The following is a 282,503-nucleotide window of genomic DNA, read 5'->3' as shown; positions in this document are numbered from 1 at the left end:
AACCATGACACCAGAGGGTCACTGCTGCCAGTCTTCGTTGCTCATCTCTACCCATCATGGTCACACGAGCATTTCTACACAGCTCTGAGGACCAGGACCAGCCTCCTCAAAGGGGCTTCTGACCCAGACAAAAACAAGGACCAAGTGCCAACGAATTTGGAAAATACAGACTTAGGAAGGTAAGAGTGTCCTAGGCTCTGACAGTATTGGGGTGGCAGACCCAGGACTCAATCCAAGGTCTTCTGGCACTGAGGTCTATCTCCCCAGAAAGTGTGGTGGCCCACCTGAAGTCACGTGGTGGAGGCCAGGCAGGGCCGTGAGAACCTAGAGTGTGGGCCACCTCTGCTGTATCTCCCAACATGTCCCTGACTGTCTGGGCCTCAGGATGAAAGGGATGAGTAGAGCAGAAAGCCACCTGTGGCACAGACAAGTTCTGAGTGGAGCAGCCAGGCCAACTGTCCATCAAACCCAGGACCAGAAAGGACCAGAGTTGGGAGAGGCCTCAGGGCTGTGGGGACCTATCAAGCCTCCCTGGACAGGTGCCAAGCCACATGCTTCCCCTGTTATATAATCTGCTAGCTCTCTACAGACCATGGCTGTCCGTGGCATGGTCAGGGAAGAGGTGAGACCCCATGGCACTTGCCCACCCAGGTGCATTTCAGACTGAGCCAGCCCCCAGGGCAATAGGCAATTTAGTTCCTGAATGTCATTCTCAGGAATGTTATCCACCCACCATGTGGAGCTGCCCAAGCTGACCCAAGAGTCACCAAAAGCCATGTGTGAGGCCGTCTAGTCCGGCCCTAGCCAGAGGCTTCCCCAAGGTGTGCTGAGGGAATGAAAAAGGCCCAGTATTGGGGAGAGCAACATAGCAAAGCTGGTCAGTATGAAAGGCTCAGATGAGGCCCCAGGAGAAAACAGGACACATTCTTAAATACCCTGTGTGCACATGTGTGTGTTTGCATGTGGGTGCTTGCATGTGCATTTGTAAGCATGAGGAGAGTTGTGCAAGGACACGTAGCTTGCTCCACAAGGTGAGAATGATGGAGGGTGGTGACAGCTGATATTTGCTTTATATGACTCCATACTCCTTTGCACTCCAATTAGTTCACAGAAGATGAGTTAGGAAATGAGAGCTGGCAGCTTTGTTTAACCCAGCCTTTCCCAAACTCATTTGATGATGTTTTGTGCCATGTCTAGAAGCATCCACTACAGCAGGAGATTGGCACAGAATCTAGTTTGAGAAAGATAAACATGTCCAGCTTCTACTAGAGAAGATCACGGTCCCTTCTGAGGCTGAGAGGCAGAAGGAAGGATGCAGACGCCTGGTCAACGGCAGAGCCCAGAGCTCCCTACAGCCCAGCCCTGCCCCAGGTGCTCTGGCAGGGGTGGTGGAGGCAGTTCAGGAGTGACCTGCACCTGGTGGAGAGAAGGTGACAGGGCCACAGAGGAGCAGTGTAAGCCAGTGTTGGGCAATGCAAGCCCTTCCAAGGAGAGAACTGAGGTTTAGGATTGCACAGTGACACCTGGACTCATGGACTGAATCTCTCCTCTAGTTCTCCTGGTCCAGCCACTTGCAAGGTTCTTGACCCCTCTGAGTGTCAAGTAGGGGCTGGGTCAGATGACCCCTAGCATTCCTGAGAGGCTCCAGGATTATGGGCTGCCCAATGATCAGCACTGGAACTATCCAGTGGATTATCACCTCTGCTTTATAAGTGAGGTAACTAAGGCTCAGAGAGGTTAATCCAATTCTTCAAGGTAAACAGAGAGAATGGAGCTCAAAAAGTGTTGGCCTTGTGATCAGGAGTCCTCTGCTTTGAGGCGTCAGGAGCTACTGTCTGCTGAACCAGGCCTGAGACAGGTGGGTGGAGCTTCCAGTCCCGGCTCTACCTCCTATTGGTGGACAAGTTGGACCAGTCAATTAACCATTCTGAGCCTCAGTTTACCCCTCTATTACTGGAAATACCATCTCACTGGTTACATAGGGTCATCCACCACATAAGACAGCCCCAGGTCCATTACGTGTAAGTCGTCACTAAATGAGAATTATTATCTTTAACATCCCTCAGTGAATTATTCCAGGGTGGAGAAAAATAGGAGACATAGGGCTTTAACTCAAGGTGTGCTGGCCCTGTTTGAAGTCTCAGACCTCCCATCTATAATGGGATGACCTCTGGGAGCCCCTAGATCTATAATATGGATGAAATAAGATCTCTGTGAAATGCTTTTTCACACAAAGGTCTGGAGAAATTCACCCTCCAGCAACCAGAAATCTTTCTCTGGGAAGTAGGTATGAAATTGTATTAGTCAGCTTTCTGTTACTATAACAAGTACCTGTGACAACTTATAAGGAAGAAAGGTTTATTTCAGAAGTTCTAATCCATGGTCAGTTGGCCCAGTTGCTTTGGGCCCGTGACAAGGTGGCACATCATCGTGGCAAGCTCGAGGTGCAGCAAACAGCTCACTTCACCAGAGCCTGAAGGAAAGAGAAAGAAAAAGGAGCAGCCAGGCTTCCAATGTCCTCTTCAAACACTATGCCCCCAGCGACCTAACCTCCTTCTACCAAGCCCCACCACCTCCCAGTAGCACCAGAATCTGGGGCCAAACCTTTAACACAAATCGTTTTGAGATCCATTCAATATTCAAACCATACCAGTGATACATTAGGGGCAGGGGACACAGGGCAGGGACAAGAGCCAAGACAGAGTAAAGAGAACATGACAGACACTCCTTGTGTGCCAGGCTCTGAACTAGGAGCTTTCTGGACCAACTCATTCAGTCCCTATGAAGTCAGTACCTGTTAACCCATTTTATAGGCAAGGAAATGGACATCCGAAGACATTAAGTAACAGGCTCAAGGTCACAAGTGTGGTGAAGCAGGACCTGAACTCAAACGTCCTGGACCTTCTATCCCCAAAGTACACACCCTAGCCCGCTGAGGGACACAGGCTCTACTATCACTGCAGAGCCCCAGGACAACAGAGGCCCCTCATCATGGAGGGGAGTGTGAATCCCATGTGGAAACCAAACCTTTGCCTCCACTGGGGGCCTGTAGAGTCTCAGGATCTCTGTTCCCCAAGTAAGAAGTGCAAGTCTCTCTCCTTTAGTGCCACAGAGTATTCCCAGCCCCCAGTGTCACCAAGAAGGTAGTCCCTGCTGGCATGAGAGAATAGCTGGGCCTGAACTGCTCTGTGTGGTGACAAAGAGCCACTGGCTGGGTGTGGCGGCCACAGGGTGGAGGGCTGCCTCACCGGTCTCCACACTGGACGCACCAGCCCCAGCGACCCCACTGAGGCGCTGGCTTCCGAGCTTTCAGACACCGCGTGCCGAGTGTTTGTCAGCTCCTGACACTAATGTTATTTAAGGCCCAAAGTCTAATGTAAGGCTTCCTTTTAGCAAGATTGTCTCATTTAATAAAACTCTCTGTCTCTGTCCCCCAAGGTAATCACGTTGATGATAACGCATTCCCTGCGCTGTGATTTGATCTGGGAATAGAATTATCGCACAGCCTGGCTTTGCTGTCAGATGTTCTATTTGTTTTCCCCCCCCTGGAAAAGGGAGCATCCAGGTGAGTGGCTCTGCTCACCTGAGGCTTGCCACTCCACTCCTCATCCCCAGGAGGCACTTTCTCATTGACTCCATCAACAGCGTCCCCCAAATACTTGTGCCGTCGGCTGCCCCTGCTTCACTGCACCTCTGGCAAGCCAAGCCGCCTGATCCGCTCAAGCCCCTGCGGATGGAGGGTAAAAAGAACAGAGCCAGCACTGGAGTTGAAGAGTCGAATAAAGCTGGGTTCCAATCCTGGCTCTGCCTGTCACTAATCATGTCACCTGGAACAGGTCACTTCACCTGTAAGGCTTTTGTCATCGTCTAAGACACAAGCTACATCACAGGGATATTGAGGACAGTGGCTGAGCAAGCAAAGGCCCCTGGCACATTAGAGAGGTGCTTATCCCTGACACCCCCTAAACTTGCAGCCCTGAGAGAGACCCTCCCGCATTTCTGTGTACTCTTAAGAAGAAAAAGTGAGATCAAGCATTTCAAGTGCTTTGTTGCTCTCTCCATCACTATCACTGCCATCAGCACCACCATCCCTCACTATCACCACCAGTATCACCATCACCGTCACTATCATCATCACCATCAACATCATCACCATCATCACCACCATCATCATTACCACCATCATCATCACCATAATTATTCATCAAGTGAGAAGGGAGAGCCCTTTAAAGCCTGCAAGGGGCTGCCCTGGTGTAGGCGGGATGGATGCAAAGCTGGGAACTCTGCGCTCTGGAGCCCTGGGCTAGTCACTTCACCTCCCCAGTCTAAGTGCTTGTCTGGGCAGCAGTAGCGTTCTTAGACCTAGTGGCCCAGGCACATGTGCACCTGTGGGAGTCTGTATCACCTACCCCACTTTGCTGTCCATCCCTTAGTTAGTGGACCCAAGCATGGTGAGGGCCTGGTGGGCTTCCAGGAGTCCCCCCAGCCTGCAGATGCAGTTCATGAAGTCACATCTGGCCAGCAACTGGGTCCAGCCAGCAGAGCAGGTGCTTGAAGGCTTCAGGAGGACTGGCTCCTGGACTCAGTTGGGGTCTGCAGGGCTGATGGCTTCCTCCTGACCACAAAGCATGAGCAGCGTGAGCAGCTCCTTGGGAAAGGGCACAGGATACGGAGCTGGGAGAGCAAAGTTCTAACCCTGCCTCCTGTAGGCATTCCCTGGGGGCTTGGGGCACTCTGAGCCCAGATGCTTTCTATACATTTGGTATATCATGACAGTCCTGGCACTTAAGAAGGTGACAGAATATATGATGAAAGAACTTTTTTAAAAAAAATGTATGGGCAGGGTTAAAAGACACCAGAAAGGGCTGGTAATCACCCCCAGGGTTTGCAACAGAGGGATCTGCTAGCACCCTGAGGGCTAACAATGAAAGGGCAGGGAATGATTTCTGAATCCCAGCAGGATCAGAGCAGCCATGACCACAAGCCAGCAATTACTGACCTCCAGCCAGTCAATCCTGGGGCAGATCACATTTTTCAAATGGCTGCTTCAATATCTTCCCTTCTACAAAGTCTTTTTCTACTGCTTCGACTTCTTGAATCTGGATATAGTTGTGATTACAGCAGAAGTGACACTGTGATTTTAAATGTTAGGTCATAAAAAAAGAGGCCACCTAACCTCTCCGGGATGCTCTCTTGGAAGGTGGCCACCATGCTGGGAGGAAGCCCAAGAAGCCATGTGGAGAGGCCACATACAGGTGACTCCAAGCTATCACAACTGAGCTCCCAGCACAGCGCATCCATTGTAACACATGTGAGTGAGGGAGACTTCAGATGGGTCCATCCCCAGCCTGAGATCCCAGATGCTGTGGAATAGAGGCAAGCCATTCCCACAATGCACCTTCCAAATTTGTGACCCATGGCATCTGTAGGCAAATTCAAACACTGGTTGTTTCAGGCTACGGTATAATGAGTTGTGCAGAATTATTAAGTGTAACACCTCACACTGGCTGAACTCAGCCAGGAGCCAGTGAATGAGTGTATTCTATGCTTCCATCCATAGGGACCACACTCACAGAGCACGTGACAGGGTAGAAATGGGTGGTTACTGAAGATGAAGGGGCAAGGGAGGAACTAGGGAACATAGAAGGCAATGGCTTTAGGACCAGGGACCTGATGGGTACTGCATCCAGCCTGGCAGATCTAAAGACCCTTTCCTACATCAAAAGGTTAGTCCCTCTGACCTGCTCAATTGTCCCAACTGCCTGAGTATCTTTTGCATCTCCCACCTGCCTTCCCCACCCCTCGCCCAATCCAATCTTGCCCATGCAGCCTGAGAACCAGACACCCCTCTTTTCTGATCACCACTGAAACTCAGAACCACGCTGCCTCCCTGTCCTGTTCAAACTCCTGAGCCAGTGGAGGCTCAGCAGTGGACATGGAAAATGGGAAGTGAGTGTGAGGGCTGCTCTCAAGCTACCCCAGCCTTGCCCTCCTCCTCAGAATTTTCCCCTCACCTCGCTTCTGCAGCCACCTCATCATAAACCCTCCAGAGAACCAAACCACTGCCACTGCAGCCCTTTGCCTCCTGAACCCCACCCCAAAATACCAAAAACAGGAGAATTTGAGGCAGTAGCTGAGTAAGAGGGCTAGTACAGATGAGATCCACATCCCCCAAAACCTAGCAGGGGCTTCTCCAAATTCCACATGCACCTTCCTTCTGAAGGGCTGGGCAGGGTCATCGCTATGCTAGGAAGTCATTACCTATTCAAGGATATCCCCTGCTCCCGAGCCACAGCTTCTCCTGAGTGCTGCCCTCCCCACCTCCAGCTCCCAGGATCTTAGCTATTCGCTTACTGAACCATGACTGCCCCGTGAGCAGGGCCATGTCTTCTTATTGTTCCTAATAAAACAATAACTACACATGGTATTTCAGTGGCTGTTAATAAAAAAAAATCTTCACATTTTCTTATCATGAAAATTGAAGCACAGAGAAGGGAGGTGACTTGCCCAAGGTCACCCAGGTGGCAAGGAGTAGAGCCAGGACTTGGAGGTCAAGGCTTTCCCCCTGACAGAATGGTTGATCACATCTCCAGATCCAGCACGTGGCTGAACAAGGAGAAGGCACTCGATAAATATTTGGAGAACTGCACCAAACCTTAGCAGATTCCTGTTGCATGAATAAAGCTCTGATAACGAATAGAAACCAGACCACCTCGGTGATTTCCAATTCAAACGCTGTCATCCACCCCATGAATTCTGATGCACTGATGTCTTTTGTTTTTTGGAGGGATTTTGTTGCTTTCAGCAAGGAGAGGCAGCGGGAGGAGGTACGCGGAGGTCTCCTGGGGAATCGATTCTGCACAGCATTTCAGATGAGAGATGGGGAAACGTTTTAGAACAAATAGATGCTGGTTATCACAACACCACCAAGAGGAAGATGCACCAGGATTTGGGGTCCCATTTAACAGATGAGAAAACTCTGGCCCCAGGACTTAGGGGATATGTTTGAGGTCACTTAGAGAGGGACCAACAGCAGCTGTCTTGATACTCAGGCTAGGGTGGGGGTTCTTGTATTTCCACTGCTACCACCACCTCCAAAGTGACTTGCTCTGAACATTACGGCCTCATGGGATGGACAGAGGGCTCAACTCTAGGAAAAGCATATGGCAGAGTCACTACATCAGAGGGCCAGGCTCTGAATGCAGATAGAGATCCTGAAAACAACCCTCCCTGAGGCAGGAAGTACATTGCCCCAAACTCAGTACCTTTTCTCATTTCCCCTCTTCTGCATACAGCAGGCAGATAATCAGAGCATGCAGACTGACTCTGCCTCACCAATGATGCCTTGCAGAGCAGAAGGAAGGAACCAAGCAATCCATACGCCTCTTGATGACACTGAATTGGTGACACTCTCTGGGCATGGGGTTCCCAGAAGATTGCAGCCCTCAATGACCCTCTCTTCCAGAAGTGCCTAGAAACTCCCCTGTCCATCTCCTGGGATGGAGTTGGAACAGAGGGCACCCAGCACAAAGTTAAGGCAAAAGCTCTCTCGTCCTTTGACCTTATAACCTTGGGCAAATCACATTTCCTTGAAACTCTATTTCCGCATTGGTCAAATGGTGCTCAGATTACCCTCTTGGAGTAAATGTGTATCTCCAGAGATTAAATGATGACACAATACTACACCTGTTTTATCACCACTGTGCTTCCCCTATTAGAGCTTAGCCCCACCCCTGCTATATGACTAGCTCCCAGCCCTGCTCCTGACTTGAGCTGTCCAGAGCCAGTCCTCAGGGCTGGAGGTCAGCCACCAGGCCTAGGCCAGAGAAAAACCAGGGGGCCAGCCTGGATGGCTAAGTGTCGTTGCCTATGGCAACTGGCATCAGACTGCATCCAGAGTACAAGGTCAAGGTCTTAGCTGAGGAGGGAGCCGAGCCAGTTTCTCAGGAGCAGTAATAAGCATCAACACAGAAGGAAGACAAGGCAGGGGTCAGGAACCACAGAGACCAGCCAGTCAAGAGGCCAAGAGTAGTGTGGTGAGGCCAGCAGCTCAGGAAGAAGGCCGGGAGCCAGGCCCCTTCTTGTTAGGAGAGGACCACACATGGCAGAGCTCAGACTGCCAGGGGTCTGTGTGGCCAGAGTCTAGAGTGAGACAGGCCTCTGTGACCAACAGTGCGGCCATCACCCGCACTCTGGGTCAGCCTGGGAGTGTCGTGTTCTGGAGTATCTGTGTGTACACCTATACCTGACTTGCCTGGTCTCCCACCTCCAAAAATGACTTGGAGCCTTTACACATCTATGAGAGATTTATAAGGATACATAAAACACCACAATAAAACATAAATTAGAAATGGATAGGGACATAAGAAGAAAACAGAACAAAGGATATTAAATGCCAAAAATCTGACTAATTCCAAAACAAAGACTCTAAATAGTCTTAAATGTTGTTTCAAAGTGTCAAAACCTTAAAACTGAGATTTCTGGTAGCAAGTGCAAAAGAGAAATCTGATCATTTACATAAGTAACAAGGACAAGTAGCAGAGGCTGGACCACCAGAAGTCTGGGCGCCCGAGGAGCCCACTACTGCCCAGAGCTGCTCCTGAAACCACAGCTAAAGGTAGCCCAGCATCTTGCCACACTGCTGGCACTCCCCTGAGGCAAAAGAGTGTCAACCTAGGTGTGACTGCTCTCGCCCCCTGTCTGGACCTTTCAACCCCTGGATAGTGCCTCTTCCTCCTTTCTCTGTGTTGATCTTGCTGCCTAGACTCAGGGACATGGGTCTCCTAGGTAGTTCCCAGCTAGGGCAGAGTCAGCTTGGAGAGGAGCAGCAGGTGTCCTGTGGACAAGTCACTCCTGGATACAAAAACACTAAAGTCAGCCTGAGTGTCTTAGAGCAGAAAAGGTTCTTAGACATCAGTTGACACAACTCCTTCCTCTTACAGATAGCAAAAGTGAGGCCCAGGAAGAGAAGGGAGTGATCCAAAGTCACATAGCTGGGTAACTCCAGAAGTCCTGAGTCAGGAGAAAAAAGGCCAGACCAGTAGGAAACATCATCCTCCAGAGGCTGCCATGCTGGGGGGAAGCTCAAGTTGCACACAGAGGCCATGACTAGGCCCTGATGGTGCCAATCCCAGCAGAGCTCAACCATCTGGCCTCTCCAGCTATTTTTCCAGCCAAGGCCCCAACACCATGGAGCAGGGCCACATCATCCCTGCCATGGTCTGCCTGAAACTTGACTTGCAAAATCTGGGCACATAATACTTGTACTTGCATTGCAAGGAGTTGCTGGGAAGGCCAGATGGCTGTGCTCTGCTGGGACTGTCACCAGCAGGGCCTAGTCATGGCCTCTATTTGCAACTTGAGCTTCCCCACAGCATGGCAGCCTTTGGAGAATGATGCTTCCTATTGAAGCAATGGCTCAGGACTACAAGAGCAAATGTTTTAGTGAGCAACATGGAAGCCGTGCCAGCTGTATTGTCTTAGTTTCTCTTTGGTCACATTCAAAAGGAAATTAATGAGAGAGCAGCCATGATTTTAAACCACCACAATCACATTGGTGGCTCAGCAATCTGCCAGATGCACAACAGGAATCCCTCCCCGAAAGGTCCACAGAGGCTGAGTGGAGTCACAAACACTTAGGACCCACCCAGATGTTCACTTCCTGTGCCTCTGGCCTCTTGCACCCCACCATTAAGTCTGATATCCTCCCCCAAAATGATCAGGAGATTAGACCTGGCAACTACCAGGGCAGGGGATTCCTAGTCTCTGCTTGCATAGCTCTAGTGACAGGAAGCTCACCACCTCACCAGCATCATTCTAATCTCTAGGCAGCACAGATAATTAGAAGTACGTCCAAAATCAGCCTGTCCTTTAACTTCTCCCTGTCAATCCCCAGGTCCACAGAGAAGAAGGCAACATGAAACAGAAAAAAAGGGTAAAGACTCCGGGATCAGGAGGAAGTGGCTTTGCTTCAAATCTTGGCTTTGCCCTTTACAGGCTCTTCAGCCTTGGTATCTTTGAGCCTCGGCCTCCTCATCTGTAAAATGAGAATAATGCCCATTATGAAGGGCAGTTGGGAGAGCCACATGCCATAGCACCTGTGAAAACATCTGGCACACTACAGAGGTCAAGGACATGCTATCTCCTCCACGTTCCCCCTTGGACACACCATATTGAGGTGGCTTTTTTAGGCTTCCATACCAGAGACACAATCATATGATGCAAGTGACTGGCCTGAGGAACCACTGGTACAAAAGGACATGTCCTCTGCCACAGTAGCACCTCATGGTAAGCCAGAGGGGCCAGGCATTCCCAGCTGTCTAATGTCAGCTTCTTGGTCCAACTCATTGTCTACTAAGTGTAAAAGAGACGGGGGTGGGTGGGTGGAGAGATGGATGGATGGGTGATGGACAAGTGAACAGCTTAAATAGGTTTCCAAGTGCCATCAGGAAACACTCATCCCCTTTTAGTCCTGGTCCTATTGAATGTCATCTTTTTGGTAAGAAATAGTGCAAAATGGATCAGTTTAAACTCAGAAGAGGGCTGATAAAGCACAGATTGCAGGGGTTCTGACTTGGAGGAGAGTGGACCTGGGTGGCTCTGAGACTGCAGTTCTGGCCAGCTCCCAGGTGCAGCTGTGGCCATTGCCCCACAAGTCATGCTTTGAGTCACTCTTGGAGGAAAACAGAATAATTGGCTTCCAGAGGCTTTGCCAAACAAGCTCATGGTCAGACAGAGTCACCTTGCCTGGAAGAAGTCAGCAGGAGAGGAAAGGAAGGTACCCCTCCAGTCTGGGGGTGGAAAGGAGGCATGACATGGCCCCTTCTCCCATCTCTGCCAATCTTCTGCTCTCGTCTCCAGTCTGGACTTTCATGAAAGTCCCTGTGAAACCAGAATGGCTTCACTACAGCAGGGGCTAGAAGACACCACCTCCCTATGGGAGCTCAGGCTGCCCAGAAATCCCAATAAATAGACAAGGTATCCAGAGGCCAGGCAGGTCACTCACCTGCTACAACCCTGGCAGCAAGAAGAAAAAGCCCTGGGAAGAAGAGAGTCCCCTGACTTCACACACACACACACACACACACACACACACACGGAGGAAGGTCTGACCTCCTCTCTCAGATATCCGCCAGGTCTTACTCACTGTAGGTCCCTTGGCCAATGGTAGCAGAGCCTTGATTCAGGATTTAGCTCAGGCTTTAGCTTGCTCTGTGACCTTAAACATGTCTCTTCCCCTCTCTGAGTCTTAGTTTTTTTTCAACTGTGAAAGAAGGTAGTTGAACCTGGCCTTGCCTAGGAAAGGGACTCCTATCCCAGGAACCACTAATATCCTCTTTTTTTCTCTCTCTCTTTCTTTCATCCAAAGTCCTGTGACCCAGGACTGAATCTCTAGCAATGAACAAGAGCAATGAGACAAGCTCAGGCCTCCTTTTGTGCATCTAATGCATTATCCTTATCTCATTTTGCCTTAACCTCACACAACCATGATTCTGGGAGTCACCATTCCTGATTTACAGAAAAGGAAACTGAGGAACAGAATAAAGGGAAGAGCCAGGGTTCAGAAATTAGTGTTTCCACAGATCGTCATACACCTCTAAGCTGTGACCTCCAACCCTGACCCAGCCTTGGTCCTCTAGCTCTATGCTAGGGTGGGGGTCACCCTTCCTGAGCAACCTCCATCACCCTCCAAGATCCATGCCCTACAAGAACATGGAAAGTCCCAAGGCTGAGGGGTCACTCCGATCAGATTCAGGTGTTCCAAGCCAGGCAAGGGCTTCTACCCCCTCACTCCTGAGAAGGCAATGCCAAGTCGCCAAGTCAGGTTGCTCAGACCCTCCCTCCCTCCACAGTGGTCACCCTGAGTCGTGAGTGCCCTGGGAGTGCTGACAGGGGCTTCCTAGGCTCCTGCCCCCACCTGGACTTCTCATCACTCACCATGAGTGCCCACATGTGTCCCAGGCCATGGAGCAAGCCCCACTCAAGCAGTAACAGCATGGCACAAAGAAATGGAATGTGTTTGGCTTCTGCACACTTATCCACAATCTTCCAATCCTGAAACTAGAAGGATGCTGTTTTAACTCCAACATACAAGGAAGTTTAGTGTCATTATGGAAAATGAATTTTATTTTGAGTTATGCAGGGTGGGAGTGTGACCTTGTCAGTGCTTGGGGCCTAAAGGTCTCAGCCACACTAGGCCCGAAGCCTTACCCTTCCACTTTGAAGATGTGCCAGTCACTTCCTACTGCCTGGAACACTTCCCCTCTCCTCTTCTGCCTCCCCCAAATATGCTCATCTCTCATGGCTTCCTTCACCTCATGTGTCCTCCAGGAAGTTGCTCCCAACCCCATTGCCACCCATCTCAATCCCAGCTCCAGGCCTGGATTGCTGAGCTCTGGAACCAGGTATTCCTTGGGTTGTTTTGTAGGTTCCTCTGCTATTTTTCAGGTTGAGGCAGGTGGCCAGACCAAGAGGCCCTGCGGGGACATCAGACACCATCTAAGACACTGGTTCTTTCACAAGGTCTGTGAAGTTGAAGGCCTTATTTACCAATGACACCCTCTCTTTTACAAGCACACTGTGGCACCTTCTAAGGGTGACATGAGATAGCTCAACAGATTGAATGCAGAAGCAAGCACGAGAACCCAGCTGTCTCCTCTGAAGTGAATCACTAAAGAGTAGCACAAATGTAGTGATGCTACTGTTCTGCTCAAATTTCTCCCTTTTAGGAAACATTTTATGAAAAATACGTTACCTATGTTCACATAGTCTTGGTAGTCTTAAAGAATTAACAAATATTTTATAACTTCTCTATTTCCGTTTCTAATATGATAAAAATTGAGAGACAGGTTGTTAACCATGTAACCGAAACAACTTGGGGGCTCCCAGCAAAGAAGAGTAAAAGAGTCCTGAGGCCCAATTTGGGATCCACTGATTGGAGGAGGTTCCCGCCTACCATAGCTGATTGGATGAGGGGTGGAGCCTGACCAAAGGTCAGCCAATCCAGAGGCAGACAGTGTTATGGGAAGAGGCGGGGCAGAAAGATGACTTCCGCTGTGCTGTGCAGAGTGAATTGGGCTGGCGGGTCGCCAAGAGGTCTGGGAGAGAAGTCAAGAGGAACTTGGAGACCATGGGGCGGCCACATCTTTGAAGATCAGGGACTCAGGTCCAGGCCAGACACACAGAGAGGAAGAAGGGATGCGGTAGTTTGCACGGAATAGAATCAAGTTAGAAGCAAGGGACCTGGATATACACAGCGTCACTACGTGTGAACTGCAGCTCCAGAACGGATGCACCCCGTGCTCCCTGGTTCCCAAAAGGTCTACACAACACGCCCGGCTCTGAAACACCCTGGTTTCATTCACCCAGGCTCCGAAGATGGGGCTTGTCACTTGGCCCTCCTCCATTCCTTGAGCCCCTCTGTCCCTTGCCATCTTCAGAGCTCAACCAAAATAGCCTTGATGTCTGCCCGGCTCGCGGCCCCTCCGGACAAGCAGCTGAGCAGCAGTTCCTCCCATCATCACCGTGGAGCTGATGAATGCGGCTCAGGGAGCAGGGAGGGCTCTGGAGGGCTGACATCATCACACATGGACGGGCTCTCGACAGGTGCAGCTAATATTAGGACGCTTGCTCCTGCCTCCACCGCTACTGTTATTATTAGTGGTGGTATTAATATCACAGCAGGAAATGGTCTTCAAGGTCACGGAGCTCCAGCGCTTGATTTTATTGAGGGATAAACAGGAAGGCCAGGAGTGGGTCAGAAGCAGAGCTGGAGTCAGAGCTCACTCTCCTGTTCTACCTGCAAAGTCCTAGTGAGACTGTAAGCTCCCTGGGGGCAGGGGATATCCAGCAGTGTCCACCCCCTCGAGGCCATCTGTTCCTTCTCTCGGGAGTCATTTCTTTGAACACATCCCATGAGCCAGGCAATATGCCAAATGCTGTCTGCCTACAACAGGGCTTGGCCCCAAATTGGTTCAATCAATGTTTGTAAATCGATCCTTGGCCTCTCCCATCTGGCTGTACACTGGGAATCTAGGCCAGGGGTGGGGGTTGGAAAGGGCTTCATGGGCCAGCCCCCTGACCACCAGTAACCAAAACACAGCTGATACTCCCAGCAGTTCTAATGTCAGTTGCCTGCCCTGTACCTCTGGGGAGAGCAAAGCCTGAATCCTCATCCCTTTAGTTGTGGAGGAAACAAGGGCCAGAGAGGTTTAGTGCCTCTCTCAGGACACACAGCCAGGGATGGGAACATAGATCTTCCAATGTAAGTTCCAGATCCAGAGCATGCCCAGCTCAGGCAAGTGGAGGCATGTCAAAATGTGCCTGAGCATGAGGAGTTGAGGGCAACTCCTTCAAGGGTCTTCATGGGCAGAGAGGTAGGCAGTGTAGACACCAAGCCACCTCTCCTACCATCTGCTCAACTGAGCAGCTCAGCCTCAGAGATTTCACACCAAGATAGCAGGACATCTGTGCTAGGCAAAGCCTGGAAGCCTGAGAAAAGAAGAAAGATGAAACCACTGGTCCTAGGTAGGGTGGAAGGTGGAGGAGGGGTGGTGGCAGTCCCAGATCTCAGGGACAGCTCCTTGGAGGAGCTGGAGGGGCCAGCAGAAATGCAGGAGGCATTCCTGAAGGAGCAGATTAGTCAGAGCTGGGAGCAGCACCTCTCCCAGAGAGGAGATGGGAGCCTAGAAGTCTGGGTGGGGAGGAGGCCAGGTCAGCTGTGAGAACTTCCTGTGCGCTCTTCCCCCTGCACTAGGTGAGAGGCTCCCTGCAGGCAGGGTCTGTTCCCGGATGCTTACAGTGCTGGCTTCAGTGAGAACATGGGGATGCTCTGGAGGCGGAGCCCTGCACACAGGAGAGGCACCAGCCCTAAGAAGCCACAGGCTGAGCTGTGGTTTCCTGATTTGTTTTGGGCATTGGGATCCAGTGGAAAAGGGGGTGCAGAGAACAGGGCCTGGAGGGGGTTCCCCTGACAACTGAGGGGTCAGCAAGACCCAATTAGGAGGTCAGACATCTTCCCCCCAGTAACATCTTTGTTGGCGACTGACGTGAGCTCCTGAGTCTGGGGACCCCCAACATCACACCACAGCGTGAGGCCACAGGGCCACCTTTGGGCTCCCACTGGAGCCTGGCTGAGCTGAGCCAGCTGAACAGAGAGCAGGATTGAGGAACAGACGCTCTCGCCAGGTGACAAGAAGGAACCAAGCTGCTGATGCCTGGGTGGCTCTTCATGTCCCTGGTCCAGCCTGTCTCTGGCTCCCTGGGTGTCCTTGGGCAAGTCAGTGACCAACTGTCCCTGAGGTCTACAAGGAGGGCTCTGCCGTGGCGGAGGGTTGAGGCCATGACTAAGTCCGTGCCTCCCACTTACACACACAGGCGCACACACACACACACACGCATGCACACACGGGCACATGCGTGCACACATACCTGCGTGGCGCTCCATGCCCATGTTTGCCCTGCTGCAGGAAGGGCTGGGGTGAGAGCCAAGCAGAGCCCACAGCAGGGCCCCTAACAAAGACGAGGAGGGGGGTTGGCAGCTCGAGGAGCGGGGGAGGCTGGGAGGGAAGTGGCTCAGAGCCTAACAGGCCACCAGCAGCCGCAGCATCTGCTTTTTCTCACCTCTAAAGGGAATCGATTTGTCTCTGACTGATTTCCCTGACGTCTAGTTTTCTTCTCCGCCCGGCTGTCAGCCCAGCCACCGTGCAGGGGAGTGGGAAGTGCCTAGCCGCCAGCCCGCACGCCCTCCCTGCCTTGCCACATGCCCCCACACCACGCTGCACCCCGCACTCACGCAGGCCCACAAAGAAGCACATACCCACCCCACCCCCAGCAGGCCTGCCACACACAGTACACACACACACACATACACCACGCCCCCTGCAGCAGCCCTGCTGCATGAAGCACACAACACACAACACAACACACACATACACACCATATCTCCAATCCCCAGGCACTGCAGAAGTGTCACCCTCACCCTCACACACCCTCACACAAGGTCGGGCACACTCATTATGTGGCCACTCTCAGACACCAAAATGACCTCTACACACATAATCCTCACACTCCCAGATGGCACAGATGCTTACACACACATGTCCACACAGCCATGCTCCCATGTCTGCTGACACAGACCTGCACCTCCCACACACACACACAACTTCCTGATTCCCTCCAGAACTCCCACGCCTCACTTGACACGCTATGGCCACACTCCTGACGCCCACACTGACTTACACACCTGCACGCTGCACACTCCCCAACCACACACACACGGCCGCTGCTGTCCCCCACCTTGGCCTGCAACTCCCACCCCTCCAAGCTGCTTCCGGGCCCTGGGCCCTCAGGGTTCTCCTGGCCCTCTGAGTGTAATGTCACCCTCATACTGCCACCCTTCTCCTTGCCATCTGTGGCAGGAAGCAGATGCACTAGAAACACACTTTGCACCCAAACTCTCCAGAGCTTTGCTGGAGGGAGTCCTGGTGTGGGTTAGGACATAGCCAGGCCTGGCTGGGCAGGCCTCGTGCCCCCTGCCTGGGAAGGTGGTTGCAGAACAGCCTGAGGCTCAGTTTCCCATCAAGGCTGGGGTGACTTGGGACAGGAATGGGGGGAGGATCTTCAGCATCGTCAGGATCAGGTAGTGGTTTTCTGATCACAAGCCTCCAGGCAGGGCTTCCCAGTGTTCCAAAGGACCCTGGTCAATAAGCAACAATGGCGGCAAAAAAGCACTAACAACACAAACAGATCCTCTCTGTGTCCGCAACGCATCCTCATGTCCCTGACAGCATAGGATTGGATCCTGGGAACAGCCCCTGGGCTAACTGCCATACTACCCAGCACTGTTCCCAGCCAAATGATGAGGAAACTGAGGTCTGAATCAGGAAGAGCTCTCTATGGTCAGTGACTGGAATCCAGGTCTCCTGATTTCACAGCGAAAAATTCAGACCAAACCAACCAGCTGCAGATTATGGTCTACCTGTCCTCAGAAATGTCATGAGGCCACCTGGGTCGGCACCTCTCCCACCTTGGCGAATATGAAAGAAGCCCTCAGCCTAGTACTGCTGGTGAGGCTTGTGTGTGGAGGTTGTGGTGGTGTGTGATTGTCAAGGTGTGGCCAGGTGCATGCAGGACAGTGGGTAGGGGGAGCAGTTCCTGTTGGCAGGTGTTAGAAGGGGCTGTGTCTCTGTTGGGTGTGGGGGACTATGTGCAGGGCATGTGCTGCCTGGGGGGTTCAGATGTAGTAGTGGGTTCACATGCACAAGAGGATGCAGATAGGAGGGGCTGCGCAAGGGAGAGGTGACTGTGTTTGTCCAAAGATGTGCACCCTGGTGTGAGTGTGACCATGCACACTCCTCACAGGGTGCCCACTTGAGATGAGGGGCAATTCCCCTTCCAAGCCCTGTCTCCTGCTCCCCTGCCCTCCCCCAGGGCTTTATCTGGCCAGGCAGCCCTGCTTTCAGCTCAGGCAGCAGATAATTGATTAATAGAACTGGTTCTTGGCTCTTCAAGGTCTGGCTGGAGATAAGAGGAGACGCGAGTACCAGTGTGGAGGGGTTGACGCAGAATCCAGCGCTGAGCAAGAGGCCACAGGCACTCCTGTCCCAATCCCTCATCCTTCTCCTTCAGATGCCAGGGTCCACATACCTGCTTGGATAACGTCAAGGCAAAAGTCACAGTGAGTCCCTGAAGGGCAGGGGCTGGGCAGGGTCCACCTGCATGTCCCGTGGATGTGGATACTGTGCTGAGCCCTGCTGCTGGACAAATTACCTTCCAGCTGATCATCTGCTCTTTGTCCCCCCACTTCACATGCCCACTCATCCCAACACCTGACCCCACATCTATTAGGTAAGCCAGTTGGGGGGTGGCTTCTTGAACCCCAGAGGACAATGAAAAACTCCTTTTCTCAAAGTCTTTGCTGCCCCTGTGACCTCTGAGGACCCCTTCCAGGCTGGTGAGACATGTGGGGAGACTATGACACCAATCTGAAAAGTCCAGTCACCAAAAGAGAGGCCATGAACCCAGAGCTGAAGTTATTGGGTGTCAGGGACCCTGGCAGATGTCCAGAGACAAAAGGTGGACATGAAATCCAGATTCATCACCAATGGGAAGGCCTCCTGCACCAGTTATTTTCTGCTTTATGCTAGACACTGTGCCACTGAGAGGTGAGACTGATTGCCATATTACCTGTCAACACCAAGTACTGTTACTGTCCACGCTCAGCATCTCCTCCGTAAGACATGAGAGAAATGCAACAGGTAGACAAATGAGTTCTTAGAAAGACATACCCCTGACCTTAACGGAACAATAGAAAGATACAAGACCATCAGGAGGAGACACCCAGTTCTCCCAGGATGCCAGAGATTTCCCAGGATGGTTAAGGCTCCCAGGGAGGAGGGCAAGAGGCTAAGCAGTGAGTTGTGCATGATGGTGCCTTATCTCAGGTGGAGGCCTGAAGTACTGCCCCTTGCAGTTTGGGGCACGGGTATGCATTCTCAGCTCCCTGGATGGAACTTCCAGAGTCCAGAGGACTTCTGAGCACCACCACTTTCCCGTCATGGAGCAATGCTGGCTGGTCGGCCTCTGGAAAAGAGCCAGGGAGCCCTTCTGGAACATTCTCACCATTCTGGCCTGGCCCCAACACAGCATTCCCTGCAAACCTCCCTCAGCCTGGTCCACTCTGATTTGGAGAACTATCAAAGTCAGGGCCAAAGGGTCAGCAGATCTCATTTACCAGTGGAGAAACTGAAGCCGGCATGAGGGAGCTGCAGACAGGCTGACGGCCACACAGCTGGACTGAGGCAGGCCTCACCCCTGAGCTCAGGTCTCCTGATGCCTGGATGGACCTCAGCAGGTGCAGGGGCGGAAGCCGTCTGATGTGAGACGTGGTGCAGTTTTCCACCCTCTTTTTCCCCTCCACTCAATCTCTGCCCGTTTCCCTCTGCTTCTGTTCTGTCCCCGTGTCACTTCCTTTTCCTTTTTTCACCTTTTTCCTCTTTCTGGAGGGTCACTTGTGCCTAGGCCAAAGTTCTCAGGAGGATAGACTCAGTCTGCCAACCAGTAAGGCATGTGGACATCACGGTTTCAACTGGCTGTGTGGTCTTAGACCAACTCATGCCCTCTCTGAACCTCTGATGCCCCATCTGTACAATGGGGTGGAAACCCATGAGTTCTGTGGAGAGCCACAGGGAAGGATGGTTCTCACTCATGCTCACTCCTTTGCCAACACAAGTCTCAAACACCTGCCTTCTTTCCATGTTGCTTGTCACTAGAAGAGAGGGGAGAGGCAGAGGGGAGGAGAGAGAAGAGGAGAGGAGGAGAGAGGAGAAAGGAGAGGGAGGAGAGGGGAGACATTTGTCCCTACAGAAATTGTACTCAAATGTTTTATCATGTGCTCTGGCTCGGGCAGCACCTTAGTTAATGGTGTGTCAGATGATGGTACAAATTTATAGCTGAAGGTTTACATCACAGACAGCTGGAATGAATGACAATAAATTAATTTAAAGTGCTACCAAAGTGTTCCCCAAAGTATATGTGCTTATGAGCTCTGGGCTAATAATTTATAAATGCATGCCTTTTATAATCCTGGTCTTAAGTCTTGAAAGCAGCTAGTTAAAAAGCAGTCACATGACATAAATTATTTTTATTAATATCACCAGTGCATGAGCAGGGTGGTGGGGATGGTGGTCACCAGCTCATGGTTTCTGCAGTCAACCATCTCTCCCTTTACTCCCCGTCTTCTCATCCTGAGGGGCTTGAACCTCACGGTCCCAGACTCTGTTGTGGCCCAAGACCCCCCTCAGGCTGCCAGGGCCCAAGGATACCACCATGCCCTGAGCCACCTTTCCTGGGGGTTGGAGTGAAATTTCCACCCATTATGGGGGTCTCTCCTCTAAGGAGGTCATGACATCTTCCTTCTCCTTGGGCAGACGTGAGCAGATATCTTTTGTGTGTGTGTGTGTGCAGAAAATCAGCACAAAACACACAAGAGTAAGAGAGTAAGAGAGTCACTTAAACTCAGTTGCTTCACCTGTAAAATGAACATCACAACACTTACCGCCTAGGGCCATCAGGAGAATTCAGGCCACCTGTGAGAACTCAGTATGTTGCATTGTTATTAGGGGATTCTCCACTACCTACAAAGGGAGGGGAAATTTAGAAGAGGATTATACCACTGGGAAACTTGTGGTCTGGTGGCCTGCTCAGACCTTTTTGATAAAATGCAAGATGTCCCTCCCCTTCTGGACCCCATTGCAAACCCTCTGAAGCCAAGCCCAGAACATGGACCCTGCACCCCATGCCCAGCAAGTGTCTTGGTGGACCTGTGGATCATTCTCTTGTAGGCTCACACTGGCCTGTGTTACATTAAAAATGGCCAGAATGCTTTGCAACTCCTCCCACCAAGAGCTAGGGTCTATTCTCACAATCCTTGAATTAGGCCGGCCTGTCACTTGCTTCGACCTATAGGATACGGTGGCAGTTACACTGTAACTTTCAAGATTAGATCTTAAGATATCTGCAGCTTCTGCTTTGGAATATTTGAAATACTCCCTTCTAGAACCCAGCTGGTGTGCTGGAAGAAGCCCAGTCAAGGCTCAAGGACCACGGGAGGAGAGCCAGGACATGGTATCGGCAGCCCAGCCAAGCTCCCCGGGCAGCCAGCCATGCAAGTGAGCATCCTAATTGTTCCAGTCCCCCCAGGCCAGCAGTCAGAGCCCACACCACATGAACCAGAAGAGGCAGCTGGCTGAGCCCAGTCAACCCAAAACCTGAGTGACAGTACGTGGCTGTTGCCTTCCGGCCCTAGGTTTTGCATGCTTTGCTCCACAGCAGTGGGTAACCAGGGTGCCCCTCACCACTGGCCTGGGCATCTCAACAAGCCCCATCAGAAACCTCCCTGGATCCCACATCCCCCACAAGCTCCATCCACCACCAAACTGCAAGGGAGAGAAGTGCCTCTGCACTGTCCCCTGCTCCACCCTTCCTCCAAGAGGGTCATCGCCAAGTCACCAGGCCCTGGCTGTCCTTGAGTCCTGCAGCCGATCTCAGGTGACCCTCGGCAGCCTGCGCCTGGGTGCCCACACTCTCTCCTTTGGACGTCCTCCTGAGGACTCTTCGACACAATCCTCTGGCCCTCACCTCTACTTTTCCCTGTCATTCCCTCAAGTTTCCCTCCTAGGTCCCCATTCCTCCTCTTGAGACCTTGGCCTCTGTCTCGACCCTGCATTCTCTGCCCCCTTCACTCGCTTTCAGGCAAGTTCACCCAGTGCTTCCCACATCTGGTCGTCCATGCAGGATTCCCTCCCCAGGCCGCAATGCACAACTGGACTTTCCACCCTCACACCCTGCAGATAAGCTGACCACCCCCCATGCCCACATTTGCTCATTGTCCCCACACCTCCACCCCATCCTCACTTGCCTCCCCTCCACAGATTGGTGCTACCATCTATTTTGATGCCCAAGTCCCCAATGGGGGATCCAGTCTTGGTCCATTCTTCCCGACCCCACATGCAATCAGTCTCCAGGTCCTGGCACAGAAACCTCTAAGTCATTCTAAAAGCTGTGGCTCCCATTGCCGCTGCCCCTTCCTGACTCCCCAGCTTCCCTTACTGGGTCACAAGGAGCCCTCCCCACCGCCCCTGCTCACACACTCAGTCCTTTCTCTACTCAAAAGTAGAGACACTCATTATATCACTTACCAACTTCAAGTCCATTGGTGGCTCCCAACTGTCTTCCTAATCCAAGCCAAGCTCCATGTTACTTACGGGTCCTCCACATCTGTCCCGAGATGACCCCCCAGCCACAGATCTGACCACTTCCCACAGTCACACTGAGGCTGCTCCCATGATCTGCTGTGTGTCTTCATGGGGGCCTTCACAGTGCTGTTCCTTCTGCCAGGACACCCTTCCCTTCACAGGCCAGCAGATACCACCTCTTGCCGGCCTCGGCCTCCCCAGGAAGTCTTGCCTGACCCTCCACCCTCCCTTGAGTGGTGGACCTGCTGGCTGCCCACTGCTCTCCCTTGCTCCTGGCTCTTATCTCCCTAGTGTCAGTGAGTTGTTCCTCTCAGCTGAACTGGCAGCTCGGGGGGGGGGGGGGGAACCATTACAGTCTTGCACAACGACTGGCACAGACTCAGAACATACTCAGAACATACCTGTGAATTAATGAATGACAAACCTCACCGCCTTGCCTCTTCAGTCACCACCAGGCCCGGCTCTTGCAGATTTATAAAGGAGACTCCGCCTCTGTCTTCCCTTCACCCACTCAGCCACTCAACACCCATTTACTCAGCACTCGTCACATGCCAGCCCCGAATGGACAAGCAACTGACAGATGAACTGGGTAACAGCATCCTCAGCTGTAAAAAGGAGCAGGGTTCTGAAACACGCAGCAGCCTGCTGGGATCTCAAACAGCAATGGGCAAAGAAGCCAGAGACCACCCTCTGGATGACCCCACCTATGTGACATTCTAGAAAGGGCAACCCAGAGGGACAGAAAACAGACCAGGGATCCCAAGGCTACGGTCTCAAGAGAAAGTCACGAGGGAGCCGAGTTGCCTTTAAAACAGCCTCAGGAACCACCCACATCACTCTGCCCTTTTTTCCTCGAATGGAAGCCAGTCACTAAAGCAGCCCTCACTAAAGGGGAGCGGAAGGAAAGGTCACCTTTGATGGGGACATTGTCAGATTATGTGAGGACCTGTTCTAAAACATTATTGCTCCCCACTTGACAGCCACATCCACCAGGCACGGTCACCAGTGCACACTCACCGTTCTGCAGGTAACACCCACAGCAACAAAGGCAGCTCTTATTGCAAGAACATTATTACAGTCAGGCTAACTGAGTATTTGGGAAGAAAATCACCCCTAATTACTAATTAGTCTCTGTGTGACTGTAAGTTATGTGCCTTCTCTGTGCCTCAGTTTCCTGATCTGTAAAACAGGCATAATTATAGTCCCTAACATGTAATGTTATTGTAAGGATTAAATGAGATAATTATGTGATGTGTTTAGAAAAAAAAAAACCATGGCACACAATAATTTCTAATAACATTGTAGTGGCTTCCGAGCCAGCTGGAGAAATAAATGAGATAATTTATGGAAAGAGTTTAGAGTAGTATCTGGTGCATGAAAATTAATCAGTTACATATTATCATCATTATAGTTAGGATAATAATTACTAGTCATAGTCTCCTCAAGACCTCCAGGATAATATGCAACACTCTAGACTACCCCTCAAGGACCTTTGCAAATATGTCCTTGCCCATCCTCTGGCTCACCTCTATCTCTCCCCACACAAGCGTCACAGTCGCCATCCTGAAAGTGCCTGGAATGCAACATTCCCCACTGCAGCCCCTTCTCCTAATATGCTCTCCTCCAAGCTCTTCCTATCACAAACATCAGACTGGGAGTCAAAGAGAGATTGTCAGGAATGCCCTTTTCTTGCCATGCCAAAGTAACTGGTAGCCACAGCAGCCCTACCAAAAAGAAAAGAAAACAAACAAACAAAAACAGAAACACCAATTTTCACATAACAGCACAGATCAGAAGTTTCTGAGAGAAGGGAAACAGATAAGGTAAAGCTCTACAGCTGTCTCACTTTTCTAACTGAAGACATGTTCCAGATCACTAAACAAAGAGAGGGAATCCAAGGAGAGTTCAACAATCTCAGCGAGCTGATGGACAGAGATTGGAGCAGAGGGAGGCTGAGGATGCTGGAAGTTGTGGGCAGAGCACCAGAGAGGAGGGATCGGGCCAAGACAGAGTTCCAGGGATCTGCCTAGGGTTCTTTGTGAGCCTTTGGCTAAAGTATAAGCTGTGCGTACCCATAGTGAGACTCAGTGAGGCCAGGCAAAGACAGCTATCAGAGGAAATCACTACTGGAGTTGGACGGCTACCCTACCCACACAGAGCTGGGAGACTTGGAGACCCAACTAGTCAGAGTTGAGAAGCCTCATTGATCCGCTCAACAAATCTTTAAAATTAGCCTCCAAAAGAGCAAACTGATCCACAAGTAAGCTAACTGCCTGTCAAATATCTTTAACACTCTTTAAAGGAAGACAAGAAAATCCAAACACTTGGCGACGTATTATCACAATGTCCAGCATCCAAACAAAAACTACCAGACACACAAGGAAGAAACCCACAACTAGGAGAAGAATTAAATGGAAACAGACCTAGATGATAGATATTATAGAATTAGCCAACAAATGCATTCGAATGATTACTATAAAAATATTCAAGGATTATTAAAAAAGAAGAAAGTAAAGAAGAGGTAAATGGAAATCATAATAAAGAAACAAACAACTTCTAGAGCAGAAAAATAAAATAAAGGAAGTGAACATTTCACAGGAAGGAATTAAGAGCAGATAACCCACTGAAGACCAATACACCTAGGAACTTGAAGACAGGGCAGCAGAAATCAAGAGGGAAATGAGAAAATAGTTTAAACTCAGTGAAACAATGAAAACACAACATATCAACACTTGTGAGATGCAGCTAAAAGGGTGGCTAGTGAGAAATGTGTCGCTTTTTATCCTTATGTTAGACAACATGAAAATCTTAAAACACTTGTACAGAAAGAGTTGACAGCGCAGGCGGGAGACGGCTAGAAATAGAAAGTCCTCACCAGGTGGGCCCTTGAGTGGCATTGGGCAGTTTGGAATTCAGGAAGGTTCCTGTCAGTCCCTGATAAAAGTGACTTCCAGTGCCTCGACTGCTATTGTAAACAATGTGGTTTGTGCGGAATGCTGCTTTCCTCCTGGAAGACTAGGATGCCAGTATATGCCACACAGAAGGTGCCTAGGTGGTGTGCCCCTGGCCCTGGTAAGAACTCCAGGTATGGCGTCTCTGAGGAATGCCCCTGGAGGACGGCATCCCACATATGTTGTCACAACTTGGTGCCAGGATCATCAAGTGTGACCTGGGTAACTCCACCCTCAGCCGACTCAGAGGCCTGTGGCTGGTCTTCTTCAAAATTCACCCCATGTGTCTTTTCCCTTTGCAAATTTGCTTTGTGTCTTTTGCCTTAATAAATCTTAACAAGGAATATGACTGCAGGCCAAACCTGCCGTCTGCCTGTTCTTGGGGACAGACTCCCAACACACCATGGATTCACCTCGGAAAATTTGAAAAAAGAAAACCAAATAAAATCAAGAGTAGAAGGACAGGTACGACAAAGAACAGAAACCAATGAACTAGAAAATGGGTCTCTATTAAAGATGAAACCAAGAGCACGTGGTTTTGAAAAGAACATCAGTAAAAATGAATGGAACTCCAGCTAGACTGATCAAGGAAGAAAAAATAGAACACAATTACCAATGTCAGAAATCAAAGTGAGCTCACAACTACAGATCTTAGAGAAATTAAGGATGATAAAGGAATATATTATGAGCAACTTTATATTAGTAACTTTGGCACCTGAAATCAAGTAGACAAATTCCTTGAAAAACTCAAAATACCAAAATCGACATAACAAAAATAGAACATAAGTAGTTCTGAATCTATGATAGAAAATCAATTCATAAAGCCTTCTCATAAAGGAATTCCAGACTGATATGATTTTGTAGTGAATTTTATCAAACTTTCAAGTAACAAGAAATTCCAGACATAACTCTCAAACCTCAGGGAAAGTGGGAGACTTCCCTAGTTGGTTCATGAGATCAGCATTACCCCAACACCAACATCAGACAAACATATTAAAAGAAAAGTACAAACCAATGAAAAAAATCCCAGCAGACCTTACAAAAAGAAGAAGAAATTGACAAGATGATTCAAAATGTATGCAAAAATGAAAAGGATCTCCTAGAAAAAAAGAGAGAACTTGGAGGACTTACATTGCTTGATTTAAAGACTTACTATACCATAAAAAATAGCATGTGGCACTGGTATCAGGAAAGATATGCAGATTGATGGAATAGAATAAAGACCCAAAATAAATACATACACCTAAACAATTGATTTTTTACAAAAATGACAAGGTTATTCAGTGAGTAAAGAATTATATTTGTAAGAAAAAGTTGTTTAAGCAAATGGGTATCCGACTTCCGGTTTCCATTCTAGCACATAAAGAGTTTAGGAGTTGTCACTCTGATCCTAACAATAAAAAAATAAAAATAAAAATAAAAATTTTTAAAAAGCAAGACAAATTGAAGATCAACAACTTTTCTTAGATTCATTGGAGATTTAAAGTAATGGGGCAAACTGCTGTTCCCAAGGCCAGAGAGTCACACAAATGAATACCAATAATCACAGGTGACAGAGCAGATACCTATGAGCAGACACCTCTGCAGGGACAAGGGTCAGGCTCGTTTTTCTCAGCACATCACGCCTAAAAATTATGAGACATTACAAAAAGGCAAACCAAACATAGCATAGAGACACAATTTGAAGAGACCAGAACAAGACTCAGTTATGGCAGGGATGTTGGAATTATCAGACCAGAAATTTAACATAATTGTGATTCACATGGTAAGGCTCTCAAAAGAAGTGGACAAATGCAAGAAAAGGTCAGTAATATGAGCACAGATATGGAGATTCTAATAAAGGATCAAACATAAATGCTAGAAATCAAAAACACCAACATGGAAATGAAGGATGTCTTGGATAAACTCATCATACTGAATAAACTGAGCTTAAGGAAATGACAACAGAAACTTCCAAAACTGGAAAGCAAAGAGGAAAAAGACTAAAAGAAAAGGAATAGGCTGTCCAAGAACTGTAAGATGACAGAAGGTGCAGTGTCCATATAATGGGAATATCAGAAGGAGAAGAAAGAGAGAAAGGAACAGAAGAATTATTTGACGCCATAATGACTCGGAATTTCCCAAAATTAATGTCAGACACCAAACACAGATTCAGGAGGCTCAAAGAATAGCAAGTAAAATCAATCCCCCCCAAAAAAAGCCACATTGTCATATTGAAACTGCAGAAAATCAAAGATAAAGAAATCTTGAAAAAGCCAGAAGAAAACAGAAAACCCTTATGTATAGAGAAGCTAGGATATGAATAACATCACACTTTTCGGAAATCATTGGTGCAAAAAGAGAGTGGGATGAATACTTCGTGTGTTGAGAGAGAAAAAAAATCAACCTAGAATTCTGTTTTCTGCCAAATTATCCTTCAAGAGTGGATGAAATAAACACTTTCTCAGATGACAAAAATCAAGGGAATTTATTTCCAATAGACCTGCATTGGAAAAAAGTGTTAAAAGAAGTTCTTTGGAAAGAAGGAAAATGGTATAGTTCTGAAACTCAGATCTGCATAAGGAAACAAAGATCATGGAAAAGAAATAAATGAAGGCAAAATTGAAGGTTTTTTTTTTGTTTTGTTTTGTTTTTTTTTTTTTTTTGTTTTTTGTTTTTTGTTTTTTTTTTTGTATCAGAAATTGAACTCAGGGGCACTCAACCACTGAGCCACATCCCCAGCCCTACTTTGTGTTTTATTTAGAGACAGGGTTTCACTGAGTTGCTAGTATCTTGCTTTTGCTGAGGCTGGCTTTGAACTCAAGATCCTCCTGACTCAGCCTCCAAAGCTGCTAGGATTACGGGCGTGCACCACCATGCCCAGCATTTTTTTAATTTATAATTTATTTGACCAATGACAGTTTGTTCAAAATAATAGCGAGAATGGACTATAGTATATAGAGGTGAGGTGTGAAATGAAGGACAGCAAGGATGCATGGGATAGGAGGGAGGAATACTTTGTTACTAGGAGGTGCATGAGCCTCCCATGAAACAATGACACATTCTTTGCAAATGGAATTAGATTCTTTGTAAATGTATTGTTGCATTCATCAGCCAGCAGCTATAGCCCCAGTGACTCTAGAGGCTGAGGCAGGAGGATCCCTTGAGTCCAGGAGTTTGAGCCCAGCCCAGAAAACATAGCAACACTGCCCCCCTCTCTAATTATACATGGACACATATCTTTATTTTGTTTATTTAATTGTATGTGGTGCTGAGGATCCAACCCAGTGCCTCACATGTTCAAGGCAAGCACTCTGCCACTGAGCCACAACCCCAGCCCCTCCATCTCTTTTTAAAAAAATGTATATTACACATTCTAGAACAAATAAAAACTAAAAAAATATTTTTAATTAAAAATGAGTATAATTGAAGATGAAATCATATAAAGTGCTCAAAACCACAGAAAGTAGAAAAAGAGTAGAAGGCAAAACTAGTAACAAAGAACAAGGGCATCAAACAAAAATAGTAACAAATGTAGTGGATAAAACACCTGGCTATTTGTTTGAGATTCATATCTACCCCATTCACAAAAATAAATTCAAATGGACCACACCTCTCAACACAAAAAGCTAAAATTATGGAACACCTAGAAGAAAACTTAGGAGAAGATCTTCGCAACTTGCTGGTAGGCAAAGATTCCTTAGGTTATCAAAAGCACTAACCATATAAGCAAAACCTCATTAATTGGACTTTTGTACTTCACACAACACCATCAAAAAAATGGGAAGACAACACACCAACTGTGGGAAAATATTTGCACTACATAGATCCGACAAATAAATTATATTGAAAATTCATATGAAGAATGCTCACAACTCAGTAATAGGAAAACAACAGCCCAAGAAATTTGGCCAAAAGAGTCAAATACATATTTCATCAAAGAAGATATCTGCACACAAGAAGATGCTCAAACCTTCAACATGATTAGTCATCACAGAATTGCAAGTTAAAAGAGCAAAGAGTTAGCATTTCATACTCACCAGAATAGCTCAAAGGGAAGACTAACCAAATCACGTGTTGGCAAGAATAAGGGCAAGTAGAACTCTTCTACACTGCTGGTGAATGAAATGGTGTGAACTCTTCAGGAAAAGAAAAAAAAAAGTTTGGCAGTTTCTTATAGTCAAACACATAGATAGCTACCATACAACCTAACAATTCCACTTCTAGGCATTGGCCCAAGAAAAATGAAAAGTTATTCATTGACAAATTTACACATAAGAGTTTGTAAGTGTTTCACTCATAAAACCCTGAAGATGGAAAGATGGCAAATATATGTTGATTGGTAAATAGGTAAACTATGGTATGTCCATTCACTGGAATACAACTAAGCAATGAACAAGACCAAGCTGCTCATGCATAATACAACATTGATGGGTCTACACAGAAGAGAACATACCGTTCAACTACATTTATAGAAAGTTCTAGAACATTCAAAGCCAACTTATAGTGATAGAAATCAAATCAAAGCATGCCTGGGTGGGAGCAGGAGGGGACTGACTAAGAAGTATCAGGAAATGTTGAGGGGTGATGGAAACTGGCTACATCTCCGTTGTGATGGTTTTTGTCCTACTGTATACACTTGTCAAAACTCACTTGACTGCACAATCACAGTGGGTGCATTTTGTAAATTATTCCTTAAAACATTGACTTTCAAAGAAGGGGGAGGAGATTGGACAAAGCACTGGGAGTGCCAGATTAAGGGTGCAGTCCAGGCCCCCAAACAGGCTGTCGGGTGGGTGAGAGAACTGTGTAAGCAGCAGTCACAGTGCTCGTGCAGCTACAGGAGGGGACAGTGGCCAGTGGTTCCTGGAAGTGGTACCACAGGATGGTGGGAAAAGCATAAGGAACAGGTGAGTAGGAGGGACGTTCCAGCCCCGGGGAGCAGCATGTGTTGGCAAAGGCACAAAGTAGGCCAGCAGGTAGCAAAGCCACAGCCCACAGGGAGGTGGCCAAGGAGCCTGGAGGAGGCCCCGCCCACCAGGAGTCTCTGCCTGAGACCCCCAGAGCTCAGGTGCCTGCTGCTCAGGCCCCCGGGGAACCAGATGGAGGAGGTGCTCCTGGGAGACCCCTCCTGCTCACAGGTCAGGGACCAGGCACTTTACCCTGTCCTTCTAGGCTCGGACCTATTACCCCCTCCTCCAGGAAGCCATCCATGGCTGCACCTTGGCTCTCAGACCAGAGGGCCACAAAGTGAGGTGATATGAAAGAGTTCCACAAAACTTTGCTCTTGCTTCTGAGTCGGGCTCACAGCTCTGTGTTGAGGAAGCCATGGGACAAAAGGCATCCAGCACAGGGTGGACCTCCTAGGGCCATTCAGCAAACACCAGTGTCTGCAAGCATCGAAGGAGTAGACTCCATTACTCTCATTCTATACAGGAGGAAACTGAGAGCCCAGGGAGCTTACTAGACAGGTTTATGAAAACACATGGCTTATAAGTGGAGAGAGGGGAATTCAATTATCCATACCCGCCGGCTCCCAGGACCATAAATTCAGGGTCGGAAAACAGGCCCAGAGAGGGCAAGTGATTATGCAAGGTCACACAGTTACCGACAGAACCCACACTTGGCCGTGGGTCTCCTGACACCAAGCCTGACCTTTCCCAAGGAGCCTCAGGCAAGACCCAGGCGTTGCTCCCCCGGGGATGCCCACGTGCCCCGACTACGTGGGCAAGAGGCGGCCACGGCGAGCCTGGGCAGGTCCAGGGCTAGACCTGCTGCCGCCCGTGGGATTGAGACAGCTCAGGAGGTCCAGGGCGGGTTCTGCAGCCAGCAGAGGCTGTGGGAAGTGTCAAGGAGGGCCAGGGCCTCTCCCTGCTAAACAGAAGGCCTGGAACCTGGCACAGCTGGCCCCAAGCCCCAGGAGGATCCTCCATGAGCCATGGGCATGAATCTCTGAGCACAGACGGGAATCCTCCCTTGATTCCTGGCTATGGGTTGGCCTGACTGGGCCTTCGTTGTCCCAGATGTCCCCCAGGTCAGTGGTCTCGCTGGTTAAGGAGGCATAAAAAGCAAAAAGCCCACAGGAGCTTGGATACCAGCGAACCAGGGTTCTGGTCTCTGCTCCATCAGCTCCAGGACACCCACAAATTCTCTAAGCCTCGGTTTCCTCATCAGTCAAATGAGACTAATACTATTACTAGGGCCCGACGCTAGACCGAAATTTACAGGTCCATGAAATGTCACATTCCACTCCACCCTGGGCTCGGATTTTATTTGTTCCTGTTCTTGTTTTCTGTGCTGAGGAACCCAGGGCCTCACATGCGCTAGGCAAGTGCTTTACCACTGACCTACATCCCCAGCCCAAAATATCACATTCTTGATTTTTCCTTCAAGAAACTTAATTGTGGTTGGGCTTTCACTCAGGACAGAGGCTTCATAGTGCCTGGGAAGAAGGGTGGGGCCCCTGGCATTTGTGGTGTCCTGCTTCACTGGGCTGAGGTCAGAGCCAAGTATCAGAGCGGCCTCCCAGGGGTGGAAGAGACCAGGCCCAGGCCCAGGTGTCTGAGCAGCCCAGCCTTCTCTTATCTGCCTTCCTCCCCAGCCTGCCCCTCCACACTCCCCCGTCACCGTCTCCCGGGGCCTCGCTCCTCAGGACATCTTGTCTGAAATGCCCGAGGAAGCCCTGGGCTGGGAGCAGTTCCTGCTACAGCCCTCAAACCCCAAAGTAAAGACACCCAGTCCCGCATCCCCGATCCACAAATCTAAAATCCAGACTGCTCCAAAATCCCCAACTTTCTGAGGAGCAACACAATGTCTCATGTAGAAAATAGCCACATCCTGAACCTGTTTCATGCACAAAGTTATTTTAAATATTGTATCAAATTACCTATATGTGTATGTGTATCAAGTATCTATATGAAAAAAATTGAATTTCATGTTTAGACTTGGGTTCCATCTCCAAGCTGTCCAATTACATACATGCAAATATTCCAAAGTCTGGAAAAATCTGAAATCAGAGGCGGGTCCTATGCATTTCGGATAAGGGATCCTCAGCCTGGTTTAATATCTGTAAAGATCCTCCTGCACTGAGGCCCCCCTCAGAGAGCTGCTGGTAGAAAGCAGATCCACAGTCACCAGCTGGGTGTGATGTGTAGGGCGGCTATGAAGACAGAATGAGGCCCCCACAGGAGGGGCCTGCCCCGCCTACTGGCCGCAGAAGGGGCTTCCAATCCCTTGTACCCACATCTGTGGGTCCCTGCAATCCCACAGGCAGGCACAGAAATGAAGGAGAGGCCAGAGAGGGTAAGGGCCTTGGGGATGAACACACAGCAAGAGAGGGTACCCATGGCATCTGTGCAGCAGTCTCTCTTTTGTCCCAGAGACTTCTATTACCAGGAGAGAAGGCAGAGTGGCTTCTTCTCCAGGTTTCTGATTGCCAGCCTCCTGTGGGACGCAGGCCTAAAGAGAGTTAAAATTAGAACGCGTCGAGAAGCAGTTTTCTTACCCGAGCTGAGCATACGGGCAGTAGAGGAGCCCGGTGTTGCAGGAGCAGGCCAGCACCTCTCTAGGCAAGAGCCCCTGCCCTGCCCTGCCCTGCCCTGCCCTGGCCAGACATCTGGGAGATGGGTGCAGTGGCCTCAAGTCTGTGTGAGCCTCCAGCCCTCCTTTCCTTGGCCATTAGAGAACTTTTGAGAACAAGGTAGTCCCTGTCCGCACAACTCCTCCTTCCAAGAAATTTGGAAAAGGAGAAACTCTTGTTTCCCGGCCTCGTTGACTATTGTAACCAGTGGGTCATTTCCAAGGAAACCCCATGCAGGTTGTCATCTTTAAGAACACTGGGACACATCAGGATTTTTTTTTTTTTTATGTGGTACTGAGGATTGAACTCAGGGCCTGTGTGTGTTCTACCACTGAGCTCCTCCCCAGCCCCATTTGTTTGCTTTAATACAGGGTCTCACTAAGTTGCTGAGGCTGGCCTTGAACTTGTGATCCTCCAGCCTCAGCCTCCAAAGTCGCTGGGATTATATGTGTGTGCCATGGTGCCTTGCATATTACAGAAATTTTTAACTTTGCCAAAAAGCTCCACCATCACAGAAGACGTCCCCCAGTCCCTGACATCCTGAGCTCCCCTCTTCGTCCTGCCAGGGCCTCAGAGAGACCTGCAGGGTGGTGGGTAAGATCGGACCAGCATCCAGCTTGCCCTGCTCTGAGGTGGAGGCTGCAGGGAGGGGGCTCAGGGCTGGGATCAGGGCTGGGCTTGGAGCAAGAGTCCACGGGAGCCTGGACGATAGGGTCAGTGAGACACAGGTGCCATGGACCTCAGAGGGGCCTGCCCTTACCGACAGTCCCCAGGACACTGGGGCTGCCCTGAGTACCTGGGCCCCACACCTGGCTGAGGGAGAAGGCTGGGACTCTGTCCTGGGCAGGAGCCTGGTACAGGCCATGTGGGACAGCCTGGCCTCTGTGTTTGTGCTCCTGGAGGGAAGGGGTCATTTCATTTTTCTGAAGCGTCTTCATTTTCTCCTCGGGTGACCTCCCATCTCGCTCCTCTGCCCTTTAGTCTTACTGCACTCGACCGCCTTTTCTGAAACAAGATCTCAAAAGCACTCCCTGGGCCCCCCACCTTCAGTTGCTCCCTATCATCTCAGTGGTTTCCCCAACCAGGCTGATGGCTGAAACCCCGAGGCTCCTGTGAAGCATACAAAGGCCCCAACTCCCTGCCTCAAAGTCTCCTGGGAATTTCTCCTTATTCCCCATTTGATAGCTAAGCCATGGATGATCAGAGAGGCCAAGTGACTTGCCCAAGACCACACAGAAGGAGAACTTGAAGTTCTAATCCAGCTCACAAAGCTTATGCCCTTGGGCTAAGGGTTCAGGACAGAAGTTTCAGGAAGCTGTGTGGCTTGGCTGGAGAAAGCCAGGCCCTCGTCTGGGTAGGGAGAGAAAACCGCTGGTAAGGAAGAGGGAAACCAAATGATGAGCTTTGAAAACAGCCCTAGATGGTGAATCCAGAAGCTGGGTTTGCTGGCCTCAGTTGCCTGCTTTGAGAAATGATTAGCCAGACCCAACCTCACAGGGACCTCATAGGCCTCCGTGGGAGGTGACTGGACAGTGGTGCCACCGGGGGACGTGCAGGAAAGCTCAACTCCACATTCTGTGCCTTAGCTCAGTACCCAGAGGCCGGGGATTGTGGGCACAGGCTCAGGCGCCCCAAGCCCCACAAGTCCCCAGCCGCCGCCCACACCCCCTGGGGCTCTGCAGGCCCAGTAAACAATCCCTCCCCACAAAAGGAAACCTTAAAGCAACAGAAACGAACATCTCGGTGTGTTGGTGGCAGGAAAGGAAACCTCACTTCAGAAAGGAACCGTCCATGGGGCGGGGGCGGAGCCAGCTCGGCTGCCAGGGGAAGGCAGATCTGATAAGGGGGCCCTCAGCAGGAGGCCGGGGCTTCTGCCTGGGGAGCCTCAGCCCCTCCTCAGCCCCCTCTGGCCCCTGAGCTACAGCTGGGGGCCTGAGTTGGACTGGGGTGGCCCCTACCTGCTGGGGCACTCAGGCCACAGGCCTCAGCAGTCTCCCCTCCCGGGGGCTGGCTGTTCCTTGGGTGTCTGTCCAGCTCTGGGTGCGGAACTAGCCAGAGACCCCGGTGTTGATGGCTCCTGTCCAGCTTTGCAGCTGACTCTCCCATGGCCTCTGGATGGATTCTGCCCCTCTGGGCTCAGCATCCCCCATAGGAGAATGTGGACCATCTCCAGTGAGGGCGTCAGGGCAGGAGGCTGGGCTGAGGTTCAAGGTTGTGCGCTGGCCCTGCAGCTTCAGGAAGGGGGACAGAGACTGTTCCCGCTCAGCACTGGAAGTCCTTTATCCCGGGCTCTGATCTGAGCCCACCGTGACAGCTGGTCCTTCTGACCCCCTCTGGGTTGAGATTTCCTCTGCTGAGATCCTAGAGGTCCTGCCTAGCTCACTGTGTGGCCTTCTCCATGCCAAGGACCCTGGCTGGAGAGAGGGGCATAAACCTTCCTGGGACAGTCAGGCAGCTGGCAGGCACCTGAGCCCCGACACTGGACAGGGGTGCAGATACAGGTGCTGGGGCAGCAGCTGGGCTGGGAGGAAGGTCCCCAAGGGCCTGGCTGCGTGGCTACAGACGGAGGAGCAGAGAACAGGAGGGGCATTCCGGAGGGAAGGAACGGCATGCACAAAGGCGGGAAGAGCTGCAGTGGGAGTGAGGAGTCCGTCCAACTCCCTACCAAGTGCTCTGCTCAAGACTGAGCCCCAGATGGTCTCAAGGACCCCGCACTTGAACTTCTAGGTCCACTGCCTTCATTTAAGGATTCCGTGGCTGTGTTCACTGCCAAGAGATTTGCACCAAAATACACACAACAAATGAAACTCAATACACCGTTTGGGGTTTGTTGGTTTTTGAAGTGAAGATAGGTTTTTCCCAGAAATTAAAAACCCCAAGAAGGGCTCTGAAAGTGGGTGCCTACCTCCTAATGCCACCGGATTCCCCATGCACCCCTCAGACCACCCTGGAGTGAACAACCAAGGGCCATATGGACAGTGCCTGCCTGGGGTGTCCGTGGGACCACTCTCACCAGAGGGTGCCTCAACAGCCGCTTTGTGGTAGCAGGAAGCAACCAGCCCATCCTAGTTGTGTGTGCTCAAGGGACCTTGTCATTAGGTCTCGGTTTCCTAGCTGGGCTTCTTGTCCTCTTGAGCTTCAGTTACCTTATCTGTAAGGAGGGGTTAAGACGGGTCTCGGTTGGTCCGAGCACATGGTGGGTGAAACAGCAGGCCTGCTCCTGTGTGGGGGGAAGGGGCAAAGGAAGGAGCTGCAGGATCTGGGGACAACAGTGTTCAAAGTAAGCCAAGGGCCCATCTCACCAGTCCAGGGTCCCTGCAGGGGCCAGGGGCACGTCTGCCTGCTCCCTGCTCAGCTCCTCCTGAGGATCCTGGTGGGATCCCAGCTCCACTGCACTTCCACGTATATCACGCCTGATGGCTCACTGCTTTCTCCTGACCCTCTGGGAGGCCTTTGGGTCCCCACTGCTTCCCTCCATAAACCAAGGCTGGAAAAGTCCAAGCGGCTTGCCCAGGATCCCACAGTTAGAGCCAATGGCGGACCACAACCAGGTCTGCCCAAGAGGTCTGGGTTCTTTCCAGCACCTGCCAAGGAACCCAGAGTAAAAGTCTCTGGTAGGAAAGAGGCCCCTGGGGGCCACCAGTGTCTGAGCGGCCTGATAAGGTGGGTCATGGGAAACCGGACCGAGGGCCTCGAACCTGAAGACAGCAAGATCAACAGAGGGGCTACAGTGAGCCTTGGGTACCTGGGGTGCAGAGACCAGCATGGGGTGAAGGAGGCTGGGAGGTCGGGCCGCCTGGGTCTTGCCTCCTCCTCTGAGGGCCTTATGGACAGAGCCTGCCTGGGGTGCCCATGGCAAGAGAAGGAAGAAAGAAAGAAGGTGCACGGGGTGGGAGGGTGCCTGGAATGTGCTCCCAGCATTCCCAGCGCCGTGTGCCCAGCCGGCCTCCCCAGACAGCAGTGGGGCCCCGGAGTCGGCGGTGATGCCCTGGGGAGAGCCACGGGGTGCCCTCCCCCCCACGCTGGGCTCCTGTGCCCACCGCGTCTTCCTCCGCTGATTCCCCATGCTGGATTGATGAGCAACGTAATAAAGGGGGCAATCACATTATTCCTGAATGCATTTTAATAAAAATCAAATAAAAGCAATTATGTGAATTTCCAAGAGGATCACCTCTCCTCCTTTCCCTGAGGTAGGAAGCGGAATGAATTCAGGAAATCATTAAAATCAGAAACCCGAGCCGTCTGCCACCGCGGCGCTGCGGCTGCCACACAAAGGCAGCGGGGAAGCGGGTCCTGGCGGCAGGCAGCGTGGGCGCCTTTCTTCAGCTCTTTGAGTGGAAATTCCACCTATGGGTGAAGAAGGGTAATTAGGGGCCAGGAAAGTCACTTTGAATGCAGGTCGCCTTTGCCCCTCCAGTGCAAATGTCCCAGCTTCAAAGGGGCCTCAGACGTCCCCAGTGGGAGCGCAACAACCTGGCAGCTCAGGCTGGTGGGGACAGCAGATACAGGGCTCTGGGAGGGTCCCCAAACAAACACGGCTCCCCCTCTGTGGCACATGAAGCTCACCACCCAACTGGGAGCCAGAGGCTGGGTGCACAAGGACAGGGGCACAAGAGTGTCAACAGGTAACTGTTCCTGTCTCCCAGCATCCCCCAAAGGGCATTGTGACTTCAAGGCCTTCTGATGTCAGATCTGTCATCCTTGCCTCATGTGACCCTGGGATCCGTGTGCTCATTTGGGACTGAGGCTGCTGCAGCCTGGGGGAGCCAGAGACATGCCCAAGGCCACCCATCCAGAAAGGTAATGAATGCCAGGACTGGGTTCATGTTTCCCTGAAGCCAGGGGCAGACCCAAATCCTGTGGTGCTGGTGGCCGAGACACCATAGAGCTTGACCAGGCAAGGTGCTTACAAGCACTGGCCACCCCAAAGACCATCTTTTGAACCCTGGCTTTGGCCAGCACAGGTGTCCAGACTGCCATGTGAGAATGCCTGTCCCCTATACACAGGTTAGGGACTACCTTCAGCCCTGTGACATGGCCTGCCCGCAGTCCCACAGCTGGAATCGAGGAAGCTGGTGTTTTGCACAGGCCGTCAGCGTCCACAGCCCCAGGCTCTGCCTGCCAAACCCCACGCGAGCTCCTGACAGGGACAGCCTTCACTCAGGCCTTCCAGCCACATTCGGGTACTGTAAGAAGCAAAGACCGGGATGCGCCAGCCCCTGTATTCACACTGGCTAATAACCCATGTCACCCAACCACCTGAAAGGTATGCTGAAGGTGTCCTGGGAGGAATTCTCTGCCATGCCTCAGTTCATCTCCCTCAACTTCTAGCATTCTGATTCTCAGGCCAGACAGGCAGAGGGCACAGGAAAGCTGCCAGCCATAGGTCTGCTTTGGGATCAGCCAGAGCAGATGACAGAGTTCACCAAGGCTGGGTGGCAGAGAGCTGGCTTTGACTCTGCCTGTCCTCAGGTAGCCCCAGGCCTCCTCGGGCACACTTACACGTACATGAGTGTACGTGTTGGAGCAAGGATGACCTGGTCTCCAACATTGGTGTCAGTGTCCCACTGTAGCTCAGCTCAGAGCTGCCCTTAATCCCTGCTGCTGCTAAATGCTATGGCGCCCTCCTAGAGGACACTCAGGGAAAGTCTCCGCCAAAGTGCAGTTCCCATCAGGGAGCAAAAGGCGCACAGGGGAAGTGTCAGGGCCCCCCTTCCCATGCCAATTGTCTCCTGGAAGTCAGGGGTTTGGCAAGCTCTGAAGCATCCTGCACTCGGGATAGAGAACAGAGCACTGGTCACAGGCTGCTGATTTCATTGTCCCACTGTAGATTCAACAGGTGCCCACTCTGGCCTCAGGACCTCAGGGTTCTCATCTGGGGAGTGGAGCCAGGGGCAGCTGGTCTTTAGGGCATAAGAAGACAGTGTGTGAGTGTTCAGTCATTCCTGTCCCTTCAGGGCCAGCTGCCCTGCACACAGCTCTGTCACAACCCCTTGGTCCTTGCACACAGCAGTTACTCCATAAAGGTAGGCTCAGAGAGAAAGCAGGCCTGTCCAGGACAGGGAATTGAGAACAGGAAAAGGAAGCACCCCTACATGCTCCGCAAGGTCTGTGGACTTCAGGCCATGTTACGCACACATGTGTGCAAGCACACGAGTAAATGTGCACATTCCTTTGATCACACCTGCCTGTGAGCAGGCCCACTGACCTGCCCCCATAGCTTGCACCTCAACACAAAAGTGTAGCCCCAAGCCCCAGGCCATCCCCCATAGGCTTGCCTCTCAGTCCCGGTCCAAACTGACCTTGGAGAAGATTGGTAGGATCGCAGAAGAGGTTCAGGCCCCTGGAGTTACATTACACATGGATGTCCATCCACCGTTGCCCTGGATTCTGTCGTGATCTCTCTGGGAGTATCAGTTTCAGGTGCAGGACTCCAAGGAACCTAGGAGCTGGGCACTGACTACAAGGTGCCTCTGCCCTGGGACAAGGGAGGGATGCCCAAGGACAGGGTGCAGGAGGGCAGGTCCAACAGGGAAGGCCTCTCTAACATGAACCCTTGAAGCTGGAGTTGGACGAAGGATCCCGGTTCCCTGAGCAGCCCAGATGGGAAGGGCTCCCCAGGGCAAATGCAAGAGGGAGCGTGGTGTGGAGGCAATGTCCACCCACCAGGCGCACCCCTGTTCCTGATGGCTCCACCAGGAAGAAGTGGCTTTGTTCCAAGCACAGGCTGGAACACGGGGGACAGGGGGCGGGGGCCCAAACAAGGTATTGGAGGGCACTGGAGGGAAGAGACACACGGAACGCAGGTTGATCCTCAAAGCTCCTCCTCTCTCCCTTTTAAAGAAGGCGCTTCCCCTGGGAATGCAGAATAGAATGACTCAAAAGTGCACGGGGACCCAGGGGTCCCCACATTGCTAAAATTAGTTGTCAAAAAAGAGGAATGGAGAGATTAACAAAATTTGGGTAGAGGTTCTCTCCAGGAATTAGGGGACCAGGAGGGGTGGATCATTCCTGGTGTCCGTAATCATCCAGTTCTTAAGTGGAGGGGTCATGAGCCTTCCTCTTGATGTGTTTCATAGCTCACTAATAGTCTTTTATATGTATGAAATATAATGTAATAAAATTTTAATTGTGTTTATGCACAAGTTTATGGGGCTGTTCTGAGGCTAGGTTGGCTGAGATGCCTCTGTGATCACCTGAGCTGGGTATCCTCCCAGGTGTCCCATCCCCTGCTCTGGAGAGAGAGTTCAGGGGCCGGCACTCTTGTTCCAGTTCCACTAGGTCCATAGAAGATTCTAGTCATTTTCAGAACAAGGCTGGGTATAGGGGATGATGGGGGCTGAATTCTGGCCAATAATTTCCGTGAATTTGGACACATCCCTTCCCTATCTGGGTCCATGTCTCCTCTATATGGTGAAGGACTCTGATTGGCTTGTGTCCTGGGCTTGGACAGATTTCACCACTTCCTGCACATAGGACAGTGTGTCCACCTATCAATCAAGTCTAACAACAACAGGATCCTGGGAGAATTATATGAAACATATATGTTCAGGCAGCCCCTGGTTTGGAGAGAACCCTTTGTAAATGTTGGTTTCAAAAAAAAAAAATCATCAAAACAAACAAAGACCCTCCAAGGAAACAGGGCAGAATTGGACTCTGGAAGGTCTGAGCTGGCGGCCTGGTGGCTCGGCTCATGGCCAACGCCTGGGGGTCCTTGCTGGGTTCCTGTGAAATATGGGAAAACCAGAATCCCACTCTTGGAAAGAAGAGGAGAGGGCTGGCCTAGGAGAAAGACAGAGAATGAGAAAATTCTGGCAAACGAGTGTGCCTTGCAAATGCAGGTCAGCCGCCAGGGCTCTAATCCCCCAGTCCCCTCCCAAGGACAAAACCCCAATCTGCTGCTTGGAAGGATATGCCTGGGGGCTTCACCCAGGGCAGCCCTAATCTCAGGCCAAGCTCGGCACTGGGCTCTAACTCAGAGTTAGGGGCCCAGGCTGGAGGGGGGGTGGATCAAAGGCAGAGGAAATTAACATCATAGTGAGCCCCCAGCAAGCGACCGAGGCCAGGATTAATTCATTCTCCTCTTCCTGCTGTTCCTTCCAAAGCCCAGGGAGCCTGCCTGGGTTGGGGGAAGGGTTACCTTCCATCCCGAAAGCCCCTACTGCGCACCTGAGTCCCAGCTCTTACTGGAGGAGGCAGCGCAGGGGCAATGATTTGGGTGGGATCTCCAGGAGAGAGGGAAGCCCTGACTGAAATGGAGAGGACTAGAAATGCCTGGGCTGGCGGGCATCCGCAGAGGCCAGAGCCTGGACATGAGACCACTGGGAGCCTTGTGAGTCCTCAGATCCTGTGTGTGTGTACGTGCGCAGGCACACACTTGTATGCACACACACACATACCTGTCATGTGGGTGCCTGGGCATGGGTGCGTGCATCCAGGAGTCTGGGAGCCCACGGGTCCTGTGTGTGTCTGTGCAGGGTGGGCACATTGCCTGCACACACATAAGTGTCTCTGAGCCTGTGATGGTGCATGAGTGTGAGCGTTGTGTGTGCCTGTGAGTTGTGGTGTGTGGATGTGTGTGCCCATGTTTGTGTCAAGGGTAGAAGGACTGGTTCTGGAGCCGCCTGAGAGCTCTGAAGTCAGCACAAGGCACAAGCGTGCGTGGGACTCAGGACTGTTTCCCGTGGAGAGGTGACCAGAAAGAGATTCAACCGGCCAGCTCACCTCCTCCTCCCATACTCCACAGGGGTCCCCATCTCTCGACCTCCCCTTCCCTGCCATGGAGCCCCTGTGGACCACCTGGATGAACCTCTCCGTGCCTCAGTTTCCTAATTTGGGATGAGGGCACCTCTAGGGTGGTTGGGAGGATTTACATGAGCCCTTGGTGCATGGTGAATGTTCGCAAGGATTCTTCAAACCATCAGTGCTACCCAGAGGCGATGTGTTTGAGCTGTACTGAGTTGGCCAGAGGAACAGGGTCCAGCCCAGAGCTGTCCTTGCAGAAGCCAGAGAGGTGGGCAGCCTTGGCAGTGCCCGGAAAACAGAGCATGCAGTGCCAGAAGAACACAACTCTGCTCCCACTGGCCAGGCACAGGGGCTCCTTTCATTTCCCCTCCCTTCCAAGTAACCACCACCTCCTGTGTCAGACAGACTTTCCACAGCCCTGTTTCATCCTTCAACTGACTCCCCAGGTCCATTCTTCACACCCATTCTGCAGAAGGGAAAACAGAGGCTCAGAGAAACTGAGGGATGTGACCAGTTCAGGAATCGAGGACTGCAGACTCTCACAACAGCTTATAGAGAAGACAAAAGCTGACCTGCCTTCAGAGCCCCCCAGCTGGCCTCAGTTCTGTGGGGTCTGCCCTGGCTTCCAACAGCCTCCTCAGCTGTTCCCGAATCACAGACTGCAGCTCACAAGGTCCTCCCCCAGTACATGGCTTCAGATCCATCCCACCCACGGAGTCCGCGTAAATGTCCAGCTTGACACCTAGAAAAGCCCTCCTAAGCCCCTCCCATCTCTACACCTTTGCTCCTGCTACTCTTTCTGCCTGTCCACTCGAGGCCAAATACTCCTTTGTCAAAACCCACTGCAAATGCCACCTCTTCCATGAACCCTCTTCCTATTGCCTTACCCAGGAGAGACCTCTCAGTCCCCTTCCTCTGATGGGCACTAATCACTTTACCTTTTACCTCTAGGATCTTCTAGAGGGCTGAGCAGGGCTTTCTCTGTATCACCCCACTTCTATCCCACAAGTGAGGGCAGGGATGTGCAAAGACAGGGATGCATCCACACCCCACTCGCCACCCCCACTCCATAAGCCACCAAAGCCTTTGTAGCACAGTCATATAAGATGAAGTACAATAGCTAAGCCTCTAGAGCAGATTTTCCTGGGTTCAAATCTCAGTTCTTTCACTCATTAGCTGTGTGACCTTGGGCTTGTCATGTAACCTCTCTGTGCCTTATATGGTCACCCATGAATGGAAATGAAAATAGAGTTCCAATGTCACAAACTTGCAGTGAAGTAACATAACGCTGTGCATGGTGTGGCTGTTTTCATGGATTAGAGGTGAGACGGCAATTTTGACAATGCCATCATTATTAATATTGGTCTTTCCAGGACACTACAAGGAGGAATTGAACCCTTTCTTTTTGCAAAGAGGATGGGAGTCCAAGCTGGAGCAAGAAAGGGGGTCTATATCTCTAATCCCATGTCATGGACCACCGTGTTGGAAGTAGTTATCACCATCCCCACTTTACAGATAAGGAAACTGAGGCTCCCAAAGGTGGTGTGAGCTCCCCGGGATGGAGGGCCAGGTCATGAGGCTCCAAAGTCCACACTCTTTCAACAAGCCTGTGCTGCCTCTCTGTCTGGCAGGGAGATAAGCCATGTACACAAATAGCTGTAATCCAAGGTAGAAAGTGATAAGTGCCAAACGGCGAGATAAAGGCTCTGGGAGGGCCGGAGCCGCGGGCTGGGGAAGGGAAGAGGTGGAGGTCAGCACAGGCTTCGGAAAGGGACAGCATCTGACCACAGCCTGGAAGGTGGGCCAGCGGAAAGGGAGGGTGGTATGCTGTCTCCTCTTGGCTCCAAATCTTCCCCCTCTCACAGGAAAAGTGGCCGCTTCATGGGGTCCCCCCTCGGACTGGAGTTCCTGACAATCAGATGCTTTGTTCAGTACCAGAAAGAACTTTCCAGCAAGTGAAGCCAGACAAGTCCGCTCTGTGGGGTGGGGGCCGTGGTGTGCCGCCACCTGCTTGGACTTGCTCGTGAGAGCCGACTGGTAAATTTCAGGAACCCTGTGAGCTGGTGGATGTTAAATTGGCTGCTTGAAATTGGCCATGGTGGGAATATTTACACTATGGAAATCAGCAAATACTACAAACCAGGTTGTCCCCACTTTGGAGAGCCAGATGTTAAACATTGACTGGCACACCACTGGGCAGAGGTCTGCTCTAGGAGGGAGCAAGTACCCCGTGTCTGAAACAGTAAAAGTGAAGAACTTTGCTTCTCAGGAAGCCCGAGGCTGAGGTGTTCCTGCTCAGCCAGGGATTCAAATCAGATGACCTCGGAAGTCCCTTTCTGGCTCCAAGTGCCCATGAAAAGTTGAGTTTAAGAAAACACGAAATCAGGGTAATTATTCATGCCAGGAAATCATTAACCACTTGACCCAGAAGGTGGGAGTAGGCAGGAACCTGAGAAAACGTGCAAGAAGCCACGGGCTCCCAGATTGCACAGGTGGAAAACCTCATCCAGTGTCACACTGACAGTTAGGGGTGACATTAGGACGAAGACCTGTGTGTCCAACCTCTCAGCCCCGGGCTCCTTCTAGGGCATGTGGGCTGGAGCCCTGGGAATGTGGCAGAGCAAGGGCGTCTTTCTGCACAAAGTTTGGCATCTGTCTCGTCCACTGGAGTACCCACTCTGTGGATCTGCTTCTTTACTCTTGGGGACCTGCACCTGGTTTCGTGCCTGGCACATCACCTGGTCTCCACATTTGTTGAATGAATCAATGTTCCTACATCCTGTCTCCTGACAGCATTTGAGGGGCTGGCAGAGCTACTCTCTGAGACCACCGTGCCTGGGTGTCCATTCCTGCTTAGTGTCATGGAATCAAGACCAGAGTTCAAATCAGAGCTCTGCCCTCAGCCTCTGTGACCCTGGCCAAAACACAGGCCTCTGGACCCCCGGTTTCTTCCACTATGAGGTGGGTTGTGCAATAACCTGCCTCCAGAAGCACGCACAAGTGAAAGAACGAGCTTCGACAGACTCTCAAGTGCTGGGTCTGCAGGAGGAAGGAGCCAGCGTGGGAACCTGGCTGTGGTGGCTGCGTCAACCCAAAGGTTCCTGGTGGACACTGGCCAGCTGCCAGGGTGTTGCTGTCTCAGGGTTGATGTGTGGGGTAATCTGGGTCAGACCAGCATGCTCAAGGCCTGGGGAGATGGGGCCCAGGTGCCAGACGGCTCACAGGAGGGGAGGGGAAGGAGGATGAAGTAAGATGGGAGGTATTGGAGAATCATTTTCCTCCTTAAACCAAAGGTAGAAGGCAAACTAGTGACTTCAAAAAGCTTTTTTTTGGGGTCTCCATAGAGCTGTTTATCATGTCACTTTTCCTCCAAGGCCTTCGCCACTGCAAATGGCCTTAATGTGCTAGTGGAAGCCAGGCACGTGGGGTTGGGGTGGGAAATCCTCATAGATCCATCCATCAGCCCTGGAACCAGAACAATATTCCAAATGCTTCCTCGGAGAAGGGCATTCAAAGTCCTCTCCTGAAAGGGTGGGAGCCAGGCTGGCAGAGAAGGGGATCCAGCTCACCCCAGGCTGAGGGGTGGATGTGGAAGATAAGCACAGGGGTAGGGGTGGTGCAAAGCTCCTCTGGCTCTCCCAAGTGGTTCTGATTTTTGCAAAGAGGAAGAGGACAGAGGGAGCTCAGAGCCGGGGCCAGAGAGGCAGGTGGAGAGTGTTCGTGGAGGGGGCGCAACATCAGCTTGGGCCCCCAGTGGAAAACAAAACAGAAAGGCCCTGTGTCAGCCAGCAGGCCCCTAGGTGGCCAGCGCCGGTTCCATTCCATTCAGCAGATCTCTGGTTGGCACTAGCTGCAGTGAGGGACAATGCTAGGTGTCTTTCTCGCTCTCTCTCTTATTTCTCTTCTCTCTTTTCTTCTCCTTTCTCTTTTCGTTTTACTAGAGGGGGAGAAGGCCCTGAGTCACTCATGGAAGAGCTCAGCACCAGAGGCATCAGGGACTATGTATCCTTGAAAGAGTAACAGTCACAGGTGCCCCATAGTTGGCTGCTAGGTGCAGGAAGGCACATCATGCCACGAGCCCTGGGTTTCAGCCCCACTATTGTCCCACCAGTGCTGTGTGACCTTGTGCAGTTTCATGTTCCACTCTGGTCTGTCTCCCTACAGCCTCCACCAGAGCTCACCTTCTAGGCCCCACTCAAAGCTGATGTTTCTCTTTCCCCAAATGCTTAAAGTGGCATTTGATGTGGGTAGTCCTCCCTAGGAGTCTGGAAGCCCCTGGAGGGCCGGCTCTGGTCCATTCTTGTGGGCTCCTATACCCCGCACAGTACTGGACCACCTGCCAGCACTTTAGGCCACAGCTCCATACCTGTCCACTTCGTGTACCTCATGGCTCAAAGGATGGAGTGAACCATCCTGCAGCCGGGCCCCTGGCGAGGGGGGCAGTGAGTGCATACCCAAGAACTAATCCATGGTGTCCTGCCGGGCAAGTGACAACTCTATGCCTCAGTTTCCTTATCTGTAATATGGAATGGTTAATGCTAACCCTCAGCTCAGACAAGGTCTGAGAAGTTCAAGAGAATAACTACGGGGATTCTTGGCACATGGTGAGAACAAATCTTGCTACGGTCGGTCCCACTGATGGGGAGGCAGGGCCAGCAGCATGTGGGGCTGAGATAGGCGGACAGCTGGTCTCCTGGAGGCATCAGGGTAGGCTCTCAGCAGGTGGCTGAAGATATGGCCTCGAAAGCTGGGAGGGGTGTGTCCCAGGAGGCAGGAAGAACTTCAGCAAGGACCCGCAGGAAGGAGCCTGTATATAATTCTAGCAAACCTGGAGGCCACCCAGCATGACTACAGGGCAGAGGTGTGGGCCTTGAGGCCTGGAGTGTGTGCCTCCCTGGGTGTCCTTCTTGCTCTCTCTTGTTTCTCTCTCTCTCTTCTCTTTTCATTTTAATAGAGGGTGTTGCTCTGAGCCCTTCTCCCCCCCAGCAGGATGGGGAAGCAGAGTTCTTCCGGAAGGGGCCCCCTGTCGCTCACACCCAGCCTACATCTGCCTCAGAGCTCCATGGAGAAGCGCTGGGGCAGGGAAGGGGGCTGCGCGTGGGGATCTGGCTCTCACGCCAGCTCTGGTCCTTTGCAGCTGTGGGGCCCTGGGAAAGCCACCACCTTCCTTTGGAACTCACTTTAGTCACCCACAAGTGCCATCGTGCAACTCAGAGGATGAGAGGCTCCCATGGGGAAGACTTCAGAGACCTAGGTGGTCTTCGCCCTTCCTGCACCTCAGTTTTCCTGCTCCTACACCCACCAAAGGGGCCCGGCTTCCCAAAGAAGGGCCCCCCTCCAAGTGAACTTGAGGTTAATCCAAAGGTGAAGATTCACAGGACAATCAGAGCCACAGCTCCACACCTGTCCACTTTGTGTACCTCATGTTATCACACATGGTAGATGGGGAAACAGGCACAGAGAGGCTGTGATGTACCCAGGTCACACAGCGAGCCAGGCAGTGGTAGGTTAGGCAACCAGGTATGGCAGGCTCCTGAGGCAGGCTCTTGGGGAAGGGGATGTTGGTCGAGCTGGGTCTCAAATCACAACCACAGGGCAGAACTCTCTGATGGAAAGTGAGTCAGTTTGCTGGGGGAAGAGTCCTGGAGCCAAGGCCAAGTGCTGAAGGGGTGGGCTTAGAATGGAATACCAGGAGGAAAACAGAATAGGGGAGCCCAATGTGCTAAGGACACAAGCCCTCTCTGCTGGACTTGACTGGCCACACCCGAGACACATAGGCTCAGGGCTGGGCAGGGAGGGCTCAAATGCTTTCTAGATTTACTAAGGAATGAAGACTAAATGTACTCCCCCTAACCCTGCTACCATGGGAAGGGCCCCGATCATGTCCTGGTAGATGGGTGAGTCTTTGCCCCTGGAAGTACCTGGAAGGTCATGTCCTCTGTACCACAGCCTGGTGACGAGTGGAGGGCAAGAACCCATTCCCCATCCCGAGGCACAGCCTAGACCTGGAGCCCACCCTCGTCTCACTTACTCAATAGCCCCAAGATCCTGAACAGATCACCAAACCTTTCTGAGCCCCTTCCCTCCAAGGGGAAAGGGTGATTTGGGGGGAAGGATGAAAGAAGAGAATTTTTCAAAGTTCCCAGCCCACAGTAAGCCTTAGGAAAAGGTGACTTTCTTCCCACCTCTAGAACCAATTCCAGTGTCTCTTGGCTCCTTAGGGGGAGTGAGGGTTAGAGACAGAGAAGGCAGCTCTTAAAGAGCAGCAATGGTGTGCCTGTCCTCACCCCCAGCCCACTGAGGGCGAAAGTTACAGACCACACTCTACAGAACCCTGTGTCCCACAGGCACCTCAGGCCTCCCACCACCACCTTCCTCCTGGTCTCTGAACTTCCTGCCTGCTGAGACCTAGACCCAGGCCGAAGCAATTGACTTTTTTCCTTGTTGTGTTGATAGATTCTGCAGGGCAGGGAAATTAATAGCATCGAGCCTACTGGGAGGGTGGGTGCCAGCCCAGCCCAGCATCAGCACCCGCAGCCCAGCCCCATGCAGCCCACACCCCCCTAATGGGCAGGCCCCGACGCTGCCTCTGGAGCCAGGTGATTTATGGGACTGCACTGTCTGAGCAGAATGCATCTCCCACCTCTCATGGCTGGGATGTGATGGCATCTTCCTCTCTGCTTCAGCCCCAGACTTCCTGGCCTAGAGAGGCTGAGGCCAAGAGACAGGAGACTCAGGACACATATTCACATTCCTCAGCAAGGTCTGATTACTGCCCTGAGAACTTGCCCCTAAACTACAGAAGCTCAGAGAGGGAAACAGCTGGCTTAGGGCAACACATAGTCTCTAGATTAGGATGCAGAGCCGGGGCTGAGGGGTCAACAGAACACTTTGTAAATGAAAGCCTGAGTATGCACCCACCTCAGGAAAGTCACTCGGTCCAGTCTCCTCGGAAGGGGAGACAGGAAGAGCTCCTAAATGGAGTGATGTTCGAATTCAATAAGCTAAAGCCTACCATGCCCTCGCCACAGTGGTCAGCACACAGCAGACACTAAATAAATCATAACTTCTTCAAAGATCCCAGAGGGATCCAACCTGCCCTGTTATGTCCCTTAGAGATGAAGAGAGGTGGCAAGAGACTTAGAGCTCAAGGACTGGGGCCCAGGCTCCACGTGGCCTGAACAGGATTTCTCAGATTTGCTGCCCTAAGTGCCAGGCTTGCACAGCTGTGGCTCCTTGTCACTAAGACTTGGTCCTACTTGGCTCTCCTGCCCTCTGCAGCCACTTCCTGGTTCCCAGATGTAAATGTTGGCTGGAAAATGGGGATAGGGAACTTCTAGGCAGGAGGTTACCTGCATTCCCTCCTTCCTGGAGGTGGCCAGTTCTGTACTCATTAAGGGATTGGGTAAAATGCTGAGAGTGCTGGGTGTCCTAACTTGGTGGCTATCAGGCGATAGGAACCTGCTCAGTTGTCAGCTAGGGCTGGAATCTTGCATTGCAAGTCCTTAAAACACTCAGAAACTCTGTACTGGGATTTTGGACGTGGGGTGGGGGTGGCTTTCTGGTTGTTGCAATGCAGTGGGTCCCTGGAGGTGGGACAACTGTGGTTCCAGCCTCCATCAGCAAACTGAATTTCACCTTCAAGACAGGTCTTCCGGGATTTCTTAGGCTACCCCCTACCCTGCAGTGAACTTGGGTCTCCCATAGGTTGAAGAGGGCTTCCTCCTACAGGAATGTGCTTGGATCATGTCTCCCTGTTGTCTCTATAGAGTCTGGAAGTGATTTCATACCACCCACCCTCCCCAGGGATGCTCAGCTGCCACCTGTGGGTGGGTGGGGGAGCAGCAGTGGTAACAGTCCATTCATTCCATGTGACAAGTTAGAAGACTGGGGACCGGAAAGGGCCTCCTTCAATGGCAGAGGAAGGCAGAATTTCCCTGGGAAAATCAAACAGGTATACACACACACACACACACACACACACACACACAGCCGACCCTGTGGACCTGAGCTGCAGTTCTCTGAGCACTCAGGAATTCCAGGCTGAGTTCACCTGCTGTCAGACCATCAGGGCCTTGAGAATGAATTCAGAGCTGGCAAATTCATTTTGCCTCCTCTCTCTTGTGGTGGAAGGAGTGATCTCTCCGGCCCTAAAGGAGTTCAAGCCGAGGTCAGAGCAGTCCTCTGAAGGATGTTCTAAAATGGGGATCTGCGGTGGAGGGAGTACTACGGCCTGCTCCCCCTGTTGGCCTGGGGTCCGCTCTGATCACCGCCCACGAGGCACAAGCAATCCGCGAGTCTTCGTGGCACGTCTGCGCTCCCATGCGGACCTCGTCAATCAGGCAGTATCCCCGGCGAGGCCAAGACTTCTTCCGCCAGCCCCAGGCCCCGGGGGAGACCCCCACCCGCGCCGCCTCCCGGTGCCCGCCCCCGGCGGTGTCATTGTTCTCTGACGTCACGCTTCGACCCCGCCCCTCGCCCCCCCACCTTTCCTCCCCACCTCCGACTCCCCTCGTCCGCGACCCTGCAGCCTCCAACGACCGGGCAGTGCAGGGCTCCCCCCGCGTCCCGGCCAGGGCTGCGCCCCCTTGCGCTCTCCCCAACTTGCCTTTGTTATTCCAGCTCCCTTCCTAGCCTCGCCTCCGACACTGCGGCGGCCTGCAAAACGCGGAACGCGGAACAGCCGCCACACCTGGATTGCGGAACGGGCTCGGGGCCTGAGCCTCCCCCGCCTGCCCCGGAGGGGAGTGCGTGCGTGCCTGCTTGTGTCCAACCCCCGCGCTGATTGTGATTCGGAATGGGAAGGGGTGCAGCTAATCAGGGGTGGGGGACCTTGAGAAAAGGGGTGTGAAAGGGGAGGGCGTGTGTTTGTGTATATACGTGAACGTGAGATTTAGTGCACAGGGGAATTTTTTTGTGTGTGTGTTTTAGTGTACGTGGGGTTGTGCACAGGGATATTTGTGTGTGTGTGCAATTGCGTGTTTTTGAGTGTGCTTACTGAGGCCATGTACTCAGAGCATGTTTGTGAGAAAAAATGTGTGTGCGGGCGCGTTTGTGAGTGTGTGGCGTGGTAGCATGTTTGCAGTGCTGAGGCTGGGAGTGAATGTGTGTGCCATTTGTGTAGGAGTTTCTGTGTGAGTGGCAGTGGACGAGAGCCAAAGTGGGCGCGCTCTTGGATGCTCTTGGAGGTGGGTCTGCTAGGGGGAACCCCGCGAGTGGGCGAACACAACTGCGCCTCGTGAGTGCTATCGCTCTCCGCCACCCCTGGAGCTGTTCCCAGGCCTGGACGAGGGCTGGGCCCGGGTCTCGCTGGACTCCCTTCGAGGCCGTGGGGCATCCACACATCTTTGGACTGTGTCTGGTGCCGAGAATGTGCGGGTGCGCACCGCACCCTGCTCTTTCCCAGTCGTCTAGGCCGGGAAGGGGGGCGCGGTGGAGCGCGCTCCAGCCTCCCTCAACGTCACCTTTGGTGGTGAGGGAGGGGGGTCCTCTTCTCGCCTCATCCACCAGTCCCAGGGCTTTAGGAACAACCCCAAAATCTCCTCCAGGGAAGGTTTTGGAGATCTTGTTAGCAACTCGCTCACCCCAATTCAGGTACCTGGCAGCGCCCGCGGCCCCGAGTGCACTCCAGGCGAGGGCGTACGAGCGCGGGGTGGGTGGGGGGATGCCTGTGAGCGGGTAATTTTGTCCTCCTCCCCAACGTGGTCCCTTCCTAGATTCTGCATTTCTCCGCTACTCCAAACTTGCTGGGGTGGGGAGGCGAGGGGTCGTTAGAGAGCTGCGGAGGGAGGTGGAGCAGAGGTTGGCGAGTGAACTGATGGTGGTGGGGGGGGTTGACGCGGAGTCCGTCAGTGCCAAGAGGGGAAAAGCTTGGGAGCGCTGAGACTTGGGAAAGGGTAAGAAAGAGGGAAAGAAGCGAAATGAGAGAACGAGAGGAGGCGGAAAGGAAAGGGAAAGAAAGAGCGCTGAGAGAGCGCAGAGAGCGCCAGTTGAGGCGAGGCTAGCAGAGCACTGGCGGCAGCGGCCGCGGTGCGGCGCTCCGCTCCGGCCCTTATTCCGCGCCGGCTTTTGCGAGCGGCCGTCGGCGCGGGGCCCTTTGGAAATAGAATAGCCAATGTAATCTGACACTTCAACTTGCTCGGCTCCGGGCGAGTTGATTCACTTACTCACCCCCTAACGCCGAGTTCCTTTTCACTGTCTGTGGACATTAAAAAAGCGAGCGGCGGCGGCGGGCGCCCGGGAGAGCGAGCGGCCGGGCGGCGGGCGGGAGGCGATCAGCGATCGGGCGGCCGAGCGAGCGAGCAGTGCCGGCGCAGCGCGGTGACCCTAGCCCCGGCCGGCGCAGAGCAGGAGCCGCAGCCGGAGCCGAGCCGATCTCGGCGCCCTCGCCGCGCTCCTCCCGGCCCCTGCCGGCCCTACCCGGTGGTGGCGGCGGCGCGTCCTCCAGCGGCGGCAGCGGTGCTCGCAGAGCCGGGTAAGTTTAGGGACTGAGCCAGGCGCCTGTTAGCCCCCAGGCTTCCTCCCGCTCCCGGCGGCTACTCGGGGTGCGAGCTGAGTCCTGGGGCTTTTCCCTTAAAGGGTCCGCCGGGGCCAGGCAAGTGGAGTGAGCAGCCCGCTGCGCGGGCTCCGCTGCACTCCGCTCGTCGGCCGGGGGCGGAGGCCCAGGCGAGCTGCGAGCACCGGGCTGCTGCACCGATCCGGCTCTGGTTGAGCGCGGGGCCGGGGTTTATCGGGTGCACGGGGTTTGAGTTCGGTTGTGAGCGCGCGGACCGGGTGCCCGCCTCCTGCCGGCGCGCCTACAGCCCTCTCTCCGAACACTCGGGGGCCGGACCGGGGACCTGGATTCTGAGGAGGGAGGGAAGAACAGGGGCTACCGCCTCGGTCTCCCTAGTCTCCTTTGGGGAGACGCGAAGTTGTGCGCCTGTGTGCGTACGAGAACCTCCAGGGAAGGCGCCGGATTTCAGGGTGACCAAAGGTGGTGGCGTTAAGTTGTGCATCTGAATTTACAGGGAAAACACACTTTTGTAAATGAAAGGTGGGGACGCGGTTAAGTTGTTTGTGTGGGAATTGCCCCGGGAACCGCCGCGCGCGGTACCAGCAGGGAATGCCGAGGGGTGTGTGTAGGGGCTTCTTGTGGGGCTTTGGAAACCGGAGGGGCTTTCAGGCCAACGCCTGGACGGGGCTGCCCCAGCCAGGAGGGGAGCCCAGAGGAAAGATGTGCGTTGTGTGCGCGCGCGCGTTGCAAATACGAAAGTAATTTCCCCGTGTTCTTTCTTCCTCTCCGTCTCCGGCAGCGGTGGCCCCGGGGGAGTGGGAGGCCGGCCGGGGCGGAGGTTGAAGGGGCCGGGCCGGGGCTGGAGCTGGGGTCGGGGGCGGGCTCTGGAAGCTTGTTTCACATTCCTGGTGTCTGGGTTGGGGTGAAAACTGGAGAGCGCGGTCTCGATGTCTGGGGCGCAGGCAGCGGGCGCACGTCGCCCTCTCGCCGGGGACATCTGTCCAGGAAGCCGGCCGGACGGGGAGAGGGCGCGGTGCGGAGGGCAGGCTCTCGGGCCCGGAGCGGTGGGGGCGCAGGCAAGGGGCGGCCGCCTTCCCGGCCATTGTGCGCCAGCAGATTTTCACGGGAGACTGCCCCGGAGCCGCCGGAGAAGGCCGGGAGCCGGCCTCAGCCCTGGGTTTAAAAGACACTCCAGGAATGTAAACAACCCGGGCGGGAGGGCGGGCGGACGGGAGCGCGCCCGGGCAGCCGGCCCGGGCCCCCCACCCCTGCCTGGGGGACAGCCCAGCGGCAGGGCCGCCCAGTCCTACCCCTCTACCTGCCGCAAACTTTTCCCTCTGCCTCCCTGTTCCATCTGGCCCCTTCAGCTGGGTACAGAGCGAGAGCCTCTCCCAGGCTGGGACCGAGAGCGCCTGGCACCCTGCGCGGTACCCGGGAGGCCTGGCGGCAGCGTCTCTCCTTCGGTGCCCGGAACCCGGGCTGCGCCTGCCCGGGAGCCGCGGCTTCCTGGGCAGGCAGTGCCCGAGTAACTGGGGCTCTGAGCCTGCCCGCCTCCCTCCCGCCCTCCCTCCCGCGGCTCCTTCCCCCGCTCTCCCCCTTCCCCTCTCCCCTGACTGCTTTTCCAATGCCCTGACATGAGGGAGGAAGATTTAACTTGGCAGCCCAAACAAATGTTCTCTCTGAGGTCCTCCAAGAAGCTGGCGGCTGGGCTGGCGGGGTGAGGGCACCGCTCGGCCATGCTTGCCTTCCTCTCTGCTCTGCCACGGACATTTGGAGCTCCCTGGGTGGACAGCCCCGGGCATGGGAGAGTAGAGCCCATCCCCGGAGATTTAAAAGGGCAGTGGGCAGTGCCCTGGAAACCCCTGGTTTGGACGGTACAGAACTGTCCAGCTTTAACTGGCTCCTGGTGCCAAGGGTTTTTTGAAGGATTTTCTTGAGCAACAGTTTGCCTCCTGCTGCAACCTGGGAACCCGGCCTGGTGGACCAGAGGGTTAACTAGTGCAGTCTCCTCCTCCTCGTGGGTGTGAGGACAGGCTGGTTACACAGGGCAGGACAGGAGGCCAGAGGCTGTTCCCAGAGGTGCCTGGGTTTGCTTCTTCTTCTTCTTCTTCTTCTTCTTCTTATTATTATTATTATTTTGAAGGTACAGATAAAGGGACAGGCACTGTGGCTGGAGAACTGGGCAGCTTGTCTGTTGAAATCCAGCTTGGCTGGCTTTTGTGGTCCCTGGAGCCTTAAAAGTTGCTTGCAAGCTATGTGGGAAGTTTAGATCAGGCAGCAAACCTCTGGTTTTCTCTGTCTCCACCACTTTTTGAGGGTCTTCAAGGTAGGGACACTTCTGAGTCCGTCTCTTGCAGGCTTTCTGGCTCCTGTGCAGAGGTTACAGGGGTTTGTGGATACCCGGGAGCCTTGTGCTGACCTTTCCCTCTTCAAGTTGAGGATGTTGAAACACCAGCATCAAACAAAAGACACATTGAGAGCCCTATCTGCTCCGGAGCACGTGTGACTTTGGCGGAGGGAACGCACTTGGAGGAGTTGGTGTTTTCCTCTGAGTTTTATGATTTCAGTTGGGTTTTGTTTTTCCCAAAAGGACAGAAGCATCTCCTTGTCCCAAGTCACGAGGTTATGAAATGCTGTTTTTACATGTAAATCTCAAAAATTTAGACTTGGGAGAGTTGGTGGCCATGGTGGTAGGGAGGAGCTAGAGAGTTTTCAGGAGTTGGATAGGTTTTTGAGGCATTCGGAATCCAGCTCACAGAGACTTGGGAATTAAAAATTGCTGGATGTATGAAGAATTTTGAATAAATACCTTTGTGCAAAAAAGGGTTACTGGCTTCTTTGTAGGGAGAAAATGTTCTTTTTCCCTCCTAGAAAAGCAGGGAGGAGGATCCAGAAGCAAAGTAAAGAAAGGCCCAGAAACTGGGGTTTGGCCACAGAACCATAGACCCCCCTTTAACACACACACACACACACACACACACACACAAACTTCCTTAGCTACACTAGCAAAGCACTATCTCCATCCCTGGTCCCCATAAACATGACCCAACATAGGACAGGTGTCCACAGTTGACTCAATCCAGAAAATTGCAGGGGGAAGGACCCAGCAGAGAAGTGATGCAAACTTCACTTTTTTCCCTGATTGACAGGGGAGGAGTGGATAAGGAAGGAAGACGCTTGGAGGTCTGCATGTCCTGAGAACCTGGTCACAAGAGAACCTGCATATGAAACCATGGATACAGAGTTCTCTGGTCCTGCCCAGGGTCCAATGAATGTCTGTGCTGTGGGTCTCAGAGCAAGATGTTGCTGTAAGAAATTTCTGTACCAACAAGTTTATTTCATGGAGGTTCGGTGGGCTTTTATGGATGGAACCTGGAAGCAGGGCCCGCCAGGTTGTGACTGGGTCCCACACAATTTCATTTATAACTCTGCTCCCGTGGGCCCTGGCCTGGCTCCTATCACGGCCACATCTTTATGAGGTTCCTTAGGTTTTGTGTGGACAACAAAAGCTGGGCTGCCATAATTACCCTGGACGCCAGCAGCCTTGCCTGGTGACTGCCCTGACCTCACAGCAGGACACGGTGCCCTTTGGCCAGGCCCTCTGAGTGGGGACTCTTTGTCCTTAAGAGTCCCTGAGGCTGGGGGAGGGCAGGGGCCTGCCTGGTCTATAAGCTCCAGGAATGAATCAGAGGCTGGGCCTTACCCTCAGGGATGAAGGGAGGTGCAGAACAAATCTCCGGCACAGGTTCTGGAGTTCTGGAGTTCACAAGCCCATCATAATTCTGTGGGTCTTGCCATTTCCTGGGGAGATGCAGGAGAAGAAAAGATGTAGGGGGCCTCCACTTTCTGGCTACTTGGGCCAGTTAGTTTATTCTGCTGATCTGTAATATGGGCTCAAGGGCAAACTTCTACTATCTCACTTGGTAGCCGGGAGAATGAGGTAGATACTGGCACAAGAGTCCCAAGCACGTGTCCACTAAAGGCCCCAGCAGACTGTGGAGCAGAATGGGTACAACACAAAGGAGCTGGACCTGGGGTGCAGAAGCATTTTCCAGAGCCTCTCACTCATCCGTGCTTAGCCCCCTGGCAACTGACTGTCCAGCTTCAGCTTACATGGCCCCTGTGACCGAGAGCTCACCACTTCTGGGAAGTCTCTGCTTCCCATGCACCGCTGGGCATGTCGGGATGCTCTGCTACGTACCCTCTGGAATCCACAACTCTGGACCTTCACTCTGGGCTTGGGATGCTGGGGGTCCCCCAGACCATAGACTCATCTTTGAATGATTATGGGTTCAAGGCCAGTGACCAGGCAAGCCATACTGACATAGGGTCAGGGGAGATCCTTGAAATGGCTGCTGTCATCCCCTATTGGGAGTAGCCTATGGGGAGGGGGGAAGCATCTGCCTGAGGGGCTCACTGTCATCTGCCTTTGGGTACCAGGTTTGCTTGTTGATACTTTCTGTCCTTTGAGCTGATATGGCAGAGAATGGTCATAACGAGGGTGAAATCGGACCGTCTCTGATGCCACTGAGAGTCTATAGTGTGAAAACTGAAGCCCGTGGAGACACCCAACTATATAAGAGGGTTCTTGCTCCTCAGGAGCTTACCTCCAGCACAGGGAGGAAGATCGGTCTCAGTAAATAATTAACCACTGTCAGCTGGGGCACACTGCTGGGGCACACGATGTCATTAATAATCACAGCCCCTTTTCTTTGTATGGCACTTGGTAGATCTAGAAGTGGTCTCTAAATCTGTGTAACTCCAGTAACAACAGGGTAAGCTAACTGCTATTTGGAATTACCCCCATTTAACAGAGAAGGAAACTGAGGTTGAGAGAGGTGAAAAGTCAGGGCTCAGCTCTAGACCTTACAGATACCATTGAGCAGTGGTAGGGCTTATGATCCACTGAGCCAGAGCCCCAGATACACTGGCTCATGGGTACAGAAGCTGGTGTGGACCCCAAGAATAGGGAAAGGAGGTTAAGCAGGAGCCGTTCCCGGGAAGGGTGGAAGGAGAGCCTCCCCTGTCCACCCTCCCCCCATCTGGCAGCACAAGTTCCATGCTCCCTGCAGTGTTGCTCCTCTTGCCACGGGGTCTTCCTGCCCGAGCTTGCTCTGAGCCTCGGGTGCTGTAGTGACTGCCCGAGACACACATGTACAAGGTGTTGGGGGGCTTCTGTGCATCAGATTCACCCCAGGACCTGACTCTGGAGCAGGATGCAGAGGGTTTTCTAGCCCCGCTCCCAGTGCAGCCCAGAGAATACAGAGAGTGACTGGGATTGCCCCTCCTGGCTGAGACAGCCCCCAGGCTATGTGGGATGGCTGTCCTGTGGGGCCCTTGGGTTCCGTTTGCCCTGTAGCCTGTAGCCATACATCTGGTTTTCTGGAGCTCAGCTGAGTGTTACCCTAGGGCAAGGCCGCAGCCCATGGGGCAGGACAGTGGGCACCTCCCCAGAAAGCCCAGCCCAGCTTGGCACACCTGTGCAGGTAATGTGTGCAGCCTGGCAGGGCCTGGGGCTTGCCCCTCCCATCCGGCCCAGCTGCTGGGGTTACTACAGGATTGTGCTGGGGAGGCTGGGGTGTCTGAGCTAATTAGATTTCTTAGATTTCAACGCTCCCCTAATCCTGTTAGCCAGGCTGTAATTGTAACCACTTCAAGGTTTCGGCTGTGGCAGGCTGTTGAGGACAGACGGTGTGGGGACTCTGCTCTGCTTCAGCCCCAGCCCTAGACAGCCGGCTGGGGACCAGGGACCACCTTTCTAGGTCCCCCATGGTGGGGGCTTGAGTGAGGGCAGGGGGATGTTTTTCTATAGCATCTCAGCATCTTGGGCTTTCAGAGTAGATGTGGTCCTTGGAGACTGCCCAGATCGAACCCTTGGCAGTACAAAGGCCTTACAGCACAAAGGGGGAAACTGAGGCCCACAGAGGGACAAGAATTGGCTGGCGACTGTGATGGCTGATAGTGGCAGTGCCCGTGGTCTGACTGTAATCTTTGTTCCTGGAAAATTCAGAGCAGGTCTGGAATTCCGAGGAGCTGGTGGCTCCAGAGACGTCTACTCCCAGATATAGAGGTTGAGGGGCCTCATTTGTCTTCCAATCCTCTCCCTAGTTGGCAGCTACCCACCCTATCCTCCCCTCCCCCATGTGTACGTTGGTGCCTGTAAACACACACACACACACACACACACCTACTGATCTCCTCAAGGCTCCAAGAATGGGGGTGCCCCCACCCCTACCCCAGCAGTCTTTCCCAGATACTTGCCCAGTGTAGTGCAGATCGGGAAATGGCCAGGCTACTCTGATGGGAAAGGGTATAAAAATACGATCTCTACTTTCAATGGATCGTTTTTTGCAAAATATTTGTAAGTGTGTGTGTGTGTGTGTGTGTGTGTGTGTGTGGTTTGCATAGAAACTGCGCCCAGTCCTTACCCTCTCTCCTCCATCCCCTTCACCATTCTTGCCCCCATCTCTACTCTTCTCCTCACCAGCCCCCCTCCCCAACAGCCCCATCTTGTCCTCTTAGCTCTGGAGCAGTGAGGAGGGACTTCTGGAATCATCCTTCCAGGTTTGAACCTCCCCATCTCTGGACTTTGAAAACCTAAGCATGTAAAATTAGGGGCACATTGGGTTACCAGCTCTGACCTTTCTTCTTCTAGTCCAGGAAACCGAACCTTAGAAAGCAGTGATCAGCTTCATCCAAGGTCAGCAGCAAACGATGACAGAGCCCAGCCTGGAACCCGGTGTTTCCCAGCCCATTAGTTCATTAAACATTTATTGAGCATCTACTGTTGGCCAGGCACAGCCCCCTTAAATGCTTCTGAGTGCATAAATAAATGCTCTTCCTGCCAAGGGAGCCCAGCTGAACCTGGGGAGGGCAGGGTTTGCCTCTAAACGCTCATGATGAGACTAAGGATGGGACATTTTCTGAGGTATCCCAAGGTCCCCTGCAGCTTGGGGGGGATGGAGTCCTCCTGGGCAGCAGGTGGCATTGAAGGTTGATTGAACTGCAGATGTGATCCCTCTGAGGAGGGTACTAGGTCTCCTATCTGCCAAGGCCTGGGCTGGGAAGGCCCAGAGGATGGGTGACCTCCTCCACCTGCACCCCAGCCTTTGTGTGCTGACTTTGTCCTTTTCGGGGCCAATGGCTCACTGTTCTGGTCCTGCTGTCACTTCCTCTGTGCATAGGGAAGCAGCGAGGGAACCTTATCGCTCTGCCCTGGGAGTCACCTGTGTCAGGCTCAGGTGACAGCCAAGGAGGAAGAGCGGGAGGAGATGTCAGTGCCTGGACCTTGCCCTGTCCACAGGGCTTCGGCACAACTCCTACCCCTGCTCCCTGGTGAACCTTGGACCCCGTCGGGAAGCTCAGCACACAGCTCCGACGAGCCAGCAATCTGACCGAGGGGTGGTCAGGGTCCAGATACCTCTGCGGAAGAGTGCTAGAATTTTCTTCTGGTATTTGCAAGTGGGAAAGGTCCTTCCAGGGTCTCTGTCCACCCCTCTGGCATGTGGGTAGGGAAATACAGTGCCTAGGTGCCGCAGTCTGGCTGGGCACAAATAACTGAGCCGCCACAAAGCACTTGTATGTTCAATCAGGAAACTTTATTGCCCGAACTCCACCAGCACTCCACGCACACTTCCTGGGAACTCTCTCACCTCTCCCCTGGCTCTGTGCCAACTCTCTCGGACCCCACGAGAACTCAACGGGAACTCCAAAGTAGCGGGCGCCCAAGGCAACAAGAGCTGCCCTATTGCAGGACAGCAAAGGTCTATATACCACTGAATACACAGCTTAACTTACCCATCATCATCTCAATGGCTCACTGGCTTCACCTTTCAACCATTCCCTCTGGCAAAATGCCAGGCGTCATTCCGGCTGGGCTGCGGCCCTCAACACCTAGGGAGGTGCAGGGACCAGCCACAGGTTGAACAGCAAAATGACTTTTCTGCAACAGGGTGTCTCACCTCGTGGGCTGTGGGGGGATGGCTGGGAAGGGGTGGAGTGTGCCACTGGTGTCACACTTGGGTGTGGCATCATTATACCCTTGAAACAACATGCCTTATCGGAACAGAGCGTGAAAACTTCATTTCAGACTCTTCTGGAACTGCCTGGGGTCACCTCTCTGCCCCACCCTTTGAGAACTGAAGGATTTGGGGCAGTGTATGTTTTACATCTCAAACCTTGGCCTCCACATCTGTCAAAAACTTACTATAACAATAATTCACATACTTCCTTCCCGCTAGGGTGACAAGATGGAGTGTGTGTAGTGTCCCCGGCGTCCTAAGTGCTCAGGAAGGGCAGCCTTCCTCACTGTGTCAGGCCATTGCTCTCACTACCTCAACTCCAGTTTACTGACCGCCCAAGGTCAAGTTGCCTCAGGACAACCAAAGCTTCCGGATCCATTGTCCACAGTCTGTCCTTTGTACCCACACTGATAACTCAAGTGCATTTTCATTCAACTCACCAGGAAAACCTGTCCTCCTTGGATGCAGATCTCATCCTGGTTCATGCCTTAGAACTTCTTTTTCCCTCCTGTAAACTGAGGCGGATGAGAATAGAACTTCCCTTTAAGCCTCTTCCCGAGTGAACAGGAGACCAGGGATGGACGGGGCTTTGTCGTCTGTGCAGATCGGATGTGAAGGAGACTGACGGTGGGGACCATTGGCTAGTCCCTGACCCCGCTGAACCTCAGTTTCCTCATCTGACAATCGTGCTCACACTACCTCTTGGTTTCCTAAAATGGGTTCTCAGGGTGGCAGGGCACGCCCTGTTCTCCTGGGACGTTGTCCACCCTGTTTGCCTGCAAGGGGAGTCTTGGAGTGGACAGCCCTTTGCCTCACCCCATGCTCCCAAACCTACAGGACAGTCCTGGTACCCCCATTATTATGCAAAATAGCTACTAGAGATACCAGTGGAACATTTGGGGAAATCCTGGGCTAAATGCTCTGGTATCCGTGATCTATCCATCGCTGACCTGCTACATAACCCACTTCCCAGGGGCTCTCTCAAAGTGGGAAGGACCAGAACTAGGTCCACACAAAATCCTCCCCGAAGCCTACTTTCTTAGCAGTTTTGCCAAACTTCTGACCTCCCTCCAGCCTGCAGGTCCCATCATTCCCTGGCCTCCTTTGTTCTGTTGCTAGACCGCCAATCTCTCTGTGGCTGGGCAGTCCCAACAGCAAGGCCGTTCTGCAAAAGGGTGGGAACCGTGCTGTGTCCCCAGAGCTGGGCCTCAAGGACTTGCCAGCTGTTCGGGCTGGAAGGGCCTTGTGCTGGCCTACAGGGGACATGGGTCCCTGCACCTGTCAGTACACCTTTTTGCAAATATGCATTTTTCTGGAGATGGTCCACAGCTTTTTCCAGATCCTTCAAGTGTGGACACTGAAAGCAGTGTCACAACCGTGGCCCTGGTCCCAGGGTCTGCTGTCCCCGGCACCGGAGTGGAATGGCGGTGTCATGCTGCTGCCTTCCTCCTCCCTCCATGGGCCTTCTGTCCCAGCTCAGCTGTGACCTCTGCAGCCAGGAAGACCCTGGTTTTCATGACCCCTGTTCTGGGTCCAGCTTGATATTTTATTGATGAGGAAACCGGGGAAGGCCAGGGGAGGGGAAGGGACTTGACAGAGGCCATTGACAGTAGAAGTCCTCCGGGATCCAGACCTGGCAAGGAGTCTGGGGTGGCCCCGGAGGATGGAGGTTAACTGGTGTGGCCTCCTGTGCCCGTGGACCTCTCCATGAAACCACCTGTCTCATCCTCTATGAGATGTCAGGTTTCAGTGTCCCCAGAAGGAGCCGAGGATTAGGGTGGAGGAAGTCCCTCCCACACCCTCCTCTGGGAAGGCTGCTGGGCAGGACTGGTTTAGGGCTGAGCTCCTCTGGGTCAGGAGGTCAGTTTCAGCCTTGCTGGTGGCACTGCCTGTTCATCCTGCCTGGCTCAGTGTCTCCTCCCACGGGCTGGGGGCTCCCTGAAGTTGACATAGAACACCCGTACTCATCCGATGGCCTTGCTGCTGTAACTCAGGGGTGCTGTGTTTGGGTGTCCTTCTGGTAGTAGGGAGGGCCTTGGTCCCCATCTGTGATGGTGGAAGAGTCGGTTGCTTCCCTGGCCCACAGCCCTTAGGACTCCAACTTGGGTCTGACCAGTGCACTTTGTGTGGCTGTCAGGGAGTGAGCAAGGGGACTCCTTGGCCACCAGTTCCCTGGTAGATGTGCATGGTCCACCTCGGCTCCAAGGACCCCCTTTTGCCTCAGATCTTGGGCAAAGAGCAGAGAGCTCCTGTGTGCGTTCTTGTTCTGTGCTGGGTGTTGGGGCTCTAAGCTCTGCACCTAGCTGTAGAAGGTGGTTTCTGATTCCTGCCCGCTGGCCTGGGCTGACAGCAGCCTTCTGCTTGTGCATCACCTGCAGACGAGTAGGCCTGTGGTGGGGGACGCGATCCTCGTGGGCCCCCAAATTCTCAGGGCTTTACCCCTGTAGATGGCCTCCCTCTTAACTATGCCCCGGAGGTGCCTGGGCAGCAGGACCTGCCCCACCCAAAGGTCATGCTGCTCCACACACTTCTATTTCTGGTATTCCTGGGACCTTAGATTCCCAAGACCCCAAGAGACCTTGGCAGCTCCTCACCTGATGCCGTCGGCGGCATCCCCACAGATCATGTTCCTGGGTGGACCTGCACACCCCCAGGGACGGGCTGCGCCTGCTTCCCTCAAAGCCTCTTCCATCCGGGAAATTCCACAGGCTCTGGAGCCTAGGAGGGTACCCACGCCCTGGTTCTCATTCCACGACCATGAAGGGTATGGTGACTTCTGTTCTCAAGAACTCCCTCCTCTACCGTGAGCCAGGGATGGTATCCTCAGAGGCTCCTCCCTAGGCTGAGAATGAGACTGGAGTAGGCTCAGAGAGCTCCCTGGAGGAGGTGGCTTTCATATACCCCTGGACCTCCTTGTTTCTTCTGCCTCTGCTATGAGTCTGGGCTGCTTGGAGATGTCAGATCTGACGGGAATTAACCCAGCTCAGGTCATGAGGCATGCAAGTAGGCTGGGGAGTGCTCAGCAGTGGGTCACTGGGGCCCCAGGGGAAGACCGTAGCCTGGCATCTGCTGATCGAGCAGGGTCAGCTGGGTAGGGTGGTTTGGGAAGACAGTGTGTCTTCCTGGCCCCTCCAGGCATGCTCATGTGTCACTGGAACTAGAGCCCTTGCTGGGAGGCGGGGAGGCTGTGAGCAGCGCTCCCTCCCTGGCCTGACTCTGCCCCTGTCCTTCTGTCTGGGGCCAGCCTGCCTGAGTGTTCTCAGGCTCCAGAGACCAGGGCTGTCTGCAAGGAGCCCCGGATTTGGAGTCAGAACTTCCAGTACTGCCTCATGCTCCAGCATCACTTGGGGCCCTTGTGAGTCAGGTGGTGGTAGGGCGGGCCTCTGGTACGCAGTGCAGCAGTGTCACTGTGTCAGGGAGCACAGTGGTTTATCACCATGTACTGTGACGATAATGTCAGTGCAGAAAGGCTGTGGAGACCATGCAAGCCAACCCCCTCATTTAGCTTGTCCCTGGAGGGGACAATCCCTTAGCAGAGCTGGAACTAAAACCCAGGCGCCCCAACCCAGGGCTTGGCTTCCACCCTGTCACTCCTTGGAAGCCCTCCGCTGGAGCGAGGTGCAGGGAGAGCTCTCTTATAGCTGCGGCAATGACGTTGGCTGTCCTGGGACTTACCACCTCATCTCACCCCAGGAACCCACCCAAGACCCCTCACTCAGTTGTCTGGCCTAGCCACCACAGGATGGTGCCTTGGACTACACCATGACTTGGATTGTGGCTGTAGTTCCAACCCGATATGACCTCCTAGAACTCCCAAAGATGCCCAGACTGTTGGAGCAGGAGGGACCTGGGCAAATGATTTATCTCATCCATTTCTCATCCCCATCTTACAGATGAGGAAACTGAGGCCCAGAGAGTGAGGGAATCAACCTGCAGAGCTGGCAAGATGCTAGGTCCTCCCATTCTTGCCAGGCCTGGCCTTACTCTGCTTCCACCTTCTGCCCCCTGAGGATGCCTGTGGCCTGTCAGGCCAAGTGCTCACAGAAATGAGGAACCCTGGGCAGAGCAACCACGGCTCTGCTGCTCTCAGGACTCCTCCAGTCCTCAAGCCAGGCCCTGCTCCCCTTTGAGGTCTGGGGTGCACAGGCACAGGGAGAGCAGTTCATGTTTCCTGCTAGTGAACCCTCACGCCAGAACAAGGTTTCCTGGCTGGTCTCAGGCCCCCAGTGCTCTGACCTGAGAAACCTTCAGGACAGCACTGCCTGGAAACCTTCTGTGTCTACATTGCCCAGCTCCCCAAGAAAGATGGGTTTACTTACTCATTCATCCTGTTTGTTGAGCACCTGCTAAGTACCAGGTGCTGTTGCAGGCCGTGGGGACAGAATTGAACTTGACTGAAGCCCTGCTTACATTCAAGTAGAGGGGACAGTCAGTCAATAAGTCAACAGCTTAATGATGTCAGGAGTTTTCATAAGTACTTGGTGGAAAAATAAGGCAAGCTAAGGTGACAGAAGAAGATGGGTGGGGTGTGAGCCTCTTTCCATGGGGTAGTCAGGGAAGGCTTCTATGAAGAGGTATATTTGAGCAGACCCCCCAGAGAGGTGGGGAGTGAACCTTGTGAACATTTGGGAGAGAAGCTCTGCAGGCAGAGGGACGGCATGCGCAGAGGCCCCGCACGGGCACCCGGGCTTGCATGTTCTAGGAAGGGCGGGAAACCAGTGCGGCTGGAAGGAAGCAGATAATCAGTCAAGGACTGAGACTATCTGATGTGCCCTCTAAGAAGATCCTTCTGACTGGTGAACTGAGGGTAAACTGCAGGGGACAAGAATGGTAATGGAGCAGCTTTTTGTGTGTGTGTGTGTGTGTGTGTGTGTGTGTTGGGGTTCAAACCTGGGGGGCCTCGCATAGGCTAGGCAAGGGCTCTACCACTTAGCTACACCCCAGCCTTGCCGGGTGACTTTTAGTGAAACCCAAAAGGAGGCTGGTACCTTGGACCCGAGGGGTCATTGGGGAATGATGAGAAAGGTCAGATCCTGGATGTGTTTTGAAGATTGACTGAGCCTGAGCCCCGAAGCCCATTGGGACTGAGCCAACTGAGGGTGCTGAGGCTGGAGAACTCTCTGGCCTCTGAGTCCTGGGGGTCTGAGTCCTTTTATGCTGCTTACCTCTTGTGCTCCAGCTACTCTGTCACAAGCTGCCCATATAACCATTGGCACAAGAGGCATGGAGAAGCATTCCTGGTACCGAGGTCTATACTTGGAATTTAGACACTGCATTTGGTCTCCCTTCTCTCCAGCTGCTTCTCTTCCCTTCGCCACCTCTGCTTTCATATCCTCTGCTCTGTGTACTATAGTTTTCTAACATGAAAGTCACCTTCAAGCCCTGGGCCTTTGCACATGCCAATTCCTCAAGCCCCCACAATTCAACTGGTAAACTCCTACTCATTCCTATGAATCCAGCTCAAACGCTGCCTCCTCTGAACTCCCTCCACTGAAGCTCTCAGGCCCTGGGGATTTCTTCTCCACCAAAATTACTCCCCCTTCTCTCTCTCCCTCCCATTGCCTGGGATCATCCTAGGCAGAGGCTGGGCCTGTGCCTCCCCTCACGCCCACTCTGTCCGCTCTGTGTCCTCACAGCCTGGCCCAGGGCCGGCACAGAGGAGGGAACAAAAACATTTCAGTGTATTCCTGGAGCAGAAGCTGGTTGCTATGGAAACACGGAAGTGTTGCAACTTCCTGAACTTGAGGTTGGGGTCAAAGAAGGCAGCACTATCTTGGTTCCACAGGATCAAGCCAGGATGACCGAGCCGTGGTTCTTATCAATTCAGAGTCACCTTCAGCAGGCCTGTTCCCATTCCTGAGCCTCAGTTTACCCATCAGTAAGATGGAGACATTGAGGGCGGGGGCATGGCTCAGTGGAAGAGCACTTCCCTAGCATGTGGGAGGCCCTGGGTTTGATGCCCAGCACCACAAAAGAAGGAAAAAAACGGAACAGAACAAGCAAGATGGGGACGTTGGTGTGACTGGGCCCTCTGTCCTCACGTTCCAAATCCCTGTGGCTGCCGACTTCCCACATGACCGCAGACAGGGTGTTCACCTGGTGGGCCTCAGTTTCCCCCTCTTGTCCATCCCTCTTCCCAACGAGATACCTGCCTGAACCATGTGCCTCCAGAATTGAGTTCCAGCGGCCTGGCTGGACACTGGTAACTCACATGGGATTTTTATGACTTGCAGGGGCACACAGAGGGAATCCCGATTGGCCTGCCAGGGTGGCGGCGGGTGGAGCACAGGGGGTGGGGGTGGGGGAGATCAGCCCGGCCGACTCTGGTCTGAGCCTGCGAAGGCCCCAGCTCACCTTCCCTCACCTTGCCGGTGGCCTGAGCCAGTATTGGTCTGGGTGGCCTTTGCCTCTGCTGGGCCCGGCCCGCTCTGTGTTTTTGCTGCTGTATAATGTAGACCCCGACCTGGCAGACCCTGGGGTAGCTCCAGAGCTGCCCCCTGCCCACAGGGGTGGGGCTGAGTGAGTGGGCAGTGCTATCCCAGTCTCCTCTGTCTACTTCATTGCTCAGAAGGGGGTGGGCCTTTCCCACCAGACCTGGGAGGAGTGGCCCTGTGCGGCTCTCTGGGCCTGCTTGCTCATCTGTGAAATGGGCTGAAGTGCCTGCCTCCCAGGGCTACCAGGAGGGAGGCTGAGGCAGGCAGCCTGTCTCTCTGGAGCCCGATAAACACTCGCTAGAACCTCCAGCAGCAGTCAGTACAGGCTGCATGTCCCTGGAAGTCTCTGCTTTGGGAAACTTAACCCTGAACTTTGAAGTAGGAGAATCCTGGGCTGGGACTGTGCCTCGGTCAGTGGTAAAGCCCTTCCCAGCACCACCATGATTAAAAATGACTGAAAGACCAACGAGACTCCTTTTCTGTGTGCAATGGCCTGTCCCTCTCTTTCTGACCCGTGCCCACCGGCCAGTGACCAGACCATCCATCCTGAAGGACCGTCCCTGCCTCTGGCTGCTGCTGTGCGTGTAGTCTTGGGCTGAATAAAACCCCTGGGGCAGCACTGGGACCTGGAAGGGGCTCTGATGAGGGTCAGGAGACACCTTTCCCACCTCTGCCACCAATCCACTCCTGACTGGGTCAGACCCCGGTCCTCTCTGCCCGTGGTGCGCTGAGGCCCCCTCTGGCAGGTGGGACTTTGTCTGGAAGAGTATTTTGCCTCCTGGGTAGGTGAGACTCTGACACTAGGCCCATGCATGAGATTTCATGGTGAGCATCTCACCTCTTCTTGAAAAGCTCTCGCTTTTGTTAAACCAGGGCTTGCCATCAGCTGAGGTTGGCATCTGGCAGTGAGCACAGGGAAGGAAGGAATGACCCACCCTTCCTGCCCAAGCAGCGCTCAGGCTGGTGATCGCTTCCTCCCAGGGCCCCTCAGGTGTGCCCCTCTGGGCCCTGCCAGCCTCACCTCCTCCCCCATTGGCCTGTCTCCCTGTGAAGTGCTAGCCGTGTCTCATTCTGCATCCCCAGAAGTACCGGAGCAGAGAGGCCCTAGATGTGGCTCGATGCATTATCGAATGATTGAATGAAAGCCTCAGCTACCCAGATAGTTCTGTTGGCCAGAAAGCCCAATTTTCTCTGCAGAGGAGCTTCTCTCAGTTATGTGCACTTGCTAGAGTTTTGCTAGCATACAGGATTTTTTTTTTTAAAATCATCTTTTTTGGGAAGCTCTATGACCGGGACTGGTTTTCTATACCTTTGGCCGATCCCTGTCTATCACAACCAGTGCTTTCTGGCTTGAGTTTTTGTATTTCTTTATTTGACTTGTCTGAACTTTTTTTTTTCTTTCCTCTTTTGGATCCCATATAGTAAGTAATTACACTTCTCATTTTATTAGATTTCTTATGCCGAAAGACAGGGAGGGCTTAGTAAATAGACTTCTTTGGTTGTTCTTTGCTTTGTTAAGTGTTTTGACCTCTTTGTGGATTAGACTTTTGTCTGTCTTTTCTGCTGCCTGAGCCCCAGGCCTCCAGCCTCCTTACTGCTTGCTTAGTGGCCGTTTATCTCCTAGGATGGCCACGTGTGGTTGTGTATATCGCTCACAGCACAACTTGGGTGTGGCACTCCCACTGTACTTCCCACAGATTGTAATTTTCTGGCAGATGGTGGTACAACATTTTGAGGAAGGGCTCATTTTCAGGAAGGGCCCAACACCCACCTTGTTCTTGCCTGCCATTTAGGTGTAGGTCAGTCTTCTGGTTCCAGTTCTCAGAGCCACCATAAGGACAGGGCTGTCATTGCCTCACTGCTCGGGCTGAAACTTGGAAGTCACCTTGACTCCTCCACGGGACTGCTGACCATGGCATTGGGACTCTGTCCCCAGTGCCCTAACCAGAGCATGGCCTGTGGGAGGACGGAGTCAGGAAACAGCTCTGAACTCCACCTTCTGGATGTTTCCAAGGCCACCCCTCCTCTCCACCCACTGTGCAGCCGTCCTCCCCCCACCCCCTGGTCTCCCTCCAGCTTCTCTTTCCTGTCCTGCTTCCAAATAAAAGACACCTCTGCTCCTGTTACCTCCTCGGATCTGCTGCAAGCTCCTCTGTGGCTCCCACTGTCCTCCGCCCGGCACCTGTGGCCCAGCTGGACCCTCCTGTGTGTTGTTTTGTGCTCTCTGTTCCCCTCCCTCCACGCTCTGCCTGGCGAACTCCTGGGCATCCTGCTCAGCCTGCTCCAGCCTCAGCTCACCCTGTGCACCAGCTGGGTCGAGTGGATTGGCATCCCCTTGCCCTCGTCCCACAGGCACTCTTTCCTGGCACTGTTCCAGCCCGGGCCTGGCAGGATGGCAGGGTACCCCAGCCACAGGCAGGCCCCAACTCCCCAGCACCCAGCACCTCATTTGGCATGTAGCAGACATTCCGAAATGCTCCCTGCATGGGCGAATAATGAATGGCGGCTCTCCCTGACACCGAGCTGGTAGGCTGTGTGGCTTGGAACACACATGGATGTATTTGCACTCCAGAAGTGTGACTTGGAAATGGCTTGCACACTCTGCTTGAGAAAGAGTTCAATAACACCAGGCTCACAGCTGGGCCTGGTCTGACCCCTGGGCCCCTCTTTGCCTTCCCCTCACCAGTTAAAACCAGAAGGCCAGGCTGGGCTCTCGGGGCACCTCCTGGGCCCGGCAACGCAGCCGGGCTGAGCACCACAGTGAGTCAGTGTGCCCGTGGTGCTGCCCGCCCAGGCTCGGCTTCCTGGGAGAATTGGCTCAGAACAGCAGCTCGGGTCAGGCCGCAGGGCCTCTTGGGCAAGACTCTGGGCAGGGCCAGGGGATCGTACGCGCAACCTACGCACCAGGCGAGTCTGCAGGCAAATGGGCTCCAGCTTGCCACGGTGCTGGGGGAGGGAGGGAGGGAGGGCCACCCTTCTGTTGGGTAAACATGGGTGTTCAGGCCTGCCTAGGCACGTCCGTGCTCTGTCAGTTAAAGGTGCAGGACAGCATTTTACTGATTAGGGAGTTGCCAGGTGTCAGCGAGAGGGTGACAGGGAGGGACACATGGGAGCCTCCACAAACCTTGCCCAGGACGCAGCTCCTCCAGCCCTTGCCAGAAGCAGAGTAGAGGCTGCAGGAGGTTGGAGGATTCTCAGTCAGCCTCTGACTGCGGTCCTAAGTGTCTCTGGCCATCTTTTCTCTGATGCAATGCTGGCAGCAAACTGAGTCCCCGGGAGGTGAGTGGCTCGTGAGCAGGTGCGTGGGCTAAGACAGGTCTGAGACCAGAGATTCCAGTTAGCTGTCCCCACTGCAAACACATTTCAGTCACATTTGCCAGAGGCAAAGCTCCCATCCTTGGGAACGCCCATAGTGCACCCAGCATCGAACTTCAGGATCCTGACACGGTCACAGCAACCCTCTGAAGTGGGTGGTAGGAGCCCCATTTTTCAGAAGAGGAAGCCGAGGCTCAGAGGAGTGAAGTTGCTCCAGGTCCCTTGACTAGGCAGAGAAACCTGGCCCCGTTCTCTCTCTACATGGTCCGTGTCTGTTGGTCCAAATGAATGAGTTTATGGGCACAGTTGCCTGCCCCTGCCCTCTGACGGGACAGCCTCCAGCAGGTGCCTGGGCCTGTGGTGTGCTGGGGGAGGTGGGTGGCAGCCTCAGGGCAGCTGGCAGAGTTCATTGCCACAGAAGGGAACCTCTCCACGCTCCACGACTGGAACATCTGCATGGTTGGCTCATTCAGTCCCCACCCAGCTGGAGCTGAGCGGGCCCCACTTCATTAGCCCTTGGTATACTTGTGTAGACAGATTTAGGGACACTGACACTGACAAAGAAAGCGGGGTGCTACCCATTAACCTGGCTTATTTTCCTTGTCCCTGCTGGTATTTTTTGGACTTCTCTGTCCTCTTCTCGTTTGGTTTTGGTCAGTGCTATTGGAGTCCCGGCCTCCCCCCAGGGCAAGCACAGACCCTCTCCTGGGGGGCCCTGAGGACCCAGAGGAGTCCTAGGATTGTTATGGCAGATTAGACTGGAGAAACTGGGGATGCTGGGACCACAGGGCACAGGAGGTGCTGTGTGCTGTGTGCTCCTGCAGTTGGAACTGCTCATGGGCACTGTACAGGGGTCTCCCTGGCTTGGAGGTCTCCCTGCTGAGCCATCACTTATATGGGCATGACAGGCCTCGCTGGCTACACCAGGGACAGTTGCCCTCCCAGGACAGAGGCAGACCTGCTCTTCCTTTGTCCCTCTCCCACTCCCCCCAGCCCCCACCTCAGGCCACCTGCTCCCTTTTTGCCCGTGTGTGTCTGTAGGAACTCCTGGTTTGGGGAAGGGAGGAGACAGGTTTCAGAGAACAGGATGAGCGGAGTGTAATTTTATTTCTGTGGTTCTCCTTTCAAGCTGTCACAGTAAATCTATTTTACTTGTCACTTTGTAAATCATTATGCAGGATTAAGGCTTTTACCAGCTCTGAAGGCTTCTGCAGCCTGGACAGCCCACCTCACCCCCATCCTACCTTCCTCTTCCTCCCACATGCCTTTGGAGCATGAGTTGCTCTAGGCACATCCCTGCTGCAGGCTCTTCAAGCGTGATCAAGTCAGAATGCAAGTGGGGACTGGGGACAGGGCGCCCCCGTTATTGAGTTTAGCTGCCCCACTTTACAGAGGGGGGAACCAGCCAGGGGAGGCAGGGAGGGGCACAGGTCCCTTGCCTTCCATGCTCCACTTTTTCAGATGCCCTGAGTGGGGGTGGGGAATCTGCAGAAAGTGACATGGGGTGGCACAATGGAGCTACAGGGATCATCCTCATCACCAGGACAGCCCTGGGGTCCCCAGTGCCTGTGGCAAGATTGCTCCAGACTCTCCCCCCCCCCCTCCAGGGAGCTCCAATCTGGAAGGGAGAAGTGCTTGGATCAGCAGAAGGCTCTTCTGTCCCCTCCCTGGTGCGGGCCCAGGGGGCTGCAGTGGGCCCGGGACATGAACTGGGTAACAGAGCTGGAGGTGGGGGTGAGAGAGAGGAGGCGCCACACTGGCATGTAGGATCCCATTTATTTATTTCTCCAGAAGTCTGTGCCCTGCTCCAGAGAAGGCTTTGAGAGGCAGGAACAATGGAGCCATTGGCTGAGACGTTGGGAGCGCGGCGAGGCCGGGCTGCTAGGCCAGGCGCCAGCGGTGTGCAGCCGGGCATTTCCGATGGCTGGTCCATCTGGAGAGGCCTGCTCAGAAAAACAGAAACAAAAAGGTGCCCACCCACTTGCCGACACCATGCGGGAACCCAGGCGCGTGGGGAGCCCGCTTTGAGGAACCAGGGATGTAGGTGCCCGGGGCAGACGCCCAGCTTTTATCTGGCTGCCTTTACGTGGGGGACGCGTCGTCTTGCCCAGGCCCAGGGCTTCCTGCTTGTTGCTGGGGGTCTGGTGCTGCCTCCTTCCTGTCTGCCAGTTGCACCCAGCTGCTTCACCCCTGCCCACCCGGCCTCCTTTGTCCCGAACCCTGCTCTGTAGTCACTCGCTGCAGTTCAGTCCAAGAGGGGACTGGCCCCCTGGAGCACCTCTGCAGGCAGGGACCTGTGCAGGGAAGTCTCCCGATGGAGAAGCCACCTGGGGCTCTTTACCCCTTAACCCTCTCTGCTTCTGTGGCCATAGCACAGCCTTGCGCACAGCAACTGTCTGCTTATTTGCAGTCTCTAGATTTGAGGAGGCCAGAGCCCCGTCTCTTGTGTCCCCTGAGCACAGGCTAAAACAATATTTCTTAAATGGAAGAAGGACAAAAAAAAAAAATGCTGAGGCTCTGACCTTAAGGAGTTTCACAGTATAATTCGGAAATTAAGCCTTGATTACTTGGCAGAAGTTCTAGGCGAAGATCTTGAGGACTGCTTGGAGGAGGGGGCATTTAGGGCAGTGTTGAAAATGGGGAGGCTTTGGCTACAACAAGACAAGGAGGTCGGGGAGGAAAAGCCCGTCTGGAAGGTGAAGGGCATGAACACAGTACAGGAGGGGGCAGCGGGGGCAGCGTGTGGGCAGCCAGTGCCTGGGCACTCCAGGGAGTAACCATGGCTAAGCTTTGGGGATGGCCGGGATCCCAAGAGAATGTCAGGATTGGAAGGGACACTTTCTACAGGTGAAGCAGGGGGGAGGTGAATGATGGGGGGGGGGCTGAGCAGGGAGGGCAGGGGCAGAGCAGTGTTTAGGAGATTAGTCTGGCGGCAGGGAGCCGTGGGGGTTGGAGGAGATGGAGCCCTGTTAATTACACAGGTGAGCCTAGTCCCTAGGTGGGCGGGTGGTGGGGGCGGGGCCTGGGGGCGGGGCCTTCCTTCATCCTGCCCCTCCATGCTGAAGAGGAGCAGGTGGCAGAGGGGGGTGGTCCTGAAGGTCTGGTCTGGTGCAGGTTCAGCTGGCAGCTCCTCTGAGTACCAGGCCTGAGCCTCTGTCCTCAAGGTGGAAGAATCTACAGTCTTGCGCGGCCCTCCCGCCTGTCCCCAAGAGGAGTCAGTGAAGCACAGAAGGGAAGTCCTTCATGGGCTAACTGCCAGGTTTCAGTCCATGCTGAGAAATCTGTGGCCACGCTGGCATGGCCCGTGTGTGGCCTCTGGCCTCCCTGGGTTCTCCCGATGGGAGGCGGTCCAGGCCTCTAGGTTTGGTTATCAAGCCACGAGACCTTGGGCCAGTCACCCTCTTGTCGGCCCGGGCTCTGTCCTCCCTGAGCCACTTGTCCTGATGACTCCTGCCACCCATGGCTCGTGGAGAATATGCGCGGATGCTCTCGGACATCAGGCCTGGGCGGCTATTAAGGGCATCCCTCTGCGGGCAGGGCTCTAATCACCTGGCAAGCACCATTGCTATGACAGTGCTGCAAGGCCAGTTCTAAGCCTTGGGACCTCAGCCAAGAGGTTGTGGTGTGCCTCTCAGTCTCTGGTGACTTCTAGGGCCATTTTGTGTTCACTTACACTTCCTGCACACTCCCAGAGGCCCCTTTATTCGTCTAGTCGGTAATGTGCCCTTATCAGACCCCTGTCACCCCCCAGCAAGCCTTGCACAAGCCATGTGCCTTTAAATGGAGCTTGATGGGGATGCCCGCTGCAGAGGGGTGGTCAGGTATCTGGCTTTCCCGTAAGGGTCAGTTTGGGGTTTTTGCAAAGAGCAGATTTTGTTTTTCTGATAAAAGAAGCCTTTGAGAGAGTGGGGAGGTAGTACCGGAAATAGCACCCCCAAAGCTGTTTTATTATGGTGCAGGTAGTTGAGGGGCTGAGCTACCTAGCAGGACAGTTACTGAAGAGTGGAGGAAACTGAGGCTCAAAGTCAGAAGGGATCGTGCTGAAGCCACCCAGCAAGACAACAGACAGGTGGCAGGTCCAGACTTCAGTTACTCGTGACAGTTATTTTATTATTCCTCACCTCCACTGCCTCCACTTCTTAGGGTCTCTGCACTGTCCAAGCCATTTTTGCACATTATCTCATTTAATTCTCCAGTGGACCGTAAGGGGGAGGGACTATGCAGATCCCTTTTTTTATCCACAGGCATAAAGCGTGTGGTACACTAAGATTAAGGCTGCAGAGCTACGCCGTGTTGATGGCAGGATTTGAACACAGGCCTTGGGGTTCAGAGCCTTTTTTTTTTTTCCCACTGCTCTCAGCTGCTCCCAGACCTCTGGGCCCTGGGCCCACCCCTGAAGGAGTGGAAAGACATCTTCCTCTTTCTAGGAGGCGTGGGTGCAGCTCACTTTCTATATTGGAGAGATAAAAGTGCCTGTTTGGGACGATTTTTATCAGCTTGACCAAGCCAGTTTGACTTACAGGAAGAAGTCAATTTGCATTTGGGGAGAGAAGCTCAATGCACGGTCACAGCGAGCGCTGGCTGGATTTATAAATAAACAGTCGGCTGAGGGCATTGTCTGTCCCCAGCCGTACAATGCTGGACTCATATTGATACCACAGCCCTGTTCCGCACGTCACAGCTGCCCTTTGGACAGAAAGGCCTGCTTGAGTAAGAGAAGGCCACTGGAAATGCCAAGGAACCCGTCCTCAGACCTGGTATCCCTGGGCACAAGCAAGCCGGGTGAGTCCGGCTGCAGCCGGGCCTGTTTATCCAGGCTGCCGGCTGGCATGGGGCGCCAGGTGCAGAGCGCGCCAGCGCTGTCATGGGGACAATGTGGGGCTGCGAGTGCTGGAACTGGGCAGCCTCTGCTCGCCTCACAACCCCAAGGGACCACTCAAGCCAGATCCCAGGAGTCTGGAGCCAGTTGCCCAGTGGTTACCAGCCTCCAGAGCTGGGGCCTGTGTTCAGAACTTGGGGCCGCCACCAGGAGCAGCCACCACCACCAGAAGGTTCTTTTTCTTGAGATTAAATGCTGTGCCATCTCATGGGTACCACTCACTTCCCAGGTCATTCAGAGAATGAAGTGAGTCGAAGTCAACAGTAGGTGCATCAGGTAGGTCTACCGAGCCAGCAGGGTGGGTGATCTCACACACGCCTGAGGCCTCCCTGGGCCTCACTGTCCCCTTCAGGAAGTGATGGGGCTGGAAGCTAGTCAGAGGCTTAGGACCCTCGGGCCAAGGGGCTGCTCCCTCCCCACAGGGTGCAGGAGCTCCAGCTCTGGGACCAGCCTGGATGTCATGCCCCGTGTCTTCCATCCATGGGACCTCAGACGTGGGACGTCAGGCATCGGAGGTCCCCTCTCCACCTCAGTTTTCATGGATGTAAAGTAGGGACAATCGGGGTTGTTAGGACAATGAAATATAATAATATGTGGTTAGTGCTCAGCATAGAGCCGGCCCCATGGTGAATGCTCATGAATAAATTATGTCAGTAATATTTATTTCAGGGAAAAAACCTATTTTCAAGTCAGAACACTATCTATTAAATCACATATTCTGATTTAATTCCAGATGGTACTAAATAACAATAATAACTATAATGCCAGGAGTTAGAAGCCTGCCCCTACAGGGACCATTTCTTTGCTCTGTGTGCTTCCTGACGGGGACCCTCACTCAGAGCCGACCCTGACTCGGCCGGCTCTCGCTGGCTTCCTGGATTTCCTGGTGTCCACTGCTATCTCTGGTTCGATAAGCGGGTTTAGTCTTCTTATCTGGCTGCTCTGAATGCAGACTCCTTGTTCCACCTGCCTTCTCTCTGCACCTAGCCTGCCACCTCGGACCTGGAATGACCTAACCAGTGCCACCATGAGAAGGGCACCTGGTACCTGTTCACCCAGAGATGCCCCCAGGCCCCTGCACCACTGGGGCACAATGAGCCTCCCTCAGAGTTCAGTCCAAGCATTTCCGGGGTCCCCGTCCTGGGGCTGCCAGGGTCTCTGAATCTCAACATAGTGCGGAACACTGGCAGGCAGCACCGCAGAGGTGACTAGGGTGTGTCCTGGTCATGATGATTTAGGGATTCATCTGCTCTGTTGCAGAACCCCAAGGTCTTGAGAGATGACTGGGGCCACAGGTTGTAAAGCCCGTTTTGCAGAGAAGGAAACTGGGCACACCTGAGCTCAGTTATATGCTTTGCCCAAGTGGTGGGGCCAGGATTTGAACCTGGCTCCTGGCCTCGACTTCAGACCTCAGTTCCTACCAGCCCTGAAGCCTCAGATGTTCCTGAAAGAAGCTGAGTGTGTGGGGGATGGGTCCGAAGCTGGAAAGCAAAAGGATTCACAGAACTTCTAGAAGTGGGGGTCAGGCATAGAGGAGGTCATTCTGCTTTGAAACAATTGGCTGCTCTCTCCAGCACTTCCTGACCCCATATGCTGCCTTCGGGGATCTGTAGCAACTGGCTTCTCCAGTCCTGTCTACTCTCAGACCTAGGCCATGGAGGCCCACACCCTGCTAGGTTCTAGGGTCCAGATGGTGACCAGAATAGATAGGATCCCTGCCTGTGGGGAGCCAAAGGGAGAAGATGAGTCAACAAGTCAAGCCAGTGACACCTTTACAAAGCAGAAGTTCTCAGAGAGAAACAAGCAGGGTGCAGGATGGAAAATTCCAGGAGGTGGGTGTGGGGGCCTCAGACAAGGAAGGCCTTTTCAGGAAGGGCCATGAGATGGTGCAAGATGAGGAGAGACAGCCCGCCGGTAGCAGGAACAGCCTAGGCATGGGCTGAGAAGCAGAAAGGAAGCCTCAGTGTCTGGGGGACAGCAGGCAAATGACACAGCAGGTGGGGATGAGGTGGCACTGCACATACCCTTCAGTTCCACTTGTCCCGGGAGAGCCAGGGGGGCTGCCGGGTCTGCGGTGAGTGTGGGTCAGATGTGGACATGGCCCAGAGCTGCTGGTGGGTTTCACATAGGGCCAATTCCCTGCCCTAGCCAAAGGGCACGTGATGGTCACATCATGGCCGGTTTCTGCCTCCTGCCAGCCACCTCCATCTTTGCGGCATGAATGGGAATCCTGGCTCCAACTCTTGACACCACCTGCTAGTTGAGTGGCTCCTGGAATCACGGAGGGTGGAGGAAGTGGAGAGGGAGGCTGAGGGGTGTGCAAGGGCCGTGGCCAAGGGTCTCCAGATAAGTGCAGGGCCTTTGGCCCGGGGTCACCCTGGCCCTGCACCCTTCATTTATTTCCTCTGATCCTTGCTCAGACCCTGGTAGCGAGCTGCCTGGAATGAAATGTGAAGAACTCCAGATGATAATGAAATCAATTGGACTGTTTCCCCAGTCGTTCTAGGACTGATGCATCATTAATGTTGGTAATACAGTGCCTGTCAGATCACAAACTTCTCAATAAATGTGCAGCTGGCAAGCTCTGATAGAAATTGGAGGCAAGCAGAGAATGAGATTTGGGGCCTTTGATATATGGGGTGTCAGCAGCGCGGTGAAGTTTTTATCAATTTCTGTCACTTTGGGCTTTTGTGCTCACTACATATGTGGTCCTCATGGCACCTCTCTGCAGGGCTACTCAGATGCTAACTGCCCACCCCAGATGGTGTGAGGAAGGGGAGCCACCGGAGTGGGCCTCAGCACCCACTTGGAACCTTCTACGGGGCCTCGTTACCACAGGCTTCTCAGGCCACTGTGGACAGGCAGGACCTGATCCCTTGGCTCTTTCAGTCAATCTGCAAGGCATTGAGTGAGTCTATGCCCTTGGGCCCCCAGGTATCCTGATGGAAGCCTAGGCCATAGGGCTGTGGAAATGGTCATCTGGTCGTTCCTGCCTAAGAGTCAAGAGGGAAATGGATGGCTTGTTGGAACTTGTGTAGAAGTGTATTTGGCAGACTGGGGGAGGACCTACTAGATGGGCCCAGGCATGGAATCCTGGGTGAACCCTAAAGTTTATGAGGGAGGGAAGAGTTTGGCCAGGCTGGATCCCAGTGGTACTGGAGAGAAGGCAGAAGTCTTGCTTGGGCACAGCTTAGCAGAGTGCACAGGCCCTGGAGCCAGCCTGCCGGCCTGCCTCCCAGCTCCTGTGCTCACCAGCTGGGCACCCTTGGGCCAGCTACTCAACTGATCCATGCCTCCATTTGCCCATCTCTTAAATGGGTGTAGGACGTAAAGGACCAGCCACCTTGAGGGCTCTTATGAGCATAAATGAATGACTGTTCACATGACATCCAAACTCACATAGTTGGTCAGAAGCAGAGCTGGGGTAGGAGCCAGGCTCTCTGGGGTGCTGCTGGGGTTGGGGTCACTGTGGGCCTTGGGTGCCTGTGTGAAGAAAGAGGCGTGGGGACTTTAGTAAACTGGCCTGTGGGGTCACTGTCATCAGCAAGGATGTAAATTACCTGGGCGTGGGTGGACAAGGAGTGAGCTCGGTCTTTGTTTGTAGTTGTGTGGAGACTGGAGAAGTTCTGAGAGGCCCTTAAGGGGTTCTAGAATTTGGCTGAAGAAGGGTGACAGTGAGTGGCAGATGAGGTAAATGCAGGCCACATTGCTGGCAAATTCCAAAGGAGCTAGAGTTTGGGGGTTCTTGGCTGTACCCTGTCAGGAGCTGCCCTGACACCCACTCTGCAGCCCTGGTCACTGGGAGCTGGAAGGAGAGGAGCACGGGGCTGTAGGGAGGACCTAGCTGGGCACAGTGACCCCGGCTCCTCTGGACTGGGAGGCTCCCGGTTCCCCCCAGGCCAACTTTGAGGTGCTCCTGCGGCCCAAGGCTCCCTGGCCTTACTGGGGCTGGTTCTGCCTCTGTGTTTACCAGTCAAGAAGGGCGGCTTGCAGGCCCCCTGGGGCCTCAGGAAAGAGGAAGGATATTCGATGAGGTGAGGGAAAGACCCGGGCGCTCTGCCGCTCTGCTCTGACAGTAGGAGGCGGTTCTGGGTCAGGGCCACCCAGGCTCCCTCTGTGCTTCCTTGGACCTTCGTGGCCCCTGGAGGCCTCCCTCCTGCTGCTGAGCTTGAGACCCTGACTTCTCCTGGTCCTGCAATTCCCAGGTGACCTGATGGGGGGCCATAAGTCCCCCCCCCCCCGGCTTAAGCTTGGAGGAAGTATCCCCTCGGCTCCCGAGAAGCCTTGCCCATGAGAGTGCGGGGGGCGGGGGTGAGGTGCAGGGGAGCTAGAGGCAGAGTGGCTGCGGGTGCGCACGGAGGAACCACTTGGCCCCCCCTTTTTGCTCCTGGTGGGGCTGGTCACGGAGGCGGCTGGAGCACCGTGCTGTTGTGGTCCGACCCCATGTGGGCCACCTCACATCTCTAGCCCCTCTGCGTGTCTCCAGAGCGAGGACCCTTGTGCCCACGGTTTGGGCTGGGTTGGGCCCCCTGGTGCTCAGGACTACGCTGCTGTTGAGTGGCAGTCTCATGCCAGGCCCTGGGTGATCTTCCTGGCCTAACCCAGGAACTCAGAGCCTCACTAGGGAACAGGCCAGTCCAGGCACTTCCTCCAGCATGAGGGCCTGCTGGGTGGAGACAGGAGCCCTGCCAAGGAGAGCCTCCAGGGGACAGGCTTAGGTCAGCCTGCAGTGGAAGGACATTCATGGAGGGCTTCCCAGAGGAGGTGACCTTTGGGTTGTATCCCAAAGGATGAGTCAGGACTCATCAGAAAGAGGGCAGGGGAGGCATCAAGCCTGCTGAGGAGGGGAGGCAGGAGCTCCCCCGGCCCGAGTGCACCCCGAGGGCCCTGAGTGCCTGTTCCCTTCAAGCACAGTCAGCAAGGAGCTCTGTCAGTGGGTGGAATATGGAGCGTGATCAGCACAGTGGCTACTTGAACGCTGTTCTTGTCCAGGGGAGAGGACATGAGGCCACCACTGGCTGGCTGGGCACAGGAGAAGGGGCCAGAGCAGTGCTGCAAGTGATTCATGGCTGGGGTGGGTGGCTGGTGGTTGGTAGGGGAACTGGGTGCTGTGATGTCCCAAGGGAGTGAGTTCAAGGGCTGTGGAAGTGCCCTTGGCCATGGGTCTTCTGCTTACAGGACTCCTGGTGCTTGTTGACCATGCAGATACTGGCGGTGCATTCAGAAGCGTGGCTGAGAGCCTCAGATCTGAGAAGGATCACGGAGGCTGATCCCCTGAAGGTCCCAAGAGGACAGGGAGCTCTGAAGAAGAAGGATGGAACCAGTTGCAGGGTGCAGTGGCACACACCTGTAATCCCAGCAACTCGGGAGGCTGAGGCAGGAGGACCACGAGTTCAAAGCCAGCCTCAGCAGATTAGTGAGGCACTTAGCAGCTCAAGAGACCCTAAAGGGCTGTGGGTGTGGCTCAGTGGTTAATCACCCATGGGTTCAATCCCTCTCCACCAAAAAAATAAAAGAATGGAGCCAGCTGTAGATTGTAAAATCTGGAAGGGGCAAGGAGAGAGGAGGACAGAGCTCTGCCCTTGAGGGTAATCCGGCACACATTTGCCTGTGCCTTCCTATGCAGCCCTGTGTGGAGGGGTGAGGAGGGCGAAGCTTGGCCCTAGGGAGCTACTAACTGTCTGGTGGAGAGGGGGTGCACAGAGCAGGCAGACCGCGGAGCGCACTCTGCTGGAGAGGTGGACACTGAGGGGGTTCCCAGGCCGGGTGGCGAGGGACGGCAATGGGAGACATGGGAACAGCGCTGCCAGAGGCTCGGACTGCCAGAGGGGTGTTGGCAGAGGGGTGTGGCTCCCGAAGCCAGGCCAGTGGGGTGGACTTTGCTCCTGCCTAGGGGCAGCCAGTCATCCAAACCTCCCCGGTCAGAGAGGAGAGGCCAGGGGCCAGACATCCTGGGCTGCTGAGGTCCTCACCCAGGGCATGTTTGGTGTGGAAGGTCAGGGCTTGCTGGCCACTTCCAGCCCAAGGAGGGTGACCAGCCAGGTGCCGACTCTCTGACAGCCCATGTCTCTTAATGGTGCGGCATTCGTGGGAGCCGCGGCGTCAGGGGAGGGCCTGTTTGCCCAGAGGGAGGGTCCGCTCTAGGCAGGCGACTGGCACCTGCCCCTGCGGTGTTAAAGTCCATCTGGGTGAACCAGGCCAGAGACGGAAGGAGGAAGGCGGGTAGCCTGTTGACAGCTGTCCTGGCAGGTGTGCCCTGTCATCTGGCACGAAGATAGCCACGGACACCCAGGGGCTGGCACCCTTTCTCACACAGCCCCCCAGCCCTAAACACTGAGATGCACTGTCAACCCTTCCCACTGAGAATGTGGTGGGAGGAGCAGCTGTCAATTACCAATAGACCTGGACGATTCAGACCAGAGAGGGAAAGTGGCCTGCCTCAGGTCACACTGCAAGTTGGACTTCCACCTGACGTCCAGCCTCCTGGTGCCATTACAGCAACTGAGGCCTTGGGTCAAGCTGGCTGGGCTCCTGCGTGGCCGGGGACCTGGCCACCTTCTCCATACTTCCTGCCATTGGAGGGCCTGTCTCCTAATAACAACAACAAAAAAAACCCTCTGCCTACACAGAATCAAGAGCTTGTTCAGTTTTCCTTAATTTATCTCCACCTAAAAGCAGACTCCAAAAGTCCTGCTCCTTGTGTGCATTGGACCAGGTCACCCCCTGCCCAAACCGAAGAGGCACAGGGGGATGCGAGGATTGTAGTAAAGTCCCTGAGCCCCTCTGACAGAGGCAGAAATCCCAGCTCTGGAAGTGTGTAAACACAGTTATTTTTAGCCCTCCGAGGGCTGTGGGTGCAGCAGCGTGACCCGAATTTGGCTCAGCCCCGGGTCCTGCCCCTCCCAGGAGAGGAGGCTGGCTTTGCCCCCTGCCCCTCCCCCTCCCCCGCCAGCCTCAGGGCAGGCTCAGTGAGTTCCAGAACCCACTCAGAAAAGGAACTGGGCCGGGCGCGGCTGGGGGCATCTCATCAAGGGTGCCCAGGGCCCGGAGCTGAGGCTGCGGCCAGCTCATAGGGACAGGATGTGGTTTCCTGAGAGGCGACATTTCGAGTTGCAGGAGAAAAGCTAGAGCCAGAGTTTCCTGATTTTTTCACGGCTCCTTCTTCTCTGCTCCTCGCGCTCTCCTGGCTTGGCTGGAGCCCAGGCCTGGGCAGTCCTGGGGAGGAACTCAGGCCCAGAAAGAAGGTGGGAAGTCAGCACGACTGCCCCCTTGGTGTGCTCCAAGCACGTGCACACCTCGGGATGTCCCAGAACCCCTCGTGGGTGAAGCGGACTCGGACTCCTTTCCAACCTGCTGGGAGGAGGTGGGCGGGGCGCTGAGGAGATCAAGGGCGAGCGCCCCCTCGTTCCTGCGGCCACGCTGAGCGCTAATTTTGTAGCAGCCGCTGTTCTGGCCACTGGATGTGAAGCAGGAAGCCAGCCGGAGGATATGCCAATCCTCCCAGGTTAACGTCATTGGGAAGGACAGGGGTGGGATCACGGTGGGGCAGAATAAGTGCATATATAAGCCATCATCAGCTTGCAGGATGCACCATATAGGAAATCACAGGTGGCACGTGTACATTAGCCAGGGACCACCAGCAAGAACCCCTGGAGACAACCAATGAGAGGGTAGGAGGTGGTGAGAGGATAGCAAGTTTGAAGGCCCCGGGGCTGGAATACTCCTGGCATCTGAGGACAGCAGAGAAATCATTGGAGGGGGCCAGGAGCCAAGGGAAAGAAGGCGGTACCTCGCGAAGTGGGCAGAGCCAGATGCACAGGGGACCGTCCACGGGGATCGGGCGGGGTGACCAGGGCGCCAGCCAGCACACAGGGAGGTGCGCCCTGGAGGTGACAGAGGTCTTGATTTTAGGGTCTGACAACTGGGTGGCTGGGGGCAAAGGGCAGTTGGTGGGAGCAGTGGAGGGCGGAGGAGAACAGGATTCAGGGGAGGGCAGGCGAGAGGCGATGGCATCCTGCACATACAGATGTTCACTGGCACCAGAGCAGGGAGGGGAGTCCAGGGGAGTGGCCGCATGGCTTGCACCAGGTCCCCGGCTGGCACGGCCCTGCTCCCCGGGCACTCTGCCAGCCTGCCCCCAGGCCATGTGGGCGGTGCTCCCTCAGGGCCTGGCCTGGGGTTTTGTCCCAGTTCACCACGGATGAGGGCCTTGTGTGCCCTGGTGTGGAGGCCAGTCCTGGTAGGGGGGCAGGGCTGCAGCCTTGGTGCAGAGGGGTCAAAGGCTTGGCCACAGAGCCTGGAGCAGTGTCTGCTGTCAGCTGGACATGAGCCCTGGGTGTCACTCCCCAGCCTCGTTCTCAGCAGGGTTGACCTCTTATGGTGAAGTACTATCTGTCCCTCGTGTGCCTGGACTGGGGTTGAAGGCCAGAGGGAGTTGCAACACATTTTGGGATTTTCACAGCAGACTTGGTTTTCTGTATTTGGTACCTACCAGTGCATTGTGACCCTGAACATGTCCTCACCCCTTTCAGGGCCTTGGAATTTTTATCTAAGGCCCCAGGATAGAATGGAAGTTCTTCGGGGTCCCCACATAAGACACTGCATTTTGGTTATGGAACTTTGGCATTGAGACGGTCGTGGATTTTAGTGTGAGTATAGAGGTGCCCCGGGGACAGGTGAATGTGGCATAGAAGACACATCAAGGACTGTCAACAGAGTGAAGTGGGATGGCCAAGCCCTTGTGCCCTCTGGAAATTTCCTTGACTTGACCAAGTCTAACTTGTGCCATCTGCAGATCGCGGGTAAATACACGTGCTGCGCAGCCAGCCCAGCGCCTGGCCGTAGAATGCCTTCAATTACTGGTGGCCCCTTCTCTCCCTGTCCGTCTCCACTTTGCAGCTGGAATCCAAATCTTAGGGGAGAGTTCTGCCGCTGTCGGGGCTTCCTGTGGGAGCCACAGTCCCAGGCCTGGGAACCCTTCCAAACCTAACTTGGAGGCCATGAACCTCACCATGGCCTTGGGGACTGGCCCGCTGGCTGCGGCTCTGAGCATCGGCCGTAGGTATTGCTCGCAGGGGCATGTTGGGGTGTTAACCAGAGGCACTACTGAGCTCTGCAGTCCTGCCAGCACCGTGTCTCATTTCTCAAAGAAACGACAGGCTCCCACTTCCTATCAGCACTGATGTGGTTGCTGTTGTGTTGTTGTGGGGTGTGTGTGTGTATGTGTGTGTGTGTGTGTGTGTGTGTGTGTGAACTGCCATGGGTTTTAGAGCTGTGGTGGAAAGTGAGGAAAATAGCAGATGCTGGATCCAATTGCCACCAAACTGTCTTGAAATGCTATAAATATTTTCTAAAAGATGAGCTTCCCGTGCCTGATGTGTTAGTTATCTCTTCCCCGAGAAGCTGATTTCTGAAAATTAAGACAAATAACCTCTTAAATCACAGTTGTTAACCTCAGGTGTAAAAAACTGTTACCCCGCCAGCCGCAGGTCAGGGTGACTCTGCTCTAAGTGACTCCGTGTGACACAGACATGGCAGCGCCAACAGAGAGCACCAGACCTTGTGTTCAGTCAGAAGGCCCCAGTCATCAGCCTGGCCCAGCCACTCACCGCTGTGTGACCTGGGGCCAGTGGACCAGCTTCTGTGAGCCTCTGTCACCTGCCTCCCACAGAGCTGTCACCTGCCGCCCCCGGGAGCCTGTACGCGTCCCTGAGCCTGCCTGGGAGGTACAGAGAGGTGACTGTCCGTGGTTGATACATGTTGATCAGGACTGAAACCCCCTCTGTCGCCAGGCCCTTCATCCCTCTACCTGTGTCCAGGACAGCCTCCTGGGATGCAGACCTTCGCCCACATCCCTTTTCAACACGTGGCTGAGCTGGTCGGGGGACCAGAGCCCCTGGCAGGCAGGTAACGGCCCAGCGGTGTGTGTTTGTCCTCCCTGCATTTGCTTTTATGTTGAACCTATATTTGTGCTGAATGATGCTAATTTTGAACTGAAGGTAACTCCAGAAAGTTTTTTTAAAAATAAATGTATTTCAGCAAAAGTTGTGAGTTGATTTCAAGAAAAATACTGAGCTCCTGGCAATCTGCAGGGCGGGAGGAAATTGACGAAACCGAGGAAGCCAAGCCCTGCAAACTGTCCTGCGTGTGGTTTCCATCCTCCGCACAGGGGATGGGGAGGGGGTGACTGTGTCCCACACAGAGGAGCTGCAGAAATCCCTGTGTTGGGTCCAGGCTGAAGGAAAGTGTCCCTTGGGGGGGAGGTGGCCCAGATCCCAGGAGGCTCTGCAGCCCAGCCAGTGCCCACCGTGCAGCCCTCTCTGCCTCTCCTCTGAGGTTCTCAAACCTCATGGCAGGTTCCCCGTGCATCATGGGGATGCCCACTACATCACGGGCCCCAGAGGGACGGCACATAGCCCTTATGCTCAGAAAGCCAATGTGCTTCCCACACGCCCTCCCCAGTACAGCTGACCCAGGGCTGGACACAGCGTAGGTGACCAGGACTTAAGAACGTGATGGAGCAGCCAGGGGAAGAGGCCACAGGACAACCATTATCAGGGGGTTGGGGAGATCCTCGGGCTCTGTGCACACCTACTGCTTCCTCACCTTCAGCCTCTTTGGGTGGCCGAGTGCCCCCAGATTTTCTAAGACAGTCCTGCTGCCTGATCCTTCATCTCTTGTCCTGCAGTGTCCCGCCAGAGGTGGCACTGAGCTCTGGGTGGACATCCTGTCTGCCCTATGAATAGCCATCAGCACAGAGCACTTTCTTCATGGTCAGGGTGCCCATTCAACCACTGCCTTTGTGTCTGGCTAGTGGATGGGCAGCCCAACTTGCCCCCATCTTACAGATCTAGAGGCCCAGGGTTGGCAAGTGACTTATTTGAGGTCACACAGCAAGTTAATGCAGATACCTGGGCTGAACCCATGGGCACCCATTTCCTGGCCACATCACCTTCGATTCACAAAGATAACTCAAAACATGTTACGCATTCTGGTATTTAAATCTCACTTATGAGTTTATTTATTCATTCACTTGGAGTTTTTGTGGACTCGTGGATGAGACTTCAGAAGCCAAATGGCCTGGTCTGTGTTTTAACCACTTCTGATCACGTGACTTTTGACCACTTTTATTCTCTCTGTGTCTCTGTGTCTTCATTAATAAATGGGCATAAATACCACGTAGGTCCATAGTGGGGATGCTGAGGCTCACAGTGCCTGGGTCAGGGAGGGGGTCTTCTCTCTTCATTGGGTGGGCTCTACGGGGGGGGGGGGGCGGGGTCAGGAGCAGTTCCCAGTGTAGAAGGGGAGGGGTGTGCACCCAGAGAAAGAGAAGGAGCGCTCAATGGACAGGCAAGGGCAGAGGTGCCAGGCCCTATGGGGGAAGGGAGAGGCAGTCAGAAGGCTGGGAGGAGCCCAGTCAGGAGGCTGGTTAGAGCAGGGCTTCTTTGGGGGGACAGAGAGGGCACCAGGTAGAGGTGCGACATGGCGTGGTCCCAGTCGTCACAGGGGCTGCCTCGGCCCCGACACATTGCATCACGCACAGCTCCTCTGGGCAGAGGACTACGCCATGCCACCCCTGGCCGCTGAGGCTCTGGGCTGCACTGAATGGGGTGGAGGCGAGCTGGGGAGCAGAGGGAGGCCAGGTGGGCTTACCCCGGGTCAGGCACAGAGTCCTGTCAACTGTTCCTCCTCTGAGGAGCCAGCTCCCCACTGTCTGTCTGTCCAGCTGCCCACTGGGTTCTCCTCCCCACATCTGTGTGCTCAGTGTAAACAGCTCTCCCCTCCAGGAATCACCGCTGCCCTCGGGCTAGTGCTGACACCCTTTGGCCCAGAGACCCGTTGATTCTGCCGCTGGGGCCCAGCGCCCAGTTTTAATCAGCCGGCTCCTCTGTGAGACCCAGACAGTTGTATTATTAATAGTCATAATTAACCAGCATCACAGAGGGTCTTTTTCCTGGACCGCAGATCCCCAGGACCAGAGCCCCAGGAGGCCCTGTTCCCATCCCCACTTAACAGTGTAGACAAGGCCAGGTGCCGGGGAGGTGACTTCCTCGCGCTGGAGCTCAGTGACTGAGTCTGGTGACGGGCCACAGTGTTCCTGTCCAGAAACAGACAGTCCATTCCCTAGGGTCCTGCACACTGGCTTCTGGGGGAGGGGGACTATACTCAGGGGTCTCAGATGAGTGTGGAGGAAGGAGGTTAGAACGGGGGAGAAGAAGAACTTAGTGAGCTAGCAAGATGAGGGTCTGGCAGGGGGTCAGGGTGGGAGGTGCCCTGGGCAGAAAGAATGCCAAATACCAATATCCTTCCTCCCCACCACGCAGATGGTGGGCCAGGGCCTGGTGACGGCAGCTTCTCCTAAGTGCCGCGTCTCAGGAATGGTGATTTAAACGCTCGCGGCAGGCTGCTTCCTGATTTATGGGTCCATTGTGGACAGGCCTGACTACACCAGCATGGCGGCCGCGCAGAGCTCCTCATATGGATCTGCAGATGGCCAGCAGCCTCCTGCCTCCCTCCACATCTCCTGGGCCCAGCCCCCACCAGGACTCCTTGTGTGCGTGTGTATGCGCGCGCCCCGGGGCCCACGCCTGAGTGGACGTGCACAGGTCAGCGTGCTGCGAGCACCAGAGGCTGTTCACGTCCTGCTGAGTGGCCCATAGACCGTGTCAGCTCTGCATGCGGGTGTGTGCTGCCCTAGAGCAGATGGACACAGGTGTGCCGGGTACGGTTCGTGGCCTCTGAGAAGTCTCTGTCCGTGTTCATCTGCTTCTGGATCTGTGGGCTGGGCATCTGCTTACTGCCGTGTGGGAGCATGGGTGTGTCTGTCAGGTGCAGTGGGCATGTACCTGTGGGGGGGGCAAACATGCAGCCCCCGCCTCCTCCTGTTTCCATGGGTGCCGTCCAGCTGACAGCCTTTCGTGTGTGTGCACATGGAGTTCATGTATATGCCTAAACAAGCAGGCAGGCATGTGTGTACCATCACGGGCGTCACTCACACATGCATGCCCAGTGTCTAGTGTGGCCCAGAGGCCCTGGCCTGCTCACAAGCTCATTGTGAAGGCTCTCTGCTGTCAGAAAGGGAGAGGATCTCTGCAGGAGGCGGGGAGATGGCCTTGTCTGTCCTCCGAGCACCTCTGCCTCATTTCCATACAGATGCTGGAGGAGAGGGAGGGACCTGCAGCTGCCTCCAGATCTCCTGGCCACCTCCATGTCTGAACATCATGTCCTCGAGGCCAGGCCCTGGGTCCCACCTTGGGTTACATGAGAAATGTGGTCCAAAGGCAGGCTGATCAGCGCACAAGCCCAGGCTCTGTCCCTAGTGTGTGGCACCAGGCCATCCCTTGTGTATCCTCATTCCTCATTTTCCCATCTGCAAAATGATTTTAACAATGGCCACCCATGGGGTCATGGTGGGGACTTAAGTGGGGCATAAACTCCTGGGTAGGTCACCAGGCCTCAGTTTCCCTTTTTGTAAGAGGGTACTAATGACCCTCACTGGCCAGCTCCTAGGACTGTTTTGAGAATTGGTCAGTCCCAGGAACAGGGTGGTGCTCACAGTACTTATTCCGGCTCTGAGCATGGGAGACGAGGGCGCCAGGCACGCGTGTGGGCGACACGTAGCCCTGGGTCAGACATCCATGTCTGAATCCCCATGCGCCCGCACACTCCCCTGGGACTGGGTAAAACGCCTCATCTTCCTCTCCGTCGGAATCTCTGTAGACCTGGGATTCCTCTTCTTTCAAGCAGATGCGTTAATGGTAGTCTCCCTCATGTTGCAAAGAGAGGAAGAATCTAGGAGAAAGGCGTACCAATGGTGCTTCTTACCGCCATGTGAGGGGCCACTAAGTCTGGTCCAGTGAGCACGTGGAGAATGGTGTGCTATCAGAGCAGGATGCCTGCTGCTGAGGTATCCTCTGTGCTTCTAGATGTCCAGCAGTCCCACTGGAGAAGAATCTAAGCCCTTCCTCAGGGAGCCCAAGGGGCTGCCGTACAGCCAGCAGCCCCAGCTGCAGCATGGTACCTGGGGAAGGAGGTGGTTGGTTCTGATCTCTGCTGACTACTGAGGAACCAGTGTTTGGCACCACCCAGTAGTCCTGCTACGGGAGGCCTGCGATCCCGTTACTTGCCTCCTTCAGACCACAGAGGCCCTGAAAGGAGGCCCAGGAGGAAGCATGATGTCCCACTGGAGCCAGGTGTGGGCTGGAGACCCCCCTAGCAGCCCCGTAGGTGCTGGCCCAGGTGCTTCCCTGCTGGCTGCAGAAGGAGCCCATGAGTGAGCCCATATGTTGTGACCTCCCAGCCTGTGCCCACCCCAGGCCAGCTGCCGAGATCCAGAAGAGGATGCAGAGGCCCTATCCTGGCAGGGGCTTCAACGGGGAAACGAGCCTCTGGCACCCAGGCCAGGGCAGGCAGAGGACATGGCCAGGGCTGCAGGAGCTCAGAGGTCATGGGGCCAAGGTGGGCCCAGGTGCAGGGGCAAGAGCAGAGGCAGGATGGGCCAGAGCCAGACCTTGAAGGACAAAGAGCTGAGCTCACTGGAAGGGACAGCATTCCAGAAGGACACGAGTGTGTGGGCACAGTTTGGAGTCCTTCCCGGGGAAAGGCGGACCTCTCCCATAAGACATCTGGGCTGCTCTGGCTTGGATGGCTCCGGCTCTCCATGACCAGTGGCTGTGGGCTGAAGCAGATGGCCAGCAGGGGCAGAGGGGGGGTGACCTCAGGCCTGAGCCAAGGGAGGCCAAGTGGCCCACACAGGCCAGAGCCTGAGACCTTGGCACCAGCTACTCAGAGCTCTCGACTCAAAAGTTAATGATTCATTTGTGGCCAATTTCTGCTGGCGTTTGCCTGGAAATTCCCAAGCCTGCTCCTTCCCTCTGCTCCGGAGCTCTAAGAATACAGTCTCAACTACACTTGGCTGAAAATATCACACCCAGTATCCAGGGAATGGTTTTCAAGATTACAACAGGAGCTATGCAGGTTAGCTATCAGGAGGAACTGTTTCTGGGTAGCTGGCTGAAACCTGGGGTGGTCAGTCTGCTGACTCTGACCCTGTGTGCCATGTGTCGATGAGAGGAATCCTATTTATCTTCATGATGTCCCCATTGAGTTCAGAACAGATGTGACCAGAATTCAGTCTAGTGCACAACAGTTACAAAGGGCAAAGTGGAGCTTGACCCAGAGCAGGACTTTGCTGGATAGAGAAATCCCTGGTATATGCAAAGGCCCTGGGCCATGAAAGTCCAGGGAAGGTTGATTGTGGTATGTCTGGGGTATGGAGGGTGTGAGAGACTTCTAGGACTGAACATAGCTCATGAGTGAAGGACTTGGATGGCTGGGGAATTTGGCAGTGGGACATGCTGGTGACGGGGAGTCAGGGCTGGTCCCTGAGCAGGGACGGCTGTATTTGTATTTACTCATTTGGGTCTTGATTCTGCTGGTCAGCAAGCCTTTCTGGGCAGGCTACTCTACGCTAGCTTGGGTCCAAGCTCAGCCCAGGGCCCTGCACCTGTGTGGAAATCTGAGTTAGAGAGAAGAGGTCATATGTAGCAATCCAAATAAGGGCCACAAGGACCCAGGGGAGCCACAAGGTATGGGTGCGAACTCTGGTCTACGGGAAGCAGGCTGATGGCATCACCCTAAGTCCTCCAGTGAGTGCAGCAGAGGTGTGGGGGTCAGCTTCAGGCTCTCTGTGTCCTGGCAGGCTCTGGGGACAGGCGGTTTGGAGGTTACCTCTGTCCCACCAGACCCACCAGGCCTTATTGAATCTGAATGTGTGTCTGTCGTTGTGCAGATGAGCAGAATGAGTCCCAGAGACGGGAGGGCTGGTGGCCGAGGGAGGCAGAACTCAGGGTCCTGGCTCCTGGTTCCGGCTCGTGGCTGCCCTGTCCCACTCAGCCGCACATTCCTGCAGCTCTGGGTGCATCCTCCCAGAACCAGCCAACGGAGCAGCCCGATCCTCGGGGATGAAGCATCTGGGAGTTTGGGGAGGGGGTTCCTTTGTGTCGTTCACAACTTTGCACATTTAATTTCCTTGAGGATGCCTTGACAGTGCCCGGCGTTGGTGGTAAACAACTGCTCTCCCCAGAATGTTTGCCTGTGACAGCAGCTTTCCCTGGCGAGGGTGCTACCCGCGCTTGGCAGGGCTCGGGCTCCAGACGAGTGAGGGCTTCTGCAAGGCATTCAAGAATGCAGAGGCCTCCGTGGGGTGGGGGCCTCTGCGCTCCTTGCTGCTGCCTGTCCTGGCCTCAGAGCCTCAGATGGTCCCTGGTTGGGGATGGTCCCTGGGTGGTGAGGTAGGGCAGGAACAGCTGTCCTCTAGCTCCCGTAGCCCTGGTGCCCAAGTCCTTGGCCCGGCTCAGGAGGAGGTGGGAGCCTGTCTCCCTAGCGTAGCTCTGCCAGACCTGTCTGTGGCTGAGAGCAGGGGTGCCTTGGCCCCGTAGCCTCTGTGGCCTGCGTCACACTGGCTTAGGTGTCCTGAATTAGAGCCAGGAAATGGATCTGCCATGTGGGGGGCGGGGGTGCTGCTGCCCCTGGAGCTGGGGTGAACCCTGACCCTGCCTGTCCACACCTGGGTGGTGCTGGCTTCACACATCCTTCCCCTGGTCTGGATTTGACCATTGCCTAAAGGACACACTGAGGTCACAACCTGCTCTGTGTTGCACCCTCTGGGCCCGGCCTCCCGTCCCAATTGGTCAGTAGCGGCCATTCAAGTACGCTGTTGACAGGAGGGGCTCGAGACCCACGCACAGCTGTGCCCGTTCATGCTGCTCGGCCCCAGCCCGGCTCTTCCCCGTGGAATGCCTTTCCCCATTTATCCTCTGGACACTTCTCCCTCTCCAACCCAAGAATTCACCCAAGAATTACTCCTCGGGTGAAGTCTTCCTTAGCAACCAACCACTCCTCCTGTTGAAATTGTCCCCTTTTCTCAGAGCCACCTCTCCACGGACCTCTATTAATGACACTGTCACAATGTAGTATAATCACATTTTCTTGCAAAGCACTCCCCCATTAGCCCGTGAAGGCCCGGAGGCTTGTTTATCTGTGCATCCTGCAGGCCTGATATATAGTAGGTGCCTAATAAAAGCAGGCTGGATTTAATTAAGGTAGTTCCTGAAGGCGGTGTTGGAGTCTCCTTTCCTTAATGGGAAGAGGGAAGGTGGGAGTGTGCTCGTGGAGAGCTTGACCTACCCCTGTTCCCTGCCCCTGACCCCTTGGGAACACAATTGCTGGAGGTTAGGGGGGCCCCCACCCCACTTCCACCCCACCACCGCCTTCCCTGCCAGCAGGAGCCAGCTCCCTGGGCTGCCCAAGTGATCACTCTCCAGAAAACACCCCAGTGGAAACTGCATGAATGATTGATAAGATCTGAGAGCTGTTTAATTTTTTCCCCCTGTTTAATGGCTATCAATAATTTAATACGCTCTCTGTATGTTTTTAAGAAATAGCACCCATTTTGCCGTCTCCGGTTTAGCTGGCTAAATGATTTAAGTGTTGGAAATGTGCTCAGAGGATGGAGGTGGAGGGAGTTGGAGAATCTGGAGGCTGCTGGGGTTGGGAAGGGGGGATGGAGGAGGCGGGCTCAGAGTCAGCCACAGCATCTTGGCCTGGGCGAGTGCGTGTGCGTGTGTGTGTGTGTGTGTGTGTGTGTGTGTGTGTGTGTAGGTGGGAGGGAGGGGGAGGGAGGGAAGGGGCGGGTAAAAGCCAGCGCCTCTCTGCTAAGAGCAAGATAATTGCTTTTCCGGGGCCTCACTGAACAGCAACTGAACAGCTGTCGCCACCGCCCCCCCCCCCACCATGCTGAGCTTTTCTGGATGGCTCTGGGGGCTCAGGGGGGCTAGCAAGGAGCTGGGCTGATTTCACCATGGGCTGAGAATCCCCCTTCCCCTGACTTCTTTGCCCCCCTCCTAAAGCTTTGAAATCATTTGTATTTTAATGATGCGGCCGCCCAGCTGGCCAGAGTCTTCCAGATGGGGTTTGGGTGGCGTGGAGGGGGAGACTCAGAATCACTCATCTCTGGGCCCACAGGGACCTAGAAGGTCATTCACCAGTGCTCCCCCAAACTTCCCAGATGCAGGGGGTCACCTGGGAGGACCTGTTAACAATTTAAATTTCTGGGCTCTCTTCCAGGCCCACAGTCTTTCATCCTCAGGGGAGTGGCCAGGCTGGCTGTGGGTTCACCAATCAGCCGGGGTGACTCTTATCATGAGGGGAGGCCAGCTCCCTCCTAACGCCCACAGCACCCAGAGTGCCACGTGGCCACTCCCTCCGGGGACTGGGTGCGCAACCCCGCACCCTGTGAGACCCTAGATGCTCCATTCTGGAGCTCTTCCTGATGCTGGGCTGTGACCTAGCCAGCTCCCTGAGCACCTGCTGTCACCTCTGCTTGAAAACAACCACTCTCTAGGGACCTGATGTCCTTCCCTCACCCAGCCTGGCCTCTCTGTGCCTTGGCTGTGCCTCTGTTGAGCAGGGAGCTTTCTTTCTTAGTAAAGGCAGGGGACTGGGGACAGGGGGCTGTGGCCTGTGTGGAGTGGATTGGTGTGGCTGTGACAGCCTGCTGCTGACCACGAGCCTCTCAACACAGTGGGGACCCTGAGGAAGGCAGAAAGCACTGGGTCTCTGAACCCCCTTGGCCTGTCAGAGCTCAGTGTCCCCATCAGAGAAAGAAGACTGTCTTCTTCGGAGATGACGGTGGGGGGAGCCAGGTGGAGGAGTCACACCTCCACTTAGGACAGAGCTGGACCTGCGAAGAGCGGGCAAGAGGCCTAAGGAGTCCAAGCTGAGGCCCTGGCATTGGGAGTCAGCTGAGATCCTGACCCAGTCACCCACGTGAGGCTGTGCAGGTTGGTGGGAGAGGATTCCTGGGTCAGTATGTGGAAGGATTTCGGTGGAGCCGGTGTCTGGGTCTAGCCTGACGACTTTTCGGGAAGTTTGCATTATTTTGTCACAGAGTGGAGCATTGCATGATGACCCATCCATTTTGCCATCTTATTTTAATAGATTATTCGGGGGGAGGGGGTCCTCTGCAAATTGGAGAGCCCCGTGTCCACCTGTAGACCTTCTTTTTACCTGAAGTTCAGCCCCACCTTGGTCTCTGTAGGAGGAGTTGGCCAGGGAACGCCTGCTTGGTGCTGATAGGTGAATCAACTTGTGATCGCCAGTCCCCTGTGTCCCTGGAGCCTGCTCTGATCATCACAGCCTGGTTGTGGGGTCTTGAACCTGGGGAAGAAGAGGCCAGGTGCTGCCTAACCCTAACAGGGCATCTGCTTGGAGAGCTCCAAGAGGTGGGGAGACAGAAATAAAAGATGTAAACCTGGTGGAAGATGGGCTGGTCACAGAGGATGCTGCGGGCACAGGGGCAGATAAGGTGGGGAGGTAGTCAGGGAAGGCTTCCCAGAGGAGGCACTGCCTGGCTCAGGCTTGAAGCCTGGTGGGGAAAGGAAGAGAGAGGTGTGAGGGAGTGGTGGTTGTGCAGAAAGAGGGGAGGTGAGGCCGACAGGACTACTACTCCAGGTGGTGAGCCTCAGGATTTGTTTTGTTTTTAGCTACTATTGAAAAATATCCATGTTGTATCTGTGTGGAAAAGATCCTATCCTACATGTATAGCACCTCAAATCATCTGAAAGTGACCATCCTTTGTGTAACCATCATGCTGTCGAGAAATAGAACATTCCAGACCTATGCTGACTTGCAACAGCCCACTGCCAATTGTCCACGGCTGCCCAGCAACGCCCCAAACCGAGTGGCCTGAAACAGCCCCTTATCCAATCTCACAATTCCCTGTTTGCCTCGGGCTCCTGTGGCTGTGGTCTCCAGTGCAGTGGAAGGTCGAATGGCCCCAGTCACACCTGGTGGTTGGTGCTGGCTGCTCCCTGGGCCTCATTTCCCCTCGGTCCTCCAGGAGAGCGAGGTGGTTCCTTTCTGTGGCCTGTCTGTTCCATCAAGGTCAGAAACGGCAGGACCTCTTGTGGCCCAGTCTCTGTATGTCACACCATGTCACTTTTGCCGGATCCTAACTGTCAAAACAAGTCCCAAGGCCAACTGAGATCCAGGGGTAGAGAGCCGACTCCGCCTCTTGATAGGAGGAGCGACGAAGATGCCCTGGCTGGACTTAGTCGGCTTGAGTCATCTTGCCTATTCTTGACCTTGGTGTCAGTGGAGCTCAGAAGCGTGTTGTCTCCTGCGTCTGGCCTTTTAAACCCATGTCGTGTTTGCGAATTCCCTCCGTGCTGCTGGATACAGCCGCGGACCCCTCCTTCTCAGGGCTGTGGGGTAACGCGACGTGTGGGTTCATCAGTTTATCCACCCTGTGGTTGGGGCTGTTGGGGAGTCCTCGGGCTGTTCTGTGCGGCACTGGCTGGGAACCCTCTAGGGTGCGTCTTTGGTGAACGAGTGCATGGCTTCTTTGGAAATGGGGTCTCCGGGTGGTGAGATGGGCAACCCGGTAGGAGGCACTTCCACTGTTTTCCAAGGTGACAGTACTAGTGTAGACTCTGCAGCAGTGTTTGGGGGCTCATGAGGGGTTTTAGAAAGATTCCCAGCTAAAGATGCCACTGACCCTGTGCAGCTGCAGAGACACTAGAAGGGGCTTCTTGTGATGTCCCCTCTGCCTACCCCAAACCTCAGGCCTCCAGGCTGGGGGACGTGGGGCCATCAGGTGGGCCTTTTTCTGCGGCACTTTTCCAACCTAGAAGTTGCCTTTCATGTCTGGCCTGACCATCCACAGTCAGGAACCCCCATGTCTGCAGACATAGGATCTGGGGAGATGGACCCTGACAGCTGCTGGCGGTAGGCCAGGCTGGGAGCAGGTCCTTCTTCTGGCCTCATCTGTGTGTGACACGGGACCATGGGAGGAGCCGTTCCTCTATCTTGGCCTCAGTTTCCTCACTTATAAACGACAAAGCGAAGTATCAGCTTCACCAAGTGTCTGTCCTCTCACCAAATTGACCCGTTCCCTGGGCTCTTACAGCAAGAAGGTTGGGGGATGCTTTGGAGGCCTCAGGGGGCTTCCTGATGTCAGGCACATGGCTGGCCTACCCTGTTCGGTTTACCTTCCTCCCACCACTCACCGTCCACCCTCACCAAGCGGCTCTGGTTCTCACTAACTAGACCCCATTCCTGATGTCCAGGGACTCCATCATAAGAGGGGAACGAGCTTGCAAAGGCTGGAGGAGACAGGCCCAGCCAGGCCCAAAGCTGACCGGGGGGGTGAGCAGAGAAAGCAGGGCAGGTCCGAGGGGACCCGCAGAATCATCTGGGCAGGCTCTCAAAGGCCAGTGGGGCTTCGAAGGACTCAGAATTGTGCCCCTGGCACGCCAGAGGTGGGCTCAGGAGGCTGTGCTGTGCTAACGGCTGCTGCTGTCACGCAGGGCAGTGCCACTGGGGCTGGGTCAGGGCATTGAATGTGAAGTTTGGGAGGGGGCGGGCAGCACCCAGCTTCCCCATGGTGGGCCAGCTTGGTCTTCCAGGAGATGGCCAGAGGGACCAGGCGGATGGGGTCTAGAGGTTGGTAAGGGACTGAGGGGCTGCCCCTGGGTTAGACCCTGAAGCTTACTGTCCCCTCTCCTCTCTCCCATAGGACTCGCAGTGACTGTGCTTGGATATAGCAGGGCTGGGGCCGCCGTCCCCTTCACCCGTGACCTGAGTCCTGGTCCATTGGCAAAAACCTCAGCAGGTAAGTGGGACGGAACGGCTCCCGGGTCTGTGCGCCTGCCAGTGTGTGCTGGACGGGGAGCACAGGGTGCCCCCAGAGCGGGCGGTGGGATTCAGGGGACTGGGCAGCCAGGAGGGAAAGGGGCTCAGTGCCAGTTTCCACTTCTTCCTTGGTCTCCCAAGCCAGGCAGTGGAGGGCAGGGGGGCCCTGGCCCCGGACTGGGACATTTGCTTTTATTCTGTTCCCAACTCCCAGCATAGCCTTGGGGAGCCCGGTCCCTCCAGTGCTGAGGGCCTCGGTTTTCTTATCTAATACATAGAAATAATGATGATGGTGATGGAGATTATGGTGATGGTGATGCCCTCTGATGCTCGGGTACTTATCTATCTGTGTGTGCTGGGTCCTGTGTGGTTATGACCTTTCATCTTCGTGACCTCCCCAGGAGGCGCTAGTTATCATCATCACCATCGTGAAGGTGAAAACCTGAGCCTTGTGGTCAGGAAGTGACTTGCCCAAGACCATACACCAGGCCAAGCTGGGGGTTCAAGCCCAGGTCTGTGTGCACCAGAGTGCCAGCCTGAGCCCTGGCCCACCCTGCCTCTGGCCTTGCCCCCTCCCTGGCTTCTTCTTGAGGGTGGGGATCAGGGCGTCATCAGTGTCCTCAAAAGTGCTGGGTCCCATTCTTACTTAAGGCGAAAGGACAGACCTCTTCCAAGGCTGCTGGTTGGCCTGGGGTTGGTCAGGACTCAGTGGATGCCATACAGCTTCCACCAGCCCTGGCCTGTGAGAATCCTCCGAGGTGACACCCAGAGTCCCCTCTAGAGAAGGAGTATGCTGGCTGGGTAAGGCTCTCTCCATTTTTACCTATCTTGTTCAGTTTCCTAAGTTTGTATTAAGCACTTACTGTAAGCAGACACCTCATGCAGGGAGAGGGGCCTGTCAGACTGTCCAGCCAAAGCAGGGACATCCCTCTACAGTGGTAGACAGGTCTCAGAGGTTAGAGGGGGGAAGTCTGGTAGATGACCCAAAAGTGAGTCACAGTGTGGGGAGAGAGGAGCGGTGGCTGAGTGGGGAACCGGCAGGAGGAGGAAGGAATTGGCACAGGGGATTGTGAAGAGCCATCAGTGCCAGGCTGGGACGTGGGTCCCGAGGGCAGCGGGAGCCATTGAGGGAGGTAAGTCTGGGGGTACTAGCAACCATGTGCTTGAGCCTGTCCCTTTGGCGGCACTGGGGAAGTCATTTTAAAGGCCTCGCTGGAAGCCAGGACACCAGTGGGCTGTCCCAAGGACCAGTCACCGTGGGAGTTCAGAGAGTTTTGCTGGAGCCAAAGTGAGAAGCACAAGGGACTGGGGAAGGGACATGGGAGCCTCTGCAGCTGCCGATGCTGGGATGAAGGCAGGAAAGCTGCCGCAGTGTGAGATGGAGGTTGACCTTGGAATTCTGAGTGGGTGGGGGAGGCTGCCCTCCAGGAAGGCTTCGTGAGGAGGTGGAGCAAGTGGTGGCCCAGAATTTCCTAAGGGGGCCGAGAAATACATGAGGAAGAAGACAACCTGGGTGACATTGCATTTTACAGGGGCCTGATGTTCTCATTGAAAGTATAGATAAACACACAAATGTCTTCCCACACACCCAAGGCCTCCCTGCCCAGAGTCATGGCTGCGTGCAAACAGACAGAGGTGTGCGCCTGACCGCGTACTTGCAAACATGCCTGCACATGGTGCAAGTGTGCAGACGTGTCTACATGCACACAGGCTTGATTGGCCACACGCACAGGTACGAACGCAGAAGTGCAAAAGCAAGCTCCTTCACATCCATGTCAACATGGTGCCGGGCGCCAGCAGCTCTGGGCCAAGGCTGAAGCTCTGTGGGCGTGTGGGGGGGCTGACCACGTGACTGAGCAAGGCCCAGATCTTGCCTTCCACCCGCCCCCGGGGCTTCCTCTGGAAACAGGAGTGCTCCCCCTCTGCTGCCCGTGGGTGGTTATGAGGATTCAAGATGGAGGCTGCTGGGAACAATTTCCGGTGCTTTGCAGCTTCAATGAATTGGAGTCATTTTTCTCATAAGAAAACGGGTCATGGGTTCAGTGGGACGGTTGTAGGCACTGCCATGGGACATCTGTGGGGTGCTGTCCTTTTTCCTCATCCCCTGGGGACTCCATCCAGGCCTCCTGGGGCCTGGGCACCCTCTGAATCATGGCACAACGGGTGACCCCGCTGTCTTCTCCAAGACAGTGGGGTCTGCATCTTCCTTCCCTCCTTCCTTCCTTCCTTCCCTCCTTCCTTCCTTCCTTCCTTCCTTCCTTCCTTCCTTTCTTTCTTTCTTTCTCACCAGGCATTGAACCCAGGGGTGCTTAACCACTGAGCCATATCCTCAGCTCTTTTTTTTTTTTTTTGTATTTTATTTAGAGACAGGGCCTTGCGGGGTTGCTAAGGCTGGCTTTGAACTTGGGATCCTCCTGCCTCAGGCTCCCCAGCCTCTGGGATGACAGGCGTGCGCCACCAGGCCCAACCCGCGTCATCCCTGCCAGTGCCTTTACCTGTGGACTCCTGGGCACTCGGGGGTCCATGGCACTGAACTTTGTCACACCAATCACGTTAAACTGGCCCACTGTTTACATGCTTTCTGAATCCCCCCTGAGGAGCCCAAGAGGGAGGCCTCACAGAACCCCACAGACAGGAAACAGATATAGCACGTTAGGTGAGTTTCCAGGACACCTGCCCAGAAGTGTTGGGCTGGGTTGATGGCCAGGCCACTGGCTCTCAGGGTTTGCGCTCCTTAATCCAGTGATCTCCCTCCGGGAACAGGTCCACTTTGCTGATGGGGAAACAAAGAGGTTGGGCCACACAGCCAGGAAGGGCCAGCTCCAGGATTAGTGCTCATTAACCCCACTGCACCCCTAGATCCAATCCCCACCCTCCTTCCTGGAGGGGCCACTTTGAATTGGAGAGGTTCCCCAAGAAGATTCTGGGGTTACCTGGGCTTTCCTCCTGGCTCAGTATTCCCGGGCATATTTGCCCTTTTCTTGCAAATAAAAAGATGGGTTGTCCTCTGAGGCCTGCTGTCTAGCATGATCTAGAAACTTTTTCTCTGAGACCCCTTGGTAAAGTATCCTTGGGATTGTCCTTTGGAAACGTGGCTAGCAGGAGGCTTCAGGGTCATTAGGAGTCCTGGAATAGCTCTGGGGGAGGCAGGTGGGTTTCCACACGCGTTAGCAGATTCTTTAATCTGCTGCAGTGTCACTGCACGGACTCCAGCACAGCTAGCTGGGATTCGGCCTGACCCCGGATGTGACAGTTAACTGGGCTTTAAAAGAAGAGGAGACATTTGCTAGGTTGATGTGCTGGGATCAGGAAGACCTAGCAGCGGCCCCAGTTCTAGCAGTGCCCAGAGACGTGAGAGTTCATTTACAGCCCTTTGCGCCTGCACCTGCCCAGAGGAATCTTCTAGAATTAAGACCAGCTCCATATCTTGGGAGGCCCTATGGAAAATGAATGCAGAGTCCATTGTGCACAAGTTACTAGGAATTTCAAGATGGTGACAGTAGAGTGGGGTCTTTGTAAGCTTGGGCAACTGTCCAAGAAGCCAGCCTTGTGTGGGGTGAGCGTAGTAGTCGTGGGATTAAGTGAAAAGAACCATGTTGTGTGCAGCCTCCTCCATTGACCTAGAGGCTCGGCAGCCTGGGGCAAGTGCCCCTCAGCTCTGTGAGCCTCGCTGCCCCCGGAGCATCGGTGTCCGTCTCCCTGCAGCCAAGGCTTGGTGTGGCCAGCTTGTCCCAAGCAGCTAGGACAGAGACTTCAGTTAGGGTGAGATTGCAGCCTTTCCATCAGGCATGGTGTCCAGGACTCCCCTGGCCTGCCCCTGTCTTCCTTCCAACCCTTTCCTGCATGTCTTGTGCTCTATTTTTCGTGCTTTTCCTAACTCACCAGGCCAGGTAGTATGTGTGAGGAGTGGGCTGGGTGTGGGTTGAGGCCGGCTGTGTTTTATTTGCAGAGCCTTCTGTCTTAACTGCCCCCTGCCTGTTCGTCTCGCTCTTCTTGGCAAACTCACTCCCACGGGCTGGATGCCAAGGAGCCTTGACTGACTCCGGCTCCTCCTCCAGGTACCTGCAATGGCCCCTTGCTCTGTGCGGCTCTTGCCAGAGCGCAACCCCCTTCCACATTCCATCTGACCCTCCTCCGAGCCCTTGAGAGGCCCTGTTCCCATTTGCTGGATGGAAAACAGAGGCTCAGAAAAGTGCAACCCCCACTCCAAGCTCCTGGGCTGCACGTGGGACGGGGTATGGATGGTGACAGCAGAGGCCGTACCTGAGCTCCACCCTGGGACAGACTCACATTCCAGCCCTCTGGAGAGACTGGCTTTTCTCTCCTGCTAAAGGGCTCCAACCTCTGGTCCAGGAGCAGCCCCAGGTACCTGGATGACTGAGGGGGGCCTGGTGGGCCCCTGAGGGCCAGCCAGGTAAAGGAGGTAGGCCCCCAGCCCTGCCCTGGCCTGTGGGTAACGTGGCTCGGTTCACATAGCCAGGCGGCGGACAGCCAGGTAAACGGGGCTCCAAAGCCTGGGGAGTCACACACTCGGCAAGGAGAGAAGCCCGAGCTGGTTTGGAAAGTAACAGCCAGAAAAGGCTGGACGCAGAGGACAGAGACCCACGTCAGGGGAGTGACCAGCTGTTCCGTGTAGCTGGCACTTTATAAAAGGCACTCAAACACTTGGTGGATAAATGAGGGGACACTACTGTGACTAGGGCCTGGGCCTCGGGATGATTCCAGTCTTGCCACTCCTTTCTTTGCGGCCTCAGATTAGTGACAAGTTCTCTGTGCCCGTGTCCATGTCTGTGAAGGAGGGAGAGCAGGGCCAGCCTGACCACTGTGAGGAGGTCACTGAGGTCCCTGGGCAGGGCGCACGGCAGTGCATAGAGCGCGGACAGCAGTCTGCAGCGTGCAGACAAGTGGCGGGCAGCACTGTGCGCTGCATGGGGCTGTGGTCACTTGGAGCAGGCAGGGACATAGTGACATGGTCATTTAGGAAAAAATGGTGGGGAAAACAGGGCTGCATTTGGGTCCCCTAGGAGGTGGTTCCAAACAGCTGCCGCTCAGCATTCTGCAGGCAGCCCGGGGCGCGGGGGGCACCCTCCTCTTCTGCTCCACCAGCCCCTGACACGCGGCCTCATGCTGCCAGCTTGCAGGGCCATCACCTGTCAGTCAGCACCCTTCAGGGTCACAGGGGCAGGTGTGGGGCTGGCTGCTAAGACCTTGAGTGCCAGAGCCCACTCACAGAGGGCCTGGCCGGGCCCAGCCTAGGGCTCCAGGGTCCGCAAGTGGTGCGCCTGTCACTCCCGGGCGCCAGCTGAGAATGCGCACCACCCTCCCCCGGCCTGGAATGTGTTGCTTAGAGCCCAGGCCCCTCTGCTGGCAGCCCCAACTGGCCACCCCCACCCCTGGCTGGAGCTGCAAATAGTCCACGGGCTGCTGCTCATTCCTGCCTGAGCGGGGAACGCCCCTCTGGGGCATCAGGGTGAGGCTGCCTCTGGGCAGGCCTTCTGAGAGGGACTTATTTAAGCCTCAGTCTCACCTCAGACCTGCTGTGTGACTTTGGATAAGTCGCTGTCTCTCTCTGAGCTGTTTATTGCTCAGAAAGGACAGGTCAAGGGGTCACAAAGTGCTGCCTTCAAGGGTGTCAACAACCCAGTGAAGCGGGTTATACTAGGGGGACGATGAGGAACCGCGGAACACAGAGGGATTAGGAAACCTACCAAGGGTCACGGGGCTGTTGGGGGAGCAGGGCTTGACCTAGTAGTAACATGTGTTTTCCCTGCTAAGTCGAACTGCAGCTCACAGGTCCTGTTATGGTCACTGGGTGACCGTTCACTCACACAGCCCGGTGGGGGGTCATTTCCTTGGTCTCGGCACTGTGTTCCGCTCTGGTCTGAAAGTGAGTGGCAGAGGAGGAGCTGGGTGAACGCAGCCCAGGCCTGGGCAGAACTCACAGAGCCCAAGTGCGCAGTTGCTGGAGGGGAGCCCCTTATGGAGGAGTGGATAAAGCGGCAGGAGGCAGTCGGGGAGACTGCCTGGAGGAGGCGGAGGTGTGCTGGATTCCTCGGAGGTTTCCTGGGGTCTCTGCATCACTTGGGGGTGGCGCAGGACAGTCAAGGAGGCAGGAAACGATCCCAGAAGCAGGAGCTGAGGCAGCTCTGGAGGGCCCCTGAGGCCGGGCCCAGTGCCTGGCCTTGGTTCTTCAAGCTCAAGCCAGGAGGGTTAGCCTCAGCCCACTGGTAGGCCAGGGTGAAGTGGGGGCCAGCCTGAGACTCGGCCTGCCCAGAGATGGGGGTGGAGGGCGTGTCTGCTCCAGGGGCCACACCTCCTGGCACCACTGGGCTGCTGCCAGCCTCTCCCCTGGCCAAGCACTGGAGCCCTCTACCAGGAGGGACATGCCAGCCTCCCCAAAGAGTGAAACGTGAAGGTGGGTATCCGAGTGCCACCCGCTTCTGCCACCATCTATACCCATACTCCACCCACAACCCCTGTGGGCCTGACATCAGCTCGGAGCTTAGAGTGTTTAGTGATTAGGTGGATCAGAGACAGCCAGAGACTAGCCTAGAGACACGCAGCAGCAGCATGGTGAACATAGGAGACCGGAGCTCAGGCAAGTGGTGGGTGTCCTTCCCAAGGAGGCAAGTCTGTGTCTCTGGCTCTTCCAGAATCCTGGGGATGCCTCCCCAGTTGCATGTCATCACTCACCTAGGTGTGACAAGCTGTGAAGTGCTCCATGGGTGTTATGGCAGGCCACTCCCCCTCCCACTAAGGTTTGTTACCACCTCTCCCAAGCCCCGGAGTTTGTCTGCCTTTAATCCATGAGCAAACTCTTGCACTAGAGAACAGCCTTGCCCATGTCCTGCGTCCCTTGGTGACCTCCCATCACAGGTGGGGCTGCCAGGGTGGCATCTTCATTGAGTCCTAGCAAAGCCCTGGTGGCCACTCTCTCTCGTGGAGAGAAATGGTCTCCAGAAGTCGGTCGGTCAAGGCCCCTCGAGCGCAGGTGGGGAGCTGAGGCCTAGAGAGGGCAGGGTGCACCCCACAGTAACTCCGCATGGCACTCAAGCCTATCAGCGGGGCACGCTGTGACCCTAAACCACGCTGAGGGCACACGGGTGCAGAGGCTGTCAGGGGGGAGCACCTATGATGGTCAGCACCAACTCCAAGGGGCTGGGGACGCAGCAAGGAGGCCGTGGAAGTTCAGGGCATCTGTGGAGACCCACTCAGTGGGCTCTGGGAGCTGCATGGGTGACCGCCTCCCTCACGCCTCCTGTGACTGCCCCCAGCCAGACCTGCCACCAACAGCCTTCTCCCCATCCATCTAGCTGACAGCCTGGGACCACAGGCCTGGTCTGAGAGCTGTCAGGGTATAAGAGGGTGAGGAAGGAAAGTGGACTCAGGGAGTCGAAGGCCACCGTGTCCTCATCAGCCCCCTCTGCCTAGGACCTTTGGAGTGCCCAGCTGGCCTGCAGTCTGGGAAAACCACAGAAGCGTATCCAGCAAGGGGCTTGCAGCTCTTCTGAGGGCGCAGCAATCAGAGAGGTCTTCCTGGAGGAGGTGGGTCTGCAGCTAGGCCCCGAAGAAGGAGCCAGACCATGAACTGAACCGCGAGCTGGACCGAGGCCGACCTGCGGGCTGGGTAGAGGGCCAAGAGCCAGAGGTGAAAGGAAGGCGGTGCAGATGCCCCCTGGAGGCCAGATGGCAGAAGAAGGAAGTTGGAAATATCTTTTTCTAACTTGCTAAATGTCCCTGGGCAGATTACCACCCACTCTGCCTCAGTTTCCCCCAGATCTCCTCTGAGCTCCAGGCACCTGGAGCTACAGGAGCACTCGGTGCTTTGGTGGAAGGGTCTGCCTTTGGGGACTTGTGAGCAGGTACCAGGGTCCTAGGCTGAGACAGACAGGGCTCCCCCAGGAGCTGGTGGGCAGCTGGCCAAGGAGGGCTTCTCTCTGGCAAGAGTCGGTCTCGGACTCTTGGCTTTGCCAGCCTGGGAGGAAGCAGCAGGCCCCTGGGGCAGACCCACCTATGGAGAGGGCTCGGGGGTAGACTGAGAGGATTGGGCTTCCCCTGTCCTTCCTGTGACCGGCCACTGCCTCCTGCAAGGGAGTCTGCCCCCCCACAAGGCTGCGGGGCTCAGACTGTGACGCAGACAGAGTGCCCTTTGGAGCCTCCTGTGCTGGTGCCAGGCCCACAGTCTGCTGCAGGCCCCGTAGGCACCTGCTGCCCTCCCAGGGCGTGGCCCCTCCCGGTGGCAGGGCTGGGCCGCCTGTGTTTGCCTCTCCACTGACCCGCCCGCTTCTCACCTCCCTCCTATCAGCAGAGCAGCAGCGACAGCTCCTTGGACTCCGAGTACCCGTGATTGCGCAAGTCCCCTCGGCGATTTGCACAGCGCCAGCGCAGGACGCGCCAGCTCCGGGCTGCCCAGTTCCTGCTCAGGAAGCCAGAATTTGTTTCTGGAATAGTACGGCAGCCACCCCACAGGAGGGCGGCGAGTCTCCCTCAACTCAGAGGCCTCTTCATGACCCCTGAGTCACATCACATTCATAATATCAGATGGGCTTAGGCCCTGCGTCAGTGACAGAAAGCACAGTCACAGAAGGCATAAGACCAGGCCAGGGGCACACGGCCAAGCCAAGACTCGTACCCAGGACCCAGACCCCTGGTCAGCCCCCCTTTTGCACCAAGCCAGGTGTGTCGGGGGGGAGGCCTCTGGCATCGTCTCCCTCCTGGGCTCCCGCTGCCTTCATCGGCTGGGTCCGCCAGTGGCCTGACATTTACCTGGTAAGGAGAAGAGCCTCCTCCCTCTAAAATCAAGAGGCTAAAAATAACCAGGTCCAGCTTCCTGGGGCCCCTGCCCAGCCAGTCCTGCCTGCCTCAGCGACCTTTCTCCTGGGTGCTAGAAACCAAGTGTTTGCGAGCGTTCTATGGTACCTTGTGCCCAGGGCTTCCTAGGGGTTGAAGCAGGAGTGGCTTTGCGTGCGCAGCTTCTGAGCCTGGGTCTGGGTCTCTGCAAGGCCAGCCTGTCTGCGGGGTGTCAGGGCAGTGTTCCCTGCCTGAACCTCAGCCTCTGTGCCCGAACTCCCTGTACACATTTCGTGTCCAGGTGGCTGCCATCTCCATAGATGCTTGGGACCCTCCCTTGAGCTGCTGGTTTCTGCTGAGCTACCTGGACTCCAGGAGAGGGGCCTGTGCCCTTCCTCCTCTGCTGCTCCCTTCACCTGCACTGGGCCCAGAGCACACAGTGTGGCATCCTGCCCTGGTGCCACTTGAGCCGAAATGAGCCTGAGTTCAGAAATGGAATTGCACATTGCTGGCCTCTAACCTCTGTTTGCTTTCTTCTTTTCTGTTTTTTTGTTTTTTTGGGGTTTTTTTGGCTGTGCAGGGGATTGAACCCAGGGCAAGTGCTCCACCATGGAGCCACCTCCCCAGCCAATCTATAATCTCTGAAATGAGCATCCTCACCTGAGCCTGGGCATGGCCAGAGTGGAGGCCGTGCGCAGTTGGAGCAGGCGTGTGTCTCGGGCTATTCTTTCTGCTGCCGTGTAAACACACTCTGGCAACCTAATGCATTAGATTGATGTATTTGGGCAGGAAGGGAAGGTCTTGAAGACCCAAGCTAACAATTGGCCACTCAGTTTGCCCCAAGTCAGGGACGCTTGCTCCATTCCCTGTGCCCCTCCTGAGTGGCCTGGCGTGCCTGCCCAGCCTGTGTTTGTCCAGTTTGGGGGCTGGGTCAGTGTGACCAGAAGCCTGTGGACACTGGCCTTCATCCAGTGGCTGGCTGGCTTTGGAGTCAGCCCAGTGGAAACAGAAGTGGTTTTCCAGCTCTGGACTTGCCAGCTGCGGGAGCCCGGGCATGTGGAGTGGCCTCTGCGTGCTTTGGTTTCCTCACCTGAAAAGGGGACGATCATGGCGCCCAGCCTATAAGTGTCATGAGGGTTCAATTACAACAAGTGTGCAGCACTCAGAAGAGCATCTGGTACGGGTGAGCGTGGGCCCGTGTCACTGGGCCTCGTCGTAGTGAGGCAGGTCCTGCAGTTGGTGGCAGTATCCGTGGCCACCTGCTGCTGGTTGAGTTCTCGGTGTCGGGTGTCGACACTTGGCATACATTACTGCATTCAGCCTTCCTGGTGACCACACGCGAGGCACCCTTGTAAACTCTGTGTTCCAGATGAGGACATTGAGGCATGCAGGGCCACATGGAGTCCAAAAATGGTAGAACCCCAAACCAGAACTCAGAATCAGCCCTGCTGGGGTGACCGGCCAGTTGGGTTTGCCTAAGACCATCCCAGTTTTAGTACCAAATGTTCCAGATCCTGGAAACCTCTCTCTCCCAGGCAAACCAGGATGGTGGCCATGCTGGCCGGGTCTGAATGCACTGGCTCCAATTCTGAGCCCTCCTGACCCCTCCTTGGATCGGGGGCTTGCTGGTGCCCACACCTGATAACTAGCTTCCCTAGCCGGACGTCATTGCTCCCCTCCGCCCCCAGCCCTGACTCCAGTCGCCTCTCCAGCTTCCTCTTCTCCCTCCCTCTCTAGCAGGAAGGGCCTGGATCTTGCCTGCTGGGCTCTCTGTGCCCGGGGCCGTGCCTGCTGTTAACCTGCTGTGGACGGTGGGCCCTGGGCCACCCTCACCAGGCCTCCGTCTTCCCTTTTGCACGAGGGCTTTGGTAGCCCTACTCTTAGCTCCCTAGAGAACTGGAAACCTCTTTTCTTAAAAGACGGATGGCAGAGGGGAGCCCCTGCCCCAGCGCCGGCCTGGGCAGGGCAGGCAGGAAGGATTGCACGGGCCCTTCCGGGGCATTGATGGAGTGTGCTGCTGACAAAGGAGAAAGGTCAGCAAGGGGACAGAATGGAGTTGGTTCAGCCACGGGTAGCAGCACCCTCCCCCAGGTCAGGGCTTCCTGGGGGGAGGGACTGCTGCTCCCTAGAGTCCCGGGTCAGTTCCTATTGATGCAGGCCGCTGGTGCTCCAGGGGAGCCGGGCACCCAGAGCCCCGAGAGCAGGGGAGAAGCCTAGATGTCCTTGTGGCCTCCCTCCCCCTCACCCCAGAGCCCAGTAGTGCATCTGACCTCCTGAACCCTCTCTGTGTCCCACTGGCCAGCCCACTCCTGCCAGCCATCAGGCCTCGTCACCTTCTTGCCTCTGAAGTCCTTTCCCAGCCTCCCACTCACAGTCACCAGGAAGAGGGTCCAAATTCGGAGATTGCCATGAAGGCTCCTTGTGAGCTCAGTGAGGCTGCCCAAGCTACCTGGGCCTTCCTCCCCCAAGGTGCCAGGACATCTGTGTCCCCCTGAGTGCCAGGCCCAGCTCTGCGCTGCCAGCACTCCAGCCTCACCTGGGCTGCAGGGCCCAGGACCAGAAGGCCATGTGGATGCACGGGCTACCCCACGCCCTCCTCAGACACACCTTGAATTGCTGCTGGGAAATTGCCCCGTGCATCTCATGCCTCAGTTTCTGGAGCAGGGAGGAGCCATCTGTTTCCCCAGGCAGACGGAGGCTCATTCTCAAGCTGACTGTAGATTGCAGTGGGCAAGGACCAGACTCGGGTGGTAAATACGAGCGTCTGGTCCCAGCACCATCACTGACTAGCTGTGTGTCCTAGGGCAGTCCTTCTGACCCCTCTGAGCCTCAGTGGGATAATCTGTGATATGTGGGTGATCATAGTCCATCCTTTACAGGATAGCAGGATTCAGTGAAGTGGCAGATGTAAAATAGTTGCAGTGTCCTAGAATATTGTAGAGATCAATAAAATCAGGTCTCATCCGTCATCATCAGGTCAGACAGGAACCTTATCCATGAGCTGAGGGCCATATTTCAAGGGGGTTCTTCCCGCTCTTGGAAGAGCCCTTCCATTTCTGCCCACTGACCTTCACCCTGTCCTTGTACGCCTCTCTCACACCGTCTGAGACCCCAGGAAGCCTACCCTATCCCCATGGGTGTCTTCTGTGCTGTTAATCCTGTGGCCTCCCGGCCCACACAGGTGTCTGGACCAGAGCTGGGGCCTGATAAGGGTTGGTTGGGTGCAACTGATATGCACCAAACAAAGTCACCTCCCAAGAACAGCATGGCAGTGACCAGCCAGGCCATCCCCAGACTGCTGAGGGCAACAGTGCACATCCACCCGGCCCCCTGTGGGGCAGGTGGAGCAGCCCCAGAAGGTGATTCTCGGCCACCTCCTGTCCCTGGGTCTGAGCTGTCTCGCCGTGTTCTGCTGCTTGGGTCCCTTCCCCACCCCCACAGTTCTCTGTTAAATCGTGTTATTATATTTAAACAAATCAATTCCATTGCAGAGTTTTCCTGTCCTAATGATGAGTTTGCAGCACAAACGCCATTGATTTCTCACAGCCCTGAAAACCAGTTGATGAATAGCACCAGGCGTGTCTTTGGGGAGGCGCAGAGGCAGCCTGAGCCCCTGGCTTGCCCTCCCGTGTCACCACCCGCCCCACCCCATCCTCAGCTGCTGCCTGCTCTCAGGCTGAGGTCACTGGATAAAGGGAGCCCCCCCACCCCCCACCCACCCCTGGCACTCGCCGTGGGTGGAATGTCATCTCAAGGGGCTGGGGCCCCTGTTCTGGGGAAACAATCGTGGTGGAGATTTCTATTGATTTTGGCCCAAGGCAGGATCGCAACGGACAGAGCGGAGAAGTGGTGCCCTGTGATCTGGGCTTCCCTGACAAGTTCAGAGCATGTCCCCGAGAGCCACTGACAACACACGCACCGTTCCTGGTCCTGGCTGGGTCTGCAAGGTACAGGAGGTGCCGGTGACAGTGGTCAGCGCTGCTAAAGTGCGACAGCTTCCCTCTGAGAAATCCCACCATGTTTGAAGTCACAGTCACAGATGCCACCTGGGACTCTGACTGGGATGCTTCTCTGAGCTCTCACATGCCCCCAGGGCTGGGTGGGCACACTGAATCCACGCAGCCACTAGAGGGAGGGACTGCTGTGTGCCCCGGCAGAGGTGCTCCAGCCTGCCTGTGGCTGTGACTCCATCTACCCCCTTGCAAGGCTAAAAAGTGACTCTGACTACCAGCCATTTTTCCATCTCCACCCACCCTGGATGTTCAGTCTGCCCAAACCAGGTCACAGGCTGTCAGCTGGAAGGACCCAGTCATCTTGCAGGGGTTTCCACTGGGCTGTCTGCAGGGACCACACCAGCTTGGGAACTGGGCTGGGGTGAGGCAAGAGGGAGTGGCAGGGACTGTGGCAAATTGGAGAGTGCCTGCCTTGCCCAGATTCCTGAAAGTTTGGCAACCCAGGCCCATAAAGCCCTATGATGGGGCTGAGGGCCAGATTCGCTGCCCTTCCCCCATGCTGCTTCAGGCCTTTGTTTTGGAGACAAGAACATGTGGCCCAGTGGCTCTTCAAGGTCATAGCACAAGGCAGGGGTACAGCTGGGGTTTGACACAGCATCTCAGGCGCTGCTGGCTCCTGTCCTCCAGGCAGGACAGGGCAGAGGACTCTGTTCTAGGGAAGACGGTCCCCTTAGTCAGAGGACCCAAGGTAGCTGCCCCTTCCCCTTGCTCTCAGCGGAGTCCCCCTCCCCCCCAGCCCTCGCTCGCAGACAGACCTCCTGTTCCTGTAATCAGGTTAGCCTCCTGCTCAGCGCTCGCTCTGCTGAGCTGGACCAGCTGCCTCTCATGGCCTGTGGACCCCGTCTTCTCTCTGGCTCTGGGGTGGGGGAGGGGAAACCAAGAAAAGAGCTGCGAGTGGGAAGAGGCTGCCCACTCCCTCGCTCAGACTCTTCTGTGGCATCTTGGATCAAATCCAACTCCTTGGCCCGGCATCCAAGACCCCGCTTCATTCTCTGCCCCCACAGCCCCGAGGCGCTGCTCCTCACTGTGCCACACAGTGCCGTTTCCCGCCTCCCCACCTTTCCATAGGCAGGTCCTTTTGCTCCTTCCTGCTCTCTCAGAAAACTCCTGTGCATCCTTCAAAACTCAACTAGCGTCACTTCCTGTGGGCTGCCTCCTCTTGGGGCTCCTGCCTCTGGACTCCCACGGCAGAGCTGCTCTGATGATCTGGCACTCACCCCGGGTGCCCGACAGAGAAGTGCTCAGGGAAGGCCTAGAGCCCACCCAGAGGAGAGAGGTGGCAACCAGGGAAGAGAAAGAGACAGACAGGAAGGAGGACGAGGACAGCTGCTCCTGGCTCCTCCCAGCTCCAACCTCCAGCCTTTCAGAGAGGACCATCCCAGCTCCTGGTGACATATGCTGGGCCTGAAATAGACACGTGGGGGCCTTGGTGGTGCTCTGCACGGCCCAGTGCCAAGCAGCCCCCTCCCGCCAGGCCTTGGGCGCTTCAGCTAGCTCCTCTCCCAGGGCTCTGCCCCTGCAGCCAAGACCCTCCCCCCGCCGTGCCAGGCCTTGCTCCTCTGTTCCTGCTAACTTTGTTTTATAAATAAATTATATAAATAGGCTCCTCCGATTCCTCGGAGCACGCAGTGTTTAAGGACTGGGGCACCGCTGCCGGCGTAATTGTACTACCGAATCCATCAGCTGCCTAATTACCATTCATTTTGCATTTATTTCTGCTAATTAAAAAGAGAGAAACTCCTAACAACTTTTACGTAAATACTATATTTGTTCTATGTAAAGATGGGATGCTAATTTGCTGGTGATTAGCTGATTATCTAATTTTATAGCTGTCACACAGGATGGCCCTGTCTCCCCTTGGCACCCCAGACACCACTCGAGGCCTCAGAGCAGGTGTAAGGGGAAGAGGTCAAAGGGGGTGCATGGGCACTTAGGGGGCCTGTCACCAGGAGCACCAGGCTGCACCGGTGTTCAGCGGGGCTGTGCGCTGATGGATGGAGCTCCTCCACCATTTCTGTACACAGAGAAATTAAGGCCCAGAGAGCCCTAGCTGCCTCCTAGCAAGACAGTGTCCGAGATGACAGCTACTGCCATGTTTGGAGTCCCACTCCCGTGCTCAGCCCTGGTATCCTGCTCTCATCAGGAGGAATTTGCTGGAAGATGGCTGAAGAGCTATCAGGCCCAAACTCCAGCCCATAAGGAGGAAAGGGCTTAGCCTGGTCTGAGCCCATGACCCAAACCACACCTTCTGTGTACCCTTCTAGAAACCTCTGCCTCTTCCCATTTCCCTGCCCAGCGTCCAGGCTCTGCCCCTCAGCTCCCTGACCACTATGATGGAGTCTCCCCACATCCCCGCCTTCCCCAGAAGCAGCCTGCACCCTGTCCAGGCCTTGGGCACTGTTGACCGCCTCGACGAGTGTGAGGAACTAAATTTCAAATTTTAATATTATGTATTTATTTTTATGTGGATTAGAAAAAATATATATAGATATATAATTAGTTCATCAAACCCCTGATTTCACAGATAATATTGCTGTAGATGAAGCTAAATAAAAAGAAAGTGATTGGTTTAAAGTGATTTAAATAATGATACATAAATAATGAGGATGGAGCACAGATGTGGCTTTCCGTGTCTGGCACCTGAAGTGGCAGACACTGGAGGAGGCCTGAGGGTGAGGACCAGGCCACAGGTTGCAGGAGCAGAGATGCAGGGCAGGGTTGGCTGGTCCCTGGCCGTTGGGCCAGCCTCGCCCCACCCGCTGACAGGCCGTTAGTGCCCCTGGACGGTGCCTCCTCTTCCTCGCCCTGTAGGGAGCAAACAGCTCACAAGAGAGGGGTCCCTTCTCCTGCCAGGGGCAGTCTAATGGGAGTCCCCACCTTTGAGGTCCCCTTGGGACAGGCCCAGCCATCTCTAGGACCTGCTTCTCCCATACCCCTGCCAGCCAGCTCTGGGAAGGAGAGGCAGTCAGGAGACCCCGTTTTCTGCCAGGGCTGGGTGCCCAGTGTACTCAGGGCAGTTGGGTGGGATGTATGAATGGTTATCAAAGGGGACTTAATGCGGGGCATGGTGATGCATCCCTGTAATCCAAGCACCTTGGGAGGCTGAGATAGGAGGATCACAAGTTCAAAGCCAGCCTCAGCAAAAGCAAGGCCCCTAAGCAACTCAATGAGACCCTGTCTCTAAATAAAACACAAAATAGGGCTGGGATATGCCTCAGTGGCCAAGTACTCCTGAATTCAATCCTCGGTACCAAAGTTTAAAAGAAAAAAAGAGAGAGAGAGAGAGAGAGAAAAGTTTTACTTAATGCTTGGTCATTGAGGTCACTGGAGTCTCACAGGAAGAGAAAACTCTTCTAGACCCTCCAGAGAGGTCACAGAGAACACTAGCACCAATGCCAGGCTGTTTGGGTTCTTACCCGGACTGTGTGACCTTGGGCTGGCTTCCTGACCTCTGTTTCTTCACCTGTTCAAATGGACACGGCACCTAACTTCTAGGTTGGGGTCAGATTAAGTGAATCAATTCACAGAGTACTTAGAGTGGTGCAGATAAAGCCCCTTCAGTATCAGCCCCTTAGGACATCGTTATTACCCTTAGTTTCATCACTGTCACCGTGATTGGAGGGGCACTCCTGGGCAGTGTGTGAAGCTGGTGGAAGCTGGGAGTCCCTGAGAGCTGTGGCACGTTCTGGGTTGGGGCACACAGGTGCCATGGGGAGCTTTCACTACGGGCATTTTTGGAAAATTGTTTAAGAGGCCAAAATGGGTTGAAAAACGGGTTCAGGGCTCTGAGCCTCCCGGGATTTGTTGTGATTTCTGATTCTAGACAGGTATTTATAATCTTATATATATATTTTTAAGAGGGTCTCCAAAATTGTGTAAGTTTCAGCCCCTGTAAGCCCAAACCATACCAGCTTTTATGTTCCTGTGGCTGGTCTTGTACCTCCCACCTTGGTGGCCCCAGCCGGAGGATGGCCCCAGCTCTGGGGCTGGAGGGACCTAACTTCTCTCTCCTAGGCAGCCCACCGTGTGCAGACTCACCCCTGAGCTGGCTCCACACTTCTCACTGTGGACTGCAGGAGTCCCAGGGGGCAGACAGGGAGAAGGAGTCTTGGGGACAGAGTGCTGGAGGCCCCCTGCTGTGCCTGCCCTGTATAGGCCGAGTGCCCTGGACGCAGGCTGGAAGCCCCTCCCTGCCCTTGCCCCTAGTCTGTGCCCCAGTGAGTGGCACAGGAGGGCAGTGGCTGCTGGCTTGGAACAGTAAGATGGCCGACTGTGTGCCCCGCCCAGGGTTTAGGGCCAGGCAGGGCCTGGGCTCCTGTTCTCCGGGAACTCTCAGGGTTGCTAGAAACACAAGACACACACCTGGAAGGGAGAGGAGTGGGCAGGGGAAGGTGGTGTCAGACCCCGGCATCTCAGAAAGGGGTGCACAGAACCAGTGCATGGGAAAACTGGACACTCAGGAGTGGCCCGCGGGAGGCCGGGCCAGTGGCTGAGAGGCCCCCAGGTGGGCATCGTGGCCCCTTGGTGTCTCCACTGCAGCAGGGCCTCTCTCCACCCCAGCTCTGACAGGGACATTTATAACTCACAGCTGTGCGGTCCTGTGCCCAACTGACTGTGGTAAACCGATCTGGCTTCAGGAAGTCCCGTCCCAAGGCTACTCCCCATCCGACGCTCACACTCAACCCTCACCTCCTGACACCCACATCCTGTGCTCAGCAGGAGGGGCGGGAAGGGCAGGCAGCGGGACAGCCAGGGGCCCAGCTGGGGTCTCCTGCCTGTGGCAGACCCAGAGAGGACAGAGTGTTGGTGAGGCCTGAGAACTTCGAGGCCACCAAAATCATCAGGGCAAGCTCCCAAGGCACATACAGGGACACCAAGGCCCAGAGAGGGCTGGCAGCTGTCCCAAGAGTCCACAGGATCAAGGACAAGAGCTCAGGTGTAGGGCTTCCGACTCTCCCTAGAGGGGATTGTGCTTCTAGTCCCCGTGGAGTGACTCCAGCCATGGGGAGCCTGATGGGAGGGCCAAGACGGGACCAGAGGCCTCAGGGAATGCTGAGAAAAGAGCCATCATGAACCCTGGGCCTCTGTGTCACTGCCCTCCTTTGGGACACCTGTCCTACCTGGCTCCTCCCAGCAGTGTTCAAGTGTGAGGCTAGTTGTGACCAGTGCTGGGAGGAGAGGCCCACACTAGGAGCTTCCAGCACACCATGACTTTGAGCCCTCTACCTCTACCGGCCCTGGTCCTTGGGCCCTGTCAGCCTACTGCCCCTCTCATTCTCCTGTCCGTGGAGGGGGCTGATACACTGCAGCCAGTTTGCCAAAGCTTGGCCCAGGAAACTCTGGTAGCCTGTGACGAGATTCTGGAATTGGGTAGTATTATTAAGATATATTCATTAAGATATATTAGAAATACATAACCGGCATGCCAGGATTCATGGCCATGATTGATCAGAGCTTAAAACCAGAGTATTGATGGAGTCATCTGCAGGTGGGCCTCAGTTCTTACCCCAAATCACAAAGGGCACGGCAGAAGGCCTGAAGTTTGGGAACACAGAGTCAGACGTCACCAGGGCTTTCGTGGGCTTTAAACTTGGTTTCTGGGCCTCCCTCACCAGCGCTAAACCAAGCAGCAGCCTGTAAGGCAAGGCGTGCAGGAGGGGAGAAGCAGGGTGCCCTGCTGATTTTCCAAGGAGGCATGCAGGGGTGTTAAAAGTGTCCTGGTGAGGAATTCATGAGGAAGGAATTCAGGCAGGGGTCAAAGAGTGGCTTTGGAACTGACTGCTGGCCTGCAGTCGTGTGAGATAATTCCCTGAAGCCAGGCCCCGCGCAGAGAGGAGACCAGGCCAGGGCTTGGTGTGCTCTGCTAAAAATACCCCGACAGCTTCTCTCCGTCACCCTGCCTGGGGACCATGCAGGAAGGCCATGGCTGTCTGCTCTTCTCGTCAAGAAGAGACACAATAGCCGCGGAGCCCCAGAGCTAACAAGACGTGTGTGCGTGTATTTTTTAAATCTCACCAGGAGGAGTCGTCTTGCTCATTGGAGGCTGCTGGGTGGGAGGATGTCGCGGGCTGATCCATCAAGCATCCCACAGTGGGCTTAAGTGGCCTCAGCGGCCACGGGAACTAGTCCAGTGGTGGGACAGAGAGAGGAGGGGCGGACAGCTGTCTGTGTGCCTGGCTGCTCATGCGTGTCCCGTCTCTCCCCTGTGTTCCCAGGAGGAAGAAGGGGCCTGTGACATCAGACCAATGCTGCAAGGTGTGTGAGGGAAGGAGAGGAGACTCCCCCGTCACTGAGCTGCCAGATCCTGAAAGGTAACACCAGATCCTCACGGCCCTGGTGCCCAGGTCATGCGAAACCTGGGCGGGGGCGAGGTCAGGAAGTGATGGGTGGACCCGAGCTCAGGGTTGTGGTCTTCCCCCAGCTGTTCTTGACCTGGCCGCGGGCTTCCCTGTACCTTCCTATGAGCTGTCCTTACCACCACAAAACACTCTGGGCTTCTGTGTGCCTTGACATGGGTGCTGGCCTCAGGCCCGCCGCTTACTCTGATTCTTGAGGTTCTGTGAATGGGGTGGATCAATTGTTCTTTGGACGTAGGTGACATTAGCAGCCTGGCCCAGTTTGAACTCTCTGAGGGTGGAGCCAGGGCCCCAGAGCAGGGGGAGGCGTGGGGGGGGGTGGAGCATGATGTGGCCCCAAGGTCAGCAGCAGGTGGGGCCTGAGAGGATCATGGAAGGCGGACGTCCAGAGCTGCTTCACTGTGCCTGTGAGCTCCTTTGTGACAGCATTCAGACTCCACGCTGTCTCTCTGGCAGCCCTGGGCAAGAGTTATCTGCATGCTTAGACCATGAGACCCAAGCACAGGAAGTGACTGGGTCTGCCAGGGATCGCAGAGCCTGCTCTGACCACCCTATTGACTGCATCTGCATCTCCACTTTACCACGCACTGGTCTGACCCATCCTCCCTGAGAAGTCCTGCTATTGAACCCAAGCCACTGCTAGGCTCCACTGTGTGCTTGTGGTGAGACTCATCCATCCATCTGTCCACACATCAGCCATCTCCTCACCTATCCATGTTTCTACCTGTTCTTTCTTCTGTCTATTCATCTAGCTACTCACTCACATGTCCATCCTCCCCCCACTTATCCATTTGTCCATCCATCCATCTATCTATCCATGCATCCTTGTACCCATCCAGCCTCATCCATCCATCCATCCATTCTTGCACCATATACTCACCTATTCATCCATTCGTCTATTTATCCATCCATCCTTGTACCCAAATACCTCTACCCACTCATCCATCTAATCCCACCCATGAATCCATCCACCTCCATCCATCCATCCCCCTCCCTATCCGTCCATCCACCCATTCATCTATCCACCCATTTTCTATTTAATTCATTCATCAGACACACACAGACTTTTGCGCCAGGTCAGACCTGCACTAAGGGCTGGGTTTTGGAGATGAGCAGAGGCCAACTCGGGATCCCAGAGCTGGGCTCACTACCGTGGGGCGGTGCTGAAACTGCGCAGCGTTGGGTACTGCCCAAGGGAGGCAGGAGGGGTTGTGAGTTGGGCCCTCAGCAGGTATTCAGGAAGAGGCACTGTCCTTTTATTCATTCCTCAAATACTTATCGGAAGTCGCTGTGTCAGGACCTCTTGAAGCTTGGACGAGAATAGCAGGGAATAGACAGAAAAACTCCCCCCTCAGGGTGCTTCTGTTCTTATGAGGAGATGTGGACAATGAATTCCTGAAAATCGGATCTCTCTCTCGTATGTGAGGTGATGCTAAGTGTTAAGAAATGACTGCAGGAAAGGGAACAGGGGCTCCAGGTGGGAGACCAGATGCCACAGGCAGTGAGCTGGGGTGAGAAGCAGGGAATCCGGGGGCTGGTGCTCTGTGAGGGGCACAAGGTGAGAGGCGGCGGGGACCCACTCACGGAGGTGACAGTGTGGAGCAGGAGGTCTCTGGTGGTGGCGGCGTAGAGGAGGGCGTGGCGGGGAAGAGGTAAGAAGCTGCGGAGTCAGAATGTGTCTGAGACTCCGGGGACAGCCTGCTGGTGGGCGAGAGGGGAGGGTTACAGACAGACTGCCAGGGATGGCTCTTGGGTTGGGGATGGGAGCCAGTGGGAGAAGGGAGGTGGTCATTATCTCAGCCTGGGAAGAATGGCCGGGGAGGGCTTATCAAAGCCGAGGAGTTGGGCTTCAGACGTGGAGTGAGAGATGCCTTTGAGCCATCCGGGTGGAAAGGCTGAGTGGCGGCTGGTTGGGAGTCTGGAAGGCAAGAGAGGTCCCAGCGGCTACAGATGCGGATTTGGGAGTGTGGTGCACAGCTGGAGTTGCAGGCTGTGCGGCTGAGGTCACCTCGAGGTGCGGGGAGGGAGTGAAGGTCAGGGACCTGAGTCTGAGTCATGGCCATCTGGCCCCCAGGAGGAGGGCAGGTGAGGAGGAGGCAGCGGCAGTCAGAAAGGTGCAGCCCGGGAGAAGAGGCAGACAGAAGAGCAAGCTCTGAACGGACAAGAGTCTGTCTGTGTTACTGGACAGAGCAGGGAAGGGCACTGCAGGCGGGTGGAACAGAGGGAATGCACACAAAGGCTCAGAGGTCTCCGTAATGAGCTGTTTGGAGGGGAGGATCCAAGGCCTCCTCCTCTCACCCCTGGCCACATAGGTGTGAAGGCCTGTAGGTACCTGTCTGGTATGCAAGTGGCCCCTGACCTGGCTCTCCCTGTCCCCCTAGCCAGCACCCCCACAGCCGAGCCTCTTGCCCTCCTGTCTGCCCACTTTTGCACTTTCTTTGAAGCAGCCTCACCCAGCTCACCTGACCTTCTGCTGCCACTCGGGGTTCTTGGGCTCATGGGACGCCCCCCTTACCTGGAGCACTTGTCTGAAAACACAGGGCTCAAGGTGGCAACTCAGATGCTACCCACAGGGGAAGGACACCCAACAGCGCTATGCAATTCCTAAGCACCCAGTGGCTCCTTTATCTTAAAGGAACAGCAACCGTTCTGGGTCGTGAGTGGATGAGGAGCAGATCTCTGTCTCTCGGTGTCTGTCTCTGTCTCTCAGTCTCTCCCAGGAGGGCCCCCCTGGGCCAGGATGGGCTGGTAGGACCCTGGGGAGCAGGTGTGTCCCAGGAGCTCAGGGCCTGCTCTCCCTCCCTCAGCTCCCAGACACGCCCCCACAGCAGGAGGATTTCAGCAGCGGCAGTGCCCTGAGCTGGCACTGGGACAGGGAGCCCCAGAGACCCCAGAAACGAAGCCAGGAGTCTCTGAGCTGTTCCTGTCTGTCTGAGGTTGGCCCCTCATGCCACTCACCTCTCCCTCGGGATCAGAGTGCAGGGTCTCTTGGGCCTTTTGTCCATCTCACCTCCTACCCACCTGTTGCAGGGTCACCCTGACCACTGCCCGCTGGAACCTGCTAACCGCCTGCTTTGTGCCAAACACAGGGCTCAGGTTGGCACGTATACAGAGGTGACAACAGAGGGCTCCCCTGTCCCAGAGCTGCCAGTCCTGTTGGAACAGTGGGGGCCGGGGACAGAACCAGCCACTTCCATGTCACCAGGAGTCTGCAGCCTCCGGCAGGAAAGGCACCCAGTCGGGCCTCCAGGAAGGCTGAGGAGAGAAGTGCTGAGCTGGGCAGGAGGTCAGGGCTCGTGTGCCCAAGCCATGGGAGCCACAGGGGCAAAGTCCAGTCGGCCTGCGGAAGCCACTTGGTGTGACATGACTGGGTTGTGGGCAGAGTCTCCGGAGACGTCTCCAGGCTGAGACTTGCATGGAGCTAGGCAGGGGCTTGCTGACCCGCTCCCCGAGGACACAGTGAGGGAGATGCCCCTCTGACTCTGCACTGGGGACCGGGAAGCCACTTGCGCAGTGAGGGACTGGTGTTGTGTTCATAGCAGGACGCTGTGGTCATCTAATTAGTGTGCTGGGGCAGGAGACAGGTAACCCTGTGCCTTCGGACTCACTTTTCTGTAGGCCTGTCTCTACCTGTTTTCTCCCTCAATCCTTCCCCTGCCTCGGTGGCATCAGGCAGGACCATCCCGTTCCCCTACAAAGCCCACAAGCTTATCAGAGCCCTCTCCCATCTCCCAGGCTCTCCTGGAATAGCCAGACTTACAAACCACCTCTCCAACATCCTAGTTTTGCAGGTGAGGAAACTGAGGCCCAGGAAAGGTAAGACACTTGCCCAGGGCCGCACAGCAAGGCAGAGGCAGAAGTGGCTCCCGATTCTGCCCTGGACCCTGCCCACTTGCACTTGGAGCACCCACTGCTTTGGGTCCTCTAGCAGCCTCTGGCACCGGCTCCGCTCCAACTGAAGGCACCAAGTTCCCTCCATTGTGCCCATTGTTTAAATATAGATTACTAATGAAATGCCTCTTCATTGCCTTCCCAGTGAATAGTTTCCGTGTAAAGTTAATTTGCAGTGTTATGTAAATTCTGTTTAACTTCAATCAAGTTTCTAATTATGTTTTTACCGCAGTAATTCCCATTTGATTTGTCATCTCCTGTTAGGTATTTAATGTTGGTGGGCGGGCTGGCTTTCTGTCTGTCTCTCCATTTTCCGAGGCCCTCTCCCCCTGCGACCTCCTGGTGGCCCCTCTGCCTTTCTCCTGGGCTCCGGCTTCCTCTCCCGCCCTCCACCTCCTTCCCGCTCCCGCCTGCCTTCCCTTCCTCCTCTTCCCTCGGATTTCCTCGTTTCTGCCCTCCTCGTGCTCCCTGTCCCTCCCTCTTCCTCCTCCCCCTCTCATCTCCCCCTCCCTCTTCTTTCTATTCTCCAGGTTTTCCTCTTTCTGTGTTTTCTTTTTTTTTTTTTGGTACTGGGGATTGAACCCGGGGTGCTTAACCACTGGGCCACATCCCCAGCCCTTTTTATGTTTTATTTTGTGACCGGGTCTCACTAAGTGGCTTAGGGCTCAACTAAGTTTCTGAGGCTGGCCTCAAACTTGTGATCCTCCTACTTGAGCCTCCAGAGCCGCTGGAATTACAGGCGTGCCCCACCACGCCCAGCGCTTTCCGTGTTTTCCGGGCCCTTCTCTGCCCCACCTTGGTCTCTCCCTGCTGCTCTCGTGCCTCCTCCGTGTTTGTCTGTGACCCTCCCTGTGTTCCTCCCTTCCTCGCTTTTCTGCCTCTTCCCTCATTGCCCATCTCCTTCCTTCTCCACCGAGAGCCGCCACAAAACAGGCTTCCTGGGCAGATGGAGGAGGAAGGGAGAGCTCGCTGGGTGTGGGTCACCGGGCTGGGGCCAACAGACAGCCCTGAGCACCCCTGCGGAGCAGGGCCTGGCCTCCAGAAGCCTGGTTAGGAGCTCTGTGGGGGACAGGCCCAGCCCAGCAGCGGAGGCCGTAGCTCCTGGGCTTGTGGGTAGGGACTGATGGAGAAGGAGGACTCTGGAGCTGGATTCTGTGGGTTCAAATCCCAAGTCCACCTCTAATTAGTGGGGGACCTTCAGGTTGGTTTGTGTTTGTTTCAGTGCCCCAGGTCCCCTGAGTTGGGGTTGGGGACATTCAGAGGCACTGTGTGGAGGGCTTTCCTGGCTAGGTGGGGGACTGGCCTTGGTTTAGGAACTCTCGGCCCACCTGAGATCAGCACTGGGTTGCTGGGTTCTGTGCTGCTGGGGTCCTGGCAGGAAGGCCGGAGGCCAGGGCAGGTGGGAGCTGGCTGCGGTCCCCACAGAGCAGGGGCAGTGACAGAGCACCCATGTCGGCCTACCCTCCGGGAGAGTGGCTGGGGACAGAGCTCCTCAATATTGCAGGGGCCCTCGAGTCGCTGGCCATAGATCTGTCCAGGCAGCTGAACAGGGGCAGAGCCTGGCCTGCCATGTGGGACTGGACATGGCTCCTTCAGCCCCTCTCATCCCCTCGACTCCTCAGGTCATGCCCTGGAGTCCAGCTGCAAAACCAGTGCTCCAGCTGAGCACACAGGCAGCCTGGGCCCCTCCTGAGCCTCGGCTCCCTGCACCTCCAGCCCGTGTGCCGCTCGGGATTCTCCTGCTCTCGGGGAGTGACTGGGTGGCCACAGTTTCCCAGAAGGAAAAACCCAGATAGAGGCCACCGGACTGGACCCCCCACTCCACTTGCTTCCCATCCGGCCCGGACCTGGCCTGTCCAGGGAGAAGAGAGCAAGTGTTTGGAAAGAACATTCTTCTGGGTAAAGAAAGGCAACCAGGCCACTTGTCCTTCAGAGATACAGAAACCCAAGTTGGCCCAGCCCTTGTCCTTCAGGACTGCATGACCACCTGACCCACAGGAGTAGTGTGTGTGTGTGTGTGTGTGTGTGTACGCATGCGCGTGCGCCTGTGTGTGTGTGGTCTGGGTCAAGGAAACCTCAGCCATCACATGGCTGCCTTCTTTCCCTATTTGTCTAAGTAAGCAGTTTAGGCTGGCGGCAGCCAGGAGGCTGTGACACGGAACAGAAGAGAGGGGCCACCATGCTGTGGGCTTGTGGGCTCTGGGCCAGCAGCAGGCCCTGGTCAGATCCCAGAGTTCCTGGGCCCCTGGGCTGTGATTGGGAAGGTCTGGGCCGAGGGAAGGCCCTGGATCTCTACTTTCCCCTGTCCTGTCTGGCAAGAGTGGACACTGGGCTTGATCAGAGACCCCTCCCACCATGAAACAGAGAGGACGGGCAATCTCTGACCTGGAAGAGCCCAGAAGGCAGCATCTTGGCCTGGGTGGGGGTGGGCACACGTGGACCCAGCCTCCATCAGTCATGGTCCCTGGAGTTTGCGGCAGGACCCGGGCTGCCTGGGCAGAATAGAAGTCAGGCCTTCCACATGCATCCGTCTAGCTGCTGACGGACTCAGCAGATATGTATCTGCTATGTCCGGATCCTGGGCTGGATAGCAGTAGGGAGGTGGCAGAGCACCTGTCCAGAACCTCTGTGGAACCTCATATCTATGTGTTCTTCCTGTTGTCTGGACAGAATCCCCTTTCATTGCAAAGACCCCCGTGATCTTGTCCTAAATGTCCATGTCCCATCCCTTGGCCATTCCAAGAGGAAGGAGCCACAACTTGGGGGCAGGGCTCAACAGAGAGCTGAGAGATGCTGCTGAGTCCCTCACGGACAGAGAAGGCGTTTCTAGCTGGGGAGAGGGTTCAATTCCTCCAGGGAGGTGGAGCCAGAGCCAGTATGTGATGGGGGACAGAGCACATAGCCCTTGAGCCCCGGGCATCGGGGACCCTTCTCCAGGCCCACCTGAGAAAGCCTGAGTGGGCTCCCTTGGCCTTCACCCTGGTTTTCCAGCCTTCACTATGGGTCTGGTCCTAGATAGCGCAGGGCCTGAGGGACAAGGAGGGCTGTGGTGGCTTTTGGGGGCCATGCTTTGCTATCCACCTGCATTTGTGTGTCTGTCGGGCACCAGCTGCCTCTTTCCTTTGTCCCTTTGACAAACATTTCCTGGCAGCCACCTCAAGGCTGGGTTTGTGTTCAGTGAAAGCCACACCCCTGGCCCTGGGGATGCTTATTGCCCAGCCCCCACCATGCAGCACAGGGTGGACCCAAGGGTCAGGGGAGGGGAGCCCAGAGAGGGGCAGCAGTGGGTGGAGACCAAGTTCAAGGTACAGGTGACATTTCCAGCTTCCTGGGCTCTGGGGAAGCTGAGGCACACTCCTCCCCACAGGATGAGCCCACCAGAAGCCAAGATGAAGGCTGGCATCAGGGCCAGCAGAGCATCACCAGGCCCTCTCTCTGCAGTGATGGGATTCGGGGATATGGTGCTCACATGGGCTCAAGGCCATTCTCTTAGTTTCTAGAGGGAAACTCTAGCTCTAAAGAAGGGATCGAGGGGGTAGCCAGTGGCTGAGAGGACCACCGGGGTCCACCACTTGGCGGGCTCTGGGCAGGGCCAGTAGTACAGCTCGTAGGCAGAGCCCCAGAATGCTGCCTCAGCATTTACTCCTGCCCACGGCTGACATGGCCCACCTCAGGGTCCGAGGCTTCCTACCGCCATGGTGGACTTGAGTCCTGGCCCCCACCAGACTCAAGTCTGCCTGTCTTCCACCCTGCTTGCCTTAGGCCACAGACCATAGGCCTTTAGTGTCCTGTGACTGAGTCCCCCCCAGACTCCCCCCCACAGGCAGCCCAGCAGATGCGTTCTGGTCATGGGAGCCTGTCCTCCAGGTCCCGCCCGGGCAGCCAGGGTAGGGCTTAAGTCGGTTCCTGCCCGAGATGAGCAGACCCACTGCCCCACCTGTCAGGAGGCCCCAGGTCACAAGGGACTTCTATGGATTTGCTTTCATGGGGTTGTCTTTGGGCCACTGTGTGCAGGCAGGAGACCTGGGGCCCAGCTCTGTCCCTGTGCCTGTGGCCTCTCTTATTCCCTCCTGTCTGCATTCCTCCCCAGGAGTGTGCCTTTGTGGGCGATGAGCCTCAGGGCCTCCTCACTCTGGCCTGTTTGCTTTCTAAGTCACCTTGACGGGGACCTGGAGGCAGCTGCCCATATTGTGTGTGCTGAACCACAGGGGCTTGTGTTCCAATCCCTTCCTCTCACTGGGTCTGACCAGCCACCCCTCCACTCCTGCCATGCCCCCAGCCATGGATAGGTGCACCCCTAACTCCTGGCACCACCCAGAATGGAGTTGGTGTCTCTGGAAGTCTCTCCTGACACTGTGAGCACCTTGCTGTGCTGGGATGGGGAAAGGGCCTTCCTCTGGGCTGTGGTCAGACATCATGTCCTCATGTCCTCTTGGTGAGGGGCTGGAGGGCCGCATTGCCTGCTGGGATGCTGTGCCTTCCAAAGGCAGCGCTATGCTGCTCTGGTCTCTGACACCAGGACGTTCTGCCTCGAGGCCTGCAGTGGGTCTGGCCTCTTCTCTCTCTCACCCTGGTCTCCTGGACGTGACGTCTCCAAAATGATACTGTCGAGCTGCCCAGGGTGGAGCAAGCTCAAGGTCCCAAGTTGTGCCAGGGCTTCTTTTGTTGAGGGCTCATCCTGTAAAACAAATGGTTGGAGGCCTGGAGGCCAGAGGCCAAAGGCCACCAAGCACACGAGAGTCACCTGATCACTTCTGCCCCCAGAAAACACTGGGACTTCTGAGGAGGCCTCCGTGGGCCCTCCCTCTCCCCTGGGTCGGGTGGAGCCAGAGGGACAGGAAGCCAGGGCCGGCGAGAGGATGGGCCAGGCCAGGGATGAGGCAAAACCCAGCCTGGCCTGTCCCCAGGGGCACAGCCGCGCAGGTCACCCAGCCTCTGCGAGGGCCACCCACCCCCAACAGGAAACCCTGCCCCGGCACCGCCTGTGTCCCACCCGAGCTTCCCCGGGCTGGTGCTTCTCCTGTTCCCGTGGGAGCTGCCTCCAGGAATCATGCCCTTCTGAGAAAGGAAGCCCGACCTTGAGCTGTCGCTGCCCTGCGTCTGACCTGCCCTGACCACCACCCCCAGGGCCTCCCATTGGCAGGAGCTCTGGGCCCACACCCACCCCTCACCCCACACATACTGGTGACTGGGCTCCTCTGGAGTCACTGACCTTTTGGGGGCCTGGAAGGAGAAACCTCCTATGGGGCTAGGTCTGGGAGCCTGGAGGCTGGGACCTTGGTCCGGGATGGGCCACCAGCTTGCTGGTATACTCGGACGAGTCACTCACCAACGCTGGGCCTCTGTAGAAGGCAAGGGCAGAGGTGGAGGCTCCTCCATCTATGAGCATCCCACTGGAGACAGGACTTGGGGTAGGCCGGATTGTACTTGGGGTGACTACTCAGGACCCCCTCGTATATCCCTGCAGGGCTGGGAGGAGCCCTTCCTTCTCCTCAGGCTCTGCTCTACCCAGGCAGATGCACCAGGTTAGTGGGTCTGTGACGGAAAACGGGGAGGGGACAGGGGGATCTTACTGTGGGAAGGTCCCTGCCACCCTCCCAACGCCATCTTTCTCCTCTTTCCTGAGAGGCGTCCCTAGCTCAACCCAGCCCATGGTCAGCAGGGATAGTAGCAGGGACTTTAACTGAGTCCCAAGGAGCTAAGGAGAGGTCGGGGCACCGAGCAAGCAAGCCCAAGTCACAGTAACACTGGACAGACTGACAGACCAGAGGGCCACCTTGAACCCTTGGACCAGCTCAAAGCTCCTCAGCAATGGGAAAATCCCTACACTTGAACAGCCCAAGCCACTCCCCATGGCATAGTGACAGCTGAGTGTGGTGGCCTTGGACACATCACCCCTTGAGGCCTCAGGAGATGGGCCATAGGGTGCTGTGGAAAGTCCTCAAGACTTAAGGAGCACAGAGCCAACCCCCTGTGCCCTTCCTTGCAAGCCAGACCACAGGGACTGGGGACCGTCCCAACAGCAGCATTAGCATGGGCAATGGTGCAGAGGTAGGAAGGTCCAGGCACAATTAGGACAGATGACAAGTCACCGGCAGTGGGATGCCCTTAGAGAGAGGAGCTGGCCTCAGGGGAGCTTGGTGCGCACATCCCAGAGGAGGGACCTGATTCAGGAAGAGTCACGTGGTAAGAAGTTGGCCCAAGTGGGTGTCAGCACCAGGGGACCCAGGCTGGCCCTCGCTCCTCCTGACTAGGGTGCTGAGCGCAGGCTGGGGTGGGTGGGGTGCTGCTTGGAGGGCTGGGCAGAGCCAGTACTGGCGCCATGCCCCTCACCTCTTCCTCTGGGTGTCCCTGTGTCCCACTCAGCCCTGGGTGGGGCCCATGCTCCTTCCTCCCTCTGTGGCTTTCTGGTCCTCAGTGGGAGGGGACTCCAGAAGCTGTCATGGGCCACGGGGTGCAAGCCAGGGTGGGGGTGCTGGTAGTGGGTGGAGTCCTGGGGTGGGTGGCTATGAGTCAGGAACTGCTGGTGCTGTGTGTCATCTGGCTGCATGCTGTGCTGACGTCCCCAGCCTGTCTGCTCATCTCTCCCGCCTACATCTGGGCCCTGTAGGCTGCTCTACTGAGGTGGGGGTACTCTGTTTCCAAGAGCTCAAAACCAAGGAGAGAGGAGTCAGGGATCCAGCTCTAGATCCCAGGCTCCCCCACTCAGGAAGTCCCCTCCCTCCCTCCCTGAGAGTTGGGCTGACCAAGGGCTCTCGGCCCAGGCCCCAGGTGAGGTCCAGGGTAACTTCAAAATATAACCCACCCCACAAGTTGAGTCCTGCCCCTGGGGAAGGCCTACAGCTAGGCTAGGCGGCCTCTGATGGGCTACCTTCTCCAAGGGCCTCTGGGAAGGTAACCCTCTGGATCAGCGCCTGAGTTCTGGAGCCCAGAGCCTGTGCTGAATCCAGCTTTGCCATTTCCTAACACTGGACAAGTGACTTCATGGTTCAGAGCCTCAGTCTCCTCTTCTATGGAATGGGATTAGCATTACTCACTTCATAGGATTGCTCTGGGGACTAAGTGAGTTCACCATGGCTTCCTATGTATGAAGAGTGTCAATTAGAGCTGGCCTGGGGCAGGTGCAGTAAGCTCTGTGCAGCTGTCACCTGCCTCCGTCTTTGATCTGAGTGGGGTTGGTGCCATTCGCCGCCATCACTGCTCATTCATCCAGCCAACATTCTGGGACCAGGAGCTGGTCTTGGTCCATTTTCTCCACTATAACAGAATGCCTGAGGCCAGGTCATTTGTAAAGAATAACAGTTTATTTGCCTCTTATGATTCCGGAGGCTGGAAAATCCAAGAGCATCTGGCAAGGGTCTTCTTCCTGTGGCATAACATAGCAGAGGGCATCACATGGAGAGAGGAAGAGTGCTAGTTTGAGTCTCCTTCCTTTTTTTTCATAAAGTCACTAATGCTGTCATGGGGTCCCACCTCCAACAACCGTGAACATATGACTTTGGGATTCTTTCCAACATAGGAACTTTCAGGACAATTTCAAACTGCAGCACTCCTGATCTTGCATGGCCAGTGCTGGTTGCACCACACAAGGGCTGGCCCTGGTCCTTCTGGGTCCCTCCAGGGCCCCAGAGGGCAGGTTCTGTCAGTCCTGTGGACAGATGGGCAGGTGAGGGGTGGATCCTCTGAGAATCCAACTAAACTATTAGGCTGAGAAAGCCCTGCTTTCCAAAAGAACAAAGGAGACCCCAGACTCAGGGGAGAAGAAGGGGCATGTTGGTCTTGCCTTGAGGCCCACAGTTGGGAAGCAGCTGACAAGGTCCTTAGCACCTCTGGGTGGGCCCCAGGCCCTGCTCTGGGTGTGTGCTCACTCAGTCAGGGCTGAGTCAGGAAGCCCAGAGCTTCCCAGGGGAGCAGGACTGGCCAGGGCAGGCAGTGCATGACACAGATTGGGGACCCTGACCACATCCTCCTCCGCCTCCTCTTAGAGTCCTCCTGGCAACCCTGGGGTCAGGCAGGCATCTCCTCCTATTTGGCAGATAGAGAGGTGGGGACCTCAAGGGATGAGGAGGCACTTGCCCCAGCTCATGGAAGGGTGCAAGACAAAGATGCGACTTGAGCTTCACCTCCCAATCAAGAGTGGAGGTGAGCTTCTGCAGAGTCTGGGCTGGAGAAGTCTCTTGGGACAGGCCTCAGAGTGAAGATGAGCAGAGACAAGAAACGAAACCTCAGTTTAGGGCCTTGGCTTCAAGAGTGGTCAGAGCCCTAGTGGGTGCTGGGAGCCTGACAAGAGTGCTGTCCAATTTCTTCCCTGAGCCTCCAGCAGCTCCCTGAAGACCACCACTGGCCGCCCTTGGATGGGGAGGAGTCTACTTAATGATTCAATAAATAAAAAGAGTTCCTGGTGCCAGGACTCGTCTAAGGGCCAGAGACTGGGTCAGGCACTTATCACCCAGTCAAACCTTCTCCCTTCCCTACACCCCATCAAGGAAACTGAGTCAGGGAGGCCCGAGGACTTACTTGGCCAAGGTCACCTGGCTTGTGAGCAGCATAGATGGGATTTTGTCCGGGCCTGGGTTACTGCGGCGCCTGTCTTGGGGCCCGCCACCTCCTGATAGCAAGAACAGCGCTTTCCTTTGTCTGGCACTTATAAATCTGGGCCTTGGCCATCACTGTGCACTGGCCAGGTCCACTGTGGCCAGAATCCCAGAAGGATGCCTGATTGGGAAACGTGACCGCCGGAGGCTGGCCCCTGGCCCAGCAAGGGGGTCATTGGGAACATGCAGAGCTAGGCTGTTTGCATGGCCATCGAGGGTGCCTGTGCCCTTCAGCCTTTCGACCTTCCTGCACCAAGTGGGTGTGACATAGCCGTGCTAACCCAGATGGGGAAGCCAAGACCTGGGGGATAGGTGACTTGCTTGTGGAGCAGGATTGGACCCCCTAGCTCCTCAGTCCACCTCCAACACCTGGGTTTCGATCCTGGCCACGGTACCAGCCCATTCTTCTCTGGACTTGTGTCCTAGCCTCTGTAGGAGGTAGGCTTGGACTCAGGGCTCTCTGAGGGCTCTTCTGAGAGCCTTTGCCAGAGCCCTTTTATGTTACAGGGGATTTGGGATTGGAGGCATCCCCAGGATTCCAGGGCAGCCACAGATGAGCAGAGACAAGAAACGAAACTTCAGTTTAGGGCCTTGGCTTCAAAAGTGGTCAGAGCCCTAGTGGGTGCTGGGAGCCTGGTTGATTCCTGTTGGTGAGACCCTAGCTCCCCAAAAAGGAAAGGCTGTGCCTTCCCCATGGGGCCTGACAGGTCTCTGTCTCTGTGTTGTGGGGTCTAGAACCTCCACCTGGGTAGGACCCCACATCTGTACTTGCAGCTCCCCTGAGCCAATGTGACAAGGGCCACCCCTGCACCCTAAGCCTTTCCCTGGCAAGCACAGTACTGGCAGAATCTTGTTAAGTCCTTCAACTCTGTAAGAACAGGGACTCTCTTCATCTCCATTTTACAGATGATCAAACTAAGGTCCAGAGAGGCTAAGTTCCTTACCCAGTACCACACAGCACGCTTTCTCAGTGAGCACCATCCAAGCCTCTAAGGATGACGGCCACCCTCCTGTTGCTGGGTGGTGCTCAGCCCCACGAAACACCACCACTGCTGCTTTAGCTTGGTGTGGGGCCACGGGAAGAGAAAAACTGAGACCAGAGAGGAACAGACCATGCAGAGTCACATAGTGATGGGAGACCGGATTTGAACTCAGGCCCTGGCTGGGAATTGAGTCCCCTTTCCTGACAGTCTGCATTAGATCCCCCTCTGGGAAAGGGTGAGGGAGGCTCACCTCCTTCCCAAAGCCACCCCCAACTGCCCCAGCAACAATTCCTAACAACTAGAGGCCTATGGCTCTGGCACCTGCCCACTCACCTTGGGGGAAGAGGGAAGGAAGGGTCTCCCTCCTCCTAAGTCATCAAATGAACAACTGTTCCTCTGATCAAGGCACAAGGGCACAGCACGGATGGTGGCACCCAGTTGCAGCTCTATATCATAGTGTTTGGGGCCTCAGCTCTGCCACCTATAGTGCTGTCTTCAGCCCCAGCCTCTTCCCTACCAAACCTCTGGGCCTGTGCCCCGGAGTGCTGCCCTCTCACCCAAAGACTCTGCCCAAGAGAATGATGTCCTCAAGTCCCCATTTTACCCCTAGGCCGATCTGGGTACACCTGCCAGCCTTCTATCCCCACACCCCTGCTGGAACCCTCTGCCCATCCCCGTCTCCCCACCTCACCCTAGATGGTGGGACACCCTAGGGAGGCTGTGTCGCATGACCCTTTGCCCTGCCCCCACCCGCCACTCCTTTTCCTCTGGCAGATAGTAGCAGCCATTTGTTATTAAAAGAAGGAAATGGATGATTGAATGACTGAATAAGTGAACAAAGAACTCCTGGAAGTCACGTTGCAGCCCCATCTTGAAAAGGAGAGAACCTAAGCAGGAGATAGGTTAGATCCTTCCTTCCCTGACTTGCACTCTGGGTCCCCAGCGGAGCCAGAGTGTGGCCCCATGTTTGCATAGAGTGTCTTGGGTCATAAGCTTTGCACACATGGAGGTGTCTGTGAGAGTTCAGAAGCAGATGTTGCTATCTCCCAATGTCCAGAGCCACCAGGCCTGGCATTGCCACCTCTCCAGCAGGTCAGCCAAATGCTGCCTGTCTGCTCCTCCCACAGGTCCTTGCAAACTTTCCAGCAAGAGAGAGGAAGGCTGCAGAGCCAGGGGCCTGCTGAGCGGCAGGGCAGGGCCGGGCTGGGCTTCCCTGGGCTGGGTGCGGCAGACTGTAGAACAGTTCTCAGGGGAAGTGAAGACAGACAGGGTTACTGACCCAGGGCACCTCGTGACTCTAAGGCAGCCCTGCCCAGGAGTTTCCCTGGACCCCAACTACCTGCTTGCCAAGTCTGTCTTTCTTATCTGCTCTTTGAAGCCAAATGTAGTGATTGCTCTGTGGTAAAATGGTTCAGAGGATGTCCAGCCCTCCCCGGAGCACTCACGGCTCCCCAAACCCCTGGGCTGGACTCTGCCATGCCTGGAATGAGGACAGGGTCGCTGTCTCATGGCTGAAGGGATCACCCGGCACCCGGAGGAGAGAAACACCATCAGGATGTTCTGGACATTCAGGGAGGGGAAGGTCACTTGAGGGACTCTCAGGGAAAGCAATGTGGAAGAGGTGGTCCTTTGGACATCGAAAGATGGACAGGGCTCTGAGGGAAGCCACGGCGCCACGGAGATGCATGGTTGGGGGTGCCTTATGGGCTGAGGCCACTGGCTTCTGCCTCTTTATACCGTGTGGCCTTTGGGCTCTGCTGGGCATTTTCTTTTCTGTAAAGTGGGACCCTCCTTCTCCCTAATGATGGGGTTGTGCCAAGGTGGCGCAGTACAGCCCTCGCTGGTAGGCAGAGGATCTGCCCTGTTGTTGGCAAGCTGATTCGCTCTGTGTGTGTGTGTGTGTGTGTGTGTGTGTGTGTGTGTAGAAGGAGAGAGGAGCTCTGAACCAAGGCTCTCATGTGGCATCAGCATAGCCCCTGCCCCAACCCCCACCCTGGGCAGCCCAGGCCTGGCCAGCTGTGGTGTGCTGACCGGTGCCCCAGCAAGCGCCAGCACCCACAGCTCTCCAAGAGTAGTCTGGGATTCCTGGAGTCAGTGAGTGGCCAAGGGGTGACCGAAAGCTGCCTGCCCTGTGTCTAGCAGGCCTGGGTCTCCACCGAGGCCCAGGAGCCCAGTCCGGCTCTTCTCCTGGGTCTGGATCCCCAGCCCCCAACTTGGTGAGGTCAGGGAACATGTATTCCAGGAATGCAGGAGGCGGGCGGCTGGCCCCTTTGGATGGGTTTGGATAACCATGGGGGTAAATATTTGCCTTGCTGCTGGAGCCAGCTCTGGCCACCAAGGGAGGGCAGTCCCTAGGGTCATGTCAGGGGATGCACCTCCAGGTGGGTCTTCAAACTAAGGAAAGCCTTACCCTCTGGAGAATGTGTGGGGACAGTGGAGGGGCTCCCGGCCCTGGCCACAAGACATGCAGCCATTGGGTCCCTCTGTGAAGTGGAAACAGCTGGCCAGTCTAGCCCAGAGATGGAGAGTCAGTGTGGCAGAGCTGCTTCAGATCGGCTCAGCCGTGGGAGTGGCAGTTGGACCAGGATTGGTAGACCCCCCTAGGGAAGGTGGTTCTGATGTCCACGTGGCTGTTTATGACCTTGAGCAATTAGTTACTCACTTCCTTACATTTCCACAGTCCCCATCCCCCACACTCTTCCTGAATGCCCCCTGTGTCTGCACAGCCCACAACCCCAGGGCACAAGGTACACAGGGAATGAGAAGAAAGAGTGACAGAGCAAGGGAGTGGCTAAGGAGCTGAGCCCTGAACTCTAGGCTCAGGGGGCGCCATTGTCTCTGCCCAAAGGACCACCCTGGAGCCATCTGACCCCTCCCCCTGTAATGGTCCAGAGCTTCCTTAAGGTGGAGGAGCTGGAGGAGAGATGGATCTCCATCTGGAAAGGAGGTGGGGTGTCTGAGAGGCTGAGCCACTTACTTGAGGTCACCTAGCAATAAAGAGCAGAATAGGGGTCCAGACCAGCTATACCCACCCTTGCCCCCTGGCCTCACCACACTGGCCAGGCACAAGGCTCCGGCCCAGAATGTGGACTTACCCAGGTGTCATCACCCCAAGCCTGCACCCAGTTCCTCCTAAGGGACTCTCGGAGAGGGTGGAGAGGGGAAGGCAGGTGGTAGGGGAGCTCATCTTAGTCCCGGGATAGTCCCTACCCTTCAGTGACCTCTGCCTTGTCCAGGATCTAGCCTGGTCACTCCTTGGGCATGACACCTCCTGCCTTGGAACCTCACTCAGGATCCTGATCTGCAAAATGGGCATCTGTCCTGCCTGCCCTTCTCCCAGGGACTTCAGACACCCACAGCCGCCTCCTCCTCCACCAGGGTCCCCCTGCCCAGTAAGAGTCCTGAGCAAAAGGCACCCATGAAACCCCCTCTGGACATTGGGGCCCAAGGGATGCCCACAACTCATCGTGGTCCCTGAGGCTGAGGCTGCACCTCTCCGTGGCTCAGAGGCCCTGAATTTAGGAAGAGAACAGCACCTTCCAGACCCGTGGTGTTTACCCTCTAGGCTGCTCTGGGGGACACACAGCATCTGCCCCCTTCTCCCCCTGGTCTGGATAGGTGGCCAAGCCCACCCAGGTTGTGAGTCTCAGTGGAGAGCACCCGCAGGGCTGTGGGTGGGAGCACTCTATTACTTCCGTGTCTGGGCTCCTGAGAGTCCCCTTCCCTGGGGTGAGGGCCACCAGGGCCCCCAGGCTCTGAGCAGGTCTGCTGAACAGCTCCCAGGGCTGACAGGAGGAACAGAGCAGGGGCCGGGACAGAGCGCTCACCCACCTCTCCATGGTTCCCACAGGCTCCTTGTTGACGATGTGACCTTAACAAGGCAGAGTCTCTGGGCTCACTTGCCCGTTCTACCTCACGCCAGTTCTCTGAGGGTTAAAGGAAATATCTCAGGCATAACCCACAACACAGACTCCATAATGTGAATCTCTTACTCCTGACTTTTCCAGATGGGAGGTCCAGTGCAGGCCCACAGTCCCTGACCAGGGCCTGCGTTTCGAATCCTCTACTATCACTGTGTGACTTGGGACAGGTTCCTTCCCCTCTCTGGTTTCACCTGCCCCACACCAAGGGACTGGAGCTGCAGGGGGCAGTGAGGCCCATGTGTGTGTGTACCAGGAGCTGGAGAACCCTGAGTGGACAGGGGTGGGCATTGTTCCTTGAGGCCTGGACCAGGTTCACTGAGTAAGCGACGGCTTTCCAACTCTGGCTTCTCTCTCAGCTGCTGGAATGATGATCTTCTCTTCGTCAGCAGCTCTGCTGGCCAGCTCGCCTTCGGGGACGCTGAGGTGGGGGAGGTGGGGGAGGCAGGAGACTGATTCCTGCCCCAGCCAGTGACTTGCTGTGTGACCATGAACCCTCTCTGGGCCTCGGTATCCTCCTCTGTGAAATGGGAGAATTGGGGCCATGGAGTCCAAGAGTTATTTGAGTTCTTGACCCTGGGGCTTGGGGACCCAGTGCCCCATAGAGCCCAATGCTGACCCCTTTGAGGTAGTCCATGCCTTAGCTGGTGTGCAGCGGGTGCTGTGCCCTGTGTTACCTTAGACCATCTATGCATCTCTCTGGGAGGACCCTAATCCCCTCCATAGTTGAGGCAACTGATGCAGAGAGGTTTAGGATATGTCCCAACCACACACCCAGTAAGAGGGTAAATCCCGGGTTGGAACTAATGGTTTTTATCACTGAGTCCAAGCCTCAAACCCCAGACCTTGAAACCAGGGCCTCCTGTGTTTCCCTGTGAGCCTCTCTTACTGGACATGGCAGGGGACTCAGGTCTGAGGCCTCCACCTGGCCCCGTGGCCTGTGTAGAATCCAGAGTGCTATGGCCCCTGCATGGCCTCTCCTGCTGCTAGCCATGGCTTCCCTCTGAGACACGCAGCTTTGCAGGCCCACAGTCACCGAGCCAGGCACTTTCCCAGGGGGACTCAGATTCAGGGCTCTGCATCCCACTGATGCCCACCAGCCAGGCCTCTGGGTCTCACTGTCCTGGGTTCCTACGGGGCGGTGGGAGTGGGTGGCATGTTGGTGGAGCATTCAGGGGGTGGGCCAACTGGACACCCTCCCAATAAGCCCAGGCTACCAGCAGGTCCTGCAGCTTCTCCCCACTTCCTGTGTCCTGAGCCATCTAGGGCCATGCCCCTTAGATGCTCAGACCCTCCTGTGGCTTCCCTCTACCGTCTCTGTGATGGGCTCTGCCTCCCCATCTCCATTCACACCACCTCTCCCCCCATTCTCTGTATCCCTCCCACTCTCCAGTTCTCCACTGACCCAGGCTTCCTGCTCCTATCTCAGACTCTTCAAATATACTGTTCCCTCTCCCTGGAATGCTGTTCCCTGTAGCTTGGCCTGCTTCTCCCTGACTCATCCTCAAATTCACTTCCTTAAAGAGACCACCCTGTATTTTGCTGGGTGGCCCCTGCATTTGTTCTTCCTGGCAGGCATGACTTTGAATCGTTTTATTCCCTGCTCACTGTCTGAGTCCCCACGAGGCTGGGGACCACAATCACAGCACCCAGTGCTCATTAAATCTGTGTTGAGTGAATGAGTGACGTCACCCTGTCTCCCTGGATCCTCCCACAACCTTGAGAGAGAGACTGGGAGTCCATCTGGACCCATGAGGAAGCTGGAAGGAGGGAGCCTGGGAGCGTGTCCAGGTCATGCTCCTTCAAGTTCCCGTTTGTCAGAGGGGGCTGATGGGACTTTCCTGGCCATGAACTTCCTGTAGACAACAGCTCTTGCAGCATGGTGAGTGCCCAGACCCTGGCACTGGACCCTGACCACCCCTCTCATTGCAGGAGGATGGAGCTGGAGTGAAGTGGAAGGGCTGCCAACTGCTGACCAGCACGTGGGACACTAGTGACTTGCAGATCACAGAGGTAGGCCTGCAGCCTAGCTGTCCTGATTGGAGGACAGGTGCTGGCACCTTTGGGGACTTCAGCCCTCGTGGGTGGGATTGGGTGCTGGCGATCTTTGCTGGAATATCATCGTGCCATTGTGAGTGGGGCCCTGGACCCGGCGTCCCAGGGTCTCTTGTCCTGGCTGTGTCTCCATGACTAGGGGATGGAGTGGGGGTGCCTGGGGAGAAGGGCAGACCTGGCATCCCCAGTCTCTGTCCCTGTGTACACTGCTCTGAACCTCCTGGGGCTGGGGCCCCCCCATGGAGAAACGAGGCAGCCACTCAGGAGGCCTGGGCGGCAAGGTGGCATGTGCCCTAGCACAGGTGCCCACCTGAACAGGCCAAAGGGGGCGCTGAAAATCCCGAGTCTAGCACTTGTCCACACTGTGATCCTGGATGGTTACCCCGCACCTCGGGTTACCCATCTGTCTGATGGGGAGGGGAGCCCCCACTGTCATGGTGAGGGAAAAATCACACTCGCAGAATGTTTTCAAGGATGCAGGGACCCTCTCTCCTCCCCACAGCCTCCCCATCCCCTTCCCCCTGAGGACCCACCAACACCAGGATAGACATGCACTGATCACCTTGCTGATGAGGGGCTTGGGGTCCCTCAGGGGGCTCCTGAGAGTGGCTGAGCCTCCAAATAGGACTTAGGACCTGGTCATCATCATGTCTCATCACAGGGTGGCATTTCAGGGTTGATCACCGTTGGCCCTACGTCCAGGGGCAACCTGTTCGATCCCTGTTTACTCTGCAGCTCTCAACCCAGTGTGGAGACCCCTTCACAGACATGCTTCCTTGGCCAGAATGCTTTATCCCAAGGTGTCATTACCCCAGGGATCAGTGTGGGAAAGCAAGTAGCTCTGCTGTGACATGTAGGTTTCACTTGCTGCCCTCAGCTTCTCCGAGGAGCCCGGTGTTCACAGTGGACCCCAGGCAGGGCAGAGCCAGCTGGGCTCGGGCTCTGGAACCAGCGAGGCGGGCTTCATCCCCTTCCTGCTGCAGGAATCCCCGCTCCCTGCTCCTCAGCTCTCTGCTCTTGGGCAGGTTCCTTCTCTGCGGTTAGAGCCAGTTTCCCACCTGAAAACGCACTGTTTACGACACACTGTAGACGGCGCTGCTCCGAGGCCGCAGAGAAGCTGTGAATCCTTTCCAACATTACAGTCCTGTGAGCTTCGTCCCAGGCACTCTGCTCCCCACAAGAGTCCCTCGAGGAGGTTTGTTTAATGCCTCATTCTCTAGAGGCTTGGTGTGGTGAAGGGACCCCTAGAGCTGTAAGTGGGGAGTGGGGATTTGAACCGCAGTCCGTGGGAGCTAACCGGCTCTCGTGGCTCTAGAGAGGTGGGGCCACAGTTGCCTGGCCCAGTCCTTCCAGCTGGCTGCTCTCTGGAGCCAGGGGTGGCCCCCACTGCAGATGGCAACTCCCCTCCCCCTTGGGGACTGCTGGCAATCCAGCACAGCCAGGGGAACCCACTGCTAATTGTCAGGTAACCTTTAAAATTCTCCTTCACGGTGGGTTCTCTTTTCGGATGTTTTTCAAGGTAATTCATTCCCTTTCCAGAAATTGCCAGTGGCGGAGCATTAGGCAGCTGGTAATTAATCATAGGAGCGGCTTCGAGTATTATTCTTTAAAAAAAGAAAAAGAAAAGAAAACAAAGAGCAGAAGGCTTGATGGGAAAAGAAAACCACTCCAAGGCAAGGTGGTAATCAATACTTCCGGCTGGGGTTGGGGGTGGCAGATGGGCAGCCTTCTCCATTTTGTCCCAGGGTTGGTAGATGGTCAGTGCCCACAGCAGCATGAGGTTCTGCTCTTGACCATGAGCTCCTTGCGTGACTCTGAGAAGTTGCTGCCTCTCTCTGGACTCAACTTTGCCATCTGTAAAATGGGTGAAGGGTGAGCCATAGACTAGAGAAGCATATTAACAATTACCCTGGAGCCGTGCACACTGCTGATATTTTAATGAGTGCATAGATGGTTATCTGGGTCTCTGAGGAAGTGGTAAAGGCTACAGCTCTGTTATAATGTGGAGCAACCGCCAGGTTTGATGGGCCAGTGGTGTCACTTTCCAAACTAAGGAGGAAAGGACAGTCAGGCCCACTGGCCAGGAGAGCTCGGACCACACAGTGGCAACCCTACTGTTTCCTTGGCTTCTTCAAACGCAACTTTGCAGGAGTCTGAGCTGTCTGGAGATTTGTTTTGTTTTGTTTTAAGATTCCTCTTGGGGAATAGTGAGTTCTCCAAGGGCACAAGCTGGAGTTGGGGTTGCTCAGGGCATCCAGAGGGCAGATAAGGGGCACGGAGCATCCCTGAGTGCCAGGGCAAACATGAAGCTCCCTAGGACAGATGCCAGAGAGTCTAGAACGGCAGGGAGAAGTCCCTCCCTCCCAAGCTCTTTCCCCGAGGCCCCCAGGGAGGGCTGCAGGGGGCACTGTCCATGCAGGACACTGATACTGTCCTCCCTCCTTTGGCCCCACTGCATGGGCACCAGGGCACTGAAGAGCATCAGGGGAAAGACCCAGGCTCCTTAACCAGGGGGTTCTCCAGCTGGGACTAGAGAGGGGGACGGGGGGGTGCAGAGGGCCCTTGTCTGGGAGTAGGGGCCTCAGACATGGGCTCAATGTGCCCTCCCCAATTCCCTTTTCCTCCCTAGAATATGGGCCACAGTCTTTAGGAGGGAGGCGCAGCTGGGGCATGTTTTCCAAGCCCTCCCCTTGAAGCCCCCTCAGCTGCCTGGGAGCCAGGGGTGGGCCTGACAAAGCCCAGCTTCCCCTTAGGAACTTCTCCCTCTGCCTCTACTGCTGGGCTCCGGTCCTCCGCCCAGACACCCAGGAGGGACACCGTGGCCCTAGTGGGAACTAGAGTAGGCTCTGAACTTGAACTTCAGCTGTGTGAGCACATGTGCGCTGGGGTGAAAAGGTGTGAGGGTGAGGTTGTGGTGTTTCAGGGCCATGTACAAGGTCATGTGAATAAGCCCGAGTGGTTCAGGGACAGGGAAACCTCCAGGTCTGTCGAGACTACGCCTAGGCAGCGCCTCATTAAGACCCTCACACCAACTCCGTACTCAGACTGGCTGGTGGGCCCATGATGAGGGTCAGCATGGGGGTAAAGGTGGACTCCCAAGGGACCCCAGAGGAGATAGCATCCAGGCCTGAGTGTGCCGGCCTCCCTCCCACAGCGGACAGAACAGGCTTTGGGTGTCTCTAGGGTGAAGCCTGGATGGGCCCAGCAAGTGTCCGTGGGTGGGCTGGGTCTTCTAGGGGAGTCCTCCCAGCAGCCAGGCCCAACCTGGCCCTGTGGCTTCTGTCTGGGCCTCGGGCTGCAGGCGGTGCTGTGTGTGTGTGTGTGTGTGTGTGTGTGTGCGCGCGCGCGCGCACGCGTGCGCCTGGGCTCTCCTGGGTGCAGAGCCATGGTCCTGCCTCTCCCTGGTGTCTGTCTCCTCTTCCTCTCTGGCTGTCCTGCCCAGCAGCCCCCGTCTGCTGCTCCCTCCTCAGCACGGCCCCCTCTCTCTGGAATGCGTCCCTGAGCCCCAGGGCCTCCCACCTCTGCTGCCCTTTCCCTCAGATCCTCTCCTTGCCAGGCAGCCCTGTGGCAGGTCTGCTGTGTGTCACGCCCTCTGTCTTCTCCGGCATTGAGACCTCCGGGCTCCCAACTCTGCCATGTTTATCCTGCAACACACCACTGCCTCCCTCGCTCCCTCCCTCCCTGCACTTTGGAGGTGTCCCAGGCAGCTCCCCACACCCCCGGGCCTTCAGAGCAGTGCTCTGTGTGTGGCCAGGTGGTGGGGGCACCAGGTGGCTCTGTCCCCTCCCTGGGGATCTTGACCTGCTCTTCAGGCCACTCGGGGTGGAGATGGATCTCGCAGCTCTGAGCTCAGGCCCAGAGCCCACCCACCCCAGGGCTGCGCACCTCTCAGGAAACAGAGGGGCCAGTGCCCACCAGCAGGGGCCGTTGGAAAGCTGGCGTTCCCCTGCAGCATTAATGAAATCCCTGCTATAATTAGCAGTGAGGTGTGCAGGAGCTGGCCGCCTGGCGGGAGCCTGTGTATGCTCATGAATAAATAAATTGTCCTCTCCTGAGGGAAGAGGGAAATGGAGGGTGGGCTCCCAGGGAAACGCCTGCCTGGGGGTTCTCAGTCACCCGGATGCCCTCTGAGGAGCTCTCTCCATCCCAGTCCCTGGTCAGCATCTTCCTGGAAGTGCCCACTATGTGCCCGGCCACTCAGCCTAGTATGGGAAGTTGCCACCATCTGGCCACCGCCTCCATTCCCAGCCACATCACATGCCAGCCTCCACCAGTGTCCTGGGGTTGCAGGGACCCTGCCCACCTGCTGCACTCCACAGCCCTCCCGCCCCCTGCAACCTCCCGCCTGCCGCGTGCTCTCCCCTTCCCACCTCTGCCCCTGGGGTCCCTGAGCACCTGCTCCCTCCCATTCTCTCCTCTACTCCAGGCCCTTCCTCCTGGCGCTTTTGGAGCCCTTGAAATTACGCATGGGGTGGGCCGCTGTGTTGTTTCTTATTGACCACGTATTGGGGTGATGATATACTAGATACGCAGGGAAGATGTTTTACATTCTATTTGCCATTCTGAGTCTTGGAAATCTGGTGTGTGTTCAACACGTATGCATCTCCTCTTTGTTCATCCACCACGGGGCCTTCCGAGTGCCTGGTAGATGGCACAGGCTGGCAGGGAACAGCTTCCTACTTTGCAGTGGGGAAACTGAGGACCGGAAGAGGGTGTGTGTTGCGGAGCGCAATTTCTCTCTGTAGGCTGCCACTGCTCCAGCACAGAGCCAGGCACTGAGGCCATAAAGACAGATGGAGGCAGGCAGGACTGTGCCTGGACCCCACACGATTGACCCTCCCTGTGAATAGGGCTTGCGGTGAGCTGAGGCTGGCCCCCACCTCATCCCCAGTAGCCCCAGTCCAGGGCAGCCCCCCACACTGTGCCATCCTGGCCCTCCCTCATTCCTCCCTGCTTCTAGATACTGAGCACAGAGCAGAGGAGGAGGAAGAGAATTGCCTCCCTGGAGTCTGGGACTGACCTGCCAGCCTGAAAGGGTTCTCCAGAGATGGGGTCTCTCTGGGGGAGCGGGGTGGCAGCAGAGCAGCCCCCTTCCGGAGCCAATTTTCTTCTTTGTTGCTTGCAAACCCCCTCCGGCTGCACTTGGCCGCGGGCTCCATTTACAGCTGCCTCTCTTGTTTGCCTCTGCCCAGGCAGCGAGGCAGGGAGTCATGGAAGGTTCAGGTGCTGAGCCGTCTCCCTCCATGGGGCTGCGGCCACTCTCCCAGGGACCCTCCTCCTCCCTCCAGCTGCAGAGCTTGCGCGCACTGAGCCAAAAGCCCCCTCTTTTTCTCCGCGTGCTCTCCCATCTCCCTCAGCCCCTGCACCCGTGACCTTTCCTTTCTTCTGCTTCTTCACACCAGCTGCCTGCTGTCTGCCCCACTGGACCTAAAGGTCCTCTGAGGCTCAGGGCAGGCTCCGGGCCGCATCCTCATCTTGGTTCCTGGCGCTCCAGGGCTGGAGGGCAGCAGAAGCCTCAGCACTCAGGCTGTGTACCCTCGGCTCCCTACAGGGACGGCAGAGGTTTTATCTAGTATGCTGGTTCTCTCAGAGCTTGATGGGCTGGGTTAAGAAGGGTTCTGGGGCTTTTGTGTAGACTGTGAAAAATAGCATCAGGCACCATGAGGGGTGCACACCTGCCCTCCCCACTCCCCTCCCTGGGCACCGAGTTCTCAGTTCTGGGCTGAGGAGGCGGGAAGAGACAGTGACCTCAGTGTGATCCCTACCGGTGACCGTCCACCCTGGCTGCTGGGTGAGCTGCTCCCCAGAGAACCTTCCAGAGCCCACGGTGAGCTGACTGGTTAATGGAGAGAGGGAATCTGTGGTCTCCAAGCTTCCAGAGACTTTCCCCTCCCATCTGTCTTTCCCGATAAGTGCATCTCACCCTCTTCGGTTCCAGTTTGGAAGCAGCACATCTTGCCTCGCATCTGTTCAGGACCCTTCCTCATTTCCCTGAGGCATCTTTAGGGGCTACTTTTGGAGCCTAAGGGAGTGTCTCTGCTTCATAACCTCCGTGGAATTTTCTCCCATGGTGCCATCTCCATCTGGCCTGGTCTAACCTGAGCTCCATCACTGGGTGGCCCTGTGAGCCCTCTCTAGCCTCAGGCCCACCCAGACTCCCCATCTCATTCACCCATCCCTGCTCTTCTCGCTACTGGGGAGCCAGCTCTACACCCTGCACCTCCTAGCCCCCTCCTGCCCAGTAGCTGCAGGGTGGTCAGTGATTGAGCCAGGAGGACTTTGATGACCTAGAACCTGCAAACAATCTGGAACACTTTTTCTCTGTGTGAAAGAAGCATCCTTTAGGAAGCTCAGCCCGTCCCCAGTCACAGCTCCAGGAGGGCTGACAAAGGACTTCCCATGCTGGCCGCAGCTCTTCCAGTAGTTGCTCAGACACCGTTACATCCTTATAAATTCAGGGTGGTAAAGGACACAGTAGGGCATGTGGTTACACTGTGGGTGTAGGGACAGAGCTCTGGGTTTGAATCCCTGCTCGGCTACTTCTCAGCCGGGTGAGACTGGACAAGGTGATTTATCTTTGGCTCCCCTCTGGTTTCTCCTCTGTGAAGCCAGGAGTGGAAGAATGGAAAGCAGCCGGAGATGCCCGGGTCCGTGGCCCCTGCTCACTGTAGACTGATCCTCTTGGGGGGCTGACTCCGCCCCCAGACAGGAGCATTCACTTGTGGTTGGCATCCATCAGCTCTGGTAACCAGATACTGCCCTCCTGAGAGACACGGGCCCCTCAGTCCTTTCTGAAGCTTTCAAATGGGAATCTTGGGGATGACACTTCAGGACAGAGACAGTGTCGGCCAAGCCTGCCAGCACACACAGCCCTTCTGGGCTAGCTTCTGGCTTACATGCAGATTCTTGGGCTCTCTCCTGTGGTCTAATTCTGTGGGTCTGGATCTGGACTCGGGTCTCTGAAGTTTTAACAGGTGCCCCAGATAATACCTGTGGTCAGGCCAATCTGATACGTCAGAGCCTGTAAAGGGGAGCTGGACTAGGGGCAGGGCCCTGGATGGTGACGTGACCCCACTGGCATAGGCAAGGCCTGTCCCTCCTCCTTCTCTTGAGATCTTATGGTGACCTGATGGGCCTACCCTGACGTCCCGAGGGCCAGGCTCCTGAGGTCAACTGTGGGTTTCTGCCCCACTCCTTTGGCCACAGAGCATCCGGCCTCCCACCAGCCTCAGAAACCAAGAAGCTATCCCCTGGGCATGATGTGCCATTTAATGGCCAACCTCTGGGGCCTTCCAGTGACCCTGTAGCTCATCAGGCGTCTGACGACTCCACTAAGATCCGAGAACTTTCCACAAGCCTGGCGGACCGCTCGTCTGGAGCTGGCTGAGGGGGGCAGGGTGGGGACAAGAGTGGAGCGGGGTCCTTGGACTGAACTGAACTGAAGGATGGCTCACAGAGCCCTTTCCTGTTACAGGTAGGGAAACTGAGTGGCCTTGCCAGACCACCCAGGGAGAGAGCAGGGGACACTTTGCATCTCTGGGCCCACAGTCTGGTCTCTGGGCTGCACTGTACTCCAGGTCTCCCCTCAGGCTACCTGGGGTGGGCAGTCCCCCAGATGGTAGCCCTAAACTTCTGCAGCCCTGGGAAAAGACAGGGCCATGCCACGAGGGGGGCCAAGGAGCCCCCTGCTTCAGACCTGGTCCCTTCCTTGACCTGCACTCTCAGCCTAAATCAACTGACAGTGATTCAGGCCACTCCCCTCAGGCCACTCCCGGTCCCCAGGGCAGCCCATGGAGGGTGTCTAGAAATACGCCTGCAGAGGGCAGTGAGTAAGCAAGAGAAATGAAAAGGCCCCACACTCCCTTCCCACCCCCATTGACACTCATGGCACGCAGGGTAGTCAATGCCCAGAGAAGGAAAGGCTGGTCCTGTCCTAAGGAGGCTTGTTTGAGGCTGGACCAGCCATGACAAGTGACAGAGAAGGACTTATCCCCCAGGCCTTCATCCACTCCCACCTGGGTGATGTCACGGCCTGGGCCTAAGAGTCTGTCTGGGTGGTGCTGTCACCAGATGCGGGGCCAGAGCTCATCTGACCACAGGCATCCTGCTGGCACAGCCTGCCCTGGGTGTGGGGCCACCGTGGGTGGCTTCATCTCTCCGGGCCAGTATCCCCAGCTGGGTGCCGGGTACAGGTCCCATTCCAGGCCTCAATACAAGTCACCCCACCTCCTTGTACTCTCCATCTGAAGGTAGCGGTATGTAGTAAGCACCTACTCTTTGTATGATTTCATGCTCAGCTCTTGGGGCCAACAAAAAAGTAGACCTGTGCCAGCCCTCCGGGAGCTCGGCGTCTAGGTCACCGTGTAAGCTCGTGCAGGAGCAGTTGGTGATACGTGGGGCCCATGGAGCCGTGTTGAGAGCACAAGAGGAGGGGCCTTGGGGGTAAGGCTGGTGGCGGGCTTCCTGGAGGAGGCCGACTAGAGCCAACTGACACTCAGCCCTCCAGGATTTCAGCTGGGCTGGGTTGGGGCCTTGATAGCATTTGTACCAGAGCATGAGTAGCCACACACCTGCTCTCTCCTGGGTAGGGAGTGACAGAGTGGCCTCCCAGACAGTGGGGATGGACCCGTGTGGTGGAGGTGGCCGCAGATCAGGCCCAGTGCATGGTAGGCCATATGCCTGTTAAGTAACTGTTCTGTAAGTGTCGTGGGGACGAGCAGCATGTCACCGGCACTCCCTAAATGCAGACTGAACGAAGGGTACATAGCACACACCCACCTACCTATGCAGCAACTGAGAACCAAGCCAGGAAGCAGCAGGGACTGGGACAGAATGTACGTGTGAGGTCTTGGGGACAGGATGGCTCCAAGGACAGCTAATTCAGCAGAACCTAGGGTACCCTGCCTGCCAGGGCGTCCTCCAGAGATCTGCTTCTCCTTCCTGAAGGCCCATTACGGCACCGGCTGAGCAGGGCACTCAGGGCCCAGCTGCAGAGTGGTAGCAACATTGAGGGCTTGTCCCAGAGATACCCACCCATCCTAGAGCCACTGGAGGTCAGAGCAGAGCCAAGCCACAGAGCTGCAAGGTGGTTACAGATAGGAGAACAGAGATGGTGACGGCTGGGTCAGCATCATGGTGCCCCATCTTGACAGCACCCAAGGAGGAAAAGACCAGTCATCTCCTTTTTTTTTTTTAAAATATTTATTAAAAAGGTTTTTTTTAGGTGGACACAATATCTTTATTTTTTTTTTAATGTGGTGCTGAGGATCGAACCCAGTGCCTCATGCATGCTAGGCGAGCACTCTACCACTGAGCTATAACCCCAGCCCAGTCATCTCCTTCTCACCAATGAGGAAACTGAGGCCGAGGGAAGTTAGGACGGAGCTGGGGCCTCCAGGTGGCAGGAGTGGGAAGGGAAGGCACATCCTCTGACTCTGTCTGCTCCCACCTGACCTGGGGTCTTACTATCCAATGTTCACAGTCAACGCGTGCAACGCAAGGACCCACATAGCATGTTTTTGGAAAAGAGGAGAAAGACACAAACTCTCAAGAAAATATTGTTGAATGTCTCCCGTTATCGATACCTGCACAGGCCCTTCCCATGCCTTCCCCCTTCGCGGGAGAGATGGAGGCCAGCGCTGAGAGAATGGGCCTTCCCCTGAATCCGCCTTTTGTAACAGAAGTAAATTATCTGCCAGCCTTTGGTGCTGGACAGTGTGATAATTCAGGTGTTTAAATGGTAATGAGCGTGGGGCCAACCAGCGGAGGGGGCAGTGAGTCAGAGGGGGACTCAGCCGGAATGAAAGGCGCTTGATCTCAGTACGACATGATTTTCCCAAATCTACCAGCTTCACTTGAAGAATGAGCTGATCCAAGACCCCATCGTCCTGCTGCCTGAGTCTGGGTTCCCTGGAGCAGGGCCAACCTGGCTCCATCAGAGAGGCTCTGGGTTGAGGAGCTCCCTGGGAAGGGACAATGCCTGGAGAACAGTAAAGGCGCAAAGGGTCCGAGGGCACCCAGATGTCTAGGTGCCAAGACAATCTGCTATTTTGTTTCTGGGAAGGTGTTAGAGGGGGAAAGAGTTTCTCCAAGAGTAATAAGGAAAATTTTAAGAACATATCTCCATCAACAGAGAAAGAAAGAGCAAGTGACTTGCCCAAGGCCACCAAGCCAGGGTTTAAGACCTAGTCCTTGCTGTTCATCACTGTATAATACTGCCACACGGGACCATGTGAGAGTATGGGCTGTGGGTTGGGAAAATCTAAATGGTAGGTGCACTAATTAGCATTGGCTCCAGTTTCTCTATATGCATCATCTAATTTAACCTTCACAGGAGTCTGTTCAGGAAATGAGTGAACTGACGAACAGGGAAGTGAAGTAACGTGCCCGTAGGAGGTGGAGCCAGAACTTGAAAGCACGACTTTCAAGCCCGAGCCCTCAGGGGCAGAGACCCCCTGCCAACCAGGAAGAGCAGAGGAGGCTGCTTGGAGGGTACATCAGAGGCTTATCTCCAGTGGACCTGGTCTGTCACCTTCCGATCCCCCGAGCTCCCAGAGACTCTTCCTCACCCTCAGAAAACAAGAATAGAGCCTCCATACCAGGAGCTGGGAGGGCTAGACACACAGTAGGTGCCATCCCAGGTCCAGTGGATGGTCCTGTAGGAGTCAGGTTGCCCAGCCAGGCATGGGTCAGGCCCGGCCCATCAGGCAGTGGCTTGGTGCCCTTTGCTGCACCCACTGGGAGAGGTTATGTTCTCAGTGTACTCTACGCGCTGAGCCAGGGTGGGGTGAGCTCCAGGGCTGCCCAGGACATGCAGCTCCCGCAGAGAGGACAGGGAAACGCTGGGACAAACAGGAAAGAGAGTGAAGCAAGACAGTGGCAGGCCAATCCCTGGCACCCATTTTTTTGCCTCCAGAATGTGAGTAGGAGGGCGGGCAGGGGACCTGGCCCACAGATGAGCTGTACCTCTGTTTTGTGGGCAGTGAGGAGCCAGCCAAGGTTTTGATCTGCAAGAGGACACTGCGCCATTTCTCACCGGCCTTTCCTTGAAACCCTGTGTCAGAGCACAGAGCCCAAATGCCTTCAGGACAGTGGCTCTGTTCCCCTGGCTGCTGACCGCAATGGCTGCTCACATTGAGATTCTCCTTTGGAGCAGAGCCTTCAAAGGGTGGCCTTCAAAATCCAAACCAGAGTCTGGAGCACCCACTCACTGGCCGCAGGGTTCCCCGTGCCAAACGGGCGTGGTACTTGTCTGCAGCAGACCTCCCTGGCCCAGAAATCCTGGGGGCCCATGTGATCCTGGCCATCACCTGGTCTGGAAAGTGGCTCCCATCTGGGAGCATGAGTGCCCTGGATGGGAAGAGGCAGAGAAGGGACAGTTTGTGAAAAAAAGCAAACAAGAAAGGGATTATATTCCCTGAAAATGTGCTCTTTGTCTCTCTAGAGTTGGCGCTCAGGAGTCCCAGAAAGTAAGAAGCAGGGTACAGGGAGCGCACTGTGCTGCCGGGCCAGGGCTGGAAGCCACCGCGGTGGAGTGGGATGGGGCAGCCGCACCAAGGCACCGACCACAGGAGACTGAAGGCCGGGACTGTGCCTCCTCTCCTCTGCAAACTTCATAGATACACAGACAGTGGGAAAAGCTCCCAGGCCTCGTCAAACCCGCCGAGGGAGCAGAGGCTCCTGCCCATACTCCCCCTTAGTCGTTCAGCTAGTGTTTATTTAGTACCTACTATATACCAGCCTTCAAGTGTTTGAGACACCACAGTAAACAAAAGATGAGGTCCCTGTGTTATGGAACTGGAAGTCCAGCAAGGAGAAGAGAAGCAGAGTCTCTGGATCTCTGAGGCCTTGCCAACAGCCCAGCTGGTCCCTTTCCCAGATCATGGAGCTGGGACCCCGAGGTGGGGGCAGTTAGCCTGAGATGCTCCTGTGTGCCGGGGCACAGCCTCCTGCCCACCTGCGTAGCCTGTGGCATTCTGTGCACACTGGCTCGTGAACGAACACCCCTGCTGCAAGCATCGCTCCTTCTCGGGAATTTCCCAGAAGCACCTGGGCATGGAAGGGGCCAGCAGGGCCTGCTTGTAGGGAGGCTTTTGGACAGACTGAGCAAGGGTAGCCCCAGACAGCAAGCAGCAGGGCTGAGAGCAGCGCGGGGCAGGGCAGGGCAGGGCAGCTTGGCATATTCTGCTGAGACCCCCAGCTCTGGGGTTACCCAGCCTCGTGAACTTGGGCAGGTACCCTAACTCCCCTGGGCCTCAGTTTCCTCAGCTGTGAGATGTAAAGGACAGACAGCTCAAGCATGTCCTACGGCCTCTATGAGCATTCACTGCCTGCCCTGTGGTAGGTAGTGGAGATCAGCTGTCTTTGCTGTCACTCATAGGAGGTGGGACAGTCCCACTTTGCCAGGCGACCTGGTTGGACATTGCTAATCTGAGTTGAGCGCACGCTTTCTTTGCTCATAACCTGGTGCTATTGCGAAGCCTTTTCTTTTTGTGGGCCTGTTTCCCCATTTGTCCTTGAAGGGCAGGACTGGCTGATGTGGGAGCCAGGAGCACAGGGAGTGGAGTTTGTGCAGTGGGCATCTTGAGTGCATCTGCTGCTAACAAAACCATATGAATTAGCTGAGCACCGGTGGTGCATGCCTATAATCCCAGCTGCTCAGGAGGCTGCGGCAGGAGGATCACAAGGTCAAGGCCAGCCTGGCCAACTTGGCAAAACCCTGTCTCAAAAAATAAAAAGAGCTGGGGATGTAGTTCAGTGGTAGAGCGCTTGCTTAGCATCCGCACTCCCAGTACCCCCAAAACAAACAAAAGCGTTCAGATTGTGCCGGGCACCTGTGGTGAAGCTGTCTGGGAGCCAGGGCCCCTGAGGATCCCCGAGGTCCCTGTGCAGCTCTCCACTGCGGCAGGGCCTGGAGTTGCTCTCCACACACAGTCAGGCTGACGGAGCATGCGGCCTGCTCGCAGCGCCTGGCATGGACCTGTAAATCGAAAACACGATGTTTCCTGTTGGAGGCCAGCTCAGGGCTGGACTCCGTGTGGCCTTGGAAAGCTGGCCTCGCTCTCAGGAAGCCCTAACTCCCCACAGCACCGCCACAAAAACAGTGGAAAAGTGAAACCTTTTCAAGTCTGTGTTTCCACTGTCAACAGGGGATGAGGCCGCCCCTCCCCTCCTGGAGCTGCCCGCCAGCCTCTCCGCCCTGCCCCCTGGCCCGCCCTGCCTTTGGAGGCACCTCAGCTGCCCCTCGGCCCCAGACAGTCCCTTCTCATCAGAGGAGCCCTGTGTCCCCCAGTCCCTGATATCATACAAGCTTAATGCAAGCATGTCCACACCTTGGTCCTCCCGCTGTGAAGACTCTGGATCTCTGAGGCCTTGCCAACAGACTCAGGACCTGCCCAGAATCCTACAGCAAGGTGTGGGCAGACCTGGTCCTCTCCGTCCTGCCCCAAGAATGCTCGCAGGGTCTGCAGGCCACTGAGGAAGGCCCTCGTGTGTGGCTTCTTTGTTTCAGTGAAGTTGCTGCCTATTCAACAGGAGTTTCTTTGCCTTTGTCCTATAACAGGGGTAATATGTTGCAGAAGTAACTTTAATGATGTTCTTTTTTTTTTTTTTTCTTGGTAATACTGCTTGTTGTAGAAGCCAGGAAGTCCAGAAAAGTGAAAGATGAAAAATAAAGCAGTCTCTAACCTCCCCCCCCCAGAGGTCATCCTGATGGGTCGTTCGCTGTATTTCTTTCTCATCACTTTGTAATTTCCTTTCCTTCTTTTTCAAACTTAAGTCACCAGCAGATTTCAGGGTCACTCAATGTTCCTAGAAAATGTGATTCTTAATGGCTCTGTGGAGGGGTCAGGGCAATGTCCCCCTTTGCAATCAGCTTACCCTGGGCTGGTCTGGGTGTGATGGGATGCCTTTGGGGACACCGTGGGGAGATGCCCCCAACCTGCAGTGCAGTTCCAGGTGAAGGCAGCTTGGCCTGGACCCCCGTGCTGCGGAACCTAAGTGGCTGTGATTTTCTGCAAGACTCTGGCCACTCTGTGAAGGGGGTGAATGGACTCCTGTGACAAAGCCCTGCTTGCCGGTTGGCTGCAGACACAGCAGGTTCTCCTCCACTCAGTAGGTCTGTAAATGGATATCAAGGGCCTACTGTGTGCTGGCGTTGGTGCATCTACTTGACCAGAGCCCAGTGCTGCCCCGTGCCCCTGCCCTCTTTGACCTGCAACCAGCCAGCCCTGGTCATCAGGCGGGGCTGGGAGCCCAGCTGGGCTGCGGGAGCGGCAGGGGTCCCCGGGAGGAGCCATCTCCAGCTCCCTCCACCCCACCAACGTCCTTGGTGGCCCTAAGACAGCTTTATGGAGGACGGATTGAGGCTGTCTCCCTCCTGGCAGGTTTATTTCTTCATTTCTCAAGCCTGGTTCTGCTTTTTCCATGCTGGCCTCCCTGCCCCCACCCCACTGCCTCCCTGTACTTCCTCTCCCTTCCCCCTCTCATCTGTGGGCCCAGCCAGGAGAGAGGGCCGCTGGCCTCCAGGGTGATTGAATCAGTGGGGGAGACAGGCCCGGGTTTTCTGCGTGAGTGCTTTTGGCTCTCTGCCCTTGGAGAGGGGCTGGGGAGGCATGTGATGGCAGCCACCCGGGGCCACCGAGCTGCCAGACAGCTCTGTTCCCTGGATTCTGGGCCACAGTAGAGCCTGGTCTCCCCAAGTCCAGCCTCACTCAGGCCTCAGTTTCACCTCTAGCAGAATGAGCAGGTCCCCTCCAGACCCAAGAGGAAGGAGAGGTGTCTGGGCCGCTGGGACTGCTGACTCACACTTGGAAACTTCTTAAACATCTGTTGCCTCTGGGCTGCAGACCAGGGGCCCCAGGATGAAGAAGAGAGGGAGACTCCCGTTTATTAAATACCTACTGTGTGCCCTCCAGCAGTAACTCAAAGTTGTGCTGTTGCTGGTAGCAGCAGGTCAGAGTTGCCGGCCTCAATTTCCAGCTGAGAAAGTACAAACTCCTCCCACTAACCTGGGGGCTCCTAGAAGAGAAGAGGCTGTGGCTCCCTGGGGACAACAGGAAGCCCAACACTCAGGTAGGACCCAAAAAGTGCCCGGTAAACTTGATTCTACTGAAGGGAGACCAGAACGGGAAAGAATGTGGACCAGAAGCACACAGCTAGAAATGGAGCCCAGATCTGCCTGGCTTCTGCACCACTACTTGTTCTTGGTGGCACCAAGCCACCTCTTCGAGGCTTGAGCCTTGGCAGGGTGGCCTGCCATTCCAGCTATGGTGGGCAGAGAGCTTGGTGGCTCCAGGTCTCACCCCCTTCCTGCCAGCCAGTGTCTGTCCCTCTGCTGGTCAGGCCCTGCTCTCTGTCTCTTCCACAGGAAGGAGGGGCCAGAGGGGAAAGCCCCCTCTCTCCGCTCAGCTCGGCACACCAGCTCATGGAAATGAAAAACACATTGGCTTCATTATCCCCGGATTGAATGAGCAGGGTTGCCATGGAGACAGCCATCTCAGGCCGGCGAGGGGGCAGGGAAGGGGCTGGCAAGGCCAAGGCAAGTGGGGACCGGGCAGCGGGTGAGCAGGCACGCTGGGCAGGCAGGCCACAGGAACAATTGCCATTTGTGCCACCAGCCCTCTCTCAGGGGCCCCGCTTCCGATCCACATCATTGGGCAAAGAGGGGCAGCAGGGACAGAGCAGACAGGCACCATCCTCCACTGACTGGCTCTCGTCCACCTGTCCCACCTCCTGTCTATCTGTCCCCTTCCTGGAGGGATGTCAAGAGTAGAGTCGGTCATGCCTCACACCATGCTGAAGCTCAGGAAGATAGATGGAGAGAGTGAGGGAAGAGGGGACAGGTAGGAGCCAGGAGAGGGTCATTGGGCCCACTCCCCAGCAAAGACCAGCCCTGGGGTTCCACTGGCCTCTCCAGGGACGTGGATGGAGGAAATGCCCAAGGCTGCCAGGCTGCACACATCTGAGCACAGCTGGGACCAGGGTCATCCCAGTGACCCTGTCCTCCTGCAGGACCCTCTGAAGAGAGGCTGGATTCTAGCATCTGGGAGGATGGACTGGCTAGAATGGAGTGACAACAGAGAGTCCCAGCCTGGCACAGCCTGGGGAGGAGGCACCAGAGGGGTATCCTCAGTTCTAGGCCTGAGCTAGGCCATCCCCCATGACCTTGACCTGGGCCAGATGTTCAAATGGTCCCTTTCTCCCCAGACCCTGGGTGCTGCCTGCCTTCTCTGCCCTGTAAGCTGTCCTGTCCAGGTAGACCCAGCCCTGCCACTTAGGACTTGGGCTGCTTCCTTTGCACCAGCCCATCCTCCCTCCTGCTCCAAGCTCCCTGGTGATGCAGGAGCCCCAGCTGGAGCCCAGAGGGGCACCAACAAGCACTGCCACCTTCCTCTGGGCAGGTAGCCTAGTCCCTCCATGTGGTCCAGAGACACTGGGGGCCACTGCCAAACACCACTTTGCAGAGGGACCAAGTGCCCACAGACAACCCTTTCAGAAAGAGCCAGTCAGAGAAACTCATGGCCTCCCCAGCTCCAGTCTCAACCTTGACCTCAGCCCCAGAGCCTACTCAATTGCTGCATCGTCCAGGCCTGCCCATCGGCACAGGTCCCAACTGCTCTCACACTGCCAGCTTCTGTTCCAGTCACCCCTTCACCCAGCGTCCTCTCTCCCCTCCCTAGCCCACGTCCCCAAGCCCAGCTTCCTCCCATGTTTGCGTTAGATGAGGAAACTGAGGCTAATGGAAGGGAAACGACTTGATCAAGGCCCCGGTGTGTGGGAGATGGTAGATCAGGCCTTTGGAACCCCCCGAGATGGGCCAAGAATTCACATGGATCCAGAAGAAAACTCCTCCAGAGGCTGGTTACAGCTTCCTCCCAGAGCAGGTCTCCAGAGGAGCCGAGACTCCCCGATTTGAGCTCCTCCATGGATGGCCATCTCTGTGGGGAGGGACCAGGAGGAGTGCTCAGGAGCTAAGCCAGGCCTGACTTCTCTCTGAGCCTTAGTGAACGGGGGCAGTCAGATGGCCCTGCCCGCAAACAGGCATGTGCGTCTGCGGAGACAGGTGGTGAGTGGGCGGCAGACGTGGTCAGGGTGCCAATGGCACTGTAGTAGCCTTTCCCTCCTGCCAAGTGGGGGTGGGTGCCAAGGGGACAGCAGAGGTGATCCAGGGGTTCCCGAACAGCCAGCTGGCTGCTAGCAGATGCCAGAGGCGATTTCTAAAACGCAGATTCCCCGGCTGTCCAGGGAGGCCGGGGCAGAGCGAGAGCTCGGTGAACTTAACTTCCCCACTCACACCTGGGCGACCAGGGGCCTGGCCCTGGGACCCTGTGCTTTCAGCCTCTCGGGCTGAACTCCCTTCTCAAGGCCCTGGTTCTGGAGTAACGACCCTTTGCTGACCCTCTCTGGGCTTTGTCCTGCAGAAGGTCGACCTCGGGCCAGCCCAGGGGTCTCAGGCCCACCCTCCGCTCCTCCTTCATCCATCCTCTGCCCACAGCCCACAGTCCCCTTGGCATTAGGTCCCCACTGTTGACCTCCCATGACTCGGCAGCTGCAGGATCTGGGCCCGCCTCCCAGCCACCACCATGCCACCGCCCAGCTCCCCACCCACTGGCCGAGGGCGGCTGCTGGGCAAGCCTGTCATTTTCCCTGCTGGGGATTATAGGTTTGGGGCTGAGGGAGTCTGAGCTGGAGGAGGAGGAGCTGAGACTCTCTCCCTGGTGCCAGGCCAGAGAGAGACACCTCACGGGAAGGGCGGGCTCATGCGCGGTGCTATTTGGGCTGGGATGGGAATTCCAGTAACCTGATGTTCTGGAACTGTGTGTGTGTGTGTGTGTGTGTGTGTGTAAGCCTCTTCTGAAGGTCAAGACCTCTCTTATACTTGCGATTTAATAGTCCTAATGATCCTGGGGCAAACCCAGCTCATTTTCCAGACAGAAAAAAAGACAAAGCTCAGAAAGGGCAGCAGATTGGCCTGGGCCACACAGCAGGTTAGGGCAGAGCCAAGACTGGCCTTCGTCCTGCCACCAACTGCCACTGATAGGACAGCCTCTTCCTTGTTCTCCTTAAGTCCATCCTCAGGAACAGGGGCAGCAGGGGAATTGACCAGGTCATCATAGACCTCCAAGGAGGCCCAGCTGCTGGGTCAGGCTCTGCAGGGGAGTAGGGGGTAGAGAGTGCTTCCTTTTTCTGCTCCTCAATCACGGTGGCTTTGGAGGGTCCCTTGTGAGCCGTACTCACAGTGTGGCAGCATCAGCTATGGATGTGCAGGAGGTGGAAATGTGTCCCCGTGGTCCACCTCTGTGAAACTTGGGATGGGGCTAAGTGCCCATGAGGTGACCCCAACCCTAGTGGGGCAGGGGAGGGCCGCAGTGGGCCCGGGCCAGGGCCTGAGCAAGCCTGCGTGGCTTGAGGACCTGAGAAGCGAGGATTTGAGGCAGCATGGTGGAGTGGTTCTGAGAGTCAGACTGCCGTGATGTGGGCACGTCACAGCTTCCCTGAGCCTCAACAGTGACAGAAGATGAGCCTGAAACACGGAGGGAGGCAAAGCCCACGCTGCCTGGAGTGTTAAACAGGCCCTCGCCCTGCTCCTCCTCGGTTCTGTGGGTGTTATGGGGCCCCGTGGGCCTCTCCTGGGCTAGGTTCCTCAGGACCCACCTAGGGGAGCCACCCCTCCCCGGGGGTAAGTGACCAGGCTGCTGGCAGCCAGGGGGACCTCGCAGGACCAACACATGTCCCCTTTCAGGCCCCGAGGAGCAGGGAGGCTGAGGGAGCCAAGGCCGGGGGCAGCCTGCCTGTCCTGGGGAATTCATGGCGTGTCTGCCTGTCGCGAGTACCTCGATAAGGAAGATTTGTGGGTGAGATTTGCAATTCTGTTTTCTCTGGGGTTATAAATCAGCTGCACGCACATCCCCAGTGCGGCACAGGCCTGAGGCTCAGAGCCACTCACAGGCACCCGCCGTGCGCCACTCAGTGCAGGCCCTGCTCCATGTTCCCGGGGCAGGAGGGGGGAGCTTCAGGAGCCACACGCTGGGAAGATCCAGCTCCCCGCAATGCTACTTGTTCTAGCAAGATCCCAGAACCATCTAAAATCTAAGTGGGTGGAGAAACGGCACATCCTGTGAGTGACCAGTGTGAGCTTGGGAACAGCCTGGCTGGGCTCAGTCTTTGAACCTGCAACTTAGTAACTGTGCCCTTGGCCACGTTGCTTTCAAAGCTTGGTGTCACAGATTCCCATCCATGAAGTGGGGCAATTGAAAGCACATAATTCAGAGAATAGTACTTAAAACATTGGGGAGAGGGCTCAGTGGCATATTCCTATGATCCAGTACTCGGGAGGCTGAGACAGGAGGACTGCAAGTTTGAGACCACCCTCAGCAACTTAGCAAGGCCCTACCCCAAAATAAAAACTAAAAACAGCTGGGCAGGTAGCTTGGTAGCAGTGCACTTGTTTACCACAAGAGAGGTCCTGGGTTGATCCCCAGTGCCCCAAAACAAAAACAAAAAGCCCCAAACAGAGCAGAGTACATAGTTAGAGCTCAGGAAGGCTTGCCTGTCATCTTTTCATCATCAATTAAAAGTATACTTGGGGTTTGGTGTCAGGGCAAGGCTTGAACCCCAGCTCTGCCCGCTTGCTAGCTGTGTGAACTTGAACATGCTTCTGACCCTCTCTGATCCTCCAGCCCCTAAGCTATGAAATGGACTGTTAACTATCTACATCCAAAGGTTGTTCTGCGCTTAAAGGAGACAATGCTTATAAAGGATGTGATCTGAGAACCTGGGACATGTCTGCCTCAAGGTGGAGTACAGGGGCTGGAGCTTCTGGGTTGGAGCCTCCAGGTGGCTCTGCTCCGTGGCCTGTCTTCCTGAGGGAGGACAGTGTGCAGAGTGTTTAGAAGAGAGGGGAGGCTCTGGGGAGGGGAGAATTCCAGGAACCTCTGTCTCCTTCACCACAGGGGAAGAAACCACTAGCCACACGGCCTCCCTCCTACCCCTCTCCCGTCCCTGATGCACAAGGCACCATGGGCGTGAGAATGGGCATTGCAGATGAGCAGGTGTTACTCATAGCTCTGCTATGCACTTACTGGGTGGCCTTGGGCAGGTCACTTAACCCCTCCACTCCCTCCAGTGAAGGATAATTGCGTCTGCCTCACCGGGCAGCTGGAGAGCAAGTTAAATGAGATAATGTACATGGAGCACTTAGCCCCGCTCCCGGCGGCAGCTGGATAAGTGCTCTGCAAATGCAATCGCGGCCCCTGTCTGCCTCCTCTGCTCTCTCCACTCCCACGCGCCCCCCTTCTCCCCTCGCGCACCTGATGCGCAGGCACCGCATCCTCCCAGGCCAGACGTTTCAATATTTCTCTCTGGGAAGATGGGCTTTAAATCCAGAAGGCGCCTCTGGAACAACCCCGAGCGAACGTGGATGGAAGATGACGTTAGAAAACCTGACCTGCCCTGTTCTGATCCGTTCCCCCGTGCCCACTACGCCAGCTGAAGTGTGCTATTGCAGGAAGCCCAGCGCTTGCGGGTCCATCGCCTCCCACCCCAGTGCCTTTACAGCCTCCTCAGGGTCCTGGGTGCTGTCAAACATGGGCTGGTTTCCAAGCTGTTTCAGGCATTTTTACCTGCTCAGCCATAAAGCCCGGAAAGCAATGAATCTGGGATGAGTTGCTGCTTGCACAATGCGGGGAGGGGGGAGGGAGGCAGGGACCAGGGCCCATATTTTTGCAGAGCTGACGTTTTTGCACCTCTCCCTCCCAGCTCTCTGCCTGGGTGAGCTGGACAGTGAAGCCTTGGCGCGGATAATTGTCAGGAGCATCCCAGGCCAAGCCTGGGCTCTCTCGTCAGAACTTTGGAGGCCGGATTTCTTCGTTGCCACAGAAACCAGTGTGTTCCCTGGAAAGGAAACCACAGTGGTTGGGCTGTTAAGGTGCCCCTGTGTTCCCCCCCAAAATAGGTTCCCTCCGAAACCGATTCCTCTGAAACCATCCAGTAGACAGCCTCCTGCCCCCTCCTTGAGCCTGTGGAAATGATAGAAAATGAAATCTGCCCCTGACCTTGTGTTTTTCACCTCTTTTAAAAACATTCCACTGTAGCACAAGGACATGTTTTGTTTTTTCTTATTTATCTTCCTCCCCTGCCAGCTGGGGCTCTGAGTCTTTCTCCTCTTGTTGACTGAAGCCAGAAGGGAAAGGACTTCCACATCTTTTTTTTTTTTGTTCAGCTGTCAGCAAAAATAAACAGGCAGGTTTATATTTGGAAAGCGGAGGGTCTCAGCCACCAGATCGCTATGTCCGGGGGAGGTCACAGGCCTGGTACCCCCTCCTGCCACCAGGGCTTGAAATCTGATCTGCAGATTGGCAAGGGGCGGGTGTGTGGAGCGGGCCTGTCTCTCTCAGGTTGACTTTTAAATGCCTTTGGAGACCATGGAGCTTCTTCTCAGCTGACAACACTGGGCCTGGGAGAGATGGTTTTAGGAAAGTATCACCTGGAACAACCCCAGCAAGACATGGGCTGGGGGATCTCGTTCCTGTCCATCATGTGGTCCCCAGGCCAGGACGTGGGAGCTCTCGCTCATCTCACAGACAGGAACCTGGGCTTCCTGGAGCCTTTGGGACCATCCAAGAAGAAGAGTCAGGAGCACAGCCAAGCCCTGTGGATGGCTATTAGGAGAGAAAATAGGAAAGAAATCAGAAAGGCTCTGGCCAGGGTCCCCTTGGGCATGCCTGAATGCTTCTGAGAATCCACTAGAGGAGGAAAGAGAGATGGAAAGACCTTGATCCAAACCCCCGCAGGCCCCTCCCCTCCCTATCTGAACCACAGTCTGGTTCCTGAGTCCTCCAGGCCCCTCCCCAGCCTGCCCCCCATGGTCTCTGTTCCATGGGGTTTTTTTTTGTTTTTTTTTTTTTTCAATCTGAACAGTTAATTTTTCACCTAAAAGTGACTCCCTGTTCCGTAAGTAATTTTAAACAAATTCTGTTCCTGTCCCTGTTCTTCCACGGGGGAGGGGTGGGGAGAAGAGCCAGCTGCGTTTTCCACTGTCTTCTGTAGACTCAGGGTTGCAATTCGAAGCAGTGTGTGCTCCGAGAGAGGTGCCTGTGCAGAGCCCTGGGCAGCTGTGGGTCCAGTGCTCTGTCCACGTGATGCTCCAAGCAGGGCACAGACCAGCTCCGGGGAGAGGCAAGGTCCCCGGGAAGTACCTCAGGGTCCCCAGCCCTTTTCAGCCCTCTTGTGGATTTTCAGCGGATCTTTGTCGATTCCTGAAACCTTGTCAGATCTTGCTATTAGCATGAGACTCTCAGAGTGTAGAGTAAACTAATGAATTACAGCATGATTACACAGCACATAATTAACTTTGTAATTAATATGCAACTGCCACTTAAGCTAAAACACTGCTTATGGAGACGTACGGCAATAGTAAATCACAGGTCAGAAATAGCACTTTGGAATTTTCTAAAGAACCAGCGTAAGCAGGGAATCACTTAAGGCAGCAGGGCAAGTTAATTAAAAAGTGGATACATTGTGAGGGTCTTGCTTCCTTTCAGTACCTTCTCCTTTAGGAAAGATCCCTCTGCCACCCTGCCAGGCTGACCAGCCAGGCCTGGTCAAGAGGAAACTGGGCATGTGGTTTTATTTCCAAACTAATTCAGGTCTCCCCTGCCCATCCCCACATCTTAGCCCTCTGCCTAGCCACACTGTCCCCCTATTGCCCCTTCCCAGCCCTCAGGGCCTGGCCCTACCCTCCTCCTCCAGAAGCTTGTGGGTGCCCCCAGCCCAACCCAGGCCTCTGTGGTCCAGCCGCGTGGTGGGTGCTGTTGGCAGGTGGGTTGGATGGCTTGGACATCTTTACCTTATCCCTGGAGGCTGCCTGGTCTGAGACCAGGCATCCTGAATAGCCTCACACCCTGAGACTCCTTGAGCACAGACAAGAAGCCAGGCCACATGATGGGGACCAGCCCTGGCTGGATCCACCCCACATGACAAGCACCTTTTGGAGAGAAAGGGGTCTCAAGGAGATAGTGTGGCAGCCTCAGCGCAGGTGAGCCCTCATACCCAGGGATGCTGCAGCAGTCCACCTGGAGCCCTGGGGCACACGGGGCTCTAGAAAACAGAGCTCAGGTGCTTCCTAGTGGGCATGGAGTCCCCATTCTTATCACCCCTGGCACGTCACCCAGTCCCGCCAAGCCCCCCCAGGGTGGCTGGGAGCTCCCCGGACACCCCATCTGAGCTCTCTGTAGACTGCACAAGCCTGGCCTGGTAGGGGGCCGGCCTGGATGTGGTTGACACAAGGAGAGAGCCCAGAAGCTCAGGGCAGCTGGGGCTCCCAAGGTCTGGATGTGGGACCCCCAGGGTCCTTCGTGACTCTGTTCGTCCCCTACACACTCTCATCCGGGCCTCAGTTTCCTCATTCATAAGTGTTTAAATGGGCCCCAGCGCATCCCCAGATTCCTTCTAAATCTAAGCCGGGGCTCATTCCTTGTCTCTTCCCATCTACCTCTTTTAGCTCAAATGAATGGCTCTTTTTTATTCATTTCTCTAATTTTTTTTTAAGCTTTTGAGAAACTTTTAAAAAACCTACTGACAGTTAATAGTCACTAACTGAAGGAGAAGGCGTGCCCGGTTAGTAAAATAAAAGCACAGGCCCAGGAGGGGCAGCTGCTGGGGGGGGGAGGGGCACGCCTCCCGTGAGCCGTGCTGAGCCTCGATGTTTTCATCTGCAAGATGGAAAAATACAGGCCAGCGTGAGACCGTGGTGTGATGTTGCTTGAAGCATGGCTGCTTGGCGCACGTCTGTCCATGGGGCCCTTGACTTGGGAAGAGCCTGACTCTGACTCCCAGTTTCCAGAAAGATCACAAAGCCTGCCTGGTGGCCCCTAGCTCAGCCTCGCCTCTCCAGGTCTCTGTTCACTCTTTGAAAGGTGGGCCACCTGGTGTCTCCATCGCCAGGGCCCAGGTGGTTTAGCGTGGCTGGATGAGAGGTACGTGGAGGATGGACTGGGCATGTCTGGACGTTTTGGGAAGAGAGCGATGACTGATTGGCCATGTTAATGGCCTTGGTTTGGGGGGGCTCCATAGCCCTGTGCCAGGGGGTCCTTAAGGGCTTGTCCAGCCATGTCTGCCTCTCCTTGGGGTATGCTGCTGGCCCTGCCAGTCTGGAGCTCCAGAATGCCACGGGGGTGGATTTGGAGGCTTGGGAGCTGGAGGAAGGAAGGGACAGTCCAGAGCACCTCCTTGTTCCCAGAGCTAGAGCTTAGGAGCATCTGCAGGTGTTTCAGAAGGCCCTTCCTCCACGTCCAGCCCCACGGCTACCCACATCTCCCAGGCACACTTGAGTACCTCTCCCCCACACCCCCTCCCCCACTGCATGGGGAGAGCTGAGTCTCCGATGGCAGGTAAGAGCCTGGAGGCAGAGCCAGGTCAGAGTCGCTGCATGAGGTCAGGAAGAAGGATGGAGGGACAGGAGTCGGTCAGGCACTATCACCCTGGGAGAGGCTTGTGGCCCATGCCCAGCACTGGACTTGTCCCTCAGGCCTATATGTCCCTGACTCTGTACCATCCTCAGCCCTCCACAGCAATAGCTGTCACCATCCTCACACTCAGTTGGGGCCAAGGAAGGAAGTGTCCAGTTGAGGAAAACCTGCTATGTTCCCACGGAGAGTGTGATACGCAAAACATGGGCTCTGTCATCAAACCAGGGTTTGATTCTGGCACTGCCACATCTCAGCGGAGTGGTCTTACGCAAGACATTGGACCTCTCTGAGCCTCAGTTTCTTCGTCTATAGCATGGCAATAGTAATCCGAACATCACAGTAGAGTCGTGAGGGGCGTAGAGGACCTAGTGTCTGGCACATATAGGTTCAATAGTTGTTCGGTTTCTCTTTCCACTCTAAGGAAGAATAAAGTAGGAGCACAACTTTAGGGATGAAAGAAATGCAGGGGACTTGCTCAGAGATGTGGGGAGAGCTGCCAGGGGAAGTTGAGGTCGGGGACTTGGAGCATGGCCAGAGGGATGGCAGGAGGGCTTGGCCCGGATCTGCTGTGGCATCATGTGCCCAGAGGACAGGGCACACCCGAATGCAGCTGGGTTCCCAGCCCAGTGTGGGGTAGGACAGAGGCTGCGCCTTAATCAGTGTGGCATTGATGAGTGTCCCCCAGTACGTCATTGCTCCCTCTAGATGAACATCTGTGTCCAGGACAAGTTGTCAGGCATAGTTGCGTGGGGCCTGCCCTGGGGAAGCCCCCACTCTGAAATGCCGAGGCTATGCTTTCTCATCCATTAACCAGCAGTGGAAGAGGGTGTGTGTGGACTAGGGTGGGTGTTGTGAGATTGGGTCATGGGAGTAGATCCACCCTTACAGAAGCCTCAAGTGTGTGAGAAAATCATCCGGACCAAGTGGCCAAGTCGTGTGGGGCCCACAAGCCTTGGCACAGAGGCGCTGCTCAGGCTGAAGAAGGAGGGGCTGGATTTGGAAGATCCATGATCCAAACCCAGAACACTGTCCCTGAGTGATGTCACCTACTCAGCTCCTCAGCTCGGTAGGAAAAGGAGCAGGTCTCTTTCCTGCTGACAGTTGAGGACATGGGATCAAAGAGGTGAAATGGCCTCCCACAACCTCACTGCCAGAGGGTCTGGCTCTAGGGACCCCGCCTAGGGGGCCCCACCCTGTGCAAGGCTGCAGGCCTGGAGTGGGGAACAGCGGCCCCTGCAGCCGCCTGGTACTGCTGCTCCCCCCTCTTTTCCCTGTTTGTCTCCTCTCCCTCTGTCCTCCTCCTGACTTCCCTAGGGTAGAGCCCCAAGGTCAAAGTCACTCTCACCCACTGTCTTTGCTCCCCACCTCACTCCTCCTCTGCCTCCAGGCATGTGCCTGTGCAGACCAGCAAGGACTGGCCGTGCAGCATCCCCGTTGGGTGATCCCAGACAGCTCCTGCACCTCCTGGGCTTCTACTCCTTTCCTCTAAGATGATGAGGCCGTTGGTCTACACCAGAGCTTCCTGATCTTGGTCACTTTCACCCCTCTCTGTAATGTTCCACGTAGGCTGGCCATCACTACCTAATCTGACTTTGACCTCAATAATATTCCTGAACTCACCTGTGATCATTTTCCTGGTCTAAAAACCTCATGAAAATTTCTTAGGTTTGTCTACAGACCACCCAAAGTACACCCGGTCCCCCTGGTAGTATGGGCATTACTATCTGGGAACCCTGGTCTGGGTGGCTGATGTCTCTCCAGTCTCAGGATCCTCTGATCAGAGCTGGGACACTAGGCTTTCAGCTCTTGCCACCCGGGATCCTGTGCACACCTGAGGATGACAGTGCATCCACCCATCTGTTCATCCATCTAATAGTCCCCCACTGGGTACCGGTGCTAGAATCTGGACTCCATAACTGGAGGACATCCCAGGCGATGGGGAGACAGGTACAAAGAAACACTGATCTAGGGCCACTGGCACGGGGATGCATGACATAAAGCTAAGGGAATAGGAGTGGAAGTGAGCCCCTCTGCAAGGGGTGACAGTTGGGCCAGGCCCTGATGGATGGAGGGGAAGGGCATTCTGGGCTGAGGGGCCTCAGTGCAAAGACTCGGAGGCATGGCCATCAGAGCTCAGCCTAGGAGGCAGTGGGTGGTCCCAGGGGAACATGGGCTGTAACTGGGAGAGGCAGAAGGTGACGGCCAGGCCAAAGGGGACCCTGATGGTGCTGGCACACACAGGGTAGTAGGTCACTGCCAAGCCTGGGGTCCATCATGTCTGTCCCTTTCAAAGTCTAAAGCTGGTGAAGGGGCTGGCCACATGGGTTCCCTGGACCTCAGGTTCTTCTGTTAAACTAGCAGTGGACATTCCCCAGCTTGCTGGTCATGGTCATGTCTTGAAGCACGGCCTGCACTGTCAGGCTTTAGGTGAAGCCTCCCACCCCTGCCTCTGCTCACCTTGGGGGACCCAGGCTGCAAGTATGCAAGGTGATTTAATCATTTCTGCACACTGTTGCTCACATAGGTCCTTGGGGACATGCCACTTGCCTGTGTAAGCTGGTATAAGACATGTGTGCCCAAGGACATCTGTACCAGCATCCAGTGTGAGCACACACCTGCTCTGAAGTGTGCAAAGGGGCCTGCAGGCCTGTGCCTGTGTACACACCTGTGATATGCAAATGCTCCTCCCCCAGATGCCTCAGGCGTGTAGATGAACTACTTAGTCCTGAAAATGAGAATAAAACACACTTGAATTCATAGGTCAGCCTGCCACCCTCTGGAGCTGCCTCTAGGGCTCCATATGACCATGGGACAATAAGAGCACACGTCCCTGTGTCCAGAGAGAATCCCACTATAGGGGACCGTTTGCCTTCCCCCATCTTGGCAGCCCAGAGACAAACCAGAGCCCCATGTAGAACAGCCAGAGGGGTCCAGCCCAGCCAGGCCCTCAGCACCCCCTCTGTCCTCTCCCTTTCTCTACCTATGCCCCTCACCTGGCTGCAGAGGGTGTGGGAGAGACTGGACCCCAGCCCCTCGGGCAAGCAGCCCTACAGGTGCAGTGGCTGCTCCTACCGTGTCTTCTGCAAGGGGCACCATGACGGCGGGGGGTGGGGGGGGGACGACTCAGGCTGCTCTTTACTGGGTGGTGAGAAGTACAGATGGAAGCCCCGTGAGACGGCCCCTGGGAGTTGGGAAGACCAAGCTGACCCCCATGTCACCTTCTGAAACCTTCCATAAGGCACATAGCCTCAAAGGGGCAGCTTCTGTGGCCCTGGGCCACCCCAGAAGGAGGCCTCTCTGCAGGCCCCAGGCTAGAGGGCTCTCCAGGACCTGCCTTGGGACAGGATTTGCAGTTTCAAAGCCAAGTTTTCTACTCCTGGGGAGAACTGTCCCAAACAGCCCGAGTTCCTGCACAGGAATCCTCAGATGCTGGAGTTTTATGGGCCCCCAAAGGCTAACTAGCCCGACACTCTGCTTTACAGACAGGGAAACTGACGTTCAGCTTCTTGCACGTGCACCCAGCAGGAGGGTGGCAGAGCAGGCTTCTCCCACCTTCAGATTGGCTAGCTCTGTCTGCAGACAAGTTTTGCTGGCAGACAGGTGCTGCTCAGACGGGAGAGATGCAGGTCCCTGAGCGGGGTGGGTGTGACCGCCCATCCAGAGGCAGAGAGCCACTAGGAAGGGCTACGGCCTGGGCAAGCCAACAGCGACCTGTCAGGTGGGATCCCAGGCCTCTGTGGGTGCTGGAGCTGCAGCCACCACAGATTTGTAATGACTTGTAAAGATTTGAGAGAGTCCAGGCCCCCTGAGGCAGAGGCAGCTTTGGAGCCTGAGCCGGGTCCCACGGCGGAGGGCGACCTCTGCTGGCCGCCAGGAGCTCCTGCTTCCCTGTGCCAGTCGGAACACAAAGCTCAGACCCTGGAACCATAACCAGGTTTAAAGGGGGTTGGGAGGAAGAAGGACGTCTTTGAGGACTGGGTCACCCCTTCAGGTGGGGGTAAGCAGGAGGCTCTGACCACCAGGCTTTGAGGAGTGGGAAGGATAACACGTTAATGATTAGAAAGGCAGAGGGTTAAATCTTAGGCCAGGAGTTTCCTGGCTGTGTGACCTTGGGCAGGTCCTCTCTCCTCTCTGAGCCTTTTAAGGATTAAGAAAATTAGCAGTGCCTGGGACCTGGCCTCATGCCAGCAGGTAGCATGTGCAGAACAAATGGAAGATTTCAGTCCACCCTCACCAGCCACATCTCTTGTGCCTCATTCAGCTCACCCCTTTCTCTTCATGCCTAGGACCCTAGCTCTCAAGGCCTTATACCAATTATTGTGAGGACAGGAGCCTCCTGTGCCATCCATTCCTGGTGTTAATAATCCCAGTTTTCCACCACTGATCTCAGCAGTTTAACAATGTCACCTCACCTGTGGGTCCCTCCTTAATTCAGCAACACATTCATCCTTTTGTAGATTACAAGACAGAGGACACGCACCTGTCTCGGTGATCTATGATGTCTCTCCTGACAGCTGCCTACCCTCCCCTGGGCCTCGCAGGTTCTATCTGATTCCCATAAAATGGAGCAATAGCCTAGGAGAAAAGCCCCCTGGGGTTTGGACCCAGCCCAGATGTGCCATGTGACCTTGAAAAAACTACCTGTGGGTCTCAGGCTCCCTAAGATAAAACCAGCTGAAATGTTGGTGGTGGGGGGGGAGTACTCCAAGTACCTTCGCCATTGATTTCCTGCGATCTTTGAATCCACTGATCCAGTCCAGCCACCAGGCTCCAGACAGCTGCCTAAGAGCTGCATGAAGACCTGCCTGAACTTGACAGTTCTGTCTCTGGCTTTGCTGTTTGCTCCCTAACGTGAGACCTGCCCCAATCCCTTCCACTCCACTGTGGCCTAACAGGGAAGAGCAGCCTTAGCACCCTGAGATTGCCAGCTAGGGAGGTCTGAGCTCCTGATGTCTGCTTGGGGCACCCCTGGGTGGGCTGAGCACTCCCAGCTTCCAGAAGCTGTCAGCTATTAAATAAGCATTTATTAAATGCCATGCCCACCCTAGGAAGTTCCTCCTTAGGGCAGAACTTGATGAGACCACCTAATTCTCCCTTCATGCTATCCTATCCTACAAGATGGAGACACCAAGGCCTAGAAGCTAGACAAGGCTGCACGAAGCCTGTAGTGACTAGGGACATCTGGGTGCTCCCTGGGGTGGGGGAGGGTGGATGGGGGAACACAGAGCCCTGGAACCTTTAGGGTGCTGGTTTCCAGCCCTCTGGGCACTTAGGTTTGTCAACAGCACCCCCTGCTGGCTGCGTAGTCACCATAGACCCTTTGTCTTGGCTGGCTGCTGCCTGTGGACAGGAGATGGAGGACTGTCCAGACCTTGAGTTGCTCTGAACTTCCCTTCGAACTCCACAGCCCGTCACGGAGCTGTCCTGGCCTTGGTTAATGGGTCCTTGGCTCAATGTCTTTGTCCTGGCAGGATGTGGAAACCTCATTCTTTATTGGGACCCTGGCTGCCATTGTTCACTCATGTCCCTTGGACTCAGATGGGGTCTGGCAGCAGGAACCGAGGTAGCCTATGGAAGGTCATCTGAGCTTACTTCTGCTCCAGGTCCTCTCGTGCCCCTGTTCCCCAAGGTTGGCCCTGGCTCCAGAAAACTTTGTCATGTGAATGCTGGCTGAGGCGCAGTGCAAGTACACGCAGGTGGTACATGGTCGGGGGACCTCGGGGGCAACAAGGGGAACCAAACCTGTCTTCCCCAGCAACACCATGGCAGCCTCCAGCAGGGTCCCTGGCCCCTCCCCAGTCACTGTTCAAGAGCTTAGGTGGTAATGGGAAGCTGGGATTCTGGAGCTGACTCTTACCAAATCTGCTTTCAACTCTGAGCCTCAGTTTCCTCATCTGCAGAGTGTAGAGCAGTGTCTGTGTGTGCCAGGGCCTGTGCCAGCACCAGACTATTCATAGGAGCAGCCCAACATAGGACCTGGCTCCTCAGAGTCATCACAGAGTGTTTACTGGGGGTAGAGGCAGTTGCAGGGGAGCAAGTTCCAACTAGGGGTGGGTGCTGGGATGGGTACCTGGGGGAGTGGACAGATGCACAAATGACAGACGGCTGCTGAGGTAGATACATGGTGGATGTGGAGCTAGGTGTCAGGGATTATGTGCAAGATGTGACAGGTACTGTGAATGTGGGGGTGGTTGGCAGAGAAAACAACCCCCACTTTCACTTTCTTTCCAGAGAATTCCATGATCAAGCACTTATTAAAAATAAAATGTCCATCTGGGTGCCTTGGCATACGCCTATAATCCCCGTTACTCTGGAGGATCTCTAGTTCAAGGCTGGCCTTGGCAACCTACAAGAACCTGTCTGAAAATTTAAAAAATAATAATAATAATAACTGTGGATATAACTCAGTGGTAAAGTGCTCCTGGGTTCAGTTCCTAATACCAAATAAATAAATACAAATGTCCAAATGACCCGGCCCCTTCACTTCCAAGAACACCCACACCTGGGCGAGGTGTCACTATGAAAGGTCGTTCTGATGAATGGCTGATAAATGATGAATGGCTCCAGGTTCCCTCATGCCGGGTGGCTGAGGTAGCCTCCTGAGTACAGGGGCCTGGTCAGGACGTAGGGCAGTGGGACAGCCCCTGACCGGTGTAGACACTCACTCCAATGTTAGTTGGTAAATGCTTCCTGTGCTTGGAACACTGTGCCACCATTAAAAAAAAAATGAAAAGGCTCTTTCTGTCTCGATGGAGAAGAAGCTCTGAGATCTGCCATTAACGGGGAAAAAGCAAGGTCCAGACGGGGCAGAGAGCTGCTGTGTATGTTTTGAAAGAGACGTGCAAGGACAGTACACATATAAGTATTTGCTTCTACAGGACGCCACTCAGGTTCTCCCAGGAAAGGCCCCTGGGGCTGGGGACAGAGCCAGGACTTGTCCCTGGACACCCCTGTGGATGTCCTGGTTTTTGAATTGTGCAAATGATCACCTTTTCAGGAGCCACAGGGTGAAAGGCTCCTTAGGGAAGGAGCAGGGCTTTCTCTCTAAGGCCGGGGCCAGAAAGAGGTGACGGCCCCTCAACAAATATGCTGAGGCTGTAGGGAAAGAGCCAGGGCAGAGCAGGCCGATGCAGCCCACACTTCTTCTAGCCGTGCAGACTTGGCAGGTCTTGGGACTCGGTTTCCTCCCCTGTAGAACCTCTAAAGGGGAGAACGTGGGTATCCAGCAGGCAGAGAGTGCCTGGTAAAAGGGTTATTTGTGACATGGCTGGAGATGGGAGGCCTTCTGCAGGGCAGTGTGGTGGGGTGGGAGATAAGGCCAGGCTCGGTAGGCATCCTGTCCATGTCCCTGGTCCCCCAGATTCAGGAAGGGAATCTACAGCCACTCTGCCCTGTGCAGTAGATGTGGCCACCTGCTGGCACCAGGAGCCCTGGTTCCTGTGTGGGAGCCAGGACACCCCATGACCCCAGTGGCTCCCTTCTTCTCTCTGAGCCTCAGTTTTCTTGTCTGGAAAATGGGCACGGTGCTAACTCCTGCCCTCCTTCTTGGCCAGGACGGCAAAGTGGGGTAAATGGAACCGTCCGACTGTGAGTGGCTTATAAGCATGAAGAACTCCAAAGCCAGAGGGATCTGAGGAGGGCATGTGGCATCGGTGACAGGAGAGCTACACTATAGCCCGCGTGCCGTGAAGCTTGTCATACAGGAAGGTCCCCTCGTTCACACAGGTGCACCCCCCACACAGCCATGTCAAGTGGACTAGCCTTGAACCAGGACTCTGGGGGTGGGGTTGCTGTCTCCCCACAACCAACCCCGCCCCCCACACACATGTACAAAAATGTGTGCCCCCTCCCGTGCAGTTTCTCATCTCCTGGTGGCTCTGCCTGCCCAGTGCTCACACAAGCCACCCCCGGAGAGTAGCCAGGACCACCTCCTGCCCTCAGCCCAGGGGGTGCGCGCCAGCTTGGAAAGAGGCCACCACAGGCTGGAAAGGGCCCTGGAACCCCAAAGTGTCAGGGCTGGTGGGGGGCAGGGTGGACTGGGGGACGGATGCCAGTTGACAGGCCTGGTGACACCCCAGTGACATCCTCTCTCCCTCTCTTCACAGGCTGGACCACGTTCATGGCTCTCGGGTAGAGCCCAGCGAAGCGGCCAGGATGAACTCCATGGACAGGCACATCCAGCAGACCAATGACCGGCTGCAGTGCATCAAGCAGGTGGGTGTGGCCAGGCCCGGAGGAGCTGTGGGCTAGGAGGCAGGAATGGTGGGCCTGGAACAGCCGCCCCAGCTCCCGACATCCATCTAGTGACAGCGCTGCTGGCAGCTGGTACAGACCAGCCTAACGCTGGAATTACTCCCTCCTGGGTTTGAATGCCAGTACTGCCTTTTATCTTCCCAGCAGTGTGATTTTAAGCCAGTGTCCTGCCTTCTCTGGGCTGCAGTGAGGATGCCCTACATTGTGACGACCCCCACTCATTCTATCGCCTTTCTCCCCAGACCTAAGCTTTCTGCCCCTCTGCTCCCGCTGCTTGCTAATCAAGGTTACAAGAGGAGGAAAGGTCCTGGGAAACGCCATCATTTTACAGAAAAGGAAATAGGCACAGAGAGGAAAAGTGGACAGAAGTCACCCAGCTCCAAACTGGACCCCACTGGTGCTGGAAGATGGCCAGTTCCCCATCTGCTCATTGTTCTCACCAAGCAAGAGGCAGTTTGCCCAGGAGTGTCCCTGGTCTGGATTGTTGGAAGGTGGGGTACCCTTCATGGGTGCCCCCAGAGGTGACCAGGAGTGGGCAGCTTCCCTGCACAGACCCAGGAGAGTTGGGAGGAAGGGTCATGGCTTCCAGAGTATGCGGAATCCACCTCCCTGCTCCCCACAGGGCAACCTCAGTCCACCCACTTTATTTCTGAGCCTCAGTTTCCCTGTACGTCAGATGGGGCCTGCAAGGCCCACCTCACTCAACGCTATGGCAACGGCAGCACTGTGGGTGACAACACACAACCTAACCTTGGCAGACGGCAGGTGACGAGCTAATGGCAGCTGTGACTGTTGTTCTCGGAATCTCAGGCAGGTGGTTGCCGGGGCACAGTCCCCTGGCAGGCAGGCTCGGCAGGAAGCTCAGGGAACCAGCGTAGGCCGTAGGCCACTGACCTCAGGAAACAGTCTCCTGCCTTCCTTCCCTACAATCCAGGGCCCCATGGAGCTGCCCCCAGGATCCCAGCCAGTGAACTGTGGCTACTCAGCAGGAATGAGGGAGGTGTCCTCTCTTTAGCACCTAACAGAGCAATCTCTGCAGCCTGTGCAGGTCGGAGAGCAAACTGGAGACTTGTTACAGACTGAACCCAGCCGGACAGTCTTCCAAACGCCAATTACTTGCCTCTGTTTGTGGTCACGGGGTAGAATCCAGACCATGTGCCCCCCTGCCCGTCTTCCCCATCAGACTCACAGGGCTCTTTCCCAGCACTGCCTCTGACCCAGTTTCTCCTGCCCAGGGCTTGGCTGGCAGTGACCCCACCCCCAATAGCCCTGCCTCCTCTTCCAGAGCCCCTCTGCGCACCAGGCACACAGCTCCCCTGAGACCTGCTCTCCGCTTGACTTTTCTCCCCTGCCCAGCTCTGTGCCGCCAGGAGTCAGGGTGCCCTTCACTCCCTTGGCCCTTCTCTGGAGCTGCCCCCTCGTATCTGTGCCCTACTCTCACCCCGTAGCTGGGTACACACAGCTCAGATTTTCAAGTCAGCAAGCCTGCGTCCACCACTTAGAAGCTACATGGCCTTGATTCAGTTGATACGTTGCCTTACCTCGTCTGTAAAAGGGTGTCCTAGCCAATGTATGCTCAGCACTGAGGGCTGGAGCCCCAGCTGCACCCCCACCCCACCCCAGCTGTCCTTGCACACGCATGCGGCTCAGAGGGCCCTGCATTTGGGACAGATAGAGGTACGCTTGGGAGTGCAAGCAGTTATCCAGATGCCCCTGGATCACACAGAGGCACTGATGTCCTCCATACCCCTTCTCTTACTCCTCCATCAGACACAGCTCAGGTCTGGTGTCTGGCTGCCCCACAGAGGGTGGCTGCTGGCTGGAGACCATTGACCCTCAGGCATCCCGTAACCTAATCTGAAGAGAAAGAGAAGCTCTCTGCTGAGGGTGACAGACACATAGGCTGGAAGAACCTTGGGCTAGCAAGGGCTATGGCTCACACCAGGGGACACACAGCCTCCTGCTCTGCCTCACCTCCCAGCAGAGCCTTCCCACCCCACTCAACCTGGTTCTAGCCATCACTAACTCGCCACTCCCGGCCTCTTGTGGCCGACTTCTCCGCAGGCCTCCAGCCCCCTTCTCAGCTGCTCAGTGCTGGGAGGAACAGAGCTCCCTCTCTATAAGGTGCCCCTCTCACAGCTCCCAGGCAGCTGGGATCCAGGCAAAGAGCCCTGCTCAGTGGCCTCCCCAACTCCCAGGCTCTCTTCTAAGTACCTGCACACCCACCTACAGCCTCAACCCATCCTTCCTTTTCTCCTTCAAGTTCTAGGTCCTGTGGCATGCATCAGGGCTCCCCACCTGACTGAGTTTCTGGGGGCAGATGTGCTACATTTATCTCTAAGCCTGCAGAATCTAACCTTGTACCCAGCCCAGGGTGGGACCCAAGTATTTTGGTTAGGTGCCTGGGACAGGTGGACCAACAGATGAATGCATAAAGGAATAGATGGACATACACATAGGTAGTTAGAGGGATGGGCAGGCGGGTATAGATGATGGATGAGTGGATGGCTGGACAATTGACTTCTAGAGGAATAAGTAGATATGTGGATGAATGAATGAATGGGTGAGAGACAGATAAAGTAGTGAATGGATGAATGGGTGGATGGGCAAGTGGATAGATGGATGGATGAATTGATTCATTTTGGATGGATGGATGGATAGATGGATGGATGGATACGTGAATGCACTGTATGGATAGAAGGATCGTTTGATTCCCAAATGGACTAGTGAGTGACTAGGTTGATGAGAAAATGAATCCATCATTTCTTGGGTAGGCAGCCCTGGTCCAGGCATTGGTGTGCCCTACTCTCACCCCATAGACTGAGCAGCCAGGAGGTGTCACCCAAGCCTTCAGAGAATATGTGGAGACCGATCGATCAACTCTTTCGTGGGGGACAGGGCACTGATGTCCAGCACCAACCAGTCTGAGGGCCTCTGCTTGTGACTCAATATACACCTCCAGGGCCATCATAGCTGGCCACACTTGCCCTTGACAGCCTCTTCCCTACCCCATGCTCCTGGGGTCCCCTTGTGAAGTGGCCAGGTTTCTGTCTGCTCAGCAGGTGGGCCATCCTTTGGACAGTTAACTGCCCACCAGCAATTTCCTGTGGGAACCCCCTTTGTGCCAGTCTTAAGGATTCCAAGGATAAGCAATAGGCTGTTTCCATACTTGAGGAACTCTGCAGAGGAACAAGAAAGATTAGTGAGAGGCCATGGACCGCAGCCGTGGCACCTGCTCCTTAATGAGCTCCTTACGCACAACCAGCCAGTCTATCTGTCTGTCTTCCTTCCTTCTTTTTTTTTTCTTTTTGGTACTGGGGTTTGAACCCAGGATGCTCTACTACTGAACAGCATCCCCAGCCCTTGTTAATTTTTTTTTTTTTTTATAAACAAGATCTTGCTAAGTTGTCCAGGCTGGCCTTGAACTTGCCATCCTTCTGCCTCAGCCTCCCAAGTCACTGGGGTTACAAGTGTGTGCCACCAGGCCTGGCCACACATAGCATTTCTAAATTCTACAGCAACCCCACAGGGTGTCACCACCCCACTTTACAGATGAGGACCCTGAAACCCAGCCATGTCCCCAGGGCTGCGTGGCTCAATGGCTGAGTTGGGAGTTTGGGCGAGGTGCGTTCTGCATGAGTCCCCAAGTCATGCAGTCTCTCTGTGCAACTCAGTGACCTCATAGTTGACAAAGACACGGAGGGAGGAGGGGGCTCGGGCAAGGTTACAGAGCTATGCACAGAATCCAGCCAAGGGAACACCTGACGTTGGCTGCACCCGCCAGATGCGCCACAGCGGAGCCAGCCATCCAGGCTGAAGGCAAGGGTCCCCAGCGGCGGGTGCTCAGGCTCCAGAACAAGACTGAGCCCAAGATGGTCCTCAGAGGTCACTTGTGAACTCAGAGACCCAGGGGTGCTTGGCCACCTGTGAGCCAGCAGGCAGCTCTGAGAGCAGCATGCAGTGGCAGGTGACCCTGCTAATTGGGTGTGACAGCACGCAAGTAAATGGAACAACTTGGTTAGCAGTGGGGAGCTGATGTGTGCAGCTTTCCACACGGAGACCAAGGCCCTCCAAGGCCTCCGAGGGGCACATACTAGAGGAGGCCCGCCCCGGGGAGGCAGAAGCAAGGACCGCCGCTGCCCTCTCGAAGGGCACGGCTCTGTTCATAGAAGTCCCTCCATCCTGAGGCAGCTGTGCTTCCAGGAGCCAGGGGGACGCTGGCGGGCAGAGGCTGGGCCAAGGGCAGCCCCACGTGGGAGCACCCACGCGCCAGGCGCCTTGCCAGGGCCTATAAGCCTCATCTTGTTTAATCCCCACCCCAGCACCGGACGGGGGCTCATTTCTGCTTGCTCACCCGCACCCTCCCCTTCACCTCTTTTCTTTCCTTTGTTTCTGTGGAGAGAGGCTATTCTAACTGAATTCACAGAATTCTCTGCCTTTAAACCGTGACTTGCACGTACCCCATTGTAGCCATTGACAGCCATGGAACCCTAAGTGCAGATGGGTCTGCTGAAACTCAGAGAGGTGAGGGGACCGTCAGCAGCCAGTAGGAGGCAGAATGTGACCAGGGTCCCTTCCCCACAGGGACTCCTGCAACACTCTCCCTACTCCTGAACCTTGGTATTCCTGTCTCTGCAGTGGGGCTGCTTGTCCCCTCCCTGCGAGGTGAGGGTGGTCGAGGTGCAGAGGAAGATGGGAGTGAGTGTGGGACCGCTCACAGCCCACACTGCCCCTTGGCCCCTGTCTGAGCATCTCCTGGTGAGGCCTGTGTCCTCCCTTCCCCAGACCCCAGTGCAGCTCTTGCTGGCCTCACTCTGGGCACCTCAATCCACCTCCTCTTCCTTCCCACAGCACCTACAGAATCCTGCCAACTTCCACAATGCCGCCACGGAGCTGCTGGACTGGTGTGGAGACCCGCGAGCCTTCCAGCGGCCTTTCGAGCAGAGCCTGATGGGGTGTCTAACGGTGAGTCTGGGCCTCTGCTCTGTGTAGTGCGTGGAGGGGCGGCAGGTGCGGGCCTGTCCAGATGCGAGGTAATGGGAGAGAGCCAGGAAGACACTGTGCTGGCGGGGATGGCCCTGCCATGTGTGCCCCAATCTGGGTCTGATGGGGAAGTGAATTACATGAGTTTCCACACTTGGACTCGGGGCTCACTTGGGGGTCAATGTTCTGTCATAAGCAAAGCAGCAAGACTCTGAGGGGTCTCAGCCATCCTTTTATGCAATCCTTCAGTCCCTCGGCATTTATTGACCTTTTTATTGCCTGCTATCTATTTATCCATCCATTCATCTATCTATTCACCCATCCACCCATCCACCCATCTACCTATTTACCCAACCCCCATCCATCCATTCATCTACTCATCCATCCATCCACCCACCCATCCACCCATCCATCCATCCATCTACTCATCCATCTATCTACCCACTCATCCATCCATCTACCCATCCATCCATCCATCCATCCATCCCATCCATCCACCCATCCATCCACCCACCCATCCATTCATCTACTCATCCATCCATCCACCCACACATCCACCCATCTATTCATCCATCCATCCACCCACCCATCCATCCATCTACACATCCATCCATCCCATCCATCCATCTACCCATCCATCCATCCATCCATCCACCTATCCACCCATCCATCCATCCATCCATCCACCCATACGTCCACCCACCCATCCACCCATTTATCCATTCATTCATCCATCCATCCGCCCGCCCACCTACCCATCCATATAGCATTCACTGAGCCCCCATCATGCCTGTCAGACTAGCCAAATGCACGTTGATTGATCCCTTGCTTACCCTGTGTGATCCCCTCTGCCAAGTCCTGGGCAGCCAAGGCTGAAGACCACTTTGCCTAACCCAATTTCCTCTTTGTTGGGGTGGCCAGTGTGTCAAGAGATGATGACTGTGAAAGCCATGTACCAGGTGAGGGCAGCATGGAGAAGGGAGTTCCTCAACTGCCTGGAAGGTGCAGCAAGTCACAGAAAACTGAAAAGGCACATTTATACATACCTAGGGAATTGCCAAACCCCTCTGGGGGCGGGAGCATGCCAGGCCAGCATATGCAAAGGCACAGATGCCCAAAGAACCCGGGGAACCGGGTAAGGCTCTAGGTACAAGCTGAGAGAGGCCAGGTCCAGGGCTTGTGGCATGATTCACCAGGCAGAAGAAAGCCACATGGAAGCTGCTCACAGTAGGCAAATGTCCCCCACCACATGGTCTGCATGCTTAAGTGTCCTCAAAGGCCTGAGCCAGCTTTGCAGGGAAGGCATGTAAGCAGAGAGCCAGGTACCTCCCCTCCCCAGGCCTAAAGAGGAAGGACCAAGGGTGTCTGGCCAGGCAGAAAAGTGGGTCTACTAGTCCAGGGGCACCATGTGTCCTGAGAAGCTCCAGACAGGGAGACAAGAGGCCCAGCTTGGCCCTGTCTCGGAGGAGAAGAAATAGAGACCATACTTAGGGCTGCAGGGTAAGGCCCTATTTGGAGCGGAGGCTAAGCCAGCCCACAGTGTTTGGTTCCTGGAGTGCGCTCAGCCCTGCAGCCTCCTCTGTTTTATAGAAGAGGACAATAAGACTTTGAACTGCCGTCCCAAGGTCACACAGCCTTAGAATTGGGCCTGCAACGAGGCCTGCCTGCCTCTAGAGGAGTGCTCCTGGCCATTAGGGATGCCAGACAGGGATGGAGCCCACACCCTCCCAGGAGCCCTCTGTTTGTCAGAAAAGACACCATATGGCACCCTCAGGGCCACCAGACCAGATCAGGCAGCCACCTGCACTGCCCCTTCTTCCTCATCCTTCAGCCCTGGGGCGCTCCTCTCCCTCCCGCAACTCCCTTAATCCTCTTTGTGGGGATCCTGGTTCAGCCTAAGCCCATGTCCAGAGACAGATGTTGCCCAAGGTCCCCTCACTCCCACCCCAGCTGCCAGTGGCCCAGAGGAAGGAGGAGGTAGGACCACACACAGTGAGTGACCTGACAGGCCACCACAGTCCCCTAGCCCACTGCCCCAGCCCGGCCCTGCTTAAATGGTGGAGACTCGAGACTTCGTCAACAGTGGCCCTGGGCAGCCGGGATGGACCAGAAACTGGCCCTTCTGTGGCCCTGTCATTCATTCATTCAACAAACCTTTACTGAGTCCCTGCCATGAGCCAACTTTGCTAGACCCTTCAAGGAGCTGGCATATCTGTGGGGAGACTGACAATAACCCTGCGGAGGAATAAGCCAGGACAAGCTAGGGCCCCCTGGAGAGGTCAGGGTGTGGGTCAGCATACCCCTCCCAGGGAGCTGACTTCCTAGCCAAGACAAAAGGAAGGTGCCCCCGGCAGAGGGAGTTGCCAGTGCAAAGGCCCTGAGGCTGGATCTGGTTGAGGAACCAAAAGAAGGCGTAAAGCAAGAGCAGCTGACTCAGGGCCCCCAGGCTGAGCAGGAAGAGCCTGGTGTTCTCCAAGGGCAGTAGGGGGCAAGAGATAGTAGGCAGGGGAGTGAAGAGGATGATTGTGTGGGAACAGGAGCTCTGTCAGGGAGCATCCCTGAGGCGGGGATGGGGGGCTATGGGGGGCTTCCTGGAGGAGGAAAACAGGAGGACCTAACCCTAACCCTAACCCTAACTGCCTGGACAGAGGAGGCCATGGCTCCACCAGCAGGGGAGACTGCGGACAGAGGCACAGCCTCCCTGGCCTCTCCTCGCTCTGCCCCCAGGTCAGGCGCTCTCTGGGCTGGTGGCCAGCTCTTACTCCCAACCCTCCAGCCATGGCTGCGGTGGCCTGAGTCTGTCCTTAGCCCTCAGCAGAGACAGTGGCAGGAAGGGGCAGAGAGGCCACCTTCAAAAACAAGGCCACCTAGAGAGAGGGAGCAGCTTACCCCAGTCCCTGCCTGGGCCACTGACCCCCAGCAACCTCTTGGTCCTCCTGCAAATCGTCCCACCCCTGGGCACCCTTAGCCCCTGCACTGTCCCATAGAGGGAGGGTAGCTGGGGGAGATTCAGAGACCCCAGGGGACCTAGGCAGGGCAGGGTAACTGACCCTTACCCCCAACACACACCCATGCCAAGTCACACACCCCCCATCCAGGTGGCCCCCAAGCCGTCCAGGTAGCCCAGATCCCCTCCATGATTTCTGGGAGTGAATTCCAAGTTCCTTGGGATGTGGCTTACTTTAAGGATATAAATTTAAAACCACTTAGCCTCAGGCAGCAAATGGACACATTTTTTTGCCACTGACTCCTAAGCAGCTCAGAGGCTGGGCCACCTCAGGGTTGCAGGCAGGGCCTGCCCCACCCTCCCCTCACACCTCGAGAGACTTCAGGATGGAGGGGAGCAGGCGTCCCAGGCCCCTCTCTGAGGGGTGGTCTCTGCCCTAGACCACCCTTCCTCCCCAGGACCTTGACCTTCTGACCCTGCTGGACCTTCCCTCCACCCCCTCCTCTGGCAGTGCTGAGCCACCCCTCTGGGTGTCCTGCTCACAGCTGGATGACCTCTCTGCCCTTGATCCTCGCCCTCCCTGGAGGGGAATGCATTTGCTGATGTGCTGGGGAAACTGTGAGGCTCTGGTGCTCAGAGTGCAGAGGGCAGTGGGGAGGGAAGTGAAACCCAGCTGGCTGTCCTCGCACCCAGTGAGGAATTCCCTGTGACCTTCGAGTGGCCCAAGGGAGCACGTTCACATGCATTCACTGCATGTCACCCGCGCACCTGGTGCTGTCCTGTCAACCTGCAACCAAGGGACATGCACTCATTTCAAGATGAGAAAAATGGATCTCCAAGAGGCTCAGTCCCTGGGTGAGGTGGGATAACTAGCACATGGCACATACAGACTCCGGGGTCGTGTTCGGCTTCAAAGCAACAGCAGCCATGGCCACAGGTACCTGTCCCCGCACCTCTATTTTGAGAAGGGTAGCCAAGTGGGAAACACGGGCTCAGCCCCATGGGGATCGGGTGTAACCGTGGAGACGGAGCTGGAACACAGCCAGAGCCCAGCAGGCACAACCCTGGAGATGGAACCATTCTTGTACCTTCAGAGAAGAGGAATCTGAGGCTCAGAGAGGTGAACTAGTTTGCCTTAGGCTGCACAGGACTGGACCGGTGGGGCAGGAGTGGGGTCCAGGCCCCCCTTGCTGCCTCAGAGGCTGTTAGTCAGAAAGGACCGTGGGGACCAGCCCCTCCTGGGAACAGAGACCTCTCCAGCCTGTTCCTTGGCCGGTAGCTCACAGCTTGTCAGGGCAACGCACTCCCCCAGGGGACTGATGTAACTTATCACATGACCTCAAGCACCCTAGCAAGGGGGAGCGGCTTACCCCAGACCCAGGCTGGTACCACTGGGCACCCTTAGAGTCTAGGAGTCTCAGGAGGGCCTTCTGGGCCACACAGACTTGCAGGACTCTGGCAGCCAGCAGAGGGCCGCTGCTCACCTCTGGCCTCTATAGGGGAGGGGTAGCCATGCCCCATGGGCCCCTCCCAGACGGAACCTTGCCCACTGAGGTGAAACTCGCCAGTCTCCAGTTGCTTGAGTAGAACCGTAATAGAGCCAGGACACGGCTGGAGTACAGCCCTGGCCCTCAGACCCCGCCTCTCAGAACTCTGCTCCAAGTCCTCCGACTAGGCCCGGGGAAGCTGGGGCTAGCAGCACATGAGGCATTCTGGAGTCACAGGATCCAGTTTGGCTTGTTCTATCACTTCTATGCTGTGTGACCTTGAGTAAGGTCCTGCTGTCTCTGGGCCTTGTCTTCCTTGTCAGTGAAAGCAGGCTGTTGGAGCCAAGAGTCCTTCTGAATGCCAGGGCTCGGGGCACTTGGCAGCCAGCAGACATGCCCTGCTTCCCTGGTCTGTGATCCTGCAGCCTGCACACAGCCCCAGGCCCTCTTGCTCAACGCAGCTAGTATTGTTTTTAAAAACCAGAGCAACAGGATTAGCCAGTATTGGCCAAACATGGGGACCTTTGCCTTCCTGCCCTGAACCCAAGGCCCTGGAGTCCTCCAGGCAGGTTGGGAACTACGGACTTAACCCTTTGTTGGCTGGAAAAGAGGTCCCATCATGGACAAAGCCTAGACTTTGCAGCCAAAGTGCCTGAGACCATGTTCTGCCTCTCTCCTTGATAGGGCTTGAGATGTAATCCATCCTTAGCTTCCTCCTTGGATAACCGATAACACCCACCTTTGGCAAGGTGGCCTTCTGTGGCCCACAAAGCATTTACTTAGCCCTCCCTGGGAGCCAGCATTCTTGGGGTTCTGCTCAAGGGCACTGACCTTCCCCACCCAGCAGCCTCACTGCTGCACCAGTCCAAACACTGCCGCACACCTATGCTCACCGGCATCCCACCCAAGGCTCTCCTGCCAAAGAAAGAGGGCACCGGAGGCTGTGCCAGAGCTGCAGCAGCCCCCCAGCCCAGAAGCTTCCTGCCTCTCCTGAGAGTGTGCGCCTGCAAACTTGAAATACTCCCCAAGCCAGAAAGGGTTGGGAACCTTGGTTTTTCGACTTGGACAGGGAAATGGAGGAGGAGGAGGATGCCCTTACCCTGGAGTGGCCTAGAGACTCTGGGATAGGCAGAGGGGCAAAGAGAGCCCGTGGGAAACAGGCCTGGGGGGAGCAGGAGGCTTCTGGGTCAGGGGCTACTGTTCGCAGCAGAGAAGCTGGGCAGACATCCTAACGTGACAGCCGCCCTCTTCCTCCCAGCCCGGCCGGAGCACTCCCAGGGGAGGGCTGGAGAGGGCCCAAGGCTCCGTTCCAAGAGACACTGGTGGTCCTGGGAAGGGGACTGACTCCTCCCTGGTTCAGAATGACACTCTCTGGGCCTCCAGCATGTCCCTTCACTTTAAATGAGGAGGTAGCCCAGAGGCGTGGTTTTCCCACCCTTTTTAGCCCTAGAGCCCCTGCAGGAAACCCCTAAAATAGAAACAATAAAGGGGAGCTATTCTGATGGATCCAGGGGCCCCGGCCAACACGCCTGGCAGCCTGAGGCCCCTCAGAGGCTCTGGAGCAGGTGGCCCCTGGGAACTTGATGACTGCATCACCCCTTTCTGGAGCGCTGGATCCCAGCACATCTGGGAGAATGCTTCTTTCCCATTCAGCCATGGCTGCCCCAGCTGCCTTCCACGTTTTACAAGGTCCTTCCTTCTTAATAAGGAAACCTAATTTTGCTGCTCTTAATGAGGAAGGCGGGTGGGAATGAGTAGATCTGGCAGTCATGGGACACCTGGGAATGGGGAGGGACAGTGGAACCAGATGGGCATAAGCCTCCAGAGCCTTGGTGGGGCCCCAGGAGCACCCTGGTTCCATTGTCCCCCAGGGAACTGGCAGCCCTCCCAGTGTTCCCTGTCGTGAGTTGGCTCCAAGGACATTGTCACTCTTATGGAGCGCTACATGTGCCACACCAGAGCTTGGAGTTGGAGACCCAGGCTGCATTTCTAAGCTAAGGTGTGAAGGGCCGCGGGGGGCCTGGCCTGGAGCCAGTGCTGAGTGGGGTTGGGTGCACCCACCCCGGCCAGGGCAACCCGAAATCTCCCGATGGCTCTTCCCTGAGCTCTGGGGAAGCCATGTGTCCTAACTCCTTGCCTTTTCTGAGGTACAGAAGCTGATTATGAGGGGCTGGGCAGCAGATTGCCTTTCTAACAGGCTTCCAACATGTGCTGGTGCTGCGGGGAGTCGGAAGTGCCCGCCATGGTGGACGCAGGAGCTCAGAAGGGGCAGGGAACTATGGGCAAGGGAGGGCCCCTGGGTGCTAGGACTCAGAAGTAAGTTACAGAGCCCCACAGGTGGAGCAGAGAACTGGCCTCAGGCCACCCTAAAGATGGTCACAGGGCACTCCCAGCCAACAGCCAACTGGGGCCCTTGCTGAGTGGCGGAACAAGGCGCAGTAGAACCCCAGCCCTGCTGACCTGGGGACCTGCCTTAGCAGCCAATCTCCCCTGTGCACCTGTGAGGTGGGCCTGTCCGCCCACCCCGGGCTCCCAGGCTTTGCACGAATGGTGACTCACGCCTGCCTTTCCTCCCTCCTGGCAGGTGGTCAGCCGAGTGGCGGCCCAGCAAGGGTTTGACCTGGACCTCGGCTACAGACTCCTGGCCGTGTGTGCGGCCAACCGAGACAAGTTCACTCCCAAGTCTGCCGGTAAGCGTCTATTGGCGTCTGTTCGGGTGTCATTGGAAGGTGGGAGGGGACCAGACACTACCAGGGCTGTCTGCCACCTGGGTGCCTTGGGTCATCTAGGTGTGGTGTGAGCTCCAAGGAGGAGCAGCTCAGCAGCCAGGCTCTGGAGCCCACAGGCAAGGGTCAGCCGTATGTCTGTTCCTGCACATGTTCTTGTCTTGGGGCACTTTAGGTGCACTGCAGGGCCACAGAGGGCTCCAAGGCACGACGTACCCCAACAGCAGGCACGGTGCAGGTGACAGGACATGCATCCTCTCATTCCAACACCACAATGACCCCTGGGAATGAGAATTGGGATCAGCCCCATTTTATAGGTGAGAAAACTGAGGCTCAGAGAAGCAGAAGAGGTTTCCCAGGGTCACTAAGCTAGAAAGCAACAGAGCTGGGATTAAAGTCCAGGCCTTTACTCCAGAGTCAGTGTGCTAAACCTTTACACTCCACTGCATTAAAAAACTCATTTCTTGAAAATCAAAACAAAATGAATCAATATATCCAGTGTTCCTAAAAGCCTGTCCAGCAGATTATTCTCCAGCTCTGTCATTGCATCGAGCTTCCTGACCCCATCTTTCCATAAGGGCCACAGAAGTTGTCTGTCTATGGGGGACTTACGCACATTAACAATGCAGTTTTAGCATGGATGCTTGGGTGCCGCTATAGTCCCAGATACTCAGGAGGCCGAGACAGGAGGATCACTACGGCCCAGAGTTTGGGGTCAGCCTTGGCAACAAAGTGAGACCTGTCTTTAAAAAAAAAAAAAAAAGCCAAGATAGAGTTTTACAGTTACCATCATCCTCATAACCTGGCTTAGACAGCAGGTACCCAGCAACCTTTACAGCAGACAAACCTGTGGCCTCCTAGCTGTCACATGCTGAGTGTTAGTCTCTGGGCCTCAGTTTATAGCCTCAGGAAGGCAGAAATGATGAGACCTGCCTTGCAGGGGTCATGGTAAATTCTAGAAATATATAAAGTATCTGGCACAGTGTCTGAGTGTTAACATTCTTTATTGATTCAGAGCCAGTAGTTGAAGGGGCGGGGGGATCGCGTGTCTTCTGCATGACAATAAAACAGACAATTTCATTAGACTCACCAGTCAGTTCTTTGGTGTGTGTTTGGAAGTAGCCTTCAAGAAAATGCTTAGAGGAAGTCTCACAACGGGTTTCCATAAATCTGCTCATCCATAGTGTCTTGAATGCGGTTTACACTCCCCTCCGCAAACACTTACAGTCCCCAAACGTGGGTGTGCTTCACTTAGAAAACCTTGTGTGAAGGTCTCATGAGCCAATAGCTGCTCTGAAACCCCTTCTCCGCCAGCCTGAGCTGGGATATTGCTGTGCACAGAACCGCTTGCCAGAAAACAGTCTTGGAATCTCACAGGGAATGTCTATTCCTGTCGGGATCTGCAGTTTTAATAATAAGTCAATACAATTTAGACAAGGGAAAAATTGCATCTTAAGAAACGCGTCTCTCATGCACCTGTTCTGTGCAGATACGGACCGGGACTGAGGTCACCAGGGGAACCAGACAGGGTCCTGCCTGCAGGAACTGACAGTCTGGGGTAGGGCTCTGCAAACTTTTTCCATAAAGGACCAGATGGTGTCTATTTTAGGCCTTGTGGGCTACAAAAGCAGTCATAGATGATATATAAAGGAATGTGTATGGCTAGTTCCAATAAAGCTTTATTTATAAAAACGAGTGACAGCCAGTAGCTTCCTGGCTCCTGGCCTACAGGAAGAAAAAGCTATTGATCAAATGATTACAGGAGCGTGTGTGTGCGCGCGCGCATGCTTGTGTGTAAGTCAAGCTGTGTTAAGTGCTGTGAAGCAGAATCATCAGATGATGTGGCAGTGTTGGGGGCACAGACCACCATGGGATCAGGGGACGCTTTGGAAAGTTAAGAAAGAGTTGAGTGGATAAAGAAAAGGAGGGCACAGTCCTTCGTAGTTGAGGGGGCATCCTTGCAAAGGCTCCGAGTGAGGAGGGAGCATGGCTTTGTGTCAGACTAAGATAATGGTCGTGGTTCTGGAACCCCGAGTCGGGGGACATGTGGCAAGGGTGAGGCTGGTGAAGGCAGCAGCTGAACTCGCAGGGCCCGTCTTGAAGGTCGTGGTCTTTGTCCTAAAGGAATGGGAACACGGTTAAATTCTCATTTTGTAAAAACTTATTCTGCTACCAAAGAATAAATTGCACAGAGGAGTGGGGGTGCTGGTCAGCTGGCAGGTCACTGGTGAGTTTGGGGTGCTGGAAAGGAAGACAAGAGTGGGGTGAAGGGAAGAGAAAGGGAGATTTAAGGGGCAAAACCAGCTGGAGCCGGAGCTCAGTGGTAGAGAACTTGCCAAGAATGTGTGAGGCCCCCCTGCCCCCCACACACACACACAAAAGGGAGGGCGGGGAAGGGGGCCCAAATCAAGACAAAGGATGCATAGCCAGAGAGGTAAGGAGAACAGAAGACTGGGCTGCCCCAGAAGTCTCAGCTGTGGCCCCGTGGAGGAGGAGTGGCTCAGGCCCCTGTGCTCCCCTTCCTTGACAGAGGAGGGGGCTCTCCTAAGCCCTGGCCTTATTGGCACATGCAGAGTATTCTCCTGTGGTTCGCCACAATTCTCAGCTTTGCAAGACATCTTCATTGATGGATGAGGATACTGAAGCTCAGAGAGGCCCTGTGACTTGCCTGGAGTCACACATCTCATAAATGATAGAGCTGGAACTCGAACTCCAGCTGACTCTGGGCTGAGGGCTGTTGCCTGTTCAATCACAGTTGACTCTAGGGCTGGTCAGGGTTCTCCATTAGGAGACTTCTGCTTCCTGTCCCAGGATCTGGGAAGCCATTCCCCTCGGATGAGACGTCACATGTGCAGGGCTCTCTGGCCAGACCCCATGCTCCTCAAGTGGCGTTTCCAGCATCACTTCTCCTGAAACAGGGAATCCTTCTGTCCTTTACCTGCAACTCCAGCTGTGCATAGCTCTTGGCAGGTCACAGAGCCCCTTCTCATATATTGTGCCCGTTGAGTCACATGATGTGTCCCAGGACCCCCAGATGAGTTCTCAGACACCCATTCTGCCACTGGGAACTCTGAGGCACAGCATGCCTGTGGCTTGGCTGTCACTTGAATTCCCTCCATAGGAGTCCAACCCTTGTCGTGCTGACAGCCATGACCCACCACCATTCCCAGGCAGTGAAGTCTGGGTCATCCCCCTGCCTGGAAGCGCAGGGGGTCATCTGAGTGGGCCTCAACTGCTGGTTTCATTCACGGAATGCAGGATCTGCTGGGGACAGGCTGGGACATAAGACAAGCAGAGGCCACAGGGAGCAGAACAGAGATCCCAAGTTTAAAGGGCAACTTGGTGCTGGCCCCTCCTTGGCCACCCTCCACACCTGGGAGCTGTGCCCTGGTCTGCAGAGAGGGCACACACATGCTCAGCTGTCTCTGAGCACTCAGCAAGCTCTCTAATGTGGCAGGAGAGAGGGACCCCCCAATACCTGACCACATGAGTACCGAGTGAGTGCCACTTCCTGACCTCCATCTCTCCCAGCTTGGCTTCCTCCTAACTGGCCCTCACTGCCTGGCAAGGCTGCCTCTCCTGGGGCTCCCCTTGCCTCTGGGGTAGGTGCATGCCCTGTAGTACCCTGCCCCTGGTGTGTGTGTGTCCCTCTCAGACCTCTCCCAGGTGGCCTCTGCAGTTCCAGAGCTCTCTGTCCCCAAAGCCTCTGTAGCCAGCCAGCTGCTTCTCCTCCCTCCGGTGTCTGTGTCTGTCTGGGCTCCTGCTCTGTCTGATCACTGTGCAGCTTTCCCAACCCTCTCTCCCTAACCCTGTCTGCTGTCTGTCTGTCTATCTCTCCCTTCCATGTCTAGCTTCCCATTGCTTTCTTTCTGGATTTTCTCTAGGTCTCAGACTTGTCCCCTGTGTGGTGTGTCTGTGGCTATGTGCATATGCGCACATCTCTGTGTGGCGCATGTGTGAGGTACGCGGCTGTGTGTGCGCGTGCATGCCTGTGCATTTGGCTGTGTCTGATGTGTGAGAGTCTGCACGTGTCCCTGTGTGCTGTGTGTGCCTGATGTGCACAATTGTTTTTGTGCTGTGTGTGTGCACGGCCGCCTGGGTGGGTGCCTCCCCTTCCCCTCCTCCGGCCCCATCCCTGTCTGTCTGGTCAGGAGCCGGGCTGGGCCAAGGAGCAGGATGAGCTCATGCGGCACAGGAGAGGAGCTTTGTCAGGATGGCTGGCGGTGAGCCGGGGCTGGGCATCCGTCTGGGGCTGTGGAGCAGGAGCTGGGCCTGGGGGCAGCACTGCTGCAACGTGTGCCACGTGTGTGTGCGTGCATGCATGTGTGTGTGTGTGAGAGAGAGAGAGAGAGAGAGAGAGAGAAAGAGAGAGAGAGAGAGAGGAGCCGGCGCCGGGAGCCGCAGACACTGCAGCAGCCAAGGCGGGCGTCTGCACGTGGGGCCCTGGTACCCAGCCCCCAGCCCTTTGTTCTGGTGCAGCCTTTAGCCTCTGCTCACACGGGAACAGGAGCGCAGGCGCGCACAGGGCCAGGATCCTCCTCATCAGAGACTCCTGGGGCAGCTGCTTCCCCACACACACCTAGAGCAGAAGGTCACCTGCCCCCGCCCCGCCTCCACCTCCTCCCTAATGCACCCACCCTGCCCCCACCCGCCCCGCGTGCCAGCCCTCAGCGACTTGGCAGGCAGCGCTGAAATGTCAGCCTCATCACGCCCATCGGTCCACGCTGGCTACGTGGGTGAGAACACCAGGCAGTCGCCATGTCCAAAGTCCCCGGGAGCCCTCATGCCTCAGCTCCTGTCCATGCTTGAATAAATCTGTGTCACCTCAGCTGACCCCACTGAGCAGCCAGCGTGTGTTGAAGTAATGGAACAGGAAATGTCAGAGCCCGAAGGTAGAAAGTCCAGGGATCAGAGAGGGGAGGACCCGCCCCAAGTCACAGGGAAGCCCAGGGGGCCTGGGGGGCCCACTGCCTGTCCTAGTGCCCTTCCTGTTTCCCTGAGGTGTGACGGCTGTGAGTGTCACCTGGGCTGTTGGTAAAGTCAACATGTACACAGCGCTGTGGGAGGCAGGGGCATCCCAGGGCCGTCTTGAGAAGCACCATTGGGCATTTGGAGAAGGGACATAGAACTCAGAGTGGAGAGTGGTCAGGGCAGGAAGGGGCAGTCCCTGAAATCATGAGGAGGAGGCCAACCTTCCTTAGGGACAGGCGGAGAATGTTTGTCAGAGTGCCGATTGGCCTTCCTGGGCTGGATGTAACCTGCAGATACCTGGGTCAGACTGCTCAGTAGTTTTAGAAAGTGATTATCATTTGCCCATAAATGCTCTTTAAGAGAGGGCCCTGTTGTGTAAATGTCTGACTTCCTTTGAATGGAGATCGCATTCACTAGAGTGACTAGGTTAGGGTAGGGTAATACCCCCTGGAGCAGTGCTGTGCCCAGCCCCCCTCCTCCCTATTGTCTTACCCCAGTGCATTTGAAGACCAGCCTGGCCCTGTGACATGTGTGTCTGACCTCTGTTCTAAGCACACCCACACAATCCCAGCCCTGGGAGCAGGAGTGGCACCCAGGCGAAGTAGGCTGCTAGCTTAAGTCCCTATACGTCTGCTTGGTCGGGTCTCCTTGGCAAGCTCCCCAGAGGAGCAAACCGTCATGGGGCATGTCACAGGTCACAGGAGGTAGACTGAGACATGCTCTGGGCCCCAGCTGGCCCTGGAGATGAAGAATCAAGAATGTGGGGTCCCCTGACTCGCCCCTCTCTGTGGCCTGCAGTCTACTTAGGAGGGGCTTGGGAGAGGCTTGTGCAGGCTTAGAGAGAGGCCCTGACCCTAGTGGCACTCGAGTGAGTGTCCTGCCATTTATAGAGGTTGGGCTTGGACTCTGTCATCAGAGGCCAGCCAGGTGGTTCCCATGTCTTCTACTCAGGACTCCTTGAGCCAGGAGGTCACTGCGGTTTCTGGCTGTCTTTGAAACCAAGCCTTCTGGCTCCCACCTTGCCAAATAGGGGACTCTCAGACCCCTGTGGTGGTGGGGACATTTCTTGTGACTCTCGATGGCCTGACTCCTATCTCCACCTTTACACTCCCTCTTAGCCTCTCTCCACCCTTCTCTGCCTCTGCCCTCTCCATGCAGCCGCCTTCCCTTCACCAGGGAGGACAAATGGCCTCATTCAGGGACACCCTGCCAGAGCTGTCTCTCTAAGACAAAGCTGTGCGCAGCTCTCCGTGAAAAACGGCTCACGGCCGCCCAGCGAGCAGGCGGGATTGGTGGGTGCAAATTGCAGGGGATTTGTTAACTCTGCTGGCTCCCCCAGAGACAGCAGGTAGGCGAGGCCATGCCCTTGAAACACAGGCTGCCCAGCAGGCTGGGGCACCCTTCCAAGGCCAAGGACAGACTTCCTCCTGGACACTACCCCACCCCCACATCTGAGCTCAGCAGAGCTGGAATGTAGGAGAGGGACATGGCTTCCTTCCTCCTGCTGGGCCATCTCTACCCCTGAGTCAGGTCCCCTGGAAAGGGCTCTGGACTTCATCACCAGGCCCATGGGCACTGGAGGCCAGATCTGTGCCATGGAGAAAACCTGCTCATGTCCTTGCCCCTGCTGTCCACACTGTAGGGGAGTCTGGGACTCTTACCTGCACACCCATTTATAGAGGGGGAAACTGAGGCTCTGGGAGGGGAAAGACAGACCCAGCATACAAGGCTCCTGCTACCAGAAGTAGGATTTGCTTCCAGGAGGGCCAGGACTGTTGCTCAGGGAGCTACCCAACTTCTGAGGGACTATGACTGGGCAGTCTGTTTGGGGCAGTAGCCTTGGCCTTTCCCCTCCCCTCGTTCCCTGAGGGATGAGCCTGGGATCAGAGTGACCTCTTGGAGAAGAGGGACAGCAGGAGGAGCTTTGTGAGCAGAGTCCTCCCAAGCCAAGGAATTGGGGAGATAACTACTGAAAGGTCCCTGGGGTGCACAGTGAGGAAGGGCAGAGCCACCCCAGAAATGACAGAGGGCTGAGGATTTCCATGGCCATTCAAAATAAGACCTGTGGGAAAATGCTTAGAACGTAGTCATATTATTAACGTCTTAGAACAGTAACAAAATGGTCTACGGGGTATGATCGCAGCCAGGTACAGAAACAAAACATGAATACATCTAGGCACAGAAAACAGAAGGGGATATCCGAAATGTCAACTTATAAATAATAGATCTATCTAGATAAGGGTGTGCAAGTGACACTTCTATTTCCCACGTTTTCTGCAGGGGACAGGTATTCTGGAGCAGTGAGAGTCATTGTGGCTTTCTTCAGAGCTCGGTTGCAGTTGGCAGGGGTGGGTGAGACTGGAGAGCCCTGTCTCCTGGCTGGCTCAGCAGTTTCTCAGGCACAGCTCTCTCGAGTTCCCTGAGAGCCCCAGGAGTCAGGCCTCAGCTTGTCCAGAGGCCACCCTTCCTGCCTCCCTCACATCTGCCAGATTAGCTCATGGTTGCCACTCCCACCCCTGCCCCGGTGTGCGAGGACAGTGCTGCCTGAGGTCCAGCCAGTGGACATGGAATTTCCAGGCTTTGGAGTGGGGGCATCTCTGGTGGGGAGAGGGCATCTGAGAGCCAGGGACCCTAACAGGTGGACCCTTCTCAAAACAGTCCTGCTCCGAATCCACGCCACCACCCAGCCTCCTGGTTGGGACAAGGGGGTCTGGAAGTGGAGGGGTGGGGGGATTCATGAGGCCAAGCTGCTAGAAGATTCCCACAGAATGTCACATTTCTGAGATTGGTTTCCCCGGATGCAGACCCTGAGATGAAGCTTCCGGGGCTTGACACTTCTTTAGGAGAATTCCGGAAAACACTGATAGAGAAGTGGAGGAGGTGAGACAGGAAGGAGAGGAAGTTAAGGAAGAGTGGGATTGGTAACTAAGTTGCTGGGAGGGGATACCTGGGACTCAGTCCTGCCAGGACAAAGGAGAATGTTCCCCTACCACCTGAGCCTCGGGGAGAGGAGGTATTTATCCACCATGCCTTGGCCATTATTGGTTGATGGTGCTTGGGGTAGGTGAAGGAACCTTCCAGCATTCACACAGCTCTGTGTGAGGACAGACAATGCCCGGGCAGGGTCATGGAGTACAGTGAGCAGAGCGTGGTGGACAAGGCACCTGCCTCGAGGCCTGTCCACATTTCAGTCCTCTGAACACTCCCCTCATCACCTCAGCCGATTCACATCAGCTCGGATTATGATCGTATTGTTCATAGTTTACTCACTTATTTTAACTTCCACATGGAAATTGTAAAAGGACGTTTTATCACCGTAACCGGAGGGCCAGTCTCCCTTGCCACATTCAGAAGCTGTCAAAATGAAGACAGTAGAAGCCATGTCTTGTGCCTGAGTTGAGCTACAGGTGTCTGTTCATCTGTTCGACAGCTAGAGCCTGGGCCCCTTTTCTCCCAGTTGTAAGGGGAGATGAGAGAGTTCAGGAAAGGGTTACAATGCAGCGTGCTCAAAGTAGGAGTAACAACACCCTAAGTTGGAGGACAGCTGATGAGGCAGTGATTTTCTCACTGGGATCCATGAGCACTTTCATCATCCTACGGACCATGTCATCTCATCCACACCTGAGGATGCTCTTTGTCAAAGGACAACCCCGAGGGAGAATGCTGGGGCATGGGGAGCCCGTGCCCCAACAATTTCTCCCTCCATTCAGGGCCTCTGCACCATTTCATGGCTGCAGGACTTTGAAGGGCAAGGAATGATTAGCTTCCGGGTCCAGGTCCACCCTTTTCTAAGCAGAGGCCTGCAGACACATAGAAATGCAACACACACACAGGCCTTGCTCTTGTGGTTTGAAATAAATGTCTCCATTCTGACAGGAATCCTGCCGTCAGTGTCCAGCTCTGTGAAACCCCAAAGCAGGCTCATTTCCATTTTAAGGAAGAAACTGAGGCCCTGAGGGCTGGTCAGGTGGTCTCAGCAGAAGCGAAATGGGAATCAAAGCTCTGGCTAGGACATCCCTGCCGTAGCCAGGGACCCACTGGTGCCTCCAAATAACTGAAACAGACTGTCTGGAGATGCAAGTCCACAGTGTTATCACCCTGAAGGCACCACAGTTGTCACTCTGCAGGCACAAGTCTTGCCTTTCTGAGTCTTTGCGTATCTGCCTCCTGCCACCCAATCCAAAGGTACATTCAGGACAGAGGTCCTGCCAAAACAATCCCCCTGCACTCCCCCAGGGTGCCCTGAGGATGCTATGGCTTAATAAAGCCATCAGCAGCAATTAATTCTGCAGAGAAAAGAGCCAGGTAAGAGGATTAAGGAAGCCAGAGCTTTGGTTTTAAGATGGAGCTTAGCATCCTCACCCCCAGAGGAGGGATTTCAGGGGATTCGAGGGTGTGAGAATGAAATGGAGCAGGGGCTTGGCAGGAAGTAGGCAAGTTGGTTATGGAACTTTCTTAGCAAATGTTGCAAGCCACTGCCTCGTAAATACCTTCTGGGTTAGACAGACAGGAATTAACAACGGTGCAGTCTTTATCAGTCTTGCCTATTTAGACTGACACGGCTGGGGCAAGTCAGAGAAGCACATCTGGATTAGGAACAAATCTGATCTATATCCCCTTTTAGTCAGGACAACAGCAAACATGTGATCAGCGAGTTTAACTCACTTATCTCACCTCCTGCAACTCGCGTCTGCCCCGTTTTCCAGGCGAGGAGACTGAGGTTTAGAAAGGTGAAGTCATTTGACCAAAGCAACCTTATTAAAAGGAGCCAGAGTTGTGACTACATACCAGTCTGACCTCAAAGCCATCTGCTGACCCTGCTCTCTGAACAAGTTAACATGAAATCCTGGGAGAGACATGATAATGACTCATGACACCTGTCAAGATCACCTAAATTGTTTGCAGGTGGCTGTGTTGAGTATGTGACAGTGATTTCTCCCCATGGGTAGGTTGAACACCTTCCCGTCATCGTTGAGCTCATTCGACACTCACAGCCCTGCAGGTGAAGAGGAACAGAGAGCTTGGCTTGGCCCCAATTTCAAACACTCTCTCCAGAAACCATTCAGCTATTTCCTAGAGAAGAGGAATAGTTAAAACATGTGTTCTGTGGAGCAGCCTTCCTGCTCTGAATCCCACCCAGCTCCCTACTCACCAGGTTAGAAATGTCACCTAACCTCTATGAGCCATGGTACCCTCATTTATTAAGAGGGGATCCTACCAATGCCTACATCATAGGCATTAAGTGAGTTCACTTACACAGGGCCTGTTGTCTAGAAATTGTGGTATATGTGCTAGTAATTTTATCTTACTCATGGGTGTGCCCCTCGCCTGTCCCCAGGGTCCATCTGACATATAGGACAGGGAAGAGGGCCCTGACAAGCAGACTCCTGCCCTCTTGCCCAGCATGAGCTGCCAGGTCATAGCGTGCAGAAGAGCAAGTGCTCCAGGGGACCAGGCCCTAGAATCTCTGGGTCTCAGCCTGCAGGACCCCTGATCTAGCTCACCTCCACTCTTTCAGCAGCTCTCAAATCAGGCCGAGGGAGCTTCTGGGATGGGGTTGATCTCAGCACAGGTTGAGCCCAGTGCCAGAAACCAGAATTGAGAGGTAGCCTAGGGCAAGCTTCAGGATCAAATGACATGGTTTTGACTCAGCTCTGCCACTTCCATGTTATATGTGACCCCAGCTTTGTCTTCCAGCCTCATAAAATGATGGATACAAAGTACATCACACAAGCAGATATCTCACAGGGCTCCCCACACAACAGTTTTGATCACTTATTAAGTCCTGCTTGGCAGTCCAGGCTTTGAAACCTACTAACTGTGTGACTTTATGCAAATCACTACACCTCTCTGAAGTTGGGGTCCAGCAGATCTAGAATTCAGGTCTCTTGGCTGGAGCAGCGATTCTGTTTCCATGGCAACCCAGCTGTCTCTCAAGAGACAATCTGGATGGCGTCACCCTGGCAAGGTGCTCTGCAAGATGGTAATTCCCCTCACTGGGGACAGGGTGGGGACTGGGGGACAGCCAGGTGGTTGGAAGGCAGCAGAGCCATCTTGGCCATGCCAGCTGCAAGTGCTGTTCCTGGGCCCAGAAAGATACAGAGCCCAGAGCTTGGGAGCTCCGTCCAGTGGCTCTCCTTGAAGAGTCGTGAACAGATGCTTCATTTTCTTCCTAGGAACATTTCCTGGCTTGTTGAGGCTGGCCAGGTGGGAAGCACTGCCCCGGGCTGGACTCCTGCAGGGAATTCCAGAGGACCCAGTCTCACCTGTTTGAGATGAAGAGACACTATTGTCTCTGGCAGGAAACAGGATTTACTGGGGGGAAAAATTAGGAGTCTGCCTTTCATACAAGCTCATAATTATAATGACAGCAGAAACTGGGTGCAAAGGATAAACTAAATTCACCCCTGCCACATAGCACCTGGTTACCTATGAAGTGCAAACTGTGTGATTGACATTAGGTAACCCTAGAGATTTTCTGCACCCTCAAGGAACTTGCAGACCCAGACCAGGCAGGGACATGCTCAGGAGGTAGACAGTGTCAACAGGCCCATATCACAGGGTGGAGAAGCTGAGAGGCAGGAATGCAGAAGCCCCTGGGCCAGCCACTTCCAGCTGAAGTTCCCAGCCTAGACTGAGCAGTGGAGGACAGTTCAGGGACAGCCACCTTCCCTCCCTTTTACAACAATTCACAATGAAATGTTCCTGTCCTTTTCCAGAGGAAGAGACTGAGACTCAGAGAGGTTCAGTGGCATGTTCAGAGTCACACAGCTGGGGAAGGGCTGGATCAAAAATCAGAACTGGGTCAGCCTACCCTGTCGGGGTTGCTGCCATTTGTGGTATGTCGCCAGGGGGAGGCTCCATTTCCTGGAAGCCCGAGGCCTCTTTCTGAGTCCAACAGTTCTCTACCCCCACTCCTGTCCCCTCCCCCACTTCCTCCCCCATTCCTCTTTTCTTTCACTCCATCTCCTTCCTCCTCTGTCCCTCTCTCCCGCTCCTGCTCTCCTTATTTCCTTTGTCTCTTCCTTTCCCCCTCGGGACCACAGATTCAGGCACCACTGATCCTGCTGGCTACAGCTCAGCTCAGCCACAGAGCCACTGCCAGCCTCTTGCTTTAGGCCCCGGGACCACTGTCCAAGGGGCACATGGCTCTGGTCCAGCCCTAGAACGCTTGCTCTGCCCCCTCCTGAGCACTCCCCACTCAGGAAGTGACATAATTGCATATATCCCCATTTCCTCCCGGCCCCATGTGGTCTTGAGCCCCTCTCAGATGTGTGCCCCAGATGTTTAGAATCACTTCCTCTAATTAAGCGTCTGCGGAGAGACGAGGGGACTGCCTGTGAGCAGGGCACACGCCTGTGCAAACTGGGAAGAGAGGAAATGGGAACTTGCCCTCCCCCTGCTCTGGTGGCGGGAAATTGGTTGCGCCTTGAGCTCCAGGGGGAAGCCGGGCGGCTGCGAAGTGCGGTGGGGAGGCCCACGCTCTTGATTGTATGGTGTGGAAGCCTGTGGAAGCCTGGATGGGCCCCTTGGGAGAGATTCACACCCACCGCTGGGGACGGGGCCTCTGTGTCTGGCTCTCCAAATAACTTCTGTGTCTTCTCCAAATGGAAGGAGAGGGCAAGAAGGAGACGCTGCCCTCTGGAGAACAAGTGCAGGAAATTAAGGTGGCCCCAAGGCCAAGGTCAGGTCTCCTCTGAGGGCGGTAGGGCTGCAGTTGGGCCAAGGCTCAACTGGTCCCATCTCTGCCTCGGGTGGGAAGGGCCGCCATAGCTCTGTGTCAGATTTGCACGTCCACACAGCCAGGCAGGTGATACAAAGGGGGCACCTCAGCGGGAGGAAAGAAGCAGGTCTGGGGAATCAAAGCTCCCAGCCCCCTCAGCAGGACAGCCATGGTGCTGAGGTCCACCTGAGGCCATGGGCAACACATGCTTAGAACTGCCAGGACTTGGGATTCTGCAAGAAAGCAAGTGTTTTTTACTTGTTGTCGGCCACCTCTTATTTAAGACACTGTGCTGACAGCCCAGTGTGGCAGAAAGGTGGCTCTCAGTGGCCAGTGAAGGCATCAACCCTCTATCACTTGAGCAATCCTCAAGGACAGATGGGCCTCCGACTGATGCCGGAAGGCAGGTCAGTCCAGACAGAGTCTGTCCTGGCTTTGCCTCCTTCTCTCTTCCTTTTGAGCTATGTGGCTTTATTTATGTATTTTTGGGTGCCAAGTAGCAAACCCAGGCCCTTGCACATGCTAAACCCACACTCTTCCACTGTCCTACACCCACCCTGGTGCTGAGTGGCTTTATGGAACTGACGTGACCTCTCTGAGCCTCAGCTGTTGCCATCAAGAAATGGGGATACCTCTCTCTCAGGGTTATTTGTGTTGAGGAGTAGATGGGATGAGGTAGGGGAAAGCTGTTTGCCCCAGGGGCTGAGACACCACCCTCCCCACACAGAAAAAGAATCACATGTGGGAGGAAGGAGACTCGAATGGGGAAGAAGATGGCGGGCAGGGAAGGGGCAGCAGGAGGAGTGCCTTTTGGGAGATCCTGAGGCATACCTTAGGTGTAAATAAGTATGGGCAATAGTGCTGCGTTATTCTTACAATTGCTCTCTGACATGAATGTTGGCACTAGTTTTTAGGATCAGGTGACCCAATCATCTACTTTTATCTGAGAAGAGACTGGCACAGAGGAGGGACACAGTCTTCCTAGTGTCCCTTCCATGCAGAGGCCAGGCTGGCACCGTCAAGGACTCATCACTAGTACTCTTCCTGTTACTTAGTTACTGCCCCCAGCACTAGTACTTTCAATTACTACAGTTGCCATCTCGACTGCTGCTATTGCTGTGATTACCACCCACCTGTGGCTTTAAATACTATTATCCTACCGGGTGGGCATCTCCAATCTGAAGTCCAAAATCCCATACTCTGAGGGCTGACATGGTGCTCTAAGGGGGAAATTCTACACCTGATCTCATGTAGCAGGATATAGTCAAAATGAGGCGCCCTAAAAATATTGCATAAAACCACCCTCCAGGTGGGCTGGAGATATAGCTCAGTTGGTAGAGTGCTTGCCTCACATGCACAAGGCCCTGGGTTCAATCCCCAGCACCACAAAAAAAAAAAAAAAAAAAGAAAAAAAATCACCTCTAGGTTATGTATATAATTTGGATATATCTAACACAAGAGAATTTTGGTTTAAACTTGGTCCCCATCCCCAAGATATCTCATTTTGATCTCAAAAAAAAAAAAAAATATATGAAATCCGAAACACTTCTGATGTCAAGGATTTCAGTGAGGGATAGTCAACCTGTACTGTTACTACTCAATCAAGCAGTTAGCTTTTACTGAGTCCTTACCATGTTCCAAATGCTGGGGAAAAGAGCTCGCATCCATCCTCTTCTGCATCATTACAAAAGTCTTAAGCAGAGGCTGGGACTCACTGGTCTTAGTAGTAAACTCTTGTGATCCTGGTGACTCAGGAGACTGAGGCAGAATGATCACCAAGTTCTAGGCCAGCCTCAGCAACTTAGCAAGACCCCTAAGCAACTTAGTGAGAAAAATAAAAATGGATGGGGACGTAGCTCAGTGGTAAAGCGCCCCTGGGTTCAATTCTCAGAAAGAAAAAACAGAAAAGAAACTGTGACTCAGAGAGGTTAATGACTTCCTCAAGGCCACCAGCTAGCAAGTGGCCAGGCTAGAATGCAGATCCAGGAAGTCCATCTCCAGGCACACCACACCTGGGTCTCCAGTCCACCTCGCCTCCCAGAAGGAGGAGGAAGGCCTGACGAGGCCCCCAGATGTGTGGAGGCCTAGGGGCACCCCGGGAGCAGCGTGGCTTACGACTCAGGCCAGAGGGCAGCTGCCTCCTTGGGGGATCTGTCTGTCCCTGTTCTGCCTCACCTGGCCAACTTGAAATTCCTCTGTCCGCCTGTTCATTCACTCTGACATTTGACCATAGCAGAGGAAGACAGTGGGGCCAGGTCCCAGACTCATACAGTTCTGACTATCTGAAGCTTCCAGCTCAGGACCTCACCAAGAGGGGTCTCCATCCTCCTGGTCAGATGTCAGTAAGTGGACATGTCTGGCCTGTAGGCTCACTCCAGCCCCTGTGACTCCGAGGGGATGCTCGGCACAGCCTGCAGTACAATACCTCTTGCAGATGAGGCACCCATCCCAAAGCCTGGAAACCCACGACTGTCTAGAAAGATCTAGAATTTAGAGGTATGTGAGGTCATTCAGTCATCCATTCAGCAAGCGCTGGGCTCCTGGACATGGTGTAAGTTAGGTGGCCATCATCCTCGCCCTCCAGGGACTTGAAGCTTGACAGGCAGGACAGACGTGGAAGAAATGACCTCTGACAGTGGCTTTGTCAGCATCGTGATGGTTCTATGAAGGACAGTGGGGGGGCCTCAAGGAGAAGAGCTCAGGGAAGGCTTTGCTGAGAAACAGCCCTTGCTGGGAGGCTCCAAAGAGCAATCTGCCCGGAAAGGAGGGCAGAGAAGGGCACCGCTGGCAAAGGAAAGTGTTCAAAGGCCCCCATACAGGTGGGCTCCACTCTCCTCCCTACGTCTTCTGACCCTGTCCCATCTGTAGGATGGGAACAGTGCCACTTGCCCCTGGGGTTCCAAGCATCCAAGAAGGGAAGCGCGATGCAGGTTCTGGCACCCAGTGCTGGTTCGTTGAAAGCCTAGGGAACCGGAGGCTGCCTCTTGGATCCTGGCTTCCAACCACCCCAACACTGGGGACTGTCAGCACTGGTTGTTCGTGAGCATAATTAGGTAATTGGGTCAAATTCAATTACACACCACACTCCCAGGTCTGTCTGGGGCCCAAGAGGGGCACAGCCTCCCCTTGCTGAGGAGCCTTCAGGAGCACTGGTGTGGTTCCCGGGGCTGAGCCTTCCCCCTCTGCAGCCTGGGACATGGCCTACATCCCAGATGGGGAAACTGTGACAGGGGACAGGAGATGCCACCTGGCCTCTGTCTTAGTCCATTTGAGCTGTTATAACAAAATACCTTAAGCTGAGTGATATATAAACAACAGAATTTTATACAGCTCTGGAGGCAAGTTTAAGGTGCCTGTAGATTCAATGTCTGGTGAGGGCCCATTCCTCGTAGATCCCACCTTCTTGCTTTATCCTCACCACAGGAACAAAAGTTCTCGCCCTTTAAAAGAGCACTGGTCCTGTTTGTGAGGGCGGAGCCCTTGTGACTGAATCACCTCCTTGAGACTTCAACTTAATACCATCACACTGAGGATTAGATTTTGACACATAAATTGTGGAGGGACACAAACATTCAGACCATTAGCATCCCCAGGGCTAAGATCCCCAAGAATTGATATATTTTCCTCCTTGAGAACCCAATCTAGGGCTGGGGATGTGGCTCAAGCACGCTCGCCTGGCATGTGCGGCCCGGGTTCAATCCTCAGCACCACATACAAACAAAGATGTTGTGTCCGCCAATAACTAAAAAATAAATATTAAAAATTCTCTCTTTCTAAAAAAAAAAAGAGAGAGAGAGAGAACCCAGTCTAAGCTGCTTGCAGGGGACTTGCCCTCCCTTGTGAATGTATTAGCAGTCCTGGCTTCATGTCCCCCTGGAAAATCCCAGAGATTGGTGAGTAGGTGGGGCAGGGGGACTCAGTTTCCCTGCTGCTCCTGGATTTGTAGCCATTTCCCCATCTGGTTTCAGGCTGGCACGCACGGCTGCTGCCCCACACTTTGGCAGATGGCCGTTGCGGGGGAGCATAAAGTTGGGCAAACCAGGGTTTAGATGCACCTCCCAGGGACTTGCTGGAGGCATCAGACACAAGCAGCCCCGGCTGAGAGCAGAGAGCAGTGCCAGGGCCCTTGTGGAGACCAGGCATGACTCTTGCAGGGACCACATTGATATGAGGAACTTGGACCTGAACAGATCCTGACAGCCCTAGGGAGCCAGGGAAGGTTTTAGAGAAGGAAGTGATGTGGTCACAAGTTTGCCTTTTAGAAATCCTCAGCAGGTAACAGTTTGGAGGTTGGCACAGTTGTGGGGACAAGAACTTGCTGCGAGGAAGTGTGTCATGAGTGGAGAAAGGGATGATGAATCTCCAGCAAAGCCCACTGACGGTGTCCTGCCCTGAGTCACCCACAGGCTGGGCCTTGGAAGCTTGGTTGGTAACATGACATGATCTCAAGACCACTCTCTGCTTGACTTTCTTGTTACTGGTCTGAAGATGGTACCTAGCAGCCTTCAGGGAAAAAAAATCTTAACTTTGGGTTTATCTAACTCCAAGATGGTAGTGGTTTTTATGGTGTTCTTCTTCTCACCACAAAAATAATTCTATTTGTTGGACAATCAAGGAATACAGTAAATTATAAAGAAAATAAAGCTGAAATCCCACCACCATGGACGATAATTTGCTGGCTATCCATTAGTCATAATAGTGACACTTCTTGGGGACTACCTGGCCAGGCCCAGGGAGGCTTCTGCCTCTAGCAATAAAGGGATGTACTGCATCTAGATGGGCAAACCAGGCCTCAGAGAGGGAGAGTGGTCCACACTTGCTCACACAGCAAGCTCCCAAACTCTAGGCAGCCTTCATCTCAGTGAGGTACTTGGCTTGCTGCACCAAGCATGTGCTACTCTGCTGATCTTAGCTCTGCAGATTCTGATTTCAACATCAGGCCTCCCCTCCTTGCCCTGCCCTGGCGGCCACCTTTGGATGTTTTCCAGACAGACATTCCTACATGGCCTGTCTGTTCATGTCCACAGGTGGGGGACAGCTGGGACCACACTGGGGAGCGAAGGAAGCCAACAGATCCCCTAGGCTGCCATGGGCCAAGAACAAGGGGCTGGAAGGGCGCTGGCATCCAGGAGAAGCTCCCCTCTCCCTGGACAGCTGTAGGAGGAAGGAGGGACAGTGGCCCCAGGTGACAAAGCACACCTGGTGACCTTTGTAGGCTTGGGAAGTTCATAAAGCAGCTACACTGCTGCCCAGAAGACACTGAAGCCCCAGGGCCTGGTTCCCAACCTCATCTACCTAGCATCCCAAAGCACCAAGAGCCTCTGAAGCCATAAGTCCTCCAAAAGAATCCCTTCTGTGGGGAGTCTTTTTTCTTTTAAGCCCACACTTTTTTTTTATTTGTTGTTCAAAACATTACATAGTTCTTGACATATCATATTTCATACATTTGATTCAGGTGGGTTATGAACTCCCATTTTTACCCCGTATACAGATTGCAGAATCACATCGGTTATACATCCATGTTTTTACATACTGCCATACTTAAGCCCACATTTAAAAGATGGTGTACGTGACTCCCACCATGGATCAAGAAAGGAGGAGCTGAAGGGTCAGAGGTCTGCCCCCCACAACCTCCCTGTGAGTAGAGGAAGAGTCAGGTGGAAGCCATGAATCCCCCCCATGTGACAGAGGCGATTGATGCACGAGAGTTCTTTAGAAGAGAAAGCCCTCATATCTGTCAAGCACTTTACAGTTTGGAGAACACACCATCAGCACTACAGTGGGCAAGGGCACAGACAGTTTGTGCTTCTAGAACAAGCCAGGAGTACTGGGTTCTTATCCCAGCTCTACCACTAATTTGCTGTGTGACTGCGCTCTCACCTCCTCTCTGAGCCTCAGTTGCCTCATTTGAAATGTCAAAATGAGCTGCCAATTCAAAAAGGGCAAGCAGGGGCTCTATCCTAAAAACATCAGAGAACAATAGGCCAGGGAGGTTTAGGGGCACATGGGTCCGGATGGTTGTGCATGTGGCCTCAAATTTTTCCCTACATGAGCCTCACCTCTGTTCTCTCCAAGATGGGTGGTGACCTCCTGGCAGCCTGGGGAACCTTTGCCCAGGGAGCATCAGAAGTGGGATCAGGCTGCTCCAGCCCAGACAGCGAGGTGTGCAGCAGACAGACAGCTCTAGCAGGAAGGGAAATTGCATTTCCAACTGCAGGGAGCTTATGTCAGTCCAACCCTGGGGCCATCCGGAAGCCCCCTGTCAGAGCTGTGTCCTGGGAGAAGCAATAAAACCCCAGGACTGCTGAGGCACAGACATTCGAGCTGCCTTTGCATCCCTCCCATCAAAGGCCACTCAGAAATCAATGGGAAGAGATTCATTAGCGGCCTGGGTGGCGGGTGGCGTTGGCCCCACACCTCCGGCAGCCCCTTTGTTAACTGGCCTGAGCTTCCTGCTGAACAGGCCGCCCTCCCTGAGAAATAGCCCACGTTCTTCCTAGGTTGGGGACCTAGTCCCTGGGCTGGCAGTGGGGTAGCTGGGCCACCATAGCTCTTTGGAGCCTGTAATTCACTGTGCATTCATTCATTCTTTGACACATTCATTCAGGCAGCTGGTCCTTGTTTCCTTCATACAGCAAACCAAGCATCTGGCAGGCATGTTTTAGATACTGTCAACATAACACGGTATCAAACAGACAAAAAGTCCCATTTGATGTGGTGCTTGCCTTTTAGTGAGGGAGACCGCGTTAAACAAGATAAATAATTGAAACACATCAGTTATAGATGCTCAAGAGGAAGCCAAACTCAGGAAAGAGTCCTAGGATGTGGCCGGAGGGGCTGCGTGCGGCCCAGGACAGTGTGTCAGGAGGCTTCCCTGCAAAGGGGTCACCTGATGGAAAGCCTACAGGAGGAAGGGACGGGAGGGAGCCCAGGCTACCTGGATAACAATGTTCCTGGCAAAGTCCGGGGTGGGGCATCTGGCACATTTGCAGCAAGAAGGGCCCAGATGCTGAAGCAGAGTACACAGAGGAGGACTGGAATGCAATAAGGTCACAGAGATGACATGATACTGGTCATGCAGCGTTTTTACACTGACTGTCCAGGAGCATTTGGAGGACTGATGTGTTGTGGCTTAGTTTCAAAAGGACCGTGCGTGTGGGTTTGCTAGGGCTGCTACAGCAAAATCCCCCAAACAAACAGACATTGACGGGCTCACAGTTCTGGAGACCAGAAGGCAGAGATCTTGGTGTTGGCAGGGCCATGCTCCCTCTGAAGCGCTACCAGGCTCCACTCTGGCCTCCCTCCCAGCTTCTGGCAGTTCAGTGGCTGTGGTGACGTAGCTACTCGAGTCTTCACGGGGTGCTTGTTCTCCAGGTGTGCTTGTCTGTCTGACTCTGTGTGCAGATTTCCCCTTTCTGACACTGTGATATAGGATTAGGGCCCACCCTAATGACCATCTTAACCTGATCATCTGCAAAGGCCCCATTTCTAAATAAGGTCCTATTCCCAGGTCCTGGAGCTAGGACTTCAACACTTCTGGGGGGCACACAGTTTACTTTTAATGTGGTGGCTTGTCAACTTACCTTGACTTATCAATGTTTTCTCCTTTGGTCCTTCTCTAGGTCACCCTTATTTTGCAAAGGCAGGGAATGGGGGGATGGTAGAGAGCCTATTTGGCTTGTCCATGGCCACTAGCTAGTTACTACTTATTTCCTGAGCCTCAGCCTCCAAACCCAGGCACATCCCTTCCCTCCATAGGCCCTCAAGAAGCATGGCCAATTCCTCACTCTGGCCCTGGGGAAAGCTCCAACCCTGCCTGCCAGCTTCCCTGCCCATAAGGCATCCAGCTCAGGTGTCCCAGTAGCATACAGCATGGGCCTGGCACCTCCCCAGCTGTGCAGATAGAGGGCAGGCAGCTCCCCAAGGCTGAAGTCACCTGAAGGACCTTTTGGTTTATAAGTCCCCTCCTCACCACTCCTCAGCAACTTCAGCCCAACAGGAGATTTTCCTGGATCTCCAATAACCTTGAAATTGTAGGGCTTTCTCTGACATGCTGAGTAGAGGTGTGGGGTAGTAGAGACTGGTGTTGTTTTCAAAATGAAATGATTATAGGATTTGGGCAGAAGCCAGACACAGAGTTCTGACAATGCAGCCCAGATCTGGGATATAGCCTTCTGTGGAGTTGAATCCAGGAAGGGGAGCAGGGCTCAGTGATAGGAGGTTGGAAGGTGTAGAGGTCTCATTCTGCACCATGTCTCGTCCCTCCTCAGGTAGAGCCCCAGCAACAAAAAATGTCAAATTGATGCTTACCAAGGCACAGATGCTGAACTTTTAAGAGAAACAAAGTAAGATATTATTTCAGTAGATGTAATGCGGTGTGCTGGAGAGAATAAATAACAGGGGACAGGAGTTCTCACCATGGAGGTAACTGGCTGAATGGGCACTGTCCTTTTCCAGATCTTAAGAGTCCCACTTTGGGAATATAGTATGTTTTCAGTGCAGGCTTTGCAACCAAGTTGCAGAGTAATTTAAATCCTTCATCAAAAGTCATCTAAAGCTTTCTTGTGTCTCAATATCACCTTCTGTACAATTTAAATAGTAATCACCTCAGGCCAGACAGTGCTGCTGGGGAGGATCCTGTGTGCTAGTGCTTGGGAAGCACCTGAGCCTGGCAGCCAACAGGCACTCTACAGCCACGAGCTCTGCATTAGTACAGGACAGAAGCCAGATCCAGCACGGCCCCCAATCTGGATCCCCAAGTGTGGGCTGGGTTCTGGGGCCTGGTGGGGCTGCCCACATTGGCCAGGAGCTGAATCTCACTCATGCCTCCCACCTTCAAGACTGTAAAAGCAGACTGGAGGAGGTTTGTCAGGGCAAAGGACCAGGGAGAGCAGGTGGAGGGAACAGTGATCTTGAGAGATGTAGACTTTGCACCCGAGCCCTCAGAAGTGAATAGAAGCCCCAAGAGAGGTCTCTGAGATAGAGGCACTGAGTTGACCCATGCCAGTGCTGCATTTGAGCCTTCTGTGGGCCGCGTAGCTGTGTACCCAGTGTTCTAGCCAGTTCTGCACTTTTGTGTTCTGCCCCGTGACCTCTTCCATGTGCCTTGGAGAAGGACAGGTATGCAAAAATGGTCAGCACAGGCAGCTCCCAGGGCCTGAGCTCATGTCTGTCATACTCACCTGGCTACCTACCTGGGGACTCCCTTTGGATCCCACCCTCCCTCTGAGAACTCTAGGCGACATCTCCCCAGTTATCAGGATTCATGCTCAGACCCACTGTATCCACAACGGTCTGAAAAATGTGCAGCTCTATGGCTCAGAACCCAGTGTCCAGAAAGCCACCTCTGGGTTCATTGTTTGCCCTCTTTACAGCGAGCTTGGCTTTTGTATAGCAGGTCCTTCCTTCCTTTCTTCCAGTGGCCTCATGGCCCCTAAGCCTCCTCAACACAAAGCTTTATATAGAAGGTGACTCCGCCTGGAGCCACTTTTGACCCCCAAATGACCTACATCCCAGGTAGGTGGCATGACTCCTTTTCTCCTTACTGACCTGAGCTGGGACAGGATCCAGAAAGCCTATTCTGTCACTGAACTGGAGAGCCCTGGAGAAGGCCCCAGGTCTGAGCTGCCATGCTTGACCGGAGCCATCCCTTCCCCACCCCCAGGGCGCAGCTGGTCCTGCAGAGGTGGATTCTGTACGACAGGCTTCCCTAGCCGTTGAAGCGTCCTCTCTCTGGAGGACACTTTCCAATTGCAGAGCTATGATTTATTGGTGGCTCCTCCTCACCAGGGCCCATGGCAGGAGGAGTTCAAAACCCCCAAGAAAAGCCACCCGCTATTGATCCCACGTCAGGCCTCCCGAGCGCTGGCGGGCATTCATCAAGGAGTCGTAGCACAGGACTGCAGCTCGTCCTTTCTTCTTCCTTTCTTCTCCCTCCCAAGTCATCCCCCCGGGGCCAGGCCCCCCTTGCCGAGGTCACTCTGAGAGCTTCAGGAGTGCCTGCCAGTCGAGGCCGAGAGAGCCTTTGTCTGAGGTCTCTTTGCTGTAGATCCTTATCAAGGCACTGCCTGGGGGTGGAGCGGGCTGCTCTGGGCCCCAGGCTTCAGAGCAAATCTTTGGAAGTTGGAAAAGTGGAGTTGGAACTTGGAACCAGTAGGGAGAAACCCTTCTGACTACCTTATTTCTGTAGACTCCAGTCGCGCAGTACTCAAAAGAGCTTGCTAACCAAGTGGGCCAGATAGGGGCTTGAGTAGCAGGGGAGCTGGCTCTGAAATTAGCATGTGAAAAGGGCCAGTTTGGGGCTGGAGGCCTCCAGTGAAGGCTGCTGAATGGATGCTTAAAAACAATTTGTTCTTCTAATTATGTAAATCTGTTAGTGAAGAGAGTATTTATGTGAGGGGGGGGGAAGGGGGGTGGTTTACCAGGGAGGAATCTAAAACTGTGGTAGGTTCTCCTGGGCTTCTCCCAAGTTGGGTTCCTGGGAGAACTCTAAGGTGAGGCAGGAAGATGAGCCAGCGGGATGTCTTTATTGAAGTTTTCCAGGTGGTGCCACCAGGTCTCTGTAACTCAGATGCAAATTTGCTCAGTTCCAGTGTGAATTCTGGTTCAACCTATAAGAGCTCTTTCTGAATTAAGAATGTAGAATACCAACATATGTGAGGTCTCTTAAGAATAATTTAGAAGTCCCCTTTGATGGTTCAGAAGGCACTAAGAATCAGGTTAAAATTGTGAGGAATGGTCATTTTCCAGAACTTCTGGGAGGGCAGATGAAGTTGTTGGTGGTATTCTGGTTATTTGATTTTACATAACTGAGAAGCAAGCACTGGCATTGTGTTAGAACCAGATTAACATTAGAAACCAGGTCTTAGAGGCTTCTTGCAGTGTTTTCTTCTGAAATGTAGGCCAAAGTTGCGGCAGTCTGGCTGGGCACAAAAGAACCGAGCCTCCACGAGGCACTTGTAGGTTCAAACAGGAACTACTTTATTGCCGAACTCCACCGGCATTCCCCGCGCACTTCCCGGGAACTCTCTCAGCTCTCCCCCTGGCTCCTCGAGAACTCCACGGGAACTCAAAAGTAGCTGCGTTGAGGCAGCAGGAACCGCCCTATTGTCGGACAGCAGGGGTCTATATACAACTGAATACACAGCCTGTTTCAATCCAGCATCATCCAGTCACAGCAATTATACACAGTTTAACTTAATTTTCATCATCTTAATGGCTCGCTGGCGTCACCTCTCAACCACTCCTTCTGGCAAAATGCTAGGCGCCATCCCTACTCGGCTGTGGCTCTCAACACAAAGTGTCATGTCCTGTCCTTTTCTAGGCTGAGCAGCATGCTTTGGAGTGAATCAGAGGTCTGGGAGACTTGCAGTAGCAAAGATGGAAGAGTCTTTACCTGGCCTCTTGGGGTCCCAAATCCTGTGGGGCTGCTTGGAGGGGCAGGGCTCTAATGAATGTCTCAGTAAGTTAATGACTGTCCCAAAGAAGCTTTTATAACCCCAGAGGAGATGAACTGAGCAGGGCCCAGAATTTGTGCAAACTGGAGGGAAGTCCCTCCTTTGGCTGCCCCGGGGTTGGCCCAGCAGGAAGGGGATGCCAATTAATCTCTAGCAGGAAGCTACTTTTTGTCCAAAAGCCAGCAAGTTATGAAGTATGAATTAATTCATTTAACCAGCTCCTCAGAGGGAAAGCCCATGACAACTGCATTTCCAAATGCCATTCCGAAAGTGATATTTCAAGTGGCAGTGGGTGGGATTAGCGCCTGCTAACGATTTATGTCAAACAAGGAGCAAGAACATAATTTCTAGATAAGTGATTTGTCTCAGCCACTTCTAGGGCGGGCAGCAGGACAGACAGGAAGGTTTAAGGCAAATCAGCTGCTCAGGTTGAAAAGGAGGAAAGAACAGGGGAAGCAACCTAAAAGGACGCAAACCGGGTCGGTTCCCAATGCAAGGACAGCAATTCACAGCCCACTACAGAAATTTTAAAGGTGGTCCCGGCAACCTTTCTGTGGGGTCGAATGATGGGGCCCTCGCTTACCTTCCTAATTGTTCGGGGCACTTAGGTAACCACTCAAACAACTTTCCCTGGCGAGTGGGCGGGACTGGGTTAAGGGGGTTATAAAATAGGTTCCCGCTAGGGCGTGATGGAGGTGGGAGGTGCTGGCAAAAGAGGGAGGGGCTCCGACCCCTAAGGAACCGACTGAGGGAGTGTGCTTCCAGCGGTGTCTGCGGGCAAGAGAAATGGGCAAGCTGGAGCTGAAAGGCTGGAGGCCTTACGACAGACTGGCTGGAAGGAAGAGGCCGCGGTCACCACAGGATGCAATGTCAGGAAGGCAGCTCCCAGAGCGGGGCGGGGCCGCGCGCAGAGCCGCCCCCGGTTTCCCTCCTGCCACCAGCTCCTACGCACAGGAACTCCCCGAAGTCGGGGAGCCTGAGAGTACGTGCGCACATTCACCCTGCCCTGGGCCCTGAACTCGGGGAATCCCAAGGGTGACAAGGGCCCCAGTGCTAGGGTTTTAAGGGGCCAGGCTGCCGACCTTCCCCGCCCCCTAGCCCATTCCGAAAATCCTTTAAACCGAGGTTTAATCTGGATACCCCTAGCCTGCCCCGCCCCTGCCCTCCCCTCCCCCGGCCACCAGCCCGAGCCTTAGCCCCCTCCCCTCCGTGGACCCTCATTAGCATGACCACTTGGGAGGATTCGCTGAGGGGTGGGAGACGCCCGAAGTCATCCACCACTAGCGCCTTCCCGGCGGCCCCCTCGGGCGACAGCACTCCAGGAGCCCCACTCGCACAAGTGTTGCTTGCAATTAATTGCCTAGGCGGGGGAGGGAAGGGGGCCTGGTCGCCGCCCCCGCCCGGAGGCTGGAGCGCCACTCGTCGGGTCGTGCGTTCGCTCAGCGGCGGCGTGCACCAGCACCACCCCTGCGTGCAAGTTTGAAATGTGAGCTGCCTTCGATTCATACTCGCTCGCGCTCTCTCGCAGCAAAGTGGCTGGGCTGGCGGTCTGCGCGCACGAGTGAGTGCGGGCGGCGGGCGGCGGGCTGGGGGGGCGGGGGTGCGGACGGCTAGGCTCGCGGGGCGGGGAGGGCGCGCGCGAGCTGGGGCTCCCTGGAGACGCCGAGGCAGGTCTGCTCGCCTTTCATCTTCCTCCCGCGCTCCTCCTCCTCCTCCCTCCCCTCCCCCCGCCGCGGCGCGCTCGGTTCCCCCGAGTCCACAGCCCCACGCGGGCGCACGCGGGGTGGGTGGTCACGCCCGCAGGGTCCGGGAGCGCGGCGCAGGGCGCGGGCCGTGGGAAGTTTCGCCGGCGCGCCCCGTGCGCCCCCGCCCCCCGCGCGCCCCCGGCCCATCCCCGTCCCTGGAGGGCTGTCGCTTGTGCCCGGGCGCGCGGCTGGCTGCCTCCACGGCGGCGGCGGCGGCGGCCCCATTAGCGGAGCCTCCGCCTGTGATTGGCTTCGCCCGGGAAGCTGGAGACGGGCGATGAATAATTGATGTGTGCGGTGCGGTAGCCGGACGGCGGCGGCGGTGGCGGGCAGCAGCGAGCGGGAGCGCGGGAGCCGGAGCGCCCTCGGAGTGGGCAGCGCGGAGCGAGCGGGCGCCGGAGCCGCCCGGGCCCCCGCGCCGCCGCTGCCGCCGCCGCCGCCGCCCGGGCGCGGAGCGGGGATGCAGGCGGCGCCCGCTGCCTGCGCGCAGCCTTTGTTCGGCGCCGGCTGAACCCTGCCCGGAGTCGCTCGCCGCGGCCGCGGCAGGCCGGGTCCCAGCCCCCCGCGGGCTCCAGGGCGGGACCGCGGCCGGTGCAACTTCTAGGTAAGTACGGGGCTGGAGGGGTCGGCGGCGGGGCGCCCGCTGGCCGGGCCCGGGCTCCCTCCGGGCGCGGGGGCGAGTGTGCGTGCCTGTGTGTGACAGAGGAGGGCCGGTGCATTGTGGGTAGCGCCGTGTGCTGCATGGTGTCAGCCCGAGGCTTGGCCGCGAGAGTGGCACCAGCGTGCGCCGGGCCCATTTTGTGCACCCACAGAGGTGGAGGTCAGGATGCTCCCTTTGCCCCTTCCCCGAAGGTGAAGTGTTGGCTGTCCAGCAGGCATTTTACAAGGCTCTGTCCGTCCTCAGTGGGCTCTCCTTGCAAAAATAAGAATCAGCTAGGAAGCGAGCGTTGCAGGTAGTGGCTGAGGGTCTTAACTTCAAGCTGCTCCTTTGTCAGAATGCATGCCTGATTCCAAAGCACTAGGAGACCTCCATGGGCGCTGATGAAGCCACCATTGAGGCAGGGCGCCCTTCCCAGAGGTGGTGGGTGCACTTCTGACAAGTGTTTGCTGGGAAGCCAGCTGTCGAGGAGGAGGGAGATGGGTCTGCATTAGAGTGCAGGAAGGGGCCTTCCAGGGGTGCCTGACCTTAGGCTGTGAGGATCTTGCACCAGATTTTGGAGAGCAGGTTTCTCAGAACACTGCCAGGGTTAAGTAAGGAGCAGCTGCTGGAGGTCCCCAGAATGTAGCTTTGGTATTGGTGTCCCAGGCATCAAATAGATCCCAATTCCTGAGTCTAACTGGAAGCCAGCTGGGGGAGACTAGGAGAGGACAGGTGGCAACTCCTTAGATGGGCTCCAGGAGAGCATCATTCTTACAGTGGGGGCCCAGGTGCCCTGCCCTTGACCATCAGGGAGGACTGCCATATGGGCACTGGGCATGGCTGATGGCTCTTCCAACAGGAAGGGTTTGTGAAGCAGCTGGCAAGGATTTGGTGCCAGAGTGCTTTTCAATGGCCCATCCTTGAGAGTGGGCCAGAAATCAGGCCAAGGAGATAGAGTGATCAAGGCTGTGTCACCCGGAAATCAGGGAAATCCCAACCCCAGCTAGTGTGTAGGAACTTAGGCTCCTCCAAATCTGGGACTCTGGACCTGAAGCTCATTTCCCATACACCACAGAGTGAAAAGCCCCTGTCCCAAAGTGGGTGGGTGGGTTGGGCTGGTGAATCTTGGGGTTCTTATGGCTACTAGTAAGCCTGTTTCCCTTTTTTATGTGTTAGTGAGGCAGTGACTACTCTGTAACTAGCTGGATTCAAGTCCCTTCTATGCTATTTTTACCCTGAACTTCCTTAGTGAGAAACCACCAAACAGCAATGCTTTGGTGAGAATCTGGGTCTTTACCGGAAACAGCAGCCTACACAGTTTGAGACTTGCTTCCTAACACTATCTCTGCGCCCTTGCATGGTCCCCCCTTTGCCCAGAGCCCTTTCACCTCTCTTTCTTGCCTCTGAGTTCCCATCTGTCTTGTGCATTCAAGCACTCGTGAGCCCCAGTTTCAGGTGGAAAAACCAATGTGTCCGAGACCACCCAGTAGGGGATGGAGGCAACTGAGCGTAGCTCCTGCTGGAGCAAGACTTTGAAGGCAGGGACTGCATGTTACTTGTGGCTGTATTCTCCAGCATCAGCTATGGTGCCTGGCAGATAGTGGGTTCCCAGTGCCTGCTGAGTGATTGCTTGAGCAGAAAGCTGGTCAGATGCTGTTTCCCTGTGCAGGTGAGAGGCTGGCGGAGAGATTGAAAGAGCACTTCTAAATCTTTAGCAGCATTGCTTGAGCATCTACTGAGCACCCAGCTCATGCTCAGTTCCTGGGAACACTAAGATTAGTTCCTAGTCTGGGGTCAGCCAGTCAGAATGAGAGGCACTACCACAGGTTTTTAGCCAGAGATCTGCATGGGGACCCCCTGAATGGCTCTTTCTGGTCCACATACCAGGGAGCAAGAGATGATAGAGCTGGGTCGAAGACTACTGTCCAGTATGGTAGCCACTAGCCACATGTGGCTGCTTATAAATTTAATCCAGAGTGAGAGTTTGGTTCCTTATTGGTACTAGCCATACTTCAATGCTCAACAGCCACATGAGGCTTGGGGCTACCTTATTGGGCAGCTCAGATTATAGGACAGTTCAACAAAGGCAGAAAGTTGTATGGGACAGCTCTGGCCTAGAAGGGTGGAGATTTGGATAGATGTCAGCTGAGGACACTAGCCCAGAGTCTGTGAGTGTGACAGTGCAGGGCCAGTCAGATAGATAAAGAGGCTTTCTGTGTTCTTAGCCTTTCCTGTCAAGCCTCCCTGGGAGGGGAGCCTAGACCAGCCAGGTGCTCACATGTAACAGAGGAGAAAGCTGAGGTTCTATTTTGCCTGAGGTCACCTAGTGAGGGAGTGATATGAGCCCCAGGTCTCTGACCCCTCCTCAGCCAGTGCTTCACCATCCAGCAGAGGTCATCCAGGGGGCATGGGTGGGCAGCGGTCCCAGGCACATCCTCAGACCTCCCTGAGGACCGTCTTGGTGCCGGTAGGCGTCAGTGTCTGTGAAGTCATCCATCGATCGGGCGGGGGAGCCAGCTTGGCCCTGTCCTTAGGAACAGATAGTTCTGTGCTGGCAGCACTGAGAGGGTGAGGCACTCTGGGCAAGGAGGTGTTTACCTTGCTGGATGTGGCTTTGGTCCCTCGGGAGAGGCTAGCTCCTTGTCAGTAGCCTGGTTGCTCAGCGCTTCCCCAGACACAGGGGTGCAGGTCAGAGCCCAAAGAGGGGAAAGGCTTCTGGACATTTGACAAATGGAATCAGTTGCCCCCTGCTCTCACTCTGCCAGGAGCTGACCGCCCCTTGCATTATGGGGTCTCTGCTGGGCCATGCTTGCTTTCGTGCTTCCCAGAAGGCTCAGCTGCTGAGGAAACTCTCCCAGGGTTTGCCAAGCAGCCACAGCCTCACAAGGGAGCCTGCTTGGGGAAAAACAAGGCCCCTATCCTTGGAGCACATCCATCTTCCCTTGGGTGCACCTGGGCAGCACCCACAGGCAGAGAAGGACAGCCAACTGCTGTCCAGAGGGGTGAAGGGACTTGCTGCTCCAAGGTCACATGGCTGGGCAGACCTGGGATGAAGCAAAGACCCTTACACAGTTGACTGCAAATCCCAGTCCACCATTGTGAGCCTGAGGATTATGATTTAACTGGCCCCTTCTTCTCTGGTCCTTGCTCCAATAGGTGAGTTTAGTTTATCTGAGGCCTTGTCCCTATGTCCTGTACAGCCCACTTCACTGCACTCCGGCTCCTGTGCCTTTTTTTAAAAAATAATATTTATTTTTTAGTTTTTGGCAGACACAACATCTTTGTTTGTATGTGGTGCTAAGGATCGAACCCGGGTGGCACGCATGCCAGGCGAGCGCGCTACTGCTTGAGCCACATCCCCAGCCCCCGGCTCCTGTGCCTTGAGGCGGCTGGAGGGGTGGCAGTCTGAAATGGACCCTGGCACACCAGAAAATGGGATCTTCAAGGCCCCTCCAAGGCAGTTTGAGAGATAAGAGGTCCTTTGTCCACATTTCCAGGTTTCCAGTTCTCTTAAATGAGGACGTGGAGAGGGGATGGTTGGGGCCCCTGCAGACTGCACCCTTCCCCAGAGCCAGGGAGAACCACCTAGGGATGCCTAGGGTTCTTGATCCACAGTCTCATGAGCCATAGCCACAGGTCCTTAAAAAGTGACTCAGAGGCCAAACCCTGCTTTCCCCAGAGCAGGAGGACCCTTGGCCTACTGCCCCCTACCCAGGTAGGCTTAGGAAGTGCAGGCCCATTTTCTCTCTCCATAGTCCCAGCTAAGGTCCTGACTTTTGCTTGAGCTCTGGAGACTTCTTCAGGGCCCTCTCTGAGCCTCTGCAGCCCTGCTGGGGTTCTTCTGCTTCTCCCCACCCACAACACAGGGTGAGGCCAGGGCAGTAGTGGGTGATTGATGTGTGTTTGGTGAAAAGGTATTTAGCCAGGAGAACCCCGTTCTCTGAGGCTGAGGCTCCAGAATCACCTTGGAGACTCGGTAGTTCTGGGGTGGGGCCTTCCTCTGTGATTGGCATTGGCTTTGCAAAGTTCCCCCCACAGAATTCTGATGCTGTTTGTGGAAACACAGCTCCTCAGCCCTGCCCTCAATTGATAATATCTATGATGTGGTGCCGAATTAGTGTGTGACCTTTGGCAAGTCACATCCCCTGGGGGGAACCCGAGTGTTCTCATCTCTGTCCTGAGGATGTTGCTGTCTCATCTCTTTGTCTCCTGTCTGAAAGACAGTCTCCGCTCCAGGATTTCAACCACTAGCCCCCAACAGGGCATGTGAGACAGGTGGGGAGAAGGAGGAAGGAAGCTGGGTCCTGCCCAAGGGGCCATCGGCATCTAAGGGGTGCAGTAGAGAGAGGTCTTAGTTTGTGTCCAAAAAGCGGTAGAAGGAAAAGGAGGAAATGGTGACTTTAGGGCCTAGGGCTGGAGCAGCCCCAAACTCTTCCTAGAAGTGTGTGGGAGGGGCTTGAGCAGAATGAATGTCAGGTGGCAAGACAGTGGGACACAGGATCCAGATCTAGGAGAGGTGTGGAACTTGAGGAGAAGCAGGGATGGGTGGGCAGAACCTCCTCTAGAGGTTAAGTCGGGCCACTGCTGAAACTCCAGTCCAGAGCACAGGTTTTATCTCCAGAGCATCAGGGAGCCATTGAAGGCTTTGGAGCCACAGAGGCCCCTGGGACTCCTGTGGCTTCCAGGAGCAGGGCCCGCAGCTGAGTTGCAGGCAGGAATCTGTGCGTGGAAGTGAGGAGGTCAGGATCCTGCTGCAGGAACGGAAAGTCTGTTGTCACAGGGTTCCTGATGTGCAGTTGCCTGTGGTGGGGGATGGGGACAGTTGGCTCTGCCTTCAGTGGTGGAGCTCTGGGAACTTGATGGAACTTGTCCCCCCCACCCCCCACCAGTGCAGCCTCTGGGGGGAAAAAAAAAAAAGAGTTGTACCTGTTTGTGAACTAACTGTCCCTCAGGGGTTCTAGCCAGGCCCCAGAGGTTGACATTGATGTGGGCCTTTCCCCAGGGCTGGGGCTGGAGCACACAGATGAGAAGAAACAGCCTCTGGGCTTTCTGTTCTCACATTCTCTCTGTGCCCCAGTATTTAATCTCTGCCCCCTTGGACAAAGCCTGAAGTGACTGGTGTTCTATAGGGACCCTTGCTGGCTCCCAAGAGATTGTAATCGGATTGATAGAGGAGAAATTTTAACTTGGTCTGTTTCAGCTTCTAGGTGTAGGAGGGAGGACTGGGAAGAACTGGGAAGGGGATTTCAGCAAGGAAGGGAAAAGCAGCCCCAGGAATGAATGAATGAAAAGAGGCCTTCCTTCCTTGCTTCCTTTCTGAGGAGGTAACACACATGTTCTGGGTATACAGTGTAACATTCCGCACCTCTATACAATGTGTACTCATCAGATGGGGGAGGAGGCCTTGTATCTCCTCTCTGTTCTACTATGTTTCAGCCCAGCTCAAATGCCACCACCCAGAAGCCTTCTCCAGGCCCCACCTCCAGCACACATGGGCACTCTCCCTGAGTGTCCTTAAGCCCCTTTGTACATCCCACAACAAGACGTTGGTATGTCTTATGTGATCACTTGCCCACCAGGTGTCAGCCCTGCTGGATTATGAGTCCAGGAACAGGCCAGCCATGACATGCCTCAATGCCACGTGCTGCATAAACGTCTGATAAATGACCAGCACAGCGCCTAGGTGCGTTGTGGCAAAGGCATTCTCACCCAGGAAGGCAATGAGAGGCCGCCCAGCTCTGGGTCCCAAATTAACCATGTGATATAAGGGAGTGCTTTCTTTCTTCGTGTCCCCATCTTTAAAGAGTAGCCCTGGTTTTATCCAGTACAACAACCACTCGCTACATGTGGCTGTGGAGCTGTACCTTAGGTAAAATCAAATTGTTTTCAATTCCTTGGTTACAGTAGCCAGTTCCAAGTTCTTGGCAACCCTCCAGGACTAGTGGCCAATATACTGAATGGTGTCACTAGTGACCACTCCATCAGGCAGGAGGCTTTTGAACAGTGCTGTGTATGTCTGAGAGCCTCGGAGGCTTTCACAGCTGTCACCTGTGGTTCCATGGGAGGCCGGAGCCGTAGGGGGCCTGAGACACCAAGGACCCGCCTGCCTCCCTGTCAGCAGCTCCCATGGCTGCTTCTACCCACCCCACCCACCCCCTCACCCCGATAGGACCCGGCAGCTCCTCCCTGCCCCAACCCCCCAGGGCTCTTAAAATGGAGCCATTCAGAGTCCTACCAAGACAGTGTCAGAGAGTAATTATGAAACCCACATCTGTTGTTTCCTGGGTGACTTTGGGGTAGTCACTTAACTTCTCCAAGCCTCTATTTCCTAATCAATGAAAGAGCTGCTGTACCTAGCTGGCTGTGTTGCTGTGGGGTATTAGTGACATGGGGCTTGGTGGCTGGCATGTGGTACTTGCTCAGTGAGTGGCAGCTTTTATTACTTACCATTCGTTGGGTTGACAATTCTGTCATTTAGCTCCAAAACAGCTACCTTTTGGTTCTCTTGGTTCCCAAGCCCGAGAGCCTTGGTGCTCTCTTGACCCGGCTTCCCCATGGCCCCCTCTGGGCCTCCATTCCTCATCTGGCCTGTTCCTGCCTGTCTTCACGTTGTATATTGTAACCAGAGATTTTGCCAGGACCCAGGGAGGTGCTTGTTCCTCCCTCTTAAGGGATAGTTGTCAGGGGAGATCCTGAGAAGGAGGAGGGAGAGGGGCTTGAATCTGCCTCTTATGCTCAGCTGTAGGACTGTCCCCAACAAGTGGCTGTCTGAGGGGACCCAGTGCATGTCCTAGCTCTGGAGGAGGTGCTCGAAGGGCCGGCACCCATGCACCCACTTTCATTTCCCTCAGGGGAAACAACCCTGGATGCCTGCAGCCCTCTGGAGCTTCCCCTCTGAGGTCCACCTGTGGTTTGTTGGGCCTGGGCACTCCCTGAATTCTGGGCACAGGGTGTATGAGCCCAGCCATGCTGTGGTAGTTCTTAGGAGGTCCCTGCAGCCCTACAAAGGGTGGGCTTACAGGGGGGAGACCCATAGCACCAAGCCTGGCTTCCATCTGCTCCAAGGCCACCGGGAGAGGACCTGGTTGAAAACAAGTTCTGGGAGTTGGAGGTCCTGGGCCAGCAAACTGCTTCCTTACACCCCAAGCCCTGGCCTCTGCTGAGCTTTTGGTGCTGGGCAGGGTTCCAAGAGGCAGAACAGCCAGCCTTGGGGAGCAAGGCAGCAGCACGCTCCCAGGGAACAGATTGCACAGCAAGAAGACAGGCTGCTGCAGAGGGTGGAGGGTGCTTCCTGGGCATTTGTCGCCGTGGGGAGAGGCGAGGTGAGACTGGGCATTCTGGGGCAGGCTTCCTCTGGAGTGCTATGGCAGTAGGTTCCAGATGGGGAGGGCATGGCTCCCCGCAGTGGGGACTGGAGGCCCTTAACCCTCAGAGTCCCCCACCTGAGACTTGCTCACTGGCCCCTCGTCCCTGCTCGCTCATGCACTTCACACACTGGGGCCTCGAACGCTCTCTAGGCTTCAGTTTCCTCATTTGTAGAATGGGAGCTAGTGCTTATCTCATAGGGCTATGAGAGGATTACACAGCCCCTTCCAGCCAAAGCCTCGAGCATGGTCCTAGGACCTAGGCTCCTTGCTCATGGGTGAGGCCTGCTCCTCTGGGGGCACATCTTCCTCCTTCTTCCCAGCAGGGGCCTCTTACTCACCCACTGCAGCCCCAGCCCACCTGCACAGCCCTCCTGTGTGCACCTGTGTGGCAGTGCCTTCCCTGTAGCACAATCCAAATTGGTGGCAGATGCAGAATGCCCAGCTTCCCATGAGCCTGAGAGATCTTGGTACACACCGTGCCCTGCCTGTCTCCACCTGCCCTGGAGCCTCTGGGGCTTTTGGTCAGGAGCTCAGAGCTCACTCAGTATTTGCTGAGAAAAAGACCTGTGGCTTCTCTGCAGAGTGTTGGGGACTGCCCATGTCATGCACAGGTGTGTCTTTTTGTTGTTGTTGTTTGACAATGACTGTCCACCAAAGCTCCAGGACAGTCCCAGGGATGCCCTAGTAGGAGGACAAAACCATCAACCTAGGGTTTCAGGGCAGTAGCACCCAAAGCAGAGAAACTCCCTACCCTAACCCCCTGGATCCAGTGCAGCCTTGACCACTGGAACTAGTTTCTAGTGACTTCTGAGAGACCAATGCGTGTGGGAAGGAAGTTTCCAAAGGTCATGTCAGGACAGGGGAAGAGCAAGAGCCCAGCACTGCTTTCCTTGTGAGCACAGTCTCCGGCTCCTTCTATCCAGGCCAGATTTGACCCTTGAAATGAAGGCATTACCTCTTCCCTGTGCACCTGACCTTCCTGGTATCACTGCCACCCAATGGTCCCAGTGGGCAGCAAGCAAGCCAGTAGGACGTTCAGGGGAACCATCACTTCCAGTCCTCCCTCTTGAGCAGGCACCCCCTGGTGAGCAGAGTTTTCTGCAGCCCACTCTCGACCTGAGAATTAAGCCTCTCCAGCATCAGGTCGATCAGGGGCCCATAATCCTCTGAGTTTTGTACAGTGTTGCACTTTCTCTAGAAATACCTTCAGTGACCTGGATAAAATTCTCCTCAGGTAACAGCCCCTGGGATGGAGGTTTCCGCTCTAGGGTTTCTTTCCAGGATGTGGGGTTCCCCCAGTGGTGTCCCTTGGGCTTTTACCCAAATCAAACCAGCCTTTGGTAAGGCCTGGCCCAGACCACCCTCCCTGGGCTTTCCTAGGCTCCTGGAGCCCCTGGTCCTGGGTCTGTGTCTTGAAGCCTTGCTATCACCCACCCAGGGGTCTTGATCTTGGGATTTCTCTCTCACTGGGCAGCATGTTCAGGTTCCTCTTCTGTAGAATGAGACATCCTCACCCACAGACCTGTTGTCATAGCCGGAGCCACTAAGTAACTGGCTTGTGCTGGGCAGGCATGTGTGCAGGCATCCCGCTGAGGACACTGGGTGTGTACCTCTCCTGCTTGTGCTTGTATTAATGGACACACCTGAGACACCCACCATGTACCCTGTATCATCACTGCAGCACTCAGTATCACCCTGGGCTTGTGTGGAAAGATGGTATTTCCAGTTCATAGCTGAAGCTCATTCAGATTGCTAATGTGTTTTTGAATGAGTGAATGAACAAAAAGATCAGGCTTTGGGTGGAGCCTCTACCCCCCTGGGAACTTAAATCCCAGAATGAAGGCATCAGGACTGGAAGGTGCCGGTGTACAGGGCCGCATGCACATCTCGGGGTGATATGGGGGTCAGCCTTTCAAAGGGAATGTGTGCTGGTGAAGAAAAGCGTAAGATGGAACATTTGCAAATATTACATGGGTTTTGCATTTGTGTGCATGCATCACGTACACATGCAGGGGGACGTGGGTATGTCCCAGTCAACATGTGAAGGGTGTTTCCAAGTTGAATCTTGGTTGGATGAGGGCATAGGGTTGGTTCTCTTGAGTGTATGCATGCTTACGAACACAGGGGTGTCAGTAGTATATCTGCAACATGGGAGGGCCATGTGACATATGAGTGTAGGAGTTTCTATGTCCTGATCCCTTTGGGGCATGCAGGTGTTACCACTGTCCTTCCCTGCCATGCTGCACTACACAAGGGAGGAGAAGGGCTGGCTGTGTGTGGCAGCCCCTCTAGTACCAGCTCTGTGACTTCAGGCCTGTTCTAAAGCTCAGTGATGTCTCAGCCTCCACATTGAGAAACAGAGATAGCAATAAGCAATGACCTTGAGATTGTCAGGGCGACCCAGCGAGTTCATGTGCCTGACACAAAGAGTGCCATGTGTAAATCTTGGTCATAAGCACCACGTTGTGGCAGGAGAGATGGCGTCCCATGCGGCCACCTCTGCGTGCAGGCAAGCCCTTGGCACACTCCTGCAGGACTGAGCAGCGATTCTAACAGGACTGGCTTTGAGGCCTAGTATTTCTGGGGTACGCCTCCCCCAGAGGGGGTATCTGGCCTCACTGCTGTCAGGGACTGGGGACCAGGCTTACCTCAGGAATGGCAGGGTCCCAGATGGCCCGTCCCATCCTCAGAAACATGACCGCAGACCTTCAGGAAGGGACCTTTGGTGGCTCCTCGGGGAAATCCACCCCAGTCTCCACAGCTTCCTCTTTTCCTGTCTCAGTGGTGACAGAAGAATGCTGTGCATTTTCAGTATGTCCACCTGCCTTCACTGCTGAAAGAAGTCAGTTGCCTCTCCAGGTCCCTATTCTCCCCATCTGAAAACTGGGCTTGTTCTTTCTGGTTCTGGTCCAGTTTTTAGCACCAGAGTCGAAGGACCCAGGGAAGATGGAGCCTCTGGACCATCTCTCAGGCATGGCTGCCGGGGTAGGAGCAGTGGGCTCCTTTGGTGGCCTGGCTCCCTCACAGACTGGCCCTAGCCTCTCCATGGAGATACCACCACTCTGCATACTCACCCTGGCTACTATCACCCTCAGGGGCACAGGGATGGAGAACTCCTGGCCCAAATGGCCTCACCTGAAGCCCGAGACCCAGGACCCCACTTAAGCTCCAATGCAAAGCAGACAGAGGCCAGAGGTCAGAGCCTGTGGTCACAAGTTGGAGAAGAGCCGGGCTCACTCCACATTTCTAGAGCTTTTCATAGTCCAGAAGGCGCTGCTTATATCTGTGATCTTTGGGGCCCTCTCTCCCCAGGACAGATGTTCTCTTCACCTCCAGGAGGTGAGAGAGGAACCCAGGCTGGGAGTGTGGGACTGTTGTATGGAACCAAGGCCCCAACCCTAGCCTTCTGTCTCCAGAGGCCTGTTTTCAGCAGCCACCAGGAAAGCAGGCAAGGACCTTGGTCTTCACTTCCTGACAGCGCCCTGGGGACTCTTGGGGCCCAGACAACAGAGCCTTGCTGGGTTCTACCACATGCTTAGGAGCCCCTGACTTGGAGGAAGACACTGGAACCCCAATGATAACCCCCAACTCTGCATCCACATGCCCCATCTGGACACACGGGTGTGCATCACGTATGCACTGCTACCCACTATGCATGCACACACTCACATGGGCCTGGCCCTTGGGGTTTCCCTCTCCATCTAGAAAACTTAATTATAACTTAAATTCTCATTTTTAACCAACTTTGTTTTTAATGTCGAATAACTATCACTTATTTGTATATACTTCAGAAACAGAATCCCTGAGGGAGAAGCAGTCTGTTTTTTTTTTTTTTAAGATGAGTCCTAGAAGTCCAATTAGGAGCGATTGTTACACTTCTAAGGTTTTCCGGCCGCTTTCTGTCATGCCCTGCTGAGCCCCTAATTAAGCATCCAGGATGCCCCAGCTCTGGCCCCACATGGTGGGGGGCTGGCATGTTTGAGGGCCAGGCCAGCAAGCTCAGGGACTGGACCCCAGCAGGGTCTGAAGGGTCTGGGAGCCAGTCCTGTCCTCTATCCAGGGATGGGCTGAGATCATCACCCGCCATCCCAGGGCTCTGGCTGCCTTCGTGGAGGACCATGCAGGACACAGAAGCAGAGTTGGCTTTGGGTTTGAGGGAAGCCACAAAGTCAGGCCTGGGCGGGCCGTTCCCCCGTCTGGATCTGATGAATGCTCCTCTTGCTCTAAATGCAACTTTCCTATGACAGGGTGTAGCCTGCTTGTCCCCACTCACTGTCAAGCAAAGCTAAAGCAACCTGCCAAAGTCACCACGGGCTAATTGGAACTATGCCACACCTAGAGCCAGGTCTGGGGTGAACAAGACCTGCAGTTGCAGTCAGTGTGACATTTGGTGCCTCGGGGTCCAGTTTGGTGAGAGAAGCATCTCCAGGGATGAAGGAGAACCGTGAAATACCAAGTATGGTTTAGCTAGGCAGAGGAGGGGGCCTCACCACGGGGACAACTGGCAGAGGGGATGCCACACAGCCTTGCTGGCTTTGGAATGGAAACACCTGATATTTTTCACACAGTGCTGATTTCTAGCATGACGTCCACTTGTCCCCATCCACTCTGGCTGGGGGAAAAGGGTGTGTAGAGGAAGAAACATATGCCACGCTCAGCCGGCGACCTCGAGGTTTCTCTGAGCTGCCTGTGACAGCTGGTACCTGCTCCCGCCCTGCAGGGCTGGTGGCCTCCAGCCTGGGTGGGCTCAGTCCTCTGGTGCTTTGTGGTGCCTCCCCCACACCCTTGAAGGCATTGCCCCCACCCAGCCCAGGCCTGTTCACTGCGGCCTCTGGGAGGTTCGGGTTTCTGCCCGCCAGGTGGGCAGCTCCCTGCCTTCCCTGAAGCAGCAGCTCAGCTCTCAACCCTGACCTGCTGCTGGCACCTGGGCCCCCAGGTGCCATCTGCCAATCCTGTTTTCTAGTGGCAGGTGGGCGGCCTCAGGACAGGGGCTGGGAGAAGGCAGAGAGATCCCAGGTGGGGAAGGTATGGTGCTCCAATCCAGAGGGGCAGCCAGTGCCTGGCCTGCTACCTGGCACCTGGTTGTCCCTGCCTGCCTGTGACAATGAGTGAGAGCAGGTCTGGTAAATGTGGGTGTGGGTGTCTAAAGGGGATCCCACGGCAATCTCCATCTTGACTCCTTTGTTTGTCTGAGGAGTGGGGTCCTTCTGGGCATCTCTATGTGCATCCGGGTATCCGACCATCTCTGTCCTGAGCTGTTCAAGGTCTGGGCATCCCCGTGTCTCTACCCATGTGTTTCTCTGTGCTTCTGTGTCTCGCCAACTCTGCACCTCTGTGTCCCTGCCTGTCTCTGTCTCTGGTTCTGAGCTCATGAGGGTGCCTGTGAGCCACCTCCCCCACATTGGGTTGTTCTGCTTAATTTCATTTTCCCGGGGCTCCAACTCACAGAAATAAACCCTCCCTCCCCACCCCTCCACTTCTTTGATTTAACAAGCCTGCTGGAAAACAATAGTGATTTCCGCATCGATCATAAACAGAAGTGATTACCATACAATTACAGCCTGAACCATCAGCCTGGATGCAATCACAGAGCCGCATTGTAAATCGGAAGACAATTGCCTGCGGAATTACCCCCAAATTGGTTTAAGTGGCAACAAAGGAGTGTTGGCATTTTGGCATTTTGGGGAGGGGTGGAGGGAATGCTCGTGGTCCTGGCAGAAGAGGGTCCCCATGAGGAGCTCCCCAGTGCCCTGCTTGTCACTGAGGGGACAGTCTGCTAAGGAGAGCTACCTGCCCCCCCATTCTCTTCCCCTCAGCTACTGCTCCTTGCCTGTCTTGGCACAGTTACACCCTCGTTTATACTAATGTGTGAGTGGCTATGGGTGCCTTTGGGACGGTTGAAAGGATGAATTTGGGAGGGGGGGTGTTCTAGGGAGCTGATACCATTCTTTTTACCTGGTTCTTCTAAGTTGCTTCATCCTTCCAGGCTTTTCTGGCCAGGAACCTCCTACATTTTTTCCCTCCCTCCCACAGATGCCTTGTGTCCCTGAATGCTTCCCAGGCCAGCTAGGGCCCACAGTAGCCACCAGGTGGGCCAGGGCAGCAACTCCGGGGGTGGGGGTGGGCGCCTTCTGGTCTCTGCTGTAGGCACATTCAGGAGGGTCTCGCAGGCAGCTTCAGGTGACCCGGGTCTGGGCCTCTCCAGCCTGAGGTTTATGAACAGTCCTTGGCCAGCAGGGCGCCTCTGCGCCTGAAGACTGGACTCTTAGGTTCCAGCTGTTTCTACAGGGTGCACGTCTGCTCCGGGAGGCGATTGCTTTCTAGGGTCAGGCTGCTCTGAAGCTACTGGGAACGCCTGCCTGCCACTGGCACACAGACCCTGCCATGTGTGACCAGGTCAGGCTGCTCGTGCCTTTGCACATCCTGTCTGACCCTCACTGAGGATTTGCAAATGCTTGTGATTTTGGGGGGACGGGGGTTCACTGGTGATTGAACCCAGGGGCACTTGGCCACTGAACTACATCTGTGGTTCTTTTCATTATTTTGTTTTGAGACAGGGTCTTACTAAGTTGCTGAGTTGTTGCTAAGTGGCTGAGGCTGGCCTCGAAATTTCAATCCTCCTGTCTTCAGCCTCCCAAGTCTCTAGGATTACAGGGGTGCACCACCATGCCCAGCTGCTGCTTGTGATTTTACTCGCTTGTTGATTTAAAAAAAAAAGAGAGAGAGAGACTGGTGGGGTGAGGAGGCTTGTTCCAGGTGAGCAGCACTGGGGCAGACTGGGGCTCTGGCCTGGAGTCTGGCCTCCCCCGAGACCTCGGGCAGCACTAACCATGTGAACAGGCCCCGACGAGCAGGAGCTTGCTCCTCGTGGGTATTCCATCTGCGCATCAGCACTTCCTGTCCCCACACAGCACCAGGAGGGAACGGCCAGGTCCCCAGAGAGGGCACTAAGGGCTGGAATGGGGATCCCTCAGATTCCTGGTGAAAGAGCTAATTTGACCCCATCTACCCGCCAGACTTCCAAGCCTGTGCTCACAGGTGTCCTGTAAGAGAGGAGAGAGCCTCATGGTCTTGAGCTCTCTGATTGGTCACCGTGGCACCGAGGCCTGCTGCTGAGCCACCCTGATCACCTTGCAAAAGCCTCAGGGCAGGGTCTGATCTGGAGTTAGTATATTTAGAACCAAAATTCGGGCGCTGCCCCTTTGGGGCCTGGGCTCTGAGGGCTTGGTATTGCCTTTGGCCTGGCTGAGGGGCTGGGGCAGGCTGGGGTGACTGCCTGCACCCACCTCCAGCACCGACATTGAAGCGACTGATCTGGAAGAGATTCTGGCAATGTGGCCTCTGCAGCATTGGGTGCGGGCAGACAGGAGGCTGCGGGGGCCCTGCCTGCCTACCAGTATCCGTGCAAAGACACGGGGTTTAAAGCCACAAAGTTCCTCAATGAAGTTCTGCCTCTGTTGTGTTATGGTTTGTGCCATCTTTACCTGTGAGCTGCATCTTCTTTAAAATGGGAACACGACCTGCTTCTCAAGACTATGGGACTCAAGGGGTGACAGCCATCTGAATGACTGGGCCCAAGTGGTGGATGAGGTGTGCTTTGTTAAACGTTGTTGCTCTGTCAAAGGCCGTGGGAGGCTGCTGTCCTCTTTGGTCTTGGAATCCAGAAGGGAGGGTTCTGAGTCCTGCAGAGGACTTGTGGGGGGCAGAGCCCTGTGCTGGTCACGTGAAGGCTGCCTGGCTTCCCCTCCAGAGCCACCACCAGATCTGCACTGTCCAGCCCAGGAGCCAGTAGCTCCATGTGGCAATAGACACTTAAGTTTAATTAATTAAAGTTAGATGGAATTTAAACTCTGCTTCTTGGTTGCAGTAGCCACAGGTCAAGTGCCCCATAGGGTCAAGTGCCCCTGACTCTGGTTTCAGGCAGCACAAATCTAGAACATTTCTATCATTGCAGAAATTCTGTCACAGTGACGCACAACATGGTCATCCCATTTCACAGTGTGACATTGAGGACCAGGTCTGTAACATGTCAGCCCCAGGGTCTTAGCTGGACGAGTTGGGCTGAGCTTCCTGTAGGCTGCAGTTTCTGGGTCCTGGTGTCAGCATGCTGTAGGTGCCTTTATCACCTCCCAGACACCTCCCCCTTGCCAGGCCTCTAGTGGGCAAGAACAGGGTTTTCGCGGGGTGCTCTGGGCAGGTAGGTGTTGAGCGGCTCCCGGGATGAATGACTTAGTAAACATTGCCTGGTGAAACTTTGAGGCGAACTTGGCTCCCCTCCTGATGGAGTTAATGTGGGGCGACAAAGCCAGCAGCTGAGGAGTGATGGATAGCTCCTCTCTTGAGATAAATGTGGCAGTCAGAGTAATCGGATTGTGTGTGACGGTCTAATTTGTAGGCGAGGGTAGGAAGCGCCCAGCCATGCCTCGCCCCAGCCGCCCATATTAGTTTAATCAAATGCCCAGTATCTAAATGACTGGGCCCGAGTGATGGATGAGGTGCGCTTCGTTAAACGCTGTTGCCCTGTCGAGTCAAGCTACCCAAGGCCCTGCCAGGCTCCTGGGCACTTCAATTTGTTTCTTCCTCCTTGGTTATCTCTGCATGGGGTGGAGAAGCAGGCGGGGGCTCTTCTGTCTCTCTAAAAGTCCCTGGTTTTTCATGGAGGAGGTAGAGGAAGGTGGAACTGGGGAGGAGTGACATGAGGCCACCTTTCGCCTCCTCATGGGTCGCCCAATGCTCCAGAGCCTCGAGCATCTCCTGCCCCGTGTGGCTCCAGTCTCTGGACTCACCTGAGCTAGGGGCCTTTCCACTTTCTCAGTGGGGTGTTCCAGAAGTCCAAAAGTTCTCCACTGTGCTCAAGACACTTGAGCAGCCTCCTCTTAGGGTTAGTGCCGGTTTGTCATCCTTGAGAGTCTTCCCCAACCCCCAAACCACGGAGGGATTCTTCTGTGTCACCCCACATCACCTGCTCAAGCCTCCCCCTCACTCTGTTTTGTCTGTGGTGTGAGGTAGGGATCAAGGTCACTCTGAGCATCTCCCAGGGGCCTAGACCAGCTTGGGTCCTTGGAAGAGAGAAGACAGCAGAGACATGGTCCTGCCCTCCAGGAGTGGCAGTGCATTTGATATGAAGTATGCATTTTTGAAGAGAGGGTTCAAGACAGATGTAGAGAGGGACTCTGTCCAGGGGGTGGCTCTCTCCTGACAGGCCGTGCCCCTGAGTGCCAGGCGTTGTCCTGGGCGCCGTGGAAGTGGTTGTGCATGCAGCACGTGGCAGCTTGGCACTGGTTGGCTTCGGTTCCAGTGTGGAGAGTGGAGAGTGGCTTGATAAGATTTCCTAAGGCAGAAGCTAGCAAGTGCTGTGGAGAGCAGTGAAGCAGGGGGCGGAAATAGGGGCAGGCCGGTGGCAGGCAGCGTGTTGCCATGCATAAGTCAGGGAAGTCCTGGCTGAGGGAGGACTTGGGGGGGGGGGGTTGTTTGGGTGAGAACCTTGCAGGCAGAGGTTGCAAAACCCTGATGTGAGTTCGTGATAAAATAACCCTGCAAGGAAAAGCCACAAGCCACCAGCCGTAGTCCCCTGGGGAGAAGATGAGGGGGTTGTGTTTTTCAAGACTTAACAATTTTCTACTTCTCTCTCTCTCTCCCTCTCTCTGTAGTATGAGGATGAAACCTAAGCTTTCATGTGTGTTAGGCACATGCTCAGCCACTAAGCCACATCCCCAGCTCTTTTATTTTTTATTTTGAGACAGTCTTGAACTTCAATCCTCCTGCCTCAGCCTCCTGAGTAGCTGGAGTTACAGGCATGCAAACCCAGCGCCCAGCTACTTCCCTATATTTCTAGTCACATGCACATACCTACCTCTTCAAAATAACACTTCTGAGTTAGGAAATGGAACTGTGAGGTGGAGTCATCACATGTAACGGAAGAACTATGGGTTTAGAGCTTGCTGACATGGGTCCTGATCCCTATTCTGGGCTCTACCTGAAATGTTAACTCTACAAAGGGAGTGGGATTTGTGTATTACTTATGCAAGTAAAAAAGTAATTTTATTAATTAAAGGTGAATAGTTCCACCCTATGGAATGTTATTGCGGGTTGCCCTTGAGCAGGTTCCTTAACCTCTCTGAGTGCCAATTTCCTCCTGTAAAATGGAGGTAGTGATTTCCACTTTGCAGGATTGTCAGGAAGATGAATGGAGAAAAGGGATGTTCCGAGTTTCTGCCTGGTCTGTAGTTGACCTTCCTGAGGACATGTCCTTGTATAACCTGGCTCTCTTAAGGGCAGAGAAAGAGAACCTATTCTATCCTCAGATTCTCCAGGGGCTTGAGACCCCAGGAAGGTTCTGACTGTAACCTAGCTCCTCCAGGGGAGTTGAGTTCACTCCAGATCCCAGGCTGACCTCCATCCTGAACCCTGTGGCCCTGAGGGGTGGTCAGTTGTCTGGCTGAGCCAGTCCTTTGGCTCCAATCTTGTCCAGCTGATCCTCCAGCCCCGACCCCTCCGCCCCAGTGTTTCCTTCTCTCTCTCTCCTCTCTCTGTGTGTGCAGTGTTAATTTCTCATGGCCTCCATCAGAGGCAGAAGGCAGAGAGCTGTTTCCTGCAGGGAGAGAGCAGGCGCTGGAGGGGGAAGAGGGAGGGCGGGCTGCGTGGTGATTAAACACTGCAGAGGCCTAAACAAATGACGCTCCCTCCCCCAGCGGCTCTGGAAGAGAAACCAGGAGCCAGACTGAGCTGCAGATGGTCCAGGCTGCGTCTGTCCCCTGACATACCTGGGGCTGCTTCCCGAGAGCCTGCAGGGATGCTGAACCCGGCAAGACCTAACTCAGTCCTTACAGCCACTCTGTGCCACGGGCCCCAGGGCAGAGAAGGCTCAGGAGCATGCAGCTGACATACCTGCAACTGGCAGAGCCAGGGCCACTAGGGAAGGACAACAGTGCTACCTCCTAGAGTAGGAGCTTTAATTAGACCACAAGTGCGTGCGTGTGTGTGGAGTGCTCAGAACACAGGGCCTGTCTTGAATCAGCCACGGTCAAGGTTACCCCATCACACCTTTAGAGAATCCTAGGTGAGGAAGGTTTACCTACAGGTGAAGAAACAGGTGCACATGCCCGCTGGGGCCTTATCCAAGATCCCTTGGTTCACAACTAGTAGATGAAGCCCGGGCTCCACCCACTTCCTACTCCCTGCTCAGTGTTCTTTCTCCTTTCCCACAGGCCAGGGAAAGAGTCCAGGGTCAAACCTCTAGGGCCTTGAATGCAAAGGCGAGGGGAGGTCAGCAGCAGCCTGGGAGAACATTTGCTGAGCACACGGTGGGGCTCGAGTGTTCTGGAACCCCAGGGGAGAAAGACCCCTTTGCTCTCTAGTCCCATCCCACAGCAGCGGAGCCCTTCGTCTCGCCAGGCTCTGAGCTCTTCCACCCTCGGGTCCAGAGTGGTGCCTCTCAAAATGAGAGGATTGGCAGCATCAGCATCGCCCAGGAATGGGTTAGGCTGCGGGGTCTTTAGCTTCACCCCAGACCCGCTGCGTCCCAAACCCCACTGGGGATGGGGCACAGCACTGGAGCGTTGTAACCAGCCTTCCAAGTGCTTCTGATGCTTGGCAAGGTGGATGTTTTTGTTGCTGTGAACAAATTACCTGAGAACAACTTAGAGGAGGTAAATTTTATTTGGGGCTCACGGTTTCCGAGGTTTTAGTCCATAGATGGGCAGTCCCTTGCTCTGGGCTCAAGGTGAGGCAGTACATCAGGGAGGTGGGGTGTTCTGGAGGGAAGCTGCTCCCCACTCATGGCTGCAAGTGGGGATTGTTGGGGGAGGAATGGGTCACTGAGAAGATGTCCTTCCAGGATATGCCTCCAGGGACCCATCTCTTCCAGCCTTGCCCCACCTGCCTACAGTCACCACCCAGTCATTCAAACAAGGGTGGACTGATTCAGTCACAGCTCTTAAAATTCAATTGTTTTACCTCTGAATATTCCTGCATTAACACGAGAGCTTTGGGGGGGGGGGCGTTTCATATCTAAACCATAACAACAGAGAACCCCTGGCCTGGAGCTCCAAATTGTTCAGTCCTGCCCTGAAAGTCCCCCATCCAGGATGTGGATCACCCAGACATCACCCAGATGTGTTCTGCCCTGAGCCACAGGTGTAACCTGGAAGCACTAGATGTAAACGGAGTCCTCGCAACCCATTCTTATTTTCATTGCAATAAAGCAACTGAATATTTAGAAGCCTCCCAAAGAATAAAAGAGAAAATTCTCTGATTCCTGCCCTACCTTCCAGTGGACTGTGATTTTACACTCTGTGTCAGGTCTTCTTTGAATGGTGTGTGACTAGAACAAATGACAGCTGTGACGAAAACAGCAGATAGCATTATGAAATGGACAGACATTTCCCAAAATGCGTCAGGGACACTCGTTTAGGAGGACCCAGTGGAATGAGCAGAGGTCAGTCAGGCGTTTCAGGCAGCAGGGTTATCCATCTGCCAGCACCTGCTGGGCACCTGGAGAGGTCGTGATGGCCAGCAAGGGTGGTTTTCCTAGTCCCATAAGGAATCGACACTTGGGGCTTCTTGGAAAAGGCATAAAATCACCAGCCAGGAAGCCAGATAGGGAAACGTGAAGCATGCAAGCCGCCCCTGGCTCACTGGATGAGAGGGTAAAAGAGAGTGGCTTTGAAGGTTGTCATCTCCCACAGCGTGGGGTCAGGGGAGACTGTCTCGTACCACTGCATGCCGTGCTTGGAGAGCAGCGCCAGTGCCAGATGCCTCCTGAGCATAAAATACCTACAGCTGGCAGGAAGCCTGCCTCGACCTCCAAGGCCTACCTGCCTGGAGGCCCAGGCTTGATCTGCTTTAAATCTCAGGCTCGCCAGCCCAGAGCGGAAGGAAGGGTTATTCTCTGGGTTTCTTGCATCAGGAACCTGAGGTATTTAGAAGTTACCCAAGTCATTCAGCCAGGGCAAGAAGAAGCAGGTAAGCGTGGAGTGAGGCAAGGGGTTCAAATGGCTGGAGATAGGCTGAATCCAAACTTGGCCCTTGAAGGTGTGGATCACCCAGTAAAACTCGACCCAGTGCCTCTGATCCTTGTTACCGTGGCATACCTCCCTCAGTCCCTCTTTAGACTGAGAAGCTGTGCAGGTGGCTCCACTGTCAAACAAAGATGCCCTGGGATCGCGGCTTCCCAAGGCTTTAGTGTCTGCACCAGGACCCCAAGACCGAGTCTCTGGTTTCATAAGCTTAGACAGGGTTGAATGAAACCATCATTTGAGGGGTCTTAGGGGTTGTCACTGGCTGCTGGCTCCCTGGGGAAGAGCCAAGGGTCTGGGATTAGACATGGGACCCAGAGCAAATAGAGGGAGTGTACCACAAGGCCTTCTAGGACCCAAAGTCATGGTCTGTTTTCATTCTCGAAGGCTGAGATGTTGAGAGCCAGGGCTCTGTAGGGTCTTAGGAGGGCCTGGCCTCCCTCCAAACTCTCCATTTTATGCTGGTGGGGAAGACTCAGCCAGACTGCGAGCATCCCGCTGAGAAGCCTCAGAAAAGTAAATTACCCAGGGAAGAAATTGATTCCTGTAACCCCTCCTTAGCCCTCCAGCTCCCTGAGAGCGAGCAACGGGCAGTGGTGTTTAGCCCAGAGGAGAGGCTGTGCGTGCAGAATGGAAAACAGCCTCTCAGGGTGGCTCCTGCTGGAATGAGACCTGCATGCAGCTCCAGGGCTCCTGGGGGTGGAGGGCTCCGGGCACAGCGGGTGTGGCTCACGTCTCACCTCGCAGATGCACTGGCACTGCCTGTTGACCCACCGCCAGCCTGGGGAGAGCTTCCTCACCCCCCTGCGTAGGCTGACCTCATTGCCTAGTGGCCGCTCTGAACCCCTGGGTTCTCCGCTACCTGTCTGCTCAGGCTGTCCTTGGGGGTAAAGTGGAGGCAGGGGGACTCTTGGCTCTCAGCAGCACTCCCATGTTCACTGGTGCTTCCTTGAGGGCCTAGGAGATCTGTTGTGTTGGAGCCCACTTCCTCCCAGAATAGAGAGGGCAAGCGCACAGAGCCCCTGACGCCCCCGCCTCTGGCGTCAGTCTGTTGGGAAGGGAGGACTCAGGCCTGTGGCCAAGGGCCCTGAAAGGGGAATTGTAACTGTGTTCCTCAGGCCTCGCCCTCCGCACACTTGCTTCATTATCAAAACTACCTGGTTTCCCTCTGAAGTGGTCTGGAGCTCCCCCATCCTTGCCCCAATAGTCGGCAAATACATACCCCCAGGGTATGAGTGCCACCCACTCAGGTGTGCCCTGAGGCAGGTTACCTCATTTCCCCAAGATGGGAGTTGTGGCTAGGCCCCACTCCTTCAGGCTTGTGAGGGCCTAGGGAGTGAGGGAAAGACAGGCCAGCCTCTCTCAGGGGTGCAGTCCCCAGCAACTGCTCCCTGCCCAATGCTCTCCACTGACAGGGGTGCTTTGCAGAGATACAACTCCCAAGAACAAAGGGGGATTCACTTTCTGATGAAAACATGCTCTTGATCTGGAACTGAGGTGTCCTTGTACTTGAGCCTGCCTTATCCAGGCAGGTCCAGGTAGTGGCAGGAGGTGGGCAGGGAATTTCTCAGGTTGGGATTTTCCTGATGCCCACAGAAAGGCTTGAACCATCTGGCATATCCTCCTGGTCCCTGCATCCTGTTCCTCTGGCCCAGCCTCCACGCTGGGTGCGGAACAGCCAAACCGGTTTAGGAGTCAACCTGCAGACTCCGAGGTCCCCCAGAGTTCAGTTCCCAGGGTGAGTTCACACACTCGGAGACTCTAGCTCCTGCCAACCCAGGAGCCCTTGGGGAGAGGAGTGGGAGCAGGAAGGAGTGCTCTGGAGGGAGGGACAGCCTGAGGCCTTCTCTTGCCTGGACTGGACCACAGGACCCGAGAAGGCAGGACATACCAAGGCTGCGGGAGCAGGTAGCTTCAGGGTACAAGCTGTGTGTGTCTGTACATTGGGCCACCTGCACCCCAGACCAGCCCCTTGCATGTGGGGCCTGGGTACATGCAAGGACAAGGGGGTGGGCAGGGTGTCACAGTGACTCAAAGCCAAAGGGCCATCAGATGGTTTCTCCTAGTTTTGTCCTTCCTGCCTACATAGTGATGGAGATGACAGAGCAGGAAGCAGAAGGCAGGAATGATCTAGAACACCCAGAAGCAGTTGAAACCCAGAACATGTGCTGCTGATGGTGGTGGAACAGCCTGTTTTGCAGGATAGTAAGATTTTTTCCCTCAGGGAAAACCACTCTGGTTGTAGGTTCCAGGAGTTAGCTGTCAGGGCCACCAAAGTCCATCCCACTGCCCCCAAGGAAGGACACTTCTTGTAACCAAGGAGAAGTCCTGGCCCCTCAGCTGAGGCTGCAGAGAGCTCCCAGCTGACTCACGCTCCGGGACCTCACCTGTATCATCTCCCTGACCCCATTCCCCTCTGCTGGCTCCGCTTTGCTAACCTGGGCCCTGGGGAAAGGTGATGCTTCCACCTCCACCTCATGCTTCTCAGGAGGGTGCTGCAGGTGTGAGGGTGGACAGCTCCTCCCACAGCACAATCGTAGGGTGGAGGAGCGTGCCCCGTCAAGGTTGAGGCCCACCCAGGCCCTGAGAGATGTGGCCCCATTGTAAGATCAGAGGGGCATGCCTACCCACTCCTACATGCAGCCCAGAGAGGGGAGAAAGTTGCCCATTGGCACGCAGGAAGTGGTAGCAGATTTGGACACAAAGCTGGGGATGTGCCAGTGCCTACTCTCAGGCATGATGTCACAGGCTGGGGTACGAAAGGGAATCCTCCTGCATTAGTGGCAGGCCTGCTGTCCTATGGCGTGATGGTGTTCAGATCACCCATCTTGGGTCTTAATTTCCCCACTGACAAAATATAGGTAGTTGCAAACTCAGGCGACCACTTGAGGGCCCCTTGTGAAGCAGAAGTGAAGAGCAGCTGGAAATATGGAAGGATTATCTTTGTGTCCTGGTGGTCCCATCGGGGTCTCGCCATCCAGGCAACAGTTTCTTCTCATAGAATGCTTTCTGCGTGTCGGCCATTGTACCAGCATTGTGTGTGTGCATTTGTTTAATCCTTGTAAGAAAAGCCAAAGCCCAGAGAGCTTAAGGAAAATGTCAAGGTCACACAGCTACTCTGTGGGTAGATGAGTTTTGAACCCAGGCAATCTAACTCCAGGGCCTAGGTTTTTGGCCATTCTGCCTTCTGAAGGTAGGTGGTAGTCAGCATTTTCTAGCTTCCCGGGTTCTACTTGGGACTCTCTTGTTCAAGACGTCTCTCTTGATGGGCTCAGTGTTACACATCTGTAGTACCAGCAGCTCGGGAATCCAGGGCAGGAGGGTGGTGCATTCAAAGCCAGTCTCAGCAACTGAGGGAAGCCTAATCTCAAAATTAAAATTAAAAAAAAATCATGGAAGGCTGGAGATGGCAGCTTAGTGGTAGCGTAACCCTGGGTTTAATCTCCAGGACCACAAAAAAAAAAAAAAAAAAAAAGAGTTTGCCATCTCTGGCTACAAAGCTCATCTATCCTTCATCTTGGGTCTCTTCTTACCAGACCAATGAGTAGGAAGGACTCCTCTTATTGTTCCTCTATTTTACAGAAAGGATGAAGAGAGTAGCCCTGGGTCATCTCAAACCATGTGTCCCCCCCACCCCACACACCTGCCTCTCCCCACCACCGTTTTTCTGCATACAGGAATAGGGTCTGGAAGGGTGCTGGGCACAGGCTCTGACCCCCATCCCCTCAGCAGAGGTCCCAGGACCCTGTTTATGGGAGATCAAAGAAGGTGAGTGGGTCAGAGGGTGTGGTCTGGACCTTTTTACCAGAAACCCTTTATTTCACGTTACCTGCACGGCTGTGCATGGCTGTGTGTGCTGCAAGACAGGTGTTGCTTGACTCCTTTGTGGGTTTTATTTGGTGATCTCTGAACACATTCTGACAGGATTGCATTTGAGGCTCTTGCCCTTGGGGCTGGGTATCCCCCAGGAATGATGAGCTGCTGGCAAGTTTAAAAATGCGCAGGGCACTAGGTCGTGGGCACTGCCCCCACCTTTGGGTCCCAGAGGCAGGGCTCTGTGTGTGACCATCTCTGTGCCCCTGCATGCTGGATGATTTCTGTGTGTGACTCACAGCAACCTGATAGTCATGTGTTGGCTGCAGAGCATGTGCTAAACCCCGTGCTGGGGTTGCAGAAGCCAGCCTCTTCAACCCTGTTGTGACCCTTGGGGGCACATGCCCACGCCATGGCACCCCATGCCTTCCCCTGGCCAGCCAGGCTGTGATTCACATCTGTGTCCATTGATCATCTCCCATCTGCCCGAGATGGCCAGAATGCATGTGTGGGAAAAATTCCTCTGACAGCCACGTGGAGGGGGGGTTGGCAGGAGGCAGATCTCTCGACTGAGACAAATGATAGGACGCTCTTGGCATAATTCAGAGAGAACCGTCAAGGATGCTAGAGGTTGTTGGCTTGGAGTAGTCAAGGAGTAAAGGAGCCGGCTGCAAAGACGATCCACATGCAGGTGATGACAGTGGGGGGCATGGGGCAGGGCATGTCTTCCAGAGGTGTCTAGAGGTGCTCCTGGGATTCCAGAGGATGTGGGATCAGAAACATGTCTTCAAGGTAAGGGAAAGGAGAGAGGGGCCCAGCTCTCCTGTCCCTACTCATCACACAATGCCCCCCCCCCCCAGCTTCCCGCAGGGGAACAGGACCACTCACCCTCTTCCCTTGAGTCAGAGTGTCTCTGGTGGCCTTAGTAAGTGGATGCTACAGAAGTATCTAAAAATGCCTCACTGGTATTTTGTTGGAATGGTGAGCTCCACTTGCATTCTCCCAAGGTTCCCCCCCCCCCCCCCCCAGTTCCTCTGCCCGACTCTTTGCCCTTGCCCTTCCCCCTGGGCATGGTTTGAGAATGAGAGGCCCTCGGCCTCGCAGGCCTGTTGCTGGGCATGTCTGAGTTCTGTGCTGTCCTGGGGGTCTCGTGGGTCTCAGAATCTCCCCCAGAACATACACACAGCTCCTCTGTTCTCTGGCAGCCTTTTAGCAGCTGACACATGCTTTGATACTCAATCCGCCTTTGTTTCGTTTGGCGTGTGGTTCCCGGGGCTGCAGCATTGGATAAAGCGCCTGCTCTGCCCTTACATCCAGGTCCCTGTCCCCTCCTTCAGACTGCCTTTCATCCCTCCCAGCCTTCCTGCTCCCAGATCTTACCTGGAATGAGCATTCCAGGCCTCCCCTCACCGTCCACACCTCCCCGCCCAGCTCCACCAGGATCACCTCTTTCCCTGTGGCCGCTGCCGCCCTGATTTCTTGCTCCTTTCCAAGCTGGAGCGCAGCCTGGCGAGGGGCAGCCTTCCCTTTGTGCCCGGGCAAGCCTCTCTGCTCCCTGTAGGGGCCAGAGCCAGCCTGTTTCTCCCCTGCACCACAGCCCCTCACCAGCCACCAACAAAGGCTGGTCTCCGCGGCTCTGGAAACAGCGCAGCTCCCCCCTCCCCACCTAGTGTCCCCGCGAGTCTCAAGTTGGGGCACTGCAGCTTCTGCCTTCTGCCTCCTCTCTTGGGTCAACCTGGCTTTGACCCCCACTCTGCTGGGAAATGCTGGTGAGGCAAATACAGGCCTGTCTCCGCCCCCCGGGGAGGACATGCCGGGGCAGCCAAGACTCCAGCACCCTGGGGCTCCGTCCAGGTCCGCCTCACCCTTACCTAGTTTCCTGCTGCTTCTCCCTAAAAGACATTGTGGTGGCTCTTGGCTGCAAGGGGCGCTGCTGGAAGGTCTTGGGGGCAGGTGTCGGAGCTTGGATCTTCCTTAGTGCCTGCACTCAGACCTGCTTCCTAAACCCCCCTGGTCCTCCGTCCCCACGTGCTTTCCTTCCCATTTCCACAGCACACAGCCTGGACCAGCCAGTATGACAGGACTGTGGGGGACCCCAGGGGAGCAGAAGCGCCTTCCTTCCTCTTGGCTTCTGCCTAGACTACACTGCATCTCATCATGGCTCATTTCTGATGGAGTCTCCTCCAGGAAGCCTTTCCAGCCTCTCCCGTGGGTGCCTGGCCCACGTCACACCCAGGAGAGGGGTCGATGGCTTCCCGGAGGAAGCGATGAAGTATTTTCTAGGCAGCAGCCAAGAGGTGGGAAATTTTATCATGTCTCGTGGGACTGGCATGTGGGGAGGTGGTGGCATTGGCACAGAGAGGTGGCCCTGGAGCCTGCTGGGCATAGGAGAGAGAGGAACAAGAGACCACCTCCCGTCTCTGAGGTGCTGTCCTGCCACAGTGAGCAGAGTGCATTTGCAGGTGTCTTACCTGCTGTGACCACACACGGTGCCAACACAGACCCCACACCTCCTACAGGCCAGATGCTCTTTTAAACACTATACAGGTATCAGTGTCTTGGGAGAATCACAATAATCCTAAGGAGTAAACATTTGTATTATGCCCATTTGACAAGTAAAGAAACTGAGGCCCAGAGAGATTCTGTCATTTGCCCAAGGTCACATGGCTGTGAGGGTAGAACTGGATTTTGATCCCAGATTCTTGGGGTTCCTTGTCCTGAGCCAGAGTGTGGCAGCTGCCTCCTCGGTGAGGAGAGATGAGAGTGCTGGACTTGGGACATTGTCCTGAGTGGCTTGGACTTTGTGGTGGGAGCTATGCAGGGTTTCAGCCAGGGGTGCTGACCTGGTCCCCTTCCCCACGGCAGCTCCGACACACAGTAGATGCTCAGAAGCTGTGGAATGGATGCTGGGTGGGTGATCGAATGCCTTGGTACCTAAGATGGGAATGGAATGGAGTGCTGGGAGCCTGGTGATAACGGTGCCAGGTAGGAGGGATGAGGGATCATTTAGACGGGTTAGGTTGTGTGTGTTGTGCACCGTATGCCAAGAAGTTCCGGGAATGTTTGGAAATGTGGTTGAGGCTCAAACCTGGCAGCTGGGGTCTCAGGTGACCCTACTGCTTCCCCAGCCCCCTCTGTGGACATTATGGGTCAGCTGGAAGGGCCCCCAATGGCCCTGGATGGGCTGGTGAGGATGACAGATGGGGCTTGAGGAGGAGCCCAGAACCCCAGGTGCCCCCGCCCAGCTCAGCTCTTGTGTGAGGCCTGCCCCACTGGAGGTGGCAAAGGGGATTTCTCTCAGGTCCTAATGGAGCGAGGGAGCAGCCCTGGGTGGGGAATTCTGGCTCATCTCATGGCCAGCTCCACAGGCCTCCCCTGCCACCTGCCCCCTGGCTGTGGCTGACCTCTGATTCCCAGTTTCGACTGGGCAGAAGGTCCTCCCCTTGCCAACACCCCAGATTGGGAGGTGGCCAGAAGGGAGCACGGGAAGGCCAGAGAGCACTTCCAAGTGTCCGGTCAGCTTTGGGGTATCTCGCCTTAGACATGCTCAGCTCTTGAGGGTGGCCTTGGGTCACAGTGGCCTCTGTTGTCAGCTGTGCAGGTAGCATGTACACATCTGGCCACAGGTGCATCAGCAGGAAGCCACCCACCTCTGTCAACAGGAGAGGCAGTCACACCTGCTGCCCAGGGCTGCCCTGGAGCAGGCAAGCTGCACTTTGTAAAAGGGGAAGGGACGTGTGATCCTAGCTGCTGTTTTAATGTGTAAAGGGGGACTTGGGGACAGCCTTCTTATCACTGGAGAGTGGGACTCTCAGGACAAGGCAAGGGGCAGCTGTGCTGGTTAGGACTGAGACTGCCCTGTTGCCAGGCACTCTGACACACCACACCTGACCTTCCTGGGCTGTCACCCGTCCTCGGGCTGTTTGTACCACACCCAGCCAGGGCACAGGACAAAGGCACGTCCAGCAGGTATGGAGGCCAGACCTGCCTCGCTGCAGCAGATGGCCTTTCCCAGATCAGATGTGTGCGTGACCTGAGATCCAGGCACACACAGAACCCTGCCTGACCCGTGTCACCCTGTCCTTGCGTAATCCCCCGCCAGCCTCGGTCTGGCCCTGTCCGGCCGCCTGGTCCTCTGACAGGGACCAGGCTCCTTTTTTGGCCATAAATTCCTGTGTGTTGTCATCAGCTGGTATTTGCCTCCTAAAGACTCACGTTGGTTTGTGCCATAATGAGAACATGCACCGCGTCCGCCCGCCCGCCGTGAGTGGAGCTGCAGAAGGTGGGTGCGGGCACAGCCTCTGCCAACCAGCCACCCAGCGGGGCCAGGGCCTGTGCCTCCGTCGCCAGCACCGCCTTCCCCTCTCCCTTGCAGGAATGCAGCCTTCCCCCATGCGAGGTCGCGGCCAAGCCCTGCCACAAAGCGGTCCTTCCTTTATTCCTTAACAGAAAACCACTTCACTAGGAATGGGAAGACGAGGGCTGTCCTTGAGCAAGCAGGGGGCAGCCTGTGGCATTGAAGGAAAGCCCAGCGTCCCCCATGGCGCATGGCGTGGCTGACACCCAGGAGGAGCGAGGGCTGGGAGGGGAGGGGCGGGCAGCAGGCGGCACCGTCTGCAGCTGTCCTTTGTGTGACAGCCGAGCGGTCCCCACGGCTGTGATCGGGCGGGCCTCGTGCTTGGCGTGCAAATGAGTTTCCAGATGCCCAGTGCCCCCACACAAGAAGCAGTAACTAGGGGCCTGGGAGAAGAATGGGGCGATCTGGAAACACGTTTCTGTTTGTTCCAGCCTCTCTGAATAGGCAGGCCGGCCGCCCGCCCTCCAGCGGCAGCAGATGTGTGCTGGGCACCCACTGCAGGAACCTTGGCCAGTTCCTGGGAAGACACACAGGGTCGGGGTGAGGGGGGGGTGTCTCCTCTCTGACACCCTCCTCCCTCTTTGGCAGCAAGGTGACCCCGCAGAGAGGGACAGGACACATCTCTTAAGACTCAGACCATCCATGGCCCACCCCCCAGGCAGCCAGGTGCCCTCTTGGGATTGCAGCCCCTACTTGCCTTCTTGGGATGGCCATCTTTCTTCCCCACGTGAGCCAAGCAGATGTACCCAGTGGCCCTGGCAAGACCTCTTGGGGCTTACACTCATGGGGACTCTGTGTGAAGTGCCTAGCCACTCCTGGTCACTGCGTATTTTGTCACCTTCCCCCAATACCAGTGGAGCATGCTGTGGGGGTGACTCGAAGGTTCCTTATGAAATCAGAGGAGCCAGGAGACCACCTGGGGTTTTCCCTTATGACAGGCCTCTGCCAGGAGCAGGGGCACCATCGCTTGTCTCTGCCACTCTCCAGCTCTGGTTACTAGTGACTTAACCTGCTTGAGGCTCCGTCTGTAGAATGGGAACAATAAAAGGGAATGTCCTGGATTGTATGGGCAGATGGGAGTAAAGGACGCAGGAGAGTGTCATATGGTGTCCAGATGGGTGACCCTTGAAGTGAGGGAATAGGCTTTGCACCCAGCCAAATGGCTAAGCAGAGCCCTCTGACAGGTCAGCTGCCTCCCGACCCCTGAGGTCATTGTGGCTGAAGTGCTTGGAGCAGGAGTGGGGCATCTGCTGAGGAGGGGTCTCCCTGGGCTACACTATCTGGGTTCTTCCACCTGCCCCTTCCCACAGCCGGGGGAGGAAGGCAGGGCAAGAGATATTGCCCCTCTTTCCCTCCAAGCAAACTGAGGTCCAGAGAGGGTCTGTGAGTGGCTTAGAGTCATGCAGAGAGGTGGTGACAGAGCCCAGGCTTCCTGACCCCCCTCCAACCTTGGCTCCGTCGTCCTGCACTTTGGAAGGATCAGCCAGCCTGGAGCCCAGGCTGAGACACACTAATCTTGAGCTTGCTTTTGGCCCCTGGTGGCCATACTGAGACAGTGAAGGATGAAAGAAAAGCACTCTCCCCTGCACCCAGGGCAGTTGAGGCCGCTTGGCCTGGATGCAGACAGCTCTTGCATGTGCCTGCACCTGGGCCGTCTCCTGCTCAGCACCCACCACCCTCTGCTATGGAAACCCTTTGTCCTCCTTAAGCATTTGTGTCCAGCAGTGTGGGGACCAGGAGGCGTGTACCCACTTGTGTGCTTAGCAGGTATTTCAGGGAGAGCCCTGCAAACACTCCTGGCTTGTCAGCGGGCTCCAAGAAAGCTGTGGATTTTGTCCAAACTTAAAAATTTTGACCATGCCCATGATTAGAAGCCACGTTGAGCTGACCATTCCAAGTGTAAAGGGCTGGGCTGCTCTGAAGGTCTGGGGGTGGCAAGCAGTGCCTACCCAGGCCCCGACAGGTCGTGTGTGTCAGGCCCTCTAATCCCTTGTCCCTACCTTGATCCGTCTGTGCCCTCCTCTTCAGTGTCTAGACCCTCTCCTCCATCTCTTGCCCTGACTGATACCACTCTGTGTGGTGGCCATTAAAACCCTCCTCCAATCCACTCTTGGCAACAGGTGCGTTTGAATCCTCCTTCAGAGGTGCTAGTCCCATTTTACAGTTGAGAAGGCTGAGGCTTCCCAAGATGACTTAGTGAGTCTCCTGGTGTCCCTTGAATCCAGGAGCAAAGTTGGCGTCAACACCACCCGGTCCGGGGAGGGTGAGGCGGGGACCAAGTGTGGCAGGGCATGACCGCCAGGTGCCCACTGACCATCCTGTCCTTCCTTGCAGCCCTGCTGTCCTCCTGGTGTGAGGAGCTTGGCCGCCTGCTGCTGCTCCGACATCAGAAGAGCCGTCAGAGCGACCCCCCCGGGAAACTCCCCATGCAGCCCCCCCTCAACTCCATGAGCTCCATGAAACCCACTCTGTCGCACAGGTGAGCGGGCACAGGCCACCAGGGGGCGGGGCCAGGCTGCCCGGGTGGGTGCCCTGGTCTCCTTAGAAACACCCCTCAAGCATAAGGACTGGGAAGGGGCCTCTGACACAGAAAAGATGCCCTGTCTGCAAAGATACAGTTGGGTTTTGAATCCTCTTGGTGAGCACATTTTTCCCCCATCAGAACAGGTCGAGGACACTAGGTTTCCCCAGCCCCACTGCCCTGTTCCTGCATGGGGCTCTTTCTTTGTAGATTCTGGACTTCTGCAGGAATCTTAAAAGTCCTGAACTCAGGGTCTTGGGAAGACAGAAAAAAATTGGAGCATACAAAGTCTCAGGAAGGTCACAGGGCTGGTGGTCCTGCCCCAGGTGGGGACGGAAGCAGCTCAGGTCAATCACCTTGCAGCCAAGTGAGTCTGGGCTGGGTCTGCCGGAAGTCTGGGGTCATAGGCAGGAGCAGGCTTGCTGGAGGCCTCCAGGCACCAAAGAACTGGCCATTCCGCCCTGCGCCAGCCTCAGAAGAGCACGTGGCCAAGCCCGGCAATTCCCTCAGTTAATTATCTCGAGAGTCCCTTGCTGAGCTGGGATGCTCTCTCCAGCACTCTGCAGGCTGACCCTGGAACAACGGAGCCTGTCATGCTGTCTGCACTCCCTGTGCGGGTCCCTGCTAATGACCGGGAGGGGCATTTGCAGTCAGAGCTCTGCTCTCATTATCCAGCCTGAACGAGGAACCCACAGCCCAGAGCACGCTGCAGGCAGACCTGGGTTGCACCACAGAGGCACTGCTGGGGACTCGAGTGTCAACCATGCTTTATAAATCAAATTAAAGGCTTGTTGACTCTCAGAACCAGAAAGGACCTTAGTGCTCATCAAGTCCAGTCCCTGCCTGGGCAGGATCTCCCTGACATGTGGTGCCCTGCCTCGGTCAGGGGCATCTTGTACCACAGCAAGCCCACCACCACCCAGGGTCACTGCCTTGCTAGACTCTGGACCCGGACACTGACAACTGCTGCTGCCTCCCTTCTGTGGCAGTGTTGCTCGGCCGGGTTGGCATTTGGCCAGGGGAATTTTCTGTGGTGCAGGATTTCACAGGGCATTTCCCTTGGTCACTGTCTGCTTGAGTCTTCTCATGACTGACCCCTCCCCACCAAGCAAAAAGCACCCTCACACATTTTGGAGAGCAGTGCATCACCCTTGGCTGAAAAACCACTGCCTCCTGTGTTCCGATCCCTGCTCCAGCTCCAGCTCCTGCAGGTCGTGTCTGGGGCCAGCCTCTGAGCACAGGCAGTGGCTGAATAGTAACCAAAGCAGCTTATTTGGTAAATGCCTTTGTGATGCCTTAGCTCAGGATTCTGGGCCAGCCATCCCTCCAGAATCACTGCACCCATCAGTCCAGGTATCCTCTCCTTCCCAACCCTCTCTCCTCCAAGTCATTTCAGCAAAGTGGATGCTGATGATGAGCATGAGCCCCCTTGTCTTCCACTAGAGACCCGCCTCAGACCTGCTTGACCATAATCAGGCTACAGATCTAGACCACAGCCAGCCCTTTGCAGGTCTACTTGTCACTTAAGCTCAGGCATGTGATTGTTCCATCCCAAATGGAAATGATGAGTGTCTCTGCTCCAGATAGCCAGCCAGGGAAGGAAGGCTCACAGGGCAATCTGGACACTGGATCCAGGCAGGGTTAGGGTTAAGTGACTTTGGGTTCAAAAGGAGAAAGGTGAGCAGGGCCGAGTGTCAGGAGGCTGCTCAGAGGACAGGGATCTTAACTGTCAAGGACTTGGATTGGGCGTAGGCACATGCATTCTATGAATTCACACTGGCCCTGCCAAGAAGTGCCATGAGCCAAAGAGCCACCAGCCAGCATCCCGGGCCCTGTTCCTCTGCCACCACTTCAAGTCTGGCTCCCTAGAGGTCCAGCCAAATGACAGATAGTGCCAAGCAGGTGGTCTGGGAGCTCAAAGACCATGCTGGCGTTTATTCTGCAGACCCAGATGGTCTTGCAGAGAAAGGAGAGCCCCGTGGGCCAGAAGTCTTGCTAAGTATGGATGGGTAACCAACCAGTCCCATGGAATAACCAGCAAGATGGTGGGCTTTCTGGATAATGCCCTCCCCCTTTCTGAGTGGCAGAACTGAAAGGGCAACTGGACCTAGAGTGGGAAGGTAGACTTGCCCAAGAACACACAGCCAGTAAGGAGCAGAGCAGGGTTCTGCACACCACTGTCACCCTGCTACTCGTAGATCAAGGTCAGTGGTATCTAGTTATTAGCCTGATCAAGGGGGTCTTTTTGGAAGAGGGTCACCTACTGTTCTGATCCAATCCACCTATTACTCATTTGGGAGTAATAATTTGGAAGAAGATGTGTCATTAGTTGAACAAGGGCCAGCATCCTGTTCTTCTCTGAGCGCTGTCCCAAGGACAGCTGCTCAGAGGGGTCTGGCTGTTTGAAGACGCAGGTCAAGTTAGCCATGTCTCTCCTTGTGACCTTCCTGAATGTCCCAAGGGAGAAATCGCTTTTTTCCAGGGGAACCCCAGCACAGCCCTTCACCTTTTAAGGCCCCATATGTAATTTCCTAAACGTGAAGGGGAAGGAAATGGGAGAGAAGACTGAGAGCTTTCAGAGTTGGAAAACAGAACCCATCAGCCATGACCTTAGCGACCTGGAGGAAGGTGGCTTCTGTGCCTTTATGTTAAGGAGACAGACGCTGGGCCAGGGAGAGCTGGGCTCTGGGATGCTCTGGACGTGCTGCTCAGAGGGGTCTGGCTGTCCGAGGACAAGCAGAGGGGCGGGGCCAAGGAGCCTGGAAGCTTGACGTCCGTCCCCTCCTGCCCCCAAGCCCTCGAAGGTCCCTGGTGACTGCAGGATTCCTGTGGCTCAACTGCCACAGTCATGTCCATTTTGTGCCACTGGGTGAGGCTGCGAGTCCCGGCTTGTTCTCCCTCCCAGGGTGGTGGCTGCACGCGAGGTGCTTGGCCTAGCTGAGTCCCATAGTTCCTATGGGGACACGAGGACACTCAGCACTATGAGTGAGATGCCAGGGACAGCTCGGGCTACCGTAGCCCTATGGCAGTTTCTGAGAGTGGCCACAGGAATGTGGACACTGTGAAAGTCTTGAGGAGCCCACTTTGTCCATGCTACTGGACACGGTATGTGGCAGAGGAAGGAGAGGCCAGGGGGTGCCTTGTGGTCCTGTGAGGTTCCAGACACTGGCGGGCACTAGGACACCTTCTGTGTCCCTGCACTGACCCAGACCTGATGCCAACAACTATTTCTGCCTTCCTCCCCTGGATTCTTAATGAGTGGTTAAGAAAGTCATTTGTGATTAGCACATTGTCCATATGCAAATCAGTGTTGCAAAGGTAATTAAAAGCCTAATAAATCTTGTTTATGCTGTTAATTTGATTACAATTAAAGCTAGCTGGAACTGGGGAAGATTCCAAGATCAAAGGGTGCCACCCATGTTCCAGGTGTGGGATTTGACACTCAGAGGAGGGGTCCCCTGAGGGTAGCAGGTGGGAACAGGCCCTGGAGCCAGCCTCCTGGGCCTTGGGTTTCAGCTCTGCTGTCTTCTAGCTGGGTGACTTTGGGTAGTTACTTAACCTCTCTGTGCCTCAGCTTTCTCATCCATAGAAGGGGAGTAGCATCAGGGGCTGGAAGTCCATGCTTGTGGCCAACCCTGGCACACTGGAGCCCCACAGATTAGTCATTATTGTCCTGATCCTTGGCCTGGTGCCATTTGGCCCTGATTGCTCATTCTTGGTCAACCCACAGAGATGGGTCAGTCAAAACCAGCCCCGCTCTCCCCTCACTTTGGTCACATCCCTACCGTCACAGCTGCCGCTTCTTGCTCTGTTTTGCATAGCTGCAGCTCAGCTCAGCTTACATGAGGCCCTTCGTGCCCCCAGAAAATTTCCTTTTTTCAAAGAGAAGCACAGAAAGAATTGGAAGACCCCTAACTCCTGCCCCACCTGCTCCAGATTGCTAAGACGCAAAGGTCTTTTCTGTTCCTCCTTCCTGTGGAAGCCTCCCGCGTTCCCCGCAGGGAGGGGAGGAAGGAGGCCCCAGTAATTGTGATGATGGAGAACATGTTAATGCTTCCCCTAAATTAGAGAGACCAGGAGCGCAGGCCCTTCACCGGCTTGGCGCTTCATTAGCAGCAACGCTACAGCCTTGCGCGGAGCCAGGGCCAACGCAGCCGGATCAGGGAAATTAATTAGGCTCTGACAAGACCCTTCATGAGAATTGGTTATTTCTCCCAAATAAAGCAGCAGCTACAAGCGCAAGCCTCCCCGCCTTCCATGAATGTCTGTGCAGACACTGGCACTGGGAGTACCCGGCGGCCCGGGTCCATCACTCCTCACCCCAGGCCTACCTCATTTTCTCACATCCAGCAAATCTCCCTGGGTGCCATGGAGCTGGTACAGACATGTAAGCCGTCTCCTATAACTGTAGTGGGAAGAGCTCTCCATAAAATGTATGCAAAAAGGTTGAGGGAAGAGAGGAACATGCCCTTGGTTTTACTTAGGAAAGTCATGAAAGGGAGTATGCAGGCTGGGCTTTGAAGTATAGGTAGAAGTTCACTAGCTAGAGATGGGAAGGCAGGAGAATACCAAGGTAAGCCTCAAAGGCTTGGAAAACATTCTTTTTAGTTGACCGAGAGGAATGGTAACAGCCCCTCTCATCAATAGCATATTTGTAAAACTTCTAAGCACTTTCAGTGTATCCTTGAACAAATATGGGTACCTGCACATGGCTGGCCGGGAGAGTTGAAGGGAGAGAAAGGGCAGCTGCGCAGGGTCTGACTGCCAGGCATTTCACCCATGTTCTCACCTTTCCTCTTAGGAAAGTGTTAAGTCCCACTTACAGATGAGGAAACTGAGGCTGGTTGAAAATGAAGTGGTAAAGGTCACAGGATTGGCAAAGGCAGAGCTGAGGTTCGACCCCAGAGCCCACCCAAGTAGCCTCTCTGGCGCACAGCACTGGTGCCTCTGTGGATGGACCAGGATCTTTGGGGCGGTTGTGCCTGGACAGGACTGTGGCTGAGGGCACTCTGTGACATGAGGTGGGGACGGTGCATGCTGGCTCAGGGTGTACAGAGCAGAGCAGAGTCGCCGAGAGTGGGCTTCTCAGACCTCGGGAGCTCAGGCCTCCCTCTGCATTGCAGCGAGGCAGGGACAGGGAAGGGACGTGGCCCCTGATGGGCAGTCCCAAAAGGCCAAACACCCCTGCCCGGGGCTGAGCGTGCCTGCAGGGTCACCAGTGCTTGTCAGGGGATCAGAAGGGATCTCCAGTTATCCCCTAAAGCCCCCCGGGGCCTTCTCTCTATTGCCCCAGGCTCCCCTCCCACCACAGCTAAGTCCCTGCCTGGGCACAGGGACCAGGTAGCCCCCTGGGACTACATGAGTCCAGGCAGACGCAGGAGGGCTGGCTGCTGTGGCGGCCTGCGGGGGCGAGAGCCCTCAGTGCCGGCAGGAGCATCTGTCCCACACGGGATGAGTCACAGCTGCACCCGCGCGGCTGCCACTTCTGCTTCTGTAGCAGGTGCACACGGAGGCCCCAAGACCAAGACCGCGCTCCCCAGTGCGCTCTCTTGCCCCCAGCGTGCAAGGCAGCAAAGCAGCAGAGCCCTGGGTATGCACGCATCCTCAGCATGCCCGTGTGCACGCTGGCTGTGCACCTTTGCTCTGGGACAGTGACCTTCCAGCTAGGCAGTGGGATGCCCACTTTGGGAACATTAGTTAACTTTGCTTCTCACCAAGTTTGGGGTGGAGTGGGCGAAACAGGAAGGAGCCAGTTTCCTCCCACAAGGCCCACCCACGGAGCTGCAGGGCAGTCAGGAGCTGCCTGTGGGCCTCCAGCACAGTATCCCCATGAGCAAGGGGCCTCCCCTGCAGAGGTGGTGAGCCAGCAGCTGCCTGGGCCCCGGAGGGGGGTCACTTCCTGAGCATGGCCAGGCAAGTTCTAAAAGGACAGAAACCTTGTCTACACCGCCATCAGCCTGGAGGGTCAGTGGGAACTTGTGGGCTAGAGTTCTGGGGAGAGAAAACAGACGCAAGCTTGTGTTTTGCCCCGTTGCCAGGGGAACCTGTGTTTATCCAGCACACCTGGGCTGCGAGCCCTGCAGGACAGTGAGTGTCAGGGATCTGGGGATCTCTGTTTTAAAAACCGTCTCCTGCAGGGCCTCCCTGCCAGATGCTGCTCTGCCACCCTGGAGCCCCCTCATGCTCAGCTGCCTCCCTGGGAGAACAGGGGGTCCTTTGTACAGATTCCCAAGGAGCCTGCTTAGGTTTTTTTTTTTTTTTTTTTTTGCTTTCCCATGTTGCTCCAGCCTGCTCCTCTAGGCTCCTGGTCCCCAGGCTGCCAGCTCTGTTGCTGTCTGTGCTCCCTCCTTCCAGCAGTAGCGCTGACTCTCATCCTGTCTGTGCGGTTGAGTTCATCGCTCCCCCAGATTCTACTCCTGCTCTTTCCCCATCAGACATCATGAGTCATGAGTGTGTCACTTTCCAATTGAGGAAGCCTTTTCATCTCTGAGCCGCATCAGTCTTAGCACCTGAGACCTACGGAGAAGACACAGAGTACCCCACAGCCCACGTGTGTTTTAGACCAGCACAGAAGGTTAAGGAATAGCATTCGTCCTACTGTGAGCTCAGGCTTGATCACTTTTTCCCCTCGTGCTGGCTCAGTGTCCTGAGCCACTCGTGTTTTTGTGACCTGCACCTAGAAAACACCGAGGGAATAGAGGGGGGCATCATGCTTGCCCGTTTTATGTAAGGAGCAATGTGGGGATTTGCACTGGGACCCTGGGCTCATGAGGAGTAGAGCCAGGACTTGCATCCAGGGTCAGCCTCTGGATGGGCATCAGGGTCCAGAACAGTGAGGCCGAGTTGCTGTAGGACCCCTGTGCAGGGCGAGTCCAGAAACCCCCTTTGGTCTACAGCGGGGAAGTCTGTGCTGGTGCAGGGTGGGCGGGAGCTTCCTAGAGCTCAGAGACTCCCTTTAGGGACAGTCCACAGGCCAGCACCCTTGTCCCTCAGTATTTCGATTCACTGAGGACTGCAGACATCCAGGTCTAGCTCATTCTCAGGGTCCAGGTAGATGCTGAACAAACACAGGGCTCTACTCTTGCTGAGGGTAATAACAAAATAGATGATCATAACTGTGGTAAAGTGCTGTGGAAATACTCAAAAGCCAGGGAAAGGGAGAGAAGGAGTGTGGGGCAGAGATGGCTCTTATACTAGGAGGGCAGGGCTAGGCTGGGCCAGCCCCTCCACACAGGTGACCTCTGAACAGAGACCACAGGCAGAAGGAGATCAGGAGAGAAGTGGCCGAGGCAGGGGAAGGGCAAGTGAGCCCCAGTGACACAGCCCGCTACAGGGTCCCACCACCTGACCAGCATCGCCAAGGACCCACCCAGGCAGCACAGGCATCAGAGCAGCTGTGCTGGCTCCTCACTCCTGCCTGGTGCGTGGGACTCCCTCCTGGAGCGCTAGCCCCAGGCTAGTTTTCGTACCCACTTGCATTCCCATGAGTGCAGTGCCTTCAGCACCTCCATCACCTCCACCCCAGCCTCCAGGACTGGATGGCCCCTGGGGCAGGGCTCAGGTGAGCCTTCACCTTGGACTGAGTCTCCTAAGGAAGGCACGAGGTGTTTCCCACCACCCCGCCCTCTCCCAGACCCTGTCTCTAGCCTGGCTCACGTGTGTGCATGTGCGCGCACACACAGTGCTCTGTGGGCTTCGCTGGGGCCACGGATGTGGGTGCTCTGCTTTTCTGCCCTTCCTGGGGCCTGTGTGCTGGGACTTTGTGGCCTCCCTGATGGGGTGGTACAGGAGACCCAGCACAGGCTCTAGGAGTTGTGTGGCCTCAGCTCAGTCCCCCCTCCCGGGGCTGGGACCCCACCTGCTCCTTCTCAAGCTCCTGTTCCTCCCTGAGATCTGCAGGCCCCCTCCCTGCTCCTGCACCTCAGCGGTTGGCAGGAGACCTTGCTGGCCACTCCTCACCCGGGACAGGACATGCGGGGGAGTTAAGTCTTGGCTTCTGATGCTGAGGGCTCCTTGGAGAGACTTCGCCAGGTCAGATGGGCACTGGCAGGCCTGATGCAAGGTTAGGGAAGGGCAGGCATCCAGGGCAGCTCAGAGGCAGAGCTGGATAGATGTGGGGTCCGGTGAAGTTAGCGGGTAAATCATTCTCAGCGTGCGTTTGGACTTTGCCTTGTCAACACTGGAAGCCACTGAAGGACTTTGATTGTGCTGAGGGTCTTAGGTGTTGCGGGGGATTAGCTAGCAGAGATGCACACAAGAGATGGGAGGGGGCAGGGGAAGGACTAAGGCAGGTTGGCCTGTACCTGCATTGTCCTTGCTCAGGAGGGAAGGGTGACCTAAGAAGCCTGCATTCCAAAGGCCAGGCCAGCTGGGCTCAGTAGCCAGCCTGCTATGAGGGGGTGGGAAGAGCTGAGGTTCTCCGCCACAAACCCTTTTAGCCTCTGCTGAGAAGGGGCCCAGCAGTCCCCCAGGGGAGATGGTGCAGGGACCTGGCTCTTCCTGGAGGGCTGCACAGAGTTAGCGTGATTGCAGAAGGGGCGTAGGTCAAGCCTCAGGAATTCATGGACTGTGGACTTGGGGCCAAGGTGAGGCAGGCGGACACAGGGTTGGCCCCTCAGGGATGGGGGAGGCACTTTCTGCACAGCCTGCCGCCATGCAAGGCCCACTTGTTCTGCACCAGGCGCCACAAGAGGCTTGGGGGTGGAGGGTTGTGCTAACTGGGATGGGGTCACCTGGGACTTGCAGCAGCGGCAGAATGGTGGGGTGAAGAACATGGCCCCACCCAAGCCCTGTGCACCAGCCCCTGAGGACCTCCCTCTGTCTCCCTTTGCAGTGATGGGTCATTCCCCTATGACTCTGTCCCTTGGCAGCAGAACACCAACCAGCCTCCCGGCTCCCTGTCCGTGGTCACCACGGTTTGGGGAGTGACCAACACATCCCAGAGCCAGGTAAGAGCCTGTCTTGCCCTCACCCACAGCCTCTTCCAGGCATCCCCTCATTCCTGAGGCCCCCAGGTCCCCCTGCCATGCCAGTCCCCCTTGCTCTCCCAGGCTGTAGCCGGCACCCCTGTTTTCAGGGTACACCCAGTTGCCAGCACATCTCCACCCCAGTTAGGGTCTGCACCTACCTAGGAGGGCTACAACTGAGCCCCTGTGGACTGCCCCCATCCTAGAGCCTTCCTGGGAGATTGACTTTCATTGGACCGGTTACAAGGGTGTTCCCTAGCCCACATTTACTCTGGTTGAATAAGCAGGAGAACTTCCTATGTTATAGCACTGTGACGTCTGGGTTCTTTGACTCTAGATGACCTGGGTCAGACTTCAGCAAAAAAGGTCATGCACTGACCTTGTGACAAGCCCACAGTCATCCCTCTAGTCAAGCCTGTCTCCACGCTTGTTCCTTCCTCCTCCCTTCTTACTCCCTAACAGAAGGTCTCCCACCCATCCAGCCTCTGTCAGCTGCAGCCCCATTGGAAGGCTCAAGGCTGGTTGCCACGCTGGAGTGAGCCATTGTGCTTCTGTGTCATCTCAGGCCCCAGGAGGCCTCTTGGCCAGGGTCCTCTGCCCTCCAGAGTAGCAGCCCAGGGCCTCTGTGTGCCCAACCCTCTGGGCATCCAGACCCTGTTGTAGGCTGGGGACTGAGGAGTCCAGTATTCACCACCTGCTGCAGGCCCAGCCTCACTCTCTTCTCCAGAACTGCCCAGACCTAGTGGACCTTGGTCAGAGCGTCCCCTCATCCCCCCCGCTGCCTGCTTCCCAGCCTACCCCCTTGTAAACTCTGGGAGTCCTTCTGCACCGCCACCCACTTTTCCTCTGTTGTCCTCCCCCTCTTTCCCTCTTCGTCCCTCCCCTTCTCCGTTTCTCCATTTTTGTCTCTATGCCACCTCGGGTACCAGCTTGGGGGATAACCACTCTCTCTGCTCACAGGTCCTTGGGAACCCTATGGCCAATGCCAACAACCCTATGAATCCAGGCGGCAACCCCATGGCGTCGGGCATGACCACCAGCAACCCCGGCCTCAACTCCCCGCAGTTCGCTGGGCAGCAGCAGCAGTTCTCGGCCAAGGCCGGCCCTGCCCAGCCCTACATCCAGCAGAGCGTGTATGGCCGGCCCAACTACCCCGGCAGCGGGGGCTTCGGGGCCAGGTGAGCGGGCAGCAGGGAGCTTGGCCGTATGTCCACCTCCATCTACATGCGAGGGTCCAGTTGAATTCCCAGTGTCATGCTTCCTAGCCTGAGAAGCTTGGGCAGGGGCTGTCACTTGTCTCATTCCTGGCCGTCCCCTCAGTTGTCGGGAATGGCCTGCAGATTCAGTGCTGCAGCAGCTGGGCCGTGTCCTGGCATAGGGACTGGTCATCTCTGAGTGGCACGCTCTCGGGCCTGCAGGAGTGGAGGGCTACTAGGTTCTCACTCCTCCCAGTGACTCTTCTCTGCCTCATATCTTTATAAATTGGAAGCCATGAGAGAGCTGAACCAGGAGAGCTGCAGAGCAGCTAGAAAGGGCTCTCCCACTTGCCCAGGCTTGTTAAGCAACCAAGGAAAAGCCACTGTGTCTTGCTGGTCTGTGAAGGAAGCAGGGAACCCTAGGAAGGAGTTCCAGGGATGTGAGGCAGGGCAGACGCAGACAAGCAGAGGTGCCCACCCTACCCTAGCAAAACCCCCACCTTGGCTTTAACCCTCCCTGGCTCCTGTACAGACCTCAGCTCTGTTGGGTTTCTGGCCTGGGGCTGGCAGAGCAGTACAGCCTGCTGGCTAAACTCAGGTGTCAGGCGCACCTGACGCTGCATCTGCAGCTCTGCTCTCAGTGCCTGAGTGCCTTGGGCAAGTTGCTCAGGCTTGCTGGGGCCCAGCGACCCCTAGAGGACAGCTGACCAGGCTACCAAGAGCATGTGGTGAGGGTGTCACAACAGCCAGGGCTCCAGGCATAGGGACTGGTCATCTATGAGTGGCACCAATGGCTGCCAACCTCAGGAGTCCCTTGTTCCCTCTGGTCTCTGCATCTGAGTGCCTCATCCACCCAACAGCTGGAGTCCAAGGCCCCGGGATAGCCCCATCCCTACCCCACCCCAGCCCCAGATTAGTCCTGAGTTCATCTTTAGGCTCAGACAGTATCTGACTCTTCCATCCTTCTCCTCCCTGCAGTTACCCTGGGGGTCCCAGTGCCCCTGGCGGCATGGGCATCCCTCCGCACACCAGGCCACCTGCTGATTTCACTCAGCCAGCAGCTGCTGCTGCAGCAGCTGCAGTAGCAGCAGCAGCAGCCACAGCCACTGCCACGGCCACGGCCACTGTGGCAGCATTGCAGGAGACGCAGAACAAGGACATTAACCAGTATGGACCGGTAAGGGTTCCCGCTCATCCTGCCCCAGCCTCGCCCGGACAGACAGCCTGGGAAGTCAGTCAGAGTGCAGATGCTTGTGGGGCTGTGTGTGCTGGAGAGTCGATGGTGCCAGGGTGCGCCGGGTGTTCTCTGAAGCACACAGAGACTGCGTGTTCGGGTGTGAGTGTGGCAGCCTGGTTGGGTGCGGTGCGGGTATCTGGGAGCTTGCGTGTGTTCGGTGTGGGCTGGTGTGTCTGCATACGAGGAAAGAGGTTCTGTATTGCTGTCTGGCCCCCCTGTTCACCGAAGAGTGGGCTCAGTGTCGATAGATAGTCCTGTTACCAACCTGTCTCCCAGAACACTTTTGAGGCCTGGGGCGGGGCCCTGGGTAGGCCGCTGGTGCATCTGCTACCTGTGCCAGTTCAGGAAGGCCCTGGAGTGTGAGCAGGAGGACCCCGCAGCAATGCAGGACAGGAGGTGTGGAGGTGGGGACCACATAGCAGAAGTGAAAACTGGAACTGAGTCAGACCTTGTGGACGGAGGGTGTGTCTCCATTACCCAAGGACCAGGACTTCCAGGAAAGGGGCTTCAGCCTCCATCCTCATCTGCCTCCACCCTCCAGTGCCACTCCCCATGTCCCTCCTCACCCTGTACACTCTTCCCCGTCCCCTGCCTGCTTCCCTGGAAATGCTGCCTGTGCATTGGAGTGACTGCTCCCCACCCCACTCCATAACACCCTGGAGCTGCATCTTCCCTGTGCGGCCTGCAGAGGACAGCAGTGAGCCCAGGAGGACGGGGTCCCTTGGGGCCTGGTCTCCAGCAGCAGCCACACAGGAAAGTGCTCCCTCCCCTAACCCCCCTTCTTCCCTGCACTTTCAATGCATGTGGCATTTTATTCTTTTTTTTTTCTTCTTCTTCTCCCGTTGAAGGTCTGTTCCTCTTTCCAGATGGGTCCCACCCAGGCGTATAACAGCCAATTCATGAACCAGCCCGGGCCTCGGGGGCCTGCCTCCATGGGGGGCAGCATGAACCCTGCCAGCATGGCGGCTGGCATGACACCCTCGGGGATGAGCGGCCCTCCCATGGGCATGAACCAGCCCCGGCCGCCCGGCATCAGCCCCTTTGGCACGCACGGGCAGCGGATGCCCCAGCAGACCTATCCAGGCCCCCGGCCCCAGTCCCTTCCCATTCAGAGCATAAAGAGGCCATACCCCGGAGAGGTGAGTTGCGGCAGCTTGCGGGGGTGCAGAGGGCAGTGGGGGGTCGTGGGCTTGAAGGTGCCAGGGCTGTGGGTGCTACCGTGGAAAGGGCACAATTGGACCAGCAGAAAACCTGGGCCACGCGGCAGGACTCTGTGAGCTGGGGTGCCTGGGGTTGGGACCTGGTTCTGTTGCTTCCCACCCAGAAGTCCTTGAGCAAGTCAGGCCCCCTCCCTGAGACACCGTTTCTTCATTTGTAAAAGCACTTACAGTCCAGTTCACCTACTAGGCTGCCTGGGGTCCTGGCTGAGGTCATGTACAAGAAGTCCTTCTTAGTAACCAGTAGCCACTGCTGCTACTCTCTCTGTCCTGCCTTACATGCTGCCTGGGTGACTGCGTGAAGAACAGGGGTTCACATCCACACGAGGGCTTCCCGGCTTCCCCCTAAGAGCAAGAGCTGAGACGATGCCCTTTAAATGTGTGTGTGTGTGTGTGTGAGAGAGAGAGATATATCAGTGATTGGCAGGCAGCTGCACAGTACTGGGACACATCTCCATCAGCGTCAGCCATGGTAGGGGCAGTGGCTGCCTCTTGGGCACACAGTCAGCTAAGGGGAGGTGCTGGGGAAGACTCAAGGAAGCAAAACCCACACCTCCTGCTTCAGGAACCCAAGACTAAAGCAGGAAAGAAATGGCTTAAACCCGGAACCCATAAAGGAACACTGCAGGCGGTACAGAACTCCACAGGAGGCCAGAGAAAGGGAGTCTTACCAGACCCCCAGTGACACGGGGAGAACAAATTGGTAGCCACTGGCCCATCTTGGTACCACGTAAGGATTTAGTTCACCTGCAGGAGACACTGGGACCCCAGAGTCCTGAATGCTCGTGAAGCCCATTTGTTCACCTCTGCAGCTTCTTCTGGAGCACCAGGCCCCGGCTCTCTGCTCGGGTCCTCTTCCTCCTCCTGCCTGGTTCCCTGCTGTGGCCTTCAGGTCGGGCTTGCAGTGAGTTTCAATCCCAGAGCACAAGGTCCTTGAACGTCTGTGCAGCCCCCTCAGCATCTCCTCTAGCACAAGCTGGGTGACTTGGCACCAGCGGAGGTGTCCTGTGATCAAAGGGGAGCCATTCAAAGGTTGGGAGCCGTCCTCAGACATCCAGGAGGCTGGGTCAAGGCTTGATCCCTTGGTTCAGGGAGGGGCCAGCAAAGGACCATGGACCCCTCCCAGGCCTTGGCTGGCCTCATTCCCAGCGCAGAGCCCCCGCTATTTCTGAGCTCTCTTCTCAGCCCCCCTGTGCTGACACTTGCAGTGTCCCCACTGGCTGCCCTGGGGTTGCTTCTGTGAGCTGAACCTTGGGCAGCCAGCATAAGGCAGGTAATCTCAAACATGGCTACTGCAGAGCCCTGGTCATTAATGCTAAGCCCGCACCTGCATGTGATACCTGCCCCAGGAGAACACCCAAAGAGTTGCCGCTCATCTTTCCTAAGAAGTTGTGATCCTCATGGAATACTGCTGTCCCCAGTTACAAACTGCCTGGTCCTGGATTGCAGTGCTGGATGCTTCCACCTGTTTGGCCTGACCCCTGTGGGAAGGTTGCCCCCACCTCACCATGGCGCCTCCACATTTGAATGATCAGCCTTAGAGCGGGCTGGAGTCAGGTCATCTGGTCCCAGATGAGGGCAGGTGCCATCCAGGTCCACATCTGCAGCAATGAGGGTCACAGTTTCACAGAGCAGCCACCAGGTCCTGACAGTGTGCATCGTGGAAGGTCCTTCAGCGCTGACCACTCGTGTGTGCCCAAGCCCTTCATTCATTTGGTGAGCGAATGCTGGTTGAGCTCCTGCTTCCTGCCAGGCCCTGGGCATGGTCACCAACTGGATCTCTAAGCCCAGAGGACTGGAGAGACACTTAGACAAGAATGTCAACAGAGAAGGAAGAGGAAACCAGCGACTCCACAGGAGGTCATTTTCTGGGGTCTGGGCCGTAGGTGGGCCTGAGCATCACCTGACTCTGGACTTGGAGAGTGGCGCTGAATCTTCTCTCAATTGCTTCTCCAGGGAGAGGTTATCTTGTCCCTTTACTGGAGAGGTCTCCCAGGCTCTGCATGGACGACTGATTGGTGATGGCCTGGAACTGAATGTGTGTGTGTTCTGCTCAGTGTGGGGTTCAGGGACAGTGCTACCCAGACTCAGCCTCAGAATAACTGGGGGTGTCAGCTTTCTGGAAGAGCATTCTGTGGCTTGCATTTCCCTGTCACATTCAGGTGCACCCTGGGGAACATGGGCCTGTAGCAAGCACTGGGAGACACACAGAGGGGGACTTTTAGAAAGAGCCTCCTCAAAATGGCAGGACTGAGAAGCTCTGGAAGTGGCCCAAGAGTCCCAAGGGCATGTGCCTCAGGACAAATGACCATATGGAGAGGTGTCCCATGAGTTGGACAGACGGAGTGTAATGTCCCCAGATGTCAAGGCAAGAAGAGGCTCGGCCTCGTTGGGTTCAGCCTTTCCTCTCTACCAGGCAGGCCATTTCAGGGTAGAAGGACAGCAGGGTCCGTGGTCGGGAGGTAGGCCTGGTCCCGGCATTGGAGTGAGGAGCTTGGCTACAAAACACTGGTGACCTCTCCCCTCTCCTTTTCCTGCCACCACAGCCCAACTATGGAAACCAGCAATACGGACCAAACAGCCAGTTCCCCACCCAGCCAGGCCAGTACCCCACCCCCAATCCCCCACGGCCACTCACCTCTCCCAACTACCCTGGGCAAAGGATGCCGAGCCAGCCCAGCACCGGGCAGTACCCGCCCCCCACGGTCAACATGGGGCAGTATTACAAGGTGAGTCCCGCCACCTCCAGGCATCCCACTACCCACCTAACATTCATATCCTCAACCTCACTGGTGACATGAGGGCTGCATGAGTCCCCCCAAAACACCAGAGGGCAGGGTGGGGGCGGTTCTGGTTTTCTGGGTCTGCTCAGAGCTGTTTCAGTGGCCAGGAAGTCAGACTGGCCTCTCTCTTGCTCCTGTTCTTTTGTGTGTGTGTGTGTGTGGTGCTGGGGATTGAACCCAGGCCTTGTGCATGCAAGGCAAGCACTCTACCAACTGAGCTATATCCCCAGCCCCTTGGTTCCTGTTCTTATGGGTTTAGATGATGGCTTTCCTGCTCATAAATGGCACACACAAGATAATAACAATAAGGAAATGCCTTTTTCAAAAGAAAACTATACAGTCTGACTATATTAACATTTTATTCTAAACTTTGTCTCTCTGCATGCAAATGGGCACCAACACATTATAAAACTCTTATTACAGCTGTGATCTTTTTGTTTCTTGGTACTGGGGGTTGAACCCAGGGCCCTACACATACTTGGCAAGTGCTCTACCCCTGAGCTACATTCTCAGCCTTTCTTATTTTTTATTTCGAGACAGGGTCTTACTAAATTGCTCAAGCTGGCCTCATACTTGTGACCTTCCTGCCTCAGCCTCCCAGGTAGCTGGGATTACAGACATAAGCCACTGTTCCCAGCTACACTTAAAATTTTGCATCTTTTTTTTTTTTAAACCTAATCTGAGTTAATAAGCATACTACCTATTGCTATAGTGTCTCTGTTACTCTCACTTTTCTTTTTCTTTTCTGTGTGGGTTTTTGGGTTTTTTTTTTTTTTTTTTTGGTTTTGTTTGGTTTGTTTGTTTTGGTACCAGGGTTGGAACTTAGGGATGCTTAACCACGGAGCCATAACCCAGCCCTTTTTATATTTTATATTGAGATAGTTTTGCTACGTTGCTTAGGGCCTCACTAAGTTGCTGAGGCTGGCCTTGAACTTGTAATCCTCCTGCCTCAGCCTCCCAAGCCGCTAGGATTACAGGCATGTGCCATCGCGCCTGGCTCATTCTTACTTTTCACAGTTGCCTAATACTCCAACAATCTCACCCTGATTTACTACTCTCCCCCTCTGTTGGATGTTTGTGTTATTTCTGATTTTTCACTTTTGAAATAATACTATGATAAACCTCTTCAGGCATCCAGACTTTTCCTTCCGGATTTTTATAAAATACATTCTCAGGCGTGAAGAAGACGTCACTATTTTGCATTTACTTGCCAAAGAACCGTGCCAGCGTACGCGGCCATCTGCCACGTGGGTTTACCATTTTTGCTCTGACTTCAGCAGCGCTGGTGTTGCTATTTTGCTGGGCTCTTTTGCTAAATTAGTCACTATGGATGTAGGGGGCAGAACTCGGTCCCTGGAGGACGCCCTGCTCCGCCCTCCTTCCCGCCCAGGCAGAGCCTCCTCAGCATCCCCTTGTTCTCCAGGCAGTCTCCAGCGCCGTCAGAAGGCAGCGCGCTCCTGCCTCCCACTCCTACCATTGCTTCTCTTGTTTTAACAGCCAGAACAGTTTAATGGACAAAATAACACCTTCTCGGGGAGCAGCTACAGTAACTACAGCCAAGGGAATGTCAACAGGGTATGTTCCCATTGAGTCTTCAGACCTCTCCCTCGGGCAGCAGGAGGATCCAGAGGTCCTCGCTAGGCTGAGAGGGCAGTGTCCACGGGTGGGGGATACACCTACAGGTCATCTGCTTTGGGGCCCAGATGCCCACAGCTCTATGTGGGTGAGCCGAGGAGGATTGTGGGTCTGAGAGGGAACAAGGCGAGGACTGAGAGGAGAAGGGCTCCTGGGGACGGGGATCTCCATGGGTTGGGGCTGGGGGATGTGGCCTCAAGTCGTGATGTGGGAAGGCGGCCTGGCCGGTCCCAGCTCTCCTCTCCTCCCAAGGTAGATTAGACACGTGACCTGTTACCGTGAGCCTCAGTGTCCCCATTTGTCAAATGGGTGTGGAAATCTGCATTCTCCTGGCACTGAAGCAGCTCATGGGGTGAGATCAGATGAAGGGTGGGGTATGCTCTTCCAGGGAGAGCGGAGTCCATAGGAGACAGTGGTTTCCTGGGAGACTCCTCTACTGGAGGGAGTGAGTGGTCACCCTCGTAGGCCCTGGAGAATGTGGGGCTGTGTCCACAGCCAGGTCCTTTCCTTCCCTGTGACCCTATATCTTACCTGTGGTTTCTCTTCCTTCCAGCCTCCCAGGCCAGTTCCTGTGGCAAATTACCCACACTCGCCCGTTCCAGGGAACCCCACGCCCCCCATGACCCCTGGGAGCAGCATCCCTCCCTACCTGTCCCCCAGTCAAGATGTTAAACCGCCCTTCCCACCTGACATCAAGCCAAATATGAGCGCTCTGCCGCCACCCCCAGGTGAGGACCCCGCAGTCTCCTCTCCAGTCATTTTTACCTGGGAGCTCCCCAGTAGGCTAGGAGTAGGGGGCTTGGAAGTTGGGCTGTCCACCCACCTGGGTGGCCAAAGGCTGGGGAGGAGGCCAGGAGGAGGAGCCTAAAATTCCGGAGCAGGAGGCCCAGGGGAGAAGACGGAATACATGGGAGGGCACAGGTGGGCTCCCTGGTTCCCTGGTGTGTACTTGGTCACAGCCCAGCTTCTGGGGTTCTGTGGCCCAGCCCCAAGTTCTTCTGAGCTAGCAACCCAGGCGGTTTCACGGGGATGAGTCCCACCCAAGGCCCCAGAGCCTATGCCACTGTTCCCGTGGCAGCCAGGGGCCTGTGGCTCATCTGGCCCCTGTCCCTGCCCAGCCAACCACAATGACGAGCTGCGGCTCACGTTCCCTGTGCGGGATGGCGTGGTGCTGGAACCCTTCCGCCTGGAGCACAACCTGGCTGTCAGCAACCACGTGTTTCACCTGCGGCCCACGGTCCACCAGACGCTCATGTGGAGGTGAGTGTAGCAGGGCGCGGCCCAGGTGGGATGGGGGAGCTCCCACAGCGCCACAGACTGCCCCGGGCCCGGTGTGGCCTTGCGTGGGTGGTAGCAGCAGCTTCCTGCCACCTTCACCTGTTCAGCATCATTGATTGGGCCCTGCCCTGTGTGAGGCTCTGGGGAGGTCCTGGGACACTCACAGTGGCCCAGGGGCTGGAAGCAGCTATCACTTACCCAGGTCCTGAGTGTGGGGGAGACTGCTCACCCATAAAGGTGGCTGAGAAGGAGGCTGTCCAGGGTGAGGCCCTAAGTTGGCAAGAGGGAAAAAGCAGTCAAGAATTTGAACTTGGCTCACGTGGCCAGACCCTCAAATGTAGAGATGAGGCTGGAACTGATGGGAGGCTGGGCAAGGGGTTGACCACTGGGCATGACTGCCACTCACACGGGGAACTCAAGTATGGAGTCTAGGCACCCCTTCCTGGGCCAGGCCCTGTGTTCACGACCTGCTGTGACCTTGGGTGGTGACATTGCTTTCCCCTTTGGCAGCTGAGGAAATGAGGCTAGAGAAGTGCTTTAATGGGTGGGATTTCTCAGGGCCAGCAAGTCACAGAGCTGAGACTTGGGCCTGGGTCTCTGGATGCCAGAACCAGCCTGTACCCTCTACCCCTGGGTCCTTCATCCTCAGGCACGGCTCCCTCATTCTGTCTCTCCCTTCTTGGGACTAGACAGCTGCCCAGTGAGCATCCTGGAGATGGGTCTCTGCTCTGGGCACATGCACACTTCCACAATCACTCGTAGACTTCTACACTTCCACACTCACTCATAGACTTACACACTTCCACACTCACTCATAGACTTACATACCTTGCTATTCTGTGAGTGTGTGGGCATTCAGGACACAGGAGCTGGGACACTCATTCAGGGGGACCAAGACTTTCAACCCATGGGCAGACCTAGGTGGGCCCTTGTTTACCCATACTTTGTACCCGGAAGCCCCGTGTGGAAGGCTGCTCCCCTGATTGGCCTGGAGATGGGTGTAACCACCTCACACTCGCTCTTGTCAATAGCGTCTGTCCTTTAGGCCCTCTGTCTTTGTTGTGAGGTATTGGGAGTCACCCTTTTAGGGAGCAGGGACCAGGTAGCTAGTAGCCAGAGCTGCGAGCGTGGACGGAGTGCCAGTGCTATGTGGGAATGGTAGGCCTCGGCGGGGGTGGGTTTTGACTGGAGACGGGATCTCCAGGATGAGCGAGGAAGTAGTCAGGCAGGGAAACGGGCAGCAGCGGGATTCAGGTCCTGCAGGACTCAGGGGTGATGGTAGTTTGGAGGCACCAGGGTGCCTCACAGAGCTGACCTGAGTCCTGCCCCCAGGTCTGACCTGGAACTGCAATTCAAGTGCTACCACCACGAGGACCGGCAGATGAACACCAACTGGCCCGCCTCGGTGCAGGTCAGTGTCAACGCCACGCCCCTCACCATCGAGCGTGGGGACAACAAGACCTCACACAAGCCGCTGCACCTCAAGCATGTGTGCCAGCCGGGCCGCAACACCATCCAGATCACCGTCACCGCCTGCTGCTGTGTGAGTGTACAGTGGGGCGGGGCACGTGGGATCCCCGGGTCCCCTCCAGCTACGTCCTGGGTTGCTGTTCTCCATCCCCACAGCTGTCAGAGTGATCGAAGCCACTGTGCTCTGATCTCAGACTCAGCCTCCCCCCTCCTTTTTTTTTTAATATTTATTTTTTAGTTGTAGTTGGACACAATATCTTTATTTTATTTATTTATTTTTATGTGGTGCTTTGCACTTGCTAGGCAAGCGCTCTACAGTTGAGCCACAACCCCAGCCCCAGCCTCTTCCCCTTTTATACTCCACTCTGTCCACATATCTCCACCTTATTCCTCAGGTTCCTCTAGCCACCTGCACCCCTCTTCTGTGAAGTCTGGTGCATCCCTCAAAGCCAGGGCCTGCACTCACCTCATCTGTATGAGAGTTTCATATTCTAACCACCTTTTCCCCCAGACCCACCTCCACTAAGTCCAGAGTTAACTGTCCTTCTCCACCATCCCTGTTGTCATGGAGGGGTGTGTGCCACACTTGTGAGAACTTGTCCCTCCAGCCTAGGAGTCACTGATCTGGGACCATGACTGAGCCATGCTTTCCTGGAGATCGGGGCTGGCACATGGGGTGTACTGGGGCAGCTTGCATGGGGTGAATCGCATGCTCTGCTTTCCTGGTCTCCCTGAAGACCCAGGAGAAGAGAGGCTCTGGTTCTGCGCTTGCGAGCACAGGAGCACTAAGGCCACAGAGCTGCGAATCACAGGACTAGGGGAGCTAGGCAAGGACATTCCTCTATCAGTGTGAGGAGGCTGGGTGGACAGTCCTGGACGGCGGCCTGGAGGAGGGAAAGCCCATCGCCCTGGGACAGGAAGGGTTGAAGACGCAGGATGGGAAGCAGTATGGGATAGGGGTGTGTAGAAAGCCAGCTGGGTTCCATTCCTGATGCCACGTGTCCGATAAGTTCTTCCACCTTGTCGACATGGAAAAGAGACAGCCATGAGAGTGGTGACCCCAGCCTCAGGCCCCAGTCTTGCAAGTCCCAGAATACACTGACTATTCTCGGGCTCTGTCCCTGGTCCTGGGGGACCCTCTCCTAGAGATGCAATACCATGAGATCTCAAAAGTCTGGGCCTTGGCAACAGAGGCTGTAGAAGCTACTGGTGGGGCAGGGCTGGGGACAGCGGGCGGGGACTGAGCGGGCTTCCTGCTTTCTCCTGCAGTCCCACCTCTTCGTGCTGCAGCTGGTGCACCGGCCTTCTGTGCGCTCCGTGCTGCAAGGCCTCCTCAAAAAGCGCCTCCTACCTGCAGAGCACTGCATCACGAAAAGTGAGTGGGTGTTGGGTGGGCACAGGAGTGACAGCCTGCAGCTGGGAGGGGGTCCTGTCCTGGGGAGAGCCCCAGGCAGGGGGGTGTAGACGGCCCCTCCTCCTCTAGTATTGCTCTTCACACTACCACCTTGTGCCATCGTCCGTTTCCGTTTCCATACTCCAGAATCAAGTGCACAGGCGCCTGAGGGGCTTTTGTTGTTGTTGTTGTTGTTGACCCAGTAAATCAGAGAAGTGCCAGATGGTTTCTGAGCTTTGCAGAAAGTCCCCCATTGCTAGCCAAGGCCGATCCTGTTCTGCAGAGACTGGGGAGCTGCAGGTCCCTACCTTGGGCATGAGCACTCCCACGTGTCACTCTGGGAGGCTGCTATTCCTCATTGCTGGGCAGCAGGACTCCTGAAAGAATGAGTTCCATTCTCCAGTGCTTGGGGGGCAGGGAGGACCCAGGGCGTGTTCAGGTGTGTGTGCTGACCCGTCCCCTGGGCCCCCTCAACCACCTGTGCCTCCCACCCCACAGTCAAGCGGAACTTCAGCAGCGTGGCTGCCTCCTCGGGCAACACCACCCTCAACGGGGAGGACGGCGTGGAGCAGACGGCCATCAAGGTATCTCTGAAGTGCCCCATCACATTCCGGCGCATCCAGCTGCCTGCCCGAGGCCACGACTGCAAACACGTCCAGGTGAGCCTTCCCAGGGCAGCTCTAAGACAAGCACCTGGAGCGGGCAGGGGTGGCGAGGGGCCCACAGAGCCTGTCTCTGACCCCCAAGGACGCCGTCAGCAGCTTCCTTCACTAACTCCTGCAGCCATCATTTATGCTTGGGGCACCCTTTCTGCCAAGTCAGGGCCTGGGTCCCCAGGGCTACAGGATCAGGGTGAGAGAGTCCTTATCCTAGCAGATGGTAGATCGGACTGGGAATCCTGCCAGGATACCACCGCTGGCCCAGGACCTGAGAGCAGGGACACCTCTGCCTGGTGAGCTGCTGTGTCCAGGGCCTTGCCTCAAGCAGGCCCTCAGGAGAGGGCATGAGGGATTGTCACAGTCCAGGTAGGCTGTGACAGAGCTCTAGAAGCATGTGGACAGTCCAGGCTGGGAGAGATTCATTGTGTAGGGACTGCTCAGGCAAGGTCTCCCAGAAGAGGGGTGAGGAGCCAGCCCATAAGGGCATGCTAAGTGGCACTGGGCCGTCGCCTGGCACCCTGTGGTCAAACATGACTGGTCCCAAGGGCTGCACCAGGGAACAGGAGCCTCCCTCCTTCTGAGAGAACGTTGAGTGTGATGGATGTCCTGGTCACTTTGTTTATCTGACCAGCCGGGTGGATGGATGTGATCAGAGCTGCCCTCAGTGTCTGGGCTGGACTAGAAGGGTGGTCAGAGTCCACACTGCCCTTGTCCTCACTGAGAGGCTTTCACAGGGCAACCTGGCTGGGATGTGGGGCCAGGAAGCCATCTCAAAGGGGGTGAGGTAGGGTCATTTGGAGCATGGGGAGGGGGTGTGAAGGGTGCCAGGCAGAGGGACTAGGGGCTGGTTCACATGCAAACAAGGTTGGCATGCCTTTCGCTACACCCTCTGCCTGTCCTCATCCCTGGTAGGGCAGTCTTCCAAGCCTCCCCGAGGTGCACAAGGCAGCTTCTGATAGGCCTCGCCTCAACATTTGTCTGTCTATTGTCTGTCCCCACTTCTGCAGTGCTTTGACCTGGAGTCCTATCTACAATTGAATTGTGAGCGAGGGACCTGGAGGTGTCCTGTGTGCAAGTGAGTGATGACTGTCCTGGCAGAGAATTCCCCCACGGGGCTGCAAAGGGGAGGAGCGCCCTCTCCCTCTGGCTGTCCCCCTTCTTTGGGCTCCAGCCACTTTCACCTGCCAAAAAGCAAAACAGAACCAAAGCCCAGCAGAGGAGCTTGGGTTCCATGGGCTCTGCAAGAAACCTTTGTCACAGGGCCGCCTCCTGTGTAGCAGCAGCAGGGGTGGGATTGGGTGGGCACGGATGGGGCCAGGCAGCTGTGTCCCGCTTCCTTGAGCCCAGGAGCTAAGGCCAAGGCCCTTCTCTCCTCTTCCAGTAAAACTGCTCTGCTGGAGGGCCTGGAGGTGGATCAGTACATGTGGGGGATCCTGAACGCCATTCAACAGTAAGTGGTCTCTGGCTGGACTGTGGCCAGGATTGGGGGACTGGGGGCGGGGAGGAGAGGGAGGGTGCAGGTAGCAACGATCACGTCCCTGGTCAGACAGACAGAACCCTGACCACATCCCTGACCTCTCTGTAACTTTACCTTGGGAATTTCTGGACCTGGGTCAAATGAATGTTCCAACATGTTCTGAGGGGACAGAACTAGCCAGGGCAGGAAGCTGGCAGTACCCCCACAGCAGCTCCTTGGGTGGCAGGCCTTGAGGCCCCAGGCCAGCCACTCGTCTCCCTAGCCTCAGTCTCCACATCTCCCAGAGCTGTCAACATCCCCACCGTGCGTGAAATGGGACAGGAGGCTTTGCACCCCGTAGCCTCAGCTCTGATCCCCTTGCTCCCACAGCTCTGAGTTTGAAGAGGTCACCATTGACCCCACATGCAGCTGGCGGCCAGTGCCCATCAAGTCAGACCTACACATTAAGGACGATCCTGATGGCATCCCTTCTAAGCGGTTCAAGACCATGAGCCCCAGCCAGATGATCATGCCCAACGTCATGGATATGATTGCAGCCCTGGGCCCTGGCCCATCCCCCTACCCACTCCCACCTCCCCCCGGGGGCACCAACTCCAACGACTACAGCAGCCAAGGTAGGTGATGCCAGACGAGGTGGGGGAGCCCCGAGTCCAGTGGGGACACAGAAGTTCTATGCTGATAGCAGCAGGTGCAGAGGGGAAGGTGAAGAGGCAGAGGTGACATACCTCCAAACAGGAATCCTAAAATCACTGGACTTGGAGGGGAGGGTAGCCAAAGCCCAAGGCCTCAGAGCCATTATCCTGTTGCCTCCCTCAGACCCTTCTATGTTTTTCTGTGACATCTCTTATTGTCCCTGTCCCTCCAACTCTTCACTCTCCCAGGACAGAGTCCGGGTACCTGGATCCCAGGGCCTTTGACTACCCAGGTCACCATCACTGGCTCTTACTCCCTGCTGGCCAGATTACACTTCACCCCTACTGATTGCTACTTGGTCCAAAAAATATCCCACCCCAAAAATCAGAGGGTGGAATCTCCCTAACCAGGATCCCTGATCTTAGGTCCCCAGGACTGCTGGGTGATTAGCAGCCCAGAGACATTAGCCCACCTGGTTCATGTCCCATGGCTTGTTGAGGACTCCAGTGTGCCAGCATGCTGATCCTCTGAGCTTCACCCTCATCATGTGGAAGAGGGTGTGGTGACTGAAGAAGCTGGACCGCTGTCCCCTCTCATGTCACTTTGAGCCTGGTACATTTGGAGGCTTTGTGGACTTGGCAAAAGAACCTCTGGGCTTTGGTCTTCCCATTATGAAATATGGCCATCAGGAGGAACCACTCAAACTTGGCCTTGTGCCATGTCCCCCTTCTCCAGCTCTGCCTCTCATCCACAGTAGAGGAGCACATGCCCCAGAACACCCTGTCCCACCAGAGGAGGCGTCTTTGCTGCTCCATTGTGCAGCCCAGAAGTGTAAGGCTGCAGGAGCCTTGCTAGCCTCATGAGGGGCAAGGACTTGACTTTTACCTTTACTCTCTCCATTCCTTGGGGGTGGCCACCACCGTGCTGGGTGACCCCATGTCCCCATCTCATTCTTTCCCCAGGCAACAACTATCAGGGCCATGGCAATTTCGACTTCCCCCATGGGAATCCTGGCGGGACATCCATGAATGACTTCATGCACGGGCCCCCCCAGCTCTCCCATCCCCCGGACATGCCAAACAACATGGCTGCCCTCGAGAAACCCCTCAGTCACCCCATGCAGGAAACTGTGAGTACCTCTTCCTTCCCCAACCCTCCCCACTGCCCAGTGGTTCAGGCCGCACTCCAGCTTGTTTGGAGCTGTCTAGGACAAGGCTCCCCTTGGGAATTTCCTGATGTTCGTACCCTGGTTCCTTCCTTGGCAAAGGGGAAAACCAAGAATTGGGCCTGGTGGCTCAGAAGGGAATAAGGGGCCTGATGTGGTTCATCTGCATCCGTGGACTTGACTGTTTCATCTAGAATTTGGATTTTCTGGAAATTGACGAAGCTCCAGGCTCCTAGTTACATACACAGTGTACTTGGGCGATCACGCACACACATGCACACATACCACTACCTACCTCTCTCTCCTTCTCTTTCTTTCTGCCTCCCTCTCTCCCCCGACACCCCTTTGCACATAATTTCAGCCACCTAGAATTTGGTCCCAAACCCAGGCACCTATTACCCAAGGGTCTGAATCTTCAGGATGTCATTACAAAAGACAGTGCTAGGAAATCTGACTGCCCTAGGAGTCTGTGCTCCTCATCCTGTTTCACGATGATTAACACATAGCCCAAATAGCTGGGGAAGCCTCTCTGGGGCAAGGGATCCCATGCTACCCAAGACCTATCCTTCCTGTAGCCCTGACAGCAGTGGTTGGAGACCCAGTTGTCCGCAAGGGTTCTCATCTAGAGAGTGCTGGATTCTCCTCTGTTTAGCAAATGTTTCCTGAGGCATGCTCTTCGTCAGTCTTGTGCCAATTGTAAGCAAGACAGACCCCTGGACATGGTGGCACATACATTTAATTCCAGCCATTCAGGAGGCTGGGACAGAGGATCACACATTTAAAGCCAACCTGGGCAACTTAGTGAGACCCTCTCTCAAAAGGAAATTATTAAATTATTAGCTCAGTGGTAGAGCACTTACCTAGCATGTGCGAGGCCCCTGGATTCAATCCCCAGTACTAAAAACAGGGGCCTTGTGCTCATGGAGCACAATTTCTGCAGCCTCCACAGTGGAGGAAGAATGATTAGAGTTTTGCAGAAACTGCAGCTGGAAAACTTAAGTAGCTTGACCGAGGCCTCAGTTACTCTGCTCTCTCACCTTGGGGAGGACAGGCAGTTGCCAAAGAACATACCAGCCAGTTAGAAGGTCTGGGGTCTCAACAGTACATGGCAGCAGGGTTTGGGGGCACCTACATTTAATTGGTCATGCTAGTCCTCTGATCTTCTGTCACTTGACCTACAAGAAAGGGGCCTCTGGCTTGTGCTGTTCCACATGCCTAACATGGAATTAGCTCTGCCCCTGGGCCAGAGGCTTTCCTTGTGGGCTAGAGGCTGTCCTGTGGGTAAGAGGCTTCCTGGATTCTCAGAGAGTCTGAATGTTAACTCCTCTGCATGGGGCTTCCAACTTCTAGGGGCTTCTCTCCTTTCTTGGCTCTGCTTCCCAGGACCTCAGCAGTCTGCACCCAGGAGACACCCAGATCACACTTCCACACACACCACACATCCCAAGCCGTACGCGTCCTGTCCCTGGGAGATGGCAGTGGGAAGGCCATATGCTCTCCTGTCTTCTGTTAGCCGTGTCACTGGCATTTTGTGCAGGGGGACCTGAGCCTGTGAGTTGACTTCAGAGCCCCCCAGGGATGCTCCTTTGTTTCTGGCCTATCACTAGAAGGCAAGCAGACCCAGAAGCACAGCTGTACTAGGTGCGGTGAGCAGTCACAGGTCAACTCCCAGCACACCTGCATGACTAGAGGTAGCCAGTCCACCCTCCTCCCTCCACTGCATGCCGGGACTGGCTAGACAGCTCCCACCAGGTGCTGATGTGCCCAAGGACTTTCCCTTGCCAGGTTAAGGTTGACAGGTGTATTAGCAGGACTCAGAGAACACCTGGCCCTCCAGGCTCTGAGATATTCCAGTCCATATCAGGGTCAAGAGGAACAGCTGTGTCAGAAGATCCAGGGACCATCTGTCCAGAACAGGGCTATTTACAGGAATATGGAGCCCCTTCCTGCTGCCCGAGAATGGACACTGCGGGGCATCTTCCAGGGTGGGTTGAGTGAGAACCCCACACTGGTCTCTCACTGACAGCTGTAGTGGCCCGTTCCTCCATTTTCTTCCTCAAGTCATCCCACATGTGGCTTCTCCAAGGTCCCCAAACCCCATGGTCGTGTGGTTATCCCCTATTTTCAGGGTGGGGGCTGGAAGAGCACTGTGCTGTCCCACGTCGTATTGGGGTGCGGCTCCATATCCCCAGAAGAAAAGCCACCTGGACTGTGGGCCGAGGCCAGCCCACAGCAGAAGTGGGTAACAACCCTCAGCAGAAACAGGAAGAAGAACTAGGGTCTGGGGAAGACCAGGGGTAGCGTGACTACTGTTTGCAAACTCAGAACTGCTTTTCTGTGTGGCCCAGAAGATGGGGCCAGGGACGGAGAGAGGGCCCAGAAGACTAAGAAAACATGTGGTCACCGGGCTGCCTGTTCCAATTGGCAGCACATAAGTGGGGCTGCGGGCCCTGTGGGGGTGTTTAGAGTGGGGATAAGGGCATGGGCTCAACATTCAGAGCCTTCCCCAGGCCTTCCGCTCTGAGGAAGGGCCTGCTTGGAACAACAGACAGACTAGCAGGGTACATGTTTCAATCTTACCTACCCACCTATCTGCAGACAACCCATTTTTTGGTGCTTATGCTTGCTAAAGAATTACCTAGATCTGTTAGAGACAACTCCGGGCTCAACAAGGCTTGGAGGTGCCTGGCCTTCTCAGTGTCTGGTACTTGCTGACGAGGGGGTTGGCCAGGAAGAAGGGCCCAGCAATGTGCTGAGATGCCCCTGGTCACCCAAGTTCCCACCTTGCTCTACCCTTTGATGTCACACCGAGTTCCATCCTTGGAGGCAGGCAGGGTGCATTGTCTTCATGCCCAGCCTTGCCCCTTTCCTGGGCCTACTTGGGGGGTGCAGCCCCGGGCCTGAGCTGCACGCCTGCCCCATGCTATGTGTCTGCGTCTGCTCTCTGCTGCCCTGGCCCTGGGAGGCCTGCACCGCGCTGCCGGCAGCACCACTTGCCTCCCCGCTCCCCAGAAACATGCCCATTTTGCTTCTTCATTCTGCCCTTGCTGTTGTTCGTTGTGATGGTGTCTGGGTTGGGGAGGCCAAGGGGTTCGGAGGGGCCTGGGCCTGTTCTCAGCATCTGCGCCTGTCTCAGCCTTTCGGGGCTGCATGCAGCCTGAGAGGCCCGGTCCCCTGCCTTCCTCTCCGCGGCCTCCCTGGCTGGCAGTTTCAGGGGAGGACAGGGTTTTTGTTTGTTTTTCTGCCCCCTCCCACCAACAACCATTCAGCCTTGTGAGGGGCAGCTTTGTTTGGGGGTTGTTATTTCCCTGGTTTGTTTGGTTTTCATTTTCTCCAGGCATCTCGTGGCTGTTCCTCGTCACCTCACCTTTCTTTCTCCTGCTCTCTCCTCCTCCACAGATGCCACACGCTGGCAGTTCTGACCAGCCCCATCCCTCCATACAACAAGGTTTGCACGTACCACACCCCAGCAGCCAGTCAGGGCCTCCATTACATCACAGTGGGGCTCCTCCTCCTCCTCCTCCTTCCCAGCCTCCCCGGCAGCCGCCACAGGCCGCTCCCAGCAACCATCCACACAGCGACCTGACCTTTAACCCCTCCTCAGCCTTAGAGGGTCAGGCCGGCGCGCAGGGAGCGTCCGACATGCCGGAGCCTTCACTGGATGTAAGTTGGGGTCACCATGCGCCTTGGCCTGGGGCCAGGCCTGGCACCGGGACCTGCCCGAGAGCAGGGGTGGGTGTTGAGGGCTCAAGGCCCCGGGTGGAAGAGGTGGGTGGGCGGTGGGTGGACCCCAGCCAGTCTGCCCTGGCTCCAGAACCAGGAAGCCCCACTAGGGGGAAGTGTCACCGAGAACCCCTGCTCCGCTGGCCCCTCCCCACAGTCCCCTTGACCACAGTCCTTCCACCCAGGTCCTTGCAGGTTCCCTTGGGGCCAGGGCTTTGGAGGCAGCACAGGAGGGTCCCTGCCCTTCTTCCCAACCTCCTCCCCTCACTTCCCCACCATGTTGAGCTTGCTGTTTCTGTGTCTGCACCCTCTCTGGCCTGAGGCACGGGAGGGGCTGGAGTGACAGGGCCCTTCTGTCTGTCTTGCTGGTCTTGTCTGTCTGCAGTTTTCTTGTCCACGTGTTGTCCATTCCCTGCTTCCGCTTGCTCCATCGTTCACTCCAAGAGGCCCCTGTGTGGGGTGACAGAAGCTGGGGGGCAGGAAGATCAGCTTCACTATCAGGGTCACTATCAGGGGACAACTGAGGTTCAGGGGTCCCCCATCTTGAGGCCTAAACAGTTTGGATAATTAGGGTGGGACACGGAATGACTGAGGCTGAGCACTAGCTGGACGGACTGGCAGGTATGGGGCAGGACGCTTGCTGTTCTCATACCCGCCTTGGTTGCCGGGGGCAGTGACTGGCCTACACCTCTACGTCGGCGCTCCCCAGAGGAGGCCTGTCCTCTGCTCAGTGACACTTGTCCTCCACCTCCTGGGCCCACTGGGCAGCAGAGGCTTCGCAGTAGGTGGGACTCACTGTGCTGCCATCTTGGGTTCTCACCCAGACATAGGCCAGTGGGGGTGTCATGGTAGAGGGTAGGAGACAGTGGGCCACAGGCTTTTCTAGGAGGTCTGGGGAGAGGACCAGGGTGGTGAGCACTGCAGAGACCACTGGCCTTCCCACGGCCCACCTCCTGTGCTCACGTGTAAAGCCACGCGTGGCTTCTGCTGGGTGGCCATGTAACCTGCCCTGGGACTTCCCAGGGTGTAGGGCTGACGTATGTGCCTGAGAAGGACCAGCCCAGCCCAGCCCAGCCCAGGTCTCGGCAGTCCAGCTCCTCTGCCCTAGGCTTGAAATGAGCATGGACGAGGCCCAGTGGCCGGATGTGTGTGGGCAGCCAGAAGGCCACACTCAACACTGCTAGGTCCCTCTTTGGGCTAGGGTCTTGGGGGGCAGATGGAAGGGGAACAACCAGGCTGGCGGGCATCCCTGCACTCCCTCCCTGGGCCACTCCCAGTTAACACCTCATCTGGACTTCATTCTTTTCCAGCTCCTGCCGGAACTCACAAATCCTGACGAGCTCCTCTCTTATCTGGATCCCCCCGACCTTCCAAGCAATAGCAACGATGACCTCCTATCTCTCTTTGAGAACAACTGAAGGCCACCCCTCCACTGGGGCCATCCCTCCCCACTCTGCCTCCTACCCCGTCTGTCCCACACACTTTTCCACCCAGGAGCCCATGCCTCAGGCTGCCCCTCACAGGGACCACAGGCTTGAGAGTGAGCAGGGTGTACCCGGAAGGCCTGTGAGTCTGCAGCCCGTGTCTCCTGAATGCCCTGGGCAGGGGCCCATGCCCAGAGCAGGCCCCGGGATGACCCCCACTGAGGGGGGCCCGGCCCGGCAAGAGGCTTGTGCTGATGGCGGCTAAAGGTCCCTCTGTCTGTGCTGACTCCAGATGACCTTCCAGTGTCCCCAAGGGTTCTTCCACTTTCTAAACTGTAGCCCTGCCTCCCTGCTTCCCAGCCCAGAGCTTCCTGCAAGTGATTGGAGCCTGAGAGAAGGCCCCCAAAGACCTGGGGAACCCCAAACTTTGGAGAAGCAGTGACAGTCGGCAGCAGGGAGAATGGCCTGCCCACCACCACCCACCACAGAAAAGCACAAACCTCTGGGAAGGAGAACATCTCAGAGGCCAAAGGTCATCACTTTGGCCTCTGACCTCTAAGCCAAGATACCCTGTAAACTTTCTCAGAAAGCAGAGAAAAAGGACAAGATTCTGTGTCTGAGAGGGTCTGCCATTCCTGCTTGGGGACTGGTGGGAAAGGAGATCAGGGCCTCCCGGGAGACAGGACGAGGCATTGGAGGGTTTCACAACCTTTTGGACTCAGATCAAGGCCTAGCCTCAGCCTCAGAGGGCAGAGAGTGCACGCACACATGTGTGCACCCAACCCAAATGATTATGCCCCTGGAGGGGGGTGTGGGGTTGCCACCAGCCAGAGTCAAATCAGGCAGCCACTTACAACTCTGCTCCAAGCTACTCCCTGATTTGAGATGGCCACATGGAAAGTTCTGAAGTCACCTGGAGGAAAGGAAGATTGCACTTGGACAGCAAGCAGTTTCCCTCCACGTGTGCTGGTTCCTTCCTTCGGCCCATCTCCCGCCTCTCCAAGACTGTTCCATGGGACACCCACTTCCCTCTGTGTCCTCGTTCCAGTTGTCCAGCCAGACAGCAGTGGTAACCGGTGGAGAGGTGGGGCAGGCGCAAGGGCGGCTCGGGTGAGGCCTGCACTGGAGCTAGGCAGCAGGTAGCCAGTGCACCCGCATCTCTCCCCATGCTCAAAGCTGCCCCTGGTTCCAGCCCAGCCATCGCTGAGTGCACCTGGACAGCCCTGCAGGCAACTCACGGTGTGAGTGTCCGTGTGGCCGCCAGCCTGCTCTTGGCATCCCCCTCCACCCGCAGCTCGCCACACACTCCTGCTCCCTCTGGTCTTCCTCCACTGCTTCACTCCATCTGGCTTAGGTGTCCCCTGGGAGCTTGTCACATGTCCACTTTGTTCCAGGCTGATCTGTGCCCCTGAGCCTCATGGCGTGCGGGATGCTGGAGTGTCCCCTCACCTGGGTCCTAGCTATAAATTCTTGGCGCCCTTCTTGCTGCTGCCCAGGGCCCTTGCCTGCCCTCCCGTCCACTCTTGGTATCCTCATTTGCCATCAATCTCCCAGTCTCCCTCTGGGCGGTGGGTGGTCTCCAGCACTCTTCTGCGGATTATACCGGAAAGGTGGCCTCAGCTGTTGACTTGCAGTCACCGTACCAAATGGCACAAGGTTTTCTGTAGGAAAGCTGCCATCGCCCCCGCCCTTTTTCTTCCTTTGTCCCCGTTGTCGAGGTTTTTTCAAACAGTGTGTTGTTCAGTATGCAAATCAATTATTTTAAGAATCGCTTTTGTAAATATCTTTGTGAATATTTTAGTATTGTCTTTGATAATATTCAACATTTTCATGACCTGGTTATAGCCTTTGCTGGTGTTTTTAAAATACCTTGACTCAACAACAAAAACTCGAGTCCTTTTTTTTAAAAAAAAAAAAACAACAAACAACAAAAAAAAGAAACCAGGGCTATTTGTACAGATGAGGGACGGATAGAACGGGTGGCTAGGCTGGGAGTCGGAAGACTAGGCAGTTCACAGTTGAGAGCCATACCCAGTGGGCTTCTGGGTACAAGATCATGCCAGGTGGTGTTGTGGCCATCCCTGCACAGGGCCTGTGGCCTGGTGGGAGGCCATGGTCTAGGTTGGACCATTTGGAATGTTCACCTTCCGACAGACTGATAGAAGCCTGCCTTAGACGATCCTGCTTCCTGCCATGATCCTTTGCCCTGACAAGGCCTGGGACCCTGCTGGTCCTTTTCACTGCGTGCCAGATTCCGCCCACAGACCCATCCACAGCGTTAGTGGAGAAGCCGTAGATGTGCTGGCAGCGAGGCCTCCAGGCCCCTCTCCTGGCCATCTCTGGGCTGGACACCTCAGGCTGGTTTCCTAGGCCCCCTCCCAAGCAAGCCTCCACCAGCAAGTTCATTCAAGAGCTTCCTTGTGGACGGCACTGCCCGAAGCCCACCCTCCAGGGACATCCCCCTCCCACAGTAATTTTGGAGCTTGTCTTGGGTATGAGGGAGGAGCAACAACATCTGGGGCTGGCACTGTCCCTTAGTAGTGACCGATGCACATAAAAGCAACATCTGTAAGCAGAGGCAGGCCTGAGCTCTGGAAAGATATTTCCCTGATCCTTTCAGATGACAACTTGGAGCCATAAGTAACCTCAACAAAAGAAAAAAAAAAACAGGCCTCAGCAAGCCACGTTTCCATGATACGCATTGACCCACCCCATAGGCACGTTTCTGCCACCTCTCCGCAAAGATGGAGTGGGAGGCAGACGGAAAGAGCCCCCTGTGGGCCATCACCCCATCTTCTTGGTTTGAAGCTTTATCCATGTATCATGTTCCCTGTAGCCATTTTATTTTTGAAGAAACTTCTAATGCTTTCTCCCTAATGGAGGCCCTAACCCCGCCCCCCGCAGAGAGCTACAGGTCTGCTCCCAGCAGGCCTCGGGCCTGACCTGTCCAGACAGGGCAGCGTCAGCAGCAGCGACTCGAGGGACGTGTATATATGTAAATGAGAAATAGACACACGTCAGCAGATGCATTCATTTCTCTCGGAATGTGTATTGTTTTTATTTTTATTTTTTCTTTTACAAAACAAAACAAGAAAAAAAAAAGGCTTGGAACTCCATCTTAACGTGGAAAAACTAGATCCTGTTTGTTAGCGTTTGTGAGTTCTCCACATTTTGTCCCACTCATGTAATATACTCTGACCCTGTGTGGAAAGGCATTTTTGTTCTGTTTTGTTTTTATTTTACCTACATGTACTATTTAGCTTCAGTCTACTAGTCCTGCCACCTGTGTACTTTTTAGGGTGCTATGGAAATAATGAAAAGAAACGGGGGATTTCAGAAGAAAATTGTAACCAAATTCATACTTTGTATAATTTTTGATATCATGATCGCAGGTGATTCACACGTACACACATAAACACACCCACACGTGCAGCCTGAAGTGACTCCCACAGAAACCGTCATCGTCTCTGTACATCGTATGTACAATGCAATCATTTCATACTTTCAACTGGTCAGAAAAACTAATTGTGATTTCTAGTCTTGCAAAGCTGTATGTAGTTAGATGATGTGACAACCTCTAATATTTATCTAATAAATATGTATTCAGATGAAACCTGTATATTAGGTGTTCATGTGGTTATTTTGTATTTAAAGATCAAATTATTTGACTATTGCTAGACATTTCTATACTCTGTTGTAACACTGAGGTATCTCATTTGCCCATGTTAATTTTTTTCTAAATAAATTGACAAAAATGAAGGTTTTGGTGAATCAGCTATTTTGTGGCTGCCAAGGAGTGGTCTGGGTGTTCTGGCTGTTGTTTTTAAACCACTACCCCCGCCCTGTCACTCTGCACTCTGCTTTGGGTGTCAAGCTGGAAGAGCCCTGCAGGGGGCCCTGGGAGCTGTGGGCAAGTGAGTGCTCAGAGCCCTGTACCCTCACCTGCTTCTGGCAGGAACTTGTCTCCAGCAGGCCCTGATCCTGACAGGCAGTTGGGGCAAATGGAGTGGGTAGTGAGTGGTGTGTGGCTGAAATGGGGCCTGAACAGATCCAGGTCTTTGTAGCCATGCATGACTCAGAGTGTCTAATGGTGGCTGTCACCCGTAGTCCCCCATGGATTAAAAAGCAGGAACCTATTCATGTTGATCCCCCCAGTGGTGATTGGATCCAAAATGTCTAGAATGAAAAAACAGAGGCCTAGCCAGGCCTTACAGGAAGTGGAGTGTTAACAGCTGCTCTCCCTCCCCAGCTCTGCCTGGCCACCTGCTTCTCAGTACACCCATCCTCATCTCCTCCAAGGGGAGCTTGGGTTTTCTCTTCTCCAGGACTGTGCTTTCCCTGGGGTTTGGTCTCATGATGGCTCCCACCCAGACCACAGTCCCAACCAGCCTCACAGCCTCAGCACCCAACAGACTGGCTGCTCTTCTGTGTGTCCCATTAAAATTTGGGGGAAGTGAATCTGATTGGCAGAGCTCAGCAGTCAATTGCTGGACTCCCCTTAGCCTGACCACGGGACACCAGGAAGACCACAGGCATGGTTGCCAAGGGGAAGTAGGGGGCTGGCAGGGACCCCAAATCTATGTGCTAGTGTGAATCTGGAACGTCTGTGGGGATGTGGGTCAGGAGAGGGTGCAGGACTGAGTGAGGGGTGTAATGTGTGCCTAAGTTAGGCTGAGGTGGCAACGGACTGCTGATGGGGTCTGGGTGCCCAGAAGTCCCTTGACTCTAAGGTGGCACTAAGGTGGCCAGAGTTTCTCTTTTGGGTAGGAGATGGAAGGTGAGGGAGAAGGGTTTACTTTAAGACTGGACTCCAGGCTGCTGCTGAGCCGCAGGCACTGCCCTCTGCCACAACACACAGTGACACGTTTCCCTCGGAGCTGCTGCTCTAAGGGTGGCCGAGCAGGGTGGGCATCAGGAAGCACTTCCAAGAGGGGCAGGCCCTGCTCCTGCTCCTTATAGCCTGACCTTCCAGCAAGCTGTCAATCAGCATGGCGGGGCATGTCAACACTTTTGAATGAAAATAAAGTAGAAAATATCAGCAGTGTCCCCTACAGGACAGGGGGAGGGAGTATATCAGGCAACTTTCAGGGTGTGAATGTGTGAGTGTGTGTACATGCACACGCGTGTTGAACCGGTGGGTTGTGTTTAAAAACAAAAGTTGGAATGGCATTGTCCCAAAGGTGGAAGTGGGCACAGCAGAGGGGAGGGAGTGCGGTTCCCCAATGTTACAACAAACAGCACACCTCCTTGCCATTTCAGCTTGATATCTCGAACCAGGGAGACAGCCAGATACAAGCCTGTGGCTGACCCAAGGCTTCATAGAGACCAGCTGGCCCATTCTTCTCCCTCCGGAGATAGAGTACTTCCTTCTGGGGCCCTAACCCCAGGATGAGAAAAGTTTACTGAAAAAGCCCCGGGAAGCCCCTGGCTCAGGGCAGCAGGAACTCAGCCCTCCCCACACCTGGGCTTTACATCACAGGTCATCTTGGGGTTTCCCTTAGCCCACTTCACAAAGCCCCCATAGAAGCCTGCGGGATGCTACTGGGGGGAGTCATTTGGCCTCACAGGGAGATGCCAGAACACACTGGGGTCTCCAGCCCCAATAGGTCCTCAGGGCACCCAGCCAACCTCTTACCATCCATTGCTCTTATGTCCTGCTCCCACCTCCCATTCAACCATGCCCACCTCAGAATGAGCCCCACCCTCAGATGCCCACTGGCTGTCCACCCAGGCCTACATCCATCTTCCCCCAGCCATACATACCTTCCTCAGCCCAGGCTCAGAGGAGGTGGTGTCCCTCCCATGGGGACCAGCTCCTCCCCAGCCCCTGACACCAGAACCTGCTTCTCTTCCATCAGCACTTCCCTCCATTAGGAGCCCCTTCCCCTGCCTTCCTCCTTCCTAGGTCTGGGTCTCAGCCCTGCCCTTGTGAGGTCTACCCCCAGCTGCCCAAATCCTGGATTTTGTTGCCTTCCCCTCCTTCTCACACAGGCTCCTTAGATAGTCAAGGAACAGGCTCTTGCTCACTCTCCTCTGCCCCCCACCACATGCCTGCTTCATGCCCACTCCTCTGAGACTTCTCCTGCCAGCTCACCAGCAACCTCTTGATTGTTAAGGTGCAGGTTGCTTTCAGACAGTGGGCTCAGAGGTGCATGTGACCACTACTGTTCCTTCCTGTAAACTTTCTGCAGGCAGAAGGCTGGAGATGTACTGGTGGCAGGTAGAGATTGATAATGGCTGGCAGGGGGTGGCAGTGTGTCACCTGGGCTAACTGGATAGGATGAAGCAGGCTACTGCCCTAGCTGGTACCAAGTCTCTGGCATTGGAGAGGTAAGGGAAGAATGACTAGGAATTAAGACCTTGGCATTGGGTGTCTATTGCTAAATGTCAGTGATGCACTGAAGAAAGGAAATTACTCTGCACAGCTCTTAATCGACAATTTAAAACAAAGGATGAGAGTCAGACGAAACCTCTTGGCAGGAAGCATTGAAAACATTTACCTTCTGCAGCCGGAGGGCAGACAGAGTGAGGATCAGGGACAGGGCTTCTGCGCAAGAGCAGTGGGTTGACAGTAAAGGCTGAATTCCCCCATCGAGACAGTCTCTTATACTAAATCGAGCCCCTAATCTTGGAATGGGGACATTTGCAACAATGCCTCTCCACTGGCACACACATACTGCCACACAGAGGGTTTATATCCACCAGATAATGAAGAAGAACAATTCCAGAGCTTGGGCCAACTTGGTATATGGGGCCAGCCAAAAGTGAGCTGCACCTGCACTCCAGCCCAATGAAGTTGACTCTGAAAGACCATGATGAGAAGAAATCCCTCCAGCAGGTAGATTTGTGTGGTCATTGGCATGGCAAGAGATGTGACCTGAGATAAGGACATATGTGTACTAACGTTGGGTAGTGAATGGTTAGCTATTGGTCAGAGGGCTGGAAGCAGCAAGATTGGACCATCAGAGACATTTGGGAAAGAGGCATGTGGTCCTATGAGAGTCAGCAAAATGCGTGAAGATCCACCCTGTGACATTGTAACATGTACATAGAGCATTCAACAAGCAGGTGGACAAGGTGACTCATGCAAGGGACTCAGCCAGTCCCTGACAATGCCCCTTGCCCTTCAGGTAGTGCTTGAACAATATGGACACCTGATCATGGTAACAATTATGAATCTAAACATAACCCCAAAAGTTTGGGCTCCCTTTTATCAAGGTTGATGTAGCTTCTGCTACTGCTGAATGTCCAACCGGTGATCAACAGAGACAAAAGCTTAGACCCTGATATGGTAGCATCCTATGAAGAGACCAACTATCCACTCAGTGAAAAGTTTATTACATGGGACCCTTTGTAATAAAGAGATCATGAGAAGGGTAGAGAGTCATTCTGACCAGGAGCCATATATATTTTGGGTATGAGTCAAGCTGTTCTGATGGTGCATTAGTCCATTGTCATGATCTTAGGACTCTCAGACTGAGTGATTTACTGGTGTAGACTCTCATACAGCATCGCTACAAGTCACAGCAGGGGCAGTATGCCAGTAGGTTGGTGACTATAGGATCCACTGTGGCACCATCTAGAAACTGATGACCTAGAAAGCATAGAATAGCTCATAAAGATATAGCTGAGGGGCCAGATGGGGCGGTTACACCCTGTGAGGTGGAAGAAGATGGCCTGTTATCTTTTAGCTTGCACTAGAGACTTTAAATCAATGACCATCATGCATCTGTCAATAGGCAGACAGAATAAACTTAATGTGAGAAGCAAGTGGCGCTGCGCAGGGGCTGAACAGGAGACATTGTAGAGCTCTACCATGTTCCCTTGGGTTTTGCCCATGCACCCATTCTCCAGCTACGGTGAGGGTTGATTCCAAGAGCTCACAGATTCCCTTTCTCTATCAATTGCCCTTCAGTGACAAGAGCTGCGTCTCCTGGGAATTTTCACCCACACAAAATGATTGACTAGCTCTGTGTATAAAATGCCCGCCATCTTGCCTTAGTTCCAATGCCCTGGTTCTGTGGTCCAACCAAGGAGAGCCTTTCCTGGAGACCCTATTGCTGTTCATCTCTTCATTCTCCTTACCATACTTCTCTCATTCTCACAGGCTGTGAATAAGCAGTCCCTCAATAAATCGGCTTCACAAGAATCTGCAACTCGGGCTCTGCCTCACAGAACTCCACCTGAGACAACAGCTCTTCTTTCTTACAGTGTCTAAAGGTTAGCCTGAGGCCCTTTTCTCCATCACAGTCTCTCTCAGAGCATCTCAACCCCTCCTATAACCTTAACCAAGAGGTTTCTATTACTTCCTATTATCTCTTTGGCCGCATCTTCTCTCTATCCCTAATGTTGATGTTATAACTCATGATCACCATCCATTCTCATCTGCACAAATTCACAGCTTCCTAACTTGTCCCTTACCCCATTCTTATTCTTGACACTCTGGTAGAAACTCTGAGTTTTGTCTCCCAAATGTAACAGTATTGGTCCCCAATATAACAGTATTGAAAGTGTTGGGACCTTAAAGAGGTGGAACCTAGTGGCAAGTGATTGGGTCATGACTGTCTTCCTGAAGAAATATAGGCTGGTTTCACAGGACTGGATTAGTTCCCAAGAGAGTGGGTCATCTCTGTATTTCCGTGTGACCTGCCCTCCAGATATACCCCCACCATGGGATGCCATCTGCCATGTTATGATTTACTCCTCACTGGAGCCCAGCCAGCTGGGGCTGCCTGATCTTAGACTTTCAGCATGGAAAACTATAAGCTAAATAGTTTATTGAAGTCCCCAGTCTCCTGTATTTTTTTTTATAGCAACACAAAACAAAAACAAGAGACTTCTGTCACTGAATCATTTTGGTTCTCCTAACTGTCTAAGCACTTGGGAATATTGTGTTTCCCCATCAAATTGCATGTGGGCTCATGTGAATAGTTCTGGAAAATGAGTTGTGAGCCTAAATAAAGTGTGTCACTTCTAGGCCATTTTAAGGCCTTCCCCTGCCACAGTGACAAGAAGGCCATATGCTACAAATGAGGCAGTCTGGGTCCCTGAATGACTTGGGAGCTGAGCCTTCTACTGTTCTATTCTGAAAATGTGGCTTGATAAAAATAAACCTTTATTATAGTAAGTCAATGATGTTAAGAATCAATTTGTTACTACAGCAAAGCTTATCTCATTCTAATGTATTCATCCTCATATTCTAATCATAGTGCCATTGAGTAAACATTCACCAAATCAATAGGAGATACTACATTAATGTCTTCATTTGCTTAATTTTGTTTTATTATGACAAAAAGATAAAGTGGATCCATTTTACAAAAAGAGAAGTGAAGAACAGAAAGTTTAAGTATAATCATCCCTTGGTGTCCGCAGGGTATTGGTTCAGATACCAAAATTTGTGAATGCTCTTGTCTATCACATAAGCAGGCATAGTATTTGCATCTAACCTGTGCTCATCCTTCTGTATACTTTAAGTCGTTTCTAGATTGCTTAGAATACCTAATACAATGTAAATGCTACATACATCAGTGTTGTACTATATTGTTTGGGGAATAACAATAGGGGAAAAGTCCTATACGTGTTCTGTACTGACATATTTTTTTAACAAATATTTTCAATGCATAGTTGATTGAATCCACAGATGCAGGCTCCATGGATATAGAGGGTCAATCATAATTGTCTGAAAGAGCAGGTCCCAAATGCCTTCAGACCCAGACAGGAATAGTGAATGAAAAATCCAGGTGTTACATATAATTTGCAGACAAATTAAATACAAGAAATAAAAATATTTTTCATGTTCTTTAAGACATATGATTTTTCCCAAAGGACATTACCTTCTTGGTGTAATGCTCATTTTGGTAAGAGACAGAATGCTCAGCGGTGGAGAGCTTGCCTAGCACATGTGAGGCCTAGCAATGGGTTCGATCCTCAGCACCACATAAAAATAAATAAATAAAATAAAGGTATTGTGTCAAGTACAACTAAAAAATATTTATTAAAAAAATAAAGAGAGAGAGACAGGATGTGTTAATTTTCTAGTGTCATCAACAATTTCCACAAAGTCAGTGGCTTGAAACAACACAAACTTACCATCTTACATTTCAGAAGATCAGAATTCCAAAATGGGTCTGACTGGGCTCAGAATTAAGGGGTCAGCAGTACTGTGTTCCTTTCTGGACCTCTAGAAGATAATATATTCTCTTGTCTTTTCCAGCTTCTAGAAGCTGCCCATATTCCTTAGTCTATGACCCTTAAAATATATATATTTAGTTGTAGATGGACACAATACCTTTATTTTATTTGTTTATTTTTATGTGGTGCCAGGGATCAAATCCAGTGCCTCATGCATACTAGGCAAGTGCTCTACCACTGAGCCACAACCCCAGCACAGCCCATGACCCTTTTCATCTTCAAATCCAGCAATGGCTGGTTGAGTCTTCCTCGCTTTCCATTCCTGACCCTGCCACATTTAAGAACCTGTGGTCAGTTCAGCTGATAGTAACCTTAATTCCATCTGCAATCCTAATTATCTTTGGTCATGGGCCAGGGTCCAGGGATTAGGACATGGACATCTTTGTGAGGCTATTATTCTGCCTGCTACACATAGATACAAAAACTATTTCTCTGCTACAATAAAACAGCACAGAAAGCTGATGCAGAAGGTCAATGACACAGGACATTGGAACCGGGCAGGAAGTTGGGGCATGAAGAGATGGGGACAATTAGAGAGAACTGGCTGGGACCAAAGGGCATGTGTGTGTGTGTGTGTGTGTGTGTGTGTGTGTGTGTATGTGTGTGTATATACAGATAAATATACATGCTGCAAATGAGCAAACATAAATATGTTCAGAAACCATGTTACCCAAATTAAACCCAGATGTGGTTTGTGTCTGCCTCAATGTCCACCAGTCCCTGACCTCTGACTAAAGGCCACATGTTGGTTTAAGTGGCAAAACTGAGATGCAAGTCCAGCCCTGTGAGAATCCAGTGAACAGTACTTAACCACCGTGTTCTGCACCTCTGGAGCAGTTGGAAGGACTCATCCTGTCTGAAGCCCTTCAGAGATACACATGGTCCGTGGATCCCAAAGACATGACCCATCTCCCACCATCCCTGTCACTGAACCATCCTATCTCTTCAGCCACCCTCACACTTCTGTGTATTTGCCAATGACCGTCTCTCCTCTTAGGATGACATGATAGACTCTTGAGAGTTCCTGAGCACCCCTGTCCTCCTTCCTTGGAAACTGCCACCTGCCTCTGCCGAAAGGCAGCCATACCTGTCCCTCATGAGCTCAAACCTCCCTTGACCTCACCTGTTAGACCAGGACGGACCTGTAACCTGAGGATCCACTGGCCAGTGAGCAATCCTGTGGCTTCCTCTGTCAAGAATTTGCCCCGAGGCACCAAGACTGCAGAATGACCACCTGCAGCTCAGGTTGGGTTTGAAGCCTGGATTCTTCCGTGGAGTCTCCCCTTGCTCTTGAGGAATCTGTTACTAGGCTCCATCCTTCTTTTTGACTTATTCCCTCCTCATCAGACTGCAGGATTTCCTTTTTTAAAGATGAATTTTTGATATCGAGAGTTAAGCTTTCTGAGGCGAGGGCTGTAGCTCCGTGGTAGAGCGCTTGTCTTACCCTGCAAGGCCCTGGGTTCAATCCTCAGCAGCACACATAAAAATAAATAAATAAAGATATTGTATCCATCTACAACTAAAAGATATTTAAAAAAAAAAAAGTTAAGCTTTCTGACCCCTGTCATTAGAACAAAAGGAGATGACGAGCTTTTAACCGAAAGCATATCTGATAAAAAGGAGAGAGATGTCACACTAAAGGAGGGTCCTGGTTTCAGTGGACTCGGAAGCCCTCTCTTTCTGTGATTACTGCTCACTGTCCAGGACCAGGTGTCTTCCCTGCATGTCAAGAACAACTTCTGCCCTCAACTGCAGCTAGCAAGGAGAGTGGACCCCAGGTCCTGCCCTGGCAGCTCTCCAAGCTTTCTGTTGGGTTGGTTTTGTAGCCTGACACTCAAGGTGACTCCCAGCTTCTGAGTGGACATTTAATGTCCTTCCTGCCAGCGCCCCTCCCTTCCTCTGGGAACGCAGCCAGCTTACTCTTGGGAATCTGCTCCTCTGTCTGCCCCTCTCTAATTCGTAAGCCGGGCCTTGCTGCTTTAATAGATGAATATTGAAATTCCCTGTGTTCAGCTGCCAGATGGGGAAAAACCAAGGCATATCCTGTAGGGAGTGAATTTAAGGGCCAGGCCCACATTTCATTGGTTAGAGCGCTATCACTTGGCTGCAGTTGGCCACCAATATGGTAGGAGAGGAGCTCAGGAAGATGGCAAGGATCCAGAGAAATGTAGTCGAGTTAGGCACCTAGAGAAGGATTCTGATAAGTCCAGCTGAGCTTTGTGCCAGCTCCCTGGACCAGTCATTGTGAACTGAAAGGCAGATGTGATGATTATTTAGTCCGTAGATCAGTTACGTTTGCTACTATAACAGATAGCTCCTTTTTTTGTTTTTCCTCCGTACCCAAGATTGAATCCTGGGGTGCTTAACCACTGAGTCATGTCCCCAGCCCTTTTTTATTTTGAGACAGGATATCACTAAGTGGCTTAGGGCTTCGCTGAGTTGCTGAGGCTGGCTTTGAACTTGCCATTCTCCTGCCTCAGCCTCCTGAACCATGGGATTACAGGTGTGTGCCACCACATTCAGTGAAATACCAACTGCTTACTCATGGCCTTAAATAACCATTTGTTTGCTTAATTTTCAGCATGGTCTAGTCTGCTACTTGAGCAAGACCCTAGTAATCTCACCTGGGCTCCCTCGTGTCGGCAGTCAGTGGGCAGGGGTTTAGGATGGCTGTACTCACATATTTGGTAGTTGGCTTACAGCCAACTGGGGTGATAGGGAAACCAGTCATGTCTCTCATCCCCTACAAGGCCAGCCTGGGCTTGTTCAGAAGGTGGTGGCAGGTTCTGAGAGATGAGAAAGAAGTGCACAGGCTTCTTAAAGCTCAGAACTGGCACAGTGTCATAGCTGCTACCCCACGCCATTGGTTGAAACAAGTCCCAACACCAGCCCAGATTCAAGGACTGGGGAAACGGACTCCTCCACTCAACAGGGGTTGCGGGAGATGGAGAGACGATGCTGCAATCTCCTGTTGCACAGAGGCCTGTGAGAATAGAAGGGGATATTTCCAGTTGGACAATTGCAATCTACCACAGCCTGCTTCTGCTGCATCATCTCAAGGAAGTCAATACAATCCTGCCTTCCAGAACTTACTGGTCCAGGAGGTGGGCCCATAACCCGGTTAGGCCAATCAGAATCCTTCCCTGAGACTTTCCATTCTGGTGCTAGGGTGGAGAAGTCCTTTTACCTCTAGCCAGGAAGCTGTGTGAATATGAGCTTGGGAGTAGCCAGCTGTCAGATCTCAGGCTACGTGGAGGAGGAGCCTGCAGTAGGTGACCATGGAGCTGCCAAGCAAAGAGGAGAAAAGAAGAGCAATAGAAAGAGCTGGGCAGCCCAGAAGCCCTGCTTCTCAGTCAATCCCATGTCTTCTTCTTTTTTTAATATTTTTTAGTTATAGATGGACACAATGCTTTATTTTGTTTATTTATTTTATATGGTGCTGAGGATCAAACCCAGGGCTTCACACATACTAGGCAAGTGCTCTACCACTGAGTTACAATCCCAGCAATCCCATGTCTTCTTCAGGGATATGAGCTAGTGGAATTCCCTTCCTCTAAGCAAGTTTGACTTAGGTTTCTGCCAGACACAGCTTTAGCCATGAAGGAACAATGGGCAAATGCAGGTCTTTACCAACCTAAGCCTAAGGTGCAATTGCTGCACTGGTGAAAAGAGATGGATTAATGGAAGAGTCACAAGAGATATCGACCTGGGCAGAGCTGGTGCCAGCTCTCCCTCCTCCCAGCTTGGGATGACTCCCACCCCAAGCAGAGGGGTGAGATTTCTGAGGACTTGGAGACTCCAGGGCCCAAATGAGTAGGGTCTTAAATTCTGGGACCATAGTTTGGATTCTGGGAATCCAGCATCCCAGGCTTTGTTGGGTTCCTGCACCCTGGAATGCTTTCTCAGAAGATCCCGTGGTAGCTAGGCACAGTGAAACTACTACTGTTCATATTAGGGTGCTCTGGGTGCCAGCAACAGCATCCTGCTCTGATTCCCCCAGGAAAAAACAAATGGCATCCTCTGCTAGGTGAATTGGGAGGTTGTGAAGGGAAAATGGAAAACAAGCTTGGAACGGGCAGGAGCATGTCCCAGACAAGCTTGAGAACAAGAACTGATGGCTTCATCCAGACTAGTATGAGAAAGAATGAAGGAATTCCAACTTTCTCTCCCTGTCCTGGTATAACCTCCTGCTCAGAGGCACCTGATAGGTTAAGATGAATTCACAGGCAAAACTGTTCCCCACCTCTACAGACCTCTGTTCCTGATGATGAGAGATAGGGTCTGATGGAAGGTGCCCCAGGAACCCCTTTGGTTTACACCAGGGGTGAACAAAACCAAAGGTCCAGGATCCAACTCTAACCAGGCTTCTGTTTCATGGCTCATACACTAAGAGTGATTTTTCTGTTTTTAAGTGACTACATCTTAAGTGATTATATAAATACTGATATCATACTGTAAATTTTGCCTCTTAGCCTACAAAACCTTATATATTGACTATCTGATTCTTGAAGAAAAAGTTTGCAGACTCCTGGCTCACACAGTAGAGCTCAGACACTGGATATATTGACCTACAGAGGCAGAAAATGTAAGGGAGGAAGACTTTGTCCAGAAAAGTATTGTTAGAAAAGGGAAGAATTCTGAGCAACCAAATAGGACAGAGGGTGTATGTGTGATCTTTAGTGGCTTCAAATTGAAATTCTCCACCAGCTCTGTCATCCAGGAGAAATCCAGGAATTAAGTGGAAAGCTTTGGACAGGATGCCCTTCATTGACATTGTCAGTAATGGAAGAGATGCTTCGCAGTACAATCCAGTGCTGGGAGGAGTGGGGGCTCTCTGTGCCCAGTAAGTCAAGGTTACAGTCAGGAAAAGCATCAAGTTCATATAAACCACAGAGAGACTGGACTGTTTCTTATTGACCCTCCAGTCACCTTCAGACCTCTAGGTTTCTGCCAGACTCACTGTTGTGAGTCCAGTCCTCTGAAGCTGCCCATGGAAAGACCACACAGAAAGTGAAAGCTGATTGCGGAGCTCTGGATGCTCCAACCTTGGCTGCCAAAGTCTTTTCAGAAATGGGAAGGAAGGGAGGGAGGGAGGGAAGGAAGGAAAGAAGGAAGGAAGGAGATTAAAAATCAGGT

General features: G+C 55.0%; 1 protein-coding gene and 1 long non-coding RNA gene across 10 annotated transcripts; both read left to right on the top strand.

Annotated features, from left to right (window-relative positions):
• The first annotated feature begins 51,133 nt into the window (after positions 1-51,133).
• Zmiz1 (zinc finger MIZ-type containing 1) lies at positions 51,134-270,795 on the top strand. Of its 8 annotated transcripts, none has more exons than XM_027931447.3 (25): positions 51,134-51,483; positions 95,731-95,826; positions 114,865-114,960; positions 134,326-134,406; positions 167,021-167,129; positions 172,020-172,133; positions 179,170-179,275; positions 236,734-236,878; positions 245,754-245,868; positions 246,847-247,064; positions 248,061-248,259; positions 249,186-249,458; positions 252,083-252,265; positions 253,817-253,894; positions 254,508-254,682; positions 255,073-255,214; positions 256,565-256,775; positions 257,972-258,077; positions 258,594-258,754; positions 259,762-259,829; positions 260,136-260,204; positions 260,601-260,845; positions 261,827-261,993; positions 265,429-265,692; positions 267,063-270,795. In XM_027931447.3, exons 5-25 carry the CDS (start codon positions 167,070-167,072, stop codon positions 267,168-267,170), a joined length of 3,207 nt encoding a protein of 1,068 aa, XP_027787248.1. In that variant the 5' UTR covers positions 51,134-51,483; positions 95,731-95,826; positions 114,865-114,960; positions 134,326-134,406; positions 167,021-167,069; the 3' UTR covers positions 267,171-270,795. The 8 variants fall into 8 exon arrangements, with proteins under 8 accessions (XP_027787248.1, XP_071467235.1, XP_071467236.1 ...); XM_071611134.1 differs by having other exon boundaries at positions 249,168-249,458; XM_071611135.1 differs by lacking the exon at positions 134,326-134,406 and having other exon boundaries at positions 249,168-249,458.
• LOC139705360 (uncharacterized) lies at positions 78,238-79,681 on the top strand. 2 transcript variants are annotated; one of them, XR_011707231.1, is made up of 2 exons: positions 78,238-78,358; positions 79,359-79,681. It is a non-coding gene; the product is annotated as an uncharacterized lncRNA (long non-coding RNA). The 2 variants fall into 2 exon arrangements; XR_011707230.1 differs by having other exon boundaries at positions 79,332-79,681.
• Positions 270,796-282,503: the final 11,708 nt, after the last annotated feature.

The sequence above is a fragment of the Marmota flaviventris genome, chromosome 4, assembly GCF_047511675.1.
Source record: "Marmota flaviventris isolate mMarFla1 chromosome 4, mMarFla1.hap1, whole genome shotgun sequence".
Taxonomy (NCBI): Eukaryota; Metazoa; Chordata; class Mammalia; order Rodentia; family Sciuridae; genus Marmota; species Marmota flaviventris.
Note: the sequence above shows the minus strand (reverse complement) of the source record. Positions and strands in the feature narration are given on the sequence as shown.

Bases quoted from the DNA above. Each gene is read 5' to 3' on its own strand.
- Zmiz1 (XM_071611135.1), top strand. From the start codon at position 167,070: ATGAACTCCATGGACAGGCACATCCAGCAGACCAATGACCGGCTGCAG. The intron at 245,869-246,846 runs GTAAGAGCCTGT...CTCTGCTCACAG, and splicing joins CCAACACATCCCAGAGCCAG to GTCCTTGGGAACCCTATGGC. The intron at 259,830-260,135 runs GTGAGTGATGAC...CTCCTCTTCCAG, and splicing joins TGGAGGTGTCCTGTGTGCAA to TAAAACTGCTCTGCTGGAGG.